Consider the following 217439-nt stretch of genomic DNA (forward strand, 5'->3'; position numbering starts at 1 on the left):
GCGGCGTAGACGCCATAATTAGCGTCACCATCCCACTTCTCAGCATTCTGAAAACCTCTCTGCTCACAAAGAGGATGCATTGCAGGCAGAGCACGAGGACATGGATCAAGGAACCATACAGGGGATTACACTCAGCCCAGCCTCATGTCTTCTCAACGTGGATTGGTAGGCAATGAGGAGGAACAGGAGCTACTTTCATGCGCTATAGACGGTACTACAAGCACAGCTGTCATACCATCTTTTCAGCGGGGATGGCCTGAGGACAGGGAGGAGGAGGATGAGGACAGCATGGTCAGTCATCCTGTTGGTGAGGACACGGAAGTCTTGCCTGTTAGTAGTCTGGCACGCATGGCTGACTTTATGTTGCACTGTGTTTCACGTGACCCTCGCATTATAAAATTTTTTTGTGACACTCATTACTGGTTGGTGACACTTCTAGACCCACTCTACAAGGAGAACTTTCAATCACTTCTGCCAGAGGCAGAGAGGTGTACTAAAATGTTGCAGTACCAGAGGGCCCTTGTAGCGGAATTACTTAGAAAATTCCCATGTGAGAATGCTGGCCGCAGACGTCAGTTTGTTGTACAACCAAGGAGTCAAAGTGAGAGAGACAGAAGTACAATCCAGCTCTGGCAGAGGAACAATGGCAAAGTTCAGGTACAGTTTTCTCAGACCCTCACATTGTGCCGGCACAGAGGCAAGGGGTGCTGTCACATGAAGTGCAATATTTGGGAAGATGCTGAGGAAGTACCTTGCAGATTGTACAAACGTCTTCTAGGATTCCTCTGTGCCGTTTAATTATTGGGTATCCAAGCTGGACATGTGGCATGAACTGGCTCTCTATGCCTTGGAGGTCCTGGCCTACCCTGCTGCTAGCGTTCTGTCAGAGTGGGTTTTTAAAGCCCCTGGTGGAATTATAAGATAAGCGCATCCGCCTGTCAACTGAAAATGCTGACAGGCTAACTCTTATAAAAATGAACAAGGGCTGGATTGGGAAAGACTTCTGTACACCACCAAGTGAAAACAGCGAAACATAACCTCTAATACATTTTTTTTGGGGACGTGTATTCTCATGCACCTCTTCACAACCACACATAGGTATACGCTTCAAGATTTGGTCTGTTTGTTGTTATCCTCCTCCTTATCCTCATCATCCACAACCAGTTGAACACCAGGGTGAACGGATTCTGTGATGCCAAAGTCACAATTATTTTTGTGCTAATAGGAAACCAAAACAAATGTTACTCCCACAGGGGGAAATGTTATTAAAAAAAGTGTGTACATCTATTATTCCCAATTATTCTTATATTTTCCATATCTCTGTACAGTCATCTAATGAGGTCGTGTATACCTCTACAATAGAAAATTATTCTAAGACTTTTATATTATATTTTTAATTATAGCTCTGTCTCTGAGCTGTTGCTAGGGACAAACATATCTCGTTAGACACATTCTGGCTTCAAATCTATGAACCTGTGCTCGCCCCTCCCTTTTGTTATTTATTTTCATCAGTGGATTCACATTTTTTATTTGTTTGATTTCGTTATGATTTATCTTTATGTCTCCTCATTCTCCACCATTAGATCACCAGGCTTAACGTCTTCTGTGCCGCTACAGGCAGTCCATTTATTGGCAAGGGGTTCTATGATGCCCATAGTATATTTTTTTAAAATGTATCCCCCTTGGAGAAATGTTTGTCAGCCCATGCACTGCGTGTATGGGCATTACAAGTCTAGGAGACCAGCTCCTTTAAATTGGGCCTAGTTTTTAATAAGGCCTTCCTCCACCTCTCATCATTTTCCACCACTAAATCAGGAGGGTTCACGTGTTCCGTGCTGCTACAGACAATTTTTTGGCAAGGGTGTCTATGATGCCCATAGTATATTTAAAAAAAAATTAACCCCCATGGGGAAATGTTTCTCAGGCCATGCACTTAGTGTATAGGCATTACGAGTCTAGGAGACCCTCTCCTTTGTAATGGGACAGTTTTTTTTATGAAGCCCTCCTCCATGTTTCTTCCAAGAGGGGGATTGGGGTGCGTGCAAATTTGGGTCAAAGCGGCCCTTGCATTCAATGCATAAGGAAACAGTATGGTTGGACCAACTGAAGAATGTGAAGTGGGTTTTCCTGTGGCCATACAGTACCTGGGTTCAAAGGCTTATTAGGGTGCATATGACTTGATATCAGGGCTGGCCTTGCAGGTAATACATAAGAAAACAGTATGGCAGGACCAACTGAAGAATGTGAAGTGGGTTTTCATGTGGCCATCCAATACCTGGGTTCAAAGGCTTATTGGTGTGCATATAACTTGATACCAGGGGAGGCCTTGCATTCAATGCAACATTTTTTTAGGAAGTCCTCCTTTACCTCTCGTGAAAGGGGTATTGGGGTGCTTTGTAATTGTTGGCAGCCCAGACACTCACTTCATAGGCAATAACAGCATAGGAGACCCACTATTTAATAATGGCACTTTAAGAATATTAATGCCGACTGATGCCCCTCTAAAAATAGGCTTTGTGACTTTAAGAGTCCCTCCTTCAGAAATGAAACAAGATGTGTCACACACCACATGGCCTGCTAGGGTTGTTAAATGTTACAATGACATTTGTAGTCGTTGAAAGCAATGTTAAAGTTGAAAACCGCATCAAAAACGCGGCGTGTGAACATAGCCCAAGTGGTCGAGGAACATTTTGGTCTGGGGTAAATTATTTTGCCTTATATACAAGTCATTGGCCTGGAAAGGATGTACCTTAACATATTTCCCAGCAAAATCCATTTAGGTTTAGGTTTTTTTATGTTTTTGGGTGCACCTGTAAAAATGGCATGAAATTCTGACATTGCTTACAGCTGTGACCTAAGTCAGGAATGCTTCCAGGGGCGATCCCTATGATGTTCCCATGTCATTTGAGCAGTGTTTCCATCATTTTTAGACGTTTTTAGACCTTAAAAGGACCCCCTGGGGGGGGGAGGGGGATCGCGGTTAAAAACTTGGGTTTCCCATAGACTTACATTGGGCTTGTTGCTCGGGTCGAGTACCCGGGTATTCCAATTTACTCGACCCGAGCATTTTAGTGCTCGCTCATCACTACATACCAGTCTTCTTCTTACCATTTCTAGTCCACAAAAAGACATTTTCAGGCATAGTGTCTGTTTTCTAGTAGTTTTGCAAATCAATATATTAATATATGTGTTTTTTAGGAGTGTTGGAAACAATTGACATCAACTGTCTACTTGCCATTATTAAGCCAAAGACAAAAGTTTTCAGGACTACTGAGTTTTTTGTTCTAGTACTGTTGCAAATAAATAAATCTACTCTTTTACCATCTTTTTGCGAGCAGTTTTTACAAAATAAACTTCCAAAAATGAGAGTATTAAATAAGGTATGTGAAAGTGGCCGAAGTGGTGCTGGTGTAGTTGATGCAGGGAGAGGTCGTGGTTGTTCTGTACCTGCAATTACAACACCTACCTCTGGCGCACGCAGGCGACAGGACATTACACATCCTTTCGTACACCCAAATACCGCTGCGTGAATGGTGAGAATGGCTCCAGTTCATTCGCATTATCTTCTAACCCAGTGTTTCTCAACTCCAGTCCTCAAGACCCCACAACAGGTCATGTTTTCAGGATTTCCTTAGTATTGCATAGGCGATGAAATTAATGCTTGAGCAGGTGATGAAATTAGCACCTGTGCAATACTAAGGAAATCCTGAAAACGTGACCTGTTGTGGGGTCTTGAGGACCGGAGTTGAGAAACACTGTTCTAACCAGTCCAGTGCAGAAAGTGCACAGCGATTACCTGAGGATCATGGTCATCCGGCTTCCACCTCACCCCCTTGCAAATCAGCCAAGCAGTCTGAGCCCTAAAGGTACCGTTACACTAAACGACTTACCAACGATACGACCTGGCCGTGATCGTTGGTAAGTCGTTGTGTGGTCACTGGGGAGTTGTCACACAGACAGCTCTCTCCAGCGACCAACGATCCGGGGAACGACTTCGGCATCGTTGAAACTGTCTTCAACGATGCCGAAGTCCCCGGATAACCAGGGTAAACATCGGTTTACTAAGTGCAGGGCCGCGCTTAGTAACCCGATATTTACCCTGGTTACCATTGTAAAAGTAAAAAAAAACAAAAAACAGTACATACTCACATTCCGATGTCTGTCACGTCTCCCGCCGTCAGTTTCCCGCACTGACTGTCAGCGCCGGCCGTAAAGCAGAGCACAGCGGTGACGTCACCGCTGTGCTCTGCTTTACGGCCGGCGCTGACCGTCAGTGCAGGGAAGCTGACAGCGGGGGACGTGACAGACATCGGAATGTGAGTATGTACTGTTTTTTTTTTTACTTTTACAATGGTAACCAGGATAAATATTGGGTTACTAAGCACGGCCCTGCGCTTAGTAACCCGATATTTACCCTGGTTACAAGTGAACACATCGCTGGATCGGCGTCACACATGCCGATCCAGCAATGACAGCGGGTGATCAGCAACCAAAAAAAGGTCCTGATCATTCCCCAACGATCTCCCAGCAGGGGCCTGATCGCTGGTCGCTGTCACACACAACGAGATCGTTAGCGTGATCATTGCTACGTCACAAAAAGCGTGACGTTGCAACGATATCGTTAACGATATCGTTACGTGTGAAGGTACCTTAAGTCATGCAGCAGTCTGCTTTTTGATGACTCTGCTGGCCAGTAGCCCATCCACATGTGTATTCTCCAGAACTGGAATAGAATGAGTGCATTGATGCCCAAACACTTGTTAGGTTGGATGAGGAGTACATGGTCAGTGGACCAATGCAGCACAAGTCAGATGACGAAAGTCAGTTGAGGGCAGGGTTAAGGAGTCAGTGGAAGATGATGTGGGGGAAGGTGAGGTCCTAGACCCCACATGGAGCAGAGGCCATACTAGTAACATGCGCAGTTTGGAGGCCATGCTGCCACAATGGCATAGCAAAAGAGGTAGCAGGGTGCAACAGCACTGCAAGCAGCCCGTAGCCAGTACGTCGGCTGCTACTGCCCATCGCGGCACTACTACAGTTCTGACCAAAAGTATTGACACCCCTGCAATTCTGTCAGATAACTCAGTTTCTTCCTGAAAATGATTGCAAACACAAATTCTTTATTATTATCTTCATTTAATTTGTCTTAAATGTAAAAAACACAAAAAGAATTGTCCTAAAGCCAAATAGAATATAATTCCACACCAAACATAAAAGGGGGTGGACAAAAGTATTGGCACCGTTCGAAAAATCATGTGATGCTTCTCTAATTTGTGTAATTAACAGCACCTGTAACTTACCTGTGGCACCTAACAGGTGTTGGCAATAACTAAATCACACTTGCAGCCAGTTGACATGATTAAAGTTGACTCAACCTCTGCCCTGTGTCCTTGTATGTACCACATTGAGCATGGAGAAAAGAAAGAAAACCAAAGAACTGTCTGAGGACTTGAGAAACCAAATTGTGAGGAAGCATGAGCAATCTCAAGGCTACAAGTCCATCACCAAAGACCTGAATGTTCCTGTGTCTACTGTGCGCAGTGTCATCAAGAAGTTTAAAGCCCATGGCACTATGGCCAACCTCCCTAGATGTGGACAGAAATGAAAAATTGACAAGAGATTTCAACGCAAGATTGTGCGGATGTTGGATAAAGAACCTTGACTAACATCCAAACAAGTTCAAGCTGCCCTGCAGTCCGAGGGTACAACAGCGTCAACCCATACTATCCGTCGGCGTCTGAATGAAAAGGGACTGTATGGTAGAAGACCCAGGAAGACCCCACTTCTTACCCAGAGACATAAAAAAGCCAGGCTGAAGTTTGCCAAAACTTACCTGAAAAAGCCTAAAACGTTTTGGAAGAATGCTCTCTGGTCAGATGAGACAAAAGTAGAGCTTTTTGGGCAAAGGCATCAACATAGAGTTTACAGGAGAAAAAAAGAGGCATTCAAAGAAAAGAACACGGTCCCTACAGTCAAACATGGTGGAAGTTCCCTAATGATTTGGGGTTGCTTTGCTGCCTCTGGCACTGGACTGCTTGACCGTGTGCTTGGCATTATGAAGTCTGAAGACTACCAACATATTTTGCAGCATAATGTAGGGCCCAGTGTGAGAAAGCTGGGTCTCCCTCAGAGGTCATGGGTCTTCCAGCAGGACAATGACCCAAAACACACTTCAAAAAGCACTAGAAAATGATTTGAGAGAAAGCACTGGAGACTTCTAAGGTGGCCAGCAATGAGTCCAGACCTGAATCCCATAGAACACCTGTGGAGAGATCTAAAAATGGCAGTTTGGAGAAGGCACCCTTCAAATATCAGGGACCTGGAGCAGTTTGCCAAAGAATGGTCTAAAATTCCAGCAGAGCATTGTAAGAAACTCATTGATGGTTACCGGAAGCGGTTGGTTGCAGTTATTTTGGCTAAAGGTTGTGCAACCAAGTATTAGGCTGAGGGTGCCAATACTTTTGTCTGGCCTATTTTTGGAGTTTTGTGTGAAATGATCAATGTTTTGCTTTTTGCTTCATTCTCTTTTGTGTTTTTTCATTTAAGACAAATTAAATGAAGATAATAATAACAAAGAATTTGTGATTGCAATCATTTTCAGGAAGAAACTGAGTATTATCTGACAGAATTGCAGGGGTGTCAATACTTTTGGCCACAACTGTATAAGCACACAGAAGACAGCTCAATAGAACTTCCTTAGCATGGCATTTCTTCAGGGAATGTGCTGCCGACAAGCGATGGATAGTTTGCATTCTCTGTCGTCAGACCCTGAAGCAAGACATAAATGTTCTGAACCTGAGCACCACATGTATGACGAGGCATCTCAATTCCAAGCGTGAGGTGCAGTGGAGCACACACCTTAAAAACCACGACAGATCGGAGCATCCTCCTGCTCACTCTTCTCCTGCAGTCTCAGCCTCTTCTTCCCACTCATGGTCAACAGGGCCACTTGCCTCCCCGCATTAAAAGGATGTGACAGCCTCACCAACAACAGTGTCACCGAGCATCACATAATAACAATACTTTCCCTTCCGAACTTGTGTGTAACCACCCCTCTTCACATCCTTTGAAACTTTTTCAGATGTGCTGGGGGAGGCGCATGCACAGATGGAGATCTCGGCACCAAGATCTCGGGAGATGAGATCTCCGCGCTGAGTTATCATCTCCCGAGATCTTGGTGCCGAGATCTCCATCTCCACATGCGCCTCCCCCGGCAGCCATTTTTCCAGAGGCCACTGCATAGTAAACCATGTAAGTGCGGGGGCTCTGGGCTTTCACAAAATGTCAGCATTATTCCCGCACCACCGAACACCCCCTCATCCCAGCCGGCGGCCTGCAGCAACGCTCCACTCTTGCCTCCTCCAGCAGCAACCCTGGGACCCTGCTCCACCACGGCCAGTAAGGTATATCCACATTGTAAGACGTACCACCATTCTCCCCCCAAATCCGAAAAATACAGTAAGTCTTGTTTGCCAGGGAGATCAAATACTTATTTCTCACTGCAAAATGCAAATACATTTATGTAAAATTTACACAATGTGATTTTCTGCATTTTATTTTTGATATTCTTTCTCTCAATGTTCAAAAATTAACCTACCCTTAAAATTATAAACCGTTCATGTCTTTGTCAGTGGGCAAGCTTACAAAATCAGCAAGGGATCAAATACTTATTTCCTTCACTGAAAGACATCACGTGCACAGCAATGTCGTTTTTTTTTCAGTGCTGGGCATTATGTTGAATTTAATCTGTGTAAAATGACGTGTGAACGTAGCTTTGTTTCTAGACAGTAAATTTGGGTGTAACTTTAATGATATAACATCGTAAAGCTGAAGAACCAATATTGTGCTTGAAATCAGCTATTGAAATAGTCATCTTCAGGCCAAAATAGGCAAGAAAAAAAAAAACCCCAATCATCATCAAAGGAGGGATAAGCAAACAGAAGTCATTTGAACCAATTACCAGTGTCTTGTTCAACAGATAAATGCATGAAATCACAAATTATTATGATGTTATATTTTCTTTAATACATTTTATGTCTGATTTAGCTAAATAAAAGCATAGAATAACTAATGCAATAAAGAACTATACCAGTTCCCCTGCAAGAATAAGTGAGGGACACAATTAAACCTCCGCAGCGGCACAGAGCTACTGTGGTTTTCAGCCGCAATGTATGAATGGAGCCTAAAATGAGATATCAGAAAGCTCAATACCAGATGATGAATGCGTTCTATGCGAGGATGGCCGATATGCAGTGACCGTGGACTTGCATATGGATCACAATTATATTACTGTACAAAACACTTAAACTTAAGACTAGGGTTACACCATCTTTAGCCATGACACGCTTGGCGCAACACTATACAAGTAAATGGGGTCACATCCAACAGTTGAGACTGATTTTTTGCTTCTTGCTTGTCCGGGCAGTGTAGGTGGTCACAATGCAACCATATTCCCTTCCATAATGTTGCGATATTACAGCGGCACCAAACGATGTTTGGTCACACCACGACTGTTGTGGCCAAAGTCACAATGTACCCTAGCCTTAACGGAATCTGTCACCCCCCCAGGACATGTATGACCGATTAATACGGGCATACAGGTAATAGAAATGTTACACTTGTCCTACCTGTATGCCTCATATTAGCGGTCTTGATGCTGAGAAATGTTATATCCTTTCTTTAGGTTAATGATTTCTTCCAGGCTCCGGGGTGTGAGGTGCTTGGAAGAAATCCCTGCCTTCCTTGTAATACTACTCCCATGTACGTCAATTATGGCCCTGGAATCCCGTGCCCTGCACTCCCCCAGATATACAGGTCCTTCTCAAAAAATTAGCATATAGTGTTAAATTTCATTATTTACCATAATGTAATGATTACAATTAAACTTTCATATATTATAGATTCATTATCCACCAACTGAAATTTGTCACGTCTTTTATTGTTTTAATACTGATGATTTTGGCATACAACTCCTGATAACCCAAAAAACCTGTCTCAGTAAATTAGCATATCAAGAAAAGGTTCTCTAAAGTTTAACGACCTATTACCCTAATCTTCTGAATCAACTAATTAACTCTAAACACATGCAAAAGATACCTAAGGCTTTTAGAAACTCCCTGCCTGGTTCATTACTCAAAACCCCCATCATGGGTAAGACTAGCGACCTGACAGATGTCAAGAAGGCCATCATTGACACCCTCAAGCAAGAGGGTAAGACCCAGAAAGAAATTTCTCAACAAATAGGCTGTTCCCAGAGTGCTGTATCAAGGCACCTCAATGGTAAGTCTGTTGGAAGGAAACAATGTGGCAGAAAACGCTGTACAACGAGAAGAGGAGACCGGACCCTGTGGAAGATTGTGGAGAAGGACCGATTCCAGACCTTGGGGAACCTGAGGAAGCAGTGGACTGAGTCTGGTGTGGAAACATCCAGAGCCACCGTGCACAGGCGTGTGCAGGAAATGGGCTACAGGTGCCGAAATGGGCTACAGAGAAGCAGCACTGGACTGTTGCTAGGTGGTCCCAAGTACTTTTTTCTGATGAAAGCAAATTTTGCATGTCATTCGGAAATCAAGGTGCCAGAGTCTGGAGGAAGACTGGGGAGAAGGAAATGCCAAAATGCCTGAAGTCCAATGTCAAGTACCCACAGTCAGTGATGGTGTGGGGTGCCATGTCAGCTGCTGGTGTTGGTCCACTGTGTTTCATCAAGGGCAGGGTCAATGCAGCTAGCTATCAGGAGATTTTGGAGCACTTCATGCTTCCATCGGCTGAAATGCTTTATGGAGATGAAGATTTCATTTTTCAGCACGACCTGGCACCTGCTCACAGTGCCAAAACCACTGGTAAATGGTTTACTGACCATGGTATTACTGTGCTCAATTGGCCTGCCAACTCTCCTGACCTGAACCCCATAGAGAATCTGTGGGATATTGTGAAGAGAAAGTTGAGAGACGCAAGACCCAACACTCTGGATGAGCTTAAGGCCGCTATTGAAGCATCCTGGGCCTCCATAACATCTCAGCAGTGTCACAGGCTGATTGCCTCCATGCCACGCCGAATTGAAGCAGTCATTTCTGCCAAAGGATTCCCGACCAAGTATTGAGTGCATAACTGAACATTATTATTTGATGGTTTTTTTGTTTGTTATTAAAAAACACTTTTATTTGATTGGATGGGTGAAATATGCTAATTTATTGAGACAGGTTTTTTGGGTTATCAGGAGTTGTATGCCAAAATCATCAGTATTAAAACAATAAAAGACGTGACAAATTTCAGTTGGTGGATAATGAATCTATAATATATGAAAGTTTAATTGTAATCATTACATTATGGTAAATAATGAAATTTAACACTATATGCTAATTTTTTGAGAAGGACCTGTACATACTTGTTCCTCCCTAATCTGGGCGCTGTATTCAGGGATCTTCTGCTAAGGCGCTGGTGACTTCCGGCGTGCACTTCGATAACGCGCTAACCCCACTTTCTCCCTGCATAATTATCGCTATGTAAACATGGTTCCTAGTGGGGACGATGTAGGGAGGATGTGAAGAGAGCAGTTTATTAGAGCGCACGCCAGAGGTCACAGTGACTCCCCTGTGCAGATGATCCCTGAATGCAGGGCCCACAAAGGGAGGAAAATGTACATATTGTGGTGGGAGTGCAGGGTGCAGGATTCTGGGGCTATAACGGACATACATGGGAGGGGTAATATTACGATGAAGACTGGAGGCATATAGAAATATAACATTTCTCAACAAGACCGCTAATATGAGGCAGACAGGTAGGACAAGCGCAACATTTCTTTTACCTGTATGCCCATATTAATATACGTCTCAGGGGTGACAGATTACCTTTAATGAATTTAAGAAAATGTTTGGCTCAGATTGTACGCATGTGAGCTGCGGGGCCCACACTTCTTTTGGTATCTGTTGATTTTATGTGTTTTTTTTCATGTAAGGCCTTTATTGTCTGTACAAGTGCTCTCTTAAATGTAAAGTGCTGCAGAATATGTTGGCGCCATAGAAATAAAAATTATTATTATTTGGTAGGCTAGAAGGAAAGAACAATGTTAAGTCTTGAATATTAAGTTCAGTTTTTACCGCTGTATTCAATAAATCTCACGTGGACTCGCGTGGTTGTTATGGATCAACATCGCCTTAGCTGTAGTTTTCTCTTTATCATGTCATGCTTGCATTATTAGTAAGTTCTGTTCAGGCTTGGTCTTTGCATTTAACACTTTCTCCAACATCGGAGGACGTCTATTGCTCAGAGGATCTACACAGGGATGTCAAACTCAAATACAGAGGGCCAAAAGTAAAAACTTGGACAAAGTAACGGGCCAACCTTTATATTTATATAAATAAAATATTTATAATTTAGGAAGTTTTGCTTTATCAAATCTAACAATTAACCTTTACATATGTAAAACAAGCTTAAAGGGGTTGTCCCATCAAGAAAGAACATTTTAATTAATAGATCTTGGGAGTCAGATGACATTATCAGAGCATTGGGTATTTCCTTGAGGAAAGGGGTGTACATAGAAATCATGGAGCCCCAAAACAGAAGTTCTAATTGCCCGCTTTCCACCTAGCACCCCCTTTCCAGAAAAAAAAAAAATCTTAGTCGTTGGGGGTCACAGAAGAGAATAGAGAAAAGTTGTCCGTCATTCATCAGTTATTGCTTACACTGAAGCAGTTTGCGATATTGTTAGTTTTCAGCATAAAATCCGTGTACCTCCCCCTCTCAAACCAGCGCTTTCTCTTGATTTCAATAAAAAATTTTTACATTGCAGTTCACACAGAATTTTGTGTGAGAACTCGAGGCAGCATATTACGCGTGCTACTATGAGGAGCCCGTTAGACCTAATAGTGCTAACCATAGCCTGCAACGTTTCCCCATGGAGCACATCTGGGAAATCATTGATCGGCAATTCTAAAGGCGCTGCCCGCAGCGCATCTTGATGATTTGCTGCTCAAATGCATTCAACGTGGCAGAATATCTCAACAGACAACTATTAATAACTTCACTGATCAATGCCAAGACATAAATGTGGGAATTTCTGCACTTGGCACCCATATTTGATACTGAATAAATCGACAAGGTTTGAAAATTTTGTTTGTGTTTTTTTATCATTTGCATATCTAACATGTTTATCCATTCTGTGATTTCTATAAATCCATGACTATTCATTCTTGGTGTTGCAATTTCAATGTTGAGTTTATAAAAAAAATTCAACAGTTATTTTAATGAAAAAAGTGGAGCACACAGCGAAGATATAAGTATGGAGCCAGTACAGAGACACACCAGGCACTCCGGATGCTACTATATGGTGCCTCCATACAGCGACGTATTATAAGGATGTTTTCTATTAGAAACAATGACCCTATAACAAAATATTACTGTAACTGGCTTACGATGGCACAAGTATACGAAATAAGTGGCATTTAAAAGTGCACAATGGTCCCATATAAGTCTTTGCTATTATGACGGTGTACAATAATGGTCATATGCAGAAAAGCCTTACTATAAATTGAAAAAGTGCAAAAAAAAAAAAAAAAAAAAAGGACTGGGAACATACTGTATTTACATAGACATTTTGTCAACTAGACCTTATTAAGGAATGACAGGAGCCAATTTAATTAATGCTTTAGCAGCCAAACACATTTTAATAGACTTTGTATTCCAAGAACCCCCCCAAAAATATCTTGTCGTAGTTATAATGTGAAGCAACAAAGTTGCACATAATACAATCAAATGTTTTTTTAAAACAAGAAAAAAAAAAAACCTTGTTAAAAGCTCCCACATTTGTCCCCTTTGAAAAGTTAAACAAAAAAACCCTCAGTTTTCAGAAGACTCCACATGTAAATCCCTTTTCTACCAGACTCGCCCTTCGTATTAGGAGCTGCTGGTAGAGAATGGATAAATATATAACATCTGACAGGTATTTTGAGAAGTTACACAGACATTAACCAAAGCATCCAGAAAAATCCTGGCAACCCCACCCAATTCCCAATAATTTGGGTTTTTTTTTGTTTGTCTCTGAGTCATATGTAATGATACAGTACCAGCTGCTGCAAAACACGAAGAATTGTAAAATAATAACTACAGTCTCAGCTTATACACAACTTATAGAGTTACACATTTTTAGCTTGCAGGAATCTGACGAACATAAAATTTCCTTCTTGTAAGTACCACAATACTATATAAGATTTTAAACATGGTCTACAGAAAACAAAATAAAAAAAAAAATACAAAGACAGAAGAGGGCGCTGTACTAGATGGATATGATGAAATGTGATTACTGGAATTGGAGGCTAAACAGGAAAAAGAATAAAATGAAAAAAAAAAACAAAAACATTTACCGTAAACCCAACAATTCAGCCTGAGGACGTTAGACGATGTTGAAGAACCTGATTTTGTCGAAAGAGTTTATCTGGCCAAGATTTGGCATAACCAGCCAAGGTAAAAGAAAGAGCAGTTTCCCCAGATTGCTCACTAAGCAGTGTCTAGAGCCAGCCACACACACCAGGTAGAAGTATCCTTCAGCTTCTGGCTCTGATAGATACGCTTGCTCGGATTAGTGGAGCATGCATGGTGTATGCTATATGTAGATCAGGGGCTACAAGACATATCAGGCTTTGCTCATCTCCTCAAGAACAGGCATGTTCGAAAAAGTTTATTCTTGATCTTTCTGAAGCAAAGACTGGAGGACAGTCAGGCTTGCCCCCTTCACAGCGCCTCGGCCAACCAGTAACTGATGTATGGCCAGCTGAAGACCACGGTTATGCTCGTCATTCGGCGTTGACTGAAGCTGTCCATCAGGCAGGTAACTGAACAGAAGTGACCCTGACTCCTAGGAGCATAACATATTCCATTTTTGTCTTACAGTCAAGTCCTGAGCAAAGTAAAAGAGCGGAGGGTTGATAATAATGAAGTTACCGATGGTGCAGTCTACATTATAGAGTATAGCTTGAGCCCTATGCACCGTTGTGCCATGTCGGAAGTTTCTGATACCAGATAAAACATATTACAATTCATGTTTATGGACACAATTTTTTTGGACTTTATTAGTTACCCTTTTGCCTGCATAGGTAAACTTGCTGGACATTCCATTTTTTGGAAGCAAAATGTAGCGAGAGATCATGATCGTTAAGCATTGCACGTAAAGAACAGCCAAGATTTACATGGGCTGGAAGTTAGCGCAGGCCTGGCCAATGCTTACCGATCAAGACCTATAGTGCTTTGCAAAATAGAGCAGGGCGTATTCAAGTATGGTTAAGCACGCTGAAATCTAGAAATCTGCAAATCTCTCCTTGCTCAAATATTCGGATCAGGCTGCAAAATAATGACGGGAACCAAAACAAGACAAAGATACGGAGGATGAAATTACATTATGACCAGGAATTTCTATTACATGTTCAAGACTTTACTGTAACCTTTCGACAGTGACCGAGTTGATCAGAGACATTATTACATTAGCTATTTTGGTGGACCCATAGTTGCTCACACCTAGTGTATGACCCCTGAACCCTAAAGCCCGCTACCCACAAACAGACTAATGTCGGCCGAACCTGCCAGGTTCAGCGGACAGTAATGTATTTGGGGGCCCTGGATAGAGGATTGCCAATTTTTTGGGTCTCTTAGCGATGAGCTGCCGCCAGCATCTCGCTAGTAGAGAATGGAAGATACAACCAAGACAGCTGCCGGCCGAATCAGTTAAGGTATATTGTCTTAAGACTCATGAATCACATAATAGATCATGGGGAAGGATAGATCATCGACTGTGGCCTAGCAATGAAAATAAAACCCTGCAAGGATAGAAATTCTAACATATATCAGTTACCGTGTTTAATATATGTAACTCCGGAAAGTAATTAAGACATTTTCCAGATGACTCTCTGGTTACAGACTTCACAATTTCAACGTCCAAAGCATCTACGCAGATTTCAAGATACATTTGGTCTGAGAATGAACATTCAGCAGTAAAAGCTCAAGAGTCAATCGGTCAGAAACCAGGAACTGGACGAAAAACTTCCATTAACGTGCTACCTTTGGCAACAGCAGGAAGGAAGGGGGGCACATAGTAAATAAGGACTGGGAAAGGATGGTGCTGACCGGATGCACATTTATGGATTGTAAACAATGGACAGTCAGTTTTAATCCAATCCCTACCCCCATCATGGAGTATACAAAGGTCTCCCGAAGGCTGTCGATGGTCGCAGAAATGGTGAAGCATTACAGAACGGCAGCCTCCTAAAAACGGCACGGAAAGGCTGATTTGAGAACTTGGTGGAATGACAGCAACATATCAAAGGTTATAAAAAAAAAGAAAGACACCACACCAGGTTTTAAAATAAGCATTACATTTCATGATCTGCTCATCTCCGAACACTAAATGCCCCTTGCGTTTAGAAAATGGTTGGGAAGGGGCCAGACGGGAGAACATGTTCAAGTCCTGGGACAATAAACAGACAACAGAGAATAATGTGGCCTTTACTCCAAACCTGACAAATGAAACATTACAAGAGGAATTTATAACAATACATGTACATTTTTTTTTTCTTTTCTTCTTTATTTTCACCTTTTTTTTATTGATTTTTTTTGTGTGGTTATTTTGGTTAGTTGAGAAAGGTCCAAGTAACACAATTACGCACTATAGGAAACATTATCCCTCTTAGAAAGAGGAGGAATTTTTATTTTTTATATATATATTTGTTCCCCTTCCTTGTTGATCTGAAGTTTAGTTCAAAGCTCAGTACCCTCCTCTAGGTGCAATCTTATAAAAATAATATATAGTGCATTTTAGTTTGGGATAAATTGTCAAATTTCGATAGCTTCAATACCTATCTGATGTGATAAAATCCCAACAATTGCTTCAAAATGTGTATAAGTTTGGCAAAATTGTACAGAATTTTTGACTGATAACTTCAGGTACGTGCTCCATAGAGGCATTTTCTATGGGTTAAACTAATTAAATTTTGTATTACCAAAATATTCACAGTAGTCAGGTTAGGGATACATGTTCCATATTGGACAATAGTGATACTCCGATGAACTAGAGTAATTCAACATTGGTGGCATGGTGCCGTGGCCATGACATGTAGAGGCTCTCTGCTGCGTTGCCATCATGCAGCTACCTCTAAACATGTCTTGCCATGTAGCCCCAGCCATAACGCATTGCAGGGGAGCAATCCATTATTTGTTTTTCTTCACTTGGTTACAAAAATAAGTCTCATCTCAGACTGCAATCCTTGCATAAATCTTCTTTAATTTATGAATGATTTGAAAAAAACAAAACAAAACAGGCACAGTACCAATAATTTAGCTCTTTTACCAACAAAAAAAAAGTTTTTTTTTGCTATCAAAAACCTGTAATCTTAGTTTTACTTTCAATAATAGCAAGCAAAGTGATCAAGAGCTATCCAATACAGGACCCTCATTTAATTTTACAAAGGTTTCATGACCGTAAACTACAGCATTTTGTATACGCTGTTCGAAATCTGTGCTTTTCTCCAAATCCTAACACATTGACGGAACCAGAAAATCAAGGCAGCCTAAAAACAGCAATGCGTATTACTTTACATCAGTTCGCCGATTTTGCATTGGTAATTTTTGGACACAGGCAGTTCTGGGACTGCGAATACCCCTTTACTCCTATGATCTATAGATGGGACAAAATGGACCAGGCGTTATACAGTAAGATATGGAGGGGTTTAAAGGGAATAAGACACCTCAAATTGGTGGGCTATGTAAATGCCCTGTGTCCAGTCCGATGGGCGGTGTTTCCTCTTCTTTCCTTCACCCCTTCCTTCCCCGCTGTCTGCAATATTTTCTTGAATTTGAGGTGTCCTCCATAGTTCGCTCGTGCGCAATGCAGTCTTGCCTCGCGCACGCACAGTATGCTTTACCCAACTGCGGGCAAAGCCGAAAAGCATTACTGCGCATGCGCCACCGCACTATGTCCTGGAAGTATTTCGCTGTGTTACGGGACATAGTGTGCCGGCGCATGCGCAGTAATGCTTTTCGGGTTTGCCCGCAGTTGGGCAAAGCACACTGCGAGTGCGCGAGATAAGATTGCATTGCGCACGTGAAAACTACAGAGGACACCTACTCAAATTCAAGCAAATATTGTGGACAGCGGGGAAGGAAGGGGTGAAAGAAAGAAGAGGAAACACCGCCCATCGGACCGGACACAGGGCATTTACATAGCCCGCCAATTTGAGGTGACAGATTCCCTTTAAAAGAGACACTGTTGTGTTGAAAATGGTATTTGATCTGCAAGTGGGATGTTGTAGAGCAGGAGGAGCTGACCAGATAGATATAGGTTTTTGTGGGAAAAGTGTTGCTAAATCTTGCATATTAGTCATTAAAATCCCTGGAATTTGTATACATGAGTCCAGAGGGCGGTCCCATCACCAAGTAGGACCGTCTCCTGGACTCATTACAAGTTCTAGTATTTCTTTTTCAACACACCTATATCTCATCCTGCTCAGCTTCTCCTCGATATCATGCCGTCCACAGATCGAACTGCATACCAAACTTGACAGATCCCCTTTAAATTTGCATATGTAGCCTTAAAGGCACATTATGGGACCAAGTTATAAATTGGACTTGCGTTAAAGAGGGTTTTTGTCCCATCCAAGACATTTTTAGCTTATCTACATCAGCATTCTTGCCATGTTTTTTCCCACTTTCATGGAGAGAGTCTTGCAGCTACCTCTACCCTGAAGTCAACTGGATGTTGCCGTTTAGCAAAATTAGAGCCCTCTTTCTCCTGATAAGTTGTACCCCATCTGTCTGTAAATTTCTGGCATATGCACAAGATGGGAAAACCCTTTCAATAAGAACAGATGTAAAAAAAAAAAAGTAGTTCCAGCATGATCAACGACGTGTATAATTTTTAGACCTTTAGACCAGAATTAGGAAATCACCTTCACATAATGAACAAGAACACAGACACATGGCTTATATCAGCGAAGAATTGGTCATATGGGGAAAACAAAAACCTTACAGGCATCAATGGAAGATGCATTGCCTTCATTACTGCTTAGGAGGTAATGAGCGGTGATACACAAATGTGCAAGCCAACGTGGGAAAGCAACTCCCCAAGGACAGAGCGCCATGGACAAAGCACGGGAGCAGTTACTGGAAGAAGTGACGCACTCCTGGATAAAGCTTGTACACCCGCTACTGGAGGGGTAACACCGATGGTTCCGATCTGTAAACATTTTGGAATGAGGTAAATACTTACAGCCGTCATTTGCTGCAGATGCCAAAAAAAGTGTTTTCAGAAAGCTCTTTACTAAGGACTTTAGAATGCCCACGGACAACCGTAGCAGCAGACACATTTGGACCACAAGGTGGCGCTACAAATAACTGGCATCTTGCATACTGATCACGGCAGACCCTTCCCTCCCTCCGTAAGGCTAAACATGGAGCGTGATCACAGAGGCCACCAGTGATGATGCTGGTACACTGATGGCATGTGCACCCTTCCTCTTCACTTTGTGAATGCAGCAGGTAAATCTCAAAACGCAATAGAAATAACGCGGATACAAGTATAGCGGTAGACACATTTTTCAAACACTTTATATAACATTGGCTTTGCCTCATATTAAATCGATTTTCCATAAAATTAAAATAAGGGTGTTTATTAAAAGGATGTGGGTCCCTGTGCCAACACTTCCTGTACGCCGATCACTTTTTTAAAATTTAGAATAGAACCAATCAGATTCTTATAAGTAACAGAAAAATAATAGCGGACATTCTGATTGGTTGCTAGGAGTCCTAGTTGTCCAATGATTACTAACAGGTATTAGAGGAACACGAAAAAAGCTAAAGTAGAGATCATGGAATAGAAGCAGGAAAACGAAAACTTAATTTTTTTTAATGATAGACACAGGAAAATAATGGTATGTTGCCACATGCAAAAACACCGCTTTTTTTTTTTTGCAGGCATCTGCTTGAAAATACGCAACAGCACGGATTATTTTTAGGTCATCCACTGTATTTGAAGGTTTTTTTTAAATTCTGCACTTAAAAGCACAACAGAATTTATTACATGTGGATTAATCAGGTAGTTCACGACCACTTTGCACGAATTGTTAGCTGCAGCGCCCGGTCTCCACGAGAGGAGAAATGGCGTTTATTCTACGTGGGATCGTGGTATGTTTCATGCAGAATACTGGGTCACAGGCACCGCATGGAAATTGCAGCGCGGTGCCGAGTTTAAATCACAGGATGTCATATGTTGTGGGTTTTTTTTTTTTTACAATGGATTTCACCTTTTTTTTGTAATGCATAGGGTGAAGTCCGCTAAAAATCCAGTGATATCTGTGATCAATATGATGTGCATGTAACACGAGAATTTTGGACAGATTATTTCCACTCCGTTCCTATCCTGTGTGATGATATCCTAAACATCCTACTTCTGGTGTTTGCATTTAAAAGGGGTTGCCCAGGACTTTTATATTGATGGATAAGCTTCGTATAGGTGGTCAATATCTGATCGGTGGGAGTGCGACACCCCTGCTAATCAGCTACTCCGGGTGCTCAGTTGCGGAGCTGCACAGCCCAGTCAACTGTATGGAGGCTGTGTACTTCAGATCTGCCCCCCTATTCAAATCAATAGGGGACGGATGTGCAGTACGCGCCCACTGTACTGTTGATTGAGTGGTGCAGCTCCGCAGTTGAGCAGTTCTGTTGGCACCAAGAACAGCTCATTGGCAGGGGTGCCGGATGTCGCACTCCCACCAATCCGATATTAATCATCTAGCCCATGGATAGACTATCAATGCAAATGTCCCAGAACAAACCCTTTAATGGTTAGCTACAAATGAAAAAATTAAAAAAAAAAATCTAGATGCACTATCAAATATTGAATTAGAGAAGCGTTTAGTAAATACTGAAACAATAGTGCTAGCTCATCCAGAAATTCCAGAGTTTGATAACGGGTAATCTGGAAGCATGTTCTGCCAGCCAGGTAAAGAAAATGACCAAAATCTGAAAGTATGCACATTGCCAATAGTGATGGGCAGGTCGGCTCTTTAAGGGGAGTCTGGATCATTTGGCTCTGCCCATTAAGAGCTGGTACTTTGGAATCCCAATTAAATGTGTTCAAGGTGAATACATATTTAAGATAAAATCACCTATGTCCGATGCGGTTGCAATCCCGCAAGGGTAGACAAGTTTTTCATTTATTTCTAACTCATTTTAACCCTAGTGAGAGCCGCTCAGAAGCTGCAAGCGACTATCACTGGGTGCCGACTGTGTCGGATTGGTCGCCAATTACCCATCACCATTGCCAAAGATCTAGAGAGACAGAAGAACAACATTACTGAAGATCACTAAGACAAGTATGAAATAGTATTTATGGTGGGGCTTTATCACATTGTCACAAAATTGTCATCAATTCTGTCAATCTTTAGAACTCACAAAAGGAAAAAATTGAGAACTTGAAAGTAGTCTGCGCTGCTGTACTAGATTAAACAAATCAGTGATGAGGGATTGGATCATGCGATGTATTCCCAACGCGTTTCGAAGTTGAACAAACTTCTTCATTACGTAAACCACAATGTTAAAGTTTTGCTTCCCCTTGATGAAGCAGTTGGTTCAACTTCGAAACGCGTTGACAATAAACCGCATGATCCAATCGTCATCACGTCCTCTGGATTTCTCGAATCTAGCACAGCAGCGCAGACTACTCCTATCCTCCAACAATTAGGTTATTAATTGCATCAATGAATGAGAACATTCTGAAGATTTAAGGGTTCTCAGGTCTAATCTCATGGCCATGTCTGTACAGTGTTTACTACACGACCTATTTTGGTTGGTGAAGTCTTTAGTAAGTAGTGTCATCTTCCAATGTGCACTGCATTAAGGGGACTCCGTGATCAGGATTTCACCACCATACTATTTATATCCACATATAACTCTGTCAAAGACTCGTCCAGTCCGTTCCTGAGAATTCAGAATTAGAATTGATATGTAAATTAGACTGAAGAGCTATGTAAATCTGAATCCTCTGTCACTCCAGCTCTATTCTCTGCCTTCTGCTTGACTGATGTCAGGCAAAGGAGCTGTCAGTCAAAGAGGAGGAGACAACGCTGAGTGTGGAATAGAGCTGGAGTGACAGAGGCTTCAAGCTCTACCATAGCCATTTGCTTATTAATTGAAACGCTGATCTCTTAGTAACGGAAGACTGGCCATGTAAACGTATTGCTGGACTTGTTTTTGAAAAAGCTACACGTGCATATAAAGTAATTTGGGGTGATAAATCTTGCCGACAGATTCCCTTTAAAGAATCTCAGCTGTAAGAGGTGGTCTGCCGGGATAGTGTTGCCTACAATAATGAAATGTTAAGTGTACAGCACACGAGCGTCTTTATTGACATGTATATTATACATAAATTATATATTTTCTGCTAGGATTCTAAGTAGAATATAAACGTAACATGAGGAAAGTAATATGTCAAAGTAGTAACGCACAAAGTGGAGTTTATTTAACTTTTAGGCAACTTTTGGTTTTGACAGCGTAGGTGATTTTAGCTCCGTAGACGAGGATGGTCAATGTTTGACTTTTGAACAATAGATTTTTGGTTGGGTTCAGTTTTTACAAAGCTGCAAAATTAACCATCATCATTGCTGGAACGGTTTTGATGATTTCTCCCATTCCATCCATTGTACAAATCTCTCACTTACTGGACTGTACACAATATTCCAAGCATTTTAATAATGATGTTTATAAAAGAGCAATTTCCCCCTTCTTTGGGAGCGCTAGTTACTGCATTTGGCATGTATGGAAATTGTAAAAGGTTCTGTTCATGCTTGTGTTTTTTGTTTCCATCAGTGGTGTTGGAATTTTCGATAAGAATACTGCAGCACTTATAATAAAAAAACTATTATGTGATAAGCCCTTTTATTTGCTGATGTGGTCTACCAGGGTCCTATAAAAACAAACCTGTGAAAGCGATCATCATGGAAGCCAAGAAGCTAACAGACACAACAAAACAGCAACTGTCAATAGGACAAGTGCTAACAGATAGGTGAGCATTGATTTTAGTTATCTCGCAGGGCAGACTATAAGGGAGAATCAGTCACTAAGCTCTCCTGCAAATTAAAGGAGTTGTCATTTTTCGGGGGGGAATGTATGTATGTATATATATTATGTATATATATATATATATATATATATATATATTTATTATGTATATATATATATATATATATATATATATATATATATATATATATATAATATGTATATATATATATATATATAATATATATATATATATATATATATATATATATATATATAATTTTATTTTTTTTAATTATTATTAACTGATTCAAATATTTGTATCTGGATGGTTTGGTCATTACCATGTAGGCTTGGCACATAAACCATTACCCTGGTGCTGCTCTAGGTTTTCTGAAACATATATGCGCTAATATGTATATGCGCATGTGTGTATATCTCTATTTTTTTATTACTTAAATGCATGTAATTGGGGGTAAAAAAAATCTTTTCTTTGCACTTGCAGATCATTTATCTTACGTTTTGCATTCTATAGCCTTTGTTTTGCTGGTTGCAGAATCAGCTAATTGAATATCTGTCAGTGAGGCTACGTTCACATTAGCGTTGCTCCGCCGTGCGTCGGCGACGCAACGCGCGACGCACGCTAAAACGCGCGCAAACGCGCGCAAAAACGCGCGCGTTTTGCGACGCGTGCGTCGTTTTCCGACGAAAATCGGACGCACAGAAAATGCTACATGTAGCGTTTTCTTGCGTCCGACGCTAGCGTCGGAAACGACGCACGTGGCGAAAAACGCCACCAAAACGACGCACGCGTCCCCTATGTTAAACATAGGGGCGCGTCGCCGCTGCGTCGCCGCTGCGTCGCCGGCGCAACAGCGACGCACATTGGCGGAACGCCAATGTGAACGTAGCCTGAGCGAGCTGTGAGAAATTCTAATTCTTTTATCAATCTTTTTTTCTGGGCTGCACTATGACCACATCAAAGTTGAAAGTACAGTGAACTAAAGAGCTGGTTTAAAGCAAAACGGTGCAAAATTCTCTAATTGAACAATACAAAAATTATTTTAAGTCCCAAATTATATATATATATATATATATATATATATATATATATATATATATATATATATATATATATATTTTTTTTTTTAAATATATGCATGTTCCCCAAAACGCAGACAAACCCTTTAGACATATGTAATAAAACACAAAAACTCAGCAACACAGGCTGTTCATATATAGCACCATAATAAGCTAAGTTCTTTAAGAAAAATGTGAAAATGTAAAGGTGGTCACAGAACTAGTGGAATGGGGCGGAGGGTGATTTAGAGGGGAGAGTAAACAGTCCCTATCACAGGGGCAAAAAAAAAAAAAATAAAAAAAAAAAAAAGGAAAAAAAAAAAGTCTCTGGTTGCCCTAAGTAACAGTATCATCACCTTCTCGCTATGGAATATGCAGTTTGCTGTTGAACCTGTCAATCATCCAAAACCACAGCGGAGAGACTACACTAAGAGGAGTTCAGTATACAAGAAGGCAGCGCCATTACACGTACAGAAGGAAAACTATCATCAGTTACTGACAAGCACCTTTTATTTGTAGACAGGTCATTCGTGAGCTTGTGTCATTATATACAATGCAGCGTTTTAACATCACCTATTTAATAGTAATATCCCTGTTAATGGCATCAACATTTGCAGGTGGAAAGTGGTACAGATATTTTATGTTTCCCTGAATTCTGCACATATTAACTGGGGAATTAAAAAAACAAAACAAAACGAAGCTAAAACGTCAACTACAGATTGTAAGATGAGGGTAGAAGTGTGTGCATGTTCAGCCACATGAAGAGGTATTCACCTTAATAAAGTGCATCCTGCACCTACACACAGTGGAGTCCGTCAGTCCGCACGACAATACTAACTAGTAAGAGGAAGCTTGACGGTGTCGCAGATCAGAGATCTTCGAGTAATGGTTGCCTCCAATGTGTTCAGGACGTGACTGGTAAAAATCAGCCCCTTCCTTCCTAATGACAAAATAGGACTTTGATGTACAATATATATAGATTTCTCAAAATGCAAAAGGATTCTGTATGCCACTGGGTACAAAGAGAGAGAAGACGCAATAGCTATAAACAGGGTACACTGTCCCTTTAAATGTATAATATATGACTAATAAGAATCTTTCAAACAACAAAATACACAAGGAAAATTAGCAGCACATAGAAAGTAATGTAACTTCCGCTGGAAAGACGCAGCCTTTTCGATATCTATACAGAGCGCAAATGGCAACGAGTGGAGATAAATGCATCCGGGCCTGTTGGGTACAAGGTGAGTGATGGCATGTGTCACGTCATGATAATGCTGGGTACAGGAGAGTGATGGCATGGGTCACGTCATGATAATGCTGGGTACAGGAGAGTGATGGCATGTGTCACGTCATGATAATGCTGGGTACAGGAGAGTGATGGCATGTGTCACGTCATGATAATGCTGGGTACAGGAGAGTGATGGCATGGGCACGTCATTATTATGCTGGGTACAAGGTGAGTGATGGCATGGGTCACGTCATGATAATGCTGGGTACAGGAGACTGATGGCATGGGCACGTCATTATTATGCTGGGTACAAGGTGAGTGATGGCATGGGTCACGTCATGATTATGCTGGGTACAGGTGAGTGATGGCATGGGTCACGTCATGATTATGCTGGGTACAGGAGAGTGATGGCATGGGTCACGTCATGATTATGCTGGGTACAGGAGAGTGATGGCATGGGTAACGTCATGATAATCCTGTGTACAGGTGAGTGATGGCATGTGTCACGTCATGATAATGCTGGGTACAGGAGAGTGATGGCATGGGTCACGTCATGATAATGCTGGGTACAGGTGAGTGATGGCATGTGTCACGTCATGATAATGCTGGGTACAGGAGAGTGATGGCATGGGTCACGTCATGATTATGCTGGGTACAGGAGAGTGATGGCATGGGTAACGTCATGATAATCCTGTGTACAGGTGAGTGATGGCATGGGTCACGTCATGATAATCCTGGGTACAGGAGAGTGATGGCATGGGCACGTCATTATTATGCTGGGTACAAGGTGAGTGATGGCATGGGTCACGTCATGATAATCCTGGGTACAAGTGAGTGATGGCATGGGTCACGTCATGATAATGCTGGGTACAGGTGAGTGATGGCATGTGTCACGTCATGATAATGCTGGGTACAGGTGAGTGATGGCATGGGTCACGTCATGATAATGCTGGGTACAAGTGAGTGATGGTATGGGTAACGTCATGATAATGCTGGGTACAGGTGAGTGATGGCATGGGTCACGTCATGATAATGTTGGGTACAGGTGAGTGATGGTATGGGTAACGTCATGATAATGCTGGGTACAAGTGAGTGATGGCATGGGTCACGTCATGATAATGCTGGGTACAAGTGAGTGATGGCATGGGTCACGTCATGATAATGCTGGGTACAGGTGAGTGATGGCATGGGTCACGTCATGATAATGCTGGGTACAAGTGAGTGATGGCATGGGTCACGTCATGATAATGCTGGGTACAAGTGAGTGATGGTATGGGTAACGTCATGATAATGCTGGGTACAAGTGAGTGATGGCATGGGTCACGTCATGATAATGCTGGGTACAGGTGAGTGATGGCATGGGTCACGTCATGATAATGCTGGGTACAAGTGAGTGATGGTATGGGTCACGTTATGATAATGCTGGGTGCAGGTGAGTGATGGCATGGGTCACGTTATGATAATGCTGGGTACAGGTGAGTGATGGTATGGGTCACGTCATGATAATGCTGGGTACAAGTGAGTGATGGCATGGGTCACGTCATGATAATGCTGGGTACAAGTGAGTGATGGCATGGGTCACGTCATGATAATGCTGGGTACAAGTGAGTGATGGTATGGGTCACGTCATGATAATGCTGGGTACAAGTGAGTGATGGCATGGGTCACGTTATGATAATGCTGGGTAGAGGATGCTATGACTGACCTCCTCGAGAAATATAATCTTTATTGGAAGAGACTTTAAATATATTGGTGAAAAACAAAATAACTTCTTCACTATACATGGCATTGAGTACAGAGGAGATCGCAGCACTCCAGACAGCTCAACATTAGCAAAACAATCATCATGGAGCAACTTTGCAGTATGTCATTCCTGTTATTCCTCTTGGAAAAGAAGAAATTGACAACTGGGCAATACCAATCCCATTTCCGCTACTGGGCTTATCCCCAAGGAAGGGGGTTACTATTCTCCTTTTGTCAACAGGGTGTAACACTCGGATGTCAGTTCATTCCTACATTCCCAAAAGGAACATCACGAGGCATTACCCAGAGGTGCATGCAAGCGTTCTCCAAAACAGATGTCAGGACCTCTTTAAAGTAATGACCTAGTAAACATAGCAGACATGATTTAATGGGTTCCTACTGCTAATCCATCTGTATTTCAGTTTTCTTAATGGGAATCTGTCAGCAGATCTGAGAGTAGCATCACTCCAGTGATGTGTCACTTACTGGGCTGCTTATTATTCTTTCAAAAAATCAGTGTTTTATCAGCAGGAGATTATCACTAGAGGACTAGTCATCTCATGCCTTGTAGTCCTTCCTATTCATAAACTCAGTATAGCTCCACCCCCACAACTGATTGGTAGCTTTCAGTGGTGTGGGCGGAGTTATACAGAATTCAACATTTATAGAACTGCTAGATCTGCAGCAGGGAAAACTGTGATTCTTTCAAAACTGTCGCAAACAGCCTAGTAAGTCATACATAGCTGGAATCAGGCTCTCTCCCCATACATCATGTTGCTCTCAGATTACAGAGCAAATGCCTAGTGACAGATTCCCTTTAAGAGGATTTTAGACCAATGATACAAGGATCAGATCAATGAAAGAACTTGTAGGTCATTCTAACTCATCTCTATAGACAGCTGTGCATTTAATAGACAATGGCATATATCTGGGACCCCAGTAATTCTCAGACTGAAGGGTCTCCTTCACAGATCTCCCCCCTGCAAAGTAAGGACATGACTGTGTTGCAGTTCCCTGAATAGCGGGTTGCTAGGAGTAGCGCTGTACAAGAGATACAAAAGGGATATCTATACCATGCGTTTATGATCAGAGGAGGGGGTCCCAGAGTTTGGATTCCCACCTAACCTCGGGATATAACACACAATTAGATGGGAGCAAGTAGTGACATTCTGTAAAAATATACTTATAATGTAACATAGAACAATGACAGAAAACACTGCAAATGGGGCCGAAACCAAAGGCTGTCCTAGGAGTTACACCTATACGATATTGTGGAAACGTTCAAGTCAGGAATGGTTGAAATGTTCTGGATTTACTAGCATGGATTTCTGCTGGAGTTTGACCGAGCGGGAATTGGGCACAATTTGGAGTGTCCCCATGGACAGATCACCCAGATCTGTACCCCTAGTCACACTTACTTTTACGTGTTATTTCCACCAGAGTTCTGTGCCTCGCGTCCTACAATATAGCCAGCAATGCATTTTATTTCCCCCCCAAAAAACGACAATGCTTTGTGTATGTTCAGACGACCCTGAAGGCCAATTACTAGTACAAGTGCTAAGGAGAATTAATCCACGGCAAGCAGTAAGACGTGCAAAGCAATCATGGCGAATGGCTTGTCGACTGCTGAGCAATGCTGCATATTTTCTCCGTGTCAGAATATCTATGTCGGGAGTCAAAAACGAGAAGCAAGTGAACAAAAATCTTACACACTAAAAAAATTACAGAAAAACAAAACAAACAGAAAAACACGACAATGTCAGCCTCCGATTCAGTCTTACACACGCACAGCCAACAGTGCCAAGCAGCATCACAATAATGACTACAGCGTGACCAGCCGATAATGCATAAATACCGGCCGTACTGACCGGCCGGAGACCTAGCGCCTTCATATTCTACCCATGGCCAAGCACGGTGTCCACTCATCCGAAACACTAAGAACCGGTCATTCGTCAGGATCCACTGCAATGATCGACTTCAGAACAACTTGGTCCGCAATACTGACATCTTGTATGTGTCGGTGGCGGCACACTATGGATCCCGCGCCACTTCCAGCAGTTTACGTAAGGGACGGGATGTCGCAGTGTGTGAGAACAGCGAGCCAAGCATTGTTAAAGGGATAAGTGCGGACACGGATGAAGAAACCCATCCACCACAAAAGTGACCAAATGGGCTCGTTCCTACCACTACACAAATGGCATGTCCCCCTATAGGTATCCATGTGCCTGAGAATCACAGGACACAATAAAGGGTCTCCATCTATTGCTGGGGAAGGTGGGATCCATTATGGAGGATGAGTGTATACAGAGCTGGAGCGGCACGTGCCAGGTATGAGGATGCGGCTTGGAGTGCGCCTAAAGGATTAACATGCCAAACTAATACTAGACGTCAGCCGCACACTTCTGTGTCAATGCAGGGAAGGAGCGAGCCACCAAGGAAATCCAGCACTTGGGATGGTAACAAAAATTAAGCTAAAAAAATAATAAAATAAATGCACGCCAGCACCAACAACCAGTAAAATGCCCGCTGGTAACAGTATGAACACCGTACATATGCATCTGATCTTCGAACTTCAGCGAGTGACTAGAAGGGTTTACTTCAGAGACCGCCGCTCTTGTCCACAGGCTGTGTCTGGTACTGCAGCTTAGTCACGGTCATGTTAATGGGGCTGAGGCTGCAGTACAAGATACAACTGTCATCTCAGACCCTACATGTTACCGTGCATACTGCACCGGATAGTTGTTAACCATTTCGTTACAATGACAAGTAAACACTGTCCCACTGCACAGTGGTACTGGCACATACTGAAGAGTCGGGGGCACAATAACCATATTCTATGCAGACCACCATCAAGATTCATCTTTATTGGACCGCCATCTATATTTCAGGAGAGATTGGCATAGTACGGGACTGATCGTGGTGATAGCAAACGGGGATTTGAGGATTAAAGAACCTCTGTCCACAGACAAATTAGGAAATCTAGATGTTAGCCAAGAACAGAAACCTGAATGTGCCGAGTACACAACGTGTCAGTAAGCCAAGGGGGATCGTGTGTCCAACTCCCACCACAAGACCCCCAGCGTGTGACCGTCTTGAATCACGAGTTCAGCAGCCGCTACTTCATGGTTATGAGGGAGCCTAATGAAGACCTGTCTGGTAACAAGGTCTCTAAAGTTCTCAAAAAGAAGAAATGGCCATATTTTTGTTTTCCTTGTAGGAGACGTACCTACCGAAATATTTAAAGGGAACACAATTCAGACTGTATCAATGGGACTCAGTGCACATCTGTATTGTAGGATTCACGACAAGTCACGCACCTATGGAATTCAATATATTCCCCCTTTATATGAACACTCATTGTAATAAGTCAACTTTCAGGGGTTATTCTCATTTTCTGTGCCATAAAAGCTCAGCAATGTCTGGAGCCCCCTTACAAATAGATGGGGGGATGCCCATTTCTGGAGTCAGACGTAGCTCTCGGCGGTGACGCCTGCCTCCATGGTACATTTATGGCTCATCCGCTGCGAATAACCCTGTAAAGATGCAGATCGTGTTATGAAAAAAGAAGCAATACGTTTAGCAGCAGGTTATACAATATGGTTTGTATTAGTTTTGCCTGTAAAAATGTATTCGTTCACAACTAGTTACTTAATAAGACCCAAGGGCAAGTTTAGACATGGCGGATCATTTCTGATGCAGATTTTGCAGTGGAATTTGGCGTGGATTTCATCCGATGTGATTATCGCAGCATGCTCACATCTCTGCATGACTGATCCCTCCCCAGTTCATGTATTGCAAATGTGCAGCAATTCCGGCATATCTGATCTTACCCTGAGCCTTTCATAGGGCTGGATTCTGGGAGATTTACAGGCCTGAAACTAAAAACATTGAATACACAGTGCGGTTTTACCTGTAGATTCGGCCTGCTGCAGTGGTACAAAGATCAGTGTTGGTGGACACAGAAGCGACGGCTTAGGTACAGGTATCTAGACTGGCAGTGCAATCTATGCAGCAACTACAGAAGGCTCGTAAACCAGGCCTATAAGAATCGGATTCTATGCATTGCTGTCACTTATCTCAGAAATCCAATGCAGAATTAACCTATAGATGAGTGCCAAGTGCAGTTCTTGCATTTGTGGAAGTCCGCTGTGCCACTGGCCATCTTCTAATTGCATTTTTTTATTTTTTTTTGACACCGACATCCAAAGAATTCCAATGAACTCGAAACTGTAAGTGCCACCAATAAGGAGATCAGAGTTCAGACATTGACCCTTATCTAGAAAATGAAGGCCTCTCTGGCAGCAAATATAACTTATGGATCCTGCGGACGTAATGCACTGTAATATGCGAGATTCCCAGGAACATAACATAAAAAAAAAAGGGGGTTTAAACAAAGCACAAAAAACCAACCCAACACATTAGGGGAGAGTATGCTGTATGTCGTCGCCACCTAACTGAAAGCCTATGTCCCCTTTTTTTCACCGGCAGGACGTTTTTTTTTTTTTTTTCCTGCATTGTGTGTTGCAGATGTCCGAGGAATACCATAAAAATTCCCTTGGATATTTACATTACATCTTTGACTGGATGAAAAGGAAAGACAAAAAAGTAATGTCCTGACTGTCACAGTACACAATACAAGATGGACATAATGCAAATTTGGTTGTCTTTGCCAGCCATGCCGCCCCCCCACCCGTCCCAAGCTGAGAAAGAAATAGGTGCTTACGTTGCCACGTTTTACCTTGAAATGTTCATTGAATGCAATGTTAGAGGAGCATTTTACTCACTTACCCTGAAGACAAACAGCTCTATTAATGGGTAAAGCACTTTGCTACCAGTGAGAACTTTAGTGCATTAATGTGCAACATGTCACAGCCCGCTCTGGCAGCAAACCGGATCTTTTTATTTTATTTTCGATTTTTAAATACCCCTCTTCCCTGCATCTTCAAAAAAAAAAAAAAAAAAAAATAACTTTTGCACCAACATAATTTGTCTTCAGCAGTCCCAAAATGCCATGTAAAATAAAACAAAAAAAACACCCCACTCTGAACCCCACCCCCCCAGCACAAAATGACTCTTAAATGGTAGGTTTTGTGAATTCACATTGTCTTTCAACATTGGCTTTCATTATTCAAGTATTTCAAGACTGATATGTGTTTTTGTCCTTTTTGTTTTTTTTTTTTCTTTCATTTTCTATGTCTCTCTCCCCCCCACCCCCAGACCATTTCTTTCAGGACCCCCTTCCTCCCCCCTTTTACTTCTGATCTCCGATGGGGGGGGAGGAGAGGAAGGAAACTGCAAGCACAAAAAAAAAAAAAAAAAAAATAATAGGAAAAAAAAAATTGAAAAAGGAAAATAAAAAACAACCACTTTGAAAGTGACCGCAGGCTTTTGTAACATTGGCGATCAGGAGTCTTAACTTAAACCCACCTGATTTAGCTTTCTGTTTTCTTCTTTAAAGATAAAAAAAAAAAAATTACTTATTGCAAGTTTTGAAAAATAAAATTTTTTTTAAAATAAAGTAAAAAGGTCAAGTTAGTGCTGCTGCTGCTCTGAAAGGTCACGAGGTCAGAGTTGAAAGTTCAAAAGTTCATATTGAGTCGGTCCCTCCTCCCAATAGATCACCGGGTAGTAAAGGGGCGGGGCTGCCCATCCGATGGGCGTCCTCTGTGCTGGGCACCCCCCACAGGCTGGATGTGTAGCTTGGTGTACCCCATAGAGATACACCTGGCAGGTCACTACCACCACCGCCACTGCTCCATTGTCCCAGCCCTGTGGTTCCTCCGAAAAGGTTAAGGGCTGGTCCTACCGATTCAGCCTGATGGTTTTGTCCCACTTCCAAAGGCTGCCAGCCTGCGCCAGGAGCAGAGGGAGTTGGCGGCTGGGCTTGTGCAAGGTAACGGCTCACCTCCTCATCCGTCGCAAATTCCGCCAGGATGGTCGTATTACCCAAAACGCACCTGGGTTGTGAAGAGAGACAGACACAATGAGCATACATAACTCTAGAATACTGTATTACCTGACAATAAGGCTTCTTCTACACTTGCCATGATTTTTGAGGGCCTTTTTTGCGAGCTGTATTGCCGTAAATGTCACGGTCTGCAGCAAAAACGGGCAGGAAAAATCTTGCAGATTGCCGTTTTTCTGGTTTCGAATACTAGGGAAAAAGTATTGAAAAAAAAAAAAAAAAAAACGGCGTTCCGCAAAAACGGTGTTAACAGTGCACTGCAAAAACAAGATTCCGTTGTTTTTGCGGCCCCATTGATTTTCAATGGGGGCCGTGTCCGTAAGCCGTGAAAAATATCGAGAAGGCTCGATATTCCTTCACGGCCATAAAAACAGCCCTCATGGCCATACGGTCCTCCGATAAATTTATGCGGCCCCACAGAAACGTATTGGGGCCGCAAAATCACAGCAAGTGTAAAAAAAAAGCCTAATAAGGGATTTGTATAAAGGGTAAAACTGCAGGACAGCGCCAACTCTAAGGGACGGTCACACGTTTCATGTCGGCCGACATGTAGACTACTCTTCACAACAGAAATCCAAGCCTGGTGATCTTAAATCCTGCAGCAGATGTGCCGAAAACCTGCACGAGAATCAGCTCCATGTTCATTCAAGAGGTCAAACATGGGCTGTATGGTGCGCTCTGATCTCTGTAGTCGCTCACTTGTTAAATTTTGGATGTAGAGAGCAGAGACCGCATACTGTCAGAGATCATCAGAGTGCACACATGCCCTGCCCCGCCAACTCCGCGCATGTCCCCGAGTCTTCCAATGTCAGCCCACAAGCACAGGATTGTATCTGAGTTTAGACAACACTTGCTTATGCCAAGCGAGTGCTTTCAACCAAGGGATAGTGCTGAAGATGCAAATTGGAGGGCGTAACGGGGCAACAAGTCCAGTGGCCACACCAGGGGTGCACCAAAGCACATTCATTTGCACACAAAATAAGGCAATCTATTCGCTTTAAAAAAAACTAAAATTTATACTACTGGAGTGGTTTTGATAGGGGCCAAGTCCCTTATTTGGATGCTTAAGTAGCTGTTTTTTTTTTTTGTTTTTGTTCTTTTTTTTTTGGGGGGGGGGGGGGGGGGGATGACAGACTCCCTCTAACTTTACAACATCAAGGCTGCTGCAAACTTAAGGAACTGGGATGCATGGTCCATAAGGCTGTGGAAACAATAAGGCATTCATCGGTATATAGCCAAACCTGGATGAACCTGAAGTAAGCCAGATTACTGCTAATTTCAGTGGACAGTGACCATCAGCAGCAGTGGCTTTTCTTCTGTATTGCAGCACAATTACAAGTCAGGCTAGGGTGGAAGACATTAGACTGGTTGATTTAAGGGGGCTTCCGACATCATTTGATGGGGCCAGATTTGTTGGACTGCAACTATTCAAGAGCATAACTCTACAGAGCACTGGGTGTGTGACTTCAGACTTATAAATCCCCCCCAGTGCACGCACGGTTCGCTCCTAGGTTTCGCCGGTTTCTGAGCCGGGAACAATGGCGATGTATGTGATATGCATGTTCCCAGGAAGAACACATCTAGTGGATGCGGCCTCGCTCCATACAAGTGCATGGAGAAAGGACGCACCAACTAGACGGCTGATTCACCCGACACACTGCTGATCCCGACTCAAATCTGCAAATCCTCGCAGTGCACGTGCTGGGGGATTCATAAGTCTGCAGACACAGAGTGACTGCAGACTTATTTTAAAACGGACAACCGCTTTAAACAAGATATTAGTGCTCTGGCTGATTATACTTGGTAGCAGAATACAAAGGGTCGGTAAGTGCATGCTTGTAGGCCTTCATTCATCCGAGTCATGGGTGGTAACAAGGTGCTGAAAGCAACAAAATAAATCAAATTCATTCATTGACAAGCCTGTGGGATCCCATTTTGTTAGATTTTACTTAAGGCCCCTTCACATTAAGCGACGCTGCAGCGATACCGACAACGATCCGGATCGCTGCAGCGTCGCTGTTTGGTCGCTGGAGAGCTGTCACACAGACCGCTCTCCAGCGACCAACGATGCCGGTAACCAGGGTAAACATCGGGTAACTAAGCGCAGGGCCGCGCTTAGTAACCCGATGTTTACCCTGGTTACCATAGTTAAAGTAAAAAAAAACAAACAGTGCATACTTACCTACCGCTGTGTGTCCCCGGCGCTCAGCTTCTCTGCACTCCTCCTGTACTGGCTGTGAGCGTCGATCAGCCGGAAAGCAGAGCGGTGACGTCACCGCTCTGCTTTCCGGCCGCTGTGCTCACAGCCAGTACAGGAGGAGTGCAGAGAAGCTGAGTGCCGGGGACAGACAGCGGTAGGTAAGTATGCACTGTTTGTTTTTTTTTACTTTTACGCTGGTAACCAGGGTAAACATCGGGTTACTAAGCGCGGCCCTGCGCTTAGTAACCCGATGTTTACCCTGGTTACCAGTGAAGACATCGCTGGATCGGTGTCACACACGCCGATCCAGCGATGTCCGCGGGAGATCCAGCGACGAAATAAAGTTCTGGACTTTCTTCAGCGACCAACGATCTCCCAGCAGGGGCCTGATCGTTGGTCGCTGTCACACATAACGATTTCCTTAACGATATCGTTGCTACGTCACAAAAAGCAACGATATCGTTAACGATATCGTTATGTGTGAAGGTACCTTAAGGAGAAGGAAAGGTAAAAGCATTAAAAAAAAAAAAAAAATACAAAAATCCCAAAACTTTATACTCCCCTTTCATCACCTGTTCTGCCGCCTAGTCCACAGTCCTGTTTTTCGGTAACTCCAATCTGAGGTCTCATGCGATCAGATGGTTGGGGAGACACGTCTCACCCCTCCAAAAGACAGCATGAGGGCCAGACCTCAGACAGGTCTCTGTGCCAAAAAAGAGCAACAGAGCAGTGACGAGGGCTGGAGCTGGGGTGGCTGAGCAGGTGCGGACAATGGGAGTATAAAAAGTAGATTTTTTTTTTAAAAGCTTTTTACCGTTTCTTTGGGGAATTTCAAATCTATCATCCAAAATTGGGCAAATCTACAATAAACCAATGTCGAGACATTCTCTCAACTTAGACAGAAAATCTGCTACCTCTGGCAGCAACATCTTATGCTACGTTCACATTTGCGTTGTTGGACGCAGCGTCGTCGACGCAACCCAAAACGCATATACACAACGCAGCGTTTTTTTTTTTTGACGCATGCTGTGTCCTAAAATAGGAAAGTACAGGAAATTTGGGGCAAGGAAAAACGCTACATGTAGCGTCGGGCGCGCCCTGTCTGGTGCGCCCAAATGACGCATGCGTCGTACAACGCATACCGGCGCATGTCCATGCGCCCCGCATGTTAAAGATAGGGGAGCATGACGCATGCGTCGGTATCCGTCGATGACGCTGCGCCCAACAACGCAAATGTGAACGTAGAATTACAGGGACAGACCTGGACACATGGATTCGCCGGCCTGAACACGTCGGCAGCATGTTATGTGGCCGTTACGAGCACTTACATGTGCAGGGCATTCTGGGCCTTGGCTGCCTCCTGTTTGGTGCTGTATCGGATGAGAGCTGTGCCCTGGGTGAGGTTGAGATGGAATGTCAGCAGGGGGCCATGCTGCATGCAGATCGTCCGTAGTGTAGAGCCGTCGATCTAGAAAAGAGAAAATCAAATAAAATCACACAAAACTTAAAAAAAAGGAAAAAATATTTGACACTCCTCTCTTTAATAAACAGCGACTGATCATACCTGTGGTGTAAGATTAAGAAGGATGAGCCAATAGCTAGGGCGCACAGAACTGCCATCGCTCCAGGTAGAGCCTAGAAAGGGTCAGAAGTAGCTTAGTAATTTCCTTATAAAACATTATATCCATAATAACATTTGCCACTGCTTATAATTGCTGTGGGAATTCTGCTCATTAGTACAGGGAATCCATCGTGGTCAGAAAACCACATACCGCCCCATCCTTACCGCCTATGGTACTGATGGAGAAAAGCAGAGTGGCTGCCCCTACTCTCAGCAGCAGGTAGTCCTGATTGGCGGGACCATACAAACACCGACCCTATGTACCGCTAATAAGCACAGCTAAGCGCTCTTCCAGGGACCAAAGGACAGGGCATGTTAAAATCCAACATGCTTGATTATTTTTTCCCGCTCCAATACTGGTCATAAGGCTGCTGCAAAAAGCCGCTTCTGGTTAATATTCTTTTCTGCTGTAAGACACATATTAGACTAAGGTCGGCTGAACCCACAAAAATCAAGAGGGCGGGCCCATGTCTGATTTCGGAGTGCTGATGGTTTTGTGCTCCCTGAGATAACCCGCCGCTGATGTGTCAGCCAGTAGCTTTCTCATAGAGAACACAGGAGAACTCGGCTGGGACGACTGTCGAGTGAACAAATGGCCGAGCAATGCAATGATTCAGCACCTGAAACGCGTTTGATTTTACCATCATGGTGTCGTAGCTGCGATTGGTTTCAATTATTTTTTCAATAAAACATTTTGGACTTTATCGGACGTCCCTGGAAACTGGATTTATACTTCCATTGGCCAAGGAATGGCTCGACCCATAGCGATTTAAAGGGAACCTGTCACCCCGAAAATCGCGGGTGAGGTAAGCCCACCGTCATCAGGGGCTTATCTGCAGCATTCTGTAATGCTGTAGATAAGCCCCCGATGTTACCTGAAAGAGGAGAAAAAGACGTTAGATTATACTCACCCAGGGGCGGTCCCACTGCTGGTCAGGTCAAACGGGTGTCTCAGGTCCGCTCCGGCACCTCCCATCTTCATCAGAGGACGTCCTCTTCTGGTCTTCATGGCGCCACTCCGGCGCAGGCGTACTGTGCTCTTCCCTGTTGAGGGCAGAGCAAAATACTGCAGTGCGCAGGCACCGGGCCTCTCTGACCTTTCCCGGCACCTGCGCACTGCAGTACTATCCTCTGCCCTCAACAGGACAGACAAAGTACGCCTGCGCCGGAGCTGAAGATCAGAAGAGGACGTCTTGGAATGAAGATGGGAGGCGCCGCAGCGGATCAGAGACGCCCATCCGACCGGACCAGCAGCGGGACCGCCCCTGGGTGAGTATAATATAACGTCTTTTTCTCCTCTTTCAGGTAACATCGGGGGCTTATCTACAGCATTACAGAATGCTGCAGATAAGCCCCTGATGCCAGTGGGATTACCTCACCCGCGATTTTCGGGGTGATAGGTTCCCTTTAATGTGTAAGGCAAACCTAAGGAGACTAACTGGCTTAAAGGAATTTGGGGGAAAAAAAAACGCATCTTATTAGAGAATTAAAGGAGGCTGTCAACTAAGGAACTTTTTTTTTGTTTTTCCTTAAAAGCATTTAGTTTGGACAATAAATGATTTCTGCCATTGAATTGCCTTACTTTTGCATGGTTTGCCTTCTATAATCTGTGTTGCATTTTCTATTGCTCTCTGCAGAATGAGTAAACTGAGAATCCACAAGTGAGCTTGCTCTGACAATCTTAAACCCAAAATGGAGAGTTATGACCATACCAAGTTCAATGCGCAGATTAACAGACCCTGTAAATAGCCAATTGGTGAAACATTTTGTACAAAACCCACTTGGAAAAATAAGATTAACACCAAAAAAGCCTGAACAGCTTGGAGTAGGACAACAGGTATAAAATGTATCATGTGATCAAAATACAACTTGCCTAATAATTCTGCACACAGTGTATAATAGTTTTTTTTATGTATAGATGAAAGCAAGAGGCGTAATAATATATCTATATCTATATCTATATATATATATATATATATATATATATATATATATATATATATATCTGCACAAATTTTTTTTATCTATCCGCATAAATGTCTCCAAAAGAGGACAAGCTCTTTAACCCCTTAATGACCGCCAATAGGGTTTTTTTTTTTAACTGACCCTAGATATAAGAGGATAGCCTCCCCATACAGGAGACAATCCAGCAGCTGTCGGCTGTGCACTATAGCTGACAACTTGCTGCATCAGCCACGATCAGTGTTGGCACCGTCCAAATCTGTTTAACCCCTTAGATTCTGCTGTCACTTTACTACATCATATACAGTGGGTACGGAAAGTATTCAGACTCATTGAAATTTTTCACTCATTCATTGCGGCCATTTGGTAAATTCAAAAAAAGTTCATTTTTTTCTCATTAATGTACACTCTTCACCCCATCCTGACTCAAAAAACAAATGTAGTGATTTTTGCAAATTTATTAAAAAGAAAAAACTGAAATATCACATGGTCATAAGTATTCACACCCATTGCTGTAATGGCCAGAATCTGAGATAAATGACTGCGGCACCTAAGCAGTTAGGGCAGGGGTGGGGAAAATCAGGCCCCAGGGCCATTTACGGCCCTCGATGACCTTGCATAAGGCCTCCGAGCAGATTCTCAGGGACCGAATTCTTGGGCAGGGAGCTGTATTTTGATTACTACAAGCCCATTAATTTCTTCTTGCTCTGTTAGCACACACACAGTGCTCACTACTGAATACTGAAGGGCATGCAATGGAAGATTATGTCCTGACACAAGTGCCAGAGTCAGGATGTACTTATGGTACGGCCACCGAAGGATGGGATAAATATCCAAATGGTCCATCGCAGAAAAAAAAAAAAAAAAGATTCCCCACCCGTGCGATAGAGGAAGGGTGTTCACTCTTTTACCCCTGATACGATTCTGTATATTTGAATACAAATAAAGAAATTAATGATTGAACCTCTAAGACCATTGCCTTCATTCAGCAGTGTTTGATCCCTCCCAATCATTGCTATTTAAAAATTTTTTTTTTTAGAATGATCTATTCCTGCAATGCCATTGGTTTTTCTGGGGGCTAACAATGGCTTCCCACGTCTGCACAACTATAGCAGTGTGTGACATGGGTGGTCAGCAAATTTGGTAAAAAAAAAAATAAAATAAAAAAAAAATATAAAATCTATATATATCTATATATAAAGCAGCATCTTTAAAAGGTCCAAATGAGACCAAAATATGTAAGGAGTTAAAGTCTATCAAGAAAAGCATTACAGATCAATAAATTAACCCCTTCACGACCTCTGCCGTACTATTAAAGGTACCGTCACATTAAGCAACGCTGCAGCGATATAGACGACGCCGATCGGGCGCTGAGCCAACCTCAAAGCCGGGACATGTCAGCTGTTTTGAACAGCTGACATGTGCCCGCAATAGCGGCGAGTGAAATCGCGATTCACCCGCCGCTATTAACTATTTAAATGTCGCTGTCAAATGCTGACAGCGGCATTTAACCGGTGCTTCCGGCCATTGGGTCGAAAATGAGCGCATCGCCGATCCCGATCACATGATCGGGGGTCAGTGATGTTTCTGCATAGTAACCATAGAGATCCTTGGGATCTCTATGGTTGCTGATGCCGGATTGCTGTGAGCGCCCCCCTGTGGTCGGCGCTCAGAGCAATGCAGGAATTCAGCTACATAGGAGTGATCTAATGATCGCTGCTATGTAGCAGAGCCGATCAGGCCATGCCAGCTTCTCCCATGGAGGCTATTGAAGCGTGGCAAAAGTTTAAAAAAAAAAAAAAAAAAAAAAAAACAAAAACAAAAAAAAAACAAACATAAAAGTTTAAATCACCCCCCTTTCGCCCCATTCAAAATAAAAAAAATAAAACCTACACATATTTGGTATCACCGAGTTCAGAATCGCCCGATCTATCAATAAAAAAAAAAAGCATTAACCTGATCACTAAACAGTGTAGCTAGAAAAAAAATTGAAACGCCACAATTACGTTTTTTGTTTTGGTCGCCGCGACATTGCATTAACATGCAATAACGGGCAATCAAAAGAACTTATCTGCACAAAAGTGATATCTTTAAAAACGCCAGCTCGGCATGCAAAAAATAAGCCCTCACCCCGACCACAAAAAATGGAGATGCTACGGATATTGGAAAATTGCGCAATATTTTTTTTTTAAGCAAAGCTTGGAATTTTTTTTTGCCACTTAGATAAAACGGAACCTAGACGTGTTTGGTGTCTATAAACTCGTAATGACCTGGAGAATCACAATGGCAGGTCAGTTTTAGCATTTAGTGAACCTAGCAAAAATACCAAACAAAAAACAAGTGTGGCATTGCACTTTTTTTGCAATTTCACCTCACTTGGAATTTTTTTCCCGTTTTCTAGTACACGACATGCTAAAACTAATGAGGTCGTTCAAAAGTACAACTTGTCCCGCAAAAAGTAAGCCCCTCACATGGCCATCTTGACGAAAAAATAAGAAAAAGTTATGGCTCTGGGAAGGACAGGAGTGAAAAACAAGAACGCAAAAACGGAAAAGGGCAAGGTCGTGAAGGGGTTAATAGGCAAACAGTGGGGGAAAAAATGAAATTCCTTTTAGAGAATATAATTATGGATCGTAATAAATATAAAATCTGGACAGTGGTGGACGGGGAGCTGGAATCATCATATTGGGGAGAAGATCAGCAATCATTACAATGAGTGGACGCTACATGACAGGTAAGGACCATTAGACATTTACCAGATGAAATCCTGGAGTCCTGTGCCCCCCATCCTCTGGCAGACCGAGGGGCTGTGCTGTTCCAGGGGGAGTTGGTGGCTTTGGGGTTGTTGGTGAGCCCTGGAGGGGGACGAGGCAGCCCAGGGCTATTCCTGGACATCTGATTCTTCCACATCTTGTTAGAATGATGTGAGGGGTTGTGTCCAATGGGGTCTGGTGACCAGGTGGATTTATAGTCTCCAAACTTTGCTGAGAGTGCTTAAAAAAAAAAAATAATATGAGACATATTTCGTAAAACATCCTATTCCACATGAAGGCGGATACAAACCGTGTCGGATTACATAGCTCTATGGAGGGCAATACCTGAAGTGCTGTGGATATTCTCTGAGGCACTGTAGGGCCAGGCACCAGGTGAAGGCAGCGAGGTGTTGAGGGAAGAAGTGGACCCTAAAATGTGAAATACCAGGACACACTGGTTGTATTAGCACAGACTGGTTACTTATACAGCAAAGTGGTAAAATACAAAAGCAGCAAGGTTACACTGCCCTCCTGTGGTGAGGCCGAGAATACACTGCGGTCATGTAAATACCAAGTGCAGTTACTGGAACCACATATTAGTTGCGACTGTCCGTTTGTGGCCGTACCCGACCACAATGTGTGACCCTTCCCTAGCCTAAATGTCTCCACAAAATTGCCAATAATTACTTCATTAAAAAGAGGACACTATGTATTTGCTGGAGATCGTGAACAAGAGTAACTTTATATAATCCTCATTTATAATTTAGGCTCTGTTTGCATCAAACTTCTGCGCTGTAACGTGTACACTGGGAAGGTTCCCCACAATCTGTTACATAGATATCATTAGTCTATGGCTGAGCTTCCACTTACAATATACCACCATACAAAGTAAATGGAAGCCAAAAAAGCATTGCAAACCCAGCTTTACCTGTTGGGGCGTCCTGCAGTAGCTGGTGGTCAGTATCTACGATGGGAGATGGGGCTGGACCCCCTAGCACACTGCCAGGGGTAACATAAGGGTCGGATTCTGGGTCAATATTCTGAATTCCTTTCCATGGCACGCCTGGTTGAAACTCTGCAAAATAAAATGATAAATAGCATGTAGACAAAGATCTCCATTATAGGTGGGGTGGATGCAGCATATTTTACAGTCTACATTTGAGAACAATGAAATCACTAACCTTCCTCGTGCACAGAACTAAAAACAAAGCGTCCTGCCAACTATCATTTTTGCACATCTATGGTGATTTGCTTACACTTTGTGATCTTGTCCTGACTTATTTACTGTGGGGGTCTGACTACAAGACCTGGACTGATCGCCAGCAAGGGGCGCTTTTCTTTCCATTAGAATGGACTGGCAGTGCCCATGCTCGACCGACGCTTCAGTCATTCCCGATGAGGCTGCCAAGCGCTGCACTCGCCTTTTTCCGCAGTCCCATAGAGAATAAATGGAGTGATGTCATGCAGATCCCAGCGATCAATAAGTCATCACCTATCCTAGAGATGGGGGAAAAGTGGGCCATCCTGAAAGGTATTAACAGTAATCTTGCAACTCCATGCAAACTTCGCACAAGTGCAGTTTTCCAGGATATACAGAACCTGTGCAAGTGCAGCTACACGTTTGTCTTGCTTGTCTCAGTAGAAGGCTTTGCCCATCATGGGGGCATGGCTTTCTATGGTAAGACGACAGTACAGAACTTATAAGGCTACGTTCAGCATGCACCAGTCTCTTCCCTTCCACAGATGAGACAGCACTAGTACAAATGGCGGACAATTCCTGTGCCCTTCTCCTATGTGCAGAAGCTCACAGAGCTACACACAGTCATGGCTGGTCTGAGAACGCTGATGTTCATGCAAACCGAGAATGACAGTGTGCTGACTATAAATGGCTATTGTGCCATCTCTAAAAACTACAGCATACAGCGCAAAATCTATATCAACTGGTTGGTGTCAATTTCTGTCAAACCTATCCATAGAGCAGCAGTCGTCTTTACCAGCCTGTCTAAATCCTGAGGATTGAGAACCAATATGTACAATGATTCCCGGCACCCACCTGGAGGCCAGCTGGTATTAATGGACTTGCTTCCCATTTTGCTTGAAGGAGGTGATTTGGCAGGTAACCAGCTGTCACCCGTTGGCCCTCCATGCAGTCCCACAGAATCTCCAGACATCATGTCAAACTGGTTGTAGGGAGAACCCCCACGATTCTTCCCAGGAGGTGCAATGGAGCCTGAAGGCAAAAGTAAAGGCAATTAGAAACATATTTGTAACTCTATTCTTTAAAAGGGGGTTTCCTGGGTAGATATTCTTATTGGCTATGGGCTTACTATAGGTTAAAATCACAAACTCAGCTGGTCATGAGAAAACCAGGTTTGATAAAAAGCGTCACTAATTCTGAGCCTCGAAATGTAGGTTTTCTTTTTTTTTAAATATCTTTCTTGAAAATGTATACACTTTTTTCTATCTTGCACAATATTGTAACGCAAGACAAAGTCTTACCATTTTTAGGTAGACCAACATCTTGAGACACTGATGAAGGCAACCCATCCATCATGGATGTCCACTGCTTAAACCGGGATTCCACCCCAGCTTCCTTTCCATAATCAACTCCACTTGAGCCGAAGCCTAGAAATGACCAAAATTATTATTATTTTTTTTATAATGTAAGAAATAAATCAGTTGCTACTTTCCAAACCAATTTTCACCAAGACAATCATTTATTTTTTAAATGGCGCCATCATTAAAAAGCAGAATCTTTAGGGTCGGCCCAGAAAACCGTTCTACTACTGGTGCAAGCTAAAGCGGGGCTGAGGAACCATCTAGAGGTCACTACACCCAAATATATTCTGCAGTATGAGCTTAACACTGCTCCCATGACAGCTTTAGTTCCTTACACCCCCCTACCCCACGTTCCTAAGCGTAAAGCACGAACCTGATCCATATCCAGGCATGTGCCCTTTGGACTGCATGTCTGAGAGCCCTACAGGATCCAGATGAGACTTGGGACCAGCCGGATGAGAGGGAGAGTGCTTCATACCCGGCTGCCTTTGTTGTTGCTGCTGCTGCTGGAGGGCACTTACCATTCGAGCCAATTGCTGAAAAAAAAAAGCATGAACAAGCAAATCACCGACGTACAATAATGCTGCAGAAAAAAAACTGATCTGCCAGGCTACAGAAGACAACTAAAAAGGAGCAAATAAATAACAGCTGACTAGCTGGATAAACCCTTAGATGTCCCAACCAGTGGCCACTAAGTGGTTAGACTGATGGAGGGAGCTGACGGTGATGGCTTGCAGTGGCAGATATGAGCCTGCAGAAGAGCCCCAAGATCTGTCCTGTCTGTGAACCTAAAAGGTGGCCATACACTAAATATCTTTAATTCACCTGCAAATGATGGGGCTTTGTGCGCCATTATGCACCCTCATTTTGAAGACCTTCTCTGCTTTTGATTTACAGGGTTCACTTCCCAGAGCGAGCAACGACTGAATCTTGCCCGCATGCACACAGACACCGCTTGAACCCAGCTACAGATTCAGGCAGTGTCCGTGCGCACAACCGTGGGCTAAGTTCAGACAGGCTTTGCTCTGGGAAGCAAACATTGTCAATCAGAAGCAGTAAAAGGCTCTCATCATGCAAAATGAAAGGGCGGTAGAGTGTACCGAACCTTTGGCCGCCACGCCAATGGTGCAATGAAACCTCTCAGTGGCAAGTACATTAAATGTATTCTCAGGGACTGAACCGATAATAGATACAGTGTCAGTGTGATTTTTAAAGGGGAAAATAACTGATTGCTTAATTGATTTTGGGGGTGACACACTCCCCTTAGTTTTATGGCTTAAAGTAAATGATGCATAAACTAACAAGCACATGTCATACCCTAGTATATTCAGTGTATCTGACTTCTGAAACAAGAAATGGTTCTCATTGATACCTTCCCCACAACCAAGTTGCTTTACATGTCATGAAATTGCCCTCCAAGAATAATGGACACCAAGCACAAAAAGCAGACTTATCATCCCACTGCAGCTTACATAATGCAAGCAGTGACGACAATGACTACAGGCAGCGCAGAATAAGGATTCAGCTCTAATAGAGGCCTGTGTATAAAACATACTGTCTTCATACAGACACTTACATCCATAAAAGCTGTACAGACATTTAAGAGGTTCTCCAGCAGCTCAGAATGGATTAATATAAGAAGTCATACTCTCCTAACTGATCCCTTGGGATATCATCGCTGCAACAGGACCATCGCTGAAACAGCAGCGTGGAATCAGTAAGGTGAGTATTTATTTTCTTCATTATTTTATCCCATTCCGAGTCAATAAACTTTGGTCTGGCCCCTCTTTTAGTGCATTGGAGGTAGGTTTCAGCCACCAGTTTAATAGTTACCTGCTGTTCTTGCTGCTGCCTGACGGCCTGCGAGATCTTCCTCTGGTTCTGTAGTAGCTGCTGCTGCTGTTGTTGTTGCTGTAAGAGGAGCTGACAGGCCTGTACAGAGACATGCAAACAACTAGTAATGCAAATATACCAAAGCACAACTTTGCTTGTAGAAAATCACAGAGGCAAAGCTGAACCTTCCCCCCTGGATAAGTAAAATAATGATGCATAATAAGGGGCTGGATGTGGTGCACAGAGCTATGCCAGCTGCACGGGGTAAAAAGTTAACCATAAACTTTGCAGCAAAATTTTGCAAATCTGTCCTTAACTCTGGATTGCTGGAGGACTGTGCCACATATTGGTTGTATTGCATTCATCTACTCACCAGCTGAAACTGCTGGATTTGAGGGAGCTGGCTCAGCATGGCAATCTGCTGAGGAGAGAGCTGGGGCCCCATGTTGAACAGTCCTGGGTTCATGTTGCTGTTAGGGAACTGTTTCAGCATAGAGGCCGAGACCTGGGAAAATGAAAGGAAAACCAAATATAAAAGTATTCTAAAAATGCTGCCACCTAAAACAAAACAAAAACCGAACATTACCTGGGGAGAAAGGAACTGGGGAGGCACTTGTGCCCGGAGGTTGGGAGAGGAGTTGAGCGATGGCACAGGGTTGTGCATGCCTCGCGATTGTGCACCGCTGTTCCCGAACAGACCGTGATTGCCACCCTACATAAGAAAAGTGCAAGAATTATTGAGCGTTAGGTTTGGCGAGTGTACTTTAATATAAATTGCTGTGCATTAAAGGATAATCAGAAATGGGTACGATGGCAAGGTGCAAATTCATCTAATTAAAAATTCATTCCATTCTCAAGAGTGGAGGGATTATTTGTCTTATTGCTATTCATTGTGTAGGACACCGGCCACCGCTGCAGCTTATCAGAGGTGGCCGATTTCCTAAGTAAGCAGCGTGCACTAGCAAGATCTTTTTCTATAGCGTTTGCAAGTGAAGGCCTGAAGCTTCCCGGATGGCTGGATTCGGCCAGTATCAGTGCCCCAGCGCTGCTTCGATGCGGCAGAGGTAGAACAGCCTCCGACTGCCGCCTGGAAAGCAAACAATCTGGACCAGTGGCTCAGCCATCGTACCGGCCCAAGACTGTCAGTCTTCAGGAGTGCACTACCCACCAACAAGCAAGAAACCATAAGGCAGAGGAGTGGTTTTGGTGCACTCCTAAAGTGAAAGAATGAAAATAACTCTTTAATTTTCTGCTCAGGCGTACCTATTACACCACCATATTACAGGAGAGAGAAATGCATAGGGGGCAAAAAACCCCAACAAAATGAGAATTTGAAGCAATCATTAAGCAAATCCACGACTAACCTTCAACTTTGGAAACAAACCCAAGGTAGTGTGATGAGATGTTGCAGCCCTGCTGTGTTTTCGTGACGCAATTTTGGAAAATTACGGTAAAATCAGCATTCTGCAAATACAGCCCGAGGCTTTCAACAACTAGACTGGGACATTATCAGGCCAGTGAAGTAAGCCCCTGCTAGCATCAAGATTGTAGTACCATTTTTTATCAATGGATCCATCAGCTTTTAGCAGAATTTTTTTTTTTTTTTAATACAGATCCTATTGACTTCTAATGGGACCACCAGATTTTATTTTTTATTTTTTTTTTAAGGCTGAAGTTAATCCTAGCTGACAAATGGTATCAGGGAAAAACAGCGGCAAAATTTGCCCTGGTGTGCATCAGACAGGGAATTTAGGTTTTGACCCCTGCTGGGGATGTGTACTAATGAGAATCAGTGAGGAATATGATGGCTCTCTATATAACAATGAAAAAATAAAGTATCATTTATGCAAACAAAACGATTGGCACCGAGTGGTCCCCAAGACACGTAAAATGGGTCCAAACTAAAAGGATTTTTTTTTATTATACCACTGCAAAGATATGCTGCTTTAACAAGTGATCCAAAGCACACAACTCTTACTTGTCTAGCAGCGAAGGTTTGGGGGTTGAGGCCCGAACCAATAGCCCCCAGGCCCACGGATGGGAGCGAGGAGCCGGAGGGAGATAGCTTGTAGCTGGGGGAGGGAGAAAAGGGAGAGCACGGAGCCTCGTCCCCAAGGCACCCGTCTTGATTGGAGAAAGGCAAAGTCAGCTAAAGCCAGTCAAGGGGTGTTGGTTAGTGATGCAGCAGAAGGCGAGAGGGGAAAAGGAGAGACAGACACAGAAATTCTATTGAGTGCAAATGAAAGACGCGTCAGTCTTCTGCCAATCACATTCATTTAGTGGAGAAAATCGTTCTTACGCAGACAGCGTGCAAATCAGTTAGGAAAATAACACTCAGAAATAGCCTCACTAAATAAAGTGGTTGTCCAACACAGGAAAAAAATTACAAGGCATGGATGAGTTTTAATAAGTCGCCTAATGCTGGAGATCTGTGCCTGCTCCGGAAGCAATGCCTGTCTCCGTTCGGAAATAGGGCCGCTGCAGCAGTCAAGTGACAAGAGAGTGTCAAACTATTCTAGTCACTTGAGACCGCTGCAGCCAATCACAGGCTGCAGTGGTTATGTGACTTCAGGCATCACTTTCGGAGAGGACTCAGAGCTCCGGAACAGAGTACATTAGATCTGCTGGAAGGCGAGGATGCCACTATATTTTTTAGTTTTAAACCCATCCAAGTATTATTTTTTTTTTTTTTATCATGTACCCGACAACCCCTTTAAGTTCATGAACTATACTTCACTGCATATAATAATCAAATAATCCATCTAAATGCATTATCAGACATGCAATCTATACATTTCAGAGAACTGTCAATTCCAGTGTTCGTCAAGTACAGACGATGCCAAAATCTGACCGACTGCGGCAAGGAGACAGAACCACACCAAAACTAGTGCCAAGAAAACAAAACAGACCTGCATAATACATTTCCAATGGATATAATTGTGTAAATAATTATTTCATTATTGATCATGGTAGAAAAAGATTTATTTTGGAGACATTCTTAAGGTTGGGCTGCAAAGATAAATCCTCACCTTCTCAAAATAAGGCCCGCTGTCTGCGGCTCCCATCTCTTTGGAATTGGGCAGACGGAAGCCTGACCGGTCCTTCCGCATCATATCATTGTAATCCCCGAGATTCACACCCCTCTTGTCCGCCTCAAACTTCTTTTCTGGAAGAACACCTGGTGGGGGAAAAAAAAAGAAAAGGGAAAAATGTTGACTTTGCAATTCAATATCTGGAAGTTGCATGTGAAAGAATGATGTTATATCTCATACAGAAGAGGAGAGTATGTAAGTGTAAAAGTCCTCACCAACAGGGTGGTCCATCTTACTAGCAGGCGAGTCATCCACTTGGCTCTACACAACACAGAAAGAAATTCAGAACAGATCAATTACCATCGTACATGGAGAGCAAGAGACAGGAGACTGGTTTGGGGCACTTTATACCTGGACATTCACTTGTGTAAAATTACACATACAATATATACAAAAAAACTGTGTTTAGAAAAAAAACAAAAAACACGACCTACAAAGGCACGAATTCATCAGTATGTAATTGCCAGTTCTGATAAATTGGAACCAGGGTCTCTAAAAATATACCCACTGGCCTAATCACATCAAAATGGGACAAGAGGTCCAAGGAAAATCACATTATTAGGACCCGTTCTAGTCAGCAAAGTCTACAGGCGGCTGTACTGTGTCACGGAGGTGACGGCTGTGGAGAGGTTCAGCAAATTTGCATGAGTAAAGCCTATAACATATAAACCGTGGAAGAGAAGCTAGAGGACATGTGTGCATCCAGATGTGGCTTACCAGTAATCCGATGTTTGAGAACTGCTTGGACAATGGGTTTATCCAGGAATCATTGTTTCCCCCTTTTAGGGAACCCTGAAAACAATAAGATATTGCAGTTTTCAGTGAATGGGTTGGTTCTCAGCACAAGTGTTGATTTACATAGAAATTTACAGGCGCCTACTTACTGAGTGGGTTTAAAAAGGATATCTGGACTTGAAAAAAAAAAAGTGCCTAAGCACCAACAGGTAGGTAGTTGCTACCTGCCTGTTGTGTCGGCGCTGGTCTCCGCCGGCTCGGAGCGGTCACAGACTTCCGCTGACGTCATGTCAACAGAGCACCAATTTCTTTTCCTTTTGACAGGGTGGGATTACTGGTGTTATGCTGATCGACAGCCGGGTTCTCGCTGCCTAATTGGGGGAAACCGTCTGTCAATCAGCATGACGCCAGTAGTCCAGCCCTGCCAACAGGAAGCGAAAGCATTACTCTGTTGACAGGAGCGGTCAATGACTGATGCAGGAAGGTAGGAAACACATCCCAGATGCATCTTACGCATGGAGCACAACAGGAAGGTAGTTGCCTCTGTTAGCAACTATATACTTAGGCACATTAAGTCCCAGATATCCCCTATAACATCTGTTCAAGAGTGGATGGCTTCTGCTTGCTTGACAGGTTGTAGCACCTAGCAAATGAAGGCTCCTTGGTGCACCCTTGGCATGGCCAACAGCTCAGTGCACCTCCCCTTTAGCTTGATTGCCAGAGCTCAATAGCCCAGAGTGTTGCTTGAATCGAATCCGCGGTTCTGCATGCTCGCACTGACACTGCAGGAGCCGAATAGGTGGCCGCACACAGTGTCAGTACGGGTGCGCTGTCATCCCTCTCTCTAATATGCAGCATCTGCGAGTTGCACGCAGAATTACACAATAGCAAGATGCGCAGACAGGAGAGGTGAGAGCACACCCGTACTGACGCCGTGCGGACAACTGTTCGGCTCCTGTACAGTCAGTGTCAGAATTCAGAGCCAGGAATTTGATTCAGGCAACACTCGCTCTGGTAATCAACCTAGGGGTGGTGAATGGCAGAACGCTGCACAGCGCCCTCGGCCATGCCAAGGGTGCACTAAGGAGCCCTCATTTGCTAACTCCATTTGAGAGGATTACATCTCCCCATCACCATTAGACTAAAGTCGGCCAAACTCGCCAATATCAATGAGTTTGGCCAACCATCTAATATGTATGGGGGCATTAAGAATCTGGCCTGCCCAACTTTGCACTGCCGATCTTTTTGTTCTTCTGGAGATGAGCAACAACATGTCTGTTGGTGGCTTTGTTGTAGAGAACAGAGGAGCAGTCGGCCAAAAGGTTATGCCTGTGTATGGGAGAGTCGACTGCCAGGTGGACGAGAGTCCGGACCATCATTCTGCTGACAGCCATTTAAGGTGTATGGCCGGCTTTAACCTGGCCAAACCCAACAGCCAGCTGCCGAATACATCTCTCCCCTGACCAAAAGGTTAATGCCACACAGCCAACACTATAGTAAGGGAGCAGAGGCTCACCTTGATCTGTGGTTTCTTTCCTTGGCCCCACCCTGCCGAGTTATGGGAGGAGCCGCTTCCCTGAGATCCTGCGCTATTCCAGACGCCACCCTCCTCCTCCTCATCCCAGCTGCTGTGACGCGGCCCTGCCCCCGGCCCTTCAGTCTCTCCCCAGCCGTCTTGCATAGTTTTTGTACCTGCAAAGAAGAGAAAATGTTTTTGCCTGTGATCACGGTACATTTATCCTTGCACCACTGTGCCGCATGTGCAGAAATAGTACGCGGAAATCCAAATCTCCAGAATATCACCCCAAACATTAGAAGCCACCACTAGTCTTTCCTATGGGACTCACCAGTTTTCATGGCACTGGGAGCTACAGGGGCTGCATTACCCCACCCTGGGGCAGGAGGTCCTGTCTCCTCTCCTTCACCCCATCCGGAGGCAGGCTCAGACGGATCACCCCAGGCCGATGTCCCATTATCAGCTGGAGGACCCTTATTCTTGTTCCAAACTGTGGACGCAAATAAAAATAGAAATCTGGTAGAGAATACAAGTGTACGCATCTGATGATGCAGCAAAACTGCTTTTAAGGAGGGGAGGGTTTGGAGCACACACTCTCAATATCCACATATTAGCGGCACTATGCAAGCATTATCGAGGCTGGCCTCTAGAGGGCACTCCAACCGACTGATGTCACACTGGGGGTCTGGTCATGGCTGTAAATGCTCACATGCACCAAAGGAAAAGAAGTGCAATAACATTGGTAAAGGTGAGCTGTATAGGAACATGCATTTATTACACAGGACAGAAGCGAACAGTGCAAAACCACAGCATTACCTGCCTACAAGGGATGACAAGTGTTACCGGGGCTATTCTGGCCATCTGACAATACCTGCACTTACAATACAGTAATTTAGGCTGGTCTTTTATCTACATTTTTGTGTTAAAGGTTTCAGTAAAACTTGTTTTTTATTGAAATCCCTGGTGTCCGGTCCTATCAGTGATTGACAGTCTCCTCTGTATCACTGTGCAATGCAGTGACAGCTGTCAGTCACCGAGTAGCTCCGCCCACTGGACTCTTCCACATACAGAAATTCCAGTGAATAAAATACAAATTCTACGGAACCTTCTCCAACAATCCTATATATCATTCTTCTTCTCTATACCGTGCTGTCTACCAATTTTCAAAAATAAAACTTCCAACAAAATCTGACAGGCATGCTGGAATATATAGGTTGGAGGACGCTGGATAATTTTTGGACACTGTCTTAGGCCCGTTCACATGTTCAGCATTTTACATCAGTAGTTGTATTTCTATTATACTTTTTCTCGGCTTGTCCCACTCCTGGTTGTAGCTTATAAATACTGAACGTGTGAACGTGGCCTTAGTGTGCCATCCCAGAGCAGTCAGAATCCGACCAAGATCACAGAGTTCAGTTACATGCATATTCCACCCCCAATTCTGCAAAATAATATAAATCCCACTGAGTGTGAGCCTATTTTTATTGCTCCAATACTTTAACAGATTTTTAATGGTCAAAAAGGTGACCAACGAGAGAAAAAAACGGAGAGAAAAAAATTGGGCCATACTGACCAATACATACAGTCATTTGACCAGCTCAGTGCAGCGTGCCGACAGGACCCAATGGTTATATGTTGGAGGTAGAGCATTCAGATTATAGATGCACACAAAGTGTTATTTTGCAATCAATTGCTTTTTAATGTAAGGACTCGTAAAATAACGATGACCCTTGGACACAGGTTGGGAGCTTGGCTATTTTGGCCACAACATAAAAGGCTGTCTCATGTACGGTCTCATCTTCACAGGGTGCAGCCATTCCCGGTAAGGTTGGTGGGAAAATATTGTAAGCTTGTGGGGTGCACATATAGCGCTGGTATGCCCACCTAATATAATACGGATGTGACCAATAGGCTGCCAGCCAATATGGCGCAGTCAATGGTCTAAAAGGGGGTGTCCTCCAGCACCAAAGGAAAGTAAGCTTTAGTCATAAAGGATAATAAAAAAAAAAAATTTGCAAAATGGAAACAAAAATAATCCATAATGCTTACACGTTTTGGTAGATAAACATGGCACACTGCATGCATCTATGTGACAGTAGCCCTATGCAAGCCTTCTTTGTGTACATACAATACCAAGCATCTGCCCTCTTCCATGGATGATGGGGGTGTGAGTGATGGCTCGTCCGTATACTGCTGCTGTGCTACCTCCATCATACTGTATATCATCCCTGGACTGTCTGCATCCTGCACGGAGCTGATGGCCTTTTTCTCAGCGATAGGTTACGGATTCGGTGCCCTTTTCAGTTAATTCTTGTGACGTGGGAAAGGGTTAAACGCCTGATCACTAGAAGGGGCCCTGACCCCCCAACCTCGTGATTGAATGGAGCAGCCTGGTCAAGCATTACCACTGCAGTTAGACTCAGTGTCTATAGGGCCAGAGAAGGTAGCAGAGTCCAGCGTTCTGCTGTCCGTCAGTCCTATGGACACCGAAAGAGCAGCCATGACCATGCTCGACAAGGTCACTTCATTCAATTTCGACCAAAGTGAGGGGAAATGGGGGATCAAGACCTGTGAATAAGGGATGTGTTTTCTGGTCAAACCCCTTCAAGCATTGCATCTAGGGAAGACTTTGTACAAGTCATCCTACAAAAGGAGCAGAACTGTGCACTGGGCCTTACGAGTCACCCATGGTCTAGAGTGCTGGGATCAACAAAGGTTACACCTAGAAATTACATTACAGTGTAAAAACAAACAAAAAGACCCCAGTGTCATTTCACTTGCACATTTATCAGACTTTTCTCCACTCCTGTATAAGGAGAGCCAGACTCTTCATCCTCCATATCACATCAATCTATTGCGTTAAAGAGTTTGCCCACCCCAGTACATTTTCACCATGCGTTAAAGCTTGCCAAATCCTAAAAGATGTAATGTACACACTTTTAGGATAGGCATCAGATTGCCAGTCCCAGTAGTCATCACAGAACCTTACGAGTGCGATTTGCAGACTTAGAATTAGAGTCTCAGCTCAAAGTCCTATTATATGAAGTGTCAGAGACTTGGGTCAGCATGTGACCACAAGTCTGCGAATTCCATACTTGTGGTCTCAGGACGACTTTTGGAGCCGACAATTTGAGGCAAATCATAAAGGTGTGCATATTACACACTGTTAGGGCTTGACAAGCTACATAGCTAGCCAAAAATGTACTCAGGGGGCGGACGAACCCTTTTAGCCAAAAGTAATGGACAGACCAATGGTGCCAAACAAGCAGTGGGTTTGTGGAATAACCTGGTGTCGCATCAATCCACAGTTCTCTGAGCCTTCGTCTGGCACGTGTCCGTGCCGTTTATTGGATTATAATCACACTTAAAAAGGCTTTAAAAGAAAAAATCCACGGCTTCAAAAATACTCCATTAACCAATGGGCAAAATCATAAAATCAAGTGCTCAACGTAATGTTTTCAAAACTTTTCTTAGAGAAAAAGTAAAATACACAGATGGAATGGTTACAACATTTTACACCAATGTATTTACCCATACCTGATGGCGCTGCCTTGTTGGCTACTGACCCTGGCATGCCCTGCTCCCGTGGCATCTGACCAGGGTTTCCTTGCGCATTCTTGTCCCACAAGCTAACATTCTTGTAATTGTAATTGGTAGGATCCCCCCAGGCCGCTGTACCATCATCAATGTCCATTTTACGTCCAATGGATTGCGGTGTTGGCTCCTCCCAGCCACTTGGCTCGTCATCCTTCGACACTGTAGGTGTAGGGCCAGCTTTCCATCCTGGGTTTGGTGGTTGCCGCCCATTTCCAGGTGTTGGAGCCTGAGGGCCCCAAGAGCCAGAAGACTGCGCAGCCGGTGTAGCTTCTTGCTGCTTGTTCCAGGGTACGGGAGGCCGAGGTGCTTCTCCCCAATTACCTCCTCCAGGAGGCCTTTTACTCTCCTCCCAACCACTTCGAGAAGCTGGGTTAGCATTCGGCCCATTACCCCAAGATCCAACATCATTTTGCCCTACTTCTCCCCAGCCAGAGGAAGCTTTGTTTCCTGAACCATCCCAGCCAACAGGGCCTTTGGGTGGCTCCATGTCCTCACTGTTGCTTCCTCCCCATCCATTCTTTCCGGCAGACCATCCACTTCCAGAATTATGTTGTCGATTGCCCCAACCTTGCTCAGTACTCGAACCATTATCATTGTTCCATCCAGGACCTGCCTTTTCTTCTTGTCGTCCACCAACCCCACCCCCATTTCCCCCACCACCACCTCCTCCACCACCACCGCCCCAACCAGATGGGCTATTTTTATAGTCATTCCAGCTAGTTGCTTTGGTGTCCTTCCATTCCTGACCAGATGAAACCGGTGCATGGGATTCTCCCCAACCAGACTTATTTTGATTGCTTTGGCTGGGGGCATCCCCCCAACCCCCTGAGCTCTTTGCTTGTGATGTATTTTCCCATCCTTCAGTGCCACGGTCTGCTTTACCGTCAGGTCGAGCTTTAATTTCCTCTGTGTCCCATGCTGCATCTTGCTTTATCTGGGTTTGGCCCCAGCCAGAGTTGGAAAGTACTCTGGGATCTAAGTCTGTTCGATTCAGCAGGGTCTTCAAAGCATCCTGACTATCTGGGAGAGTAGGTCTATGTGACCGCCGATTACAGGAGTTCAAGCTGTCTCCACTACCCCCAGCCTTGGGGTTACTTCCAGTGCTTTGCCCTCCAGCCTCACTTCCTGCAGAGCTGGGAGATCGGCCCCAGCAGGCCGATGATGACGAGTTGCCCTGGTTCTCGGATAGTGAGTGGCCCTTCTGATTGTCCCATGCTCCAGTGCTAGAATTTCCTTGGCTTGAACCCCCCCAATCACCAACTTTTAAATCCTCTTGTCCAGACGGCTGCTTCCATTCTCCCTGAGACACCCCACCTGCCACCATTTTGTTCCCTTCACCCCACTTCACTTCACTGGGATCTGCCTGTGGGCCATATCCCCAAGAACCATTTCCACCACTTTTGTTGTTGTCCCAAGAATCTCCCCTGGACCCATTGGGCCTATGAGATGAAGATACTTTCCTTGCATCATCCCTCTCTCGTCCATTATTTCCAGAATTGCCATGTCCACTATTGGCATCTCCTGTCACAGACTGACCCCTTGCTGTCCCCCAAGTGCCCACCCCTCCATTCTTTCTTTCTCCAGTGCTTTGAGCAGAGAGGTCAGAACCTCGGCAGGCATCTCCTGCCCCAAAGGCAGTTCCCTTGTTGTCAAGGGGATTTGAAGAAATTGAGTTCGTAGAGTTAGTGTTTCCATTTTTTGGTCCGTCAGTGTGATGGGTTGTTGCCGGCTCTCTGCCTGAGGCTCCAAAACCGGCACCCGCATTTTCCATCTTTGACTGCTGCTCCCGAGAGGATGGACCCGTGGGGCCAAGCTGTGCGCTGGAGAAGCTGCCATCTGGCTCTGGGTTCCCTTTCCTGCTGCTTTCCTGAACCAGGGCCGGCCAGGCCGCCGGGTTGGTATTTGGGTTAAAATTGCTGAAACCAGAGGCAGGTCCCGTTCTTTCAGACCCACCCATATTCCTCCAGTTTCCTAGTCTATTAACGCCCTCTGTAGCAGGGTTGGAAGACGGGACGGGCTTAGCCTTGGGGTCAGCTTTCCATACCCCCTGAATACATTCACTGCCAGGCTGCTGCTGTTGTTGGCCTTGGCCCCCCCTTCCTTTGTGATTAGTGGCGCTTCCTTGTGGGGGACCCTTCTCCGAGGCTGGGTTCGAGGCACTGTTGTTGTCTGTGGCGTTATCGGAAGGGGGCTCTGCGTCCACGCCGGCTATGCAAGGCCACTCTTCCATATCCGACCCGTCTACAATCACTTTGTCCCAGGCGTGGGGAGGGTTTGCGTTGGGGCCGCTGCTGGATGGGGCTCCCGAGCCCCAAGTGGAATTTGCATAATTTGAAGTAGCAGCTGCCCCTGACGAATCTGGGGAAAAAAAATAAGTAAAATTAGATTCAAAACTAAATAAAGCATTAACTATATAATAAATATATATTTAGATCATCATGCATAGGTCCAAAAATGGTTGCAGTTGCAATGTGTGGCAAAATTATTTTGTAAAATTGAGGCACATGCCGTTCGCCATGTTTATTAAAGGGATTGTTTGGGATTTTACATTAATAGTCTTTCCTTGGGATAGGTCATAAATATCTGATTGGTGGGGGCGTGACACTCGGCACCCTCCACAAATGAGTTGCGGAACTTCACAGCACAGCTACATCAATGGTACAGTGGCTGTGGCAAAGTACTGTACATCTGCCCCCTATTGACTTGAACAGGGGGTGAATGTGCAATACGCGGATACGGCCACTATACAGTCGTTGGGAGATAGGCAGCTACGCAACTGAGCAGGTTCGACTGCTGCCGGCCCCTGCATTAGCTGAGCGGCGTGGGTGCTGGGTGTCGCACTCCCACCAATCAGATATTGGTGAGCTATCCAAAGGCCACGTTCACATGTTCAGTATTCGATCAGTATTTGTAAGCCCAAAAAAGGGTGAAAATCAGAGGAAAAGTATAATAGAAACACGTCACCACTTCTGCATTTATCACCCACTACTGATTTTGGCTTACAAATACGGTGGCCAAAGGATAGGCAATGTAAAAGTCAAGGGCATCCCCTTTAGGAGTTTTAGGCATTATTAGCACCTCACTAAAGCTACGTTCACATTAGCGTTTTGCGGGGCTGCGTCGGGCGCAGCCGCGGCAACGCATGCGTCATGCGCCCCTATATTTAACATGGCGTTGTCTTGCGTTTTGTGACGCATGCGTCCTATTTGGCGCAAGTGTCAGGGCGCAGAGGACGCAGCAAGTTGCATTTTTTTTGCATCCAAAATCATGCCAAAAAAGGACGCATGCGTCTCAAAATGATGCGTTTTGCATGCGTTCTTGTTTGCGTCATGCGTTGCGTCGCCGACGCAGCACCGCACAACGCAAATGTGAACGTAGCCTAAGCTCAAGCTTTCAATGGTGAGAAAATAGGCAGGATTTTTTAATTAAAAAAAAAGAAAAAAAGTTCCCTATGAAATTCATGAAAAAAAATAAAATCATCATTAAATTATAATTTTTTTTTTTTTAAATCCTCTTATTTCTTTGTTTAGGAAATATATCTCTAAAAAAAAGCTTTTTTTGAAAGAAATAAATTGCAGGAATCGAGTAGAAATAATATTTTTTTGGCCAATTTTCCCACTTGCATAAATGGCCATATGGGCACCTAAAGTTGCCCAATTGTATAGGATTTGGGCAGCACATAAAGGATTTGTGTACAATGCCATACTGCAGTTCAGGAGAAACCCATATGGTTCCTGGCGATGCAGCCGACAAACCCACATTACAACCATATACATCCTATACATGATCCCGTAAGGAAAGTATACGGCCGCAGATGAAGGATCTTACCCTCGGACATGCAATCTCCCACCTAATCGGAAGGATAAAAGGGGCATTGGAGCATCTGAAATGGTGGCCTAGGATCGCAGCAAGCACAGCCAGAATATTGTTAATCATAAGCCCTTGTATATTTGCATAGAAGTTCTCAGCCATACACAAGAAAAAAAACACAATTGCTTCCCTGCCAGTACAAAACACAGATTTAAACCATTGTGAAGAAAACAAGGAAATGATAATTTACTAAAATAAAATAAATAAAACTGTTCTCACAAACAGTAAAAGTGAGCGTGTAGGGGTCTCCCCGGGTACACACACACCATTGGAGAGCGTTTCTGTTTCCACTCCGGAGGACAGAAGCCAAGCTTTTGGACCTGCATAAGAGTCTACAGATGTCTGGACAGAAGTCTTGGACACCACAAGAGTTGCCCCTCAAGAGGCCTCAATACGTGAAAGAGATTCTTACAGCCTGAAAAGCCATTCCAGAACACCATGTACACTGCTAGCTTTCCACAGAAAGGGGCCTTTGTGTTCCTGCAGAGACCCTGCCACATACAGAGAAGAGACCGCTCCTATTCCTAGTCCCGCACGGATTTCATCCATCCTACATCACACCCCTGCTGCAAAGACCGGGCCTGACAATTCCCAAACTTAGAGCTTTTATCTCCAATTTGTCAAAACATTTATGGAGCCACATAAACGGCCATTATGTCTTACCCACAACCAGTCATAAAGCTATGCATTACAAAAAAAACAACAAAACAAAAAATCAACACCACAAAAACAAACAGGAAAAGCCCTGATTGAGTTAGAGGTTACACTAGTGTTTCCCATCATGTGCCTCCCAGTCGCAGGCAAAAACACATCCCTGATAGTTTCCACAAGAGCAAAGGCCAGGAGATCTAATCTGAGTGTTTCCCCTCTGCCTCAACATCAGCTATCTTACAGTGGCTTGCAAAAGTATTCACCCCCCTGGCTTTTTACCCATCTTGTTACACTACAACCTGTGTATAAATACTTTTGTACTCCGATTTGTGTGTGATGCATCAACACTAAATAGTAAAATATAGGCATAAATTAAATTTATGGGACCAAATAACTAAAAAATTGGCATGTGGATATGTATTCACATTTTGGCTTTGAACCCCTAAAAATTTTTGGTGCAAGCAATTCCCTTCATAAGTGACATGCTTAGTGACAGGATGTCCCCCTGTGCACGGTCTAAGTGTCACATGGTCTGTCAGTATATACACACACATATACACACACCTTGGGGTTTGGAAAGACCCCAGAGCCTAAAAAGGAACATTCAAGTTACAGCAAAAAAAATAAAAATTGCTGCAAATCGACTTTCCTGAGAAATCCACACTAGTGGGCGAATGTGATCAGATCTGTAGGGAGATTAAGATTGGAGATTAATGATACTATACGCCAGAGTCTGGCTTACCTGTAGCGGGTCCGCTCTCCCCCGGCAGCAGTGCTCCTGTCCCTGGCTGTGCGTTGCCTGGGCTAGTCCCTGGTGCAGAGGAGGAGGGGGGAGTCCCTGCTCCTCCCCCCAGCAGCATACAGGACGCCGGAGGGGGCTGCCCACGTTTCAGTAACACTTTGTGGTCCTGCTGGCAGCGGAATCGCGGTGGCACCTCCCGAGGCATGTAGCGGGCGGTGCTGGGCGGTTGTCCGTTCGGCACTGCCACCCTTTTGGCATTGTTGCCACCATTTACTGGTGGCGAGGGGGAACTGCCAGGTAGGCTGGCGGCCGTCGCTTGGCTTGAACTTGGTTTCGTCACTTCGGGCACTTTGGTTTTTTGTTCTGTGACCTAAGGAAAAAAGAAAAAAAAAAGTACATAAATGAATAAACTACAACCCTCATCGCGGTTTCATTAACACACCGTCTTTTTCGACAGCAAAAAAATAGTCCTGCTCTCATGGATTCATTACCAGATAGGTATCAGTAGCAACTTCAAATGGTCAGAGGTGACAATGAGGAAATAAGACACTGACTATTACAGGCGAGGCACGAAGGAACGCCATTACTAACAGGACAAACAGCAGAGAAAGAATGGTCAACACAAGTTTTGTTTTTTAACTCTATTCACTGCTTTCTGTTCAGACAACGTGCTACTAAAAATGGTTGTGATTAGTGATGAGCGAGCGTGCTTGGAAAAGGTGTTATCTGTTCATGCTCCTGCGTTAATAGAGTATCTTCGGCATGCTCTAAAGGTACCTTCACACTGAGCAACTTTAGAACGATAACGATAGTGATCCGTGACGCTGCAGCATCCTGGATAGCGATATCGTTGTGTTTGACACGCAGCAGCGATCAGGATCCCGCTGTGCCATCGCTGGTCGGAGCTAGAAGGCCAGAACTTTATTTCGTCCCTGGATCACCCGCTGACATCGCTGAATCGTAAATGTAAAAAGAACAAAAACAAAACACTACATACTTACATTCCGGTGACTGTCGCGTCCCTCGCCTTCAGCTTCTCTGCACTGTGTCAGCGCCGGCCGTAAAGCAGAGCACAGCGGGGACGTCACCGCTGTGCTTTACGGCCGGCGCTTACACAGTGCAGGGAAGCTGACGCCGGGGGACGCGACAGACACCGGAATGTAAGTATGTAGTGTTTTTTTTTTACATTTACAATGGTAACCAGGGTAAACATCGGGTTACTAAGGCTACGTTCACATTAGCGTTACGCTAATGTGCGTCGCTGTTGCGTCGGCGACGCAGCGGCGACGCGCCCCTATGTTTAACATAGGGGACGCGTGCGTTTTTTTGTTAGCGTTTTTCGACATGTGCGTCGTTTTCGACGCTAGCGTCGGACGCACGAAAATGCAACAAGTTGCATTTTTCGTGCGTCCGATTTTCGTCAAAAAACGACGAACGCGTTGCAAAACGCAGCGTTTTTGCGCGCGTTTTTGGTGCGTCGCGCGTTGCGTCGCCGACGCACCGGCGCGCAACGCTAATGTGAACGTAGCCTAAGCGCGGCCCTGCGCTTAGTAACCCGATGTTTACCCTGGTTACCCGGGGACTTCGGCATCGTTGGTCGCTGGAGAGCTGTCTGTGTGACAGCTCTCCAGCGACCACACAACGACGAAACAGCGACGACGCAGCGATCGGCATCGTTGTCTATATCGCTGCAGCGTCGCTTAATGTGACGGTACCTTAATACTATGTTCTAGTCCCCGTGGTTGCATGTCCCGTGGCTATTCAACAGCAGCAACACATGCATGGATTGGCTAAGAAAACAGGAAATCCCTGCATGTGATGCTGCTGTCAAACAGCCACGAGAAATGCAATCGCAGGGACTCGAACATAATATACGAGCAAGCCGAAGATACTCTATTAAAGCACGAGCATGCTCAGATAACACTGTATCCAAGCACGCTCGCTCATCACTAGTTATGATCGATGTACCTGTGAACCAGGCAACCATCTCGTCAGGGCAGAGGGGTCACACTTTATTCCTTGGCACAATTATTTTTAGCTCGATGAAGAGCTTCATGTTTATTTGCAATTAGCAAAAACTCGCATCTTTTTATATCTGAGAATCTGATGAACGAGAAACAATATACGAGACCAGAGATATTAACGAAATCTCGCCAAGAAAAGATGCGTCCTGTCAGGTACTACATATGTTCTCATTAACTTCTATATAAAAGGACTTCAACATTATATATTTTTTTTTTTTTCATTCTTTCTTAAAACAGACTTCCAAGTAAAAAGCAGCAATTCTGGTAGTTTTTTATTATTTTCCTTTCACAGAATTCACGATATATCTTTAATGATATACGGTAGTTTTGTAGTTCAGTTTAATATGTTGTTGTTCAGTTTAATATGATCACGGAGATACTAAATTTCTAGAGCTTTTTTTTTTTTACATTTGACTAATTTTTACATTTTGAAATATACATACATGCATATATACATATATATACATATATATATATATATATATATATATATATATATATATATATATATATATATATATATATATTATTTTTTTTTTTTTTGGGGGGGGGTATAGTTATATTTTGGAAGCCAAAACTCTCTCACAGGTTTTATTTCGGGAGTGATTGACTTATTGCTGGAAGGGATGAACAAATAGCTGCAATTCTGACAATTTTTCGTTTTTCTACAACAATTACTCTAACAATCCTTACTATAAAAGGATATTGCTTACAACAGACTTTACAAAAAATATATGGCATTTTTTGGAGGTTTAGTCATTTCCCCTGATTAAACCTTTTTTTAATTGGGTAACTTGGATTTTTTTATTCTTTTTACTTTTCTAGGGAAACCTAAGTATAGAAAATACACTGCATTACTTAAGTAGTGCAGTGCATTATTATCTCAGCCTGTCAGTGTTCCACTGGCTGGCAGCTCATTACATGTTGGTATGTGGCAGAGCAGATGGCCATTTGTAGGCCTCCAATTGCCATAGTAAGCGATCGCTTGACAAAAATAGCATGCTCTGTCCAACTCCTTACATGTGGCAGTACCTACTGACCAGGTAAAGTGATGCATAGGAAATGTAGAGCCAACTTTCATCATAGGGCAGAGGTTCGCTTTAAAGAGGTGGTTTGAGCAATTAGCAGGAGAGCTGTAATGGGCAACCATTCAAGTGAATATAGGCAATCATGTAATATACAAGCGGCTTAGCCTCACAACAGCAGGAGCTGGAGTTACTTAGGATCCAGAGTGCTGCTAACTGGGAGACCCTGCTGAATGAGGTGTACATGTCCTAATAGGCACAATGCCACATTTTACAGATGACTTGCACTGTATCACACTGCTGCTACAATCATTTAATAAAAAGCTGAAAAATTATAAAACCTACGGTAATAAAGTATGACATTTAAATGCCCCTGTACTTATCAGATGACATACAGTACATAGCGAGCAAGGCACGGACAACATAACTAGTGGACACTGAATTGAAGAGGTGAGATAAGTCAATAACCAGGAAAAACAAGGCGCATATGAATTGGCCATTAATTCTTGCCTGGGATAAGTCTGAAGAGCGGGGCTCTATACCAATGGGTGTGAGGTTTTTTAGTTAAAGTGCTTTCACACCAGACTAATTGCATGTCCCAAGGGGAGGAGGGCGGTGAATGGAAGCTATCCTACATAAGGAGGCAGGTATCTTACATGAGACTTTGGAAAATCTCTACAGCACGGGATGTTAACTCCTTAGGCTACTTTCACACATCAGGTTTTCGCTGTCAGGCTCAGTCCGACTAAATTTTAAAAAAATGGATCAGGCGAATGTTGCTGCCGGATCCGTTTATTTCCCCATAGACTTGTATTCGTGCCGGATTGCGCCGGATGACATTGCATTTCGTCCGTTTTTCGCTGGATCCGGAAAATATGCCGTTTTCGGTTTCTGGAAAAAACGTCCATAGCAACGTTTTTTTGTCTCCGGCGAAAAAGACGGAAGCGCTGGATCCGACACTTCCGGCTGTTTGCTAGAATGGAAGCCTATGGGAGCCGGAAGGTGCTGGATTCGGAAAATGACAGATTCCATTTTTTTTTTAAACTGAGCATGCTTCAAATTTTTTTTTTATCCAATAATCTAGATATGTTAGCCGGATCCGTTGAAAAAAACGGATCAGTCGCATGAGTTTTTCACAATCTGCGCCGGATCCGTTTTTTTTCCAACATTCGGTGGATTGTGCCTGATGCAAAAAACCTGATGTGTGAAAGTAGCCTTACTCACAAAACAGGTTTCCTTATCGATTTTTATTAACTTGCCGACATAATGTGAAATGTGGTGAAAGCACTGAATAAAGAGTACAAGTCCAGGCAATATGCTAAGGAAGGCTTCCCTTCCCCGACGTAAGCCAGCAAGGCCAACCTGCATGGAAAGATCAACGGCATCGGGTTGTTTGGGATTTTCAAAAAATTGCTCGACAGCAGGAATGGTTACACAATAAGACAAGTATTACTATCTTGTTCAATCACCCTCTGCTACAATGCGGCCATTCTGACGATCTCCACCGATCCAGCAGAGAAGACATCACATCTATTGGTCACATGATAGCTGCGGCCAGTCACTTGCTTCAGTGGTCACATGCCATACATGTGTCACAGCGGAGGCCAGTGATTGGCTGATGCAGCCCATCAGAGCTGTTGTGCTATAGCAGAAGTGGGCTGAAGAGACAAGCAACGGTTATTTATTATTTGGTATCGATATCTGCCCCCTGGGCAACATTTTGAAAATCCTTGAAAAGGTCTGTAATAATCAGATGACACAATTATGCTGACTGGATGAGGGGATCAATTACAACAGGAAAACTGCAGTGGATGCACGGGAACTTTGGAGTAAGGACTTTTACAGGAGTCCAGCTTCCCCAACTAGCAAGCACATAAGGAGAAACTTATTTCAAGGCTGAATTTAACGGGATCTTGTGAAATAACACAGTTCATACTGTGCAACTGGCACGGCAGGGCAAGGAGATAAGGAGAGCTGCCCGCATGTCCCATTGTCACTACTGCATAACAAGAGTACCCGTTAGGCTCTGTTCACAAAAGTTTTTTATACTTTCAAAAACAAAGGGTTTTTCAAGCGAAAATGTTCCTATTATGTGAAGTTTTTGAAAAAAGTTATAACTTTCCTGAAAGCAGCTTTTCAAGTTGTTCTCAAAACTTGACAGTTTTTGAAATTTGACAGCCTAATTTGAAGCAGATTTCGTCTAGACCTGCTTGAATGAATTGAAATGCATGTTTTCCCACCATGCCAACTTCAAAACCTCTAAAAAAAACCTCTGGAAAAAAAAAACACAACCACCCTCCGCATATAAACAGCAAAGAGTTTCCAAGCATTTTTGAAGAGGAATTTAGCCTTAAACTGATTGTCTACTACTAGGACAACCCCATCTTAAAGGGAGCCTGTCATCCCCAAAATCGATGGTGAGGTAAGCTCACCGTCATCAGGGGCTTATCTACAGCATTCTGTAATGCTGTAGACAAGCCGCCGATGTTACCTGAAAGAGGAGAAAAAGACATTAGATTATACTCACCCAGGGGCGGTCCCGCTGCGGTCTGGTCAAACGGGTGTCTCAGGTCCGCTCCGGCACCTCCCATCTTCATCAGAGGACGTCCTCTTCTGGTCTTCATGGCGCCACTCCGGCGCAGGCGTACTGTGCTCTTCCCTGTTGAGGGCAGAGCAAAATACTGCAGTGCGCAGGCACCGGGCCTCTCTGACCTTTCCGGCGCCTGCGCACTGCAGTACTTTCCTCTGCCCTCAACAGGGCAGACAAAGTACGCCTGCGCCGGAGCTGCGGTGTGAAGACCAGAAGGGGACGTCATGGAATGAAGATGGGAGGCGCTGTTCTGGACCTGAGACACCCATCGGAGCAGGACTGCTCCTGGGTGACTATAATCTAACCTCTTTTTCTCCTCTTTCAAGTAACATCGGGGGCTTATCTACAGCATTACAGAATGCTGTAGATAAGCCCCTGATGCTGGTGGGCTTACCTCACCATCGATTTTGGGGGTGACAGGTTCCCTTTAAACTAAATGTTCGGCCCTTACAAAACAACAAGGCTATGTGCCCACGTTGCGGATTTCTGTGAGGATTTTTCAGCTCAGTTTTTGAAAAAATCTGCAGGTAAAAATGCACTGCGTTTCACCTGCGGATTTCCAGCGTTTTTTGTGCGGAATCCACGGCATCACAGCCCAGTACCGCAGAGTGCCGAGATTGCTGGAACGGAGCTGGCACAGGAGGGGAGTATAGATTTTTGTTATTTTTATCGGGCTGAACATCTAGTTTAAGAAGGGGTTGTCCTAGTAGTGTGCAACCCCTTTAACCCCTTAGTCACAGAGCCAATTTGGTACGTAATGACCAAGAAAATTTTTACAATTCTGACCACTGTCACTTTATGAGGTTATAACTCTGGAACGCTTTAACAGATCCCGCTGATTCAGAGATTGTTTTTTTCGTGACATATTGTACTTCATGTTAGTGGTAACATTTCTTCGATATTACTTGCGATTATTTATGAAAAAAACGGAAATATGGCGAAGAGTTTTAAAATTTTGCACTTTCAAACTTTGTATTTTTATGCCGTTAAATCAGAGAGATATGTCACAAAAAATAGTTAATAAATAACATTTTCCACATGTCTACTTTACATCAGCACAATTTTGTAAACCAAATTTTTTTTGTTAAGGAGTTATAAAAGTTAAAAGTTGACCCGCAATTTCTCATTTTTACAACACCATTTATTTTAGGGACCATCTCACATTTGAAGTCACTTTAAGGGGTCTATATGATAGAAAATAATGAAGTGTGACACCATTCTAAAAACTGCACCCCTCAAGGTGCTCAAAACCACATTCAAGAAGTTTATTAACCCTTTACGTTCTTCACAGGAAGTGAAACAATGTGGAAGGAAAAAATGAACATTTAACTTTTTTTGCAAACATTTTACTTCAGAACTATTTTTTATTTTTTTTTCACAAGTGTAAAAACAGAAATCTTACCATAAATTTTGTTGTGTAATTTCTCCTGAGTACGCCGATACGCCATATGTGGGGGTAAACCACTGTTTGGGCGCACCGCAGAGCTTGGAAGGGAAGGAGTGCTGTTTTACTTTTCAATGAAGAATTGGCTGGAATAGAGATCGGATGCCATGTTGCGTTTGGAGAGCCCCTGATGTGCCTAAACAGTGGAAACTCCCCACAAGTGACACCATTTTGGAAACTAGACCCATTAAGGAACTTATCTAGATGTGTGGTGAGCACTTTGAACCCCCAAGTGCTTCACAGAAATTTATAAGTAGAGCCTTTTTTTTTTTATTTATTTTAATAGATTTTTATTAACAATATAAAGAAGAGCATCCGGATGTCATTAACATTGCATTATGTCACATACACATTTTCTTATTATCTTATTTCGATACACCCCTTATTTCAATACACCCCAACATTACCCCAACTACCCCCCTCCCCCCTAAGACAGCTCATACCCAATCTACACCCACTGAGGCCTTCCCTGCCTCGTGTAGTTTATCCTTATCCAGGTCTTAAGAAACTCGACGTCTATACTCCTCAATCCAATTCAAGCCAAGGAGACCACATCTTATTATACATTTCTATTCTCCCCCTTTTTTTGTACACCCCCTTTTCCAATTTTAAACCATGTTGAACATATTGGAGAAATTCCCTTCTCGCAGGTGGTTCCGCATTAATCCAATTTCGTGCTATTACTTTCCTTGCCATGTAGCGTAACCTAGCAATTGCAATCTTCCAAGTATTGTCAACTCCAATTTCTTCCACATATCCCAGCACGCATACTATCGGGTCTCTAAGAACTCTGCACTTATACGCTACTTCAACCCGGCTCAAAACCACCACCCAAAAAGCAGCCAGCCTAGGACACGTCCACATCATATGATATATTCCTGCATTCTCACTCGCACACCTCGGACACTCAGAATTGGCACGCAATCCCGCTCTGTATAGCACTTCCGGAGATTTATATACTCTATGCAGAATATATAACTGCGAGAGTCTATATGGTTCACTCAAGGATAGTCGCGGAACCCACTCCATCACCGATTCCCAGGTTTCATTCTCCATCGGCCCTACTTCCCTCTCCCACTTAGCTCTCGTCTTTATAGGGAAATCTAGCAAAAACGTGTGCATAAGGTCCTTATACAGGGTGGAAATAACTCCCCTTGTAGTCCCGTCACCACACACATACTCCAACACAATATCCTCTTGAACTCTGATATCAACCTTCTTCTTCTGAGCTCTAAAGGCATGTCTCATCTGCGCGTACTGATATACCCCTGTGGATCGCAGCCCAAATTCTACCTGCAATTGAGAAAAGGACTTCAATGCTTGCTGCTGAGTTATCTGGTGAACAAAACAAATTCCCTTATTCTGCCATTCCATCAGTCCTCCCAAAGCCTCAAATTCCTTTAAATTGCTATTAGACCATATTGGTGTGAATTTAGTCAACCCTGTAACCCCACGAATCTGCCTTAGTCTATTCCATAGTTTACGAATCAGGAATAGGGTTGGGTATACTTTCCCCAAAGCGCCCAAAGAGCCATCTTCCAAACACCTAGCCATCGGTCCGTCACCTCTTCCATTAGATGTTGTACTGCACTGGATGACGCCCCTCGCGCCCAGCCCTTCAAATACTGGCTCTGTGCCGCAAGGAAGTATATTTCCGGGTTGGGCAAAGCCAAACCACCATCCTCCTTAGGTCGCTGAAGCGTCTCCAGGCTAATACGTGGATATTGTCTTCCCCATATCAAACTTCTAAAGAGGGCATTAATCTGCCTGAACTTCCCCCGAGGGATCCAAATTGGTGCGTTATGTAGAACATATAGAATTTTAGGCATCAGGACCATTTTAATAAGGTTTACCCTACCGACGACCGATAGATGTAGTTTATTCCAGGCATCTACCTTCGCCTTGAGTACTCCCATAACAGGAACCAAATTCCTCTGTAGGTACTCCGCAATTGGCACCGAAACATATATTCCAAGGTATTTAAATTTAGAAACCACCTGTAACCTTTTATCACCAACATCCTCACTCACATTCTCACCTACGTCATCCACCCTAAAAAGAACCGACTTATCCCAATTAATTGTCAATCCCGACACCGTACCAAATCTCTCAACAATTTCAATGGCCCCTCTTAGTGAATCGTCTGGATCTGCCAGGAACAGCAAAACATCATCCGCGTATAACGCTATTTTTTCCTCTATTTTCCCATACCTAAACCCAGGGACCCTATCAGACTGCCGAATCTTAGCAGCAAGAGGTTCTACAGCCAGCGCGAACAGGAGGGGTGAGAGCGGGCATCCCTGCCTAGTACCCCTAGCCAGCCCTATAGGTCGAGACAGCTCCCCGTTCACTCTAATTCTAGCCGACGGTGATGAATACAGCAGCTGTATCCAGGCCACAAACTGCGGACCAAACCCCATACATTCCAACACCTGCCAGAGATATCACCACTCAACACTGTCAAACGCCTTATGGGCATCCAGCGATACAATCACTCTTCGACCACCGTTATCAGACTCTACCTGCATATTTACAAATAACCTCCGCAAATTAATCGCCGTGGATCTGTCAGGCATAAAGCCAGATTGGTCCGAATGCACCAGACTCGTAATAACACTAGAGAGTCGGAGAGCCAACACCTTGTCCAGAAGCTTGACATCAATAGTTAGTAACGAAATTGGGCGGTACGACTCCGGTTTCCCCAAGTCCTTATCCTCCTTTGGAATAACCACTATTATGGCCTCTCTCATAGAGGCTGGCAAGCACCCACAGTACCTAGCTTCCTCCAGTACCATTTTTAATCTAGGAATCAACACCTCTGCCAACCCTTTATAGATCTCAGCGGGTAGCCCATCGACCCCAGGCGCCTTCCCATTAGCCATAGACATCAATGCCCGACTCAATTCCTCCTCAGTGATAGGGGCCTCAAGGCTCTCCCTATCTGCCTCATTCAGTCTCGGCAGATCCAGACCCTCCAAGAAAGTCAGTGTGTCCTCGACCGATTCACCAGCCCGAGAGGAATACAAATCTGCATAGAAGTCCGCGAAGGTCCTCAAAATTTCAGGCGTTTCCGTTATTCTACCTCCACTTGCAGATTCCAAAGAGTGTATATATGAAGAACCTCTCTGAGCAGCAGCCACTACCGACAGCATATGACCCACTGTTTCTCCCTCCTGGTAAAACAACACCCTTTGGAAATCCCGCTTCCTCTCAGCTTTGCCTAGCAGAATTTTTTCCAAATGATTTTGTGCGTTTTTCATCCTTCTCTCTGCCTCAGGGGTTCCCAGTGTGGCCATCCCATCTTCTGCTTCCTTCAACTCCTCAACTGCCGCTTTTTCTGCCTCTCTCGTCCTCCGCTTACACCTACTAATGTCCCTAAACAGTAGTCCCCTCAGATACGCCTTCATTGCATCCCAAATTGTAAGAGCGTCGGTACTTCCATCATTTAAAAGAAAAAATTCCGCCACCTCCCGTCCTATACTTTCCAACTCAATGCTCTGTAACCAATTAGGATGAATCTTCCATTCTCTCCCACTTAGCAAGCGAGCCCCCTCCAATCTAACCTCTACTTCAATTGGACTATGGTCCGACAAGGCCCTTGGCAGATATCTCACCTCCCCAACCAGTGTGTCCAAAATCCTGTTACCCAGAGCCATATCAATCCTAGAGAGCGTGGCATGCGCTGGTGAATAACATGAGTACCCTCTCTCTCCAACGTGTCTAACCCTCCAAAGATCAATCATACCTATCTCCTGTATATAGGTGCCAAATGTTGTTATATGTCCCTCCAACCTATTCTGAGTATTCTTATTTTTGTCCCAATAATCATCACAGATGTTGTTTAGATCTCCGATAATTATTAACGGTGTCGGTCCCCATCTTTCCACTCGCTCCATTACTTCTCTGATTTTCCTGCTAGAGTAGGGAGGTGGAATATACATCGCGGCAACACATAACATCACTCCATACAATATACACCGTATTAGTACGTACTGCCCCTCCACATCCACATATACCTTCACCTCCTCATACTGAACTCCCGCTGGAACCAAGATTGAGACTCCTCTTGCGTACGTGGAGAAGGTAGAATGATATCCCTTCTGGATCCACCGTCTATTCAGGACATCCACCTTTTCCCTTACCAAATGCGTCTCCAGCAAGCATATCATCGAGGCCCGTTGATCTCTTGCATATTGCAAACACGCTGCACGTCTGGATTTCTCCCCTAGGCCTCTCACATTCCAGCTCAAAATTTTAAAACGGGTCCCCATCACTTGACTCATCTTTACTAAAAGTATCATCATTTTTGAGCACAAGCTGTCCAACTACCCTTCCCCCCCCCTCCCAACTCCCCCTCCCACCCATCCCCCCTCACATCTAACCTTTCAACCTCTTTTCAAGAGTGGGGCATCATCGCCCATAGCGAACACTCCGTTTGGCGTTACCTTCCCAACCCTCCTCCCACCACTGTACATAACAGGATTTCAGACATTTTGAAAAATAACATGTCTCAAAATATTTCAAACATAGAATTATTTACACACGCAAGAAACCTGCATACACTTAAAATATGCCGCTTACCCTTCCTCCCTCCTTCCCAGCATCCATTACACCATCCCTTTAACTTTAACTGAATATAATCCAACTCCCTTCTTCACCCCCCATACCCCCTGGTTTGTCAATCACATGACTCTATGCCCCTTGACAAATAAGTGACCAAAATCAGACTCTTCCCACAGTTTCAGTCTCCTTTTCCTTTCAGCTTTTTAGCATTAATATCGATCCACTGGGTAGCTTCCTCCGGCTTCTGAAAAAAATGAATTTTTATCAAACGCCACCACCCTCACAGTCTTGCTGAGAACATCATGGAGTATTGCACACCCAATTCTCTCAGCCGTCTCTTGATACCCGTGAACATCATCCGTTGTCTCTGCACCAAAGTAGAATAATCTGGGTATATAGCAATCTTTTGGCCTTCAACTGTCAGATCCGTCATGTCTCTGGCCTTCCTCAGGATAATGTCTCTGTCTCTGTAATTTAGAATTTTGGCGAGCATGGTACGGGGATTCGCTCCAGGGACAGGTGGTTTCGGCGGGACCCTATGCGCTCTTTCTACCGCGAACACTTTTGTTAGCGCCATATCTCCAAATGTCTCTAACAGCCATTTTTCAATATATTCCGTTGGATTCCTCCCTTCAGCTTTTTCAGGGATGCCCACTATGCGGATATTATTTCTTCTGGACCTATTCTCAAGGTCCTCATTTTTTGCCGCCAATTCAGCTATTGCTTGAGTGAACTTTTTCTCTGCTTTTTGCAGCTGCACTATATGGTCTTCTGCAGTGCTCACTCTCTCCTCTACCTCCCCCACACGTTTGTCAATCTTCTGCATGGCTGCGTTTATCTGGGCTGTGTCTCCCTTAACCTCCTGTATCTGTAAGGTCAGAGACTGTTTACATGAAGAAACCAGCGCAAAGACGTCTCTTAGGGTAGGCTCAGCTTCTGGCGCCATTTCCTCGGGTCCCCCTTCTGCCACCGCCATTTTACTCTCCTTTCTCCCCTGTTGTACCTCATGTTCTCCTGCTGGGCTCTCCTCCTCCTCTTCGGTCTCAGCTCCGGCTCCCTCCTCTGCGGCCTCCGCTCTCGCAAACTGCTGGAGCTTTGCCGCAACCTCCATACGCTTTCTGCATGCGGCGTTCTCCTTGTCTGCCTTTTCCCTTGTGTCGGCGCCATCTTGGATTGCGCCTGCCTCCCCGGCTCCCGCGTCCTTCTGCCGTCTCCTTGTTATTTTCGCCGGTTCAAGCGCTACCGCTCAGCGCCACCGGGCTCTACAAGTCTCCCTGCACCGATAAGCCCCCACAGGGACCGAACAGCAGCGGCTCTGCAGGATTTTAAGCTGTACAGCGGCGGGAGCTCACAGCCGCACGTCCGCTCACATGGACTCTCAGGCCACGCCCCCCATAAGTAGAGCCTTAAAAATAAAAAATCCCTTTTTTTCCCCTCAAAAATGATTTTTTAACCTGCAATTTTTTATTTTCTCAAGGGTAACAGGAGATATTTGACCCCAAAATTTGTTGACCAGTTTGTCCTGAGTATGCAGATACCCCATATGTGGGGGAAGGGCACTGTTTGGGCACACATCGGGGCTCGGAAGGGAAGGAGCGCCGCCTGGAATGCAAGCTTTGATGGGATGGTCTGCGGGCGTCCTATTGCATTTGCAGAGCCCCTGATGTACCTAAACAGTAGAAACCCCCCACAAGTGACCCCATTTTGGAAACTAGACCCCCCAAAGAGCATATCTAGATGTGTGGTGAGCACTATGAACCCCCAACTGCTTCACAGAAGTTTATAATGTAGAGCCATGAAAATAAAAAAAAATCATATTTTTTCCACAAAAATGATATTTTCACCCACAAATTTTTACAAGGGTAACAGGAGGAATTGGACCCCAAAATTAAAGGTGCAATTTATGCTGAGTAGGCTGATACCCCATATGTTAGCAACCCCCCACAAGTGACCCCATTTTGGAAACTAGATCCCCCAAGGAACTTATCTAGATGTGTGGTGAGAACTTTAAATGCCCAAGTGCTAAACAGAAGTTAATAATATAGAGTCGTGAAAATAAAAAATATTTTTTTTTTCCACAAAAAAGATCTTTTAGCCCCCAGTTTTTTTTTTTGCCCAAGGGTAACAGGAGAAATTGGACCCCAAAAGTTGTTGTCCAATTTATCCCGAGTACGCTGATACCCCATATGTGGGGGTAAACCACTGTTTGGGCGCACGGCTGAGCTCAGAAGGAAGGGAGCACCATTTGACTTTTTGAGCACAAAATTGGTTGTCGCGTTTGGAGACCCCCTGATGTACCTAAACAGTGGAAACCCCCCAATTCTAACTCCAACCCTAACCCTAATCCCAACCCGATCCATAATCCTAATCACAACCCTAACGATAATCACAACCCTAACCCCAAAACAACCCTAATCCCAACCATAACCCTAATCAAAACCCTAAATCCAACACACCCATTAAACCTAATCTCAAACCTAACTTCAAACCTAACCCTAATCCCAATACACCCCTAACCCAAATCCCAACCCTAACCCCAAACGTAACCCTAATGCCAACCCTAACCCTAATACCAACCCTAATCCAAACCCTAACCCTAATCCCAACACTAACCCTAACTTTAGCCGCAACTCTAGCTCTAACTTTAGCCCCAACCCTAGCTTTAGTCCCAACCCTAACCCCAAACGTAACCCTAATGCCAACCCTAACCCTAATACCAACCCTAATCCAAACCCTAACCCTAATCCCAACACTAACCCTAACTTTAGCCGCAACTCTAGCTCTAACTTTAGCCCCAACCCTAGCTTTAGTCCCAACCCTAACCCTAGCCCTAACTTTAGCTCCAACCCTAACTTTAGCCCAACTCCTCTAGCTGCCGGCCGGCGCACTGCGCATGTGCCCATTTTCTTACCGGATGAAGAAGCCGGTGGCCAGGAGGGGACGCAGGAGGACCCAGGGACACCAGTAAGTATAACAGGGTCCCCAAATCCCCCTATTTCTCTGTCCTCTAATGTGCGATCACATCAGAGGACAGAAAATGACACATCGCTTTTTTTTTTTTGCGGCCGCCGGTGAACAGTTAATTACTGGCGATCGCAAAACAGGGGTCGGTTAAACCGACCCTGATCATGTTGTTTGGGGTCTCGGCTACCCCCGGCAGCCGAGACCCCAAAGATCTTCTGGGTGCCGGCCGGTGCACTGTGCATGCACCCGCCATTTTTTGGCCAGAACAAGATGGCGGCGCCCATCGGGAGCCAAGAGGAGCACCGGGGGAGACAGGCGAGTATCGGGGACCCCATTTCTCTGTCCTCTAATGTGCGATCACATAGGAGAACAGAGAAATTAAATGGGAAATCGCGTTGGGTTTTTTTTTGCGCCCGCCGGTAAACGGTTAATTACCGGCGATCGCAACCCGGGGGTTGTTAAAAAAAAACCCCGAATCATGTTCTCTGGGGTCTCGGCAACCGAGACCCCAGAGAAAATCCGACTCTGGGGGGCGCTATTCACTTTTTCCACAGCGCCGTTAATTAATGGCGCAGGGGTTTAAGTACGCTTAACTGCCACCATTAAAAGGCGTATCGGCAGTCGTTAAAGGGTTAAGAGTGATGGCTTCTTTGCAGTACCCAGTTTTGTGCGGGTTTCCTCCCACACGCCATAAATATACTGGCAAATTAATTGGCTGGAATATGTGCGATAGGAAAATAAGATGAGTATTATTATTGGAGACAGCGCTTGATGTGAATGATGACCAATTCCGCACAGCGCTGCAGAATATGTTGGCACTATATCAACAGGCAGGATTGCTTGATTGCACAGCCAAAGAAATACAAAGAAATGCAGAATTTCTGACAGTGCCATTTACAGAGAGATGCTGTTCCCCTCTGTTTTTTCTTATGACCCTACAAGATTGCAGCAGGTCCCAGGCAAGTTTTTATTTTGAAGCAGTAAGAAGTTTATACAATCTGATAAGTAGCCATCTTGACAATTTGCTATTATTGTAGACAGATTTAATGCATGCATACAATATCATTATTGTGTAGAACCTGTTAAAATCCTGAAAAACCAAGGATACAAAATCCCTGTCCGTGGGAAGAAATGAATTGAAAGCATGTGCAATATGCTGATTGTCCATCTGCCCACGGGTCATCTCTTGCCCTGATGTAAGGACTGTAATACAGTAATGAAAGCGCGCTCTAGAATCCACAACACTAACTTACATAAGATCTGCTCACACTTGTGTTTTCTACAAACAGAGAAACGGAATACATACAGAAAAAAGCAGAACGGATGTAGAAACAGAAGGGCATTAAAGGGTATGTCACGTGAAGGCTACTTGTGATGTACATCATTAAAATTAGTGCCCGGTTTTGTAAATACATTACATTTTTGTCAGTGGTAGCGCCCCCTGCTGTTTCTCCTGTGGCAAGAATGTTAATCCACCTTTCCCTGCATTCAGTAGTGGACATTCATGATTAGCAGTTTTCCTGCTCTGTCTCTCCCTTTAATGTAGTGTAGCGATCTAACAGTTAAAAGGGCAATACTGTATGGGGTTCAGATTTTTCCAGAGAAAACCTGAGCATAATCAGCATGCCAGCTGGAAAGAGCTACCTTCTGAGCAGCGTCTTTCTTCTTCTTATCCTCTTTCTTCCTTTTCTTGTCTTCCATTAACTGTTCTTCCCTTTCTTGCTCCTTCTCTCTGTAAAAGCAAAAATGAGGACAGCATTTAGAAGAGTACAGATTACATAAATTCTGCTTCCCAACACTTTATGCTGTATTAAATAAACAATAGCAACAAGGGAGTAAAACAGATGTAACCAAAGCATCAAAAAAGGACTAGAATAGCTAAATACATTTCTCAGGCTGCCATATGCATGTTGGAAGAAAAAGACTAAAATACAGGTTGTGTCCGTGGGTCTGGAAGGAGCTGGGCAGTGAAGGAAGACGCAGAGGGGATCTGCACACCAGGGCTGTGGAGTCGGTAAGCTAAATCACCGACTGACTGACTCATCAAGCTCCCTGACACCAACTCCACAGCACCGGTCACTACTGAGCATGTACATATAGCCAGCATCAATGTAGTGCAGGGGCTCTGAAGCTGGACGAATGCAGCCAGCATTGGAGGAGCTCAGGGGCTCTCAAGCTGGCCAGATACAGCCAGCATTGGATGCGTGCAGGGGCTCTGAAGCTGGCCAGATACAGCCAGCATTGGAAGAGTTCAGGGGCTCTGAAGATGGCCAGATCCAGCCAGCATTGGAGGAGTGCAGGGGCTCTGAAGCTGGACGAATACAGCCAGCATTGGAGGAGTGCAGGGGCTCTGAAGATGGCCAGATCCAGCCAGCATTGGAGGAGTGCAGGGGCTCTGAAGATGGCCAGATACAGCCAGCATTGGAGGAGTGCAGGGGCTCTGAAGCTGGACGAATGCAGCCAGCATTGGAGGAGCTCAGGGGCTCTCAAGCTGGCCAGATACAGCCAGCATTGGAAGAGTTCAGGGGCTCTGAAGCTGGACGAATACAGCCAGCATTGGAGGAGTGCAGGGGCTCTGAAGATGGCCGGATACAGCCAGCATTGGAGGAGTGCAGGGGCTCTGAAGATGGCTGGATCCAGCCAGCATTGGAGGAGTGCAGGGGTTCTTAAGGTGGCCAGATACAGCCAGCATTGGAGGAGTGCAGGGGTTCTGAAGGTGGCCAGATCCAGCCAGCATTGGAGGAGTGCAGGGGCTCTGAAGATGGCCGGATCCAGCCAGCATTGGAGGAGTGCAGGGGTTCTTAAGGTGGCCAGATCCAGCCAGCATTGGAGGAGTGCAGGGGTTCTGAAGGTGGCCAGATACAGCCAGCATTGGAGGAGTGCAGGGGTTCTGAAGATGGCCGGATACAGCCAGCATTGGAGGAGTGCAGGGGTTCTGAAGGTGGCCAGATCCAGCCAGCATTGGAGGAGTGCAGGGGCTCTGAAGATGGCCGGATCCAGCCAGCATTGGAGGAGTGCAGGGGTTCTTAAGGTGGCCAGATACAGCCAGCATTGGAGGAGTGCAGGGGTTCTGAAGGTGGCCAGATCCAGCCAGCATTGGAGGAGTGCAGGGGTTCTGAAGGTGGCCAGATACAGCCAGCATTGGAGGAGTGCAGGGGCTCTGAAGATGGCCAGATCCAGCCAGCATTGGAGGAGTGCAGGGGTTCTGAAGGTGGCCGGATCCAGCCAGCATTGGAGGAGTGCAGGGGCTCTGAAGATGGCCGGATCCAGCCAGCATTGGAGGAGTGCAGGGGTTCTTAAGGTGGCCAGATACAGCCAGCATTGGAGGAGTGCAGGGGTTCTGAAGGTGGCCAGATCCAGCCAGCATTGGAGGAGTGCAGGGGTTCTGAAGGTGGCCAGATCCAGCCAGCATTGGAGGAGTGCAGGGGTTCTGAAGGTGGCCAGATCCAGCCAGCATTGAAGGAGTGCAGGGGCTCTGAAGATGGCCGGATCCAGCCAGCATTGGAGGAGTGCAGGGGTTCTTAAGGTGGCCAGATACAGCCAGCATTGGAGGAGTGCAGGGGCTCTGAAGGTGGCCAGATCCAGCCAGCATTGGAGGAGTGCAGGGGCTCTGAAGATGGCCGGATCCAGCCAGCATTGGAGGAGTGCAGGGGTTCTTAAGGTGGCCAGATACAGCCAGCATTGGAGGAGTGCAGGGGTTCTGAAGGTGGCCAGATACAGCCAGCATTGGAGGAGTGCAGGGGTTCTGAAGGTGGCCAGATCCAGCCAGCATTGGAGGAGTGCAGGGGCTCTGAAGATGGCCGGATCCAGCCAGCATTGGAGGAGTGCAGGGGTTCTGAAGATGGCCGGATACAGCCAGCATTGGAGGAGTGCAGGGGCTCTGAAGATGGCCAGATACAGCCAGCATTGGAGGAGTGCAGGGGTTCTGAAGCTGGCCAGATACAGCCAGCATTGGAGGAGTGCAGGGGCTCTGAAGATGGCCGGATCCAGCCAGCATTGGAGGAGTGCAGGGGTTCTTAAGGTGGCCAGATACAGCCAGCATTGGAGGAGTGCAGGGGTTCTGAAGGTGGCCAGATCCAGCCAGCATTGGAGGAGTGCAGGGGCTCTGAAGATGGCCGGATCCAGCCAGCATTGGAGGAGTGCAGGGGTTCTGAAGGTGGCCAGATACAGCCAGCATTGGAGGAGTGCAGGGGTTCTGAAGGTGGCCAGATCCAGCCAGCATTGGAGGAGTGCAGGGGCTCTGAAGATGGCCGGATCCAGCCAGCATTGGAGGAGTGCAGGGGCTCTGAAGATGGCCGGATCCAGCCAGCATTGGAGGAGTGCAGGGGTTCTTAAGGTGGCCAGATACAGCCAGCATTGGAGGAGTGCAGGGGTTCTGAAGGTGGCCAGATACAGCCAGCATTGGAGGAGTGCAGGGGCTCTGAAGATGGCCGGATCCAGCCAGCATTGGAGGAGTGCAGGGGTTCTTAAGGTGGCCAGATACAGCCAGCATTGGAGGAGTGCAGGGGTTCTGAAGGTGGCCAGATCCAGCCAGCATTGGAGGAGTGCAGGGGCTCTGAAGATGGCCGGATCCAGCCAGCATTGGAGGAGTGCAGGGGTTCTGAAGGTGGCCAGATACAGCCAGCATTGGAGGAGTGCAGGGGTTCTGAAGGTGGCCAGATCCAGCCAGCATTGGAGGAGTGCAGGGGCTCTGAAGATGGCCGGATCCAGCCAGCATTGGAGGAGTGCAGGGGCTCTGAAGATGGCCGGATCCAGCCAGCATTGGAGGAGTGCAGGGGTTCTTAAGGTGGCCAGATACAGCCAGCATTGGAGGAGTGCAGGGGTTCTGAAGGTGGCCAGATACAGCCAGCATTGGAGGAGTGCAGGGGTTCTGAAGGTGGCCAGATCCAGCCAGCATTGGAGGAGTGCAGGGGCTCTGAAGATGGCCGGATCCAGCCAGCATTGGAGGAGTGCAGGGGTTCTGAAGATGGCCAGATACAGCCAGCATTGGAGGAGTGTAGGGGCTCTGAAGATGGCCGGATCCAGCCAGCATTGGAGGAGTGCAGGGGTTCTTAAGGTGGCCAGATCCAGCCAGCATTGGAGGAGTGCAGGGGTTCTTAAGGTGGCCAGATACAGCCAGCATTGGAGGAGTGCAGGGGTTCTGAAGGTGGCCAGATCCAGCCAGCATTGGAGGAGTGCAGGGGCTCTGAAGATGGCCGGATCCAGCCAGCATTGGAGGAGTGCAGGGGTTCTGAAGGTGGCCAGATACAGCCAGCATTGGAGGAGTGCAGGGGTTCTGAAGGTGGCCAGATCCAGCCAGCATTGGAGGAGTGCAGGGGCTCTGAAGATGGCCGGATCCAGCCAGCATTGGAGGAGTGCAGGGGCTCTGAAGGTGGCCAGATACAGCCAGCATTGGAGGAATGCAGGGGCTCTGAAGATGGCCGGATCCAGCCAGCATTGGAGGAGTGCAGGGGTTCTTAAGGTGGCCAGATATAGCCAGCATTGGAGGAGTGCAGGGGTTCTGAAGGTGGCCAGATACAGCCAGCATTGGAGGAGTGCAGGGGTTCTGAAGGTGGCCAGATCCAGCCAGCATTGGAGGAGTGCAGGGGCTCTGAAGATGGCCGGATCCAGCCAGCATTGGAGGAGTGCAGGGGCTCTGAAGATGGCCGGATCCAGCCAGCATTGGAGGAGTGCAGGGGTTCTTAAGGTGGCCAGATACAGCCAGCATTGGAGGAGTGCAGGGGTTCTGAAGGTGGCCAGATCCAGCCAGCATTGGAGGAGTGCAGGGGCTCTGAAGATGGCCGGATCAAGCCAGCATTGGAGGAGTGCAGGGGTTCTGAAGGTGGCCAGATACAGCCAGCATTGGAGGAGTGCAGGGGTTCTGAAGGTGGCCAGATCCAGCCAGCATTGGAGGAGTGCAGGGGCTCTGAAGATGGCCGGATCCAGCCAGCATTGGAGGAGTGCAGGGGTTCTTAAGGTGGCCAGATACAGCCAGCATTGGAGGAGTGCAGGGGTTCTGAAGGTGGCCAGATCCAGCCAGCATTGGAGGAGTGCAGGGGCTCTGAAGATGGCCAGATCCAGCCAGCATTGGAGGAGTGCAGGGGTTCTGAAGATGGCCAGATACAGCCAGCATTGGAGGAGTGCAGGGGCTCTGAAGCTGGCCAGATACAGCCAGCATTGGAGGAGTGCAGGGGTTCTGAAGCTGGCCAGATACAGCCAGCATTGGAGGAGTGCAGGGGCTCTGAAGCTGGCCGGATACAGCCAGCATTGGAGAAGTGCAGGGGTTCTGAAGATGGCCAGATACAGCCAGCATTGGAGGAGTGCAGGGGCTCTGAAGCTGGCCAGATACAGCCAGCATTGGAGGAGTGCAGGGGCTCTGAAGCTGGCCGGATACAGCCAGCATTGGAGGAGTGCAGGGGCTCTGAAGATGGCCAGATACAGCCAGCATTGGAGGAGTGCAGGGGTTCTGAAGCTGGCCAGATACAGCCAGCATTGGAGGAGTGCAGGGGCTCTGAAGATGGCCGGATACAGCCAGCATTGGAGGAGTGCAGGGGCTCTGAAGATGGCCAGATACAGCCAGCATTGGAGGAGTGCAGGGGCTCTGAAGATTGCCAGATCCAGCCAGCATTGGAGGAGTGCAGGGGTTCTGAAGATGGCCAGATACAGCCAGCATTGGAGGAGTGCAGGGGCTCTGAAGCTGGCCAGATACAGCCAGCATTGGAGGAGTGCAGGGGTTCTGAAGCTGGCCAGATACAGCCAGCATTGGAGGAGTGCAGGGGTTCTGAAGATGGCCAGATCCAGCCAGCATTGGAGGAGTGCAGGGGTTCTGAAGATGGCCAGATACAGCCAGCATTGGAGGAGTGCAGGGGCTCTGAAGATGGCCAGATCCAGCCAGCATTGGAGGAGTGCAGGGGTTCTGAAGATGGCCAGATCCAGCCAGCATTGGAGGAGTGCAGGGGTTCTGAAGATGGCCAGATACAGCCAGCATTGGAGGAGTGCAGGGGCTCTGAAGATGGCCAGATCCAGCCAGCATTGGAGGAGTGCAGGGGTTCTGAAGATGGCCAGATACAGCCAGCATTGGAGGAGTGCAGGGGCTCTGAAGATGGCCAGATACAGCCAGCATTGGAGGAGTGCAGGGGCTCTGAAGATGGCCAGATACAGCCAGCATTGGAGGAGTGCAGGGGCTCTGAAGATGGCCAGATACAGCCAGCATTGGAGGAGTGCAGGGGCTCTGAAGATGGCCAGATACAGCCAGCATTGGAGGAGTGCAGGGGCTCTGAAGCTGGCCAGATACAGCCAGCATTGGAGGAGTGCAGGGGTTCTGAAGCTGGCCAGATACAGCCAGCATTGGAGGAGTGCAGGGGCTCCGAGTAGCTTCAGAGCAGTGCTTGTAAAGTTGTATGGCAGAGACAGACCTCCTCTGACAATGCAGAAGTAACCAAGACAACAAGCTGTACACTAATTACAAATACCCCAGTCCTTAAGAATGAACAGGATTTTAAATAAGAAGTAGTTTGCAAAGTTGCTTATTTAAACAACCACTTTTCCAGTGTATCCATTTAAGTAAATGAGATTACCCCTTTAGAAATTACTGATCGCCATTATGGCAATAATACCTTTAGTGTTGAGAAGGCAATGCGGAAATCCAAAAAGATGGGAAGAAGAATGCCGTAAAAGTAACCCTTCACAATTTTGGAAATTGTCATTACTTTGAGTCTTTCTGGCAATATTACAAGAGGCAGTGGTTCCTACCCAACAGCAGACTGTAATAAGCCATTAGACCCTATATCCAGACAAAGGCATAAATGCATGAGTACTCTTCCCAGCAGTCTATCCGCTACATCTAATTTTGCAGGAGCTGGACTGAGGAGACCTATGGTGCCCAGATTCTTGCTTCAGGTTGCACCTTATCGAGAGACGACAACGCTAGTGCAGACTATGGTTTGGCAATTTTGGCTTCTAGGCATTTTTAAGTGTAAAAACATTGTAAACCTTTAATTACAATATTAAAGTGTTGGGAGCTGTCCACAGAAACCAGCTGTCATTTTAGCGGTCCATTGGACGGCTTTTAGGACCATTAATTGGCTAAGTAAGCTGACCACATGTCTAATCACAGAAATCAGATAGAAATATATTATTTGGGAGAAATACTATGGAGCCATAAAAAACAAGTCAAATTTGCATGTTCTTGGAGGGGGATTGAAAAAGTAAAACGTGCTGATAATGTTCTTGTGTGGCCTGAGCTCATACATTATTAAGTCCTTACTGCAGAGAGGAGTATATATTATCTCCATGTCTACAGATCAGCCTGCGCTGGTAGATTACACAGGAGTAACCGCACCCATCCGTCTGGGGCAGACTCCATGGAGGAGTGTTGCCGTGTACTCCGCATCATCTGAGGTCACCACACAACATGCCAAACAAGGTTTACCATCCAAATTACCCCAGGCTAGTAGACAGATCGTATCGTCAGTCACTCACGCTTCTCTTCCAGCAGTTGTCATAAGAACTCTACAGATTGATAAATGATAATACTCAAGATTTTTTTCTTCGAAAGTTCTTATGTAAAAAAAAAAAATTGGTCAAGCTGCCAAATATTACACACTTCAGGCATAAAAAAATATATATTTCCATTAGAACTGAAAACACACAAGGCAGGATTTAGGCTTTGACTACAACGAGGGTTATAGTTTTAAAATGGATTCTAGGAACAGCACTATTGTATCCTGCACAACAAAAAACTCTGGAGGAACGGACCAGGGGTGCAGACATCTCCTCTGCCAGGCAGATGGGGTCAGTAATGACAATAAACATTACACAGATGCACTACTAAACAAGCACATATCCACACAACCTCCATTGTCTTACTGAGGAGCTCAGCGATATTTTGCTTGGCACAGGTTAATGATGCCAGCCCGTGAACACATACGTTTCACAAATTACAGCTTTTTTAGAGTTGCTCTGATCAACTTGTTGTGGTGGGGAAAAATCGATGTGCAAGAACAAGTAAAGCACAGACACTGAGCACTGAAGCGTGTAACCCACTGACCCATGCAACTAAATAAATATATATTTTTACTATAGAAATTTTTTTTAACACATGCAATTGTGGAACGTATTTTTACTCCAAGATATATTGATTAAAATGAACTTTCTTTGCGGAACAATCCCTTTAACTTCGGCTCGAGAGGAATCCCTCTAAGACCAAGCATGGTCAGACCCTCTTGATATTTGTCACATTGCAATTACATAAAGCACAAAGTCCTTAAAATGGTGTCTGTCTGGTCCTAATCAGTGTGCACTCAGGGGATTCACCAGTTTGAGCCGGCACTGGGGAGTATGTGTGTGTTATACACCCTCCTGGCCATGGGAGGCCACGCTCTCTAGTCGGTCACACCCACTGGAGGGCCGCGTCCCCAGATGGGGGCCGCCCTAGCTGTATACAAGTGTATGGAGCACCCTCTAGATGGGCTCTGGCAGGGAGTATGTATAACACACACTTATCCCCCAGTCCTGGCTCAGAAAGCGGCAAATCCCCAGAGTACACAGTGCATGCGAGGGGATGGGGGATTTACTGAATTAGACCGGACAACCCCTTTAAGGGGAATCCGTCACCAGGTTTTTGCTACCCTATTAGGACAGCACAATGTAGGGACAGAGATCACAATTCCAGTTATGTATCACTTACTAGGCTCTTTGCTGCAGTTTTGATTTAAGAAAAAAAAAAAAACACTTTTCTCTGCTGAAGATTTAGCAGTTCTGTGAATGCGGAGCTGTGTAACTCCACCCCCACACCACTGATTGGCAGCTTTCATTGTACACTGTGCATAGGCAGAAACTTGCCAATCAAGGGCGCTGTTATACAGAGCTCATGACTATGGAGGATTACCTGGTAGCAGGTTTACTAGTCCTTTAGTGATAATCTCCTGCTAATAAAACAATGATTGTATTAAAGCTACAGCACACCTGTGAATTGAAAACCATTCCCGGTGACTACCTCTTGAAGCTCATCAAGAGAATGCCAAGAGTGTGCAAAGCAGTCATCAAAGCAAAAGGTGGCTACTTTGAAGAACCTAGAGTATAAGACATAGTTTCAGTTGTTTCACACTTTTTTGTTAAGTATATAATTCCACATGTGTTAATTCATAGTTTTGATGCCTTCAGTGTGAATGTATAATTTTCATAATCATGATAATACAGAAAAATCTTTAAATGAGAAGGTGTGTCCAAACTTTTGGTATGTACTGTATATGAAAAGGCAAGAAACCAGAAACAGCTGTCTGCAAGTGGGGGTTTGGTGATGGTACTATCACTAGTCATGGCTCAGGATGGCTTTATGTATGTGACATTATACAGAGTTTTCTTCTTTCTAGATAGCGTCTTTTTTCCAATTTGTACTGTGCAATATCCTGGCGCTATAGAAATACATTTATTATTCTGTAGCCATAAGGAAAAAAAAAAAAAAACATCCTAAAGAAGTGTGATGCCAAGAGTGTTCTAGGTATAGGGCTACTTTATCTTATTAGATGAATTAGCGGCTCATCTTTTAATACTAAAATCCATGCACTAAATGCAGAAACTTTTCCTGCCTCCAGGCTTCACCCATCTGTACAGATCATACACTCACATACACGCGTCTCCATCACAAATCACCAACTACGATGGTAAAGTACGATTCACCCCGCGCACATGAGCCACGGCCAGTTATGATCGAGTAAGGCCCTGCCGATATAGTGGCAATGAAATTACAGGAAGAAAAAAAAATACAGGGCTATGTTCTGCCGCTAAATAAGCAAACATTACATGTTATCACGTATTATCTGGATCACAGGTTACCTGGTCTCCTGCATCAGCAGAAGAAGAAAACACCAGAACTGGTGCCAGACATTCAGGCCGCACAACACTATGCTTTGGACATGAGGGGCTGCACGGTGGTGAAAAACCACATGGTAGGAGAGTAATGGTGGGTGTTTAGGCTACGCAGACCAGATATAACCAACAGATACATAATAAGCGGAGTAGCATCGGTGCTTAAAGCGGGACATGCTCGAGTGCTGGACAGTGTCAGGAGCACAGAGGTCCTTACTACTCATCAGCTTCAGCAGACCGCCAATTCTCATAATTAGAGTTGAGTGAATATGTTCTCTCTGTGTTGGGAAGAAATCAAACATGAAGGAGAATTAAGGGGCCAGTCACAGATCTAGCTTCCTCTTAATGACGGCTTTATCGGAAGGTGATGACAGTGAAGCCAGTGCTGACTGGCTGCAGGGCTTGCATGACACAATCTCATGCAATCCCCGGGAAAGCGAGTGCTGACAATGCTGGAAGATCATAGATGGATATTGGTGGATAGTGCTTGTTGCAATTTACTGCTTTTTACAATTTGCAGCAGTTTTTGAGATATTAACTTTGTTTACAGCTCATTGCCCAGGAGACCGACCACCGCTCCTGCGTAGGTTGTAAACACTGCGCTGAAGCTGGCCAGGATTACGGTAAGTGTCCATGATCAGTAAATGCTGCGGGTTGGATGCTGTGTTCAAGAAATCCCATGCCCACTTGCATCCACCGACGCCTGCACCTCACCTGCTGAGACTGACATGCGACGTGTCTCTCCAGACAGCAGCATGCTAATTGCGTCTCCACTAGAGAAATTTCACCCGTACAGTGTATGGACGCTGCGAATCCTCACAGTTTAGTGAACACAAGCGGACTTACCTGCGCTCAATAGACAGCAGCGCTTTGGATGCAGAAACCACACGCTGCATCCAAAGTGTTGCCAGTTCCGGACCGTGTGCACATACCCTTAGGGTGTAACAGTGTACTCCGGTGATCCCAGCCAGCCTCAAATCAGCTTTACAAGAGTGCTTGAAAGAAATGCGCAGAATCTGCTGTCTAGCACTGGTGGTCGGTCTCCAAGGCAGCGAGCTTGTAAACAAGTGCTAAGATTTCAAGAACTGCTCAAAATTTTCATAAAGTAGTAAACTACAAAAGTCCTTGTTTTTACATTCATTATCCGACAACCATTTATGAAGACGGGAATAATCCATTGACGCATTTCAATGGGGCAATACTCTGTTAAGAAGGGCCAACTGTGTGGATACAGACTAAATTCATGTTTTAATCCCTCCCTGTACATACAGACTTTTCACAAGGAGATGTTAATCAGTTTAGTGACTGTTACACAACAATATAAAGAGAGGACATGGGCAAAAATAATAATAATTGCACGCTAGCTGGCATAAATCACAGGAATAGTGCTTTAATATTAAAGATGTGCAATAAAGCCTCAATAAGCAGCTCCAATCTACAAAACCCACAGGCTGCACATTCTACAAGTAGTAGACATAAACCATAACCGGGGTAGACACTAAGTGCTCTCATATGACGCAGCAGGATAATCCTAGTTCGAAAGAAGAGAATGAAAATGCCGCGCCGCCATGGCCGGATATTTACAGTGACTATATCAAGGGCGACTTATGCGGCGGTGATAGAATTTTACATGCTCGATTCGGTGTGAGGCGCACATCTTAACTAATGACTAGCACCAAAAAATTAATGTTGCTGTAGCAACGACACTTAGACAAAGCGATGGCTCAGTTCCTTATAGGAAGACATTGTACATGGCCGGCCTGGCGCACACAACCATAGACACAATGTTCAGGTGAATGCAGAGCAGACTGCCAACATCTCCAGACATTGAATCCCTTGTGCGATTCCAGCACTGGGTGTCCCCACCTTGGCTCAGCTTTCAGCACTGGGCACGGTGGGGTCAGACGCCCCGCTCTATTTTCAGACCACTCATGTAGCGCACAGAAGAGATCCTTTCACGCTGTATTAGGGAACTGCGGCTGAAGAAATCCCCGGGGATGAGAGGAGCGAGCGCCCGGTGCTACTCACCAAGTACTTTTCCTCTTTTCTAATCTAGATGGGAAACACACCAGTGTCACCTTATACCGCCCAACTTAATCACTACCAGCGGGCGTCCCCCTAAAAACAGAAAAATGGTGAGGATTCCGTTACATGTTTCTCTGAAAAAGTTTTATTTTTCTCCACATAAAACATCGGAGGGGTAGTCCCGTCTGGAAGACTCCTAGCTTAGTGATCGGATATGCCACGAATGACCGATACATGTTGGACACTCGCTTGGGAAGTTTTGGAGATCCCAAAGAAGTTACTATGAGGTCACGTGTTCATTCCACCCTTGAGACAGTCGATGGTCCCAAAGGTGGGGCCTACATATCCACAGCAGGAGAAAAGATAGAGCATGTCCGATTCAAACATGCTCGATTCTACTTTTTCCTTCCATTTGTGAAGTCAGACACCAACGTTGGACAAGATGATCTGGCTTGCCATCTGCATTCTAGCTCAACCCAACTTAGATGGGACTGTGCAGTCAGTCATGATCTTCCACGCCAACTACACCCAACTATGCCTTTATGGACCCTGCTTTGACCACTGAGGCACAGTTATGCTGGAAGCATATAATAAAAAGGTGAAGTGTTAACATTTCCCTTCACTGGGACCCCTGGAAGGGAACCCCATAGAATTATCCCTCTTCCACCTATCTTTACAGCTGGCACAATGCAGGCAGAACAGTAACGTTCTTCTGGTATTCACCAACGCAGACCCGTCCATCAGATGACAGACAGACAAGTGTGACCCGTCCACTGCACAGAACACGTTTCCACTGCTCCAGAGTCCAGTGGTGACTGTTTTACACCATTACATCCACTGCTTGGGGTTGTGCTTGGTGATGTAAGGCTTGCATCCATGGAAATCGTGAAGCTCAATTTTTTGTGCAGATTTCAATATCAGAGGTTTGGATTCTGCATGTAATGACTCACGGAGAGCATTGACGACTTATTATGCGCTAGGCTTCTCACCACTCAGCAACTCCGCTCTGAAATTTTACGTGGTCTCCACTTTGTGGACGAGCTCCTATTAGCCATGAGAAGTTTTATTGAACACTGGAAGAGTTTACACTTCCAATTTTCAACAAAACCCCTCAGTTAATTGTGAAATCTCTTCCCTCCTAAATATTCCACGGACTGACTTGTCACACTGTTGCTGTCCTATTACACACTGGTGCTGTCCTTGCTGTCCTTTCATACGTCAGTAAGGGCAGAGGACATGGTGAGAGAATGGATATTGGCACCTTTGGCAATAGGACTGAATGGAAGTTCATAGATGAGGAGGTGGGCATCACAATACTCTTCTCCCTGTAGTGTATGTTGCAACGCTGAACATGCATAAACCTCTCCCTATACAATGGGAAATACCTGTTGTTTGCAAATAGCAACCCGCTGCTATTATTGTCCTACTCAAGCTAAGGAAGCGGCTGCCAAACAAACCTTTGATGAAGGCTGGCTTTATACCATGAAAGGTTATAGCGTTATTGGAGTAAGGTTACAACGTCAAGTTTATGGAGGAGGCAGTTTAGGATATAAAATGCGGCTAATTTACAAGGGTGATATCACAAATGCTTCAGTAACATCTGCTCAAACCAGTAACTCCTTCAAGACCAGCAGATTTGGATTCCATTACAAGAGCCAAACCTTTCATTTTGCTATTAGCTGCAGCAGAGCTTCATTTTTATGCAGAACGAGTTACATTTTTAAAGCATCACGTCAGCGATTTTTTTCCCTTATTGCAAGTTTTTTTTTATTATTATTATTATAGTGTTGAAGTGGTGCAACTAATCCAAGCTCCCTGTCCCTAGTATTATACTCAGCAGCCATTATCTTCATCTTTTACGATGCCGCTCCTGTCCTCTTCTGCAGGTTGTGACCTACTGGATTGCTCCAGTGATTCCAGGGCGAACCAGAGGTCACTTCTCAATGCAAGTCTAAGGGTATGTGCACACGTTGCCGATTTCCTGCGGATCCGCAGCGTTTATCATCGTGCAGAAACGCTGCAGATCCGCAAGTGATTTTACAGTACAATGCAAATCAATGAGAAAAAAAAATAAAGCTGTGCTAATGGTGCGGAAAATTCCGTGCGGAAGCGCTGTGGATTAAAAGCAGCATGTCAATTCTTTTTTGCGGATCTGCAGCGTTTTTGTACCCATTCCATTATAGAAATCCGCAGGGGTAAAAAACAGTAAATCCACACAAAAAACGCATCAAATCAGCACCTGCGTTTTCTGCCAAGAGATGCTGAATCTGCACAAAAAATTCCTGAGGCAAATCCGCAACGTGTGCACATAGCCTACAAGAACCAGAACAAGTCTCTCCGACCTTCACTGCGAGCACGTGACCGTTACCTCGGACCTCCAGTCACAAGATGGCGGCGTGAGACCAAGATGGCGCTGGGAAGAGATGAACACTGCGGCGGGTGAGTATAAGACTAGGGTCAGGGAACTTACAATAGTAGCACCTCTCCAGAGCAGAAATAAAAAAACAAATGCTGGAGTGGCGCTTTAAATGGTACTATTTATGGATACAAAGATCTCTTCTGAATTTATTTTGGAGAAAAGCAAAAAAAATATAATTCTGCATTTTTGCTTTACTTCTTTGTTGGCAAGATTAAAAAAAAAAAAATCTATATATATATATATATATATATATATATATATATATATATATATATATCTCTAATATATATATATATATATATATATATATATATATATATATATATATATATATATCTCTATATATATATCTCTCTCTAATATATATATATATCTATATATATATATATATCTCTCTATATATATCTCTCTCTAATATATATATATATATATATATATATATATATATATATATATATATATATATATATATATATATATATATATATATATATACATATATACATATATACACACACACACACACACATATATACACACACATACCAATCCACCCCTCACACACTTTAGATGGTCATGTTGCTCTGTGAATGATAATGCCATCCATACTTTTACTGCTGCAATATGTTGCTGCTTCACAGGAAAAAACAAAAACAAAAAACCCCACAAAAAAAATTCATATGCAAATGAGGATTGTGTCCTCCAAACATTATCGGAGCACTTCCAAAACTGCTGCCTCCCTACTTCCTCTGCTGTGGAAGCCAAGCCATTATCTATCAAGCAAAGAGGTGGGGCTAGGCAGAGAATAGCATCAGGGAGGCAAAGACTTGGAAAGTGCTCTGATACCGCCCAGAGCACTTAAGCCTTATTTGCATATGAATACAAAAAAGTTTCTTCGGTTAATGGGCAACAGATAGTATAAGTAAATGTATGGATGACATTATCTTTTAGAGAGAGTAACATGGAAACCGCTTGGATTGTTCTGACAGATTCCCGTTACAATTAATATTTCACAAGTCCAGCTTAGTTTTCTCGTCTGATAGAAAAATGCTCACTTTAATATCAGGATTAAACAGCTATTCTGACACAAATTGACAAAGTAAGCATGCCAGCCTCATCAGATATAGGATATCTGCAGAGCATTAGTAGTTGACTATTTTAATCCCATTATGGGACTTTACTACAGTCTACTGCCTTTATTGACAATATTAAAATAGAGATTTAGACAAGAGGGCCAATGTTAGACCCACAGCAGCTATGGCAAACCATGGGTCCTCCCCACAATTGTGCTTTGCAGGGATGCCAATGGGGTAGAAGAGGAAGCTTCTCCTTCTGTTAATGCTTCTTAGATGCCATGATTGCTTTTCACCCTCTCTAATCCCAGCAATTTATGTAGGATTTTCGCTTTCTGTTACTCAGATGTATTTTAAACACCTATATCAGGAAATAGAGAGAGCAGTGGATGGAGACCATCTCTCCTGTTACATCGGTTGTAGCACCAGTCAAGATGGGAAATTGGAATCACCCTGTTCTGGAGATACACGAGAGTCCTAGAAGTACGACTGCCATCTATTAGTCTACGCACAGACTGTGGCCACCTTTTGGCGCACACAGACAAAGTATGCAGCCAACAGTGGCCACAGTCTGGATGGATGCGTAGGGATCTGCCTGCCATACACAGCCACAGAAAATACCGCACGGTATACTTTTTTTTTTGCCATTGTCCTGTTTAAAAAAAGCCCACTCTCTGTTTCTTTTCTACACAGCTAAATAATCTATATGCAGATACATATAACAAGAGAGGTCCAAAAGAACACTTTGGCCTCAATCTGGCAAATAAAAGCCTACAGCAGAGTTAAAAGGGGCTGTCCAGTAGCAGAGGAAAAGTCTGCAGTCACATAGTGAATGCAGACTGCCAAATTGTGACATTATGCTTTGAGCACACAGTCCTGATTCACGTACCCACCCGACCGCATAAATGCAATTTGAATACTTGTGGTTACGTACAGACTTGTCCCATCTGGCTAACCTGAGTCTAGTGGTGGGTCTATAGTAGGCACACGCCTGCAAGTATGTGCCTGCTAGGCTAGAAGACTTTTTTTCTGAGACCAGATAACCCCTTTAAAAGTAAAACCTTGTAAAAACTTCTGACGTATACTGTATGGTAAGGGTTTTCATGCACTAATACTGTGTCAAGAGACATCCCTTTAAGATTTAGTCAATGTGAATAGATAGCGGCAACAACATATGCAACTAAATCGGCATACAACTGGATATATTTCAGAAACTGTTGAGCCGTATTACATTTCTATATTCCAGAAGATTTTCTTCCAGGTTTTTCATAAGTAGGCCTCAGCAGTTTCTTGGTCTCCTCCTTTTTTGCATAATGTGGCAAACGTAGTGTTAAATTACAACAAAAACATCAGATATTTATCCCGTGGTTCTCTGTGGCTCTTTGTTGCACCATTATTGGGCCTTGTGTGCTCGTTGTGCTCGTTGCGGGCATGTCGCACATGACGTCGCAGCAGGCCAGCTAACCAAGAGAGCCGCGGCTGCCGGGGAGGTAGGAAGCGGCTCTAAGGACTCCTGCCCTGTGGACACGTCAACGTGGTCAGTGGACCGGGTCCTGTGAATCAATTATCACCAACTCTAGAGGATATACTTTTATCTAATATTTTGGTTACAGATTGAAAATAACTTACCAATACGAGAGACATGCACACACACAGTATATCACAATAGTGAGTACACCCCTCACATTTTTGTAAATATTTTATTCTATTTTTTCAGAAGACAACACCTAAAGATATGACCCTTAATGTCTAAACCGCTGGCAACAAAAGCAAGTATGCCCCTTAGTCAAAATTGTGTCCAATTATCCATTTTCCCTCCCCGATGTCATGTGACTCAGTTACAAGGTCTCAGGTGCGAATGGGGAGCAGGTGCGTTACATTTGGTGTTGTCGTTCTTACACTCAAACTGGTCACTGGAAGTTCAGCCTGGCTCCTCATGGCAAAGAACTCTGAAGATTTGAAAAAAGAATTGCAGCTCTACATAAAGATGGCCCAGGCTATAGGAAGATTGCCAACACCCTGAAACTGAGCTGCAGCACGGTGGCCAAGACCATAGAGGGGTGTACTAATACAGAATTCACTCAGAACTGGCCTCACCATGGGTGACAAAGTTGAGTGCATGTGCTCAGCGTAATGTCCAGAGGTTGTCTTTTCACAATAAATGTACGAGTGCTGCCAGCTTTGCTGCAGAGGTTACAGGGGTTACAGGGGTGGAGGGAAGTGTGTGTGCGCGTGTCAGCCGGTAGGTGCTCAGACCATACGCCGCACCCTGCATCAAATTGGTCTGCATGGCCGTTATACCAGAAGGATGCCTTTTCTAAAGATGATGTACAAGAAAGCCTGCAAATACTTTGCGGAATACAAGCAAACCCAGACATGGATTACTGGACCATGTCCTGTGGTCTGATGAGACCAATAAAAACTTATTTGGTTCAGATGGCGTCAAGTATGTGTGGCGGCCATCAGTTGAGGAGAACAAAGACAAGTGTGTCTTGCCTACAGTCAAGCATGGTGGAAGGAGTGTCATGGTTTGGAGCTCCATGAGTGCAGCCTTCTGTGGGAAGCTAGAGTTCATTGACTGAACCATGAATGCCAACATGTTCTGTGACATACTGAAGAACAGCATGATCCCCTCCTTTCAGAAACTGGGCCAAAAATTTCTCCAAGATAACTACTGCCTTGCTATAGAGGCTTAGGGTATGTGCACACGCTGCGGATTCCATTGCAGATTTTTCCGCAGCGGATTTGATTAAATCCGCAGTGCAAGAAGTATTGCGGATTTATCGTGTTTTTTGTGCGGTTTCCACTGCGGTTTTAGACACCTGCGGATTTTTAATATGGAGCAGGTGCCAAACCGCTGAGGATTCCGCACAAAGAATTGACATGCTGCGGAGAATAAACCACAGCGTTTCCGCACGTTTTTTTCCGCAGTATGTGCACAGCGGTTTTTGTTTTCCATAGGTTAACATTCTACTGTACACCCCATGGAAAACTGCTGCGGATCCGCAGCGTCAAAAAACGCTGCGAATCCGCAGCAAAAACCGCAACGTGTGCACATAGCCTAAAAGTGCTGGACTGCACAATAATGTATCCAGGTCTAAACCCTATTGAGTACCTGTGGGGCATCCTCAAATGAAAGGTGGAGGAGTGCAAGGTCTCTAACATCCACCATCTCCGTGAAGTCATCATGGAGGAGAAGAGGATTCCAGTGGCAACCTGTGAAGCTCTAGTGGCCTCCACGCCCAAGGGAGGTAGGCAGTGCTTGAAAATAATGGTGGCAACACAAAATAAAGACACCTAGCGCACAAGTTGGCCAATTTCACTTAGGGGTATACTCCCTTTTGCTGCCAGAGGTTTAGACATTAATGGCTATGTGTGGAGTTATTTAGAGGACACCCAATTTGTACTGTTATATGAGCTGTACACTGACAAATTCACATTGCATCAAAGTGTCATATCACCAGTGCTGTCCAATGAAAAGCTATGAATGCACAGGGATAAGGCTTGTTTAGGGACCCAGCCACAGACATACGTGTAGTGCACCATGTCACCTTACAGCCCACTGGTCACAGCCTTACTATAACAAGGTGTGAGTGGTTGGTTTACCAGTATTTTGCCATGGCAGCTTTTTTTTCTGTGATAGCCAATGTACAACAAACCACAATTTAACTCCATCAGAGATTTAAAAAAAAACAAAAAAACATTTTGCCAGTGCTAGTTAGGTTTTCACCGGTCTACAACTCTCATAATTCACATTTACAAGAAATACAAGTGTTTTCTAGATCAGAATGGAGCTTCCTGTGTGTCAATGTGCAAAATCCAAACTAATGAAGGATCCCCAACAGAGACCCTCCTCTATGCACCCAGAAACCCTGTAATGGGCCATATGAGAACAGAGTTTCCAAATAGGAGAGAGGCGCAGCCCTTAACACTTTACATGTGGTGTATTTGTTCTGGATTTTGTGTCGTTTCAGAACCAAAAATCCACCATAAAACCTCTCTCCACTCTGGACAGACCTAGTTGGTATAAGTATTTGTATTCTTCAAGAAAAGACAACTCTAGTGCAGATTTTTATAGATCGACAGAGGGATGGCACAACGCAGAATTCTGATGATTGCTGCTTCAGCACTGTTACTTCATGGAGAATATCAGCATTTACTAAGTCAGGCTTGTCAAGAGAGAGGACATATCTCCTTTAACAAAACCCCACTAACATGCTGGGGTAAAAAAGAAAAACAGTGCAGTTTATTAGATCATGCTAAAGCTACAGCAGATTTCTTCCAGCATCAAAGGGGGAATTTATCAAACACAACCATGACAATTATCAGCCACAGATCGATGGGGAGCAGGTAATCGGAGCCCACTGCTGGGCACGGATGCAAACAGTCTCTAATGGACTGACTGCTTAGTAATATTTGATTGGTGCAAAAACAGATTTTGTGATCCCCTTTGTAAACCTATTGCTGACATAGTTGGCGCTCACCTGCACTGGTCTCCACCATCACATTATACGCGGCACTATTTGCAGCCATGTAATAGGCCAAACAATAGATCTGTCTAGTATTACACAGCTCTGAAAAGCAGTAGGACAGAAATATAAAACGTTTTCCGAGAATTGCAGCTCAATAGTGACTTCCAAATCGCCCGCCTCCTCCATCACATACTTTAAGATTTCTCACTTTCCATAAAATAAGCGGAAACTGCCCTTTATGCAGTGGGCCTCACTGCGGCTCATCAGTGGATATGAGATCACATGGCCGGGCCACGGAGCTGTCAGCCTGTATAGGAAGCTGCTAAATTATGTATTGTCAGAGGCCCGGACGGGGCACAACCCATAATGAAAAGCAGATGAGCAGGTCTATTAGCACTCCGCATATACAACGCTCTGTAAGGCATGGCATGGGACACACCGGGAAGGCGAGGAGCTAGGCTGACGCTGGAGGAGGCCTAGCAACTATGGAAAATTATAAGAGGCTCCTTCCACATTTTTGCACCGTTGTTAATCATTCAACTTGCTACTGATTTCACTGTGCACCTTCACTGTGTATATATGGTTTAATGGGCAACAAGAATTAAAGGGGTTGTCCACTACAAATCTTGCTGCTCCCTATTCTGGACATTGTGTGAGCCTTAAGAGTTAAGAGGAGACATCAGACGATTGTCGGCTAATCCTTGACGACCATTTAATGTGTATGGGGGTATGATCTATTGTACAATGATGGCAGTAGGATCAGACATGTTGGATTCGTTATGCCCAATCCTTTTTTTTCCTTCACAACAAGCTGCCACCAGTGGTGTCTGGCAGGGGTTTACTTGCCACTCTCAATTGAGAACACCTACACGCTCAATAAAGAGCCGTCTGAGGTCTATGGTCCACGCTCACCTCTCCAAGAAGACAGGAGGAATATGAGGAGCACAGATAATTCCATTATGCATCTTCTGCTTTACGTGGCCACTGTTTACAAACCTTGGAGAACACCTGCAATAAGGCGCACTACACCCATATTGTGCACAGGCGGCTTGTCAGAACTTAATGTCAAGTTTTCTCTAGGATTCCTCCATGTTAAAAATAATAAAATTAGCCGTTACACACTTTCCCCAGGACCAGAGCTGTATCTCCACCGCTGCTCTGGTCTAGGTTTACAATCTGCAGCAGTTATATCAGAAGCGCTGCAACCGATCAATAGGTTCAGTGGCTTGTGTTGTACAGCGTGTTGTACAGAGCTACAAAACCCCAGTGATTGACTGCAGTGCTGTAGATGTGGAATTTGCTCTGCAGCCTGAAAAGAAATCATTGGCGCTGTGGCACAGACAACTCTGGACCAGGGAGGGGGAGTAAAGGCTAATTTGTTTTTTTAATAAGGGAACAATGATATACAGAAAGTTGAAAACCTTTAAGGGTTACACACTTCATCTTAATTTTCCTAAAAGTGTTGGGGAAATGACACTGTGGCACGTTCTAAGGTATAAGTAGTTGGTAGAGTCGCCCCCTCACAGCTCTCCTGACCACAATATGACTGCTGGTGGAGGAGCATGTGGTCCGACCTGTCTATCAGTCTCCTCCAAGGGAAAAACAATGCACATGGCAAAGCTGATTTTTGACAAGTCTGGTCACATGCTCCTCAATCAGCAGACGTTTTGTAGACATGAGCTCTTCATCCTTATAGGAAGGAGGAGAATCTGTAATACTTATACATTAGTAAGTGGCACAAAATCAAGTCCCCAACAGATCCGGCAAAATAAAAGATTAAGCAAACAACCTCTTACATCTTGATTACTTTGATGATGCTTAATAGTTCTGCAGTGTCTATTAAGGTGCGTTGGGCAGGATACTGTATACTGATAAAATTAAAGGTGGCTCAGTGGTTAGCACTGTTGCTTCACAGCGATGTGGTTGTGGTTTAAATCCCACAAAAGGACAAGATCTACAAGGAGTAGGGGGATGAGCGAACCAGAACGTTTACCGTATGTTCTTGCTCTGTACCGAACACCTAGTGTCCAGGACTGAACACAGACTTTTTACTGTATGTCCGGTTTCATGTTCAGGTTTGCCACCCTAATAAAGCTTGTTGAAAGGCTGCAGAGCAGTCAATCAATAAGCTTTTAGACTGTGGGCAGTTCAAGAGCCATCACAGCCATGCCAAGTATTGCAATGGCTCTAATTGGCCAGCACACCAAGCCATTTTGCTCTTAGTGTAGGGATAGGATGCAGCTGGAGCGAGGGACAGATTCTAACTGCGAACTCTGCAAAAAAACCTGCTGTGTTAACGCTACTCTGCAACCTATATCTGTGGGAGTACCGTGCTAAAAGCCGCTGAGTGTAGCCTGCAATCCATATCTGTGGAAAAACCGTGCCAAAAGCCACTGTGAAAAAGCTGCACCCACCACCTGTGGGAAAACAGTGCCAAAAGCCGCTGCGTGTGCTCTGCAACCCATATCTGAGGGAGTACTGTGCCAAAAGCCGCTGTGTGTACTCTGCAATCCATATCTGTGGAAAAACCGTGCCAAAAGCCAGTGAAAAAGCTGCACCCACCGCCTGTGGGAAAACAGTGCCAAAAGCTGCTGCGTGTGCTCTGCAACCCATATCTGAGGGAGTACTGTGCCAAAAGCTGCTGCGTGTGCTCTGCAACCCATATCTGAGGGAGTACTGTGCTAAAAGCCGCTGTGTGTACTCTGCAACCCATATCTGAGGGAGTACTGTGCCAAAAGCCGCTGTGTGTACTCTGCAACCCATATCTGAGGGAGTACTGTACTAAAAGCCGCTGTGTGTACTCTGCAACCCATATCTGAGGGAGTACTGTGCCAAAAGCCGCTGTGTGTACTCTGCAACCCATATCTGAGGGAGTACTGTACTAAAAGCCGCTGTGTGTACTCTGCAACCCATATCTGAGGGAGTACTGTGCCAAAAGCCGCTGTGTGTACTCTGCAACCCATATCTGAGGGAGTACTGTACTAAAAGCCGCTGTGTGTACTCTGCAACCCATATCTGAGGGAGTACTGTACTAAAAGCCGCTGTGTGTACTCTGCAACCCATATCTGAGGGAGTACTGTGCCAAAAGCCGCTGTGTGTACTCTGCAACCCATATCTGAGGGAGTACTGTGCTAAAAGCCGCTGTGTGTACTCTGCAACCCATATCTGAGGGAGTACTGTGCTAAAAGCCACTGCGTGTACTCTGCAACCCATATCTGAGGGAGTACTGTGCTAAAAGCCACTGCGTGTACTCTGCAACCAATATCTGAGGGAGTACTGTGCTAAAAGCCGCTAGGTACTCTGCAACCCATATCTGTGGGAGCACTGTAACTTTAAGCCGCTTGTGTGAGTATGGTTCCTTAAAGTCGCTGTGTGTACTCTGCACCCACGGCCTGTAGGAGTACTGTGCTTTTAAGCCGTTGTAGTCTGGGAAATAAATAATGGCATCAGCCATCTCGTTGCCATTTATAGGTCAAAGAAATAGTTTTTCAGAACCGCTGTGTGTTTTTTTAGTAGTGTTGCAAATAAATACATCTACTCTTCTACCATCTCTTTGTGAGCAATGTTTCGAAGAAAGAAAAAAAAAAAAAAACACTTCCAAAAGTGAGATCAATGAAGGGACGTGGACGTTACTGTGGAGGTGCTGGGTTATCACCTGTCTCTCTTTTGTTCATATTTTACTGTCTTAAGATTAATAAAGATTTTCTATATTTCTGTATATTGACTTTTTGGTTGTTTTTTGGTCCCTGCGGACCACCTTTCTTGGTTATGTTATTTAGCGACTAGTCTCGTTACAGTTCCCCCCTTTGGGGCTCAGTATATAGTTATTTTTTTGTTACTTTGTGTATTTTATTGTAAAATTTGACTATATAATGCTGAGGATTGTCATGCTCTTGGTTTACTATCTGCTGATGGTGTAGCCGTTGCAGCGAGAGTACGTGGTCATTCAGTACTGGCTATGTGCCTAAATACAACACCTTCCTCCGGTGCATGAAGGCTACAGGACTTTATGTGTCCTTTCGTAGGCCCGAATACCGCTGCACAAATAGTGAGGCCACAAGTTGTTGAAAAGGTGCTAGATTGGATGGCGAAGAGTGGCTCTGCTTCCTTCGCATTATCTTCAACCTGGGCCACTGCAGAAGGAGAAGTTGGCACCTGAGGACCATGGTCATCCGGCTTCCACCTCACCCCCCTTGCAAATCAGTCAAGCAGTCACAGTCAAGATATGCAGCAGTCTTCTGCTTTTTCATGACTTCGATGGCTGGGGTGCCGTGGTCCAACCACCTGGCCCTGCCACAGAAGTGGAAGAGGCTGAGTGCACTGATGCCCAACCACCTGTTAGGTTGGTGGAGGAGTACCTGGGAGGGTTAGAGTCCATGGTCAGTGGACCACTGTGGAACATGTCCGATGACGAGACGACGAAACTCAGTTGACAACTGTAGCGTCTTTCTGCAGTGTGTAGACTGGCAAAGAGGACGGGATTGAGGACTTGGTGGAAGATGATGGGGGGATGATGAGGTCCTAGACATCACTTGGAGCGGAGACCATCCTAGTGACATGCGCAGTTCGGAGGAAGAGGAGGTGGCTATGCTGCCACAGCAAAAGAGGGAGCAGGGTGCAAAGGCACAGTGGGCAGCCGCTAGCCAGAACATTGGTTGCTGCTGCCCACTGCAGCGCTGAAATCAGCACACCAAAGAAAGCTCAAAAAAGCTCCTTGGCTTTGCATTTCTTTAGGGAATGTGATGCCGACAAGTGACAGGCGGTCTGCACACTGACGTCAGACCCTAAAGCGAGGCATATATGTTCTGAACTTGAGCACCACCAGTATGATGAGGTATCTGAATTCCAAGCACGAGGTGCAGTAGTGTACACACCTTAAAAGAATGACAGATCTGAGCCTCCTCCTATGGTCTCGACCTCTTCCTCCCCGCTCACTAAACAGGGCAACCTGCCTTGCCGAAAAGAGAGGATGGGGCCGCACCACCACCACTGTCACAAAGCATCTCCACACCGTTCCGTGGAAGTGTTCAGCTTTCCATCCTCCAAACCGGCGAAAAAAAGAGCCACCCCCATAGCCAGCCACGGTCCTGAATGACAGCATTTACAAATTACTGGCCTTTGTAATGCTGCCATCCCGCAGTACGTGGTTTACCGCCGCCACTACTTTTCCAGGCAGGTCATCCCTACCCTGCACAGACATGTTTCTGACCAAATGAGGCGTGGACTGCGCAACGCCATCAATGGCAAGATAAATAAAACCATCAATACATAGACCAGTAAGCAAAGCCAGGGACATTACATCTCCCTAACTTCCCACTGGGGGAATGTAGGGGAGGCTGGGACAGAGGCGGAAGGTGTTGTAGCCCATGTCCTACCACCACCCAGGATTGCTGGATGCTTATCTGTACAGGTTGCCTTCTCCCGTCACTGTAAGACCTGCACCACCAACTTCAACACAGCCAGGGGAAACTACAGCAGGCTGATCTGAAACTCATGTTTGGGGGACAAATCTCACCCTGCAAAGGAGCTGTGGATGGGGTTCAAATAGCAGACAGATGAGTGGCTGGTGCTGGGGATCCTCAAGTGTGGCCTGGTGGTGTGCAGTAACGGGCAAAGCCTTGTAGCAGCTCTGGGCAGCAGGCAATAGTGGAGATTCAGATGCAGCATGGCTGATTCACTGTGCAGACACCACTTCAGTACCAATGAGTGGGCCTCCATTGTGCACATGGGTGGTGTTTTGCGCCAATTCGAATATTCCACCAATATGGCCAGAGCTGATAATGCCATCATCAGCGTCACTACACCACTTATATGCCTGTAGGGAAAAAAAACAATTGAGGCCATGAGGTGGTGGCAGTGGAGGAAGAGGAGCAGGACTAATTCACACGGTTATCAGACCGGTCGTCCACACATGGCTTGTAGGGTGGGTTAATGTCCCAACAGCTGCCAGGTACCCAACTGTACAGCCGATGACGAAGAAGAGGAGGAGAATGAGGAGGAGGTACAGCGTTGTTCAGAGCAGGGTGGAACTCTGATCAGCTCACGGGCATCACTGGAGCGTGGCTGGGGGGATACATAGTACCCAGACGATACACCTCCCACAGAGGACAGCTTGTCACCATCTCTGGGCAGCCTGGCATGCATGAGCCAATACATGCTGCAGTTACTGCGCAGCGACCGAAGAGTAGCCCATATTGTTACCAGTGCAGATTACTGGGTGGCCACCCTGCTGGATCCCCACTACAAGGACAATCTACCATCATTTCAGATGCTGGTGAGGGTGCGCCAGACGCATAAATACAAGCAGACACTGGTAGGGAAACTACTGATTGCATTCCCACCCCACCAGTAGGGGATCAGTGGAAGAACAAGGCAGAAGCTGAGGAGGAAGTCACCAATGCAGCTGGGGTACCGCCAGCACCTCAGAAGGCAGATCAAACATGGCTGAAATGTGGCAAAAACTTATGAGCAAGGGACAACAACCGGTACCACCATGTGATAGGGTCCGCATTAGCAGGAGGCAGCGTTACAAGAACGTGGTGGAAGAGTATGTGTCCACACGTCTCCACGTACTAATGGGGCAGCCCCTTTAACAGCTGGGTCTCCAAATTGGACACATGTCCTGAACTTGCGCTTTATGCCTTGGAGGTGCTGGATTGCCCGGCGGCAAGTGTACTGTCGCAACGTGTGATTGGCACAGCAGGGAGTGTCATCACAGGCAGGCGCATCTGCTTGTCCACATTCAACATGGGGAACCTAATATTCCTTAAAATGAACCAAGCGTGGATCCCACAGGACTTGTCCATACCTTTGGATGACCAGACAACAATACCAGCCGCTCACAGCCAATATTCAACATTTGCCATTCATTTAATTTGGATGCCTCCTCCTGAAATAAAAAAAAACCCCAACAGCTGTGTTGGCTATCTCCAACTCCACCCTTTCCAGTTATACTGCCACATCCATCTGTTCCGCTACTTGGACCTAGGCCTTGTGGTTTTAGATCGCTAGTTCTAGTTTTGCAGACCAAAGTGAAAAACGGAGTAACCATAAACCACAAAATAGAGTAAAAGCCAAAATTTATTAGAAACAAAATGATTAAAAAAAAAAAAAAAATCACATCACTGTAAATAAGAGGTTTTATACAAGGAGGGAAAAAAAGAGAAGGGGTGGCCCATCCATATACAGTATCATCCATGGAACATATGTCACCAAATACTACCACTGAAAACAGATAATAGGTGGCAAGTATAGATAAATAGTAGTTAGACACCTGAGTTTTGCAAATTCACAGTAAAAAGGTCAAAAAGTGAAAAAACATAAAAGGCATCAGAGACATAGGCCGTAGATGTACTCTTATCAAAAGAAGCTGCAAATGAGTGGTGTAATATGTCACTTACGCATGGTGTATAGCAGTGGTCCCCAACTCCAGGTCTCGAGGGCCGCCAACAGTGCAGGTTTTCAGGATTTCCTTAGTATTGCACAGGGGTTGGAACCATTACCTGTGCAGATGATCACATTACCACGGATGCAATACTAAAGAAATCCTGAAAACCTGCACTGTTGGCGGCCCTCGAGGCCTGGAGTTGGGGACCCCTGGTGTATAGAGATGGGATGCCCCACACTGCCCCGACGCACGTTTTGCTTTCTCAAGGGGTGGTGCTTAGAATTTGCTCTCTAACCTGGATGTATATATGTGTCCGGCCAGTGAAGCCAATTACTCATCGCATGGTCAGTGTACACTGCACCATATTCACATTAGTAATACTGCCTGTTGCCATCACAGTATTGTGCACTTTGGGTACAATTTAGTTTTGCAAATTCTAGGTTACTCCTGCCTTGACTATTTATTTTACTCAGTTATACATCACCATTATTTACACAGCGCTTTATAGACATTAATCGGCACTATCCCCATTGGGGCTCACAATCCAATTTCTCTATCAGGAGGTCTTTGGTGTGTGGGAGGAAACCAGAGCACCGGGAGGAAACCCACGCAAACATGCGGAGAAGATATAAATTCCTTACAAATATGCTTGGTTGGATTTGAACCCAGGACCCCAGCACTGCAAAGCTGCAGTGATAACCACTGAGCCACCACGTTTCCCTGCCTCTTCCACCTATAACTCCACGTCCACCACCTCCTCCACTTGGACCTGTTCCTCCTGTTCCAGGATTCTGGTCTGTGATCATACCAAAATGTTTTTATAATCTTCAACTGTGGTGGTGGGAGTGAACATACTTTTCGACTCTTATTAAAGCATGTCGGTGACAGTACTGTGCCAATAGCCGCTGTGTGTATTCTTTATCCCATGTCTGTGGGAGCACTGTGCCTTTAGGCTGCTGTGTGTACTCTGCATCCTTGCCTGTACTGTGGTACTGTCTCCCATTGTCTCAGTGTGACATTTATAATCAGCTTCTCTGGGGAAAATGTGGAAACATGCTCTGTGGGTGAAATTTGTTATTAGCGTCTGTGGGGGGTACTGTGCCCAAAAGCCTCTGTCCACTCTGCAGCACGAGTAGTGTGCCTAAAAAATAATTTTATGCTACCTTTGAGGCCGGGCCTAAAGCTCATTAAAGGATTTAACTACTCATTCCAATTACACTACCTCTAAATTTGTCATGGATGGCGATTCTGTCTCACTGCATCAACTACTGACTCAGTTGAGAAGCGGTTACTTTGCTTTACTGCTGCTTTCCTTGGATGTGGTACATACACCTTTATCAGGCTACCGCTCGGGAACAGAACCCCAATTCTCCGTTACTCGTGTAATCTGCAAGTCCAACTGTGGGAGTACCGAGGCAAAAGCCGCTGTGTGCACTCTGCAACCCTGCCTGTGGGGGCGCTGTGTGCCATTGTCTGGATGTGAAATTTGTCATCAGCTTGTGTGGGGAAAATGTGAAAACATGCTCTGTGGGTGAAATGTTTACCTGGACTGCCGGTAGCAAGTCTTGTGTCAGACCGCCAGCTCAATCCAAGATCATGGTACAAGCTTTTCGTGAGCATTTGGAACGTGCGCTATTGGAGTAGACATTTTGGAGCTGTGAGGATACTCTATTTGGGTGAAATTTGTAAGCTGCTTCTGTGGGTGAAATTTATAACTAGACTGGCAGTAGCAAACCTGTCTCTGTGAGGAAACTGTTACATTTTTATGTTATTCATTTACTTCCCATTTTACCATGATTGCTATGGTGACAGAACCCCTTTATGTCATTTCCCTATCCACATTTGTTTACAGAGCAATTGTCCCACTATTACCCCCATGTTTCTTCCTTTTGTAGCCCCCACGACTATTTCACAGCCATTTTACAGCACTGAAGTTCGGGTCCCAAAGCTGACTTTTAAAGAAGTATGGTGGAACCCCAACATCCACCGGTTCCCTCATCACTAGCAAGGAGTTTGTATGTTCTCCCCGTGTTTGTGTGCGCTTCCTCCAACACTCCACAGACATACGGATAGAGAATTTAGATTGTGAGCCCCAATGGCGACAGTGATGATAACGTATGAAAAACCCTTGTGGCATTATCGTTGCTATATAAGCGAGTACACACCAATACACAACATCCCATAGTGCTGGGCACCAGTAGTAGATGCAGCCTTGTCCTACCGTGAGCCAGATGTACTGCACTGTGGGCTCCCAGAATTATGTACCATAGTTCGGACCCAGACAAAATATTGGACTTCTCCAAACTCAACGCTGGAGCAATTAAACATACTGCTGCTATCAAATGTAAGGCCGGACTCACACCTTGTAGTCACATTGTGGCTGAAAAATCACAGTAACCCTGTGCCTCTGCGGTCTTTCCATGATCACATTATCTTTCAAGGAAACAGCCATTTTGCCTATAGAACCACAGGACCATTATGATCAGCCGCGTGGATGAAGCAATTGTGCAGTACAGTGCAGTGGAAGATCCCAGAATCACTAGGCCGTTATGGCTTTCAGCCGCAATGTCACCACGGCGTGTGAATGCACCGTAGATTTATACTCGTGCCCAAGAATCGGAGGGAGTGTTCAGGTCACTATAAGTCCACTAGAAAAACCAAGCGAGCTTTACTTGGCGTCGGCCTTTGCCCAGAGGGTTTATGCTTCTACGGACCAGAATCCTGGATCGTAGAAATGAGGAATCAAGACTCCTCTGGGGATTAAGTAAAAACAAAGGCTCTGATAATGTACACTCAGAAAAAAAAGTACACGTCAGAAGAGAGTCAAACGGACAACTGGGTGGAGCTTTACTAAGACATTAGAATGTAGCATCTTTAGGAAACATGTAAAATTCTGTATGTAGCGGGGTTTGGGAGCGAAACTATAGAATGGTGTAGTAGATAGTAGATAATATATATTGCATAGAACATCCTCTACAATACCATCAGTATGTTGGAGATGTGAGAAAGAAACCGCCTGTGGTTGGACTTCAGGGGAGAAACAATATAGCAGTCATTTGAACCTTTAGCAGGACCCTGGCGGCCAGGCCAACACTTCAGCACATGGCCAATTGGCACACAAAACAGCTAGCCCCCAGGACAACGTCAAAAATGCTGCTTTTAGAGATTTGACTGTTGAATTTAAAAGGGTTAACAGCAGTGGTTGGATCTTCGCTCCATTCACTACTGTTCCAATCAGATGCTGGCTGTGCAGCACAGCTAGCATGTGCTGAGTACAATGCAAACTCAACTTGGCAGCCATTTTCATTTACAGGCACCTGACATAGGACGTGGAAGAGGCCAATTAGGATCTGTCAATACATTTAACAATATAATCTGCATATTTCATTGAATAAATCCCCTAGTCCTGAAGCCCACAGAGTATGGACCTCACAACCCCATCACAGAATGGCTCTAGAATCTTTTCTGAAAACTCAGCATTTTATGAGTGCAGATCTAACCTGCCAGATTTTCATCCAAGAGTGTTCAGGCTGTATATTTCGCTTGATTGATGAGCTCCATTCATTGTCCTCACTGCTCCAGCTGCTAAAGTCGTGCACATGCTCAGAAGCAGCTGCAGTCTCCATAGCACTATGGTAAGAGCCAGTCTTACAGCAGCACTTTCAGCGTGTGAGAACGCCATCTGCTGCAAGTTCACTGAGGATAACTCTGCATACATGTACATTATATCTATAGTGGAACATGGCAGATTCGCCCTGACTTCAGGAAGGCCTTGGCTATCAATCATAGTGCTAGGGGCGGGAGGGAGGAGATGAATCTGCATATTGATCAAGTACAAGCCTACACAACCTCCTTCTATAAAGCACCAGTCCTGAGTTTCTTTTGTTTGTTTTATTTCACCCCACAGTGGTATCACTAAGGCCTGTTCCCTGTCTGTAGTAATAGTTCTGAGCTGACATCATCTGCTCTTCCCAGCGCCGTTCCGACCCCCCAAAGTGGAACTGACCGGAAGTCACTAATGATCACAAGCTCCCAACGTAAGTCTATGACGACCTTGTTCCAACTCTTACTTACACTGAAAAGGGACTTCCGTTCTGCCCAACACACACTGAAGCGATTGGGCAGGTCACAACTAGCAGAAGGCGACTAGAGCGGCGCCGAGAACAGAAGACGACAGCAGCTGCCAAGTATTTTACTAAGGCAGGGAACAGGCCTTGGTGAGACCACTCCCAGGGTGAAATAAAAACCAATCACCGAGGGATGCTTAAAAAAACAAAAAAAACAAAATCCTGTTCGTATCATAACCCGAGCACAAGCAGAAATAAAGCAAGATAGGGCAGTGTAAAACATTATGGCAGATGCCCATTACAGCGCATTCTGCTGCGCCACAATTCGACCTTTATTGATAAGCAAATTAGGCCTGCAAGTGCACGGGTGAGCTTGTCTGTGCACTTGCAGGCCTCGGCTCTTTGTCTTTTCCAGCCAACGCTGCCCCACTGCTTCACAACATCACCACAATGTTTACACAGGAAGAGAACGACGATTACGAGCCCGTTTACACTAGCAGATAGATGGGAATCGATTGTACCTAGGAACCCTCGCTCCCAATTTTTGGCCTGTCTGAACAAGCCTTTATTCTGAGATGGGAATAGCTCCCTCTTTAAAGGGAACCTATCACCCCCAAAATCGAAGGTGAGCTAAGCCCACCAGCATCAGGGGCTTATCTACAGCATTCTGGTATGCTGTAGATAAGCCCCTGATGCCGGTGGGCTTAGCTCACCTTCGATTTTGGGGGTGACAGGTTCGCTTTAAATAATATTTTAAATCTATGTATTTATTGCATTTTTACCGCAAACTGTGGCTTCTATTTGTATTTATTTTTTTTAAAAAGCAACCTTTTACTAAACGTAAGCAGCCCCCAAACGTCTCAAAAGTAAAAGCTCCGTTAACATGAAAGACCTGCAGCAGTGCTCCTAAAACCTCAGAACATATTAGGCTCAACGTTGAAGGCAATGACGTTTCAGACCACCAGCGATACAGCCGACAGTAACCATCAATGTGACATTCTCCTGCTCCAGCCGGGAGGACACAGAAGGGTCTGGCTTTGCGTTTATCATGCATTGCTTCACAATGGAATCTGGTAACACATATACACTACATCAAAATTTAGGCAAGGCTTTTTGTTTGCATTTATTTCCATAAGTGGTGCCATTTTACGGTGATTGGAAAACTTTCAACATTAAGAACCCTCCTGTACATACAAAACAAGGTCCAAGAAGCGCACGTTTCTGCAGCCTCTGTAAACAGCATATAAATAAAGCCCGACAGGTGACTCGAGGAGAACAACGCGCTTCAAGCTCAGCAATTCGTTTACAGCACAATACAGACTGTTACGGATGAGCTGGGAATGCAAATCCCTATATCCACGTGGTAAATCAGCCGCTGTGACACGAGCACCTGGGTATACCACTGGACATCACATGGGCATGATCATGTAAAAGACATATAGCTCATAAGAGAGATTAAAAACTGGCAGATGACATCAGTGTGATCAACCAAACCTTATGGAGGAAGCAAACGGAAAGATAGTGTCTGAAGTGTCACCGTTACATATACGGGTCTACAATTTCACATAATACACCCTTTTAAAGGTTTTAAGAGGATGCCAGGACAACAGTGAAGCCATGTTCTGGATATATTTGCATGCAAAAGTGAAGGAAAAGCTCCACAATGAGAGCACTAACAAGAACATGACAAGAACAAACACAAAAAAAGAATTAAGGAGGGTCAGTTACACGATTTCACAACACAAGCTGCAAGCAATATTAAATCGTTCTCGTTGGACCTGATGAGGCAGGAGTACTTACTTTGAAAATCAATGATAGAATGGCTGTATAATACTTTATTAGACTCCTAAAAATGCTCATTTTAACCCCTTCTTGAATGGGTGATTTTTTTTTTTTTTTTGCTTTTGTACTTTTGTTTTCTCCTCCCTTAGAAAAGCCATCACTTTATTTATTTTTTTGGCTGGCATACCAGTGTGAGAACTTGTTTAAAGGCTGGATTAGTTATACTTTTCAGTTACATCACTAACTTGACCATATAACAATACATTTATATTTTGATTGGTCTTTTAAATTGAGAAGTAGGGATGATTTAAACTTTTTTTTAACTTTAATATTTTTGTTAAACTTTCTATTGGCAGTTCTAGATTTCGTTTTTTGTCCCTTTGGGGACTAGAACCTACAGTCCTTGAATCACTCATACTATACACTGCAATTCAACACTGTTGTATATAATGCAACTACTGATGTATGAAGCCCAGCTACAGGCTGGGCTTCATAGGAGCCCCAATATGGCCGCAATGGGGCCTTCAGTAGGTCTCCGCCTCTCACCATTTGGCTTCCCCCAATCTCTTCATAAGGGGTGTGCTTTCAGAATGATTAAACCATGCTGCTGATAAACAGCAGTGATGAGAGCTAGGCTCTGGTGGCTGCTGTCAGTTGCCATTCGCCATGTGTGGCGCAGCCTCAGCTCCTGAACCCGCTTCATACGCCCATGCCCATCACACGATGTGCCAGTACGACCCAAGTAGTGAAGGGGTTAAATATCAGATTATATAGCCATTGTAACATTTTCATAGTGAGCACACCAGCCTCATCAGATCTCAATTTTGCAGCTTGTACTGTGAAATCTGATGACAAAGCCACTAATTGTAACAGAAAAGCGGCAGCCACTGTGAATCATTCACAGTTAATGCTGGTGACGAAAAGCATCCTTCTGAGAAGCTAGACACGATGATAGAAGGGATCCGGCGTTTCAATTGTGTATTTTCCAACCATAAGCAGGAACTTAACTACTGGAGCTGGAATTGGTTCTTTAAAAAAAAAAAAAAAATTCCAACTGCTTAAGATCTTATTCACACATTCACTGCAATTTTGTAAAAATGACCATAATGTGGGAACAAGGCCTAAAACTCAAGTCAAAGTAATATGCTGCAAAAAGTTCATTTTTAAATAGTAAAACTTTTTAGTAAGCATTTACCTAAAGTGAAATGTCACGCAATAGTACTTTATCTAATATATAAAGCTGAGTGTGTGTGTGTGTGTGTGTGTGTGTGTGTGTGTGTGTGTGTGTGTGTGTGTGTGTGTGTGTGTGTGTGTGTGTGTGTGTGTGTGTGTGTGTGTGTGTGTGTGTGTGTGTGTGTGTGTGTGTGTCCGGGATTGGCATCTGCACCGTCGCAACTACAGCCACAAAATTTTGCACAGTCACACGTCTGGACCCTGAGAGCGTCATAGGCTATGTTGTGAGGTGAAATTTTAACCCCGCGCTTTCCAATTCACCAAACAATTTTTCCCCTATCTACATAATGGGGAAAAGTGAAAGGAAAAGTGTTGGAGGCAAATTGACAGCTGCCAGATGTGAACAAGGGGGACTTAAAGAATGAGAGCGATGGCACCAAAGAGTATATACCGTACAGTTGCTAAGGTGGGGCCCCGACATGGGATACTCACCACACACGGGGATATGAACACACACAAAATGCGCCACACACTACCATGTGCTTGAACACATATCACCCTCAGCACACATTTCACCACACATACACCAACCTCGCCACATAAAAGTTGAAACACAAAAGTCGCCACTCAAAACTCGCCACGCGCAGAACTCGCCACATGCAAAAACTAGGCTCACGCAAAACTCGCCACAAGTGCAAAACTCACCTCATGGAAAACTCGCCACACGCAAAACTTGCACACGCGGAAAAATTGCCACATGCACAAAAGTTGCAACACATGCAAAAGTTGCCTCACACAAAACTTGCACATACTCAAAAGGCACCACACATAAAACTCGCCACGTTTAAAACTCGCCATGCGCAAAACTTGCTGCACACAACTTGCCACACTAACCTGTCACATGCAACTCGACACACAAAAAGTTGCTACACGCATGTTGCTACACAAAACTCATCTCACAAAAGTCGCTACATGCATGTCGCCACACGCAACTCAACACACACAACTTGACAAACGAAACTCGCCCTAAAACACACACAAGTCTGGTATTATCCTTCAAAAATAAAAATCTGATTAATAAGCAGACAAACTACAACAAATGTACCATATAGGAAATACGGCAGCTGTCAGTCACATGACCTGTCTATTATGTGTATGTGTGAGCTAATATATACTGCCAGGGGGAGGGCTTCCTGTTGGCTGGGGATTTATCAGGCTGCCAATTTATCTTACAAATACTGAGGTAAAAATACTGAGCAAATAACGTGTGAACTAGGTCTAATACAGGAGGAGATGACACACAGGTATATACTATATACAGGGGAGATGACACACAGATATATTCTATATACAGGAGAGATGACACAGATATATACTATATACAGGGGAGATGACACACAGATATATACTATATACAGGAGAGATGACACAGGTATATACTATATAGAGGAGATGACATACAGGTATATGCTATATATAGAAGATGACATGCAGGTATATACTATATACAGGAGGAGAGGACACACAGATATATACTATATACAGGGGAGATGACACGTATATACTATATACAGGAGATGACATACAGGTATATACTATATATAGAAGGAGATGACATTCAGATATATACTATATATAGGGGAGATGACACAGCAGGTATATACTATATACAGGGGAGATGACATACAGGTATATACTATATACAGGAGATGACATACAGATGTATACTATATATAAGGGAGATGACAAACATGTATATACTGAGGTAATGAGGTGAAAATGAGAGGTGTGAGGTGAAAATGAAAAGGTGTGAGTGCAAAATGAGAGGAGTGAGGAAAAATAGTGGAGTGATCAGAAAATGACAGATGTGAGGTTGAAATGACAAGTGTTAGGGGGAATGAGAGAAGTGAGGGAGAAAATGAGAGGTGTGAGGGGGAAAATGAGAGGCGTGATGGGAAAATAAGAGAAGTGAGGTGCTATAACTAACCACAGATATTTACTATGCCCAGGCAACGCCGGGCTCTTCAGCTAGTATGTGTGTATGTGTATGTATATATATATATATATATATATATATATATATATATATATATATATATATATATATATATATATATATATATAGAGACGCACAAATGCTCCATGAAAAAAAGGTAACACTAACATCCATCGATGCATAGAGAAGGGAAGGAGTTGTAAAATAGTTGAGAGACTGGTAACTTTTTTTTTTGAACATTCTTTGCCGAGATCATGGAAATGCTGTTACATAAAGCGCTGGCTGACAAAAGTCATGTGTGATCATTCAGCTAAACCCTGTTCTCTACCAAACGGGTTTCCAGAACTTCGCTTTCATAAGAACTGTCAGCAATGAAAGCTCCAGATTTATCAGTCCCAAGGCTGTTCCTGGACATTCCCACAATCCTATACACCATGGACATCACAATGAGCGGCTGATTGCTCCCCTGGCGCTGCACTAATCATTTACAGCAAACCGGTTACAAGTACATTCTCTGGTGCCAGCAGAGTGCATCTATCCGCAGGTCCTGCCTGCCACAGCACACGCCAGGCTATTGCAGAGACCCATTCGGTCATGAAACGAGCTGCCGAGAACATATTCTTTGCACCTGACACTCACTGTAGTAGTCTGCACCCAGAAATGTACTCCGTTCTCCACCTCTATATCGCCACTTCCAATGTTTCTGCCTCAATTTGAGGTTCAGAGCCTGAGTAGTAATTGTCTCTATAATGGAAAATCAGTTTTGTGTGTGAGGTTTTCTACCCCAGCCGACATAACAACCGTTACCTGTAGGAGGGGGTCGCCGTTATGCTCCAGATTGTCAGTTCTTGCCAGTGGCATGGATGAGCAGCCGGCCCAAACTGTACACTCTCTAATGCTTAAAGCAGAGGTAACGTTCCCTCTGCAGCCTCAGAGGAGCACAGGAGCCGGCTGGATAGCGCTAGCTTTAGAAAAGCGTTTGCAAGCTCTTAAGAGCTTGTGAGCGCTGCATGCTTTTTGCAAGTTCTAAAGTAGGTGCTGTGCACTTTGCTTAGTAAACGGACCATTGCTGATTGGTTATCAGCCATCTTTTCGGTCTAGACAATAAAGTTAAAATTAAAAATCCCATTGTTCTTGAGAACAGAGGTTTTTTTTGTTTTTTTTTTAGTAAAGGAGTTGCAAATTTGCTTCTTTTCTCCAAGCACTTTCCAATTTTACCCATTTATGATAGGGTCAATCACATGGTAACGGATGAAATTGCTAAAGTGCTCATGAAAATAAACAACTTTGTAATTTACCCGTTATAAGAGGTCTTTATTCTGAAGAATGAAGGGATTTTTCATTTTATTAGGCTCGTTGCCTAGTTCACCAGCCATCACGGTAGTATGGGAGAAGTGGCTGATCATATACAGCACTAACAAGACATTGCCAAGAAGCTTGTAAGGACTGCGTTGCAGTTGGCCGGGATCACTTTTAGCTCCTGATATAACCAGCTTCAGGGCAAATGCACAGCTCTGATGCTACAGAAGGACAGCTGCTTCACACAGCAGCACCACGAGGGCACTGTGCCAACCTAAGGCACGATCATGCAGATGATCCGGACTGTCAACCAGGAGCACACAGCCACCCAGAAAGCACGGTGGGAGCAGTGTGCTCCTGCAGAACAGAAAAGACAACCCCTTTAAAGCTGCTTTCATAGAGAATTCTTGTATAAACCATTAACAAGTCAATCTGCTGGGCATTCCCATCAGGATGACCCTCGCTGCTAACAGGGGAAACTAGGAGAGGAGCATCATTTTTCCTATCGTAAGCGTAAATCTTACTACAAAGCGCAGTGGAGAGAACCTGACAGAACGATTTTACTACAGAAACTAGTGGCATGGCTGTAAAGGACCTAGTACAGCTATAAAAAAGGATACCGGTTTTTGTAGTAATCGTAAGTGTCCATGATGAGAAATCAGGCTTTGAAGCAGCGTGCAAATTACCTTGGAAATGCCCTTAACCCAATTATTACACTAGCTTACGGTATATATCTCCAACAGATTTCACAGTGCTTTATAAGGCGTCTGTCACCCCAAAATAACATCAATTTATACAGTCCCTTTAAAAATCAACTAAATTTATAGGCAAGTGGGTCACTTTGGGGCACCCTTGGCATGGCACCGTTATGACCTTTCATCACTCCCTCTGATCCTGATTGACAGCTCACTTTTTGAACTCAATCTTCATTCCCGCACACCGACCCTGCAGGAGCCCAATGGTCTCAGTGTGGGTGCGACTCCGCTGTGACCCATGGCTTCGTTCTATAGCCGCCACTTGCTACACCTGGAAGTGGCGGCTTCATAGAGAGGGAGGAAGAACGTTTCTTACGTGCGGCTCCTGACGTTATTATTCCATGAACGTGCAGGGATGCAGATCGAGCTATGTCAGCGCTTCTATCAACCAAGATCAGAGGGAGTGCTAAAAAGGCAAATTGGGGGGCACAACTATGCACTGAGCCCATGGCCACGTAAAGCATTTGGGGACCCCCTTTAAATACATGGTCATTACGAACTGTCCCCATTGGAGCTGAAAACATAAGTATGCAAGTGGGAATGTGGCAAAAGACTGTATACTCAAAAAAAAACCCACGCAAACAAAGGGAGAACATACAAATGGTATGGACATGTTTTCCTTGGGACGGATTGAACCCAGGACCCCAGACCTGCAAGAATCAGTGCGAACCACAGAGCCACCGTACACTTCCGGATATTTTGCAAGTGGCTTCAAAACTTAATCATTTCTCAGCACCGGCACATTGGGTCACTAGTCACTACAAAACAGATATCATTCTCATTGCTGCATCAAGTCAGACATCATTGTTCTGGCATGTTCTCTAAGATCTCCAAACCAACTTGCATTCAACCCTATTAAAACAGAGTAAAAAAGGTTATAAATTGTGTTTAAAATGCAGCAAACAGAAAACAATTAGTTTCCTTTTCTTCTGATGCTGTAAAAGTCCTAACCTGACGTGAAGCCATGCCCAGTTCAAGAAGCGTTTTCATACAAAAAATATGAAAAAAAATAATTCAAAAGCAAAATCAAAACCCTTCAAAATCAAAACACTACAATAAAACATATAATAGTACTGGCAAAGTGGATGAGACTATGAAAATAACCTACATGGGGGGAAAAAAAAAACCCATTTACAGTAAATAAGTAGCTTGTCAATTTACGTAGCGGATTTCATCTTTTGACATGAAACAGGAGGAATCTGAGGGAAATCTGCAGAATAATCTCAACTAAATCCAGCAGCATTTACTGCTGCTGCGTATCGACCCTAAAGCAATTTTGATAATTCCTATTTTACGTTTGAGATTTTGCACAAAAATTTGGGAAAAATTCTAAATTGCAAACACATTGTGTGAATCAGGCCTTGAAAAAAAAAAATATATATATATATATAATAATAATAATAATAATAATAATACTAGGATGAGCACTAAAGGAAATGCAGAAAAAAAATTAGGAGACCCCCGACAAATAAGGACCACAGTGGCCTGGTATGAGGAATAGCCAGGCAGCGTTACCTCTTACGTTACACTTTGAGTCCTAGTATTGCACATTACCTTTGCTTCCTCGATACAAGCGAGATGCCACCTAAATACAGAAGTGGTTCCACGATAACAGCCAAAAAATACATACATTGAAAAAAAAAAAAGAAAAGAAAAAGGGGATGGCCCTGGAAGCAGATTCTATGCGATTGCACTGGAAAGTCCGTGCCGGGCTGTCACGGTCGGGTCACTCCATAGGTAGGAGGCTCTTCCAGAACACCTAGAACTGCCCATTGTACCAGGATCGGTACTGACAACAGATGCCATGGATAGCGACCACTACCCGGCCCTACACACAAACTAAACGTAAAAACTATACGCCATCAATCCTGGTAATAGTACCGTCTATTAACCCCGCGCATGCCCACAAATTAAAACAGCCTTTTTCTTTTAGTAATAATAATAATAATCAGGATGACTGCTTGCCTGGGAGAAATATCGAAGCGCAGCGTTTCCATAATCGATTTAACCGGTGACCCGGTGTCAGCATTATCTTTTTTTTTTTTTCCCCTTTTGCCAGAAACTAAGAGGTTAAGTTGCCCACATACACAGACGAGAGCTTTAATCCTATGTGACACCGCGCTCTCGAAACAATAATTAGCACCTTTTTTCCCAAGCACGGAGCGAGCAAAACACACACCCCTCCTGCAAAAATAAAATCCAGAGTAGACGCAGATCGCAAACATTGCAGATGCCTGCAGTTTGCATATATACAGTAGCTCGTACGCATTCAGGGGGAAAAAAAAAAAATGCCCCCAACCCCCACCATACTGTGTCTCTCCCTCCTCCCCCTCCCTTCCTTCCTTCTCTCCCCTCCTGTTAGGCCTTCGGTGGCTTTGAAAATGCAAATCCGTTGATATTTCGGCAACATTCACTGCAGATTTCAATATACGGAAAATGACAAGGATCACAAAAGCAGTCACCCGAGCCCCCATGTGCGCTCATACCAGGGGCTCCGCCTGAGACATCTGGATATTTTTATACATATTTTTTACTATTTATTAGCATCAATAAAATGGATTCAGTAAAAAAATAAAAATAAAAAAAAAAAGGAGGTAAATGCAGCCCCCCCGCTGCAGCTGCTAATGGCATTTAATCCGATATTATGAGGACGGATAGATACACTGCAGCAAATCATCTGGAGGTTTTCCACTCTCCTGTCTGGACGATATAAACAATGTGTACAACGAAAGCGTAAGAAAAAAAAACATAAAACCACACCAATGCACAGACGGCAAACAGCAGGTCGCTCTGTGAAGAGGACACTGCAACACCAGCGCTCACGGTACTGACCTTATAAAGTGCAACTGTGCTATAATCCAGCGATTTGAGGCATACAAGGTAAATCCAGTACAAAAAAACACCAGAAACAAACGAAAAACATAAAAGAAAAATAGACGGAATTGCAAAAAACAACAACAATAATAAATCCCAAGACACACTCCTGCGTTCTCGTCTTCTGTTTAAAGGGAAATGTGCAGAAACCAGAGACTGGCAGCCATTTTGCATTGATCGTTCTCTCTGCTCTCTCCTCCCTCTAGCTCGCTCTCCCTCTCTGAAGGAAGCAGCTTTTTTGTGACCTTCAAATAGAGGCAGGTCATGTGACCAGGGCTAGACTTGTCAATCAGGAGAGCAAGTGGAGAGGAGAAAAAAAAAGGGGGAGGAGGGCGCGTCGGTCTTAAAGGGCCGGCAGCCAGTTTTAGGAGCCTGGTTACCAGGATTTCTTAGTAACAGAATACAGGAGAGAGACACACAAACATTCAGCGTTTTCCCTTCATGCACGCATTCTACACACATTTAGGTTTTTTTCTTTAATGAACTAAAGGACAAATTAAAATATATATATGTAAAAATAAATTAAAACAACGCTATTAAGATCCACAAAAGTCACTGACATGTTGTAAAATTAATTTGCATAATCGTTCTCACGCAGTTTAATTTTTTTTTTTTTTTTTTACAGGCGGAAATAAACGCAGCGTTTTACAGCAACAGCAAAACAAACTCATGCAGAAGGTGCGTTTTTAACCCCTTCAGGACCAGAGGATTATTCCTTTTTTTTGCATCTTTTTCTAAGAGCCATAACTTTTTTTTTTTTTTTAAGGGTAAGTTCACACTCTCTCTTCCATAGAATCAGGTTTTGCAGCAGTTTTTTTGTGCCAAAAACTGATACCTGCGTTTTTTCACCACCCATTCTACTCAATGGTTAAAAAAAACACTGAAAGAAGTGACATGCTCTATTGTGCTAAAACCATGCAAAACACAAAAAAAAACAATGTGAGTGCATGAAATTTCTTAAATCTCAGACTTTGCTGATACTGTGAGGCCAGTCTCACACGTCCAGATAATTCTGGTACCGGAATTATCCGTGTCCGTGTGCTTACGTTGAACATCAGTGTGGCACACGTGCGGAAGCCGTGTGCCGCCTGAGGACCACACGGACCGTGCAGGAGACAGCGCTAGAGTTAAGCACTGTCCCCTGTGTGCGGTGCTGAAGCCGGTATTCATCCCTTCTTCCCAGCAGCGCTCGCTGGAAAGAAGGAATGAATAATAATTTTTTTATTTTTTTTATTTTTGTTTTTAAAATAAAGTTGCCGGTAATCTGCCCCCTCCCACCCACTCTGCACCCGCCCCCCACTGGCATTAAAATACTTACCCAGCTCCCTCGGCGCTTACATCCTCTCAGCGTCGCAGCTCTTCCTGTATGAGCGGTCACGTGGTGCCGCTTATTACAGTAATGAATATGCGGCTCCACCTCACATAGGGGTGGAGCCACATAATCATCACTGTAATAAGCGGCACCACGTGACCGCTCATACAGGAAGAGCTGCGACGCTGAGAGGATCTAAGTGCCGAGGGAGCTGGGTAAGTATTTTAATGCCAGCGGGGGAGGTGGGAGGTGGGGCGGGGGGGCGCACAAGGGTTTTTAGGGGGCAGTTTACCGGCAACTTTATTTTAAAAACAAAAATAAAAAAAAATAAAAAAAGATTATTCATTCCTTCTTTCCAGCAAACGCTGCTGGAGAGAAGAAATGATTGGGGCTTCAGCACCACACGCGGGAGGACAGCGCTTACAGTAGCGCTGTCTCCTGCACGGCACACGGACTGCACACGGACAACATCCGTGTGCAGTACGGGTTTTACACGGACCCATTGACTTTAATGGGTCCGTGTGATCCGTGCCCTCCCACGAACACTGACATGTCTCCTTGTTTTCCAAACGGACACACGGTGCGTGAAAACACGCTGACATGTGCAGAGACACATTGATTTTAATGTGTCTACGTGAGTCAGTGTCTCCGGTACGTGAGGAAACTCACCTCATGTACAGGAGCCACTGACGTGTGAAACCGCCTAAAGCACAGCTGAAAATTAGCATAAAGAAGCAGCAAAAACACCTAGCGTGCACTTAGCCTTATGCTTCTGCTCAGAAGTATGAGGGCTTCGGTTTTTTGTTCTAGTTTTGAATGACACCATTTATTTTACAGCTAGCATGTACTGAAAAACTGCAAAAAAAATAAAATTTCCAAATGGAGTGAAATTATGAAAGAAGCTGGAATTGTTGTGTGTTGTCAGCTATTTGTCAACGTTCATTCTGCAGTTAAACCGACGTGGCAACGTGATTCTTCAGGTCTGTACGATTACCGAGATACCAAACTTTTTGATTTTTTTTTTTTTTGCACATTTTGGTAATGAAAAAAAATCCGAAATTTGTTGCATAAAATAAATACATTTTTGTGTCTGCATTTTCTGCGACCCATAACTTTTTCTTTGTCCATGGAGCTGTAAGGGTATGTTTCCACGTTCAGGAAACGCTGTGTTTTTGACAATGCGTTGAGCCACAGTGTCAAAAACGCAGAGTCCAGATGTTACAGCATAGTGGAGGGGATTTAATGAAATCCCGTCTCCACTATGCATTAAAAGACGCATGCAGCATACCTGCGGAAACACACATGTGGCGCGTCTTTTAAGAACGCAGCATGTCCTTACATTGCAGGAAAAACGCAAGGACAACGCAGGTGACCTGCCAGGGACCTCAGTTGCAGATTTGGTCAGGATTTTACCTGCATAAAATCCTGATTAAATCCTGATGCAATCCTGAACGTGGACACATACCCTAAGGCTACTTTCACACTAGCGTTAACTGCAATCCGTCACAATGCGTCGTTTTGCAGAAAAAACGCATCCTGCAAAAGTGCTTGCAGGATGCGTTTTTTCCCCATAGACTTGTATTGACGACGCATTGCGACGGATTGCCACACGTCGCATCCATCGTGCGACAGATGCGTCGTGCTTTGGCGGACCGTCGTGAGCAAAAAACGCTACATGTAACGTTTTTTTCTCCTGGTGGACCGCCCCCACCTCCCCGCACCTCACAATGGGGCAGCGGATGCGCTGGAGAAATGCATCCGCTGCCTCCGTTGTGCAGTGCGTTAAATGCTAGCGTCAGAATCTCTGCCCGACGCATTGCGACGGGGAGATTCCGACGCTAGTGTGAAAGTAGCCTAAGAGCTTGCTTGTTGCGTGGCGAACCTCTGACTATTGCCAGTGGTCCTATGTTCACTTATACGGTCGCACAGCATTGCAAAATATGGTACAAATTACTCTACCTATGGTAGAGTACCAAGGTGGCAGCGATGGGTGCCTTCAGCAGGCTCCCCAGCTACTATGGTAATCCATTGGTAGCCTATGATCGTGCCGCGGTGGGCACTGGTGAGTACACACAGCCATGTTATATAAATGCCACTGTCCGACTACCAGCGGCATTTCAATTGCTAAACAGCAGCAAAAGCGGCTAATGGTGATTGCTGTAGTTATGGGCAGATGCCGGCTATGCATTACAACAGGCACAGCACCTGAGTGCGCTGCATACACGTGCACCCAAAAAAATAAGTACATACGGTATATGGCGGGGTGTGCAAAGGGGTTAAAAAAATGAGTTTGGTCCGTATTGTACCCATATGTTCTCATCTATATTTCGGCAGCAATTTCTGACCTGACCCAGGGTCTTACGACTATAATGCAGTTAGTTCAAATCATAAAACTGGCGATCAGATCAGAAACTATCTGAAATACGGCCCTATTAATTCCGGTCATGAGACCTGCGGTCAGGCCAGGGATTGCAGCCGTTACACTGCAATATGGTCTTGTGAATCCGACCTTACTGCACCTTACACATGTTACATTTTTGCAGCATTTTTTTTTTATGCAAATTTTCAGCTGCGTTTCAGAGTACCATCAAAGTCTATGAGATTTCAGAAATCTCAAGCTCATACATTGGTTTTATTTTCCTGACTGTTTTGTCAAAGAGCATGTTTTTTGCAAAATGGAGCATCTCACTTTTTTTTCAGCATTTTTTCACTCATTAAAAGCAACAAATAGTGCAAAACCGCTACAAAAAAACGCAGTTATGAGGTTTTGCTGCGTTATGGTGCCAAAACCTGATGAAGTTGAATCAGATTTTTTCATGCACTAAGCTTTATCAGCATGCACAAGAAACAAATATACCCTGACAAAAACGCAGCAAAAACAATGCAAAACCTGCTTTTTATAAGCAGTTTAACCATAGCTTAAACTTGGCATAAAAAAAACAAAACGCTGCAATAACGCAACGTGTGAACATAGCTTTAGGATGGTTTCCTGCAATGTTGGCCAAGTCACGGGCAGCATGAATCATACACCGTCTGTATGGCTAGGTTCACATCGCGTTAGTGCCATCCGTTTAACGGATCCAGTACTAAGCGGCACTAACACAATGTAACGGATCCGTTAACGCACCCATTGCCATCCATTATCATAACGCTTCCTAACGCATGTCAAAAATTGGCATGCTTTAGCAATGGTCTGTTACTTTGTGACGCACCTTCAAACGCGGTCTGCCGCGTTTTCGGGTACGTTAGGTCTAAAGCACAGCGAACGGACGCGTTTGCTGTACATAGATCTCCATTACTAACGCATAGGTACCATGCGTTAATGCGATTGTAGAAAGAAAAAAAAAAACACATTCTGGGCATTAGCGCATCCGTTTAACGAATACGTTAAACGGATGGCACTAACGCGATGTGAACCTAGCCTATGACTGCAGCCTGGTATATATTTCTGTGAAACGTGCCAGCCTTTCTTATTTTTTTGCGGGTATTTTAAGGGAACCCGTCAGCTGATGCATGCTACTATGTGTTTTGAGCAGAGTCTACACGACTGCAGCCAAACACATGTTTTTCTGAAATGCTCTAGAATTTCAAAGAAAATATTATAGTTTGAAGATCCGGTTGGGGACCACAGCTGGAGACTAGGGAAGTCTGGTGTAGCTTTTGGACGACTTTTTCCAGCGGCACTACAGGCATCTCTATATGCACACACATGGGAGAGACCTGTCAATCACTTAGGCATGACATTATGCTTTGTGAGCACTGCAGGTAATCAGTGGCTGACTGTCTGCAGCCTTTGCCCTTTCAAAGCAGACGCCTGTTCTGATGGAATATTAATAGGCAGTAGACAGTCAGGGTCTCCCGATTGGCTGCAGTGCTCCCAAAGCATAATATCACGCCAGCACAGACATCGATGGAGCATCAATGGTGCGAGAGGAGAGTATAAGCTTTTCTTACTTTACTTGGGCATTTAGCAAGGGGTTGTCCAAGACGTGTGCACAATCTCTGTAACAAACTTGTTTAACTTGGCTAATTACGGTTACGATTCACTTGTTACTTGTCAATATGAATAAAGTCAAGATTCCATAGATCTATTTGCATTAGTTTACCGATCATGTGTGTGCCCGGCAAAACAAAATACACATCAACGAGTCTGTCAGCTCAAAAAACGGTGCACAGCCAATTGAAGCCCTACTTACTACTAATACAAGTAGCAGAGAACATGTGCGTATGTGCTGAAATCTCACTGGAACCTGTACAACACATTGGCAGAGGGCCTGAAAACTTGTAGGACCAGCCACTGGTCTAAAGCTGGACATTTTTTTTGCTTTCGAGATATAGTCCACCCACTTATAGGGAAACCCAAAACATTTAACGACCTAAGTCATTTACATAAATTACCTCTATCAGCATATTTTTCCTACCATAAAATAATCCACCATTTTTCCACAGCTATGAGATCGATTGGTTCTCCTAGCCCCTCTCAGTTTGAATACCTTTGCTCTGTCTATTTGACAAACAAAAATAGACAAAGGGTCAAAATTGTCCAAGTTTCTAAAGTCGTGGGTAAACCTTGATATATTTTCTTTAAACACGTCTACAATTGAAGTTTTTCCTCATCATTCCTTACAGAATGGGCCTCACATAGTCCCCCCCCCCCCATACAGTATAATGTGCCTCACAGTTCTTCATACAGTATAATGGGCCCCACATAGTCCTCATACAGTATAATGCGCCCCACATAGTCCTCCATACAGTATAATGGGCCCCATAGTCCTCCATACAGTATAATGAGCTCCACATAGTCCTCCATACAATATAATGGGCCCCACATAGTCCTCCATACAGTATAATGCGCCCCACATAGTCCTCCATACAGTATAATGGGTCCCACTTAGTCCTTCATCCATCATTGCTTCATTAGTATTGGCATCCAGGATATCGATACAGTTGAAGGTGCAATGCCCGGGGGCAAGAAGGGCAGTAACAGCGTTGCGGGCCAAATAAAATCACCCTGCAGGCCACATTTGGTGTTTGTGCTCTAGAGGCTCTTCTACCAAAAGGACTAATATCCGGTATTTATATACTAATTATAATCCAATCATAAACATCCGCATATGCGGAGGGAAGAGAGATACCACGGCATCTGTGACAGCTGATATGGTCCAGGTCATTTAGGTCTATTAATGCGGTTATCAAAAAAAAAACAAATTAAAATACTCATGACCTGGTATCCTACTCCTGAGAGCTTTTACAGGAGTTTAACTCTGCAATACCAGATAAATTCTGGATAATTTAATTCAGGAATGGGCTCCTTCTACCACATATTTTGGACTTGCCTTCTGATATCTTAACTTCTAGAAGGAGGTTGAAAGTCTTGTCAGAAATGTACTAGATAAACACATTCCTCTAGACCGGATCACATATTTAGTAAATGTGTTCCCAAGGGATTTGGATAAACCTAAACCTAGACTTTTCATTCAACTTTTGACTGCAGCAAAATAATTCATTGCCTTTGTTTGGAAAACAAAAAAACTTCCCCCATCGACATAGGACTTATCTACACGAATAAAGGATATTCGTTTGATGGAACAACTGACAGATAGGCTTCATAATTCTGTGGCCAAATGTATACAGACCTGGATGTCTTGGGACATTTCCTCGGAACAACGAAAGATTTTGTTATGTATCCAGTTCTTATCTAGAACAATTTATATCAAATATTTTATAGCTTAACAAAAGGGATGATGTTGAGGTTATTGTATTATTGACAATATAGAGTGCGTTGTCCATTGACATTCTGTAATTATTTATACTAAAAAAAAGTTTGCAATATTTTTTTCCTGTTTGAAAAAAAAAATGTTGTAATTTGCATCAAATCTTTAGTGCACTCGCTTTACCCACTGCTCCATCTAGATCAAACGTTGCACTTTAATTGCATATTTGGCGCAGCTCACGCCTGTGCAGCTTTGCGAGCGTCGCACTTCACTTCTCAATGTTGATGTTAGTAATAAAGGGGTTAACACATTAAATAGATTTGGCGTAGGCCTTTCTGACAACACAATCTTCGCAAAACTTTTGGCACAAACGCAATGATAAATGTCCCACATAAGGTACAATATAATCCCGTAAACCCTGGCCTGAATTATTGTTATCAGAGGTGACTTTTCTACCAAGTCCCGCCAGTTGGCATACGGCACAGGCGAGAACTGCCGTCTGACAATGATGGCACCAAAAGTCTGCTTGATGACCATGACCATTACAGATGGTAACATAAGTGTGGGCATCATATACCGTTGATCATTTATTAGTGGTATGAAAAGCTATGGTGCGTTAAAGGGACCTTAATAAGCTTGGCGCACTACATCAGCACGCTCACAGTCAGGTCAGTCTGTGCTAGTTGTACCTAGAAGGTTATGAACATGGATTGGAAGTGCAGTGGATTGTGTCCACAGCGAGGGTGAAATCTGTGGTGCACCGGTCATGGCAAAGCCACAGCGCCAATGCCAACAAAGCCTTATTGTAAAATATGATCACACATAGCGCAATGGTTATAATTCTTGTAAAACTCCAAGTACCGTGAGAAACAAACAGTTTGTTGTGATCTCAGTATAGTGCACGGTTTACTCAGATCCCAATTACAATGGTATACCTGAATACACCGCCCATTATATCCCTCTAGCCCGAGAACAAAATGACCATCCCTCAGGCTTCACGTCTAAGGCTACTTTCACACTAGCGTCTGGCCGACGTATCGACGCTAGCAGTGAATGCGCCGCACAACGGGGGCAGCGGATGCATTTTTCCAGCGCATCCGCTGCCCCGTTGTGAGGTGCAGGCGGAGTTCCGGCCGCGCATGCGCGGTCAGAAATGGCAGACCGTCGGCAGCAAAAAAACGTTACATGTAACTTTTTTGCAGCCGACGGTCCGCCACAACACGGCGCAACCGTCGCACGACGGTTGCGACGTGTGGCAAAGCGTCGCTAATGCAAGTCAATGGCGAAAAACGCATCCTGCAAGCACTTTTGCAGGATGCGTTTTTTCTACAAAACGCATAGCAACATGCAGTGCACGATGCTAGTGTGAAAGTAATCTAAAAAAGGAAAGAAAAAAAAAACCACCTCAAACAAAAATAAAACGTCAGTGTAAAATGGCACATTTCGGGTGCACAATGCAGTATCCCATATTGTACAGTCTATACATGGCAACATCAAGCAAAAAAAAAAAAAATCTAAGGCCATGTTCACACACAGCAATACAGTGCACAATCTGCTGCTTAGAGACGCAGATTTACAGGACAATATATGCAGATTACAGGTCCTTCTCAAAAAATTAGCATATAGTGTTAAATTTCATTATTTACCATAATGTAATGATTACAATTAAACTTTCATATATTATAGATTCATTATCCACCAACTGAAATTTGTCAGGTCTTTTATTGTTTTAATACTGATGATTTTGGCATACAACTCCTGATAACCCAAAAAACCTGTCTCAATAAATTAGCATATTTCACCCATCCAATCAAATAAAAGTGTTTTTTAATAACAAACAAAAAAACCATCAAATAATAATGTTCAGTTATGCACTCAATACTTGGTCGGGAATCCTTTGGCAGAAATGACTGCTTCAATGCGGCGTGGCATGGAGGCAATCAGCCTGTGACACTGCTGAGATGTTATGGAGGCCCAGGATGCTTCAATAGCGGCCTTAAGCTCATCCAGAGTGTTGGGTCTTGCGTCTCTCAACTTTCTCTTCACAATATCCCACAGATTCTCTATGGGGTTCAGGTCAGGAGAGTTGGCAGGCCAATTGAGCACAGTAATACCATGGTCAGTAAACCATTTACCAGTGGTTTTGGCACTGTGAGCAGGTGCCAGGTCGTGCTGAAAAATGAAATCATCTCCATAAAGCATTTCAGCCGATGGAAGCATGAAGTGCTCCAAAATCTCCTGATAGCTAGCTGCATTGACCCTGCCCTTGATGAAACACAGTGGACCAACACCAGCAGCTGACATGGCACCCCACACCATCACTGACTGTGGGTACTTGACACTGGACTTCAGGCATTTTGGCATTTCCTTCTCCCCAGTCTTCCTCCAGACTCTGGCACCTTGATCTCCGAATGACATGCAAAATTTGCTTTCATCAGAAAAAAGTACTTGGGACCACTTAGCAACAGTCCAGTGCTGCTTCTCTGTAGCCCAGGTCAGGCGCCTCTGCCGCTGTTTATGGTTCAAAAGTGGCTTTACCTGGGGAATGCGGCATCTGTAGCCCATTTCCTGCACACGCCTGTGCACGGTGGCTCTGGATGTTTCCACACCAGACTCAGTCCACTGCTTCCTCAGGTTCCCCAAGGTCTGGAATCGGTCCTTCTCCACAATCTTCCTCAGGGTCCGGTCTCCTCTTCTCGTTGTACAGCGTTTTCTGCCACATTGTTTCCTTCCAACAGACTTACCATTGAGGTGCCTTGATATAGCACTCTGGGAACAGCCTATTTGTTGAGAAATTTCTTTCTGGGTCTTACCCTCTTGCTTGAGGGTGTCAATGATGGCCTTCTTGACATCTGTCAGGTCGCTAGTCTTACCCATGATGGGGGTTTTGAGTAATGAACCAGGCAGGGAGTTTATAAAAGCCTCAGGTATCTTTTGCATGTGTTTAGAGTTAATTAGTTGATTCAGAAGATTAGGGTAATAGGTCGTTTAGAGAACCTTTTCTTGATATGCTAATTTATTGAGACAGGTTTTTTGGGTTATCAGGAGTTGTATGCCAAAATCATCAGTATTAAAACAATAAAAGACCTGACAAATTTCAGTTGGTGGATAATGAATCTATAATATATGAAAGTTTAATTGTAATCATTACATTATGGTAAATAATGAAATTTAACACTATATGCTAATTTTTTGAGAAGGACCTGTATATTGCAAATCACAAATTCACACAAATTTCACAATAAACAGTAACTCTCTGTACATGCAAGCGACACTGGCTGCAGCGGTCACGTGATTGATGGACGGGTGAGGGATTACAAATATCAGCCTAACACAATTTGTACTATTTCATCATCTCCCGCCTCGATTACTACAACACCCTCCTCTGTGGCCTCCCCGCTAAAGGTACCTTCACACATAACGATATTGTTAACGATATCGTTGCTATTTGTGACGTAGCAACGATATCGTTAATGAAATCGTTCTGTGTGACAGCGACCAACGATCAGGCCCCTGCTGGGAGATCGTTGGTCGCTGAACAAAGTCCAGAACTTTATTTCGTCGCTGGAGTCCCTGGAGACATCGCTGGATCGGCGTGTGTGACACCGATCCAGCGATGTCTTCACTGGTAACCAGGGTAAACATCGGGTAACTAAGCGCAGGGCCGCGCTTAGTAACCCGATGTTTACCCTGGTTACCATGCTAAAAGTAAAAAAAAAACAAACACTAGATACTTACCTACCGCTGTCTGTCCTCCAGCGCTGTGCTCTGCACTCCTCCTGCACTGGCTGTGAGCCGGAAAGCAGAGCGGTGACGTCACCGCTCTGCTTTCCGGCTCCCAGCCAGTACAGGAGGAGAGCAGAGAAGCAGAGCACAGCGCTGGAGGACAGACAGCGGTAGGTAAGTATCTAGTGTTTGTTTTTTTCTACTTTTAGCATGGTATCCAGGGTAAACATCGGGTTACTAAGCGCGGCCCTGCGCTTAGTTACCCGATGTTTACCCTGGTTACCGGCATCGTTGGTCGCTGGAGAGCGGTCTGTGTGACAGCTCTCCAGCGACCAAACAGCGACGCTGCAGCGATCCGAATCGTTGTCGGTATCGCTGCAGCGTCGCTTAGTGTGAAGGGGCCTTAACTCTCTTGCACCACTCCAGTCTGTCCTCAACTCTGCTGCCCGGCTAATCCACCTCTCTCCTTGCTACTCCCCTGCTTCTCCCCCTCTGCAAATCCCTCCACCAGCTCCCAATTCCCCAACAAATCCAGTTCAAACTACTAACACTGATCTACAAAGCCATCCACAACCTGTCCCCTCCATATACAGTACAGACCAAAAGTTTGGACACACCTTCTCATTTAAAGGTTTTTCTGTATTTTCATGACTATGAAAATTGTACATTCACACTGAAGGCATCAAAACTATGAATTAACACATGTGGAATTATATACTTAACAAAAAAGTGTGAAACAACTGAAATTATGTCTTATATTCCAGGTTCTTCAAAGTAGCCACCTTTTGCTTTGATGACTGCTTTGCACACTCTTGGCATTCTCTTGATGAGCTTCAAGAGGTAGTCACAGGGAATGGTTTTCACTTCACAGGTGTGCCCTGTCAGGTTTAATAAGTAGGATTTCTTGCCTTATAAATGGTGTTGGGACCATCAGTTGTGTTGAGCAGAAGTCTGGTGGATACACAGCTGATAGTTCTACTGAATAGACTGTTAGAATTTGTATTATGGCAAGAAAAAAGCAGCTAAGTAAAGAAAAACAAGTGACCATCATTACTTTAACCCCTTACCGGCATCGGACGTACTATACCGTCCGATGCCGGCTCCCCTGCTTTGATGCAGGGCTCCGCGGTGAGCCCGCACCAAAGCCGGGACATGTCAGCTGTTTTGAACAGCTGACATGTGCCCGTAATAGGCGCGGGCAGAATCGCGATCTGCCCGCACCTATTAACTAGTTAAATGCCGCTGTCAAACGCAGACAGCGGCATTTAACTACCGCTTCCGGCCAGGCGGCCGGAAATGACGTCATCGCCGACCCCCGTCACATGATCGGGGGTCGGCGATGCTTGTGAATGGTAACCATAGAGGTCCTTGAGACCTCTATGGTTACTGATTGCCCGTCGCTGTGAGCGCCACCCTGTGGTCGGCGCTCACAGCACACGTGCAATTCTGCTACATAGCAGCGATCAGCAGATCGCTGCTATGTAGCAGAGCCGATCGGGTTGTGCCTGCTTCTAGCCTCTCATGGAGGCTATTGAAGCATGGCAAAAGTTAAAAAAAAAAGTTTAAAAAAATGTGAAAAAAATAAAAAAAACATAAAAGTTTAAATCACCCCCCTTTCGCCCCAATCAAAATAAATCAATAAAAAAAAATATCAAATCTACGCATATTTGGTATCGCCGCGCTCAGAATCGCCCGATCTATCAAATAAAAAAAAGTATTAACCTGATCGCTAAACAGCGTAGCGGGAAAAAAACTCGAAACACCAGAATTACGTTTTTTTGGTCACCGCGACATTGCATTAAAATGCAATAACGGGCGATCAAAAGAACGTATCTGCACCGAAATGCTATCATTAAAAACGTCATCCCGGCACGCAAAAAATAAGCCCTCAACCGACCCCAGATGATGAAAAATGGAGACGCTACGAGTATCGGAATATGGCACAATTTTTTTTTTTTTTTAGCAAAGTTTGGAATTTTTTTTGACCACTTAGATAAAAAATAACCTAGTCATGTTTGGTGTCTATGAACTCGTACAGACCTGGAGAATCATAATGGCAGGTCATTTTTAGCATTTAGTGAACCTAGCAAAAAAGCCAAAGAAAAAACCAATGTGGGATTGCACTTTTTTTGCAATTTCACCGCACTTGGAATTTTTTTCCCGTTTTCTAGTACACGACATGCTAAAACCAATGATGTCGTTCAAAAGTACAACTCGTCCCGCAAAAAATAAGCCCTCACATGGCCAAATTGACGGAAAAATAAAAAAGTTATGGCTCTGGGAAGGAGGGGAGCGAAAAACGAACACGGAAAAACGAAAAATCCCCCGGTCATGAAGGGGTTAAGAAATGAAGGTCAGTCAGTACGAAAAATTGGGAAAACTTTGAAAGTGTCCCCAAGTGCAGTGGCAAAAACCATCAAGCGCTACAAAGAAACTGGCTCACATGAGGACCGCCCCAGGAAAGGAAGACCAAGAGTCACCTCTGCTTCTGAGGATAAGTTTATCCGAGTCACCAGCCTCAGAAATCGCAGGTTAACAGCAGCTCAGATTAGAGACCAGGTCAATGCCACACAGAGTTCTAGCAGCAGACACATCTCTACAACAACTGCTAAGAAGAGACTTTGTGCAGCAGGCCTTCATGGTAAAATAGCTGCTAGGAAACCACTGCTAAGGACAGGCAACAAGCAGAAGAGACTTGATTGGGCTAAAGAACACAAGGAATGGACATTAGACCAGTGGAAATCTCTGCTTTGGTCTGATGAGTCCAAATTTGAGATCTTTGGTTCCAACCACCGTGTCTTTGTGCGACGCAGAAAAGGTGAACAGAAGGACTCTACATGCCTGGTTCCCACCGTGAAGCATGGAGGAAGAGGTGTGATGGTGTGGGGGTGCTTTGCTGGTGACACTGTTGGGGATTTATTCAAAATTGAAGGCATACTGAACCAGCATGGCTACCACAGCATCTTGCAGCGGCATGCTATTCCATCCAGGTTACGTTTAGTTGGACCATCATTTATTTTTCAACAGGACAATGACCCCAAATACACCGCCAGGCTGTGTAAGGGCTATTTCACCAAGAAGGAGAGTGATGGGGTGCTACGCCAGATGACCTGGCCTCCACAGTCACCAGACCTGAACCCAATCGAGATGGTTTGGGGTGAGCTGGACCGCAGAGTGCATTCAGAAGGGTCAACAAGTGCCAAGCATCTCTGGGAACTCCTTCAAGATTGTTGGAAGATCATTTCTGGTGACTACCTCTTGAAGCTCATCAAGAGAATGCCAAGAGTGTGCAAAGCAGTCATTAAAGCAAAAGGTGGCTACTTTGAAGAACCTAGAATATAAGACATAATTTCAGTTGTTTCACACTTTTTTATTAAGTATATAATTCCACATGTGTTAATTCATAGTTTTGATGCCTTCAGTGAGAATGTACAATTTTCATAGTCCTGAAAATACAGAAAAATCTTTAAATGAGAAGGTGTGTCCAAACTTTTGGTCTGTACTGTATCTCTGAACTAATCTCCCAATATCTCCCCTCAAGCAATCTTCGATCCTCCCAAGACCTCCTACTCTCCTCCACACTTATTCGTTCCTCACACAACCGCCTCCAAGATTTCTCCTGAATATCCTCTGGATATCTTCTGGAACTCCACACCTCAACACGACCAATTATCCACCATCCTCGGATCCTTCAGACAGAACCTGAAAACCCATCTCTTCAGGAATGCCTACAGCCTGCAATGACCATTCACCACCAGCCGAGCTGCCGCGTCGCCAGCCGCCAGAGCTGCCCCGTCGCCAGCCGCCAGAGCTGCCGCGTCGCCAGCCGCCAGAGCTGCCGCGTCGCCAGCCGCCAGAGCTGCCGCGTCGCCAGCCGCCAGAGCTGCCGCGTCGCCAGCCGCCAGAGCTGCAGCTCCCCCGACCTTCTGTCTTTTCCCCATTATCCCATAGAATGTAAGTCCGCAAGGACAGGGTCCTCTCCCCTCTGCACCAGTCTGTCATTGTAAATTTGTGTACTGTAAACGTTATCCATGACCCTGTACGTAACCCCTTTTCTCATAAACAGCACCATGGAATTAATGGCGCTATATAAATAAATAATAATAATTTCTGTAGTTCTTGTTCCTTATACCCTTTGACAACAGCTGTACTGCTCTGCTTCTAATGAGCTTTCCACAACAGTGCTCCAGGTCCTTTACACGATGATCCCCTGAACAATCATTCATATGAACAACTGCTCCCAGAGATCCCACAAGCGATCATTCACATCTCCTACAATGACATAAAAGTTAACACAACACGGGCTTTCATGTACACAGGGATGTGAAGAAAGCCATGATAATTACAGCCCATGAATGCACTTATAGTGCTGATCAGCTCTCATTATGGCCATCTACCTGTGTAAAAAGGACCTTAACAAGGGGAGAGGTTTTAGCCTAAAAGAGTAAAATTTGTTGCCTAGCAGAACCGGGATTAACAAATCAAAGGGGGAAACATGTATGTATGTATGTATGTACGGTATGTATGTACGGTATGTATGTATGTATGTATGTATGCATGCATGCATGTCCTGTCCATACTTGCATGTGAGGGACTACATGGTATATTTTTACTCTTGGATTTTTGCAATTTTTTTTTTATACCCCATATTTTAAAAACATCACTAAAATAATGACCAAGTCTCCACCGCTGTCCCGGCCTGTGTTTGGCTGTAGCGGTGACATGTCAACGGCACTGCAGCCAATCACTGGAATCAGCGATTGGCTGCAGCACTGTTATCATGGCCTCATTGCTAAAGGCAAACAAAACAGATTGGGGAAGCGGCGGAGACACACTGGAATGAGGGAGGTTAAAAAACAACAGCAACAAATAAACAACTGTGCTTTAAAGGGGTATTCCCATCCCCAAGATACTATCACAATGTGTAGTAGGAGTAATAATAGCAAATTTCTCCGATTAGAAACGTAGTATAGTTTTTCTGATTCACTACGTCTCTTTCTTCATGTGCAGGTATCCATGGTTACAATCACCGATGTAGTGACAGTTAGCTAGTTGCTATTGGTTGAAACCATGGATACCGAAGGTCCTGCAATGCCTGCACATGAGGAAAGACAGCGAATCAGAAAAACTAAACTACATTTCTAAATGGAGGTATTTGCTATTATTATTACTACATATAATCTTGAAGATGACAGTTTACCTTTTTTTTTTTTTTTTTTAAATAAGAAAACTTAAAGAGAACCCCTTAAAGGCCAGTTTGAGATGGCTGTATTGAAAAACGAGCCAGTCTTGTCCTCAAATTCAGACGTGTCAGGCTTCGTAAGCAAGTCTGTATCGTGGATAGGTGCAAGAGCTGCTATTACCTGACATGCATTAGTCTGGTCTGTATACTTGACCACAGAGGTGCATGCTGCAATATTTCCCATGAGGACCATTATTCCAAGTGGAAAATGGGCCATGTGCTCTAAGACACTGGCTATAAGTGGTCTGAGCGTGGGGCACATGAAGTCAATGTAACGGAGTGGCCCTTGGCTGAGTGACGGTAGTGTTCCTACGGTATGAATGGAAATCAGTCAACAGGGAAATCGCTAAGGAAAAGTGAGTATCTAAAATATCACATGACCTAATAGTGTGGCTGTGGACTGATATGTGATCCAATGCAGGGGGAGGGAACAAAGTTCTGTATATTTGTACACCAGGATTTCCTTACTACTCCGGCTCCCGTCACTCCCAACAAATTGCTAATTTTGGCAATGAAAGCTGTGAACAGCTGGACACTGCTGCATTACATTTTCGGATGACTGTATTACTTAGACATCTGAAAACCATCAGAGGGTCTGTGTTCTGGCTCATAAGGGTGAACAGAGAGGGGAGGTCTTCATATAACTTTGTAATATAGATTATGCATTGTTTTGTTACACAATTGTCCCCACTGGCTACTATAATATGCCTAAGCCTTGTGTCCACATGCTGGGAAACACTTGATGTCTTGATGCTGAAGACATTTCCATCTTGCAGGAATTTATTCTGCCCTGAGTTTAGCAATCTTTACCTGCTAACAAAAAAAAAACAAACAAAAAAAAACACAACAACTTTGCAATAAAGGAATACCGTAGACATTTAGTAACATTTTTTGTCTCAAACTAACACAACTGAGGACTTTTCCCACACACAGAAAGCAATCCGGCTTACCACATTACATAAGACTGCACATTCATTCTGACATTACATGGGTTAAGCCTGTGAAGAACATGTACAAGTAACTCAAAAATATCATGTCAGCCAAACAAGATTACACGCCTGAGCGGCCTCCAATCTGCCAGGGATGGGAAATGCCCGATGCTCCCAGGAAGGTTGCTAATTACAAAATACAAAGAGTCACATGTTCTGCGGAGAGAGGATTTAACCCACAATCCGCGGCACTGCTGATCGTTGTGGCACTCGAGACCATTTATCCCAAAGGATAAAAAGTGCAGAGGGAAACGTCAAGCTTGTAAGGAGAGTCAAGATTTGGGGATTAATGCTGGTTAAAATTCATATGAAGCGATAAACATTAAATAAAGCAGTGATCACTTTGTAAGACTTAGGTCAACATAACACAAGAGACCGCATAATTCCAAAAGTGACAGCGCTGCGGAGCCACACAAGTCCGTGGGGTACAGATGAAGCCTGAACGGAAACTACAAATTGTCCAAAGTTTTAGGTCCAACTCGTTTTTGAGAAAACCCACTCTCCAAGATGATGGTGCATACTGGATCCCATCACCTGTCCAATCAATGAGGTTGTCCAAATAAAAAGCAGCAAATGTATCTAATAAAATAAACTGCTCGTGTCTTCATCCACCCTGCTGATCCACTGCAGATACCCTCCTCAGTAGGAGGCATGGCACCTAATCAGTGAGGGTCCCAACTAGCTGCGGTGGTCATCAGCCGCCATAATTATTGCTAATAGCTTGTTAACAAAAACATCTGCACTGGATGGACAAATGGGGCTGAGTAGACGAGTAAAGGTTTTTTGTTTTTTTTTTGTAATTTTATAGCAGTTCCCCCTTTCTTCTCTTATACCAAATGGACGCCCATTGTGTGTAGTAACAATCTCAGGTTTGGGAGGACAGCAGCTTTTTTCGGTGCGGCAATACTATATGGTGGCTTCTCAGGAGAATAATAAGCAGATCCTCGTCAATGACTGTTTACTAATAGGACTGAGCTGATCCTGCACTCGCAATGCACGAGCCGCTGATAAGCAAAACCAAGGAGTTCACCTTTGCAACACAATGCGTGATAAAAGATGATTGGCAATAAAACAAGTTCAAGTTGATCAAAAAGGTCATAGAAATCTGCATTTGGTGGAATTAAATGGAGTTTCAAAATATATTAAGTCTGTCGGGCAAATACAATATCAATCTGATAAGCAAGTGCCCTTTATGACGTCTATACATCCCACAATCGATTCCAAACTTTGTCCACACCATAATGTGTGGAAAAACATCTTTAACGCAGTGAAGAAATGCAATGCTCTTGTGGACTCCCCATGGGGCAGTGTGGCGCACCTCTTAACTTAGCGCTCGGGCAGTGAGGCGCGCTCGCAACTTCACCCCGGGGCAGTGTGGCAACACTTATGGTTCCCCCTGGGCAGTGTGGCACTCTCGTGGCTTAACACTCCCTCTCCTGGGGCAATGTGGCACACAAGTGGCTTACCCACTCGCAGCATAACCCCCGGGGCATTAATAATAATAATCTTTATATAGCGCCAACATATTCCGCAGCGCTTTACAGCTTAACAGTTTCAAACACAACAATCATAAGTAAAAATGTTAGCAATGCAATAATTAAAGCAAAATAAGACGACCCTGCTCGTGAGAGCTTACAATCTACAATGAGGTGGGGGAGATACAAAGCACAGGTGTGTATTTACAATGATGTATTTACAATGATGGTCCAGCCATCTTCAGGGGGTTGATTGAGGTGGGTATTGAGAATGGGCTGCATACACACACAAACATAAAATTACTTTGATTAGGGAATGTGGTAGGCCGCTCTGAACAAATGTGTTTTGAGGGAGCGCCAAAAACGATGTAAATTGTGGATGGTCCTAATATCTTGGGGTAGAGCATTCCCGAGGATTGGCGCAGCGCGGGAGAAGTCTTGGAGTCGGGAGTGTGAGGTACGGATTAGTGCAGAGGTTAGTCAAAAGTAATTTGCAGAGCGCAGCGGTCGGTTAGGCCGATAGACAGAAATGAGGGAGGAGATGTAAAGGGGTGCCACACTGTGGAGAGCTTTGTGGGTGAGAACAACTACTTTGAATTGTATCCTGTAATGAATAGGCAGCCAGTGTAACGACTGGCAAAGATCGGACGCGTCCAAGTAACGATTAGGCTACTTTCACATTTCCGTCGGGCCGACGTACGTTGTGAAATTACTGCACGACGTGGGCAGCGGATGCAGTTTTTCAACGCATCCGCTGCCCGTTCTGCAGTCTGGGGAGGAGGGGGCGGAGTTTCGGTGCGCATGCGCGGTCGAAAATGGCGGACGCAATGCACAAAAAAAGTTACATTGAACTTTTTTTGTGCGTCGCATCCGCCAAAACATGACAGATCCGTCCCACAACGGACGCGACGTGTGGCCACCCGTCGCTAATACAAGTCTATGGGCAAGAGACGCATCCTGCAAGCACATTTGCAGGATCCGTTTTTTGCCCAAACCGACGGATTGTGACGGAGGACAAAAGACGGAAGTGTGAAAGAAGCCTTAGCTAGATGGACAACCCTGGCTGCTGCATTAAGGATAGACTGGAGAGGGGAAGTCGAGTGAGGGGAGGCCAATTAGTAGAGCATTGCAGTAGTCCAGGCGGAAGTGGATCAAGGCGACAGTGAGGGTTTTTGTTGTTTCCATGGTGAGAAAAGGACGGATTCTAGAGATGCTGCGCACTCGTAGTTTAACCCCTGGGGCATTGTAGCGCAATTGTAGCTTGACCCCCAGGGCATTCTAGTGCACTCATAGCTTAACCCCCGGGGCACTGTAGCACACTCGTAGCTTAACCTCTGGGGTATTGTAGCGCACTTCTAGCTTAACCCCTGGGGCATTGTAGCGCACTTGTAGCTTGACCCCCAGGGCATTCTAGTGCACTCATAGCTTAACCCCCGGGGCATTGTAGCGCACTCGTAGCTTAACCTCTGGGGTATTGTAGCGCACTTCTAGCTTAACCTCCGGGGCATTGTAGCATGTAGCGCACTTGTAGCTTAACCCCCGAGGCATTGTAGCGCACTTGTAGCTTAACCCCCCCCGAGGCATTGTAGCGCACTCGTAGCTTATTCCCAGGAGCATTGTAGCGCACTTGTAGCTTATTCCCCGAAGCATTGCAGCGCACTTGAAGTTATCCCACGGGGAAGATTAAAAGGTTGCAATATATTGCTGTTTTCTAGAATGTGTCTAGGTAGTACGCCACTACTTCCTCTGGATGGGGGGGGGAAAGAAATCCATGAGTACACACATTAAGGGTACTCTCACAATAGCAATACTCTCACAATAGCAATCTGATATTTTATTAGAATTGTAATGTATCCATAAAAATCAGATGCCATACTGACGGTCCATATGGCATGCGATTTCTTTCTCGCATTGTCCGATCTTGGAGAGTAATCGCAGCAGTTTTTTTTTGCTGAATACAGCTGAGAGAAAATAGGGATTTTTGTGTACTCACCGTAAAATCCTTTTCTCCGAGCCACTCATTGGGGGACACAGGACCATGGGTGTTATGCTGCTGTCTCTAGGAGGCTGACACTAAGTTGAGACAAAAAGGTTAGCTCCTCCCCTGCAGTATACACCCTCATGCTGGCTTCCAGAGACCCAGTTCAGTGCAAAAGCAGTAGGAGATTAATAATAATATATCACGTAACATTAGAGTATAACATGTCAAAGAAAGTCTAAAACCGAAAAAGGTAACGAGCCGAACAAGCTAACAGGGTGGGTGTTGTGTCCCCCAATGAGTGATTCGGAGAAAAGGATTTTACGGTGAGTACACAAAAATCCCTATTTCTCCGTCGCCACATTGGGGGACACAGGACCATAGGACGTCCCAAAGCAGTCCCTGGGTGGGTAACAATACAACCAAATAACTCCGTGTACCATCTGACTATAAATGTGCGATGGCCGCTTGCAGAATACGTCTGCCAAGGGCCGCATCCGCAGAAGAATGAATGTGGACATTGTAGTGCTTTGTGGAAGTATGCACACGTTGCGGCCTTGCAAACCTGCTCCGCCGTTGCCTGGTGTCGGATGGCCCAGGAAGCACCCACCGACCGAGTGGAGTGTGCTCTAATCCCCGCCGGGATAGGACTGCCCCTGACCCGATAGGATTCTTAGATAGCAGACCGAATCCATCTGGCTATCGTGGCCTTAGACGCAGCCAAACCCTTTCTGTGACCCACCGGGAGAACAAAGAGGGAGTCCGATTTGCGGAAATGAGCAGTTCTGGAAATGTACCTCCTAAGGGCCCGTACCACATCCAGGGTATGAGGGGCCTTTTCGACCCTGTGTTTTGGCTGTGGACAGAATGAGGGAAGAATGATGTCCTCATTAAGGTGAAAAGACGAGACCACCTTAGAGAGAAAGGCCGGAGATGGGCGTAGGACTACCTTGTCCTGGTGGAAGGCAAGAAAGGGCGCCCGGCAGGATAAAGCGGCCAATTCTGAGATCCGTCTGATAGACGTCACTGCTACAAGGAAGGCAACCTTCCAGGAGAGGACAGTTAGCGAAACGTCCTGAAGAGGTTCAAACGGAGGTTCCTGAAGAGCGCTCAGAACCAAATTGAGATCCCAGGTCTCTAACGGCATTCTGAAGGGGGGTGCCACATGGGAGAACCCCTGAATGAAGGTCCTGACTTTCAAGTTGGCAGCGATCTTACGTTGGAACAACACGGATAACGCTGAGATCTGACCCTTGAGGGAACTGAGCGCCAGGCCAGAATCCAAGCCGGACTGGAGAAAATCCAAAATGGAAGGGATTGAGAAAACGAGCGGAGGGCGACCTCGGAGCCTGCGCCACGAGAAGAAGGCTTTCCAGGTGCGGTGATAGATGCAAGCGGAAGACGCTTTGCGAGCGCTTAACATGGTGGGAATGACCTGCTGAGAGAAACCAGCTCGAGTTAGAATCCAGGTTTCAACAGCCACGCCGTTAAACATAGGGCCCCTGAGCTCTGGTGGTAAATCGGACCTTGGCGAAGCAGATCTGGGCGGTCTAGTAACCGCCAGGGAACATTGGATACGAGCTGAACGAGCTCCGCGTACCATACGCGGCGTGGCCAATTCGGGGCGACAAGGATGACCGGAACCCCCTCCGTCTTGATTTTCCGGATCACCTTCGGCAGTAAGGGAAGCAGAGGAAACACATATGGGAGTTGGAACCGATGCCACGGGGATATCAGTGCGTCCACTCCGATGGCCTGGGGATCCCGAGAACGTGCTATAAAGTTGTGAACTTTGGCATTCAGTCTGGACGCCATCAGATCCACGTCCGGGGTTCCCCAGCGAATGCAGATTTGCCGGAAAACCTGTGGATGAAGTTCCCACTCCCCCTAGGCAAGACCCTGGCGGCTGAGGAAGTCGGCGGCCCAGTTCTCGAATGTGCAAAGCGGAGATGGTAGAGTGGTTGGCCTCGGCCCAACGAAGAATGTGGGAGACTTCCTGCATCGTCGCCCTGCTGCGGGTACCCCGATGGTTTATATACGCCACCGCTGTGACGTTGTCCGATTGAACTCGAATTGGGTTACCCGCGAGTAGGGGGTGAAAGCGCCTCAGGGTGAGTCTGATCGCTCGAATCTCCAGGATGTTTTTAGGGAGCCTCGACTCCCGAATTGTCCACCGCCCCTGGGCAGAGTGGTTAAAAAACACCGCTCCCCAACCGAGGAGACTGGCGTCGGTAGTTACCACTAGCCAGCGGATCGGGAGAAAAGACTTCCCTTGGAGGAGAGATGATGCCAGAGTCCACCATGTGAGGGCTTGCCTGATCCGTGGGGGCAGAGGGCATGGCCGATCGAGGGATAAGGGACTCCTGTCCCAGTTGTCCAGCAGAGCCTGTTGTAAGAGGCGGAGATGGAGTTGAGCGAAGGGGACCGCTTCTATTGCAGCAACCATCTTTCCCAGGATCTTCATGGCAAACCGGATGAGCCGTGGGCGAGGATGACAGAGCGTCCGAACTCCCTGCTGGAGCTCTTGGGCCTTGGACCGAGGAAGCAAGACCAGTCCCCTTGATGTATCCAGGATCATTCCTAGGACGGAGATCCGTCGGGCAGGAATGGGAGAGGACTTGTCCGAGTTGATTAACCAGCCCAGGCGCGAAAGAGAATCCACGGTAATGCGGACGCTTGCTTCGCAGGCCTGATAAGACGGACCTTTTATGAGGAGGTCGTCCAAGTATGGCAACACGACCACTCCTCGAGAATGAAGAATGGTCATGACAGCCGCCATGACTTGTGAACACTGTGGACGCCGTGGCAAGACCGAAGGGTAGGGCCATGAATTGAAAATGGTACTCTAGGATGGCAAAACGGAGGAACCTTTGATGTGGCGGAAAGATTGGGATATGAAGGTAAGCATCCTTGATGCTAGGAACTCCCCTCTCTCCATCGAGGAGATGACCGATCGGAGAGATTCCATCCTGAAGTGCCGTACTTTTACGTACTTGTTTAGGAGCTTCAGGTCCAAAATGGGGCGTACCGTCCCGTCCTTTTTTGGGACGACGAAGAGGTTTGAGTAGAAACCTCTGAATCTCTAGTGCTCCGGAACCGGAACGATGACCCCGCTTTGGCAGAGGGATTCGATGGCGCAGTGAAGGGCGCGAGACTGAGCTCCCGAACTCGGGAGACGAGGGGGAAAAAACCGTGCTGGAGGGGAGGCGGAGAATTCTATTTTGTAGCCAGAAGACACCAAATCCCTGACCCATTCGTCGTGGACGACGGAGAGCCAGACTTGTTGAAAAAGAAGCAGACGTCCGCCTACTTTGGAGGTGTCGACTGGAATAGTCCCAGAGTCATTGCGAAGGGAATCTGGCAGGCCTGGACCCTCTGGTTCTGGGTTGCCTAGGCTTTCTTCGCCAGGACTGATTCGGCCTGAAAGAAGGTCGAGAGTCTCTGTCTGAGCGTGCGGATCATTCTGATCTGGATGAGGCGGCGGAATTGGACCAGAATGGGCTACTGCGAAAGGGCCGAAAGCGAAAATATTGTTGGCGCTGAAAAGCAGCTTTGGGCCTGTGTTGCGGGAGGAACTTACTCTTTCCTCCTGTAGCGTCGGAAATTAGCTGGTCTAGTTTTTCTCCAAAAAGACGCCCGCTCTGAAAAGGAAGGGAAATCAGAGACTTTTTTGAGGAGGAATCTGCACGCCACTCTCTGAGCCAGATAGCTCTCCTAATGGTGATGGCGTTCGAAGCCGCAGTTGCTGCACAGTCCACTGCGTCCAGAGACGCGTACATCACATAATCTCCAGCCATGGCAATTTGTTTGGCCAGGTCCGCCACCTCAGACGGAGGTTCCTGTTCCTGAATGGATTTTGCGAGGGCATCTGCCCAGAAAACCATTGCCTTGGCAACCCAAGCCGCAGCGAAGGAGGGAGATAGAGAGGAACCTGAGGCTTCGTACACTGAGCGAGCTAGGGAATCTAGCTGGCGTTCTGTGGGATTCTTAATTGAAGCACCATCAGGAACGGATAAGAGAGTTTTGGTGGCTAAGCGCGAAACCGGAGGATCTACTAGTGGAGATTCCGTCCAATCTTTAACAAGATCTGCGGAAAAGGGATACTTCGATTCCAGGGCCTTTTTGCCCGTAAAACGCTTATCCAGACACTCCCTGTGTCGCCTGACTATATCCAGGAAATCTGGGTGAGAGGCGAACGTCTTATGGGAACACTTGTTTCTCGTAAAGGAGACGGAATGGTCCGGAGCAGAATTAGGGTCATCGTCCACTTTTAGTGCATGATTGACTGCCTCGATGAGGGAGTCGACAGTAGATCTAAACTCCGGAGCATCCTGATCTAAGGATGCATCAGACTCATATTCGGAGTCGTGATCCCTACGGGCCCCTAGAGAGGGTGAACGAGAAGTGGAGCTACCAGAGGCTGACTGGCATGGTGAGTGCTCAGGGGAGGTAGTGCGGATCCGTTTTCTGGATGATCGTGCCTCCTTCCGGTGAGAGCGGCCCCAGCTGGCCGACGACTCCCGTTACAGAGGGATCTCTTAACCCAGGAAAAAAGAGAGCCCCGCTCCCCAAAAGGGTCCTGAAGGGATTTAATCGCTTTGGCTAAAGAATCCATGGACTGTGACAGTGACGCAACCCACTCAGGGGGACTAGATACACTGGGGTCGGTGGTGGCGGCGGAGGGCTCCTGGGCACCTGAGGCATCGCAGCCTGAGCAGAGGGGGGAACTCTGAGGCTGAGGAAGTGGAGCCTGGCAGGTGGTATACGCAGTAAAAAAGGTAGCATGCACCTTTGTGATCTTTTTGGTCCTTGACTGGGACATGGTGTACCCTAATGTAAGAGATAGTGCTCAGGGTCTATAGGCTATGGAAGCTAGGGCGACACTGCAAGGGAGAACCTAATGTGGTCTCCTTACCCGTGGTCCTTTGTCCCGCAGAGAGAGGCGGCGGCGGTGCAGAAGGGGCGACAGCCGGCGTTCAGAGCGCTGCACGTGGAGGAGCTGGAGCTGTGGTGTGCAGTGAGAAGATGGCCGCCGGGGGTTGGGAGGGTAAACTCGCAGAGAGCGAGAAGCGCCAGGAGCGGAAGGAGCCCTCCGGAACCGCTGGGACGACCCCCCCCCCATGTTATGGCACTTACCCCGAATAGAAGGGGAACGCAGGGAAGCTTGCTGCAGGTGAGCTGTGCCCGGGGTGATTAGGACGGTGCAGGGTTGAGGGAAGCCTCTATCCACCATCCCCATGAGAGGGGGGTGGAGAGGAACCGTCTGCCTCCTTCCATCATCCGCTTTCTCAGTGGTGATGCAGTGGGGGCTGCACGGACGCCACGATGCAGAGTGCCTCTGAACAGCCGAGGGAAAACCTGGTGGGCAGGGCAGAATGTCTGGCAAGAAGACCTGGCTGCAGAAGAGGATACGTGGAGGACACTCCATGTGCTCATCTGTAAGGAGGGAGGGGAGATTGGTGCCCTTGAAGGGGCCCGTCACCCCAAAAGTTAGCTCAGGCAGTGGCATCCCACGTCGCAGGAGAGGATACGGAGAGGTAAAACTCCCGTGCTCGCCTGTTGTTGGTTCGGGGAGATCGGAGCCTTGAAAGGTTCCGTCGCCCCTTCGTCCGGTAAAAAAAGAGAGAGTTAAATCCAGTGTGCCTCCTACGGACACTAAGCTTGAACTGGGTCTCTGGAAGCCAGCATGAGGGTGTATACTGCAGGGGAGGAGCTAACTTTTTTGTCTCAACTTAGTGTCAGCATCCTAGAGACAGCAGCATAACACCCATGGTCCTGTGTCCCCCAATGTGGCGACGGAGAAAAATATACGCAAATCTGCACGGCCTCATTGAATAACATTGGGGCAAGTACAATCCGATTTTTTGTCGGATTGCACTCATCCAATTTACATGCAAGTATGAGCGATCCCTAAAAAGAAATTATCAGAGAAAGGTCTAGCAAAATCTAATTAGATTGGACAACATAGTGACAGAATATTTTAGTGGGAGACTATTGCACATTAAGCATTATTTAGCTACAGTGGATCAATTCCTCCTCCCATACATTCAATATCTTATCCAAACATGGACATTCTGGCATATCCACAGCATCTGAGAACTGGGTCTCTCCACTGAGTAAAATAGGAGGGCTGAAAATATCGAGAAACTTTTTTTGAAAAATGAATACAAGTGAACAGAATCATAGAATGGTAGCGTTTGGAGGGACCTCCTGGGTCATCTGGTCCAACGCCGTGCTCAAAGCAGGATTCACTAAATAGTGGGAGCAGTAATGCATTGCCCCCGCTCTCTCCTGGCGGCACAACATAGAGACCATTCTTAGGTAAAGGATAAAAGAAAGTTACAAAGGTGGGACCCAAATAGACACTTATAGCATTTCCTGTGTACAAACCATAAAAGTTCAGTATGGAAATTACCCTCAAACGCTACGGAAATCTTTGGTATAATGTACGGTAATATTTGAGGTGAAGGTTTGTATTAAAGGGAACCTGACAGCTGATAAATGCTGCCCAAACCACAGGCAGCATGTATCAAACACTGGCGCTATCATTGTAGCAAAGTATGTTTTTTACTCAAATACTGCCGTTTCAAAGAAAACCATATATTTAATATATTAAGGCTAAGTGCACACGTTGCAGAATTGCCGCGGAAATTTCCACGGCAATTCTGCGCCTCCTGCCGCGGGTATATCGCATGCGGAATTGGCATGCATATTCCCACAGAAAACTAGCATTTTGCAAGCATAATTAGCTTGCAGAATGCTAGCGTTTTCCAAGCGATCTGTAGCATCGCTTGGAAAACTGATTGACAGGTTGGTCACACTTGTCAAACAGTGTTTGACAAGTGTGACCAACTTTTTACTATTGATGCAGCCTATGCCGCATCAATAGTAAAAGATAGAACGTTATAAATAATAAAAATAAAAAAAATGGTTATAATCACCTTACGCAAACAGCCGATCTCCTCAGCGGCTTCCGTTCCTATAGATGGTGTGTGGCAGGACCTTCGATGACGTCGCGGTAACGTGACCGCGACGTCATCGCGGTCATGTGACCGCGACGTCATCGCAGGTCTTTCACACACCATCTACAGGAACGGAAGCGGCCGCGTGCAGCGCTAAGGGGCAGGAGGACTCCGGGGGCCATCGAAGGTGAGTATATCACGATTTTTTTTATTTTAATTCTTTTTAACAATTATATGGTGCCCAGTCCGTGGAGGAGAGTCTCCTCTCCTCCACCCTGGGCACCAACTGCACATGATCTGCTTACTTCCCGCATGGTGTGCACAGCCCCATGCGGGAAGTAAGCAGATCAATGCATTCCTAGGTGTGCGGAATCCCCGCGATTCCGCAAATTTAATGAACATGCTGCGTTTTTTTCTGGAATGCGAATCCGCTCAGGAAAAAAATGCAGCATGTGCACAAAAAATGCGGATTGCATTCTATTAAATAGGATGCTTAACATGAGCGCTTTTTTCGCGTTTTTATAGCGAAAAACCGCGGAAAAAAAACCCACGAAAAATCTGCTACGTGGGCACACAGCCTTAAAAGCCAGCCAGGGATCATGCTGCTCCGGTGACTAGTCCAAGTGGCCGGTCACCTGTGGCTTCTCCCCTTGAGTGACAGGTTTCGCCCTACACAAGCAAAAAGGGAAAGATCTGCCACACCAGTGGGGGAGGACAGGAAGAAGTCACCGGGGATCAGCCTCTTGGACTAATAACCAAAGCAGCATGGTCCCCAGTGGGTTTTACATGTAGTTTTTTTCTGAAATGCCACAGTGTTTCAGTCAAACATACATGGCTGAAGTCACGCAGCCGGTGGTTTGGTGAGCATGTTTCAGCTGTCGGGTTCTCTCTTACTGAAGATATTTATACCAATTTTACAGCATTTGAGGATCATGAAAATGACATTAATGGAGATATTCGGAATTATACAAGTAGCGCTCCAGTTTGCCATTCATATTGAAGAAAATTGGATGAGCTTCATTCAGTTCCTGGCTCCGCGGCTTGTCTTATTTACATAAGAAAATTTGCAAGAATGATAGGGCCCGTTACTTGTCTCGTAGATGACCCAACTAAAGACGGTCATAGCCAGATAATTTGAGTATGTGCAGCACACGGGGAGTATGCGCAGCAGATTTCCCAGCGCAATATAGCGTGTGGAAAATCATGTGTGTATTAGAATTGTAGCATTGAGAATGAAATGTTTTTAACTCTCTTCCACAAGTTGTATAGAAAATCCATAGTGCCTACTGACCGGTGTTGTGGAATTGAAATCCAGGGCATGCTGCGGATTTCTATACAGAATTCATCCTTTCAAAGCAAAGGGCAGAAATAGGAGAAAAACTTTCACCATTTACACAATGTCATCTGCAGTGGATATGTCAGGAGAGAATATACCCTTATTGTCACCATATGCAAATCTACTAGTAATTGCAACAATGACAGCCCAGAGTGAATGCAGGACAACATGAATGAAAAACAATTATTTATTGCTGATCAATTGCATTGACGGAAACTTAATAATTATCGGTAACACGTTCCGCAAACGCCAAGATGCACTAAGCAACAAGGATAGTCTGCTCCGTGAAGGAAAGCTGCCACTAAGGACTTAAAGGGGTTGTCCGATCCAAACCGGTAAGTCTGTGGTCACTGTGTGACTGCAGACATTCGCCAGTTTCTTAGTTGGGGAACGTAGGGTATGTATGAGTTATACGTACTCCCGGCCAGTGGGAGTGGCTTCACTCTATACACTTGTATAGGGAGTGAGGCCGAGCCCTCTAGTCAGCTACATCTCTAGACGTTGCGTGGTTTCGTCCCATTCAAGTGTATGGAAAGAGACATTGCTCCCACTGGCCAGGAGTATCTATAACTCATACATACCCTCTGGGCCCTGGCTCAGAAACTGCCGAATAAGAGCAGGGCTAAGTGTGTGCGCGCTGGAGGGAATCATATGTCTGCAGTCACAGAGTGACTGCATACTTATTGATTTGGACTGTATAACCCCTTTAATGATGGGAAAGTCCATCAGATCTCAAGAAAAGATGGTGCAAACTGATTAGCAGGACCCAGTCCAGGAGCCGCACCAGTGATATCTGGCTGATGGACGGGAGGCCTGTGAACTACCTCTTAGGTTTCTTTCACACTTCCGTCTTGAGACGGCCGTCATACGTCAGCGCGTCAAATTGACAGACGTTGTAAAAAGATTGGCAAACGGATGTAACGCATCCAGTAACCTGACAGATGCGTCGAATTTGGTAGTACCTGAATTTCAATGGAGGGAGGGAAGGAAGGAGAGAAGGGAGGAGAGAAGGTAGGTAGGTAGGAGAGAATGAAGGAAGGAAGGTAGGAGAGAAGGAAGGAAGGAAGGAAGGTAGGAGAGAAGGAAGGAAGGAAGGAAGGTAGGAGAGAAGGAAGGAAGGAAGGAAGGAGAGAAGGAAGGAAGGAAGGAAGGTAGGAGAGAAGGAAGGAAGGAAGGTAGGTAGGAGAGAAGGAAGGAAGGAAGGTAGGTAGGTAGGAGAGAAGGAAGGAATGAAGGTAGGTAGGAGAGAAGGAAGGAAGGAAGGTGGGAAGGAAGGAGGGAAGGAAGGAAGGAAGGAAGGAAGGAAGGAAGGAAGGAAGGAAGGAAGGAAGGAAGGAAGGAAGGAAGGAAGGAAAAGAAAGAAAGAAAGATTGAGATTGTTTTCCCTAACTAGAAAATCCTTCCAGGCATGCTCAGAATGAAAAAAAAACAGAATACGTCGCTGGATTCCTTTGTTTGACGGTCAGTGACGGATCCTGCATCGATATGCTTCTATTATAGCCAACGACGGGCAGCACAGGATGCGTCGCTGAGCGATTTTCCGACGTGCAGAAAAAAACTTTCCTCTGAACGTTTTCTCTGCACGATGGACCGCTACTTTACGACAGATCCAGTGCACCACGGGTGAAATGGAAGGCCATCCGTCACAATCCGTCGCTAATACAAGTCTATGGGAACAAACAGGATCCTGCAGAAAAATTTGCAGGATCCTGTTTTTTCAAAAATCGACAGATTTCGACAAGAGGAAAAAGACGGAAGTGTGAAAGAGGCCTTACCTGATGGCATCCCCAGCTCTTCTTTTAATAAGCCAGAACGATGCAATGCCATTATTATAGCATGATGCATATGTAGCGTTGCACCAAGGTGGCTAATCAAAAGAGAAGTTAAGGATGGTGGCAAGTAAGAGAAGTCTGTAGGTCTCCTAGCAGTGTACCATAGAATACAGCTATGGCCCCTACACCAATTTGCACCATCTCTGACGTTGTGGGTAAAAAAACAAAAAAATAGCAAAACGAAAAAAAAAAATGTGTTGGGGTCCTTCAGGCAGCTTTTCTTACACGTGAACATGCTTTTTTTTTTTTTTTTTTTTTTTTTCAAAGACACAAGAACAGCTCACATGAAGAGAAGGAAACCGCTTACAACTTTTATAAACTGCAATGTTTCTATATTGCTCCATTACAAGACTTTAAGCCTAATCAAACCTCCAAACTGCTACATGCACTGACCTTGGGACAGCTTTCCTTAAGTGTTTCTCCCTCATTCGTCTGCATGGGAATGAAAAATGATGTGCAAAATGGTGAAGAATCACACGCAGGTATTGCCTGCAAGCAAAATCAGATAAAGAATACATTGTCATCAGTACGCAGATCATGTGCAATTGTTACAACCAAACTACACGCAGAAGGTCAGACACATTGTGCATATATTCCCACGCAAAAAAAACAATACATATTGTGCTGAAATACATATTAACGAAAAACACATGGGCCTTCCGGGTCATGGTTCATTCAGAATATGTAGCGTATACTGGTTTTAGTTCTATGACCATCAGGATCACTAAAGGCTCCAGACCATGTATGTGTTATGAAAAAAATCCCAGCAGTGACAAAGCCCATTTTTACAGTTCCTAACCTGAGGATAATAGTTAAATATTCTGCCAGTTCCTTCGTACTGAAGAATGGACGGGTAATCTAAAGTGTGCGGACCTCTAGATCTATACTGCCCCTGAACCCATAGCTTACATCACTGTTAGCTAGAAAATGAGCCCTGACATCTGGGATTTTCACTCTGTCCTTCATTGAATGGCATCACAGACAACATGCAATGATTATCGTACAATGACAGTTCTGTATACTCCTCTTGTCTATGACTTCATTCACTGATGGAGGGTACTGGGATGCTGGAGGGTACTGAGAAAAGGGTAATGAAGGACATTTTTTTCTACCAGTGAGGATGACAGACCCCGCTAAGGAAAATAGCCAGGGCAGCTCTATTTACCTGTACATTCACACAGTACGTGCAGCCAATGTAGCCATGGAACTGGTTTGCATTGGAAAGGGTGAAATCCGTGGCATAAATCCACATGCTCATGAATATTTGACATTGCTGGTTAATTTCTATTGCAGATTTTTTTTTTTTTTTTGCCAGTGCATGGATGACATTTTTTGCTAAACCCATTTGAACATTGCAAGTTTTCTGCAAGCAAATCAAAAGGAAAAAAAAAAAACTGCACCTAATCTGCCACAAGCTTTGGGGCATTTTTTCTATGTGGAGGTCCAAACTGGACAATGTCGGAAAAAAAAAGCTTACATTTTTTTTTTTTAAAGAGGGCTTTAAAACAGAAAGCCAAAGTAAAACAGACCATGTTAGGGCCTGCAGTCGACCCTATCTAGGGACAGCAAAATATAGACTCAAAGTATATGACCTTCTTTGACAAGGTGTGACCAGGATTAGAAGACAAAATTTGGCTACGTTCACATTTGCGTTCTGCCGGGCTGCGTCGGGCACAGCCGCGGCGACGCATGCGCCCCTATATTTAACATGGGGGCGCATGGACATGCGTTTGCATGCATTTTGCGATGCATGCGTCTTTTTGCCGCAAGCGTTAGGGCGCAGAGGACGCAGCAAGATGCATTTTTTTTGCGTCTAAAATCCGGCAAAAAAAGGACGCATGCGTCGCAAAACTATGCGTTTTGCATGCATTCTTGTTTGCGTTGTGCGTTGCGTCGCCGACGCAGCACCGCACAACGCAAATGTGAACGTAGCCTTTCACGGTCTGTACATGGACCGACCGCAGTTCTCCCAACCCGAACTTCCAGCCTCAGACATATATGAGGGAGGACAGTCCATTCAATGTGGCCCGCCGTATGGGGCTCATTCAGATGTTACAAATTTTTCTCACACAAAAAATTATCCAAGTTTCATCAGTGTCTTTGATCGGAGTCATGAGAGTTTGCTCAGAGTCAGCTTTATCTGAGTTTCATCAGTTTTTCTTGCATGAAAATCAAAAACAAGGGAGGTTTCTCAAACTTCTATCACAGTCCGTGAAAAATGGAACAGCATCAAAGTGCTCTCTAATTTTTTTTACATGGACCCAAAAAGTTGAATCTGGAAAGTTTAAGCCAAGACTTGGGTCAAAACCAGACACGTCTCCGTCATTTTGTGTGTAAAATAAAAGCAGCACACGGTGTCTGACATGGCCTGAAATCTATCTGAACAGCGCCATACCACAAAAAAATGAATGAAAAAATAACCATGGACATGGTACCAGTATATGTAAAAATGTCAGACTGATTTATTATGTTTTCCCTAGGGCAGATAACCAGACCCGTGCTTAATGTGGTCATCTAACATTTGGAATACATAACAATACATAATGTTTCTTAGTGAGGCTTTTTATTGTATCTACAAAATGTTGCAGAGTTAAAAGAAAGAGCAGACTCTGCTAGAAATCTTTCTTTAGTAAAGAAAAAAAAAACATTCCCGTTGTTAACACTATGTTGGGCTGAATGGTTTTGCTGATGCACCCAGTGGGATGTGAAGAGCGTGATCGTACCTTTCACCAGCTCTGTGTGTCACAACAGCCAGCAAGGTGTCAAATCCTGGGTAGAGTCAGTGCACAGAGTAAGAGACAAAAGACCTGCGAATAAAAGGAAAACCAGAGATAAGCAATGTTACAGAATCAAGCCTCTGACCTGCTAGAATCGGGAACCTGACCTCAGATCTGCTGCTATACCCACAAGCGGACAGCGCTGCGGGCCAACCTATTTATATACTAGATATCCTGTACCAACTGCACCACACCGACAACCGCGTGCGCCAGTAATGAACACCGCAGCGTGTGCACCTGCAGCTCAATGTATTGGAACTTACCCCTAAATCAATACATTGCCAGGCACAAGCACTGACCCAATGGTGGGCCTGATAACCCAAACTAAAAGCATCAAAAGGGTCTAGAGTGATAGATATTTGGGTTTTATAGCAGCGCTCAACTTCAGAACAATTTGAAAGAAATGTCACGTATGTCTGCGACCTACTGCTCTAATGAATGCCTTGCAACCATGGTCTTGAGGTCAGGAAAGAACAGGGAATGCAAACCCCTTTTCTGGTGAGTGGTGGGACCCACCCAATCTATCCATTGGGTGAGGGGTGACTTGACTAGACCGGAGTACCCCTTTAGGAAAGCTTTTTTAATTCAATTATTTCCTAAAGCTGTATTAGGCTAGTTTCACATTTGCGGACGAGGGCTTTGCGGATGGCGGCGTAGTTCCTCCGTTAGGCCCCACCCACTGCAGCACCTCTTCCTTCAGCTCCGCCTACCCTATTTTTAACATTCAGTACGCAGGCCATGCGGGTGCCTACGCATGCGTCGTTTTGATGCTGCGCCGACCGCAACAAAATGCAACATGTTGCATTCAACGCAGGTTGGCGCAGCGACAAAACGACGCATGCGGAGGCATCCACAGACAATCAGAAGGATACAACTGATGAAAAGCTGTTGTGAGCTTCTATAAAGGAATGAACAGTAGTGATGAGCGAACAGTTATCCAAGCATGCTCATGTGCTAACCGAGTGTCTTGGGCGTGCTCGAATACTATGTTCGAGTCCCCGCGGCTGCATGTCTTGTGGCTGTTCGACAGTCGCAACACATGCAGGGATTGTCTATTTGTTAGGTAATCTCTGCATGTGTTGTGGCTGTCGAACAGCTGCAAATCATGCAGCTGCGGGGACTCGAACATATATTTCGAGCACGCCGAAGTCAGTCGGTTAGCACACAAGCATGCTCAGAAAACACCTTATCTGTACGCATTCGCTTACCACTAATGAACAGATATCAGTTAATGCAGGGAGTTTTGCCCTGTGTACACGCTGAACCTGGACACTAAAGGGTCAGAATAATAAACTGTGCTGGCTGTAAGTAAAAAAAAAAACCTGAACAGATCCTTTAAAACAAATGTTTCATCAGGATCTGGTATGATGTCAAACACCATGATGGCATTGTGAGCAGAGGTGCTTTAGACAGCCCCTTGCCATATGCCCACATAGATAACAGAACAGGTCCCGTTTCAGGAACCACACATACTGGTCAGAACAGGACCAACGGGCATGTCCCTGCATTACAGGAGTGTAACCATGACCCCAATAAGCATCCAATTTGCAGGAGCCAAGTCGGGTGCCAGTTGGCTGGTATCTTCAGGAGCTCACAGCTCCCGGTTTCCTGCTCTGCCATTTGTAGTACGCTCCTGAAGATTGACAGTTCAGATCGGCAGCATGGTGATGCCTCCGGTACCAACTGTGCTTTCTGCCAAGCTGCTAACATAGGAAGCTTTTTCTCTGCAGTAGAGAAGAACGAATTGATTTGTAGGGCCCAGTCCAGCCGCCATGTCACTAATCTGTGCCCCGAGAATCACCTCTTGCCTCCTGGCATCTGTGGTTCTTCGTTTGATTAGCCGGCCTGGCACGGTGTCATTGTTGTGATGTGACTTTGCATCAGGCTGGCTAATCAAAAAAAGAGCTGCGTGTATCAGGAGGCAGTAGGCGGTTCTCACTGCTCCTGCCACGGATCACTGATGTCCCCGATGGCCGGTCAGAGCAGCGCGTGCAGGCTAGAACGCAAAGATGCTGCTCCTTGCCTAGGTTGTTGCCAGGAGTGGACAGCAAGGTGGTCGGTAACCTCAGCAACACTAAAAAAAAAAAAAAAAGTGTTTTCTCAATAAATGAGTAAATTGAAAAAGTTGGTTCTCTTTAGAAGCATATGGCAACGTGACTCATTTCTGGACCTGAGACAACTCTTAACCCCTTAGACCCTGCTGTCAGTCATAAGAGCAGCAACTAATAAGCTGTTAGTGGGAGGGCTCCCTTCCAGACCCCATTACTACCTCCCCTGACATAGCCCCGGTGTCTGCCATGTTTGTACACCCTCCGGCCCTGCCCAGGCTCCACAGATGGGCACCTGTACACACCCTGCGATAGTACAGCACGGCTGTGCAGTGTACAAGGGGGGAGGGCAATAAAAACCGTAGAACCTGAGACTGTATGCCCTGGAGCAGCGGGGAGGAGAGCGCAGGCCGGCAGTGAGCAGCCCACACCACACGTCAGTCACACCGGCGGCAGAAGGCCGCACCGTGTGCACACAGCGCTACATGTCAGCGCCACAGCTCATGCACCGCTCACTCTGCCACACAGCGCTAGGCCCTGCGCGCCCACCGCTCGTGCACGTCGCCGCACACACAGCCGCTCACTCCCCCACATACCAGCTGCGAGCAGCCGTAACATATAACGCTTAGCCCCCCCACCCCAACGCTCCCCGTCGTTCCCTCTCACCGGTCCCCCGGTAACTCCCACCTCCGCCAACTCCGCGCTCCCCTGCCTGACTGCACCACAGCTCGCTCCGCCCTCTGGCAACAACACCACAACATGACTAGACACGAACACACCCCTTCTCTGCTGCCATTGGACCGCAGCTCCTACATTTCAGCGCTTGATTGGCTGTTTTGGCTGTCAATCACAAAGTTCCGCCTCTATTAGTCCGAGCTCCTTATTGGGCCTGTGGTGAGTACGCCCTTCCGAGCGTCGCTCTGGCGTGATGGCGTCATGACGTAGGAGCGTGTGCGGTTCAAGCCTCGGTTTACACTGTTACTGCGGGAATGAAGTCATTTCTGGAGGCTTCTGTGCTGCCAACCAAAGGCTGAGGACTGGCCGCCAATAGTAGCGGCCATACGCTGCGGCGCCATAGCAATGGCCGTGACGAGCGTCGGGGGCCATGTTTATAGTTATACACTAGTGAAATTCTCCTACGTGGACGTGTTTTCCGTGGTGTGTGGTGGCGGCTCAGTTACTGTTGGAGGCATATGATAAAATGAAAGGGGAGTTGTCCACCTAAACTGTAACATTGGAGTTATCCCTTGAGTTACCATAGTGACCGTTGTAGCCCGGGTTTGTGGCTTATCCATAGCAAGTGATGACAGGAAGTGCCACCATGTTGGCAGCGCTGGCTGACGTACGCCTGTGTGCCAACCAGTATGGCGCCCTGCCCGTTGTGCCGCTAGTGTCCTGCTCGGGCCGTATTTAGAGTTTCTGCTGCCCTAGGTGCTTTTAGTGCTGCCTCCCCCATTGTTGAGTATGACACTATCAGCAGTGACTTTGTCATAAATCGCTGATGTGGAAGTCGCCTTTTGCAGCAGATCCGGCAGTTTTTCCGCATCTGCCGCGTAACGGATCACTTACGGCAACGCTGCGTTTGGCCTCATTCATTCCCTATGGGACTTGTGGACATGTGCGGCACTTGCAGTTTTGCCGCGATCCGGCAAATGCGGTACTTGCAGCAATGGAAAAAAAAAACACTGCTAGCAGTGTTTTTTTTTTTTGTGTCACCGCAAGTGCAAAACCGCAAGTGCCGCACATGTTCGCAAGTTACATAGTTATTAAGGTTGAAGGAAGACTTTAAGTCCTTCTAGTTCAACCCATAGCCTAACCTAACATGCCCTAACATGTTGATCCAGAGGAAGGCAAAAAAAACCATGTGGCAAAGTAAGCTCCACATTGGGGAAAAAATTCCTTCCCGACTCCACATACGGCAATCAGACTAGTTCTCTGGATCAACGCCCTATCAAGGAATCTAGTGTATATACCCTGTAACATTATACTTTTCCAGAAAGGTATCCAGTCCCCTCTTAAATTTAAAGGGCCACTGTCACCCCCCTCCAGCCGTTATAAACTAAAAGAGCCACCTTGTGCAGCAGTAATGCTGCATTCTAACAAGGTGGCTCTTTTAGTTTTTGTTTCTGTTATTGCCCCAATAAATGTATTTATAATTCTGCTGAAATACCTATCTTTGTCCATGGAGGCGGGTCTGAAGCCTCCTCTTAGAAGCGCCCAACTGCCGTCAGTCATCTCTGGTGTAGATTTTCGCCGCCCCCTCAGCGCTGTTATTGTGTGAATTCCGGCGCCTGCGCTCTGCTCTTCTGCCTTGCGCAGGCGCATAGAGCATTTGCCGTCCTAGCGCTGGTGCCGGGTTCCGTTCTGCGCCTGTGCGGGCAGTGCGGCCACCCTGTTACTGAATCCCCGCCCCGCACTGTGTTATGCATTATGCACAGTGCGGGGCTGGGATTCCTGGGCATGCGCACTGCCCTTCTCAGACGCTCCCCAGGTCCCCCTCCTTTCAGCGTTGCCAGAATATACAGGTATCCTTGCCGGTGTTTGGAACAGCCGCACAGAACAACGCTGGAAGGTGCAGGACCTGTGGAGCGTCTGACAAGCGCAGTGCGCATGCCCAGGAATCCCAGTCCCGCACTGTGCATACTGCATAACACAGTGCGGGGCGGGGATTCAGTAACAGGCTGGCCGCACTGCGCAAGGCAGAAGAGCAGAGCGCAGGCGCCGAAATTCACACAATAACAGCGCTGAGTGGGCGGCGAAAATCTACACAAGAGATGACTGACTGCAGTTGGGCGCTTCTAAGAGGAGGCTTCAGTCCCGCCTCCATGGACAAAGATAGGTATTTCAGCAGAATTATAAATACATTTATTGGGGCAATAACAGAAACAAAAACTAAAAGAGCCACCTTGTTAGAATGCAGCATTACTGCTGCACAAGGTGGCTCTTTTAGTTTATAACGGCTGGAGGGGGGTGACAGTGGCCCTTTAAGTAATTAATCACTCATTACAACATCATACGACAGAGTTCCATAGTCTCACTGCTCTTACAGTAAAGAATCCGCGTCTGTTATTATGCTTAAACCTTCTTTCCTCCAGACGTAGAGGATGCCCCCTTGTCCCTGTCTCAGGTCTATGATTAAAAAGATCATCAGAAAGGTCTTTGTACTGTCCCCTCATATATTTATACATTAAAATAAGATCACCCCTTAGTCTTCGTTTTTCCAAACTAAATAGCCCCAAGTGTAATAACCTATCTTGGTATTGCAGACCCCCCAGTCCTCTAATAACCTTGGTCGCTCTTCTCTGCACCCACTCCAGTTCAGCTATGTCTTTCTTATACACCGGAGACCAGAACTCTGCACAGTATTCTAAGTGTGGTCGAACTAGTGACTTGTATAGAGGTAAAATTATATTCTCCTCATGAGCATCTATGCCTCTTTTAATGCATCCCATTATTTTATTTGCCTTTGTAGCAGCTGCCTGACACTGGCCACTGAATATGAGTTTGTCATCCACCCATACTCCCAGGTCTTTTTCATTGACGGTTTTGCCCAGAGTTTTAGAATTAAGCGCATAGTTATACATCTTATTATTTCTGCCCAAGTGCATGACCTTACATTTATCCCCATTAAAGCTCATTTGCCATTTATCAGCCAAAGCTTCTAGTTTACATAAATCATCCTGTAATATAAAATTTTCCTCCCCTGTATTGATTACCCTGCAGAGTTTAGTGTCATCTGCAAACATTGAAATTCTACTCTGAATGCCCCCTACAAGGTCATTAATAAATATGTTAAAAAGAAGAGGGCCCAATACTGACCCCTGTAGTACCCCACTGCTAACCGCGACCCAGTCCGAGTGTGCTCCATTAATAACCACCCTTTGTTTCCTATCCCTGAGCCAGCTCTCTACCCACTTGCACATATTTTCCCCTATCCCCATTATTCTCATTTTATGTATCAACCTTTTGTGTGGAACCGTATCAAAAGCTTTTGAGAAGTCCATATACACTACGTCCACTGGGCTCCCTTGGTCCAGTCCGGCACTTACCTCTTCTTAGAAGCTGATCAGATTAGTCTGACCTGAACGGTCCCTAGTAAACCCGTGCTGATACTGGGTCATGAGGTTATTCCTCTTCAGATACTCCAGTATAGCATCCCTTAGAATGCCCTCCAGGATTTTACCCACAGTAGAAGTTAAGCTTACTGGCCTATAATTTACGAGTTCAGTTTTTGTCCCCTTTTTGAATACTGGCACCACATTTGCTATACGCCAGTCCTGTGGCACAGACCATGTTATTATGGACTCTTTAAAGATTAAAAATAATGGTCTATCAATGACTGTACTTAATTCCTGCAGTACTCAGGGGTGTATCCCATCCGGCCCGGAGATTTGTCAATTTTAGTGATTTTTAGACGCCGCCATACTTCCTGCTGGGTTAAGCAGGTGACACTTAAAGGGAACCTGTCACCCCGTTTTTTGAGATTGAGATATAAATACTGTTAAATAGGGCCTGTGCTGTGCGTTACTATGGTGTATGTAGTGTACCCTGATTCCCCATGTATGCCGAGAAATACATTACCAAAGTCGGCGTTTTCGCCTGTCAATCAGGCTGGTCTGGTCAGGTGGGCGTGTTCACAGCGTTCTTTTCTTCCCCAGGTTTCCGTTGGTGGCGTAGTGGTGTGCGCATGTCCAAGGTCCGGATTCCCTGTGCCCACGTGAAGACACAGCGCGCGATCTGCGCTGTCATTCCTTTCATCGGTGCGGGCGGCCATCTTCCTGGGGCCGCGCGTGCGCAGATGTAGTGCTCTGCTGCACGGGGCTTCAGGAAAATGGCCGCGGGATGCCGCGCGTGCGCAGAAGAGATCGCGGCGGCCATTTTCCCAAAGCCGAGATGCAAACTCGGCTTTGGGAAAATGGCCGCCGCGATCTCTTCTGCGCACGCGCGGCATCCCGCGGCCATTTTCTTGAAGCCCCGTGCAGCAGAGCACTACATCTGCGCACGCGCGGCCCCAGGAAGATGGCCGCCCGCACCGATGAAAGGAATGACAGCGCAGATCGCGCGCTGTGTCTTCACGTGGGCACAGGGAATCCGGACCTTGGACATGCGCACACCACTACGCCACCAACGGAAACCTGGGGAAGAAAAGAACGCTGTGAACACGCCCACCTGACCAGACCAGCCTGATTGACAGGCGAAAACGCCGACTTTGGTAATGTATTTCTCGGCATACATGGGGAATCAGGGTACACTACATACACTATAGTAACGCACAGCGCAGGCCCTATTTAACAGTATTTATATCTCAATCTCAAAAAACGGGGTGACAGGTTCCCTTTAATGTGGAATTTTTGTTATCACTGATCATATTGTCTGCCATGGAATTTTCTTTTGTAAATACTGATGAAAAAAAAGTAGCCATCACTACCTGTCCCTGCACCTTGCTAGCTCATCCCTAACCATCCCTCTGACCTAAAACTACACTATAAAGCTTTAGAAAAACAATGTATTAATTGACATATTCCTATGATAATGAGGGCTCCAGGCTACGGCGTAGACTGGGACGGGCCGTCTCCGGGTCTCCATCCTCTCTGTGCACACCCTCAGTCCCTGCCTCACTGCCTGTGCACAGACATCCCTCCACTGGACCCGGTAACCACCGCTCACAGTAGCATACCGGCAGAGGTGTATCTAGGGTTTCTGGCACCAGGGGCAAGAATTCATTTTTGGTGCCCTCCCCCCCTCAGGACATATGTGATTTGCACACTTAGTCATGTACCCACGAGCTCCTCTCCCTAATGCTCTCAATGTTCAGTGAAAAACAGAAGCAGAAGAGAAGCTCGTTGTCACAGGACCATAAGTGTGAAAGTCACATATGAGTGAAGTGTCCATGTGACGACTACTGGAACCTGCAGAGCTGAATCCTGACATCGCAGGCTACTGAATTCTCACAACGAATGCACTGCACACTTTTAGGATTCTCCATTGCCGGTGGACAGTCATGTCAGCTGTTGTGAATTCTGCTCTTGGGCTCCCTCCGGTGGTTATGAGTGGTAGTGCTGCTGTCTTTGGATCGCAGCATTTATCAGGTGTATCCATTTTTTGCAATTTGGGCTGGGCTATTTAGTCCTACTTTATCCTTTAGTCAGTGCCAGTTGTCCATTGTTTTTGGAGGATTCGCATCCATCCCTGGTCTCTCCTGTTTTGCTGTTCATTTCAACAAGATAAGTTCTGGCTTTGTTTTTGCTGTCCACCTGCTGTGGACCTTTATAGTTCTGTGCATTTTCATGTTTTGTCTTGTCCAGCTTTGTCTGTGAAGGATTTTTTGCAGCCAAGCTATGTCTCTGGAGATGCAGATATACCCTCCATGTCTTTTGTCAGATGTGGTGATTTGTATTTTCTGTGGTGGATATTTTCTAGTGTTTTAATACTGACCGCATAGTACTCTGTCCTATTCTTTCTTTTTAGCTAGAATGGCCTCCTATGCTAAATCCTGATTTCATGTCTGCGTATGTTATTTCCCTCTCCTCTCACAGTCAATATTTGTGGGGGGCTGTCTATCCTTTGGGGATTTTCTCTGAGGCAAGATAGTTTTCCCGTTTGTCTTTAGGGGACGTTAGTTCTTAGGCTGTGTCGAGGGGTCTAGGGAGTGTTAGGTACCCCCCACGGCTACTTCTAGTTGCGCTGCTAAGTTCAGGGTTTGCGGTCAGTACAGGTACCACTTTCTCCAGAGTACGTCTCATGCTGCTCCTAGGCCACCAGATCATAACAGTCAGCACAAGTATGTGATTTGTATACTTCTGACCACATTCTGACTAGACGTGCACCGCCTCGCTCAGTTCATTTTCATTGCGTGAGGCCACACATGTCTAGTCAGCATGTATGTAAATCACCAGCACCAGAGAATCCTGACAGCATGCAAGGCACACTGAGAACTCAGAAGTCTGAAGTCACAAAGAATGACTGCAGACTTATTACAAATCTGGACTTCCCCTTTAATGCTCCTAATATAAATAAAAACATGAGAGTTAGTATCACAAATAACATTTACATCCAGGTACCTTATAGATGATGTCGCCTCTGGAGCCGTTCTCCTTCCTTTCTTCATCTTGTCCAGACCCCATGATGAGTTTACTCATCCACAGCCTTCTCTGCAGACTTCCATCTTCTCCGCTCTTTTGCAGAAAATCTCCACATGACGCCCTTAAAGATACAAGTGTCATTATAATGCTCCTGAATAAAAAATTGCCCCTCACTATATTGTCTGCACAAAATATGACCCCCACACTGTCCTTCTTATGGTACATGCTCTTCACACTGACCTCTCCTTTCCATACCGACCCCCCTCTTCACATTGTCCTCTCACACTGTGTCCCCCCCATAGGGCTCAGTATTTATACTGTACTCTCTCATCACACTCCCCCTCCTTGGTATAATGTCCCCTCCTGGCTGTGCCCTTACACTGTCCCTCCATGCTACGCCCCCCACTACTCAGTTTCTATTCTGTGCCCACTCACTTCTCTGCCCCCATACTGTCTCCTCACACTATTCCCCTCCCTCCTCATACTGTCTCCTCTCACATTCCCCCTGTTCACCATCCTGTCTCCTCATATATTTACCACCTCACTTTCTATACTGCCTGCTCACCTGACTCCCCATACTCTGTCTGCACACATCCCATCACCCTCACTCCCCGTACTCTGTCCACATCCATTTTTCACATCACTACTCATTACTGTGTCCACACTCATTCCCTCGTTCGCTCCCCATACTGTCTGCACCCATCCCCCCATATTTTTTCCTCACATATGCCCCCCATTCCCCCATACTGTTTCCTCATACATGCCCCCCATTCTCCAGTATTGTTTCCTCATACATGTCCCCTATCCTCCCATCCTGTATGCATGGCTGGGCTCCCCCATCTTGTATGCATGGCTAGGCTCCCCCATACTCCCATCTTGTATGCATGGCTCGGCTCCCCCATACTCCCATCTTGTATGCATGGCTCGGCTCCCCCATACTCCCATCTTGTACGTATGCATGGCTCGGCTCCCCCATACTTCCATCCTGTATGCATGGCTCGGCTCACCCATCCTCTCACCCTGTATGCATGGTTCCCCCATCCTGTATGCATGGCTCCCCCATCCTCCCATCCTGTATGCATGGCTCGGCTCCCACATCCTCCCACCCTATATGCATGGTTCCCCCATCCTGTATGCATGGCTCTTCCATCATCTCACCCTGTAGGCATGGCTCCCCCATCCTCCCACCCTGTATGCATGGCTCTCCCATCCGATCCTCCCACCCTGTATGCACGGCTCCCTCATCCTCCCACCCTGTATGCATGGCTCTCCCATCCTCCCACCCTGTATGCATGGCTTCCCCATCCTCCAACCCTATATGCATGGCTTCCCCATCCTCCCACCCTGTAAACATGACTCCTCCATCATCCTCCCCTCTCCTCCTCCGTCTTCCTCCATCCTCCCCCCGTCCTCCTCCATCCTCCCCCCGTCCTCCTCTATCCTCCCATCATACTCACCTTTCTCTCACCGTGCGGCGCTGAACTTCCCGGCATCTCTGTCCCCGCAGCGTCTTCCTTCCTGTATGAGCGGTCACGTGGTACCGCTTATTAAGGTGATGAATATGCGTCCATATTCATCACCTTAATGAGCGGTACCACGTGACCGCTGAGGACAGGACGAGCTGCCGGTGCTGAGACAGAGTTGCAGCAGGCACCGCTGGAGGAGGGATGAAGTCTTCAGGGAGGGGGCGGGAGTTAGGGGGGGACAGGGGTGGGGGGGGGCAGACGCTTGACCCCGGACTTTATAAAAAAAAAACCTTGCTCAAGTGCGCCTCCCCGCATCCTGCCGCCCTAGGCACATGCCCTCAAGTGCCTAGTGGCAAATACGGCCCTGACCACATCAATCAACCCTACCCCCACACTTTCTTTCCGGGATATGGCAGTGTGTATTCCCTGCAATCGTTCATGAACTGTATAAATAATAAGTGTAAGGCCTCTTTTACATTTCCGTCTTTTGCTGTCCGTCGCAATGCGTCGTTCTGTGCAAAAAACGCATCCTGCAAAGTTACCCGCAGGATGCGTTTTTTGCCCATAGACTTGTATTGCCAACGGATCGCGACGTATGGCCATACGTCGCGTCCGTCGTGCACTGGATGCGCCGTGTTTTGGCAGACTGTCGTATCGAAAAAACGTTCAAGGGAACGTTTTTTCTTACGTCGGATCCTGCAATTCCTACCGCGCATGCGCAGCCGAAACTCTGCCCCCTCGTCCCCGGAACTTTAAAATGTGGAGCGGATGCATTGAAAAACTGCATCGGCTGCCCACGTGCCGAATTTTCACAACATCCATCGGTACGTCGCGCTGACGCTTAGCGATGGCCCCGTACTGACAGAAGTGTGAAAGAAGCCTAAGTTGGCACTATCCACTGATATAGTTTATACTGGGATCACCTAATGCATATGAAACAAGTAATCAAAAAAAAGAGAAAAGCATATGCAGAAAAGGGATCACCACAATAGAATTCAATACAAAAAATGCTTTTTATTGGAAACCTACCACATACAAAACAATTTAAAAACAATTAAAAAGTCCCAACTCGGACCATAATTCGAGAAATATGGGTCATACAATAACGAGTACAGTACTCCAAAAACCTTACATGCCGTTATTCTTTATATAACACACACACTCAGTGTCCTCAAAAACTTAGCACACGTTGGCAAAAGCATTTTTTTGTATTGAATTCTATTGTGGTGATCCCTTTTCTGCATATGCTTTTCTCTTTTTTTTTTTACGTTCATGAATTGTGTCACTGTCTCCCCTTCTTTTTGAATCCGGCTAAACAGTCGCACGTTCAGCTCTCCTACATCTGTAGGGTCCACATGTGTTTCCTCCAGTATACGTAACACCTTGTCAAGCGTATCTTGCTGTCTGGGGGGCCGTAGGATCACTGAATCCCTCGCCTCCCCTTCCAGGGCCATCATGGCGACCTCCGCCTGTAGGGCGGGTATTATTATTATTTATCATCATTATTATTATTATGTATCATCCAGTGCATTCTCATCATCCCTTTAATACATTCAGTCCAGCTCCACAACATGGTGTTACTCACATTAAATTTAGACACCACAAAATGGAGCATGAAACCACAAAAAATGTGCATCATAAAACAGTAAATTTAATTTTAGAAATCAGTTATGACGCATAAAGATAAATATCACAAAGTAAGTAATTAGAACAGAGCAGTTGATTAGGTTAAGGGTGCACCACAAACATGGTGGCACCCCAAAGACAAAGGCATGGAGATAGAGTTAAGGTACCGTCACATTAAGCGACGCTGCAGCGATCTAGACAACAATGCCGATCGCTGCAGCGTCGCTGTGTGGTCGCTGGAGAGCTGTCATACAGACAGCTCTCCAGCGACCAACTATGCGAAGTCCCCTGATAGCCAGGGTAAACATTGGGTTACTAAGCGCAGGGCCGCGCTTAGTAACCCGATGTTTAACCTGGTTACCAGCGTAAGCGTAAAAAAAAAAAAAAACACTACATACTTACATTCCGGTGTCTGTCCTCTTCGGCCCTGCGCTTAGTAACCTGATGTTTACCCTGGTTACCAGTGAAGACATCGCTGAATCGGCGTCACAGACGTTTCACAACAGCTTCCTCAGGGGACAGAGTGATGATAGAGTCCCTGCTGTCTTCCTTAAATACACTCTATTATCACATTCAGCGGCGCATGTGGCTGAACTAGTGCAGGAAAGCTGCATCACCCCGGCGCCATCATGGCGGTGCGGGTCACGGGGAAGTCCCCGATGACGTCACTGACCCGCACACATCACTAACAGGCGCCGGGCATGATGCCGCAGCCCAAGTCCACGTCGGAGACATACGCACTCGTGAGGCTAATGACTTAGTGTACGTTCACATTAGCATTTTGCGTGTTTGCGTCGGGCGCCGCAGCGGCGACGCATGCGTCATGTGCCCCTATATTTAACATGGGGGGCGCATGGACATGCGTTGTGCTGCGTTGTGTGACGCATGCGGTTTTTTTGCCGCAAGCGTTGGGCGCAGAAAACGCAACAAGTTGCATTTTTTTGCGTCCAAATTTCAGCAAAAAAGGACGCATGCGTCGCAAAACGCAGCGTTTTAGCGTGCGTTTTATTTGCGTTGTGCATTGCGTCGCCGACGCAGCGGCGCACAACGCAAATGTGAACGTAGCCTTAACTCTCTCCCATTAAAACGGGATTTGCTGCATCCAGCACCAGTTTGACTAAGAGTACAGGTATCATTATCTAAATCTTAACAATTACCCAACAATAAGACCTAACAACATAAAAGCGCTTCACTATGCTACTATATTGCAAAAATTATTAAAGTGACAGTGCTTAAAGTGACAGTGCACAAAAAATATATATACACATAATTATATACAAAAGACAAACAACAGTGTGTCATCATAGATGTATAAGTAACAAGTGCAAATAATTGAATAATACATATTACAAAATAAATACATGTGTAAATAAACATGATAAAGCATCCAATATATAATTCTTATCAAATTAAATTTAGGTAGGTTGTTTAACATTGCCCCCAGGGAAATTCTGGACCTAGGGCTCTCCCCAGATGCTTGGTCTGCCCCCTCCGTGCCAGTAGACTGCATCCTGCCGACTACGCCAAGTGTGAGCAGGTAGGAAGATGCAGTAACGGGTCGGAGGCAGAGCAAGCGTTAATGTGGGGTTTAATTTAACAGGTATGTACTACTCGTAGGGAGATAACAGATAAAACAGCATAAAGGATTACAGGGGACGTAACTCAGGGGAAGCGAGTGTGAAGCATAGAGTAGGAAGTTCAAGGAAAGCAAACTTATCAGTCTGGCAACTTCAGAATGCGGTTAGTTGAGGATGTGGATGTTGGCGCCAAGCAGTGGCGCATAAGGGATCCAGTATGGCCCTGGAAAAGATGGCGTCCTTGGTCCTGGCGGCAGCGATGATTCCTCGTGGTCCAGTGTAGTCCTGGAAAAGATGACGTCTTGGCGACGGTGATTCCTTGTGATCCGGTCGGTGATCGGTGTGTCAGGAAACAATGAGCCGGCCAGAGCACAGTCTTTCCCCCTGTCAGCGTACAGGGACAACGAGCAACTTGATTCAGGTACAAAGGGAAACTCCTCGCAGTGGGTGTCCCAATTCTCCCGTCGGTGCGTGCGCAGGCTTATGTCCTGACTGGTCCCCGCTGACATCGCTGACCAGCCATTGCAAACCATTGCAACAAAATCTGAACTCCAATATTGCGCCTCTTCCCTTCTGAGCTTTGCACTGTGCCTCAAAAGTAGAATTCCCCTACATTTGGGGTATCGGCGTACTCAAGAGAAATTGCACAACAAATTGTATGTGTAATTTCTCCTGTTACCCTTATGAAAATGGAAAATTTGGAGCTAAAATAACAATGTGAGGAAAACGTGATTTTATTATTTTCACCGCTCAACGTTATAAACTTCTGTGAAGCACTTGGGGGTTCAATGGGCTCACCACACATCTAGATAAGTTCCTTGGGGGGTCTAGTTTCCAAAATGGGGTCACTTGTGGGGGGTTTCCACCGTTAAGGCACATCAGGGGCTCTCCAAATGCGGTATGGTGTGCGATCTCAATTCCAGCCAATTTAGCGTTGAAAAAGTCAAACTGCGCTCCTTCCGAGCTCTGCCATGCGCCCAAACAGTGGTTTACCCTCACATATGGGTATCAGTGTACTCAGGACAAATTGCACAACAACCTTTGGGGTCCAATTTATCCTGTTACCCTTGGGAAAGTAAAAAAATAGCATCTGAATTTAATTTTTTGTGAAAAAAGTTAAATGTTCATTTTTTTAAGTATTCCAAAAATTCATGTGAAGCACCTTGAAGGTTTAATAAACTTCTTGAATGTAGTTTTGAGCACCTTGAAGGGTGAAGTTTTTAGAATCGTGTCACTTTTGGATATCTTCTATCATATATTGACCCCTCAAACTGCTTCAAATGTGATGTGGTCCCTAAAAAAACAAAAAAAATGGTGTTGTAAAAATGAGAAATCACTGGTCAACTTTTAACCCTCTTAACTTCCTAACAAAAAAAAATGTTGGTTCCAAAATTAAGCTGATGTAAAGTAGACATCTGAGAAATATTACTTAATGAAAATTCAAAGTTGGAAAATTGCGAAATCTAAATTTTCGCCAAATTTCAGTTTTTTTCACAAATAAAAGCAAGTCATATCAAATAGCTTTTACCACTATCATGAAGTACACTATGTCACAAGAAAATATTCTCAGAATCAATGGGATCCATTGAAGCGTTCCAAAGTTATTACCTCATAATGGTAAAATGGTCAGAATTGTAAAAATTGGCCCAGTCATTAATGTGCAAACCACCCTCGGGGGTTAAGGGCTGTAAGGTGGCAGCTGGACAGTTAGTGGATGGGAAGTATGTGTACTACAGGTGCCAAAACTTAGTGATGTAGGACTCGGAGAAGCAGGCTCCAGCACTCTTAAGGTACCGTCACACTAGACGATATCGCTAGCGATCCGTGACGTTGCAGCGTCCTCGCTAGCGATATCGTCCAGTGTGACAGGCAGCAGCGATCAGGCCCCTGCTGTGCTGTCGCTGGTCGGGGAAGAAAGTCCAGAACTTTATTTGGTCGCTGGACTCCCCGCAGACATCGCTGAATCGGCGTGTGTGACACCGATTCAGCGATGTCTTCACTGGTAACCAGGGTAAACATCGGGTAACTAAACGCAGGGCCGCGCTTAGTAACCCGATGTTTACCCTGGTTACCAGCGTAAAAAAACAAACAGTACATACTTACATTCAGCTGTCTGTCCCTTGCCGTCTGGTTCCTGCACTGACTGCTGGCCGTAAAGTGAAAGCAGAGCACAGCCACAGCGGTGAGTCACCGCTGTGTGACTCACTGCTGTGCTGTGCTTTCACTTTCACTTTACGGCCAGCAGTCAGTGCAGGAACCAGACGGCAAGGGACAGACAGCTGAATGTAAGTATGTACTGTTTGTTTTTTTACGCTGGTAACCAGGGTAAACATCGGGTTACTAAGCGCGGCCCTGCGCTTAGTTACCCGATGTTTACCCTGGTTACCGGGGACCTCGGGATCGTTGGTCGCTGGAGAGCTGTCTGTGTGACAGCTCTCCAGCGACCAAACAGCGACGCTGCAGCGATCCGGATCGTTGTCGGTATCGCTGCAGCGTCGCTAAGTGTGACAGTACCTTTAGTGCTCACAGGTGTTTTATTGGGCCCAGATTATAGTACTGGCTTTACGAGCAGCTGAAAGATCTGGGTGGGATCGGCTGCTCACTTACCTGCAGTCCAGGTCTTGGATTTTCTGATTGAAGGCAGCTGGGGCTTTCTCACTTTGTTTGTTTGTTTTGCAAGGTGAGGAGGCCTTGCATGTGCTGCTCAGACCCTGCTGGAGTCTGGGAGGAAAAAACTCACGTTAAAACGGCTAAGAGCTTGTTGCATATGGATTTGTTATTTTCCGTTTTGTGCTGTTATACGTTTTATTTACCTGGAAGAGGCTGCTTTATTTTGTAACCCTCACAGTTTTTGAACTTTTAATAAACCACCTGTTTGCTTTGAACCAGTGAACTAAGCGCAGAGCTGATCCCTCACAATTGGCGCTTCAAATGCGGGCAGAACTCCCAAAGGACAGGTAATTGCTGTCTGGAAACTGCATGTCCTGGGTCAAGGCAGCTGTAGCAGTGCAAACGCAACCTGTAACCATGGAGGAGCTAATTAAGCAGCTGGTATAGGTGAATCTACAGCAGCAATTACAGCAGCAGACCAACAAGCTGTCAATACAACAGTTCCAACTACAGCAGCAGCTAATGCAGCAGCAACTACAGCAGCAGGAACAGATGACGCTTCTGTCAGAGGCCATCCGTGTCAGAGAAGTTGTACCACCTCCAGGCTGAAGTGACGGGACCCTGGTGAGGAAAACTATGAGAGGGGCGTTGCACAAGATGACTCCGGGGAATGACGTTGAGGCGTTCCTGGCCGTGTTTCAGAGGGTGGCGGACCATGAGAGTCTACCACCGGAGCAGTGGGCAGAGGTTCTAGCACCATATCTGACCAGGTAGTCAACAGCGTACTTTGATTTAGCCCTACAAGACACCAAAGAGTATGACAAGCATAAAGCTTCTATCTTCACTTGGTGTATCTCTGGCAGTCAGGGCACAACTGGTCCAACTCTGGGACTTTCACAGGGATAAACTTCCCTGGTCACAAATGTTTGACCTTCTGCATCTGTTACAGAAGTCGCTACAGCCGGAGAGTTGTTCCCCAGACCAGATGGTCAAGAAAGTGGTTGTGAATCAGTTTATCCATTGTCTACCAAAGCCCATTCAGTCTTGGGTTGCCCAGGGAGATCCCCAAAATGCAGACGACCTGGTGGGTCTAATGGGGAGGTCCAGGGCAGTCGAGGATTCCCTGAGTGGTCAAACAGAGGTAGGTCTCCTTTCTAGGATTCTCATAGGGAGGATGGCTCTCAAAAGAAGGGGAATAAATCCACACTGGGGGGATGTGAAAAGTCCCAGGGGAGATCTGAGTCACAGCCAAGTAATCAGTCCCATTCCGTTCTCTGTTGAAGGTGTCCTGTCACTGGCAATATAGCCACCCAGTGTCTCATGAAATTTGAGCCAATGGACTGCAGCATAGGCCGGCATTGCTCCTATTTTGCCTACAACGCCTGCATCTCGGTTCTTCAATCTGGCGAGGACCCTCATTGTCTGTAAATGGGTTGCGATGGAGTGGACTGTTGGACTCAGGAAGTTTGGTGACTCTTATAAGGGCCACACTTCCTCATCGGCTGGTCCTTGGGAAGGTGGTAGGGGTCCAGTGTATCTATGAGGACTCCGAGAACTATTCTGTGGCCCAGGTCGATGTAAGCACGGACTGTGGCGCCACCTCTCAGGAGGTGGGGGTATTCAAGGACTTGTACCCCTTAGTAATTGGACGGGACTTTGCATTCTGGGACATGTGGGGGAAAACGGGGACCCCTGGTTGTTCGGACAACAGCCAGATCACCCATAAAGAAACCTTGCCACAGGCCGTAGCATTTGTGTTTATTGGCAATGAGGATGAGGTAGCATCCCCTGAGGCCAACATCCCTGAGCTGGAGGTGTCCAAAGGAAACTTTGGAACTGCCCAACTCATGGACCTAACGCTTACATTTTCAAACTCCCCAGGTGTTAGACATGGCTCATTCCCATGTGTTGAGTGGTCACCTGGGGGCAGATAAGACCCAGGAGCGCATCCTTCAGAGATTCTGCTGACCTGGGTGTTACAGAGAAATTATAAGCTATTGTCGTTCCTGCCCCACATGCCAGCTAACCTCCCTAGTGCCCAACTTCCGTAGTCCTCTTGTACTGTTGCCAATCATCAAGGCTCCATTCGAACGCATAGTGATGGATTTAGGGGGGTCCCTGGTGAAGTCCGCAAGAGGATGTCAATACATATTGATGATCCTGGATTATGCTATCCGATACCCAGAGGCGGTACCCTTAAGAAATCCCTCTGCAAAGTGTATCTCTCAGGAGCTGCTCCATATCATCTCTGAAATGAGTCTACTGAATGATATACTGACGGATCAAGGGACCCCCTTCATGTTGAAAGTCATAAGGGAGTTCTGCAAGGTGATGCAGATTTCACAACTCAGAACCTCAGAGTACCATCCCCAGATAGATGGACTGGTGGAGAGTTTTAACAAAACCTTGAAGGCTATGTCGAGATAAGCAGTGGAGAAGGATGGCCGAGACTGGGATTGTCGGCTTGCCTATCTGTTATTCTCCATCAGAAAAGTTCCTCAAGCTTCCACAGGCTTCTCCCCATTTGAACCACTTTATGGCCGACATTCTCGAGGACTCCTAGATGTGTCGAAAGGATCCTGGGAAGCTGAGACCACACCCTATAGAAGCATATTGCCCAGATGCAAGAGAGGATGGCCGTGATGCCCATTGTGAAAGAGCACCTCCTCAAAGCACAGGCACTGTGCCTTGAGGCGTACTTGTACTTTTTGTACCTCGAGGACTTGTGCTGGTGCCCACAGTGGAGAGCAAGTTCCTGGCCAAGTAGCAGGGCCCCTATGAGGTGGCAGAGAAAGTTGGTGAAGTCAACTATAAAATCGCCCTACCGGGGAAGGAGACACCCTCCCGGGTTTATTATGTTAACTTGATTAAGCCGTGTCAGGACAGAGAACCTGCGGAAGCTCCTTATCTGGTGGCCAAGTCTGATGTGAGCATCAGCTTCCCTGCACTGTGTCAGCGCCGGCCGGCCGTAAAGCAGAGCACAGCGGTGACGTCACCGCTCTGCTTTACGGCCGGCGCTTACACAGTGCAGGGAAGCTGATGCCGGGGGACAGACACCGGAATGTAAGTATGTACTGTTTGTTTTTTTTAACTTTTACAATGGTAACCAGGGTAAACATCGGGTTACTAAGTGCGGCCCTGCGATCATACGATCATAGACAGAGATTTAGTATAATTGCTGTGTGGGTTTGTCCTTACGAAGCGGTTTGTAAACCTTGAAACGTGTTTAAGCAATTATACTACATCTCTGTCTATGATCGCATTTTGGATACTTGGCAGTGCGGATTATGAATAACCAGATTCCTCATTCTGTTGCATCAAGTCTCAGAACTCTACAGTCCCAAAGTTGTTCTGGGACTGCTCCAGGTCAAGAATATTGGTTTAAAGGGATGGTTCCTCATCCTCCTTTCTAGTCAGTACAGTGAATGTTAGTCACCTGGCATTCCTGAGGCCCCTCGCAAGGATGAGGAATGAGACTGCAGGCAGGATAGGCAAAGTAGGAGTAGCAGCGGCCTACGCTGGAGTCCATCGGCTCCGAGGTCAAGGGACAAACTGCGATATATGACCCAGGACTCGACAGATGATGGTAGGAGTTGTAACCTTTTACCTCGGCTCTGACCCCTTCTGGGTCTTTGTACGCCTCTCAGACGTGGTCTTGGGCCCCTTCTTTTGGGTGTCCCAGAATAACTTCACGCTCCTTTGATTGCTCATGGAGTTCCCCATGGCCAAGTATCTTTCCATGAGGCTCACAAGGTCATCTGCATTCTAGGGATCCTCAACCCAGCTTTGCACGGATGCCGATAGTGAGTAGATAAACCGGTCCACTACCACTCTTTCCACAATCTGTTAAATTAATGTCTGCTTTGGAAGCTCCGTCCTAGTTCTGGCTAAAATAATTTTGTTCAATAGGAAGAATAACACTGAGCTGAAAACTCGACAGATCTTGTTATTGTTAACTGGGTCCGCCGTGTGGCACTGGTGTCTGTCAGACGCATTCTTCTATAACAGAGTTAAGGAAAACACTGATGGGAGCACAGTCTAAATTATATTATTAATTATTGAATCATGAAGATTGCAACTCCCTAATAAACTTGCAATGGAACAGAGACATCTAGTGGTAAAGAGTGAAAACATTTTTTTCCAAAATCATTTCTACCAGGAAAATTAAACTAATAATATCCACGCATGGACCATTAAAATATGACATGTAGTGTTCTACATTTTTAATGTATTTTTCATTAGATTATATTTTTTACATATCATGTCCATCAGTGATCTATTTAATATTAAAATTTCTTTAAAGCAAATTTTAAAAAGACTCGACCTCCAAACAGAACAGAAAATCCTATGAAATTTGCTGTCAATGTCCACTAGGGGCCGCTGGCTGCATATGTGTTGACAGTGAGCCTTCATTATGAATATAACCCAATTTTGCATGGTAATGTGTTCTTCTCAAAGAATACTGAAAATTGAACTATTTTCTATAAACTACTGACAGACTTTTATTCAGTTAAAAACTAAAGTTAACCCCTTACCCTTTCTGTCAGACACCCACCCTTTGATGTGGGTTTTGGCGGTGAGCCTACATCTTTTCCAGCACATGTCAGCTGTTTTGAACAGCTGACATGTGCCGCTAACAGTCGTGGGTGGAATCGCGATCCACCCACAGCTGTTAACCCGTTAAATGCCACTGACAGCGGCATTTAATAAATGCTTCCGGCAAGTGCGCCGGAAATCCCGCCCCTCAGCGCCTGTGTCACATGTCCGTGGGTCGCCAATGGGTTGGCATGAGAACCAGAGGGCTCCAGCAGATCTCTATGTTTGTCACTGCCAGATTGCTATGAGCGCCGACCAACAGGCACGTCAGCAATTCTGCTACATACAGGCGATCTGATCATCGCCTATATGTAGCAGAGGCGATCAGGTTATGGCAGCTTCTAGTCTCCCATGGAGGCTATTGAAGCATGCCAAAAGTAAAAAAAAAGTTTTTAAAAATATAGAAAAAATAAAAAGAATATAAAAGTTCAAATCACCCCCCTTTTGCCTCATTCGAAATAAAACAGAAAAAAATACACATATTTGGTATCCACGCATTCAGAATCACCCGATCTATCAATATAAAAAAAGAATTAACCCGATCGCTAAACGGCGTAACGAGAAAAAAAGGAAAAACGCCAGAATTAAGTTTTTTTGGTCACCGCAACATTGCATTTAAATGCAATAATGGGCGATCAAAAGAACGTATCTGCACCAAAATGGTATCTTTAAAAACGCCAGCTGAGCACACAAAAAATAAGACCTCACCCAACCCCAGATCACAAAAAATGGAGATGCTACGGGTATCGGAAAATGGCGCAATGTTTTTTTTTTAAACAAACTTTGGAATTTTTCACCACTTAGATAAGAAAGAACCTGTACATGTTTGGGGTCTATGAACTCGTAATGACCTGGAAAATCATAATGGCAGATCAGCTTTAGCATTTAGTGAACGCAGTAAAAAAAAAAAGTAAAACAAAAAACAATTGTGGAATTGCACTTTTTTTTGCAATTTCACCGCACTTGGCATTTTTTTACCCATTTTCCAGTATAAGATATGTTAAAACCAATGGTGTCGTTCAAAAGTACAACTCGTCCCGCAGAAAACAAGCCCTCACACGGCCATATTGACTGAAAAATAAAAAAGTTATGGCTCTGGGAAGAAGGGGAGCAAAAAAGCAAAAACAAAAATACCTCTGGTCATGAAGGTGTTAAAGAACATCCTGTTCTTTAAGGGGTTGATAGTACTGATTTTACACTAAGAGATTTCCTTAAGTGCCCATGCACATTACATAAATAAAACTATCTAATTTTGAGTTATTGGACCACCTTTTAGTGTGTATGAGAGTCACCAGATGTTCATCCAATGACAGATGCCGAGGAAAAAAGGTTTACAGTGGGGAAAATAACTATTTGATACACTGCTGATTTTGCAAGTTTTCCCACCTAAAAAGAATGTTGAGGTCTGTAATTTTTGTCGTAGGTACATTTCAACTGTGAGAGACAGAATCTTAAAAATCCAGAAAATATGATTTTTACATAATTAATTTGCATTGTATGAAATATTTGACACAATAGGAAAACAAAACTTAATATTTGGTACAGAAACCTTTGTTTTCAACTACAGAGGTCAGACATTTCCTGTAGTTTTTGACCAAGTTTTCACACACTGCAGAAGGGATTTCTGCCCACTCCTCCATACATATATGCTCCAGATCTTTCAGGTTTCTGGGCAGTCACTGGGCAACATTGAGTATCAGCTCCCTCCAAAGATTTTCTCTTGGGTACAGGTCTGGAGACTGGGTATGCCACTCCATTACCTTTAAATGCTTCATACGGAGCCACTCCGTAGTTGCCCTGCCTGTGTGTTTCGGGTCATTCTCATGTTGCAAGACCCAGCCACGACCCATCTCAAATGCTCTTACTGAGGGAAGGAAGTTGTTGGCCAAAATCTTCATGACCCCCATCCTCCCTTCAATACGGTACAGTCATCCTGTTCCCTTTGCAGAAAAACACCCCCAAAGTATGATGTTTCCCCCACCATGCTTCACGTTTGGAACAGTGTTCTGGGGTTGTACTTGTCCTTCTTCTTCCTCCAAACATGGTGAATGAAGTTGATACCTAAAAGTTCTGTTTTGGTCTCATCTGACCACATGAGCTTCTGCCATGCCTCCTGTGGATCATCAAGATGGCATTGATGAACTTCAAATGGGCCTGCTCATTTGCTGACGTAAGCAGGGGGACCTTGCGTGCCATGCAGGATTTTGATCCATTACGGTGCAGTGTGTTACTAATGGTAATGTTTGAGACTGTGGTCCCAGCTCTGTTCAGGTCATTGACCAGGTCCTCCTGTGTAGTTCTAGATTGATTCCTGATCTTGCTCAGAATCATCCTTACCATATGAGGCGAGATCCTGCATGGAGCCCCAGACCGAGGAAGATTGACAGTCATCTTGTGTTTCTTCTATTTTCTAATAGACAGTGGACAATGTGTGGACAGGTGCAATTAACACAGGTAATGAGTGCAGAGTAGGAAGGCTTCTTAAAGAAAAAATAACAGGTCTTGCTGGTTGGTAGGTGATCTCATACTTATTTCATGCATATAGGGCCAGCAGCTGCCCAGGGCCCCGGCTGCTCCAGGGGCCCCCAGCCCCAGTAATATCGGCTCACCATGCAGCTGCTATGGGGGCCCCCAGTGCTAGCAGAGCAGCATCAGGTAACAAGAAGCCTAAGCTGTTAGAATCTGTTTAGTTTGTTAATATCCGCCATTTTCTTGTGGAGTTCTGGCTGCTGGTCTTTTTCCTCTGGGGCTGGGTTTGTCTTGGGTCAGGTGTTTGTATCACTCTTTATTAACCAGCACCTGCCTCCCAGTCCTTGCAGGACAACAGTGTTAATCTGCTAGAGCTCTAGCTTGGTGCTTTGCTTTGTGTTATGTGTGTGTTATTTGTGCAGTGCTGGTACCTCTGGTTCTGCTAGCCTTAGTTTCTGTTTTCTATTGGTTTCTGCAGCCTTCTCTTTGTTTTCTATTAGGAGGTGACCCGTTTTTGTACCCAGTCCTTAGTTCTCTTAGGGAACCCCTTCCCCTTATCTATAGGTCTTCGCTTGAGATTAACCTAGGCTCATCGGTGGGTCTATTCGCAAGGAATTGGTCTCTCACTCCATCGTAGGGTTTCAGCCTAGTCATAGTGCAGGGTCAGTTTTCCCCCTTCTACCTTAGTCCTGTGTTGCAGATCCGTAACAGTTTGTCCAGCCAGAAAAAAGTCTAAAAAAAACCCCTGGATTTCTGCAACATGAACAGCGTTCAAGATCTTGCTCAGTGTCTGCAAGGGTTAACGTTGGAAGTTGCCAGCTTACAGCAGCACCTGAGTAATTGCCCTGGAATCCGCTCTGAAGAACCTAAGGTGGGTTTGCCTGAATGTTTTTCTGGTAAACGGCAGGAATTTTTTTTGTTTAAAAATGCATGTTTACTTTATTTTCAGCTTAGACCCAGGTATAGGTCTTCGCCTTGAGATTAACCTTGGATCGTCGGTGGGTCTATTCGCAAGGAATGGGTCGCCCACTCCAACATAGGGTTTCAGCCTAGTCATAGTGCAGAGTCAGTTTTCCCCCTTCTACCTTATTCCTGTGTTGCAGATCCGTAACATAAGCCTGTTCCCGCTGCTAAAGTGAAATGAATATTCACGCTTCCCCACGCCTCCATGGGCATAGAGAGGAGTGACTTCATTTCACTTTAATAGTGGGCAGTGTTTGCCGTAGGCTGCAGCTAACACTGCCCACTATCAGGGCCCCCGCTCCCCCAGGGGCCCCCCAGCCCACGTGGCCGCTATGGGGCCGTAGGCCAGGGGGACCCGGCGTCAGCGCCGCCTCCCCAATGTGCGCCGCATTCTAATGGAAGAAGGAGCCACGTGGATGGATGATGCTCCCTCTCCCATCCTTCCCCTCTGCCCCTGACACACAGGGGGTCCACGATGACTTCATCACGTCACTTCATCAGGTACCTGCTGTGTGCCAGTCCGACTGCAGAGCAGCTCCTGACATCCTGACTATTTGAAGGAGGTTGCATTATACCCTGTGAAGGGCTACATTATATTCTGTGGGGGGCTGCATTATACCTTATGAGGGGGTTGAACTATACTCTAAGGGGGCTACATTATACCCTATGGGAGGCTGCATTATACTCTATGAGGCTGGTTGTATTATATTCTGTGGGGCGGGCTACATTATATTCTATGGGCGGGCTGTATTATACTATATGAGGGGGCTGCATTATACCCTATGGGGGGCTACATTATATTCTGTGGGGTGCTGCATTATACCTTATGAGGGGGTTGAACTATACTCTAAAGGGGCTACATTATACCCTATGTGGTGTGGAGACCAGACTGAACCAAAGAATCCATCTTGTCTTCCTCCTGAGAAATCTGCTTCTGAACAGCAAACTTGACATTTCCTTTTATGGAAGTAATCACGCGCGCATTCCTTCTTGTTATCATAGTCCTTCACCCACATACCAGATATTGTAACATTTCACTAGTATAGATTTGTTTTGTAAGAGATTGTGAAATATGAGCGCATGTGCGCATGTCTGTAAATGCCTAACTTTTTACTATATAAAGAAGGGACAGCGCCCAGTGAGGCAGGCGTGCTTCGGGGCTACCCCTGTTTATGACCACACAACCTTTGTGCTGCGTGTCATTTACTTGGATCCCTACATCCAGGAAGCCAGGGACGGAAAAGGACTCAACATTTCTTGGCGCCCGAAACAGGGACCCGAGGCGAGAGTATCTGCTCGAGATTCACCTGCGGATACGGACAACGGAGATCTGGGATAATGGACGGCAAATGAACTGAAAAACCTGGCCAGGTAAGAGACATTATTAGTTCTCTTTTATCTGCCCTGTATTATCCGAAAGATCTCTACGAGCCGTGTCACGCTGGGTTAGTCTAGTAGTGAGTAGATACCTATAAAACTCGGGTTACCATATTGTATAGATTTATGAGTCCTGTCCCTGGCAGTGTGTGAACAGTGTGAAGGTTGTGGCATGTTATGAAAGAAGGATAAAAGTACGTAAAACAATAAGCCGAAATTGTTAGGACAAGTCTTATTAGTGAAGTCAGCCTAACTGGGTCATGTGGTTGCGTCCTTTCGGGGAGACCTCCGCCCATGCTTGACTCTCTTTAAGAACTTGTTTCTTCATTTCTGGATAAGAGTTTGATAGAATGAGCCCAGGACACGGGTCCATGAGCCTGGGACAAGTATGATAACAGAGACGGAAAGTTTGGTGATCTGTTTGGTGTTGCTGATCCTGTTTGCGTGCATTGTAGGAATCAAGTTTATTCTGCACATTAGAAAGAACGGAGCAGATCAGCCCTTCAATATTTTAGCTCCCTAGGAAGAAGGCAACGAGACATCACTCCAGAGAGGTGGTTGTCCAAACGTCACCTAGGATAAGTGTAGCTATTATTGAAAAGAAAAATGGGAAATAAACAGACAAAAACCGTCTTAGGACAAGTAGAAGCAAAAGATATCATACAGGAAAGATGTGGAAGGACAGTCAGAAGGCAGATCAGAAGGGTAAGAAAAAATTGGGAATTTCAGAAGCACTTATGTTTAGCACTGAATGGGAAAGACTGAGTAAAGAACGAGGTGGAATTATCAGGGATAATGGGTGGGAAGAAATCATACACTGTATGATAAAGGTCTCAAAAACAGCTAAAGAGGAGAATTGGAAGTATGATCCAGACACTTCCAAATGGAGTATGGGTACGAGAAAATGTTGTGCTACGACTCATTCAGTTCCTCCTCCTTATCTAGATCCGAATGTTCAACCATTTGTACCTTCAGGAGGTACAGAGGGAGGGAAACCCATACCAAATTTATATCCTGGGTTAAGCGGGGTGGAAGGATGGGTATGCCAAAATTGTGGCCAGCAGAATCCGGATTGGAGAACTGAGTGTTCCGCCTGTGGGGCCCCTAAAGGCCATCAGTTATTAGCACCTGTTAGGATAATAACAAAGGGAGTGAGAGAAGCTGATCCCGAGAATCCTAATCAAAGAATTACTAGGCAAATTGAAACACAGCAGTATTTTCCATGGACACCAGCTGAGGGTATGTCTCTTCTTATGAATGCACCAGATCCAACTCGATACCCAAATAGATTTGCTAGTTATATAGAGCAAATAATTCGCACACATAATGGTTCATGGATGGATGGAATGGAATTATGTAGGCTAAAAATGCCATCGGGAATGTTTCAGGAGCTGATTGTAGCAACACAGGCTCAAAGACCAGCAGGAGAAAATGTAAGAGCACCTTTTGTGATAGAGTCAGGAAACCGGTTTGTAGAGGCTCTAAATCAGTTCATGCAAGGAAAACAGAGGGAGAGAGGATCCACAGGCATAGTTATGCAGAAAGCAGGTCAATCCATAGATGAGTATTCCCGGGAGCTGGAAGATAGCTTTAGGGATGAGGGATTAAATATTGCTGATCCAGGAGTCCTCCGGCTCTATACTTAACAATTGATTGAGGGACTTGAACCAGGCATTAAGGAAAGATTCAAGTCAGCTACGCCAGATTGGAGAACTCTAGAACAACCACAGATAGTGAAACAAAGATGTATGGGCATTGCTATGGATTTAAGAGAAAAGAAAAAACCTGTCAGAATAGCGCAAGCAAACACAACAGGTGGAAGGGCAAGACATAATTTTCCCTGTCATTACTGCAAGAAACCAGGACATTTCCAGAGAGAATGTAGAAAGAAGCAGGCAGACATAAAATCAGGAAAATTTGTACCAAAGAATAAGCCCTCAGACACCCAACAGACATCCATAGTGGATGGTCCCATACCAGACTCAGATTGACTCAATGTGTTACAAACTTCCCTACCAGCTAGAAGACCTATAATACAGGTGAATGTGGGGAGAAGAGAGATTCCATTTTTGATAGATACAGGTGCAACTTCCTCAATTTTGAATCAAGATTTTCTTCCGAACCCAGAAGATGTTTCACAGCAAACAACTTTGGCTGAGGGTTATGATGGGGTAATTCGAACACTGCCATATACTGTGCCCCTAGAGGTCTCATTAGGACCTAAATGTTTTGCATCCAGATTTTTGTATGCCAGAGGTGCCCCAACATGTTTGTTGGGAACTGATGTCCTAAAGAAATTAGAAGCTAACATCAATTTTAGGGAAGATGGCACAGTTATGCTGACTATCCCTGATGATGCAGAAATATTAGAACAATATGTCAGAATTCAGGCTTTTGAGGATTATACTGAAGAAAAAGAGTACACCACAGATCTAGACCTCTCAACGGTCCCAGAAACACTGTGGGCACAGGGTGACACTGATGTGGGATTATTGCATATCTCTCCTGTAAAACTATCTGTGCAACCAGGAACTGTTCTCCCACAGCTCAGACAATACCCTGTGAGTGCCCAGCAGGAACTAGCGATTACAAAACAGATAGAGGGATATAAAGAGAAAGGAGTTTTGGTAGAGATACAATCACCTGCTAACACTCCTCTGTATCCAGTCAAGAAGAGAACTCTTGATAAGGGTTCTATGCCCAAATATCGTATGGTACATGATCTAAGAGAAATAAACAAAGTTCTAGATCCAATCACCCCAGTTGTACCCAATCCTCATACGTTACTATCACAGATACCAGCCAGTTCTCAAGTGTTTACTGTAATAGATCTTTCAAATGCATTTTTCTCGGTTCCTTTACACCAAGACAGTTGGCATTTGTTTGCATTTACATTTAAGGGCAAACAGTTGGCGTGGACACGCCTTCCACAGGGAATGATACACTCCCCTACTCTTTATTCAAATGCCCTACAAACAGTCCTCCAGAGGTTTGAACCCGAACCACAGGTAGTAATTTTGCAGTATGTGGATGACCTACTACTTTGCTGCCCAGATCTAGAAACTGCAGAAAGGTCCACTGTGAGTTTACTATGTTTTCTAGAAAAAGAAGGGTGTAAAGTGAATAGACAAAAGCTACAAGTTTGTCAGACCAAAGTGGTCTTTCTAGGTCATTGCATTTCTCAAGGTAAAAAGCATCTTACACCTCAAAGAACTGAAGCAATAAGACAAATGAATGAGCCTAGAAATCATAAACAGCTACGAGCATTTTTAGGAATAGTGTCTCATTGTAGACAATGGATTATACATGCCAGTCAACTAATGCAACCACTGTATGACTGTGTAAAAAGTGAACCTTACATGTTGACAAAAGAAGGTCAGATTTCGTTCCAACAATTAAAAGATGCCCTTGTTTCAGCTCCAGCGTTAGGGCTACCAGACTACACCAAACCATTTCAGCTTATGGCTGCAGAAGTTGATTCCCATGCTACAGGAGTTCTTACCCAGAAGCATGCAGGGAAACAAAGACCAATTGCATATCTTTCAGCAAGGTTAGATCCCGTAGCTAGAGCAGCGCCAACCTGTGTACGTGTAGTTGTTGCTGTCTCACTATTGTTGGACAAAGCATCAGAAATTGTCCTAGAGCATCCACTCACAGTTCAAACTACACATGATGTTTATGGGATATTAAACCAGGTTCAACCAAAACACATTTCCATGGCCAGACATTTGCGGCTGCAGTGTTCTTTGCTGCTCCCCTCTACTATCACATTTGCTAGGCTTCAGACTCTCAATTTAGCTACACTGCTACCTCTCGAGTCTGAAGGGGGGAATAAGGACACTGATCCATACGCAAATTTTTTCCCTACAGACACACATGATTGTACAGAGCTCATTTTACAAGAAACGGTAGGCTTACCCAATGTATCCGAAACACCACTTCAAAATCCAGATTTAGAGCTGTTTATAGATGGTAGTAGGTTTGCAGATGACACAGGTAACTTCCATACAGGGTATGCAGTTGTGTCAGAATCTGAAACTCTCAAAGCAGAACCGCTTCCACCGAAACAATCTGCACAAGAAGCAGAACTAACAGCATTGATTGAAGCTCTAAAAATAGCTGAGAATCAGACAGCTAATATATACACTGACTCTAGGTATGCACATGGTATTGTGTTTGATTTTGGAGTAATCTGGAGAGCTAGAGGTTACATGACAGCGTCAGGACAACCTGTAAAACATGCTTCTCTGATCAAACAGATCTTAGAGGCTGCACAAGAAACAAAAGAAGTAGCAGTAATCAAGGTATCTGCACATGTGAGACTCGACACTAGGGAATCTAGGGGAAATGATAGGGCTGATAAAGCAGCCAAAGCAGCAGCAGTCAAACCCTTACAACAGGTCCATACTGTAAACCTCACAGAAAATACTGAAGATAGACTGAGACAAGCACAGGAAGATGCAGGAGAAGAGGAGAGGGACAGGTGGAAAAAGGAAGGGGCAGAAGAACAAGCGGGAATTTGGAAGAAAGATGGACTAATATGTCTACCTAGAGCCTGGTACCCGATTGTAGTTGGTGGATTGCACCACCCTACGCATGTGTCTGCAAATGCAATGACACTACTGGCAAAGCAAGTCTGGTTGGCTCCAGGTTTTGGCAACTACGCAAGAGACTATTGTGCTGCATGCACTATATGCCTGGCACATAATCCCGGACAGACAGCAAAGACCCCTATGAAGCACCACGTCCGACCTCTCTACCCGTTTCAACGGTTACAGATAGACTTTATCCAGCTGCCAAAGAGTAATGGGTATGAGTATGTGTTGGTGTGTGTGGACATGTTCTCGGGGTGGCCAGAGGCCTATCCAGTTCGGAAGGCTTCAGCTAAAAACACTGCTGTAAAGCTAGTTGCCGAACTGGTGCCCCGTTATGGTCTCCCTGAAGTGATCGAGTCAGATAGGGGTACTCATTTCATTGGAGAAATATTTCAAAATGTACTGAAAATGTTGGGTGTTGAAAGTCAGTTACACACTCCGTATCATCCTCAAAGTTCTGGTAAGGTGGAACGCATGAATGGAACTTTAAAATTAAAAATACAGAAAGCCATGGCTGAAACAGGAAAGCCTTGGACAGAATGCCTTCCACTGGCCCTTTACTCAATACGCAATACCCCAAGGGGTAAGACTAAACTGTCTCCATATGAAATTTTGTTTGGCAGGACTGCCAATTTAGGATGTTATTTTCCACAGCAACTTGTGTTAAATATTGAGTCATTGACTTCTTATGTGCAAAATCTTCAGAAACAATTAACTAAGGTGCATGCACAAGTTTTTGCTTCCCTTCCAGATCCTGACAACACTGAAGGAAGTCACAAGTTGGAACCAGGTGATCAAGTCTATGTAAAAAGACACACCAGAAAGGCTCTTGAACCAAGATTTGACGGACCCTTCCAAGTCCTATTGACAACACCTACATCAGTCAAGCTTGAAGGAAAGGCATCATGGATACACGCAAGTCATTGCAAAAAAGCAGTATAAGACTCATGATATTGATGTTAATAATGTTAACCTCAACGGAGGCATGGGAAAGACTGAATTCTCTAGCCCCTTTTAACAATAGATTCGTGCAACATCATAGAAAATTAGTGCATGACTTGTTAAATAATACGCAACCCCTGGCAGATTGTTGGATCTGTACCCATTCACCAGTATCAGCCACAAGTATACCTTTTCTAGCAGTTCCCGTGTCAGCTGAAGAGATATTCGCTTGGCCTAATTGTTCAGACAACCTGGCCAACAACCAATCTGGCAACACTAGACTATGGAATACTACAATCGCTATACCAATTGTGGGATGGGTAGAATTTCCTTGGTGGCAAGGTAATCTCTCAGGAAGTAGTACACATCTACAATATTTGGCCTATAAGGGTGGGGCCTGGGTACCTAGGAATAAGACTGGATTAACTGAGTTAGGACAGGTCCCCACTGAAAATCTACAGCTCAGTTTCAGTACAACCACCCCTTCCTCTGATGCTTTCAAACCTACAGTATTGGAAAGATACATACATAATAGAAAATGGGAACATTCTGAGTTGTTCCCCCAAGGTGATGCAGACAGTTGTACAAGTAAGCCAGGGAACCTGGTTTGTAATGAATCCAATGAGTATGTCAACGGAATGCATGTATGTGGGAATCCCGCAGCCGGGTACTGTAGCCCCTTGGGACAAAAACCCTCTTGGTGTATGCTTCAGAATGTATCTAGTTTTGTGGATTTGGCTCACAGATTGGTATTGCAGCACTCAGCTTTGTGGGATCTGCCTGAGGGTACATTTTGGATATGCGGAGAAGGAGCATATAAATGGCTTCCCGTAGGTATAAAGGGTACTTGTACATTAGGACGCCTAACCCCGGCTACATTCATAATTTCAAATAAACAAGTGAATATGCAAGCCGTGCCCAAGCACACACTGTATAAAAGAGCTGCAGATAACTCACCACGTCCCTCGGGGAGGCCGCATATAGTACAAATGGGAATTCCCAACAAAATTGCTAGTACCATTTTTATTTATCCTATGTTAACACAAATGTGGGATAAATTAGTTAGAGCCACGGATTATCTAGATGATCAGATTTGGGACATATTGGACATATTAAATACCAGTATAGCTGTACAGAATCAGCTTATAATAGTCACTAACCAACATACCCTGGTATTGGATTACCTAACTGCCTCACAAGGGGGTATGTGTCAAATCATCGGACCCACCTGCTGTCATTATATAGACCCTAATAGTACTATGAGTATGAGATTTAAATTAAAAGACGTACAACGACTCAGGGATCAGTATGACAAAGACAATGACCAAAATAAGGATAGCTGGTGGTCAGATACCTTTTCTTTTCTTAACCTGGCCAATTGGTTCAGAGGGATCGGTGGGTGGGTTACCGGAATTATGCAAAGCATAATACATATAGTTATGATTATTGTAATTATATATGTATTGTTCAAGGTTGTACTCAAGGGTATCTCGGTATGCACAAATAAATTTTGTGTAATTGATACGAGAATATAAAGTTTTTTATATGTTATCCGATCGTCATATTAATCCTTGTCATTTTTTATGCTTGAATTTGTAATGTTTTAGTATACTGCCGTATAAAGAAGAGAATGCACAGACTTCATGCAAGAATTTATGATAGATTATAAAAGAATATGTCAAAGGGGGGAATTGTGGAGACCAGACTGAACCAAAGAATCCATCTTGTCTTCCTCCTGAGAAATCTGCTTCTGAACAGCAAACTTGACATTTCCTTTTATGGAAGTAATCACGCGCGCATTCCTTCTTGTTATCATAGTCCTTCACCCACATACCAGATATTGTAACATTTCACTAGTATAGATTTGTTTTGTAAGAGATTGTGAAATATGAGCGCATGTGCGCATGTCTGTAAATGCCTAACTTTTTACTATATAAAGAAGGGACAGCGCCCAGTGAGGCAGGCGTGCTCCGGGGCTACCCCTGTTTATGACCACACAACCTTTGTGCTGCGTGTCATTTACTTGGATCCCTACATCCAGGAAGCCAGGGACGGAAAAGGACTCAACAGTGGGGCTGCAAAATACTCTATGAGGCTGGTTGCATTATATTCTATGGGGGGGCTACATTATACTATATGAGGGGGCTACTTTATATACTATGAGGGGATAAATTGTACCCTATGAGGGGGCTACGTTATATTCTATGAGGGGGCTACCTCAACCCCTGCCACATAATTAAAATGTGTACTACCTTATATTTTACCCTGATATTAGCATGTTTTACTGCACAATTGGTGGTATTTATTTCTATGTAGCTACATAGTGGGCCCCAAGAATGAATTTCTTTGGTGGGCCCAAGGTGATCCAGTCCGACGCTGGATGCTGGGCAATAATTTCCCCATTTTTGCTCTTTTATACTAAGGGCTTGTTCACACAACCGTAATTTCAACCTGAATGCTGGTCGTGAAATAATGGTTGGAGTTCTGTCCGATGTCATTCAATGGGGCAGTGCAGATGAGTGATTTTATTCAGTGTCCGAAAAAAACTGCTGCATGTACTACTCTATGAGTGCAGAAAAGTAGTAGAAGTAGTGGACAACCCCTTTAACTTTTAGTCCCCTGCAATATTCTGTTATGAGCACCATTCCGGTCTTTATGTAAGTCTCAGATTTGCATTGTGAAAGCGACTTTCGGTCCACAGTGCAGACCAGATGGTGCAGATGGGATTGCGATGTATACTGAAGTCACAGTGTCTCCTATGTGATGTATACAACATAGTCTCAGTGTATCCTATATGATGTATGCAGCAGTCTCTGTATCCTATGTGAATTTGAACAGCAGAGTCTCTATACTTCGTGATGTAGACAGCAGAGTCCCAGTGTATCCTCTGTGATATGTATACAGCAGAGTCTTAGTATATTCTATGTGATGTATATAAAGCAGAGTTTCAGTATCTCCTATGTAACATACAGCTGTCTTGATGTATTTTATGTGATATATACAGCCGTCTTAGTGAATCCTATGTGATATATATGCAGCAGTCTCGGTGTACCCAATGTGATGTGTACACCACATTCTTGGTTCTTTTATGCAATGTATATACAGCAGTCTTAGTGTATCCTATATGATGTATATACAACATTCTCTGTATCCCATGTGATATATGCAGCAGACCTCACACCAATCCAATGAACGTTTTCCGTGGGGAAGCGAGAGCGAAACGCGCTTTGGAGTGGTGTAAGGGGGCAGTGGTGTTTCATTTTGGTTGGTATTCTTACTCTTATTATGGATTTTTTGTATTGATTTCCTCTGCTTTTGTTTTGTCTGCTGGATATGTAGCCCAATATTTGCCTTACATTTGTACATAAATTATGCATTCCTCATAAGAACATTACTAATAACAAAATGAAGGCAATAATGGTACTTCCATCATCAAAATGATCGCATTATGCACTTTTTTAATGAATTGATGCTCTATATCATATATCCGGCAATCATGAGTGTATAGCAGCCCTTGTAAATGTCTTTTATACCAAATCTGTGATTGTATGGACCTCTCAATAGAAATGTATAGAAAGCTCCTCACACCTCCATCTGCAGGCTGCATAACTTTACTACCATGATAGACTACATTCCAGTGTGGATATAGATACGTCCTCTTCCTGCTGAAAGTTCTGGGCAGTAAATCAGCGACAGAGATTTATGCTCCAGTTGTAAAGTCCATTTATACTGCAAGATTGTAGTGAGCGAGTGTTACCATATAACGCTCATGTAATGATCATTTTATGTACTAAACATTATCTGATGAATTAGTAGAATGCTCATTCATTGGGTCAAATGATCTTTTGTGCTGCACAAAAGATCATCGTTCTCGGCAGTGTGTCATCCTTTGTAAACCGCACTCATGCTGCCGAGAACAATGGCAGCGTATATGGACTGAACATTCTATTAGGCTATGTGCACATGATCAGGATTAGCTCAGTGTTTGCTCAGGCTTTCACGCAGGTGAATTCTGCATTAAATTTGCACCTGAGGTCACTGTCAGGTCACCTGAGTTTTTCCTAGCATTTTTATATGCTTCTTTTCCCCAAACGTTTTTGTATGTTTGACTTTAAATAAAGCCAATTTACAGTTGGTTTCTGATAAGGAAATAGGTTACCGCCGGTCACAAACAGCCGCATTCTGAAACTCTGCTGTCTCCTGGATACCGGGCTGAAGGGTCGCATCATGTCACCCCGTTCAGCAAGGCATTCAGGTGAAGCCCAGCTAGAGTCATTATTATTATTATTATTTATTTATATAGCACCATTAATTCCATGGTGCTGTACATGAGAAAGGGGTTAAGGTACCGTCACACTGAACGATATCGCTAGCGATCCGTGACGTTGCAGCATCCTGGCTAGCTATATCGTTGAGTTTGACAGGCAGCAGCGATCTGGATCCTGCTGTGCCATCGTTGGTCGGCGCAGAAAGTCCAGAACTTTATTTCGTCGCTGGACCTCCTGCAGACATCGCTGAATCGGCGTGTGTGACGCCGATTCAGCGATGTCTTCACTGGTAACCAGGGTAAACATCGGGTTACTAAGCGCAGGGCCGCGCTTAGTAACCCGATGTTTACCCTGGTTACCAGCGTAAACGTAAAAAAAAACCAAACACTACATACTTACCTTCCGCTGTCTGTCCCCGGCGCTGTGCTTCTCTGCACTGTGAGCGCCGGCCAGCCGGAAAGCAGAGCACAGCGGTGACGTCACCGCTGTGCTTTCCGGCTGGCGCTCACAGTCAGTGCAGAGAAGCAGAGCGCCGGAGGACAGACACCGGAAGGTAAGTATGTAGTGTTTGTTTTTTTTTACGTTTACGCTGGTAACCAGGGTAAACATCGGGTTACTAAGCGCGGCCCTGCGCTTAGTAACCCGATGTTTACCCTGGTTACCAGGGGACCGGCATCGTTGGTCGCTGGAGAGCTGTCTGTGTGACAGCTCTCCAGCGACCACACAGCGACGATGCAGCGATCGGGATCGTTGTCTGGATCGCTGCAGCGTCGCTTAATGTGACGGTACCTTTACATACAGAGTTATAGATATCGTTTACAGTAAACAGGTTTACAGTGACAGACTGGTACAGAGAGGAGAGGACCCTGTCCTTGCGGACTTACATTCTATGGGTCATTGCTGGACAAATTACTTATCTTCCCATCGGACAGGTGAGGAATATGGTGTTTTATTATTTTTAATTTTACATTAATGGAAAATAGAGGGTGGCAGTGGGGAGTGTTTATTTCAAATAAAGGAGTCAGTGTGTTTATTTTAATTAAAGGAGTTTATTTTTGCTGTGTCTTTATTTACAATATGACTATGAAGTTAGTAATTGGGGCCTCTGATAGACGCCTCTCTGTTACTAACCCCTGGGCTTCATGTCAGCTGACGTTACAAAGCTGACATCCCCCCAAAATATTACCCCACTTGCCACGGCACCAGGGCAAGCGGGAAGAGCAGATGTAAAGTCTGATAAGCCAATTTTTCTAAATCCCATGTGCTGTGCTTGTAACGTGGTGCACAGCGTTTTGGATGCATGGCAAATTCGCTGCATCCAAAACGCTACTATTTCTGATCGGGGGCATGTACCCTTACAGTTCTTTCAGTGTGCATCTGAAGAGCAATCTGGCTGTAAATATACTAGTAAAGGACTACTGATCAGCAAACAGGCACTTTGGTGATCAATTGTACATGGACCCTTAAGTTTGTCGTTTTAATCACGGCAGGTTACAGGCATACTTTTGCTAATGCTGTGTTCCTAAGCTCCCTGAGCAACATGCAGGAGGAGCTCATGGCGTACTCACTGGCATCATCATAACGAGCAGCTAAATAATCTAATATATAAAGCTGAATGTGTGTGTATGTATGTATGTACACCAACCTCGCCACATAAAAGTCGAAACACAAAAGTCGCCACTCAAAACTCGCCATGCGCAAAATTCGTCACATGCAAAACTCGCCACACGTGCAAAACTCACCTCATGGAAAACTCGCCACACGCAAAACTTGCACATGCGGAAAAATTGCCACATGCACAAAAGTTGCAACACATGCAAAAGTTGCCTCACACAAAACTTGCACATACTCAAAACGCACCACACATAAAACTCGCCAAGCGCAAAACTCGCCATGTGCAAAACTTGCTGCACACAACTTGCTACACTAACCTGTCACATGCAACTCGACACACAAAAAGTTGCTACACGCATGTCGCCACACAAAACTCATCTCAAAAAAGTCACTACATGCATTTCACCACACGCAACTCAACACACACAACTTGACACATGAAACTCGCCCTAAAACACACACAAGTCTGGTATTATCCTTCAAAAATATAAATCTGATTAATAAGCAGACAAACTACAAGAGCAACAAATGTACCATATAGGAAATACGGCAGCTGTCAGTCACATGACCTGTCTATTATGTGTATGTGTGAGCCAATATATACTGCCAGGGGGGAGGGCTTCCTGTTGGCTGGGGATTTATCAGGCTGACAATAGCAACCAATCACAGCTCATCTTCTATTTTGCTACAGTTAATTAATCTGAGCTCTGATTGGTTAATATAGGCAACAAAGGACAGTATAAGGCCGGAGTCACACTACAGTGAGATACGGCCGAGTCTCGCTGGTTAAAACCAAGCTCTGGCACCGGCACTCCGGAGCGGAGCGTGCAGCTCCATGTATTGCTATGCGGCCGCACACTCCGCTCCGGAGTGCTGGTGCCAGAACTTGGTTTTAACCAGCGAGACTCGGCCATATCTCGCTGTGTGTGATCCCGGCCTAACAAAGCTTGTGTGAGGTAATAACATGTCAGTTAGTATGTGTTGGTGGAAAGGCTGATGTCAGTCACATTACCTCTATGTGAGAGGATATAGAAACTGCCAGTTACAGACTATTTTTACCACAATAATGCCTCATAAGAAAAGGAATTCCATGGCACGAATGTCAGCTGATGCAAAAAGAAAAGCTGCATTACGGGCCAATGAAAAATTTGAAGACCGAGAAACAAGGCTGACACAAATGAGAACAGCAGCTGCTTCCTCAAGAGCCAATTAACTTTCTGAGCAGAGGGAAGTGAAGCTTGCAGACAAGAGAACAAGAGCTGCTTCCTCAAGGGCCAATAAACTGTCTGAGGAGAGGGAAGTGAGGCTTGCAGACATGAATAAATTTTTGTCAACACATTCTATCTTGCTAACAGCAGTTATTAACACGGGCAAAGCCGGGTAGTACAGCTAGTAATAAATAATTAAACTAATCCAGCCAAAGATTTTTCTAAGTCACCAGCAGAAGCAGCACCCTCCATGTATATCTGCAGCCAGGACATTGATTGCTTTGCAGTGTGGTGAGCTCCATCTATTTTCCCCTTTTCCCTTTGTTTTTACATCTTAAATGCTATCCCTAAGAGTTGCCAAATGAAAATCAATATTTAATTACAAGGGATAAATTGTGGAGCTAATGGCATTTGTTGATTTTCCCTCAGTTTAAATAGGCTACGTTTTTCCTTTTAATGAGTCTAGTAATTAATTCTGTACAAAGCCAAGGATAAATAAGCTTGGTAAGATAAAGACCATTGCGTCTCACAATCTTTTCCTTGACTATAGGACACAGTAGGGCCAATTCCTTGGGAAAACTAATTATCAATATGTTTTTATGGCTGTGGGAAACCAAAAAAAAGAGGAAAACAACACAAACATGAAAAGAGTGTGAACACATACCCCATTTGCCACTAGCACCAAACTAGTGTCCAGCGTGTCTGAACAGAATAAAGCAAGTGTGAACAGGTGCAAGCTGCTGTGACTGTATAATATACTAACAAGATAATAAAGCAGCCTGTGTAAGCGCTAAGATGTCTGCAAACACTGTATATATAAAATTTATGTTGCTTTACTGCTATATACTAATAAAAATAAAAGGTACTTAGCGCATAAATTGGCTATTCATAAGACCCCACAGTCCTCATCAGTCTACACAAAGAAATCCAGTTGTCAAATGCTTATGTTTATTAACAGATTGAGATAATTGTGGTAAATTTCTGCACTGCTGAATCACTAGAATTCCAGAATTATTAGTACATGTGGCTTTATTATTCTATGCGTTTCAGAGTTCAAGACTCCTTCATCAGGAAACACCACAGATGTTCCTGTGGTGTATCCTGATGAAGGAGTCTTGAACTCTGAAACGCGTAGAATAATAAAGCCACATCTACTATATAATTGTCTAAGGGTCACTTCCGTCTGCCTGTCTGTCTTTCTGTTTGTCTTTCTGTCACAGATATTCATTGGTCGCGGCCTCTGTCTGTCATGGAAATCCAAGTCGCTGATTGGTCGCGGCAAAACAGCCACGACCAATCAGCGACCGGCACAGTCCGGCGGAAAAATGTCCGCTCCTTACTCCCCGCAGTCAGTGCCCGCTCCATACTCCCCTCCAGTCAGCGCTCACACTGAGTTAATGGCTGCGTTACACCGCGTTATGCCGTGGTGTAACGCAATCCATTAACGCTGCTATTAACCCTGTGTGACCAACTTTTTACTATTGATGCTGTGTATGCAGCATCAATAGTGAAAAGATCTAATGTTAAAAATAATAAAAAAAATAAAAAATCATTATATACTCACCATCCGTCGGCCCCTCGGCTCCACAACAGGCCTTTCCCGCTGCTTGCGACGTTCCGGTGACCGCTCCATGCATTGCGATCTCGCGAGATGATGACGTGGCAGTCTCGTGAGACCACTACGTTATCATCTCGCGAGACCGCAAGGCACCGCGCGACCAATCAGCGACATTGCCGCGGGATTTAAATCCCGCTTCGCTGATTGATCGTGCCCAGCCGACATTGGCGCGGGATTTAAATCCCGCTTCGCTGATTGGTCGCGCCCAGCCGGCGCACGTGACCAATCAGCGACATTGGCGCGGGATTTAAATCCTGCTTCACTGATTGGACTTGCCCAGCCGGCTGAGCGAGACCAATCAGCGAAGCGGGAGTTAAATCCCACACCAATGTCGCTGATTGGTCACGCCCAGCCGGCGCGACATTCAGTCACCGCTCACACAGGGTTAATGCCAGCGGACCGCGTTATGCCGCGGGTAACGCACTACGTTACCGCTGCTATTAAACCTGTGTGTCCCCAACTTTTTACTATTGATGCTGCCTATGCAGCATCAATAGTACAAAGATGTTATGTTAAAAATAATAAAAAAAAACAAAAAACCTGCTATTCTCACCTTCCGTAGTCCGCCGAGCCGCGCGCGGCTACCGCCATCTTCCATTCCCAGAGATGCATTGCGAAATTACCCAGAAGACTTAGCGGTCTCGCGAGACCGCTAAGTCATCTGGGTAATTTCACAATGCATCCTGGGAACGGAAGATGGCGGCAGCCACGCTTATCGCCAGACCTTCGCTGGATTGGATCCCGGCGGGTGAGTATAGAACTATTTTTTATTTTTTTTAACAGGGATATGGTGCCCACACTGCTATATACTACGTGGGCTGTGTTATATACCGCGTGGCTGCTATATACTACCTGACCATTGTTACATACTATGTGGGCTGTGTTATGTACTGCGTAGGCTGTGCTACATATTACGTGGCCAGTGTTATATACTGCATGGGCTGTGCTATATATTACGTGGCCAGTGATATATACTGCGTGGGCTTTGTTATATACCGCGTGGCTGCTATATACTACCTGGCCAATGTTACATACTATTTGGGCTGTGTTATGTACTGCGTGGGCGGTGCTATATATTACGTGGTCAGTGTTATATACTGCATGAGCTGTGTTATATATTACGTGGCCAGTGTTATATACTGCGTGGGCTGTGTTATATACTGCGTGGCTGCTATATACTACCTGGCCAGTGTTAGATACTATGTGGCTAGTGTCATATACTGCGTGGGCTGTGTTATATATTACGTGGCCTGTGTTATATAGTACATGACCTGTGTTATATACTGCGTGGACTGTGTTATATAGTACATGGGCTGTGTTATGTACTGTTTGGTCAGTGTTATATACTGCGTGGCCACTGTTATATATTGTGTGGCCTGTATTAACGCATCGGGTATTCTACGACTTGTATGTATGTTTGTATATAGCAGTCACATAGTATATAGCACAGGCCACGTAGTATTTGTCTTCTATATACTACATGGCTCCTATATACTACGTGGCCTGTGCTATATACTATGTGGCTGCTATATACATACATACATATTCTAGAATACCCGATGCATTAGAATCGGGCCACCATCTAGTGTACTAATAATTCTGGAATTCTAGTGATTCAGCAGCGTAGAAATTTACCACAATTGTCCCAATCTGTATCTAACGGCTAGTCCTTCCTCGATTCGTGGATCTTCTGCAGCGAATCCTTTCAATGCTTCAACTCAGCTACATCTGGCGAGTGCAATCCTTTGGATTAACCTTTTAACCTCAGATAAGACACTATTTGTACTCTTTCCTTCAACAGTTTTCATAGCATGTTTATTAACAAACACTTCCAACTCCACTTATCTCAAGGTTCAGTAAAGATACAGAATACCCAATCCTTGGTAACTGTTCATACTGGACAGTTAGGGTACCGTCACACAGTTCCATTTCGATCGCTACGACGGTACGATTCGTGACGTTCCAGCGATATCCATACGATATCGCTGTGTCTGACACGCAGCAGCGATCAGGGATCCTGCTGAGAATCGTACGTCGTAGCAGATCGTTTGGAACTTTCTTTCGTCGCTGGATCTCCCGCTGTTATGAAAGGCAATTCAGTACTACAATGGACATAGCGGTCAGAGCACATACAGTGATCTGACAATAACCCAAAATCATAGAACGAGCTCTGAGACGTGGGAACTCTGCAGACCGCAATCCCTAATCCTCTCCAAACAACACTAGAGGCAGCCGTGGATTGCGCCTAACTCTGCCTATGCAACTCAGCACAGCCTGAGAAACTAACTAGCCTGAAGATAGAAAATAAGCCTACCTTGCCTCAGAGAAATACCCCAAAGGAAAAGGCAGCCCCCCACATATAATGACTGTGAGTTAAGATGAAAAGACAAACGTAGAGATGAAATAGATTCAGCAAAGTGAGGCCCGACTTTCTTAACAGATCGAGAATAGAAAAGGTAACTTTGCGGTCTACACAAAACCCTAAAGAAAACCACGCAAAGGGGGCAAAAAGACCCTCCGTACCGAACTAACGGCACGGAGGTACACCCTTTGCGTCCCAGAGCTTCCAGCAACAAATTAGACAAGCTGGACAGAAAAAATAGCAAACAAATAGCAAAGAAGAACTTAGATATGCAGAGCAGCAGGCCACAGGAATGATCCAGGGAAAAGCAAGTCCAACACTGGAACATTGACAGGAAGCCAGGATCAAAGCATTAGGTGGAGTTAAGTAGAGAAGCACCTAACGACCTCACCAGATCACCTGAGGGAGGAAACTCAGAAGCCGCAGTACCACTTCCCTCCACCAACAGAAGCTCACAGAGAGAACCAGCCGAAGTACCACTTGTGACCACAGGAGGGAGCTCTGCCACAGAATTCACAACAGTACCCCCCCTTGAGGAGGGGTCACCGAACCCCCACCAGAGCCCCCAGGCCGACCAGGATGAGCCACATGAAAGGCACGAACAAGATCGGGAGCATGGACATCAGAGGCAAAAACCCAGGAATTATCTTCCTGAGCATAACCCTTCCATTTAACCAGATACTGGAGTTTCCGTCTAGAAACACGAGAATCCAAAATCTTCTCCACAACATACTCCAATTCCCCCTCCACCAAAACCGGGGCAGGAGGATCAACAGATGGAACCATAGGTGCCACGTATCTCCGCAACAATGACCTATGGAATACGTTATGTATGGAAAAAGAATCTGGAAGGGTCAGACGAAAAGGCACAGGATTAAGAACCTCAGAAATCCTATACGGACCAATGAAACGAGGTTTAAACTTAGGAGAGGAAACCTTCATAGGAATATGACGAGAAGATAACCAAACCAGATCCCCAACACGAAGTCGGGGACCCACACGGCGTCTGCGATCAGCGAAACGTTGAGCCTTCTCCTGGGACAAGGTCAAATTGTCCACTACATGAGTCCAAATCTGCTGCAACCTGTCCACCACAGTATCCACACCAGGACAGTCCGAAGACTCAACCTGTCCTGAAGAGAAACGAGGATGGAACCCAGAATTGCAAAAAAATGGCGAAACCAAGGTAGCCGAGCTGGCCCGATTATTAAGGGCGAACTCAGCCAAAGGCAAAAAGGACACCCAGTCATCCTGATCGGCAGAAACAAAGCATCTCAGATATGTTTCCAAGGTCTGATTGGTTTGTTCGGTCTGGCCATTAGTCTGAGGATGGAAAGCCGAGGAAAAAGACAAGTCAATGCCCATCCTACCACAAAAGGCTCGCCAAAACCTTGAAACAACCTGGGAACCTCTGTCAGAAACGATATTCTCTGGAATGCCATGTAAACGAACCACATGCTGGAAGAACAATGGCACCAAATCAGAGGAGGAAGGCAATTTAGACAAGGGTACCAGATGAACCATCTTAGAAAAGCGATCACAGACCACCCAAATGAGTGACATCTTTTGAGAAACGGGAAGATCAGAAATAAAATCCATAGAGATATGTGTCCAAGGCCTCTTCGGGACCGGCAAGGGCAAAAGCAACCCACTGGCACGAGAACAGCAGGGCTTAGCCCGAGCACAAATCCCACAGGACTGCACAAAAGCACGCACATCCCGCGACAGAGACGGCCACCAAAAGGATCTAGCCACTAACTCTCTGGTACCAAAGATTCCAGGATGACCAGCCAACACCGAACAATGAAGTTCAGAGATAAGTTTATTGGTCCACCTATCAGGGACAAACAGTCTCTCCGCTGGACAACGATCAGGTTTATTAGCCTGAAATTTTTGCAGCACCCTTCTTGGTCAAATCGGTCAATGGTTTGGCAATACTAGAAAAATTGCAGATGAAGCGACGATAAAAATTAGCAAAGCCCAGGAACTTTTGCAGACTTTTCAGAGATGTCGGCTGAGTCCAATCATGGATGGCTTGGACCTTAACAGGATCCATCTCGATAGTAGAATGGGAAAAGATGAACCCCAAAAATGAAACCTTCTGCACACCAAAGAGACACTTTGATCCCTTCACAAACAAAGAATTAGCACGCAGGACCTGAAAAACTGTTCTGACCTGCTTCACATGAGACTCCCAATCATCCGAGAAGATCAAAATGTCATCCAAGTACACAATCAGGAATTTATCCAGGTACTCTCGGAAGATGTCATGCATAAAGGACTGAAACACTGATGGAGCATTGGCAAGTCCGAATGGCATCACTAGATACTCAAAATGACCCTCGGGCGTATTAAATGCAGTTTTCCATTCATCTCCTCGCCTGATTCGCACCAGATTATACGCACCACGAAGATCTATCTTGGTGAACCAACTAGCCCCCTTAATCCAAGCAAACAAATCAGATTACAATGGCAGGGGGTACTGAAATTTAACCGTGATCTTATTTAGAAGGCGGTAATCTATACAAGGTCTCAGCGAACCATCATTCTTGGCTACAAAAAAGAACCCTGCTCCTAATGGTGACGATGACGGGCGAATATGCCCCTTCTCCAGGGATTCCTTCACATAACTGCGCATAGCGGCGTGCTCAGGCACGGATAAATTAAACAGTCGACCTTTTGAGAATTTACTACCAGGAATCAAATTGATAGCACAATCACAATCCCTATGCGGAGGTAGGGCATCGGACTTGGGCTCATCAAATACATCCCGGTAATCAGACAAGAACTCTGGAACCTCAGAAGGGGTGGATGACGAAATTGACAGAAATGGAACATCACCATGTACCCCCTGACAACCCCAGCTGGACACCGACATGGATTTCCAATCTAATACTGGATTATGGGCTTGTAGCCATGGCAACCCCAACACGACCACATCATGCAGATTATGCAACACCAGAAAGCGAATTACCTTCTGATGTGCAGGAGCCATGCACATGGTCAGCTGGGTCCAGTATTGAGGCTTATTCTTGGCCAAAGGCGTGGCATCAATTCCTCTCAATGGAATAGGACACTGCAAGGGCTCTAAGAGAAACCCACAACGCTTAGCAAACTCCAAGTCCATCAAATTCAGGGCAGCGCCTGAATCCACAAATGCCATGACAGAATACGATGACAAAGAACAGATCAAGGCAACGGACAGAAGAAATTTTGACTGTACCGTACCAATGGTGGCAGACCTAGCGAACCGCTTAGTGCGCTTAGGACAATCAGAGATAGCATGAGTGGAATCACCACAGTAGAAACACAGCCCATTCAGACGTCTGTGTTCTTGCCGTTCAACTCTGGTCAAAGTCCTATCGCACTGCATAGGCTCAGGTCTAAGCTCAGGTAATACCGCCAAATGGTGCACAGATTTACGCTCACGCAAGCGTCGACCGATCTGAATGGCCAAAGACATAGACTCATTCAAACCAGCAGGCATAGGAAATCCCACCATGACATCCTTAAGGGCTTCAGAGAGACCCTTTCTGAAGATAGCTGCCAGCGCAGATTCATTCCATTGAGTGAGCACGGACCACTTTCTAAATTTCTGACAATATACCTCTATCTCATCCTGACCCTGACAAAGAGCCAGCAAATTTTTCTCTGCCTGATCCACTGAATTGGGTTCATCGTACAGCAATCCGAGCGCCAGGAAAAACGCATCGATATTACTCAATGCAGGATCTCCTGGCGCAAGAGAAAATGCCCAGTCCTGAGGGTCGCCGCGCAAAAAAGAAATAACAATCAAAACCTGTTGAACTGGATCACCAGAGGAGCGAGGTTTCAAGGCCAGAAATAATTTACAATTATTTTTGAAACTCAGAAACTTAGTTCTATCTCCAAAAAACAAATCAGGAATAGGAATTCTTGGTTCTAACATAGATTTCTGATCAATAGTGTCTTGAATCTTTTGTACTCTTGCCGAGAGCTGATCCACAAATGAAGACAGACTTCTAATGTCCATCGCTACACCTGTGTACTGAACCACCCAAATGTCTAGGGAAAAAAAAAGGCAAAACACAGTGCAAAAAAAAAAAAATGGTCTCAGAACTTCTTTTTTCCCTCTATTGAGAATCATTAGTACTTTTGGCTTCCTGTACTGTTATGAAAGGCAATTCAGTACTACAATGGACATAGCGGTCAGAGCACATACAGTGATCTGACAATAACCCAAAATCATAGAACGAGCTCTGAGACATGGGAACTCTGCAGACCGCAATCCCTAATCCTCTCCAAACAACACTAGAGGCAGCCGTGGATTGCGCCTAACTCTGCCTATGCAACTCAGCACAGCCTGAGAAACTAACTAGCCTGAAGATAGAAAATAAGCCTACCTTGCCTCAGAGAAATACCCCAAAGGAAAAGGCAGCCCCCCACATATAATGACTGTGAGTTAAGATGAAAAGACAAACGTAGAGATGAAATAGATTCAGCAAAGTGAGGCCCGACTTTCTTAACAGATCGAGAATAGAAAAGGTAACTTTGCGGTCTACACAAAACCCTAAAGAAAACCACGCAAAGGGGGCAAAAAGACCCTCCGTACCGAACTAACGGCACGGAGGTACACCCTTTGCGTCCCAGAGCTTCCAGCAACAAATTAGACAAGCTGGACAGAAAAAATAGCAAACAAATAGCAAAGAAGAACTTAGCTATGCAGAGCAGCAGGCCACAGGAATGATCCAGGGAAAAGCAAGTCCAACACTGGAACATTGACAGGAAGCCAGGATCAAAGCATTAGGTGGAGTTAAGTAGAGAAGCACCTAACGACCTCACCAGATCACCTGAGGGAGGAAACTCAGAAGCCGCAGTACCACTTCCCTCCACCAACAGAAGCTCACAGAGAGAACCAGCCGAAATACCACTTGTGACCACAGGAGGGAGCTCTGCCACAGAATTCACAACATCCCGCTGTCATCGCTAGATCGGTGTGTGTGACACCGATCTAGCGATGCGTTCGCTTATAACCAGGGTAAACATCGGGTTACTAAGCGCAGGGCCGCGCTTAGTAACCCGATGTTTACCTTGGTTACCAGCGTAAATGTAAAAAAAAAAAAAACAGTACATACTTACATTCTGGTGTCCGTTAGGTCCCTTGCCGTCTGCTTCCCGCACTCACTGACTGCCGGCCGTAAAGTGAAAGCAGAGCACAGCGGTGACGTCACCGCTGTGCTGTGCTTTCACTTTATGGCCGGCAGTCACTGAGTGCGGGAAGCAGACGGCAAGGGACAGACACCGGAATGTAAGTATGTGCTGTTTTTTTTTTTTTACGCTGGTAACCAGGGTAAACATCGGGTTACTAAGTGCGGTCCTGCGCTTAGTAACCCGATGTTTACCCTGGTTACCCGGGGACCTCGGCATCGTTGGTCGCTGGAGAGCTGTCTGTGTGACAGCTTTCCAGCGACCACACTACGACTTACCTACGATCACGGCCAGGTCGTATCGCTGGTCGTGATCGTAGGTAAATCGTATAGTGTGACGGTACCCTTAGTGTCTGGAACTAAACGCTGAACATGGACTTCTCCCACAAGTCTGTTTCAGTGTTCGGAGTTCTGGGTGAAGTCCATTGCAGAGAGAGATTTTCCAGGTCAAAAGTTCAGGTCCTCATTGTTTTCAATAGGTTTCGGGCACAGGTTTTTGAAATGAAGCTCGGGCCATGTACCAGAACCTGAAGTTCCTCGGGTCTGCACACCCCTAATCACTAGCAATCAAGATGCAAATAAACAACTGGATTCAACTTTTAGACCTTATCGGCCCTATGAACGTAATTGTATCTCAGATATTAAGTGTATATTGCTGATTGCATGCTCTGTGACTAGGTTGCCAATCTGACAAAAATGATTCAGGCTCTGGCTAATTAATACCAGAGTCTTGAATCGTCACAATATTAGTTGGAGAGTCAGATATTCAGCTTGATGAAAACTTCCCATAGTTCTCCACTGCTGGCTGTGGCTGTGACATCTGTACCTACTGATGTACAGTTGGTCTCTCCCGAACATGTAGAGAAAAAACAGATTATGGTGTTCAGGGAAAGCTGTAGGCTATTTTTTACCCTGCGACATCACTCTTCAGGCAATGAGTTCCAGTGGGTGGGGATAATCATGTCCCTACTGTGACGGGGGCCCTCAGACCTGGGCATTTTCTTTGTCCCCAGAAACCCCCAAATAGTCTTTTGTTGATGCTTTATTTGATGCCTTAGGTATACAGTGCCTTGCAAAAGTATTTGTCCCCCTGGAACTTTTCAACCTTTTCCCACATATCATGCTTCAAACATAAAGATACCAAATGTAAATTTTTGGTGAAGAATCAACAACAAGTGGAACACAATTGTGAAGTTGATCGAAATTTATTGGTTATTTTACATTTTTGCAGAAACTCAAAAACTGAAAATTGGGGCGTGCAATATTATTCAGCCCCTTTACTTTCAGTGCAGCAAACTCATTCCAGAAGTTCATTGTGGATCACTGAATGATCCAATGTTGTCCTAAATGCATAATGATGATAAATATAATCTACCTGTGTGTAATCAAGTCTCTGTATAAATGCACCTGCTCTGTGATAGTTTCAGGGTTCTGTTTGAAGCACAGAGAGCATCATGAAGACCAAGGAACACAACAGGCAGGTCCGTGATACTGTTGTAAAGAAGTTTAAAGCCGGATTTGGATACAAAATGATTTCCAAAACTTTAAACATCCTAAGGAGCACTGTGCAAGCGATCATATTGAAATGGAAGGAGTATCATACCACTGCAAATCTACCAAGACCCGGCCGTCCCTCTAAACTTTCATCTCAAACAAGGAGAAGACTGATCAGAGATGCAGCCAAGAGGCCCATGATTACTCTGGATGAACTGCAGAGATCTACACCTCAGGTGGGACAGTCTGTCCACAGGACAACAATCAGTCGTACACTGCACAAATCTGGCCTTTATGGAAGAGTGGCAAGAAGAAAGCCATTTCCCAAAGATATCCATAAAAAGTGTTGTTTAAAGTTTGCAACAAGCCACCTGGGAGACACACCAAACATGTGGAAGAAGGTGCTCTGGTCAGATGAAACCAAAATAAAACTTTTTGGCAACAATGCCAAACTATATGTTTGGCGTAAAGGCAACGCATCTGATCACCCTGAACACACCATCCCCACTGTCAAACATAGTGGCAGCATTATGGTTTGGGCCTGTTTTTCTTCAGCAGGGACAGGGAAGATAGTTAAAATTGATGGGAAGATGGATGGAGCCAAAGGCTGGGTTCACATTGCGTTAAGTGCCGTCCGCTGACGGCATCCGTTACATAGCGGCACTAATGCTATGTAACGGATCCGTTAGCGCACCCATTGACTGCCATTATGTAGCGCATCACTAACGCATGTCATAATCGGCATCCGTTAGTGATGTGCTGTCATTCTGTGACGGACCCTCAGATGCAGTCTGCAGCGTTTTCGGGTCCGTCACCGCTAGCACAGATAGAACATCTGCGCTAGCGCGATCTTTTTCGGCACTTGCATTAACGCAGTCCGTTAGCGTATGTGCTGAACGGACTGCACTTAACGCAATGTGAACCTAGCCAAATACAGGACCATTCTTGAAGGAAACCTGTTGGAGTCTGCAAAAGACCTGAGACTGGGATGGAGATTTGTCTTCTAACAAGACAATAATCCCAAACATAAAGCAAAATTTACAATGGAATGGTTCACAAATAAATGTATCCAGGCGTTAGAATGGCCAAGTCAAAGTCCAGGCCTCAATCCAATCGAGAGTCTGTGGAAAGAGCTGAAAACTGCTGTTCACAAACGATCTCCATCAAACCTCACTGAGCTCGAGCTGTTTGCCAAGGAAGAATGGGCAAGAATTTCAGTCTCTCGATGTACAAAACTGATAGAGACATACCCCAAGCGTCTTGCAGCTGTAATCGCAGCAAAAGGTGGCGCAACAAAGTATTAAGTTAAAGGGGCCGAATAATATTGCACGCCCCAATTTTCAGTTTTTGAATTTCCACAAAAACTTAAAATAACCAATACATTTCGCTCAACTTCACAATTGTGTTCCACTTGTTGTTGATTCTTCACCAAAAATTTACATTTGGTATCTTTATGTTTGAAGCATGATATGTGGGATAAGGTTGAAAAGTTCCAGGGAGCCGAATACTTTCGGAAGGCACTGTAACCTATGACAAACCCGACAGGATCCAGGTCTCTGAGGCAAAGATCATGAACCTGGCCCAGGGAGGTTGCACTGTTGCGGACTACAACACCAAATTCCATCAATGGTCCACTGAAGTTCTGCAGAAAGATGCAGATTTCAGGTACCAATACCGCAAAAATCTTTCTTGGCAGTTGTGTGTATGTTGCGTTTTTTGTAGTAGCAATGTGTGACTGCTTTGGTTCTTTGTGGTAGTGATGTGTGTGTAAGGCAGCCAGGGTGGTAGTTGTGGCAACGGGCTGTATGATTCCCACACTCTGGTGCCCCACGGATAGAATACAGTGTCCCTTCTGCTGCATGTGCAGCGTGCACGGCAGTACACTTACTGTACGTTCACTGTCAGAGTCCTCTCATGTTCTGTCAAGTTGGCTCCGCATTTCCAATCTCCACAAAATATCTCAGAGATGCAGTTCTTTTCCAACAGTTGAACTTTACTAAGCAGCAGAGCATCCATCACACTTGCAACACAGATTTCACAAAGGGACATTTTTTGAGCTTTCCCTGCCTTCCTGGCAGCCTCTATCCTTTCTGTCAGTTCTGTTTCTCTTCTTTCGGCAATCCCTGCCTTATCTCTAGACAATCTCTGTCTCATCTGTGCCTTCAGTGTCACCAGCTCCCTTCCATCTTCTCATCCAGTTCCAATAGGTAAAGGTGCCAGGAACGACATCCCAGCTACTCCTGCCCCAGTCATAGACCCTGGATCCTTCTTGGGATGGTCCTTCCTAAGCTAGTGCCCGCCTGCACAATCCTCAGGCCCCTTCTGCCGTAGCAGCTCTATCCCCATGGCCGGCCGACTGCTCTCACTGCTGCATGCAGCTTGCCCTGGGCAAGGCTGCCCGGGATCTGCTGCCTATACAGGAAGTGCCTCTCCTATATCCCTATGGCTCTGCTCTGCTCTACTCTAACTCCTCCCTACTGAACAACCTCCCATGCTGCCTTTATCTTACTAACACTCCTATTCTATTCCCTATCTCTATGATGCCCCCACTATTCTAATCCCCCTACGGCCCAATACTACCTAAGAGTCTATCTTTACCCTAATTCTATACAGGACACATATTACAGACATCCACATTACAGTACATAACTAGTGATGAGCGAGTGTACTCGTTGCTTGGGTTTTCCCGAGCACGCTCGGGTGGTCTCCGAGTATTTGTTAGTGTTTGGAGATTTAGTTTTCATAACGGCAGCTGAATGATTTACAGCTATTAGCCAGGCTAAGTTCATGTGGGGGTTGCCTGGTTGCTAGGTAATCCCCACATGTAATCAAGCTGGCTAATAGCTGTAAATCATGCTGCTGAGGCGATGACAACTTAAACTCTGAGCAGTCATAAATACTCGGAGACCACCCGAGCAACGAGTACACTCGCTTATCACTATACATAACAAATACATTTACATTAATAAACCATGAGGTGCCGCACGTCATCTTATGAGCAGCGTCCAGGGGAGAGAAGGCATGTGAGGGTCCCCGCTACATTGGCTTGGTAAGTTGTGGTCTCTGTTCACACGGGACACATTACAGTTAGCACTGGGCAGCCCACAACAGGGCGTTACTAATAGGCTATGATCCAGATGCTGTGCATACTCTGTAATGAACACTACTGCAGATTATTTATTTGCACTGGTGTGCCTAGCGGCCAATCCCTGATTGTAGGCTGGCTATCTCATTTGGTATTACCGTACCTGTGTAGTCGCCATCTTTACTTGGGCCCTCTGCACCATGATAGTGCATTTGACTTGAGGCCTAGATAGGTAAGCACCTTTGCTTGTTTTTAGTGGTGTTTTCTCCAGAATAGTTGAGTTTTTTTTTCCTCCTTTTTATCTCCTGTTGTGGTTTTTGCTGTTAGAGTAGGACTGGCAAGTGTGATGACCCATGACGTGGGTTGCCAGCTTGCATATTGTGGCCATAATATTAACTAATACCTTATATATTTTGATATGTTCTTGTGCACTTTTTTACTTTTAATTTTTGAGGTGCAGTTGGGCCCTGATGGCTTTGTAACTTGAGGCCTCTGTTCACATGGGACGCATTACAGTTAGCACTGGGCAGCCCGCCACAGGGCGTTACTAATAGGCTATGATCCAGATTGTGCATACTCTGTGTGAACACTACTGCAGATTATTTATTTGCACTGGTGTTCCTAGCGGCCAATCCCTAGTTGTAGGCTGGCTGTCTCATCTGGTATTACTGCAGCGCCCCAGAGTCCTGGTTCGTTGCAGTAATGTTATTCTTCCCCCAGGGGGAGTGATGTTACGTCTGAAGGCAATGAAGGAGATCTTCTGTCCAGGTATCACAACCACAAAACACACTTCACACTCCAGTCCGCCAGGGGGAGCCATGCTTCTATCTATTAGGGCACTCCTCACACTTAGGTAAAACTGGTGGGTTGGTTAGGAAGTTAGACAGAAGCTGACTAGAGGGAGTAGGAGATAGTCAGTGGGTCCCTACCGAGTTTGGCAGAGGCTGGTTGGAGTGGGTTCAAGCCAGCTCCAGACTGCGGCCTGTGGAAAACGAGGGTTCACGGAGCTGCGCCTGCCCCACGTGCGGCAGCATCCAAAGAAAGAGACATTGAAAGGAATTGTGTTGCAGTGAGTGAGAAACAAACTCATAGCAAAAGGAGAGGAACATCAGGGGGAGACCAGCTAAAAGCAGGCTGCCTCCTTCTGAAGCGCAGTACCGGTAGCCAGAACACCGAGGGGGTAAGGATCTCTATGCTTTACTTCAGAGACTGGCAGGACAGTTAATTCCACGTTGGCTGCCCGACCATATACCCAGGAGGCACGGTGGCAACTTGTGGTGGCCGGGGCGTCTCTAGGGTTCCTATAAAAAGCCTCATGCCACCAGTCATATGGGTTTGTCATATCCGTCAGGGGGACAGAGAGAAGACTTAACATCTACAATAGTTGTGAGGACCTTACCGAATTGCTCAGCAGGGAGGTACTACAACGCCAGCGCTAGAGGAAGGCTATTGAATTCCACCTGGATAAGGGGACTCTGGATTTGCCTTCAGACCGGCTGGACTCTGCCTACCCCATGGTCCCTACCCCAGACTGTGGATGCTGAAGCCTTCAGAAAAGGTAAAGAGACTGCAACCTTGTGTCCTCGTTATTCACTGCGCCTTACAACATCCACCATTCTCCATCTACACTCTGGGATCCCTGGGGATACACTTCACCTGTGGGAAGGTACACCATCTAGCTGCCATAACATCACCCCAGCGGACCCCTAAGCAGCGTCGGTCACCCTGACCGAATACCACAGGTGGCGTCACGAACATTATCCCTTTAAAGACCTTTCCCCACAACGTCAACGGACTTCCCGAGGGCCACGGACCGGGTCAGCCACCATGACATCCCCACTGAGAACTGAAGGGGCCCGGATCCGAGTACCCCACAGCCCTTGGGGGCGCTCCAATTTCCGCAACTGTGTAGTCGCCATCTTTACTTGGGCCCGCTGCACCATGATAGTGCATTTGACTTGAGGTCTAGACAGGTAAGCACCTTTGCCTGTTTTTTGCGGTGTTTTCTCCAGAATAGTTGAACTTTTTTCCTTCTGTTGTGCTTTCTGTGTCCTGTGTGGTAGCGATGTGTGCTTGCTGTGCCCTATGTGGTAGCAATGTGTGCATGCTGTGTCCTATGTGGTAGCGATGTGTGCATGCTGTGTCCTGTGTGGTAGCAATGTGTGCATGCTGTGTCCTATGTGGTAGCGATGTGTGCATGCTGTGTCCTATGTGGTAGCGATGTGTGCATGCTGTGTCCTGTGTGGTAGCGATATGTGCATGCTGTGTCCCGTGTGGTAGCGATGTGTGCATGCTGTGTCCTGTGTGGTAGCAATGTGTGCATGCTGTGTCCTGTGTGGTAGCGATGTGTGCATGCTGTGTCCCGTGTGGTAGCGATGTGTGCATGCTGTGTCCCGTGTGGTAGCGATGTGTGCATGCTGTGTCCCATGTGGTAGCGATGTGTGTATGCTGTGTCCCGTGTGGTAGCGATGTGTGCATGCTGTGTACTATGTGGTAGCAATGTGTGCATGCTGTGTCCTGTGTGGTCACAATGTGTGCATGCTGCGTCTCTTGTAGTAGCGATGTGTCCATGCTGTGTCCCGGGAGGTAGCGATGTGTGCATGCTGTGTCCCGGGAGGTAGCGATGTGTGCATGCTGTGTCCTGTGTGGTCACAATGTGTGCATGCTGCGTCTCTTGTAGTAGCGATGTGTCCATGCTGTGTCCTGGGAGGTAGCAATGTGTGCATGCTGTGTCCCGGGAGGTAGCGATGTGTGCATGCTGTGTCCCGGGAGGTAGCGATGTGTGCATGCTGTGTCCTGTGTGGTCACAATGTGTGCATGCTGCGTCTCTTGTAGTAGCGATGTGTCCATGCTGTGTCCCGGGAGGTAGCGATGTGTGCATGCTGTGTCCCGAGAGGTAGCAATGTGTGCATGCTGTGTCCCGGGAGGTAGCAATGTGTGCATGCTGTGTCCCGAGAGGTAGCAATGTGTGCATGCTGTGTCCCGGGAGGTAGCAATGTGTGCATGCTGTGTCCTGGGAGGTAGCGATGTGTGCATGCTGTGTCCCGGGAGGTAGCGATGTGTGCATGCTGTGTCCTGGGAGATAGCGATGTGTGCATGCTGTGTCCTGGGAGGTAGCGATGTGTGCATGCTGTGTCCTGTGTGGTAGCGATTAGGGTTGAGCGAAACGAGTCGTTCATTTTCAAAAGTCGCCGACTTTTTGCAAAGTCAGGTTTCATGAAACCCGATCCGACCCCTGTGCGGGGTCGGCCATGCGGTACGCGACTTTCGCGCCAAAGTCGCGTTTCAATGACGCGAAAAGCGCCATTTCTCAGCCAATGAAGGTAAAAGCAGAGTGTGGGCAGCGTGATGACATAGGTCCTGGTCCCCACCATCTTAGAGAAGGGCATTGCAGTGATTGGCTTGCTGTCTGCAGCGTCACAGGGGCTATAAAGGGGCGTTCCCGCCGACCGCCATGTTACTGCTGCTGATCTGAGCTTAGGGAGAGGTTGCTGCCGCTTCGTCAGAAGCAGGGATAGCGTTAGGCAGGGTCCATTAACCACCAAACCGCTTGTGCTGTAGCGATTTCCACTGCCCAACACCACCTTCGGTGTGCAGGGACAGTGGAAGCTACATTTTTTTTTTTTCCCCCCTCAGCGCTGTAGCTCATTGGGCTGCCCTAGAAGGCTCCCTGATAGCTGCATTGCTGTGTGTACGCCGCTGTGCAAACCAACTGCTTTTTTCAAAGCACAAATCCTCTTGTTCCTTCCTTTCTGCACAGCTATCTTGTTTGTTTGTCCACACTTTTTATTTAATTTGTGCATCAGTCCACTCCTTATTGCTGCCTGCCATACCTGGCTGAGATTACTGCAGGGAGATAGTAATTGAAGGACACTCCCTGTTTTTTTTTTTTTTTTGTGGGAGATTAAGATTGACATTTCTGCTAGAGTGCCATCCCTGTCTGTGTCATCTCTCACTCAGTGGGCCATAGAAAGCCTATTTATTTTTTTGCTTGATTTGGGTTATAAAATCTACCTGAAAAAATCACTACATCAATCAGTGGGAGAAAAATATTGGCCTCAGGGCTTGTGTGCCACTCCTGACTCCTGTGTGCATCATCACTCACTCAGTGGGCCATAGAAAGCCCATTTTTTTTTTTTTTTTGCTTTATTTGGGTTCTAAATTCTACCTGAAAAAATCAATAAATCAATCAGTGGGAGATTAATATTGGCCTTTGGGCTTGTGTGCCAGTCCTAAGCGTGCCATCTCTCTCTCTCAGATAGTGGGCCATAGAAAGCCTATTTATTTTTTTGCTTCATTTTGGTTCTAAAATCTACCTGAAAAAATCACTACATCAATCAGTGGGAGAAAAATATTGGCCTCAGGGCTTGTGTGCCACTCCTGACTCCTGTGTGCATCATCACTCACTCAGTGGGCCATAGAAAGCCCATTTTTTTTTTTTTTTTGCTTTATTTGGGTTCTAAATTCTACCTGAAAAAATCAATAAATCAATCAGTGGGAGATTAATATTGGCCTTTGGGCTTGTGTGCCAGTCCTGAGCGTGCCATCTCTCTCACAAATAGTGGGCCATAGAAAGCCTATTTATTTATTTTTTTTTGGTTTTATAAATTCTCCCTTAAAAAAAAAAGGGAGATTAATATTGGCCTTTGGGCTTGTGTGCCAGTCCTAAGCGTGCCATCTCTCTCTGTCTCTCAGATAGTGGGCCATAGAAAGCCTATTTATTATTTTTTTTATTGGGTTTATAAATTTTCCCTGGAACAAAAAAAAAAAAGTGGGAGATAAAAATTGGCCTCTGGGCTTGTGTGCCACTCCTGACTCCTGTGTGCGTCATCTCTCACTCAGTGGGCCATAGAAAGCCTTTTTTTGTTTTATTTGTTTTCTAAATTCTCCCTGAAAAAATCATTTTATTTTATTTGGTTTCTAAATTCTTCCTGAAAAAATCATTTTATTCTATTTTTTTTTTCCTAAAGTCTCCCTGAAAAAAACAAAAAAAAACCAAATCAGTGGGAGATAAATATTGCCCTTTCTGCTTGTGTGCCAGTCTTGACTCCTGGGTGTGCCATCTCTCTCTCTCTCTCCAATTGTGGGCCATAGAAAGCCTATTATTTTTTTTAGCTTGATTTGGGTTCCAAAATCTACCTGAAAAAATCACTACATCAATCAGTGGGAGATAAATATTGGCCTCTGGGCTTGTGTGCCACTCCTGACTCCTGTGTGCATCATCTCTCACTCAGTGGGCCATAGAAAGCCTTTTTTTGTTTTATTTGTTTTCTAAATTCTCCCTGAAAAAATCATTTTATTTTATTTGGTTTCTAAATTTTTCCTGAAAAAATCATTTTATTCTATTATTTTTTTTTCCTAAAGTCTCCCTTAAAAAAAAAAAAAATCAAATCAGTGGGAGATTAATATTTACATTTGTGCTTCAGTGACAGTCCTGCGTGTGTGGCATCTCTCTCATTTGTTGCCACCAACAACAGAGTGTGTAACATTGTGCCTGATTTTCGTTGTGGTCTCACTCACCTGTAAAGGGGTAGCTAAATCATACTGAAGTTATAGCTCACCGTGTAATTTGTGTGACAGCAACAAATACCGTTAGTTTGTTTACGTTTTTAAAACAATGAGGAAGTATGGTGGAAGAGGTCGTGGCCGGGGGCGTTCATTGTCAGCTGGTAATGAGGGTAGTGGTAGTGGTGGAGCATCAGCTGGTCGTGGGAAAAAAAATATTGCACCTAAGTCTGGAGCTGTGGAGCCAGGTTCGTCGTCAGGCTACACAAGGCCTCGAACGCTCCCTTTTCTGGGAGTAGGAAAACCGCTTTTAAAGCCGGAGCAGCAAGAGCAAGTTTTGGCTTATCTTGCTGACTCAGCCTCTAGCTCTTTTGCCTCCTCTCGTGAAACTGGTAAATGTCAAAGCAGCGCGTCGTTAGTGGATGTTCACGGTCAGGGACAAGTCGCTTCCTTGTCCTCTTCAGCAAAAACAACAACAGAGAAGAATGCAGCAGGCGACACAACGGGTTACTCCATGGAGCTCTTTACACATACCGTCCCTGGCTTAGAAAGTGAAGCAGTTAACAGTCCATGCCCATTACAAGTTGAATCTGACATGGAGTGCACTGATGCACAGCCACAGCCAGACTACTATGCTGGCCCTTTGACTCAGACCACAACATTGCCCTCGCAGGGTGCTGATCAAGAATCAGACCCTGATGAGACTATGTTGCCCCATCACGAACGCTATACCACCGACCGACACGGTGACACAGACGAAGTTGCACACGAGCTACAAGAAGAGGTAGTAAATGACCCAGTTCTTGACCCCGATTGGCAGCCATTGGGGGAACAGGGTGCAGGCGGCAGCAGTTCTGAAGCGGAGGAGGAGGGGCCGCAGCAGGCATCAACATCGCAACAGGTTCCATCTGCCGGGCCCGTATCTTGCCCAAAACGCATGGCAAAGCCAAAACCTGTTGGAGGACAGCGTGGCCATCCGGTTAAAGCTCAGTCTGCAATGCCTGAAAAGGTATCCGATGCTAGAAAGAGTGCAGTCTGGCATTTTTTTAAACAATATCCAATTGATCAGCGCAAAGTCATCTGTCAAAAATGTTCAACTACCTTAAGCAGAGGACAGAATCTGAAAAGTCTCAATACAAGTTGCATGCATAGACATTTAACCACCATGCATTTGCAAGCCTGGACTAACTACCAAACGTCCCTTAAGGTTGTAGCACCCTCGGCCAATGAAGCTAGTCATCAACGCAACATCCCTTCCGGCAGTGTAGGGCCACCATTTTCCGCACCACCTGCAGTATCTGTGCAGGTTTCTTTGCCAGGCCAAAGCAGTCAGGGTCAGGGAATCACCAGTTTCGTAGTAGGAAACACTGCATCTAGGGCACCGGCGGCAACAATACCATCTCCCACCGTCTCTCAGTCTGCCATGTCCACCGGCACCCCCGCTAGTTCCACGATCTCCAGCTCTCCAGTCCAGCTCACCCTACATGAGACTATGGTTAGAAAAAGGAAGTACTTAGCCTCGCATCCGCGTACACAGGGTTTGAACGCACACATAGCTAGACTAATCTCGTTAGAGATGATGCCCTACCGGTTAGTTGAAAGCGAAGCTTTCAAAGCCCTGATGGACTACGCTGTACCACGCTACGAGCTACCCAGTCGACACTTTTTTTCCAGAAAAGCCATCCCAGCCCTCCACCAGCATGTTAAAGAGCGCATCGTCCATGCACTCAGGCAATCTGTGAGCACAAAGGTGCACCTGACAACAGATGCATGGACCAGTAGGCATGGCCAGGGACGTTACGTGTCCATCACGGCACACTGGGTAAATGTGGTGGATGCAGGGTCCACAGGGGACAGCAAGTTTGGGACAGTTCTGCCTAGCCCACGGTCTAGGAAACAATTGGCTGTAGCCGTTCGCACCCCCTCCTCCTCCTCTTCGTCCTCCTGCAGAAGCGAGAGCTCGTCCACAGACCGCAGTCGCACAACCACTCCATCCGCAGCTGCCACTGTTGCACACCAGGTCTCCCATTATGGGGCAGCTACTGGCAAACGTCAGCAGGCTGTATTGGCTATGAAGTGTTTGGGCGACAACAGACACACCGCGGAAGTTCTGTCCGAGTTCTTGCAGAAAGAAACGCAGTCGTGGCTGGGCACTGTAGATCTTGAGGCAGGCAAGGTAGTGAGTGATAACGGAAGGAATTTCATGGCTGCCATCTCCCTTTCCCAACTGAAACACATTCCTTGCCTGGCTCACACCTTAAACCTGGTGGTGCAGTGCTTCCTGAAAAGTTATCCGGGGTTATCCGACCTGCTCCTCAAAGTGCGTGGACTTTGCTCACATATCCGCCGTTCACCCGTACACTCCAGCCGTATGCAGACCTATCAGCGTTCTTTGAACCTTCCCCAGCATTGCCTAATCATAGACGTTGCAACAAGGTGGAACTCAACACTGCACATGCTTCAGAGACTGTGTGAACAGAGGCGGGCTGTTATGTTTTTGTGGGAGGATACACATACACGGGCAGGCAGTAGGATGGCAGACATGGAGTTGTCAGGTGTGCAGTGGTCGAAGATTCAAGACATGTGTCAAGTCCTTCAGTGTTTTGAGGAATGCACACGGCTGGTTAGTGCAGACAACGCCATAATAAGCATGAGCATCCCCCTAATGCGTCTGCTGATGCAAAGTTTGACGCACATAAAGGATCAGGCGTCTGCAGCTGAGGAAGAGGAAAGCCTTGATGACAGTCAGCCATTGTCTGGCCAGGGCAGTGTACAGGACGAGGTTGCGGGCGAAGAGGAGGAGGAGGACGAGGAGGATGATGGGGATGATTATATTTTTAATGAGGAAGCTTTTCCGGGGCCACTGGAAATTGGTGGCGCGGCAAGGCCGGGTTCTGGTTTTTTGAGGGACACAAGTGACTTGGATTTGCCTGAAACTGCCCCTCAACCAAGCACAACCGCAGATTTGAGAACTGGAACTTTGGCCCACATGGCGGATTATGCCTTACGTATCCTCAAAAGGGACACACGCATAACTAAAATGATGAATGATGACGATTACTGGTTGGCCTGCCTCCTTGATCCTCGCTATAAAGGCAAATTGCAAAATATAATGCCACATGAGAACTTGGAACTAATATTAGCAACCAAACAATCAACTCTTGTTGACCGTTTGCTTCTGGCATTCCCTGCACACAGCGCCCGTGATCGTTCTCACACGAGCTGCAGGGGCCAGCAGACCAGAGGAGTTAGAGGGGCAGAAATCAGAAGTGGCGTTGGCCAGAGGGGTTTTCTGACCAGGTTGTGGAGTGATTTTGCTATGACCGCAGACAGGACAGGTACTGCAGCATCAATTCAAAGTGACAGGAGACAACATTTGTCCAGTATGGTTACAAACTATTTTTCATCCCTTATCGATGTTCTCCCTCAACCGTCATTCCCATTTGATTACTGGGCATCAAAATTAGACACCTGGCCAGAATTGGCAGAATATGCATTGCAGGAGCTTGCTTGCCCGGCAGCTAGTGTCCTATCAGAAAGAGTATTCAGTGCTGCAGGTTCAATACTAACAGAAAAAAGGACTCGTCTGGCTACCCAAAATGTAGATGATCTAACCTTCATTAAAATGAACCACAACTGGATTTCGAAATCTTTTGCCCCACCTTGCCCGGCTGACACCTAGCTTTCCTATGAAAAGGTCTTGTCTGTGGACTATTCTGAATGCCTTTTCCAATCTCGTAATTTTCTGCACCTGATTGTCCAGCATACGACATGTTTACACCTCACTAAATGGCCAAACTCCCCACACGGGGCCGTGGTATCGACACTTGGCGACAGCACCCGTGAGAGTGCAGTTTGTCTGAAGAGGTGGGTGAGCCCGCTTTTGGTCGACGGCACTGCCACTGGGTCCCTCCTAGTACAATAAAGTGTCTCTGGCGGTGGTGGTGCGCACCCAACGTCAGACACACCGTTGTAATATGAGGGGCCCTGGGCCTGTACCGCCGGCCACAAGACAGTTCCCCCCCCCAGCTCAAACAGTGCTCTACCACTTGCAAAATTATCTCACAGCTCCACCAATGTTTAGTCTATGCGCTGACATCCTTCAATGCCTGCCACTGACAATACCATTGTATTGACATTTTTGTTATGTTAGGCCTTCGATGCCTGTCTGTGGTCACTCCTTCCACTAGGCCTCCACTGACCACACCACTGCCGCCCGTGTACCCCTGAAACCAATTTAAAATTGCCTACAGCCATGTGTTATTATTTTAGGCCTTCGATGCCTGTCTGCGGTCACTCCTTCCACTAGGCCTCCACTGACCACACCACTGCTGCCCGTGTACCCCTGGAACCAATTTAAAATTGCCTACAGCCATGTGTTATTATTTTAGGCCTTCGATGCCTGTCTGCGGTCACTCCTTCCACTAGGCCTCCACTGACCACACCACTGCTGCCCGTGTACCCCTGGAACCAATTTAAAATTGCCTACAGCCATGTGTTATTATTTTAGGCCTTCGATGCCTGTCTGCGGTCACTCCTTCCACTAGGCCTCCACTGACCACACCACTGCTGCCCGTGTACCCCTGGAACCAATTTAAAATTGCCTACAGCCATGTGTTATTATTTTAGGCCTTCGATGCCTGTCTGCGGTCACTCCTTCCACTAGGCCTCCACTGACCACACCACTGCTGCCCGTGTACCCCTGGAACCAATTTAAAATTGCCTACAGCCATGTGTTATTATTTTAGGCCTTCGATGCCTGTCTGCGGTCACTCCTTCCACTAGGCCTCCACTGACCACACCACTGCTGCCCGTGTACCCCTGGAACCAACATCAGAAAATATAAAAATAAGTATTTTGCTTATAAAAAAGAAAATACTGGAGAGATATCAAATGCAGACATTTTAACATTAAAAACAAACACATGCAACAAAAATCTGGTACAGCACTAAAAATGGCCACCAGCTACAATAACTTTCTCCTGCAAGTAGTTAACTGAAAGGTTTTTTCAATTTTAAACACAGATATGGCATCCACCGAGTGTTGTCCTGTCGCGTCTTCTTTATATTATTGCCAAGAAGATGCAAAACAATGAAAATAATAAAATCATTATTTACCAAAAAAATAGAGTAAGTCAAAACCACATTGCAAATAAACATTCATTACAAATAAAGAAGCAGGGCGCGTCCGAGGGTGAGTATATACCTAATAAGAATATAATCACCCTCGGACGCGCCTTCCTTCCTAAGAATCAGCCCTTCCGTGGTGTAGAGAGAGGGTTTGTTACACTCCAAGGTGTTCCCCAGGTTGCCTTTCCTGAGCTTCGATCTTCCGGCTCTCGTTTAGTAGTTGTTGGAAACTACGCTGCATTAGGCCTACAAATTGGGTATGGGGTGTAGAGAGATGGTGTGTTCCACTCCAAGGTGTTCTCCAGGTTGCCTTTCCTGAGCTTCGATCTTCCGGCTCTCGTTTAGTAGTTGTTGGAAACTACGCTGCATTAGGCCTACAAATTGGGTATGGGGTGTAGAGAGATGGTGTGTTCCACTGTAGAGAGATGGTGTGTTCCACTCCAAGGTGTTCCCCAGGTTTCCTCGCCAATGCTTCGATCATCATGCTCTCGTTTAGTAGTTGTTGGAAACTACGCTGCATTAGGCCTACAAATTGGGTATGGGGTGTAGAGAGATGGTGTGTTCCACTCCAAGGTGTTCCCCAGGTTTCCTCGCCAATGCTTCGATCATCATGCTCTCGTTTAGTAGTTGTTGGAAACTACGCTGCATTGGGCCTACAAATTGGGTATGGGGTGTAGAGAGATGGTGTGTTCCACTCCAAGGTGTTCCCCAGGTTGCCTTTCCTGAGCTTCGATCTTCCGGCTCTCGTTTAGTAGTTGTTGGAAACTACGCTGCATTAGGCCTACAAATTGGGTATGGGGTGTAGAGAGATGGTGTGATCCACTCCAAGGTGTTCTCCAGATTGCCTTTCCTGAGCTTCGATCTTCCGGCTCTCGTTTAGTAGTTGTTGGAAACTACGCTGCATTGGGCCTACAAATTGGGTATGGGGTGTAGAGAGATGGTGTGTTCCACTCCAAGGTGTTCCCCAGGTTTCCTCGCCAATGCTTCGATCATCATGCTCTCGTTTAGTAGTTGTTGGAAACTACGCTGCATTAGGCCTACAAATTGGGTATGGGGTGTAGAGAGATGGTGTGTTCCACTCCAAGGTGTTCCCCAGGTTTCCTCGCCAATGCTTCGATCATCATGCTCTCGTTTAGTAGTTGTTGGAAACTACGCTGCATTAGGCCTACAAATTGGGTATGGGGTGTAGAGAGATGGTGTGTTCCACTCCAAGGTGTTCCCCAGGTTTCCTCGCCAATGCTTCGATCATCATGCTCTCGTTTAGTAGTTGTTGGAAACTACGCTGCATTGGGCCTACAAATTGGGTATGGGGTGTAGAGAGATGGTGTGTTCCACTCCAAGGTGTTCCCCAGGTTGCCTTTCCTGAGCTTCGATCTTCCGTCTCTCGTTTAGTAGTTGTTGGAAACTACGCTGCATTAGGCCTACAAATTGGGTATGGGGTGTAGAGAGATGGTGTGATCCACTCCAAGGTGTTCTCCAGGTTGCCTTTCCTGAGCTTCGATCTTCCGGCTCTCGTTTAGTAGTTGTTGGAAACTACGCTGCATTGGGCCTACAAATTGGGTATGGGGTGTAGAGAGATGGTGTGTTCCACTCCAAGGTGTTCCCCAGGTTGCCTTTCCTGAGCTTCGATCTTCCGGCTCTCGTTTAGTAGTTGTTGGAAACTACGCTGCATTAGGCCTACAAATTGGGTATGGGGTGTAGAGAGATGGTGTGTTCCACTGTAGAGAGATGGTGTGTTCCACTCCAAGGTGTTCCCCAGGTTTCCTCGCCAATGCTTCGATCATCATGCTCTCGTTTAGTAGTTGTTGGAAACTACGCTGCATTAGGCCTACAAATTGGGTATGGGGTGTAGAGAGATGGTGTGTTCCACTCCAAGGTCTTCCCCAGGTTTCCTCGCCAATGCTTCGATCATCATGCTCTCGTTTAGTAGTTGTTGGAAACTACGCTGCATTGGGCCTACAAATTGGGTATGGGGTGTAGAGAGATGGTGTGTTCCACTCCAAGGTGTTCCCCAGGTTGCCTTTCCTGAGCTTCGATCTTCCGGCTCTCGTTTAGTAGTTGTTGGAAACTACGCTGCATTAGGCCTACAAATTGGGTATGGGGTGTAGAGAGATGGTGTGTTCCACTGTAGAGAGATGGTGTGTTCCACTCCAAGGTGTTCCCCAGGTTTCCTCGCCAATGCTTCGATCATCATGCTCTCGTTTAGTAGTTGTTGGAAACTACGCTGCATTAGGCCTACAAATTGGGTATGGGGTGTAGAGAGATGGTGTGTTCCACTGTAGAGAGATGGTGTGTTCCACTCCAAGGTGTTCCCCAGGTTTCCTCGCCAATGCTTCGATCATCATGCTCTCGTTTAGTAGTTGTTGGAAACTACGCTGCATTAGGCCTACAAATTGGGTATGGGGTGTAGAGAGATGGTGTGTTCCACTCCAAGGTCTTCCCCAGGTTTCCTCGCCAATGCTTCGATCATCATGCTCTCGTTTAGTAGTTGTTGGAAACTACGCTGCATTGGGCCTACAAATTGGGTATGGGGTGTAGAGAGATGGTGTGTTCCACTCCAAGGTGTTCCCCAGGTTGCCTTTCCTGAGCTTCGATCTTCCGGCTCTCGTTTAGTAGTTGTTGGAAACTACGCTGCATTAGGCCTACAAATTGGGTATGGGGTGTAGAGAGATGGTGTGTTCCATTGTAGAGAGATGGTGTGTTCCACTCCAAGGTGTTCCCCAGGTTTCCTCGCCAATGCTTCGATCATCATGCTCTCGTTTAGTAGTTGTTGGAAACTACGCTGCATTAGGCCTACAAATTGGGTATGGGGTGTAGAGAGATGGTGTGTTCCACTGTAGAGAGATGGTGTGTTCCACTCCAAGGTGTTCCCCAGGTTTCCTCGCCAATGCTTCGATCATCATGCTCTCGTTTAGTAGTTGTTGGAAACTACGCTGCATTAGGCCTACAAATTGGGTATGGGGTGTAGAGAGATGGTGTGTTCCACTCCAAGGTCTTCCCCAGGTTTCCTCGCCAATGCTTCGATCATCATGCTCTCGTTTAGTAGTTGTTGGAAACTACGCTGCATTGGGCCTACAAATTGGGTATGGGGTGTAGAGAGATGGTGTGTTCCACTCCAAGGTGTTCCCCAGGTTGCCTTTCCTGAGCTTCGATCTTCCGGCTCTCGTTTAGTAGTTGTTGGAAACTACGCTGCATTAGGCCTACAAATTGGGTATGGGGTGTAGAGAGATGGTGTGTTCCACTGTAGAGAGATGGTGTGTTCCACTCCAAGGTGTTCCCCAGGTTTCCTCGCCAATGCTTCGATCATCATGCTCTCGTTTAGTAGTTGTTGGAAACTACGCTGCATTAGGCCTACAAATTGGGTATGGGGTGTAGAGAGATGGTGTGTTCCACTCCAAGGTGTTCCCCAGGTTTCCTCGCCAATGCTTCGATCATCATGCTCTCGTTTAGTAGTTGTTGGAAACTACGCTGCATTAGACCTACAAATTGGGTATGGGGTGTAGAGAGATGGTGTGTTCCACTCCAAGGTGTTCTCCAGGTTGCCTTTCCTGAACTTCTATCTTCAGGCTCTCATTAAATTGTGGTTAAACGGAACAACTGCATTTGGCGTACTAGTTGGTTTGGGGCCTACTATCGGTGTCTGCCGCTCCTTGCTGTTCTCCTGGTTTCCTGTCCTGAAATTCCGTTTTCAGGCGCTCGTTAAGTAGTTGTTAATGTTAGACTGCATTTGGCCTACTAGTTGGGTTGGGGCCTACTATCGGTGTCTGCCACTCCTTGCTGTTCTCCTCCACTGAACAAAGCTGTGCCGCCTGTTTACTACTGTTGCCAATTTTGAACTGCATTTTGACTACTTACTGATTTGGGCCTACTCTCTGTGTCAGCCTCTCATTCCAGTTGTCCTCCACTGCAATGCCCCCTGATTAGTCCTGTGTTACCAATTTTGAACTGCATTTAGCCCACTTTATTCTTTGGGCCTATATCTGTGTTTCCTCCTCATCCTGCCCATTGCCCAGCCAGTGATAGATGAGTCTGCTGGTACATTGACCCATAACGCAACATTTCCCGTGCACGCTACACTGCAAGATTGTGACCCTGCTGAAAGTCAGGTCCCCCTTCCCGCATACCATACCACCTTACACGGGGACAAACAGGAAGGTGCAGATGAAAGTGCAGGTTCCTTCATCAGGTGGGGGGAGGAATACTAGTTGGCGACGTCACTGGCACAGGGCCTCTCATAGTACGCAAAAGTGTTGCTGCCGGTGGGAGGCGCCCCCGCCGTGCAAACACACCGCTGTACTTTGAGGGGCCCTGTGCCAGTGCCAATGCCAACGAGTGGGCCCCCCCTGCTTGCTCAGGTTCACAGCACTTGCAAAGTTGAAATACTTACCTCTCCCTGCTCCACTGCCGTGACGTGGTCCAGATTTCCTGGGCCCACTAATTACTTGAACCAGCCCTACCCACCACAACTTTAGCCAAATGAACCCCAATTTCAAATGCCTTCCAATTATTATAAGGTAAATTACGCTTGACAAGCTTCATTAAGAAGAATGGATGGTTTTGACATTAAAATGGGCACTCTAGGTGTTTTCCTGGCCCCCACTCACTGCCGACTATGCTGCCCCATTGACTTGCATTGGGTTTCGTGTTTCGGTCGATCCCAACTTTACGTCATAATCGGCCGATTTCACTCGACCCGACTTTTGAGATAGTCGGGTTTCGCGAAACCCGGCTCGACTCTAAAAAGGTCAAGGTCGCTCAACTCTAGTAGCGATATGTGCATGCTGTGTCCTGTGTGGTAGCGATGTGTGCATGCTGTGTCCTGGGAGGTAGCGATGTGTGCATGCTGTGTCCCGGGAGGTAGCAATGTGTGCATGCTGTGTCCCGTGTGGTAGCGATATGTGCATGCTGTGTCCCGTGTGGTAGCGATATGTGCATGCTGTGTCCCGTGTGGTAGCGATATGTGCATGCTGTGTCCCGTGTGGTAGCGATATGTGCATGCTGTGTCCTGTGTGGTAGCGATGTGTGCATGCTGTGTCCTGGGAGATAGCGATGTGTGCATGCTGTGTCCTGGGAGGTAGCGATGTGTGCATGCTGTGTCCCGGGAGGTAGCAATGTGTGCATGCTGTGTCCCGTGTGGTAGCGATATGTGCATGCTGTGTCCCGTGTGGTAGCGATATGTGCATGCTGTGTCCTGTGTGGTAGCAATGTGTGCATGCTGTGTCCCGGGAGGTAGCGATGTGTGCATGCTGTGTCTCGGGAGGTAGCAATGTGTGCATGCTGTGTCCCGGGAGGTAGCAATGTGTGCATGCTG

The 217439-nt window shown here is 45.4% G+C and overlaps 1 protein-coding gene across 3 annotated transcripts; it reads right to left on the bottom strand.

Annotated features, from left to right (window-relative positions):
* Positions 1–31279: 31279 nt before the first annotated feature.
* Positions 31280–152104, bottom strand: TNRC6B (trinucleotide repeat containing adaptor 6B). Of its 3 annotated transcripts, none has more exons than XM_069736897.1 (24): positions 152044–152104; positions 149255–149338; positions 146925–147020; positions 75440–75527; positions 59186–59555; positions 53863–56280; positions 50657–50815; positions 50326–50501; positions 48792–48866; positions 48290–48335; positions 48012–48160; positions 46961–47131; positions 45569–45694; positions 45356–45487; positions 44983–45081; positions 43523–43685; positions 43090–43215; positions 42644–42820; positions 41519–41665; positions 40936–41019; positions 40594–40830; positions 35819–35889; positions 35583–35722; positions 31280–32046 (listed from the first exon to the last, which is right to left on the bottom strand). In XM_069736897.1, exons 3-24 carry the CDS (start codon positions 146957–146959, stop codon positions 31677–31679), a joined length of 5559 nt encoding a protein of 1852 aa, XP_069592998.1. In that variant the 5' UTR covers positions 146960–147020; positions 149255–149338; positions 152044–152104; the 3' UTR covers positions 31280–31676. The 3 variants fall into 3 exon arrangements, with proteins under 3 accessions (XP_069592998.1, XP_069592999.1, XP_069593000.1); XM_069736898.1 differs by having other exon boundaries at positions 152023–152096; XM_069736899.1 differs by lacking the exon at positions 46961–47131 and having other exon boundaries at positions 31538–32046; positions 152044–152098.
* Positions 152105–217439: the final 65335 nt, after the last annotated feature.

Source organism: Ranitomeya imitator, chromosome 8 (assembly GCF_032444005.1).
Source record: "Ranitomeya imitator isolate aRanImi1 chromosome 8, aRanImi1.pri, whole genome shotgun sequence".
Classification (NCBI taxonomy): domain Eukaryota; kingdom Metazoa; phylum Chordata; class Amphibia; order Anura; family Dendrobatidae; genus Ranitomeya; species Ranitomeya imitator.

Excerpts from the sequence above, each read along its gene's own strand:
- TNRC6B (XM_069736897.1), bottom strand. The coding sequence starts at position 146,959 with ATGAGGGAGAAACACTTAAGGAAAGCTGTCCCAAG. Across the intron at positions 50,816-53,862 it reads CAACAAGGCAGCGCCATCAG|TTTGGAACAAGAATAAGGGT; the intron begins GTATGGGTAAAT and ends TTGCGTCCACAG. Across the intron at positions 41,020-41,518 it reads ACTGCAGGACGCCCCAACAG|GGTCCACTTCTTCCCTCAAC; the intron begins GTAAAGCTGGGT and ends TTCACATTTTAG.